Source organism: Panthera tigris, chromosome C2 (assembly GCF_018350195.1).
Source record: "Panthera tigris isolate Pti1 chromosome C2, P.tigris_Pti1_mat1.1, whole genome shotgun sequence".
NCBI lineage: Eukaryota > Metazoa > Chordata > Mammalia > Carnivora > Felidae > Panthera > Panthera tigris.
Genome location: NC_056668.1, coordinates 9334662 through 9623019, shown reverse-complemented (window position 1 = coordinate 9623019; position 288358 = coordinate 9334662). Strand labels below are relative to the sequence as shown.

Genomic DNA, 288358 nt, shown 5'->3' with positions numbered 1-288358 from the left:
ATTGACTTTGATTGGAAAATGATCTGCTGCCAATGTTTCCAATATCATTGGCATAATGGGCTACAGGCACAAGCTATTTATCCAAGTGATCTGCTTTATATTAAAAGTCATGAGATTAGAGGTGAATTTTAACCAGCCAAGCTTCTTCATTTGCGTTTAAAGATGGCACTGTTTGATCAGTCCTGCCATGGCACTCTTTCTACATGACTAGTGCCCTCTGGAACTGGGCAGTGCCATGGCCCTGTGCTCAGTGAATTGAATTTCCATGTGACTCATCACCTCAACTTTCATGTGAAAACTACATTTTGGTTTGTACTCTGGCTGTTGGAGAAAGTCTAAAACATGAAGGGACAGGCAGCTTTGGTGCTACTGCTTCACTCAGACTACCTTTCCTATGGAGTAAGAACTGCCATGGCCTTGTGCCCAGAACGCTGACCTGTGAAGAACAACCCCCTCCAGCCTTTCATGGGCCTAAGATGAACCATGTGACATTCATTCCCCAGATCAGACATCAGGTCAGATCTTATTGCTTTTGGACAACAGCCATTATGAGATTTATGGAGCAAAGAATAGGTACAATACAACCTCAGAGTACATTACAAAGTTAGAGGGTATTTCTAAGCATGGAAATATGCAACATTTCAGAGCTAATGTCATAAAAAGAGGCATCAGACCAATAGATCACTGTCTCCACTCAACTGTAATCTCTAAAAATAACTTCAGCTCTCATTTCTGAGAATGAGAGAAACTTCAGAAGTTACATTCATGTTTTTAGGAGTCCATATGTAACCTAACTTTTCCAAAACTGAACTTGAATATGATCTAGTTAGAATTACATCCCTCAAAGACATTTCAGTATAGATTCAGATTCACAAAGCAAAGTAAAAGATAATGTGGTTTTATTCCAAAGCACAGACTTAAACACATGGCAACACTCATCATTCTCAAAGTTCCCAGTTGCTTCATTTGCTCCCAAGAGTCAAGTGGTTTCTATAAGAAAATTACATGTGGTCAGAAAATTACAGGAGGCCTGGTTCTTAGGGAGTAATGATCCATTCATTTGATAATTTGCTAAATGCTTACTCTTTCTACTCGTCATTTTTTCCTTCTTGGTTAGCACGTCATGCAAATTGTGACAAGAGATAAAGATATGGAAATGCTCCCAGAAAAACAGGCCCAAATGATGAAAAAACAAGAAGATAAAAAAATGTCTTTTAAAAATAAACTTACTATTTTTTTTAGAAATGCTTTAATGAAAAATACTACTGGAAACATTTAAATGCACTATTGTAGCCCCACAGACACAGATTTTCAGAGAGTGATGCCATATGCCCCCATCACTGGCATTGATACTATTGAAAATGGCCACTGAGGACATCCAAAGACAACTCAGAATAGGCATCTGGCTGGGGGCAAATCCACCCTGTCTCCAGAGACTTCTCTAGGATTCCAAATCTTATTTTTTAAGTATGGGTATATGAGAAACACTAGCCCATAGTCTATTGTTTTATAGGTAAATCCTTGCTTTTAATTATTCTGAGGTAGATGTTCTTATTTGCTGGCTATTCTTGTCCATCTACCTTCTTAATGACCACTTGTCAGTGTTCACCAGGACTGGAATAGCAGCAGGGGAAACCAAAGAGCAGCTCAACATTACTGCCTGTTGCTATGCCCACTGATGTGTGGGGCTGACAAGAGCACAAGTAAAAGCCAAGACAACTTTCCACCATGAAATGCGAGATAAGCACGGGGACATCCTCATGTGCCTGCGGAATGGGGCCAATTCTAATATGTCCACAGAACTCCCGGTCAGGTGACCTGGAGTTGTAAACATCAGGCAGATTTAATGTGATTCAACAACAAGGATTTTAAATAGGTCAGCGCTTTTTGGTGTGACTTACTAGAGTTTACTTAAAAGAAAAAATAGAAAATCTATATATAACAGTTTCCAGCTGTCGGCTCTAATTTCCCATGACAGCACAGGACAGGGCGCTCTCCGTGTTTTTGAACAGTTTGTATCAGAAAAGGGCTGATTGGAATTTGTGTTCACCCTACTCTTTCTCTCTGCTCTTTCACAGTTTTCTTAGGAAACATATCCAGGTTTCAGGCTTCTCCAGCCAAGCAGGGTTGGGGGAAAGGCATTTACACTGGATGGTGTCTAAAAATATTTTATACCAATTTCAATGTTTTAGGAAAATAACTGCATGATATTCCAATATTAACAGAAGGAAGAAAACATTTCTTCAAAGAGGTCTATCTCATGCCCTACAGATTTCCTATGTTGGACAAAAATTTTCCATTCTTCTCATGAAACCAATTAATTATAAGTTGGAAAGTCTAGCATACATTGTGTTTTAATGGATTTCTCTATTTCTCTTTTGAGTTCTGAAGGAAGAAGGCAGTAAAGCACAGACACTTACTTAGCCTCTAGGCTGTAATATCAAGGGAGCAGACCAGTGATCTACTCAATGTTGAGGACCTAACTCATTACCTGGAGTATAATAGTTGCTTAATAAAATTGTTTGCTGTATGTTAAATGGCTCTTCCCAATGAGAAATTCACAGTTTTTCTGCGATTCCCCCATATTCAAAGCTCTAACAAAGATCTTTTTGTAAAGGTATGAGTCAATGGCTTTTTTTATTCCAGAGTTTTACAATTCTTCTATCTAGTATCTTTCTCTGGCATACCTGAAGATGCATCTTAGTAATGGAACACAAAGGCTTTGAGGTCGAACATATTCAACCATGTGCTTCCACGACTTCCCTGGTGTGGTTCAGTGAGTCACTTAATTTCTCTGAGCCTCGTTTTCCCTACTTTAAAGCATTTTGATACTTATTTCACAAAGCTATCTATGGATTAAATAAAACAATACATATAAAATAGCAAAGTGCCTGCACACTCAATAAACGGTTTACTTATGACTACTTTACTAGTAGTATCATTATTATTATCCACATGAAACTTTAGAATAATCCTATAACATGCTTTAAAAGTTAAATACCATTGCATATCTAATTGAGAAATTTTTCTTGCCCATAAACTGTATAAGCTGTTTTTTTTATACTGCATAATATTGAAGGAAAGTTACCTTAGTTTTTATAATGCCCAGGGATAAATACTAAAGTATGCTAATACTGGATGCAAATTTCTCCAGAGCTTTCTTAAATAGTCTACACGATTCTTTAGAAAAATACACATATATTCCTCCATCACAAATTAGCTGTAATTTTCCCAAAGTCAACAGCCTGTCAGTGGCCACAAAATACAGGAGAAAAAACGTGCATCCATACGCATCCTCATTGCAATAAATGTGGGAGTGCCTGTTAACTTGAAGAAGTGGGGAGACAAGTCAGATGCTTTTCTAGAAGCTTCCATGTTCCACATAACTTTTTTTGCCTTGTGGCATGGTTAAAGGGATACACACACAAGTTTAAGAGGCTCAGCAAGGACTCCTTTGCCTCAGGCGTCATGAATAGCTAGAAAGAAAATGGGTTGTTCCCCTCAAAGAAGTTGAGAAGAGACGAACACAGCAAATATAGAGGTAGGACTCTGGTCATGAAGAGCATGTAAGGAAGGCACAGCCAAACAGGAGCAGATGGATAAAACCTTGAAAAGGAAAAGACAGGAGGGTGCCTTAGGCCATTACTCTCCACTAAATGACTGAACTGCAATGGTTTGGACTCATCTAAAATGAACACAAATTGGCACATGTGTCCAGGTTCTGAAAATCAGAGGTGGCATGACCTGTCACCTCATTTGGTTCTCCCTCTACTCCCAAGAACCCCTGACAAGAAGTAAGCCTAGATAATTCGTCTACTCATGTGCTGTCAGTCAGCACCTAACTCTGAATGGTCGTCAAATTTACATTTGATGTCTCTCCTTCTAATTCCGTTTCCATTAAATGGATATTTCCTTTTGGATATTTCACAAAGACCTTAAACAATCATAAGCAAACCCTATATTCATCCACATTTTAAAAAAATGTTAAGTTGAATCCTAACTTACAAACCAGTTTATAATTTATTTTCTGATTGAATCGTTGGTCAGTGAAATTACTTGAGTGCTTCTTCTTAAACTTCATAGTGTTGAAACACTCTAAATAGGTCTTCAAATGCACTCATCCTTTTATCTTACATTCGTCTTTCCTAAATTGCTCTATTACCACCAAGAACCCCATAACCTTCCTGCTTCTGAAAGTTTGCAGCTTTGGACTCATCTTCAACTCTCCCTCATCCTTAGGTGGCAAGAAGCGGGGAGCAATCTACATCCTCTATAGTCTACAAGCTCAAAAAGGCTGGAGTAGGAAGCAGCCAGAGTGACTGTGTCTCAGCACCCCTATAGAAGGCCCTTAGAAAGGATCCAAGACAAGGGACAACAAAGACGGAAGCCATCAATCAGCTCCCCCAATGCCCACACATGTCTGCATCCCACCCTTTAGAGCCATAGGAATGACTGATTCCTACTTATAATTCGGAAATACTACTTGAGCACCTACATTGTGCCAAGCACTGCTTTGCTTTTGATGATAGAGATAAATTGGTAAACAAAACGAGCAAAGTGTCTGTCCTCATGAAGCTTGCATTCTAGAGTAAGCTGTTTCTTGATAGTGAGAAAAAGGAGTCTGAATAACAGACCTTACAGTTGGCATACGATATACTTTTCAATCTTTCTAAATTGTTCCTCATTGTCCCCAGTCTAAGCCAAATTTCATTCCTTCTGTGCAAAATGGCATGGCCAGTCTGACCACCAAATACCAAGAGGCTTTCTTAACTACTCGAGTATGTTGTTGGCCAAAGAAAGCCAGCTGCTCCAAAATGGCATGGCAAAACATGTAGAGTAATTTTAATCAATTCTTTCAGCCAATTTTAAAGGTATTTATCACAAAGCACCACAGTCTCGCTAAAATATTTCTTGAAACACAAAGAGTGCTTTGTTCCTAAACCTCTGAGAAATAAAGGGAGCACCCAGACACTGTGCCTGTTTTGTAAGTTAAATTGAAAAAACTGCAACACTGAAACTCGTAGTTGATATCTCTTCAGAAGAGAATTCATCAGCAAGGTAATAATTCCCAGTAGCTATACAAAGAAACCACAGTCTTCAGAAAAACCACATAACAGAGAATGGAATACTGGGAGCAGCCCACATAATTACTCATGATAGATAACTGTATTAAAAATTAAATATAAATTATTGTGGGCATTATAGTTTTGGCATGAGATGAAAAAAGTGCTTTATGTTACTTAAAACTTTCAATAACTGCCTTAAATTTGGCTCCATTGAAAGTAAGCCTATCCTGAGTAAATATAAAGCATTTATTATTTGAAATATTGCTTTCAATACAATTGTAGCTTAAAAAAACGACCTCCTGAATTTTCTAAAAGTTGCTATATGGCCTTGACCTTGTGAAAAAGTACTAAATTTGGATGCAAAGAGATGAATTTTTAACAGGGCCTTAAGGAAGATGACTTTAGTATATGAAAATCTTATTGAACTCAACAAAACACAAAAATCAATTCCAGATGATTTTCAAATCTAAATATGAGGGGAAAAAAATAAATCTCTTTAAAAAATATGAGAATGTCCTCATGACCTTGGAGTAGGCAAAGATTCCTTAAATAACACAAAAAGTATTAACCTTAAAAGAAAAAATGATGAATTTAGAGTATATTAAAATTACAAATTTCTGTTCATCACTGTTGAGAGTGAAAAGACAACCCATACGGTGGAAAAAATGCTTGAAATAAAAAATCCAACAAAGAGCTGAGGCCCAGAGTATATAAAGAATTCCTACAATTCAATAAGAAAAAGAAAGACAATCCAATAGAAAAATAAGCAAGGCTTTAACACTCACTTCACATAAAAAGATATCTAAATACAGGGGTAGGGGAGAGGTGTGCCTGGGTGGCTCAGTTGATTAAACATCTGACTCTTGATTTCAGCTCAGGTGATGATCTCACATTTTGTGAGATCAAGTCCCACAATGGGCTCTGCGCTGACAGCATGGAGCCTGCTTGGGATTCTCTCTCTCTCTCTCTCTCTCTCTCTCTCTCTCTCTCTCTCTGTCTCTGTCTCTGTCTCTGTCTCTGTCTCTCTCTCTCCCTACCCTTCCCCTTCTCACTTGAACATGCATGTTCTATCTCTCAAAATAAATAAATAAACAACAACAACAAAGCTATCCAAATGGCCAATAAACATGGAAGGAGTTCAACTTCATTAATTGTTAGGGAAGTGCAAATTCAAACCACAAGAAAATACCTTACATTTCCATCTATATTGCTGAAATTTAAAAGGAGGCTAATACCACACAGAGCCACTGGCACTCTCACAAGCTGCTGGTGGAAGGGCGCATTGGTACAAATACTTTGCAAAACTGCTTTTTCAGCATCTGCTAAGCAGAGGTTTTCAAAGTGTGGCCTGTGGACCAGCAACATCAGCATCCCCTGGAACTCATCAGAAGTACAAATTCTTGGGCCCCACGCAGACCTCCAGAGTCAGAAACTCTCCAGGTGTGTCCCAGAGATGTGTACTATAACGAGACCTCCAGGTGATTCTGATCTGTGCGAGATCTTGAGAACCACTATGCTACAACTAAACGTGCGCATGCCCTGTAATCCAAAAATTGTACTTAGATATAGGTACAGAATTCATCAAAAAGTGTGCAAGAATGTTCACAGAGGCACAATTTACAACATTCAAAAGCCCAGAAACTAGCTAAACACCCATCATCAGTACAACAGGTAAATAAACCATGATGTAGTCACTTAATGGAAATCCACACAGAAATGAGGATGAGCAATCTACAATTTCACACAACAATGTAGGTAAACCTTGCCTACATAATGTGAACAAAAGAAGCCAAAGGAGAGAAGTATACCCTGCATGATTCCATTTATATAAAATACAAAAACAAGTTAAACCAAATCTTGTTATACATCAAAAAAGAAAATAAATAAAAACTTGTTATGCTTGGGAGACCAGTGGGTAGAACTTGGATGAGGGCTTGACAAGTGTTTCTGGATGCAATTAAGCTTCTGTTTCCTGATCTAGCATTGGTTACACTGGTGGTCAGTTTATGCAAATTCATTGAGCTTGTAACATTCATTATTGACTTGTAATATGGATAGTTTTCTGGGCTCAGACTCTACCTCAATAAAAAGTTGTTTGTTTATTTTTTAAGAACTTCATCAGGGCACCTGGGTGGCTCAGTCGGTTAAGCGCTGACTTAGGCTCAAATCATGGTCTTGCAGTTGGTGGATTCAAGCCCCATATCGGGCTCTGTGCTGACAGAACCTGCTTTGGATTCTGTGTCGCCCTCTCTCTACACCCCTCCCTTGCTCACACTCTTTCTCTCTCAAAAATAAATAAACATTGAACAAAAAATTTTTAATACATAAAAACTTCATTAAATTATTTCTTTTTAGGTTGCATAAGCAAGAATTATTTCAGGTAGGATATTTGCATTGGAAAAAGTTTAAGATGTTAAAGAAGAATAAAGAAGAGCATCAGAAATAATATATCACTCTGGGGAACTATGTCAACAGAAGGGGAAGAAAGCTCACAAAGTCTCGTACCAATGAAAGCTGTCCTGGATGGATGCATCTGGATACTAAAAATAGTCCCTGGGGTCTGATTGGGCAGGAGAAATCCACCAGTGGACATTTCTCATGAGTAAACCTAAGCTTTAATAATTAAAATGTAAGCACTATATTTCTATATCCCTTAACTCCATAGGAATTTTCAGTGGTTGTAATTGCATTAACCTACTCATCAGTCAGGTTAAACAGTAGTCAAAGGAGGAAAGTGGAAACAGGCAAACACATTAATTAGCTGATGTTTGTTTCTCATTGAAGTTTGTTAATTTTTTTTTTTTTTTTTTTGCCAGCAGAGTCAGTGGCTTTAAAACAAAAAATGAATGTTATCTCATCTCTGTCATCAGCAAAGCCTTCATTCTTCCTTGAACACCTCTTGAGTGGCTTCTGGGCTTTGGCTGAGACATGAGCTCAGGCTGGTTTTTACCATCAGGGATGTTGACCTTGGCCAGTTATGTCACTCATGTAACTTGACCTGAGAAACACACCCTACAATGATTTCCTTTTTAAAAATGTTCTCTATTTTGGCTTTTATTTTTTGGAAAGGTAACTTGCTTGCATGGTTAGAAACTCAAAGGGAACAAAGGGTTATATGGAAAAATTCCCCCCTCCTGGCCCTATACCCTTTCAGTTCCCCTCCCTGAACCAATGTTTCTGGTTTTCTATGTACTTCCCAGACATTGGCTATTTATTAAAAAAATCAATAGCTCTATCAATACATTTATTCTGTTTTATTCTTCTTTCTATACCAAAGAAACCAAACCACCATTGTATGAATGAATGTGCCACAATTTAACCAGTCCCACACTGGCAAGCATATATGGCTGTTAATCTTTTCTCATTGCAGAGTGCTATGATGACTATTTTTCCATATATATTGCTGTAAACATGTCCGGGGTATTTCTAGTTATTTCTCAATTTTTTTTTGTTAAACTCTTGGTTTTGAAGAAATTCTAGACCTATGTAAAAGTTGCAAGAAGATTACACTGAACTTCTGATAACATTTCAATATGAATTTCTTCAGCATTATGATCACTGACCATTCTAATATGGAGAGATAGGTCATTCCTACTGAATCCTATGAAAGAACATGGGTATTTGAAGGCATTTAAAAAAAAAAATTAAAAGGCACCATAAAGGAGGCAAGAAACACAGAAGAAGGGGAGGAAAAAAAAATAAGAAACACAAAAGAAGGATATTAAGATCCCAAGCAACAGCCAGCCTCACATGGCTGTCCCTGCCCATATGTAGCCTCTCAACCTGACCCACAGCAATGGGGGAGCAGCAAACTCTTCCTATAAAGAACCAGAGAGTAAATGTTTAGACATTGCAGTCTGTACAGTCTCAGGCACACTTACTCAGCTCCACTGTTGTAGCATAAAGTAGTCACAGGTAATATATAAATGAGGGATTGTGGCTGTGTTCCACAACCATTTGCAAAACTATTTACAAAAACAGGCAGAAGTCTGGGTTTGGCCCACTGGCCACAGTTTGCCAAGCCCTTGCTCTTGTACTATGAAAATTACTCCTTTTCAATAAGATGGTCCCCTAGACTCATTCCAAACGTAGAGAAACATTTTCAGCTCTCCAAAATCAATCCCGAGCACTGGTTGCTGGCCTCTGACTTGGGATAACTAGATTGTCATTCTCAGTGTTAAATCGAATTCCATTGCTCATCTTAAAGTATGTCAGGATTGTGCTGCTAATCAGTGTCACCGTGATGTGCTCTCATTGGCACTGTCCTTGAATGGGGACACGTACACATGAGCAGGACCAATGAGTCCACCTAAAGACAGGCACCCTTAAAGCCCCTGGGCTTGGGATGGGTAGGTATGGAAACACATCCTTCTGCTCCAAGGAGAAAATATGATTTTGACATTTGGATCTTCACACAACACTAAGTATACCTGAGATTGCCCAAGCAGTGTGGTTCCCTAGGATAGAAAATACAAAAAATGTCTTCCAGTTTGATAACTGAAACCTGTGTGGTCGGTTTCCATTAAGTCATGTAATTTTCCCTCTTGAATCAGATGCTTTATTTCATTGGGTTGTTATTTTCCTGGAGGTAAGAGACTCTGGCAGAACAGCTTTACTGACTGAAAACAAGCTATACTTTTGGGGCTCTAGAAATGTGGAATAACAATCAACCCAACACTTAGCCAGGAGGTCCTACCTCCAGTTCCTTCTCATCATGTCGTGGGTCAAATTCATCCACTCACTTCTCCTCACACCTTCTCTTCTTTTCCATCCACATCTCACATTTCTTTCCCTTAGCCTCTTGCTTCAAACCAATCCAAAAAATGAATAAAGGAAAATTGAGGGTAGCAAGACATATCGATTGAAAAAAAAGGACTTAAAACGTCTTTAACACAGCCTTTTGGGGTGGTTCTTTGATGGCGAGAACATAGCCTAATCTATTACAGATCCGAGCCACTGGTGTCACGTAATAAACCCAGAATATCCGTTTATACTGACTATTCCTCCACTGCTTCCTTTTGTGATTTAATCTCAGAAGGCATCTTTAATTGATACCTGCTATTGGTTTGCTATCGATGCCAATTAAAAGCGGCATATTATGACCATTATGCAATCAGATAGAAATAAGAAAACACTAGTATACAGATAATGACACAGAACATACAAATTTGATCATTATGATTATAAATGTATTTGAGAGGATGACAAATAACCAGTGGCTTACTGGTAATGTCCTCTAATCCCTAGGAAAAAACATAGAACCCAAAATAAAACGGTAATATGCACTAAGCTTAAAAATAAGCAAGAAGAGGGGCACCCAGGTGGCTTAATCAGTTAAGTGTCCAACTCTGGGTATCAGCTCAGGTCATGATCCCAGGGTTGTGGGATCGAGCCCAGCGTGGAGCTTGCTTAGGATTCTCTTTCTCCCTCTCTCTGCCCCTTCCTTGCTCACTCGCATGTCCTCTCTCTCTCAGAATAAATAAACATTAAAAGAAAATAATAAGAAAGAAGAGTGTCCCTTTGATAAAAAAAAAAATACTAGAAAATTCTCTCACACCTACAATCTGTTTTCTCCTCTGTCAAATGGAATTTTACTGCTCACCACCGGAGCTGAGAGGAGAAACTTAAGAGATGCCATGGGAAAGCATCTACAGATGGCCAAGCTCTCCAAGGGCAAACACAGATCCTTATTGCCAAAGAGAAAGGGGAAGTAAATGCATTAGTGTGAAAATCTCACCCCACAACATACTTCCATATTATCTGCATGACCTAAAAGATTCATTTACCAAATTAGTGTTCTTAATTATGCACTATAGGTTAAAATAATCATATACAAAATCAGATCCCATGGCTGACTACCCACATTTATTTTGTTTTCTTACCTGGTCTGAGGTGGTGTTTTATGACTGGACCATAAAAAAATTCCATTATCACTTGTTAATTCTTACATGGCCAATTTTTTTTTTTTTTTTTTTTTTTTTTTTTTGTCTTTGGAATCTCTTTTCCACATGGCCAATTGGGTAGAAAATACAAGTACTTGAGATGTGAGGAGCTGTCAGTAAATTGATGGAAGTTTCTAAACGTGTAACTCTTGGAATGTCCGGTACCCACAGGAGTGCAAGCCAAGAACATTACCACCACAGAACTAAATGCCTTCCTGGCTCACTGTCCATCTCAAGCCCCAGCCTGTCGGTCCTGAAATGCCATTCAGCAAGTGCTGGCATCCTCCCAGGAGCTGTAGATATAGTGTGTCTAACAAAGCCCCAGAAGCCATCAGATAAATGGTGGCTCAGAGTTGTTCACATCCTCCGAAACCAACAGTCCCAGGCGCCAACCCTGGGCCACCACTTAACGTTCTGAGACCCTAGATGGCACTCGGCACCCTTGAACTCCACTTCCTGTAGTGGATGCTCGTCATGCTTTGTACACACACGCATGCGCATACATGCACGGTCTGCCTACGCTTAAAGAATTTTCTCCCTTATCAGTCCTAACTCCCCAGAATAAGCCAGAAACTCATTTTCCAAGCTTTCGTTGAAGCTAAGGTACATCTAGAGATGCACACTCTAGAGACTCTAATGAAGTAGAGAACCAACATAGGAAAGCAGGAGTGTCCCACAGTTTGTCATCGTGCTGCAGGCAATGGAAGGCTCCAGGCTCTGGGGAACATCAGCCAACAAAGGCCTCATGTATCAGTGGCAAAATTGCAGTATCTGTATCCTGTGAAGGTGGCAGAGCTGTATCCGCAAAGGCTTCCACTCTTGCAAGAGTCTGCGAGCTACCTAATAATCTTATTTTAATTAAGTTCCATTTGTATGCATGCACATTAGAGTATGTTCTTCTGTTACCAATTAAGAATCCCATCAAATTAGTTGTTGCATTTACAAATGGCAATGATAACGTGTACGACACAGAATATTGGGTATTATCTAGAACAGCCAGGTAACAGCACCTTGAACACAGGTGAAAAGGATTCCTCAAATGCTAGCTCTACTTCCCTCATTTTTTAGTAACCAAATACTTTTATTATCCTATCTGTTTTCTTTCTATCATCATGTTAGTTATGTATTGCTTTACTACTCTTTCAATGATTAGCCTAAGGATTACAACATGCATTCTTGATTTATCACAGTGTAATACATATTATAATTTTTTTAACGTTTGTTTGTTTTTGAGAGAGAGAGAGACAGACAGACAGAATGCGAGTGGGGGAGGGGCAGAGAGAGGGAGACACAGAATCCAAAGCGGGCTCCAGGCTCTGAGCTGTCAGCACAGAGCCCAGTGTGGGGCTGGAACTCATGAGCTGTGAGATCATGACCTGAGCCAAAGTCGGACACTTAACTGACTGAGCACAATCAAAAATTATTTCTATTCAGGGGCACCTGGGTGGCTCAGTCAGTTAAGCGTCCAACTTCGGCTCAGGTCATGATCTCACCATTCCTGAGTTCAAGCCCCATGTCAGGCTTCATGCTGACAGCTCAGAGCCTGGAGCCTGTTTCGGATTCTGTAGCTCCCTCTCTCTGCCCTTCCCCTTCTCGTGCTCAGTCTCTCTCTCTCAAAAATAAACATTAAAAAAATTTTTTTTTAATTATACATGTGTATCCCTCGTAGTATTATTTGCTTCCTCCTGCATTTCCATATTACCATGTGGAATCATTTTCCCCCAGCCTGGAGGAAAAACATTTTCCTTTCAGTACAAACATGCTAGCAATGAATTTCTTCTATTTTCATTTGCCTACAAGTATTGTTACTTCACCTTCTGGAAAGAATAGTCTAGATATTTTTAATTCTAGATTGTCAGTAATTTTCTTTCACCACTTTAAAAATGTTCTATGCCCTTTGGATTCCATTACTTCTCATAAGCATCTAGCTGTTGGTCTTACTATGACTCTTTCAGAGGTAATAGATCTTTTTTCTAGTAGATTTAAAATTTTTACTTTTTATTTTGTTCTTTAGTAGTTTTACTACAATGTGTGTATGGTTTTCTTTGTATTTCCATTACTCAGGATTCCATGAGGTTCTTGAGTTTAGGGATTCTGTTTGGGGAAATCCTCAGCCATTACCACTTTGGAAATTTCTTCTGCCCATTCTGTTTCATTTTCTGTTCATTCAAGGAATTCAATTATTTGTATATTGGACCTTTTCAACAAGTGTCATGTGGGTCTTACATATCTATCTTTTCTACAATCTGAACACAAATGCTATTAACTTGCTTTCCAGTTCACTAGTCCTGTGTTCTGCTATGTCCAATAACCACTAAACTCAGTATATTCTTAATTTCAGATATTACATTTTCCCATTTTAGAATAGCCATCTAATTTTTATAGATTTCAACTCTTTAGCAAAATTCTTCATCTTTGTATCTTTTATTCATTTTTTATCTATTTTTGTTTTTTTAATGTGAAATTTATTGTCAAATTGTTTTCCATACAACACCCAGTGCTCATCCCAACAGGTGCCCTCCTCAATACCCATCACCAACCCTCCCCTTCCTCCCACTCCCCATCAACCCTCAGTTTGTTCTCAGTTTTTAAGAGTCTCTTATGTTTTGGCTCCCTCCCTCTCTAACTTTTTTCCCCCCTCCCCCTCCCCCATGGTGTTCTGTTAAGTTTCTCAGGATCCACATAAGAGTAAAAACATATGGTATCTATTTTTGAACATACTGATCATAGTTATTTTTAAATCCTTGTCTACTAATATTTGATCATCTGTGAGTCTTCCTTTATGATCTGTTTTATCCTTGATTGTTAGTTGTATAGTCTTGGCTCCTTGCAGGTCTTGTAATATTCTATATATAAGATGTACAAAAGCTGCAGAGACTCCAGGTAGTTTTATTATCCACCAAAGACAATTTCTCTTTTCTGTCTTAGGCAGAGAGTGTGAAAGATGAATCATTTCAATCCAATCATATGTTAACGTGGAAAAGGGCTAGTTTATTAGTTTTGGTAAGACACATAATACTTCAACTTTGCCTTTATTTCTAGGGCATGGACTCCAAGGTTTTTACTGAGAGTGGTGGGGTCTCTGTCTCCTTGGCCCTGAAAGATCTTGAGAGTTTATTCACCCTGCGGTGATTTCAACTTAGCTCTCTAACCTCCCACCCCAAATTTGAAAATGTCTTGATGGGAAGATTAGCCAAGTGTTTGATGCAAGCCCTCTCTCCCTTCCTCAGCCCACATCCAGAACTGGTGAATGACAACAAAGGGATTGGGGTAGCTGATGATTGGGACCCCTGAAAGGGTCTCTGCTTGGGAGCTTAGTTTATCTAATCTTCATTGCTTTCCTAGTTCTCTGGTGCCTATTAAAATAGGTTTTTCGTAAATTTATAAATTATCTGTTTCTTCCACAGCAAAAGCATTGACCAAGACCTTCTACATCCAACCTAGACAAAGAAGTCCCTCTTCCCCCCTGTGTAACAGATTCTGTCGTTGGTGACCTGATGCTCATTAAAAGCCCCACATTTCTCACTGATAGCAGAAGAAACTAGAATAAAAAGCTAGTACAACCAGACTGGTTGTTGGATTTTATGGAACTTTTAAATGGTGCTCATTGTCATTCGCAGGTCCAAAGAGCATTTCACTTTGCATAAGAACCACTTCTTATAGACAGACCAGGTTGACAGAATTTAAGTCACAACTTCTAGTTCAGATTCAATTTATGTTTACCACAAATCAAAACAAAGCCATTGTGACAAAGAAGAACCGTTTTGCATATCAGTCTTATCCTTATGATCAAGACATGCTTGAAATAAACTCTTTGTTTTTTTGTTAGGATAACATCAGTTCACAATCCCCCCACCTCTGGTCAAAATAAGCTTCACACCAACAAAACAGAAGAACTGGTTGTAAAAAAAAACAAAAAAAAAAAAGCAAAACAGGAAAGAAGCCACATTTATAATAGATTGCTTCTATTTATAAAAAGACGCTAAATATAATTATTACAAAAATTGCCTCTAAGGAACTCCATGTACCAGTTGCTGCACTGAGGAAGATGGAAAGAAGTTAGGACACTGCATGTTGTATATAAACCTAACCAAGGTGGCACAGAAACGTGAATTCTGGAAATCAACCACACACCATGGAAAAGATGAACTTCTTACACAGCCCTGCTGGCTCTTTATTCTTAGGAATAGAATGACTCTGTGGAGTTAACTGAAGGCTCTTCTGGTGTAAAAGATGAGAAAAGGCCTTGCCATATGTAGTTTACGAACTGGGTAATATTGAATTTCTGACTCCTCCCCATCTCCATCGGTACTCACCCATTACAGAACCCCTCCACAACCACCAAATCGATGTCTTCATTTGCCATAAAGTGCCTGGGCACTTTCTAAGGCATATCACTGTAAAGGTATACTACCTTCACTTTTCTAGATTCATTGTTACCCTCCCCTCACACCCACTACTATGTTAATGTACCTTTATTTGTAGAAACTTGCAAGGCTAATAGAATGAAAATTTAGAAGAAAGATATTTTAAACCCTTCTATCCTAACAGGAAGGCTCACCCCACCTTACATAATGCATAGGGCCAAACTTAGAGCAATTGAGGAAATGGATGGTTCTTCCTATAGGATGGCTGGAAGAACAATAGCATCATTAATTTTTCACCATTTCCAGCCCATTCTTTGGTGGTGCCATCACTATTCTGTCACAGCTAGTGAAAAATTTAAATGCCACTTTTATTTTTCCAACCAACAGCTTGATATGATCCAATAAAAATGCAATTCCTTTAATGGACACACTAATGCACTGAACTGAGGTCTATGGCCCCCAACCTGGCACACACACAGATCACCTCTTTCCTGAAACAAATCTTCCCTTCCCATCAAAGGGTATGAATTATTTGTCCAAACAATCTCCCACTCTGAACTTAATACAAAAGCTCTGTTGGTGTTGAAATTTGGGTGGAGCTCACCAAATCTAAGGTTCTAAAGTTCAGGAGAAAATTCAGGAGCCTAATATGATGACAGATCAAATGAAACCAAAACACTCTACCTTGACAAGTCTTTCCAGCAGCCAAATACTAACTGCAGATCAAGCCAGATGGCTTAGACTTGAGGTCAAAGAAGTGTCGCTAAAGATCTTTCAATATTGTTCTTTCAAAAATTGACCTGCTTCCTTATACTTTCATCAAGTAAAGTTTTTTAAAAGTTTCAATGGCTTGAAATGTATGAATACTTTCTTTGATATCCATTTTGACATAGATAGCTTTCTGACATATTAGTAGAGGTAGTGCATTTGTTTCATAACACATTATATGTATTTTTTAATGGCCAGAATAGATGATACATTGATACATCTTTGCTCACACAAGTACATGACCAGACTCCTAAGACAATACTTAAATGGCCACCCACCTCCTTTCGTATGTCCAGCTCCGGCCATGTGCCTCACCACTTCCCAGATACCCAGGACCAACTTCATCTCAACAAAGAGATCAAATGAACCAAGAATGTGTCTGATTCTCATCCATCCCACACGTAAGCCTAACTCTTGTCCCTCACATCAACCTTTAGCCATTTCCGAAAATGTTATCCACATTTGAGACAGCCTTCCTTACAAAACACATACAATTTACAATCTGCCAGTTCTCAGTGTTAAAATCTTTATCCACAGTTGCATCAACTTAATGATTTCTGTGTCTTTGACTCAATTATACAAGGATTCAGAGACACCATGAGTCAAATCAGGTCTCTGCCCACCCAAACATAACTACACACAGAAAAACCCTGTGAGACATGGTCTACACGGGGGATATTAGTTTTGGCTCCCTACTCCAGCTTCAAAATAAAGAACCCACCAAAAAACAACAATGGCCAACTTTGCAGATCACAACAATTTTATAAAGCACTTTCGCAACCATTATCTCATGTGATCCTCACAAGAACTCTATGAAGGTAACAAAGCAGGCATTATCCTTATTTTAAAGATTATGAAATTAGGATCCAGAGAGGCTAATTACCTTTCCAACACCCCCTCGCTGGTAAGTGGCAGGGTCCCAGTGGTGTGATGGTTCCAGCACATCACACAGCCTGAGAAAACCCTGATTAACTTTGTCTTAGCACAAAGTATAGGACTTATTAGAGCATTATCATCAGCTATCGTTGGGATAAATAGCTCTTGAAATTAAGCCTTCTGAATGTGATGCCAACTTCCTACAAAGCTCTGGCTCTTTAAGACGGTTTTTCACACTGTTCTTACATCTCTCTCTCTTCCACAAGCTCACACAGCTCTATTCATTTGCTGCTGTGCGTTTTAAATATTGCAAATATCGGATCATGTTAGAATGGTGGGATAGCACTGCTCTAGCATTCAGTTAGTGATTTCAAATTATCCCAACCGGGATAAGTGACTTCTTTGTGGCACTGACCCCATGATTACATGACTCCCCTCCCTCATCTTGGTAGATGCTGTCTTTATTTTAATTTTTTTTAATGTTTATTCATTTTTTTTGAGAGAGAGACAGAGACAGAGACAGAGACAGAGTGAAAGCAGGGGAGGGGCAGAGAAAGAGGGAAACACAGAATCCAGAGCAGGGTCCAGGCTCTGAGCTGCAAACACAGAGCCCGACATGGGGCTCAAACTCACAAAATAACCCACTTTGTTTATCATGGATTTTTATGTTAACCTTCACAGCAACATCTAGACTGGTGTTTGACCGGACCACTGAGCACCACAGCACAGCCAAAATGACACCTAAAATTAACCATCACAGTATTTGAATTAGATCTCAAATTTTAAAAAATCAATAGTTAGGAAACAAACTATTCAATTAAAAAATGGTCAAAATGTTTGAACAGATGATTCACCCCAAAATATATACGGATGGTGGTAAATCACATGAAAAATGCTTATCCTCATTAGGCAAATGAAAATCAAAAAGTACTTTCAAGTCGTTTTTTAAAACCCCACTTCAACGTCCATTCATCTGAGATTGATTCTTACTGTGTGAAGTGACCCATGCATCCACAGACACCTCATTTGTTTTATTCAGTTAAGGCCTTATCTTGACCCTAGCCGTTAAATGTGTCTATCAGTAAAGTGTTCATACTGGATTTCTGTTTTTGCCCCCACATACGATACTGACATCATCCTCTATATTTTAGTTTTATTCTTCATGTAGCAACACTCTCTCTGTACTTCCCCACCTATTATCAGCTTCTATTTTGGCTGAACATTTGGTCTTAGATTCTCAGTCTCAAAGGTCTCCCATTATCACATTGTTAGTTACCCATGATATATCCTTTACACCAAGAGTCTGCAAACTTTTTCTGGAAGAAGCTGACAGCCAATGCTTTAGATTTTGTGGGCCAGAAGGTCTCTGTTGCAAATACTCATCTCTGCTCTTGTAACATGAAAGTGGCCATAGACAAGGCATAAACAAACAAGCGTGGCTGTATTCCAATAAAACTTTTTTGACAAAAATAGGTGGTGGGCCAGATTTGGCCTGCAGGCCCTTACTTGATAACCTTCACTCTAGAGAACAGCCTGCTCTTCAACAATTTTTTTTTACATTTTATTTATTTATTATTATTTTTGAGAGAGAGACAGACAGAGCACAAGTGGGGGAGAGGCAGAGGGAAAGGGAGACACAGAATCCGAAGCAGGCTCCAGGCTCTGTCAGCACAGAGCCCAACGTGGAGCTCGAACTCACAAACCGTGAGATCATGACCTGAGCCGGACAGTTAACTGACTGAACCACCCAGGTGCCCCAGAGAGCAGCCTGTTCTGTTTCACTTTCTTACATTAGAACTTTGAAGGGTGAAATGATGTTTTGTATTTGCAAGATGCCATGTCATGATCAGCTTAATTGTAAGGATACATTTTGAAAGGAAGGTATAGTTGACCAGCAAAAACAGAGTCAGGGCTCCCCTCTTAGCCCCTGTGATGTTATGATCTAATAAGAAATATATATTTTGGTCTTCATCCCTGGATCCTGGCCAGAGCTCCTAAAACCTCTGTGATTCCCCAATTCTAATATTCTGATATTCAGCTTTTGACTCTGGTTCCTGACATAGAGTTCCTAAATCCCTTAGAAGTTCTCGGGTGTTAGGAGCACCTTTTGTTCTAATGAGTTGACTCTCGGTGGGTTCCTAGATAGCTTCAGGACAGCAGCTAGTCACTGGGAACACCAAGCCTTGATTAGAAGCCTGGAACTTCCAGCCCCTCCAGGATTGAGTTAGTAATTAACGATGCCTATGTGATGAAACCTCAGCAAAAATTACTGAGCTGTGGGGTTCAGAGAGCTTCCGGGCTGGTGAACACGTGGAGGTGCTGGAAGGGTGGCCTGCCTGGAGAGGGCAGGGAAGCGCTGTGCCCCTTCCCACACACTTTGCCCCGTGCAGCTCTCCCATGGGGCTATTTCTAAGTCATCTCCCTTCAGAATAAACCGGTAACCCAGCAAGTCAACTAGTTCGTGAGCTTTTCTAGCAAAGCACTGAACCTGAATACGGGGTTATAGAACTTCTGATTTATAGCTGGTCAGTTAGGAGAACAGGTACCACCTGGCACTTGTGATGAGCCTCTGAAGCAGACGGTGGGAAGCAGTCTTATGGGACTGAGCCCTCACCTGTGGGGTCTGACTCCAGATAGATGGTGTCGGAACTGAACTGACTGTAGGACACCCAGCTGGCGTTGGAGAATTGGTCAGTATGTAAAGAACCCACACATTTGGTGGCCACAAGGGAAGCGTGAGGACAAAGGAAAATAGTTTTTCTGAGCCCGTGCCATTTCACCTGGAAACACTCAGTGACACCACCATTTGGTCCTGAGTGCCTGGCACAGAGGAGATGCTCAAATAAAGTTGGATATTATCATCGGGAGGCTTGTGTTAGCCAAGGGTGTGTTACTGGACTCGTTGTAACTCTCATTGCTAAAGCAAGATACAAGACACTTTTTAATCCACCTCAGGTCACAAATTGCCAACTTTCTTTTCAGGGAAACTGAGCCTGGGTGGTTAAGAACAGTCACAAGTGGCAGGAATTGCAGGTAAGAAAAAGAAATGGTAAAAGCAGGTTGGAAACCCCTTGCCAGGTGTTGTACATTGCGGCTGCCTTTCATACTGTGTTTGTTGTTGTTTGAGCAAAATGGTGCACAAGCCTCTAGTCAACTTAGGCTATTTTGCCCAATAATGACTAATTTTACTGTAGCAACTTGAGCCTCTTAATTCATCCCTCAACTTCACATCTCTCCTCGTACACTTAGAAGTTTCATATGTGGATGCAACAACAATTTAGTGGGAAGGGCATGCCCTGGGGAGCCAGAGGCAATTGCATTCAAGTCCCTACCTGCTGTGTGACTCTGGGTGAATGATTTGGCCTCTCTGAGACTCAGTTCACTCACCTATGAAATATGGATAATATCTACTCTAGAGATCTGTGAGTGCTGTGAATTGAATTGTGCCCCCCAAAAAAGAGATGTTGAAGTCCTAACCCCAGTAGCTGTGAATATGACCTTATTTGGAGATAGGGTCATTACAGGGGTGATTGAGTTTAGATGGGGTTAAGTGAGCCCTAATCCAATATGACTGGTGTCCTGAAAAGAAAAAAATGGACATAGAGACAGATACACATAGAGGGAAGATGAAATGGAAAGGGAGGAAGAAATGGGAATTTCTCCATCACAGAACAAGAAATGTCTGGGATCCCCAGAAGCTAGAAAAGGCCAAGAAATATCCTTCCCTACAGCCTCCAGAAGGAGCACTGCCCTGTCCATGCCTTAATTTTTGGCTTCTGGTCTCCAGAACCGTGACACTATAAGCTTTTGTTGATCTAAACCGTCCAGCTTTTGACCCTTTATAGAGGCAGCCGTAGAAAACTAATATATTGAGGGGTCAACAAGATAATGGGGGGAAAAAGCACATAGCTCAATGTGTGACCTGTAATGGATGCTCAGATATGTTTGTAGAAGAAACAAATGTTCTTTTGAAAGTCTAGTTCCCATGTATTGAACCCCTAGTACATGCTGGGACACACAGCTTATGCTCTCATTTATAATTCTTACAATAACCCTATGAGGCAGGGAGACTTATCAGTCTCAACCACTTTGTAGATGAGGAAACTGTAGCCTCGGGAGATTAAGAAACTTGCCCAAGGTGAACTGCTAGGAAGCAGTCACTGTGTGTCACCTACTCCTTTAGGCTTAAGCTGCCACAGTGCCCAGTCTAAAGCAGTGTCATTACAGGAATCAAGTGGCCAGAGTTGTTTAAAAGCCTTTTCCATAGGAATATGTAGTAGAAATGCACCAACTATTCTAAGCACATTCCATGCAACTTTGGTGGCATACTTCAAATACTTCTTGAGGTCTTATATTATTTAATTCCACCCAAAGGACAGGTAATTGGCAAGGATGGGTATATCACAAAGAGATGTGATGCCTCCATAGATCCTCCTTCAGAAAAGGGTTTGTTGACCCAGCTGTCAACCCCTTCAGAATTGCCTAAGCTACAGAAAGACCCCCCCCCCCCCAAGGTCCTGGCTTCTCAGGGCAGCCTACACCCAAGGACTGAGCAAGAGGACCACCCATTTCAGGCCAAAGTGGGCTCTGCTAACCACACCAGTCTCTCTACAGCTCCACCTCCAGGTTGGCAGAGGTACTGTCAGGCCTGAACCAAGGGTGCGTGTCTCCTCCCCTGTTTAATACGTGTCATTCCCTAAAAATGTGCCGCTCACCAAACTCCACCCGTGTATCTGCTTCCAGAAAACTCACCAGGTTTTGCATCTATCTTTGGCTGGCAAGGAGTGATATAAGCCCAGATATGGATCTGATTCCAAGGAAAGGAAAGATCCTGATATCTATGTATTTGCAACTTGAGTCCAGGGAAGGAAATGCAGTGAGGTGTAGATGAAGAGCTAAAGTATAAGTAAAAATCCCCACCGTGGTCATGGACAGATTAGAAGTCCATTGACTTCAAAAGCAGAAAAGGGATCTTCCAAGAAGTAGTCAGAAAGAGCCCCTCTGCAGTCTTTGCCATCAATTCCACAAGGCCAGTGTATTTTTTAAGTAAATGTGTGATAAGGACATTGAAACTTGGTATTTCAAATCATATGGACCAGTTCCAAAAAAATATACATGCCTGGCTAAGCAATGCCCTCTAAGTGGCACTTCAGACTCTCAGTATTATGAGGGGGAAAAGACATATAAAAAGTCTTGTTATTTGCACAAAAAGTTCCTTGGCTGATGGCATATATGAAATAATTTGTGTGTGTGTGTGTGTGTGTGTGTGTGTGTGTGTGTGTGTGTGTTCACATTTCCACTTAATCAAGGTCAAAAGAAGCCAAGTAATGGGGGTGGGGGCAGTAAATTGTTCCATGAAAGTTTTTGAGCTGATTAAAAATTTACAGAGAAAAGGATCCATCCCAAGCATAGTCATGTGGTATCTCCTTCATAAGGGGAGCCTGGTTACTTAGCACTAAACCCTGCCGTTTGGGCTATCTGATTACACCTTATCAGGGGCCATTAGTGTCTGATAATAGCAACCAATCCCTTGTTTGGCCAGCCTTAATTTCCTTAAAGAAAAATCTCCTTTGGCATGCAGCTCCTCCCCTTATTCACCCAATGGAATAAGGTAAGGAATAAAGATATATACATAAAGATCTGGCATCAAAGGACAAGGTCACATCCAGCCTACCGACAAATACACCTGTCCACCTTCCTGTCACAAAGCAGTGTCTCCTTCTAGCCCCAGGCTTTGCTCAGCAACAGAGAGATGAAATGGCATGCAATATTTATTATAATGATCACAAAATATGTAGAATGTGAGCCAACAGGACTGTAGAACTCTGTCAATTCAGCCCCTTCCTTTTACAGTTCAGGAAACAGGAGTCCAGAGTCTCATAGTGTAGCAGAGGTCAAGTCTAGATTTCTGATTCCCAAACCAGGCTTATTTCCACCAAGGCAAGTCACAATCCACATCATACCTTGTTTTCTACAACATGACTTAGGGAGAAAACTGAATCTATTCACCCTGATTTGTTCCAAGACTGTCACCTTATCTTTGCCATTGTGTGTCTTGTGGCATTTATAGACATTTCAATTTTTTTTATTTTTTATTTTTTTAAATTTACATCCAAATTAATTAGCATATAGTGCAACAATGATGTCAGGAGTAGATTCCTTAGTGCCCCTTACCCATTTAGCCCACCCCCCCTCCCACAACCCCTCCAGTAACCCTCAGTTTGTTCTCCATATTTATGAGTCTCTTCTGTTTTGTCCCCCTCCCTGTTTTTGTATTATTTTTGCTTCCCTTCCCTCATGTCCATCTGTTTTGTTTCTTAAAGTCCTCATATTTTGTTTTAAATTTTAACATTTATTTTTGAGTGAGAGTGAGCACACAAGTGGGGGAGAGGCAGAGGGAGGGAGACAGAGGATCCAAAGCAGGATCCCCACTGTGAGTGCAGAGCCTGATGAGGAAACCATGAGATCGTGACCTGAGCCAAAATCAAGAGTAGGCAGCTTAACCAACTGAGCCACTCAGGTGCCCCGGCATTTATAGACATTTTTAAAGAGAACTTTGACTAAATGGGATCCATCACCAAAGAATGATAGCTAGAGGGGTAAAAATATCCTCTAAAATAAAAATCCCATTGATATTGACCTCTGGCTTAAAATACGGGGGGCCTGGGTGGCTCAGTCGGTTGAGCGTCCGACTTCGGCTCAGGTTGTGATTTATTTGTCAGTTGGAACCCCACATCGGGTTCTGTGCTGACAGCTCAGAGCCTGGAACCTGCTTCGGATTCTGTGGCTCCCTCTCTCTCTGCCCCTCCCCTGCTCACACTCTGTCTTTCTCTCTCTCAAAAATAAACATTAAAAATTTTAAAATAAATAAATAAATAAAATAGAATAGAATACAGTCTATCCCAAGTTTCCATCTAGGATAACAAAAGATAGAGAAAAGAAAATATGGAAAAAGGGAAAACCCCACAAGAAGGGTGAAACTATTATTGGCAGGCAAACTATTCCCAGAATACGGAAGGAGATATCACTAATTACAAAATAAAGCCAACAGCTGCCCCGCCTGAGCTCAGACCCTTATTCTTTCTGCTCTACTCAGAACCCAAGGTCTGTATGAAACAGGAAACAGCTCACCATCCCCATGTTGGGTAGGTGCAAGGTTTTCATAGTTTTAATCCCTTTAGGGTCTCACGTTATACTTTTATCTGAAGAAGGAAACTAAGTAAATGAAGAAAGGAGAAAGGGGGTAAACAGTGAGGGCACAGCGCACACAGGGAGGCACAGTTCCAGGTGCTAAGGTGTCAAGAGTTTCAGTGGGAGGAGATGCAGGGGCCATATTTTTTCCCCATGTTCTATCAGTTGATAAGGTCAAGAAAGCAGATAATAAAGAGCGAGCCCCACTTAGCAAAGAGCTGCGAGAAAGACCCACATGGTAGAATTCAAATTAAGAGAATAAAATCTAAAGGGTTGCCAGTGAGACCATGAAGAATGGCAAAACAACACGTTTGCCCTCTTAAATTAAATATCCACTTCATGTCTGGTAAATAGCAGACTTGAGGGGCACCTGGGTGGCTCAGTCAGTTAAGTGTCTGACTTAGGCTCGGGTCATGATCTCACAGTTCATGGGTTCCAGCCCCATGTTGGACTCTGTGCTGACAGCTCAGAGCCTGGAGCCTGCTTCGGGTTCTGTGTCTCCCTCTCTCTGTGTCTGTCTGTCTCTCTCTCTCTCTCTCTCTCTTTCTCTCTCACAAATAAACAAACATGTTTAAAAATTTTTTTAAAAAAGGCAGGCTTGATCATGTAGAAAACCAAACCCATGGTTGGGATGCAAGTTGGGTGTTCAGAATAAATAGGAAGAGATAGGACATAGTAAGTAAGTGTAAAAAGACAGCGGATATCCAGAAGGGACACCGCCAACTTATGTAATGTGGATTCTTGAGAAAGACACCAGAAAAGGTGAAAAGAGAATTTTGGTTTAAAATACTTTATGAAAATGTTAGAATTCAAACCAAAAACAAACAACAACAACAAAATAACAAGAAAAAAACACCTGACCAGGTGAAGGAAAAGGGTTCATTCACCACATTCTAACCTACATTGATGAGAGAAGCCCCCATCAAGACACTTTCTGACAACTCTTAAATGAGTGGAGGAAAAGGCATATAAGAATTCAGGCAGAAGGGAAAACAGAAACAAAACAAAACAAAACAAAACAAAAATTAAAGCAGCTTCAGATGTCTGTCCCAGGACACTGAAAGCTAAAAGAAAATGCAACTATAGTTTTGCCTTTAAAACACATGAAAGATCATAAAGAGACATACACCAATGATCAAGAGATGACTAAAAAAAATAAAACTGTGATCTAAAAGGACTTGCAGTGAACAGTGAAATTCATAAAGGATGAGCTGAAGATTATAAAAACGTGAACCAAACTAAATACAAATGTAAAATACCTCTTAAAAATATAGAATAGTAAAAAAAAAAATTTAATATCAATCATCTGACTGTAAAAACACAGGTTATATTTTTCAATCTCAGGAATGGGAAGGGGAAGTAAAATTGCATTAAATGCCTTACTTTATATAAAGAGTTTAAAAAATTGTTTCATCCTTGATTTTGATTATAGAAATCCACTTTTTGAAATTTTTTTTCACTTAGAAAGCCACTAGAAAATTAAAACTAGACTACATTTATTCAAAATCATAAGTTCAAAAGTAAAAAATAAATACTCCAAAAAAGAACAGAAAACTTTTGGAAAGAGGAAAAAGACTTTCCCCAAAAAACAGCATGTCATGGCAGGAACAAATGAAAACATTAAACGATGATCAGATTGGATTTTTTAAAATCAAACACACTCTGCTTTCAAGGGATAGGTTGAAATAAAATGACCAGAAAAAGTTATGCAAAGATTTATTACACAGATTTTTTAAATAGATTTTAAAAAATAGGAAAGTATGATCATTAATTTCTGATGAAACTGAGTTCAAGGTAGAATATTAAAAAGGACAAAGACTGTTATTTTATATCAGTAAAGATAGAACCCAAAATGAATACATAACAATCCTAAATATTTGCTAAATACCATAGCATCATAATATGAAGCAAAAATAATTAGAAATGAGTAATGGTATTTAAACAAAAACGCGGCATAGAAATTAATATGCATTCTTTTCAATAGTCCTTGAATAAAAATATTTAAACACACCAACCAGTGGACTTTTAAAATAAATAATATTTTAAAACTAACAAAACTTTTGAAGTAGGATCTAATAGTTCTCACAGGAAAGTTCACACTTAAATTCTCTTAATATTAAAAAAGAATAATAAATGAACTAAGCCTTTAATGCAAGAAGCGAGCAAATCTATTGGGGGTGGAAAATATTTTTTAATTAGTGTTATTAAACAAGCTGTAGAGGGGCGCCTGGGTGGCTCAATTGATTAAGCATCTGACTCTTGATTTCAGCTCAGGTCATGATCTTAAGAGTTCGTGAATTCGAGCCTTGCATTGGGCTCTGCGCTGACAGTGTGGAACCTGCTTGAGATTCTCTTTCTCCCTCTCTGCCCCTCTCCCACTTGCACACATGCTCTCTGTCTCAAAAAAAAAATAAACATTAAAAAAAAAAACCCAAGTTATAGAATTAATAGATAAATCCTGGAGCTAATTCTTTGGAAAACTTATACACCAAATACACAATTCTAATCACTCAAATCGAGAAAATCAAATCAGAAAATTAAAATATACCTATGTATGTGAAAAAGTACAAATGTGTACAAAGATTTTAAAATATAAAACAATATTTTGCATCGCACTATGCCAATAGCTTTGAAAATATTTGAGAAATGGCATATTCTTAAAAACAAAAGCCAGAAAATCTCACTTGAGGAAAACTATGGAAAAATTAGAAAAGTTACCCAGAATTTACCTCCAAGGGGCTATTGATCATAACCATTTTTTTAGATGCTCTTTTACATAAGGAATAGTTGTTTTTATAATACATATATATCACTGCAGAGCATAGAAAATACAGAAAGCTGAGCGAGATCATTTATAAAACTGGCCTAATCCTGAAATCAAAACCAGGAGAGAGGAAAACCCAGAAAAGATTTTGAAAAAACCCTATAGACCAATCTCACAGCTATAGGCCAAAAATTCTAAATAAAAAACCCATAAAGTAGGGATGTCTGGGTGACTCAGTCGGTTAAGCGTCAGACTCTTGGTTTCAACTCAAGTCATGATCTCACAGTTTCAAGAGCTCGAGCCACACGTCAGTCCCCGAGCAGGCAGTGTGGAGCCTGCTTGGGATGATCTTTCCCTCTCTCTGCCCCTCCCCCACTCATGCTGTCTCTGTCTCAAAATAAATAAATAAAACTTAATAAAAAAAATTATAAAAAAAACCATAAAGTAAATTTCATACTATTTTAGAAGAATGACCCACCTAATAAGAGTTATACAAGGAATCCATGGGCCATTTAATATTAGGCATTGTAGTAATACGACACAACCAGGGCCAATTAGAAAAACAGTGTGATGCTCCCAACTATAGCCAGAGTTTTAAGGTCAGCTGTTCACAATACTACCTAGAGATAAAAGGGTGAAAAAAGATTTCCAAACATCCAGAAAATTCTTTAAGATCAAAGTCTAAATTATCCAGCTACCTGGGATTAAATATTTATTAGTTCAAACAGAATGGTCTCCGAGAAGGAAAAATATTATGCCACAAGCCGTTTCCTTATTATTCTGAGTAACGGGAATGCCGCATCCCAAGAAAGCCCTCCAGGTCCTCCACGTGACTGTCACTCATCACTGTCACTGCCCCTCTCTTAGATTATCTATTTCTTGTCCATCTCACTTCCATGGTTCAGTTCAAGCTCCACTACCCCTGGACCCACTCCACTTCACCCCCCTTCATCCTTCGCCTCCCCTCCAGGACGTTCCTGCTGACACGCTCTGTTCCCCACTCGTAACCCCGGTTACCTCAGACTCCCCATGCTGACTGTTGTCTTGGCTGTTTCCTCTGAGACCACAGGTCCCTGGGGCCCTGGGTTGTGTCCCGCAGTTTCACTACCCTGTCATACAACACAGAGTAAGCACTCAATCAGTTTGGATTCTTTGTTTACCTAATCAATCCAGAAATTTGCGAGGACCTAGCGATATTGATTCCTGTGTAGCAAAACGATCCTAAATTAGTAACTGAATCAGATCTCCCTCCAAGAAATTGGTCTAAAACAGTCTCACACACGTGCGTACACATACAAGCCTAGCAAGCTAGAAGGCATTTCCTGAGTTCGCCACTTGGCATTTGAAGCTTTAAGATTTGTCACATGAATGTGCAGAACAAACACTAAAAAGCAGTCACCTGTCTTTTTTCTTCCTCGTTCAGCTTCATAAGAGTAGACACTGAGAAAACCTAACTAGGCTAATCCTGGTTTCACTTCATTTACCTGCTGGTAAGGGGTGATCTTCCAATGGAACTGTTGCCCAGAGAATTTACCTTACTCAGCTAACGGCCTGAGCATCTCTCTTGGCCAAACCTGGGTGAATTTCCCTCTCTTTTAAGAGGGGACTTTCTGTCTTTTCATGTTTCCTATACCAGTTCTAAAAACCAAGACCAGACTAACATTTCCAGGTCCCACCCAGTAACCAATGGGCCAGTCTTCATGGGACCGGAAAGAGTTCTAATGACCGAGAATTCTAACTACTGCACATCTTAATTGGGAGGGGAAAAAAAGGACAACTCTGCTTCATTTTTCCCAACACTTAAATTATAACACAGATTAAAAACCCCTGGAATCCACCAAGGAATTGGCTGAAATAAATATTTAAGAAAATCGCAATGGCAAATGGTTTGTTTTTTGTGTGTCTGTGCATTGGGGGCCTAGGGTTTTAAGGAGTCTGTCCCTCTGCTCTCGAGTTGGGTTTTTAGAAAGAGATCAGGCTGCTCTTAATAGTTAAGTTAAATGAAAAGGGGGGTCAGATGCAGCGTAGGATGCTGGTAAAGGGTAGGAAGAAAGGGTACAGCGGGCGGACAAGAACAGTATTAACAGCAAGATCATATGTGCATCACGAAAAAGGAAGAGGAGGCTCGCACTGATCCAGGAAAGCTGAGCTGTGAAGTCCGCAAATCCGAATTATTCAGCACAAATCCCCATTTTCAAAAGATGGGCCAGGTCCATAAATATATCCGTAAGCCTGTCTGCTAAATACACAGTCGCTTGCTTTAAATATTTTAGAGGTAGGAAATAGAGCATCAACTTAGTTAAAAAGCAATTTTTACCCATCTTTTTATATCACAAAGCAATCATTGCTTACTTGCCGCTTTAATTTGCTCTGACAACCTAATGTCAGATAACACCAAAGAAAACAAATGAAAAATGGAAAGAATAGTTAGTCTCTGATATGATATATGTTTATGCCAACAAAGATTAGTTAAAAATCCATCTTCCTCCACCTGAATTCAGAGACTGTTTAAGGGAACTGTCAGTAAAATCATTACTAATGAAGTACCAGACTACCCGAAACAATGGTTAGGGAGGGAAATTAAAAGGTAACTGCAATCGCAGATGTCACAAAGTTTTCATTAGTGACTGAAGCTGCTGGGAAAGTTCATGTTTTCAGAACAGCCTGTGATCATTCCAAGCATCCACACCATCCAAGCTTATCCGGTCCTGTATTCTCCTCTCATCTTCTCCCTCCTCCTACGTTTTGGAATTTGGCTTTTCCTATAAAAACTAGAAAGGAAGCTATTGTAAATCCCCTACCCCAACAACCAAACCCCATATCTACTTTCTTGGCTAGCACTGTCTTTGGTATTTATAATAAGCCATCCATCTTCGAATTACAAACCATCATCACTCACCCAATTCTCTGAGACATCTTAAAATCCCACCAAAAGATGGCGGAACGGCATGGAAGGGTTTTTTTGTGTCTCACATCCACGAAATAAAGCCAGATCAACACGAAACCATCCTGCACACCTAGAAAACTGATCTGAGGATTAACACAGCAACGTGCACAACTCAGCAGGTACGCGGCGCAGAGAGGTGAACTGGGGGAGAGAGAAGCCGTGGGGGGAGGGCAGGGAGCTGTTTTTGCCTGCGGAGAGTGGGGGGGGGGGTGCGGAATACGGGAAAAGCACCCCCCCCCCCAAAGCAGCTGGAGAGAAAGTGGAAAAGTGGAAACAGCCGCAGGGACTAAACTAACAAGGGAGAAAGCAGAGGGTTTAAATTCCATTAAGACTATAAACGGGGGAACGCAGAGTCTGAAACGCCGCAGCTCGATACCTGGAGGTGCTCTGGTGAGAAGGACGAATCCCCAGGAGCAGAGTGGAGTCCGGGGTTCTTTGGGCCACACGGGAGACTTGGTTCCCCTGCTGGGAGGACATCTGGTAGAGGCTGTGGGGTCCCCCAAAGGCAAGACCCCGGCGGACCCGGAAGAACAACCACATTCACTGGTGCTAGAACAGGGTCATTGGGGGTGAAGCCTGGTGCCAGATGTGTGTTGTGATTTGCCATAATCCCTGAAACGCTCCCGCCACAAGATGGTGCGAACTTTCTCTGGGACGAGCTGGCCCCTGGCTGCAGTCTCCGTATCGGCAACAGCACGTCCGTGAACGTTCCTGAACGCGGCCCGCACCCGGCCACTGCTCGGTGAGACCCTCCCGCAGAAGGGCGGAGCAGGTCAGAGCCGCGGTCCCTCAGAAGGAAGAGGTCGGGAAACACAGCCGCATCTGAGATAAAACTCAGGTGGGAGGTGCTGCCTGGAGCTTGGTCACAGACTGTGTAAAAGCGGGGGGCGGATGGAAGCCAAAGACGAACGACGGGTGTGCCATGGCTGATCCGGGAGACGAGCGTTCCAATAGTAGAGAGGGTTGCTGGGTGACGCCATTCTCGCGGCTCCCGCACATGCGCAAACACACCTACAAGCGCCACAACCATCCACCCCAGTAAGCTAAGCAGCGCCATCTAGTGGAGAACGGAGCCATTACACTAAGCCCCGCTCAAATGGGCCAACATCGTTCTTCAGGACCACAAGTCTCTCTGCCGGCTTAGTTTACAGACTATAAAATGCTTCACAGTTTGACTTCTAAGGGAAAACGAAGTGATTTCATTCATATTTCAGTCTGTTCGTTGGTCCATCTATTCAATTTTCTTTCTTTTTCTTTTTTTTCTCTTTTTCATTTCTTTTCTTTTACTTGAATACAGAAAAAGAAAAAAAAATTTTATTTTCAACTTATTAAAAATGTTTAATTTTTTCTACTATATTTTTTACTTTTGTGTAAATGTTTTTAAAATTCTATTTTACTTCCATCATTTCATTTTATTCTATTTCAGTGTATTCATTTTTTCAAGTTTTCAAACAATTTCCTTTTTTTTTTCCCCTTTTTTCTCTAATCTACCAAACCCCTTTCAACACGCAGACCAAAACACACCTAGGATCTAACATCATTTATTTGATTTTTCTGTATATGTGTGTGTGTTGTTTTTAATTTTTTAATTTTAATTTTTTTTAATTTTAATTTTTTTCTAATTTTAATTTCTTTACCTCATTAATCCCTTTTCTCCCTTCAAAATGACAAAATGAAGGAATTCGCCCCAAAAGACAGAGCAGGAAGAAACAAAAGCCAGGGACTTAACCAACACAGATACAAGCAAGATGTCTGAACCAGAATTTAGAATCACGATAATAAGAATATTAGCTGGAGTCAAAAATATTTAGAATCCCTTTCTGTGGAGATAAAAGAAGTAAAAGCTAGTCAGGATGAAATAAAAAATGCTATAACTGAACTTCAATCTCGAATGGATGCCACGGCGGCAAGGATGGATGAGGCAGAACAGAGAGTCAGCAATATAGAGGACAAACTTATGGAGAATAATGAAGGAGAAAAAAAGAGGGAGACTAAGGCAAAGAGCACAATTTAAGATTAGAGAACTCACTGACTCATTAAAAAGGAACATCAGAATGATAGAGGTTCCAGAAGATGAAGAGAGAGAAAAAGGGGGAGAAGTGTTATGTGAGAAAATCATAGTGGAAACTTTCCTAACCTGGGGAAAGACACAGATATCAAAATCCAGGAAGCACAGAGGACTCCCATTGGATTCAACAAAAACCAGCCATCAACAAGACGTATCATAGTCAAATTCATAAAATACTCGGGAAAGAATCATGAAAGCAGCAAGGGAAAAAAAACAGTCCTCAACCTACAAGGGAAGACAGATCAGGTTTGTAACAGACCTATCCACAGAAACTTGGCAGGCCAGAAAGGAGTGGCAGGATATATTCAATGTGCTGACTCGGAAAAATATGCAGTCAAGAATTCTTTATCCAGCAAGGCTGTCATTCAAAATAGAAGGCGAGATTAAAAGTTTCCTAGACAAACAAAAATTAAAGGAGTTCGTGACCACTAAACCAGCCCTGTAAGAAATTTTAAGGGGGACTCTCTGAGGGGAGAAGAAAGAAAGAAAGAAAGAAAGAAAGAAAGAAAGAAAGAAAGAAAGAAAGAAAGAAAGAAAGAAAGAAAGAGAAAAAAAGAAAAAAAGAAAGAAAAAGAGAGGAAGGAAGGAAGGAAGGAAGGAAGGAAGGAAGGAAGGAAGAACCAAAAGCAACAAAGACTAGAAAGGACCAGAGAACACCATCAGAAACCAACTCTACAAGCAACAACATGGCAATAAATTCTTATCGTTCAGTACTCACTCTAAATGTCAATGGACTATATGCTCCAATCAAAAGACATAGGCTAACAGAATGGATAAGAAAACAAGATCCATCTATATACTGTTTACAAGAGATGCACTTTAGACCTAAAGACACCTTCAGATTTAAAGTAAGGGGATGGAAAACCATCTACCATGCTAATTGTCAACAAAAGAAAGTGGAAGTAGCCATACTTATATCAGACAATCTAGACTTTAAAATAAAGACTCTAACAAGAGATGAAGAAGGGCATTATATCATAATTAAGGGGTCTATCCACCAAGAAGACCTAACAATTGTAAACATTTATGCTCCAAATGTGGAGGAACCCAAATATATAAATCAGTTAATCACAAACATAAAGAAACTCATTGATAATAATACCATAATAGTAGGGGACTTCAACACCCCACTTACAGCAATGGACAGATCATCTAATCAGAAAATCCACAAGGAAACAATGGCTTTGAATGACACACTGGACCAGATGGACTTAAGAGATATATTCAGAACATTTCATCCTAAAGCATAGGAATACACATTCTTCTCCAGTGCACATGGAATGTTCTCCAGAATAGACCACATACTGGGACACAAATCAGCCCTCAACAAGTACAAAAAGATCAAGATAACACTGCATATTTTCAGACCACAATGCTATGAAACTCGAAATCAACAACAAGAAAAAATTTGGAAAGGTAACAAATACTTGGAGACTAAAAAACATCCTACTAAAGAATGAATGGGCTAACCAAGAAGTTAAAGAGGAAATTAAAAAGTACATGGAAGCCAATGAAAATGATAACACCACAACCCAAAACCTCTGGGACATAGCAAAGACCGTCATCATAAGAGAGAAGTATATAGCAATCCAGGCCTTCCTAAAGAAGGAAGAAAGATCTCAGATACACAACCTAATCTTATGCCTTAAAGAGCTGGGAAAAGAATAGCAAATGAAACCCAAAACCAGCAGAAGACAGGAAATAATAAAGATTAGAACAGAAATTAATGCTATTGAAACAAACAAACAAACAAAAAAAAAAAACCCAACAGAACAGATCAATGAAACCAGAAGCTGGTTCTTCGAAAGAATTAACAAAATTGATAAACCACTAGCCAATTTGATCAAAAAGAAAAAGGAAAGGACCCAAATAAATAAAATCAAGAAGGAAAGAGGAGAGATCACAACCAACACAGCAGAAATAAAAACAATAATAATAAGAATATTATGAGCAATTATATGCCAATAAAATGGGCAATCTGGAAGAAATGGACAAATTCCTAGAAACATATACACTACCAAAACTGAAACAGGAAGAAATAGAAAATTTGAACAGACCCATAACCAGTAAAGAAATCGAATTAGTGATCAAAAATCTCCCGAAAGACAAGAGTCCAGGGCCAGATGGCTTTCCAGGGGAATTCTACCAAACATTTAAGGAAGAGTTAACACCTATTCTCTTGAAGCTGCTCCAAAAAATAGAAATGGAAGGAAAACTTCCAAACTCTTTCTATGAAACCAGCATTACCTTGATTCCAAAACCAGAGACCCCACTAAAAAGGAAATCTATAGACCAATTTCCCTGATGAACATAGATGTAAAAATCCTCAACAAGATATTAGCCAACCGGATCCAACAATACATTAAAAAATTATTCACCATGACCAAGTGGGATTTATACCTGGGATGCAGGTCTGGTCCAATATCCACAAAACAATTAACATGATTCATCACATCAATAAAAGAAAGGACAAGAAACATATGGTCTTCTCAATAGATGTAGAGAAAGCATTTGACAAAATATAGCATCCTTTCTTGATAAAATCCCTCAAGAAAGTAGGGATAGAAGGATCACACCTCGAGATCATAAAAGCCATAGATGAAAGACCCAATGCTAATATCATCCTCAATGAGGAAAAACTGAGAGCTATCTCCCTAAGGTCAGGAACAAGACAGGGATGTCAACTCTCACCACTGTTATTCAACATAGTATTGAAAGTCTTAGCCTCAGCAATCAGATAACACAAAGAAATAAAAGGCATCCAAATCGGCCAGGAGGAGGCCAAACTTTCACTCTTTGCAGATTACATGATACTTTATATGGAAAACCCTAAAGATGCCATCAAAAAACTTCTAAAACTGATTCATTAATTCAGCAAAGTTGTGGGACATAAATTCAATGTACAGAAATTGGTTGCATTCCTATACACCAACAATGAAGCAACAGAAAGAGAAATGAAGGAATCGATCCCATTTACAATTGCACCAAAAACCATAAAATACCTAGCAATGAATCTAACCAAAGAGGTGAAAATTCTATACACTGAAAACTATAGAAAGCTTATGAAAGAAATTGAAAAACACCAAAAAAAATTGAAAAATATTCCATGCTCCTGGGTAGGAAGAACAAATATTGTTAAAATATCAATACTACCCAAAGCAGTCTACATATTCAATGCAATCCCTACCAAAGTAACACCACCATTCTTCACATAGCTAGAAAAAACAATCCTAAAATTTGTGTAGAACCAGAAAAGACCCCGAATAGCCAAAGCAATCTTGAAAAAGAAAACCAAAGCAGGAGGCATCACAATCCCAGACTTCAAGCTATACTACAAAGCTGTAATCATCAAGACAGTATGGTACTGGCACAAGAACAGACACTCAGATCAATGGAAAAGAACAGAGAACCCAGAAATGGACCCAGAAACGTATGGCCAACTCATCTTTGACAAAGCAGGAAAGAATATCCAATGGAATAAAGACAGTCTCTTCAGCAAGTGGTGCTGGGAAAACTGGACAGCAACATGCAGAAAAATTAACTGGACCACTTTCTTACACCATACACAAAAACAAACTCAAAATGGATTAAAACCTCAATGTAAGATAGGAAGCCATCAGAATCCTCGAGGAGAAAGCAGACAAAAAACCTCTTTGATCTTGGCTGCAGCAACTTCTTACTCAACACATCTCTGGAGGCAAAGGAAACAAAAGCAAAAATGAACTATTGGGACCTCATCAAAATAAAAAGCTTCTGCACAGCAAAGGAAACAATCAGCAAAACTAAAAGGCAACCGACAGAATGGGGGAAGGTATTTGCAAACAACATATCAGATAAAGGATTAGTATCCAAAATCTATAAAGAACTTATCAAACTCAACATCCAAAACACAAATAATCTAGTGAAGAAATGGGCAAAAGACATGAATAGATACTTCTCCAAAGAAGACATCCAGTTGGCCAACCAACACATGAAAAAATGCTCCACATCACTCACCATCAGGGAAACCACAATGAGATACCACCTCACACCTGTCAGAATGACTAACATTAATGACTCAGGCAACAACAGATGTTGGTGAGGATGTGGAGAAAGAGGAATTCTTTTGCACTGCTTGTGGGAATGCAAGCTGGTGCAGCCACTCTGGAAAACAGTATGGAGGTTCCTCAAAAAACTAAAAATAGAACTACCCTATGACCCAGCAATTACACTACTAGGTATTTATCCAAGGGATACAGGTGTGCTGTTTCGAAGGGGCACATGCACCCCCATGTTTATAGCAGCACTATCGACAATAGCCAAAGTATGGAAAGAGCCCAAATGTCCACCGATGGATGAACGGATAAAGAAGATGTGGTATATATATATACAGTGGAGTATTACTCGGCAATCAAAAAGAATGAAATCTTGCCATTTGCAACTAGGTGGATGGAACTAGAGGGTATTATGGTAAATGAAATTAGTCAGAGAAAGCCGAATATCATATGACTTCACTCATAGGAGGACTTTAAGACACAAAACAGATGAACGCAAGGGAAGGGAAGCAAAAATAATATAAAAACAGGGAGGGGGACAAAACAGAAGGAGTCTCATAAATATGGAGAACAAACTGAGGGTTACAGGAGGGGTTGTGGGAGGCGGGATGGGCTAAATGGGTAAGGAGCACTAAGGAATCTACTCCTGAAATCATTGTTGCACTATATGCTAACTAACTTGGATGTAAATTTAAAAAATAAAATTTAAATTAAAAAAAAATCCCACCAAGGGGCCCAGAAGAAGACAGCTTTGCTTGTGAAAGGGATGGGGCTTGGTCTAAAGATGTATATCCAACTATACATCTGGACGCTGGGTTCTGACACAGGGTGGAGAGCAGGGAAAACCACAGATTGGGCAGGGAAAAGCAAAGGAGCAGGGGCGAGGGCTGGCACTGTGGAAGTCTGCAAAGTGGATTTCTAGCAATTAGTCTCCATACATAGATGCTCCCTACTCATGCCCCTTGTCTAGTAAATTGATATTTTTCACTGGGAAAAGAGCCTGATTCTTCTCCCAAAGAATAATGGGAGATATCTCAGAGAGAAGAAAAGAACAAGAATTCACTGTCTCCTAGGATTCTCCTATATCTAATTTTTTTTTTTACTGTCCATGTCAACCCGAGAAACCAAATGAACATGCAATAGCTCAGTGCACCCTAGACTTTCCTTTCTCCTGAAGTCCCCACCACGTACAACCCTGCCCTTCCCCATTTGTTCAGTATAGATGGAAGGAGCAATTGGGTCTCATGCTTCGACTGACAGATGAATGAGTGACCAGGAATTGGTTAGCTCAATAGCCACCATTCCTACAAAATTGGTTTTAAAAAAAAATCAACAAAGAAACTAATAAAAGCCTTCCTGGTGAGGAACTTTAAACTTTTAGACCAGCTCAAAGCCTCTGATTTCCCTTTTTTTAACTGCACCAAATACCAAGAACCAGAACACTGTTTGTGAGATTGCTTAGAGGGATCCCAAAGATGTACCAACCAACCCTACATGAATCTGAACCTACATGAACACTATTTCTAATGAACATTTTTAGTAAGAAGTAATACGTACTCATTTCAATGACAGGCAATTAAGATTTTGCTTTCAGCAAAACCTATAAAGGTAAAGAGTCAACTCATTTATGTGGAGGGAAAGGAGCTCTGCCGAGTGCTGAGACGTAGATCTAAATCGAGCCTTAGGGGCGCCTGGGTGGCGCAGTCGGTTAAGCGTCCGACTTCAGCCAGGTCACGATCTCGCGGTCCGTGAGTTCCAGCCCCGCGTCAGGCTCTGGGCTGATGGCTCGGAGCCTGGAGCCTGTTTCCGATTCTGTGTCTCCCTCTCTCTCTGCCCCTCCCCCGTTCATGCTCTGTCTCTCTCTGTCCCAAAAAAAAAAAAAAAAAAACGTTGAAAAAAAAAAAAATAAATCGAGCCTTAGATGGAGAGAAAGCCAAGGCTTCCGACCATGTGCTCCTCCAGGACTCCAACGTGTGCCAATGCCAGGGGGTCCTAGAGCCTGCAGAGAGAGAAGAATGCGAGACCCAGGATGATAAAATCCTCACCTAGATCTGAGGAAAAGTGTCATCAATAGACCATTCACCCAAGCTCTCAAAAAAGATGCGAGGGTAAAATAAGGCTGCAGTTTATACCCAGACACCTGGGGCAGGCAGGATAATTGGGGCTCACCAGACTCAGGGCAGAAGGACATGGAAGTCATTCCAAGTCCCATTCACCCATGGAAACAGGGCTGTTTAGTACACTAGTTAGAACAGACTCAAGGGCCAAGGGTGAGCCTGCAGGCAGATGGGCCAGGCTGGGAAGGTCATGATGAATCAGGTACTTAGAAGCAAGGCTGCAGCCCAGGAAAGCGGCATGCATTTGTATGGTCCCTTTCAAAATCGATATGCGAGCTCTACAGCCTACGTGCCCGGAAGCAGCACTTCATTTACAGGAGCTGCCGATGGACTGAGTCACCGGTTAAGTGATGCTTGAATAGAAATCGCTCTGAAGCACATACTCCCTTCCTTCCTTGAACCTCACTGAGCATGTACAAGATGCTGGAGTCTGAAGATGAACAGGTGGTCAGTGTGGACACACCAATCCCCACAACATGTTAAAGGACCACAGAAAGTACGGGTGCCTGGGTGGCTCAGTGGATTAAGCATCCAACTTTGGCTCCGGTCATGATCTCACGCTTCATGAGCTCAAGCCTTGCGTGGGGCTCTATGCTGATGGCTCAGAGCCTGGAGCCTGCTTTGGACTGTGTCTCCCTCTCTCTCTGCCCCTCCCCTGCCCACGCTCGCTCTCTCTCTCTCTCTGAAAAATAAACTTTAAAAAAAAAATTTTTTTAAGAAAAGGACCACAAAGTTGAAGGCCCCTATGGTAGCTTCTTCCTTTACACTTAGCAAGGGGATTTCAGCCTGAAAGTCAAGGTTTGCACTGACAACAGTCTTCAGGGTTTTGTTTGTTTTGTTTCGTTTTTTTTACCAAGTCTTACCTTGATGGCTGTTTTTTTAAGAGGCTTTTCTGCTAAATTCATTTTACGTGTAGTTTTTTTACTAACTGGATTTTATCAAGTATTTAATATGGATTATGTTAAGTGCACAACAACATGCAGAAACTTCAGGACCTGATTTTTTTTTTATTATATGAAATTTATTGTCAAATTAGTTTCCATACAACACCCAGTGCTCATCCCAAAAGATGCCCTCCTCAATGCCCATCACCTACACTCCCCTCCCTCCCACCCCCCACCAACCCTCAGTTTGTTCTCAGTTTTTAAGAGTCTCTTATGCTTTGGCTCTCTCTCCCACTCTAACCTCTTTTTTTTTTTCTTTTTTTTCCTTCCCCTCCCCCATGGGTTTCTGTTAAGTTTCTCAGGATCCACATAAGAGTGAAAACATATGGTATCTGTCTTTCTCTGTATGGCTTATTTCACTTAGCATCACACTCTCCAGTTCCATCCACGTTACTACAAAAGGCCGTATTGCATTCTTTCTCATTGCCACGTAGTACTCCATTGTGTATATAAACCACAATGTCTTTAGGATCTGATATTTTTAAAACTTAGCACTGTGTTAACTATAGAATGAACAAGGACTTCTTAACATTTTCACGTGGCAGCTATGAAGGACCTGTCATGCTTTCTCATTGTTCTTAGGAATAGTAAACGGCAACATTCCACTAAGCTGAGCAAGACACTGACTCTTTTAAAGGAAAAATTTTCCCCCATTTACCACCTACTCACCTTTAGACCCAAGTGCCCAATGAGTGTTTGAGAAGGAACTGGAAGTAGATAAATTTCTGGAGTGACTTCTATTTAACACCAAATGCATCACATCCCTTGTCTGAGTAACTTGTTTAAACTGTGATATTTCTTTGGGGCACCTGGGTGGTTCAGACTTAAGTGTCTGGCTCTTGATTTTGGCTCAGGTCGTGATCTCACAGTTTGTGAGTTTGAGCCCCACATCGGGGCTCTGTGCTGACAGTGCAGAGCCTGCTTGGGATTCTCTCTCTCTGCCCCTCCCCCACTCACTCTCTCTGTCTCTCTCTCAAAAATAAACAAACTTAAATTAAAAAAAAAAAAAAAAGAATACTTCTGCCACTATAAAACTACAATAACATTTAAAATAAATGTAATCAAGGTGATTTTTAAAAAGGCTACAAAACTTCAATTTAATGAATCTATTTTAAAATGGCAGGTGCTGATGTGACTCTAGAAGGTCAGTGCTGGGGCACACCTTGCCTGTGGCATTATTGTGGGCACATGAGCTGTACTCCCAGTACTTCTCTCTACTGAAACTACCATAGACAGGCCTTTGCTTGTCCGGCACTAGGTGACAATCCCGGTCCTTCCTGTGGAAAGGAATCTCGTTGCATATGTCCTAGGTCCACCTCTGTTCTTGCACTGGCATGTGACAATTAATATCTGCTGTTCTGCTATTCCGGAATCTCTTTACCACACACATGACCACAGGGTGTTCATTCCCTTCTAATTATTTAATCGATTTCACAGCACTGTGCCTCCCTGCTGTCTCTAACTTCAGCCCCTCTTCTATTCAGAGGCAGGTGCTGAAATGCCTCCCAAAATCAGACTTGGAATCATAGCCCCAAGGTTCCAAGAGCCCATATGAAGTTCTAAAATCTTCACCAAAGGCAAAAATTAAAGTCTAAAGTACCTTTAGAATGGTCTCACTTTGCAAGTCAAGCATGAGATCCATGGCTTTATCTATACAGCCCTGCAGACTAATTCTTATACTCACTGAAGTTTGAGAACCACTGAAACAGACTATAGGCAAGAATAAAAGGGATGTCTCTCCTTAGAAGTTTGGGCAGCCAAGCCAATCCACGCCGCAGAGAAGCGTAGTACCCGGGGATACACGGGAGGCCAGTACAGAATGCCAAAATGTTCTTGCTTGCTGGGAGAATCCACTCTTTTGTCTTCTAGTATGGAGTTTCTAAACCTATGTTAGTACATGTGTTCACACTGTGAGATCTAAATAAGATAACTGTGGACTCTCATCCTAGGACAGGTATACAAAGTAACTTGTTAGATTACAAGTGCATGCATGCTATTTGGTTAATTCAGTATTGCATGGCAGGTTGATTGATTTTCCTTGTTAAGTCCCATAATTAACTCACACCAAAACCTCTTTCTCTAAAATCTCTTTTTTGAAAAATGTTAATCTTGGGGCGCCTGGGTGGCTCGGTTGGTTAAGCGTCCAACTTCAGCTCAAGTCACGATCTGTGAGTTCGAGCCCCGCGTCGGGCTCTGGGCTGATGGCTCGGAGCCTGGAGCCTGCTTCCGATTCTGTGTCTCCCTCTCTCTCTGCCCCTCCCCCATTCATGCTCTGTCTCTCTCTGTTTCAAAAATAAATAAACTTAAAAAAAAAAAAGAAAAATGTTAATCTTGTTGAAACATACAATTCTATATGTATTTACTGAAAAACAAAATGAATCTTATTAAAATTCAAGGTCATATTACACTGTGCCCAAAGAATCATTCTGCCATCAGGCTAAGAATCAGAAGAAACATGGTGTACATAAAGTTGTCATGTGCAAGCAAGCAAAAAGAATATCTACTTATTCAGATGGAGAGGCAAGGGGTGACTGGGTGGCTCAGTCAGTTAGGCATCTGACTTTGCTCAGATCATGATCCGGCAGTCTGTGGGTTTGAGCCCCACGTCGGGCTCTGTGCTGACAGCTGGGAGCCTGGAGCCTACTTCGGATTCTGTGTGTGTCTCTCTCTCTCTCCCCGCCACTCCCCCGACTCGCACTCTGTCCCACACTCGTGCTCTCTCACTCATTCTCTCTCAAAAAATAAAAATTTTTTAAAAATTTTATTGCTAAGATGGAGAGGCTGAAATATGATAACCGATATGTTGCCCTTAATTAACCCAGACCAACAATCAGAATATTTGGTCTGCATAATTTTCCAGAAGACATTTTAACGTCGTGGCCTCTTAAAGCAATATGGTTTCTGCAGGAAGTGCGCCCCTGGTCCTGCAAATCTCTCTTGCTTCAATAGGGTTTGGACGGAACAGATCCAGGGACACCCTTCTACCAGCCTGCGACCACCCTCTAAACATTTTTTCAGTCACAACCTTCAGAGCCATCTTCTCAGCCACCCTTTGCCTCCAGGACCAGCCAACACCCTATTTTGAGCTTAGCTCCTTATTACCCATCAACCATGAGCACCCGGATTCATCAGAATCATTCCACCGAGGTGGAGGCTGCCATCAGACACGTGACCGACATGCATCTGCGGACCTCCTACACCTACCTCTCTCTGGGCTTCTGTTTCCACCACGACCATGTGGCTCTGGAGGGCTGGGCCACTTCTTCCACAAGCTGCCTTAGGAGAAGCCTTAGGAGGGTCCTGAGCCCACTTGAAGATGCAAAACCAATGTGGTGGCCATGCCCTCTTCCAGGATGGGCAGAAGCATCCCAGGATGAGTGGGGTAAAGCCTTGGATTTACCCTGGCTTGGTAAGCCATGGAAGCCACCCTGGTTATGGAGAAGAACCTGAACCAGGCCCTTTTGGATCTGCACGCCCTGGCTTCTGCCTGCACAGGCCTCCGTCTCTGACTTCCTGGACAGCCACTTCCTGGATGAGGAGGTGAAACTCATCAAGAAGATGGCGACCACCTGACTCTCATCTGTAAGCTGACTGGCCCCCAGACTGGGCTGGTTGAGTGTCCCTTCCAGAGGCTCACCTTCAAGCATCAGTAGGAGCCCTTGAAGCCCAACAGCCTTTGAGGGGCCCCTCTAGCATCGTCTGAGCCATGGCTTGTGCCTGACCTTCTCCTTGCAGCCACTAGGCAGCTTTTTAGCCACCCTGGAGCCCTCTCCCAAGCCTTGGACCAAATAGAAACAATAAAGCTTTTTGTAGCCAAAAAAAAAAACGCAAAATAGTGTCTGTAAATATTCAATTATAAGAACTAAAAGGCATGACTGTGCCAAATTTTGCCCTGTTTCTACCCACCAGCCTCCTACCACCAGGATAAATTTTCATTCTTATATTAATTGCCTTTGCTCCTTCTACAGCCACTTAGCTCTGGTCATCTCCCATCCAAAAGCCTGGTCCTGTCCAGTCACCCTTGTGTCAACATGAAGGCCCTAACCACTTGGGCCATCCCACTTAGAAACCTGGACATCTCTCCCTTACCTCACATCCAGGCAACCACCAGCCCTGCTATCTGCTCTGGCTGGCCTCTCCTCACCTGCAGAGCCCCCCTCCTGGTTCAGACCATCAACATCTCCCACCTTAACTACTGAAATACCCTCATAATTGCATGCACTTGTGCTCCCCATCAACCTGTTTTCTACACAGCAGCAGAGTGATCTTTTTTTTTTTAATTTTTTCAATGTTTATTTATTTTTGAGAGAGACAGAGACAGAATGCGAGTGGGTTAGGGACAGAGAGAGAGGGAGACACAGAAGCAGAAGCAGGCTCCGAGCTGTCAGCACAGAGCCCAACGCGGGGCCCGAACTCACGAGCTGTAAGATCATGGTCTGAGCCGAAGTCAGACGCTCAACCGACTGAGCCACCCAGGCGCCCCCAGGCGCCTCAGCAGAGTGATCTTAAAGTGCAAATCAATCGTGTCCCTCATTTGACCCTTTAACTTATTGCCCTTTTCTCCCAGAATCATAATAGAATCCCTCCCTACCTGCCAGGCATGTTTCTCATGATCTGACCCCTGCCACCTTCTCTAGCCACAACACAGGCCACTTCCCACCCCCACCCTACCCCCGCTCACCACATCTGGGCACCCTCAGACTTGCTAAGGCCCCAGCTCTGTGGCTTTTCAGGGGCTTTGCACCTCCTTGGTCGTCAGCCTGCAGTGCCTGCCCCTCCCAGGAAGCCTGAGCCTTTCCTATACTTCCAGACTGCTACCCTTATTACATCATTTTATGATGTGACCAGTATAATTATGGCACCCCAAAGATAACCATGCTCTAATCTTTGGAACCTGTGAATAGGTTATCTTACATGGTACAAGGGGCCATGCAGCTGTGATTAAGAATCTTGAGATGGGGAGATTGTCCCAGATAATCTAAGTGGGCCAGATATAATCACATGCGTCCTTGAATGCAGAGAACCTTTCTCACCTATAGTCAGAGAGAAGTGACATTGCTGACTTTGAAGATGCAGGAAGGGGCCATGAGTCATGGAAAGCAAGCAGCTCTAGAAGCTGAAAGAGGCAAGAAAATGGAACTTCCCCTAGAGCCTCTGCCCACGTCTTGGTTTTAGCCTGGTGAGGCCCATGTTAGATTTCTGATCCACAGAACTGTAAGATAATAAATGTGTGTTGTTTTAAGCCCCTAATTTTGTGACAAATTTTTTATAACAGCCAGAGGACACTAACACACATGATATTTGTGGTATTTGTCATCCCTCTAATATTAGGAATTATTTATACCATGTGGTATAAAGGCTCTGGAGTCAGACCGCCTGGGTCAAGCTCCCACTTTTCCACTCACTAGCCAGATGGCTTTGGGCAGTTAAGCTAACAAGCTTAAGCTAAGCTTCTAGTCCCTGATCCATAAGAAAGGGATAATAATGCTTATCTCCAAGGGTGGTCATGAGAATTCAGTAAGATAACACGAAGAAGCACTTAGCATAATGACTAGTACAGAGTAAGCCTTCAATAAGAGTAGGCCACCATAAGTGTTGTGATTGTTGGGTGTGTGACTATTTCTTTGCTCTCACAAGATTATAAACTCTGTGAAGATAGGCACCGTGACTTTATTGCTCATTGCTGTATTTCCAGGCCCAAGCACAGAGCTGGATGGAGTAGGTAGTCAGTGTAGAAATGGATGGATGGATGGATGGATGGATGGGTTTACATGTTAACTACTTTAGGTCCCAAGCATTACATGAGGCCTAATTCACCTGGTTAGCTCAACAATACGAGCTGAGTGGCTGCTGTGCATGGTAGGCATTTTGCCTTGTGCTGATGAATAGAAAAGGAAAAACACCCCCCCTCAATCCTCAGTTTGTTCTCAGTTTTTAAGAGTCTCTTATGGTTTGGCTCCCTCCCTCTCTAACTTTTTCTTTTTCTTCCCCTCCCCCATGGTCTTCTGTTAAGTTTCTCAGGATCCACCTAAGAGTGAAAACATACGGTATCTGTCTTTTTCTGATGACTTACTTCACTTAGCATAACACCCTCCAGTTCCATCCACGTTGCTACAAAGGGCCATATTTCATTCTTTCTCATTGCCACGTAGTACTCCATTGTGTATATAAACCACAATTTCTTTATCCATTCATCGGTTGATGGACATTTAGGCTGTTTCCATAATTTGGCTATTGTTGAAAGTGCTGCTAACATTGGGGTACAAGTGCCCCTATGCATCAGCACTCCTGTATCCCTTGGGTAAATTCCTAGCAGTGCTATTGCTGGGTCATAGGGTAGGTCCATTTTTAATTTTCTGAGGAATCTCCACACTGTTTTCCAGAGCGGCTGCACCAGTTTGCATTCCCACCAACAGTGCAAGAGGGTTCCCGTGTCTCCACATCCTCGCCAGCATCTATAGTCTCCTGATTTGTTCGTTTTAGCCACTCTGACTGGCATGAGGTGATATCTCAGTGTGGTTTTGAGTGATGGGCATTGAGGAGGGCACCTGTTGGGATGAGCACTGGGTGTTGTATGGAAACCAATTTGACAATAAATTTTGTATTTAAAAAAAACTTAGAAACAAATAAATAAAAATATATTGAGGAAAAAAAAGGAAAGGAAAAACAAAGTGCCCCTTATTGTCTGTGACTTACAGCAGCCCAGAGTTCTCAATGGGTACATACAAGGCAAAAGCACTAGATGCCATGGACTGAGTGTCATGAAAGTGACAAGCCAGAGATCCCTCAGAGATATAAAAGACAATATGGTCTCATCTATTTTGGGTGATCTGGGAAGCTTTTTTGGAGGTGGTGAGATGTGAGAGGGTATTTGAGTCTGGGCAAAGTTTCTATCGGATGAGAGCAAAGAAGGAAAAGCATTCTGGTTATGTTGGAGGAATAGGAGACAGCAGCCTGCAAGAGTAAGTCTGACCCATTTTTTAGATGGTTTTGAACACCAGCTAAAGACTCTGGGCTGCCCCTTAAACGTAGGGAGAACGGGTGACGAGTTCAGATTCAGGAAGCAGCACAGTGGAGCAAATCAATAAGACGATGGCAGGACTGGGCTGGACAAACAGCCATCCCACCTCATACACCATGTGGGGGTACAATTACTAGGTTTTAAAGATGGGGGCAAAACCAGATAAGACGTTGCTGATCTTCACTTTCAAAACTTCTCTGGAATTTGTTGTTTTGACGGCCAGATCTGGATCCTTGCCCTTGACGGGTCTTGAGCTTTGTTCACTAGCCTGGGTAGCAGTCTCTGTGCTCTCAACAGCTCCCTGGGCTGCGCAGCCCCTCTTTTGTGGGCTCCCACTGTGAACCTATTCAGATGCTTCTCCCAAAATGCTGGTGGTTTCCTCTCAAGCTCTCAGCAGGGCCCTTTTAGCGTTCAGTCAGCATGGAGCCTGTCTGAGAGCCTTGAAAGTATAATAAAGGGTAAGTCAGCAGTCCTTGCCAAGAACCCCAAAACCTTAGTCTGTGGGCGATAACCCTCCCCATCCGGACATAAAAGCAGCCTCCCTTAAAAAAGCAAGTTTTGTCTCATCAGCGACTGACACAGAGCTGCGGGTGAAACCCAGCCCGATCCTGGGAATCTGCTTGCACACAGACAGGTACAGAACCTTTCTCCACCCTTGACTTGTGATGCCAAACTCTACTGTAAAACATTTACTCGAGAAAAGTCTCCAAGTGGGGTTTATTTCTATTACAAATCGCACTCGAATATTTCCCAAATGTTTTCTGAAATCAGTCCCGTGCACTTTTTAAAAGCTCTGTGTTTCCAAATTCTTTTGAAATGTGTAGTGATCGGTGCAGGTTCTGAGTTGAGTATTCCTGCTCATGCCACATTTTCACCTAATTTCCAATCTTTTGTGGTATCCTTGATTAGTAAGGTACTTGATGTTATCTTTTACTGTGGGCCCTTGACTGTAGAAAAATGTTGAAATGACTCATCGATCATAATAAAAGACTTCAAAGGGATCCAAGTTAAACCTCAGGATTCTGAGGCACACACTAGACAGTAAATTTCTTGTATTTCAACCTCAGGACAATGAGACCAGCGGGGAATTTTGCTAAAAATGCCTAATGAGTATGTTAGTCACATCTAAAAATCATCTGTTGTCCACATGTTCACATTATATATATGTGTGTTATCTCTACATATAGAGACAACACACACATATATAGGAGATGGGGGGCTGTGGGGGGAGTGCGATGCCTCCGCCAACCATTTATAGTGTAGCAAGATGTAGTTTCAACTATTCATTTCCACTGATCCAATCCCTGAACATCAGAGGTCGCTGTAAAAGAAGAATAAAGTGACTCCCTTGGGATGGAAGCCTTGCCCCCAACCAAACCAGAGATGCTGCAAAGCACCTGATTCACACTTTGTCTCTATGGGCTGCAGTTTGAGACACAAAGTTGAAATCCATTAAATGATTGCCTTAAATCCCAATTCAGAAACACTTTTCTGTCGTACTTCTATGAATTCTGCCTTATGTTTTTCAAAGCAACCAAGTATTTGGCTGGATTAAATTTTTATTTTTTTTTTCAACGTTTTTTTTTTAATTTATTTTTGGGACAGAGAGAGACAGAGCATGAACGGGGGAGGGGCAGAGAGAGAGGGAGACACAGAATCGGAAACAGGCTCCGAGCCATCAGCCCAGAGCCCGACGCGGGGCTCGAACCCACGGACCGCGAGATCGTGACCTGGCTGAAGTCGGACGCTTAACCAACTGCGCCACCCAGGCGCTCCTGGATTAAATTTTTAAAAAGACAAAAGATATCCATTGTGTGTTTAGTGTTAATAAAGCTTTTAGAAATAATGTAGTGCACGTTAAAAAATGAACACAATAAAAAATAAAGGACTCTCTTTTTATTAGAACTTAAAATTTCTGACCACAAGGAAAAAAGTCTGTAACTATGTATGGTGATGGATGATAACTAGACTTAGTGCAGTGATCGTTTCTAAATTTATACAAATATTGAATTATATTGTTGTACACTTGAAACTAATATAAGGTCGTATGTGAATTATACTTCTAGGAAAAACAAGGACTTCCTTTTGGAAATATACATTTAAAGGACAGGATCTTTCTTTTGAATGTTTCTTTATTTATTCTGAGTAGGGGAGGGGCAGAAAGAAAAGGAGAAAGAGAGAATATCAAGCAGGCTCTTTGCCATCAGCACACAGCCTGACATGGGGCTGAATCCCACGAACCATGAGATCTTGACCTGAGCCAAAACCAAGAGTTGGACACTTAACTGACCCAGCCACCTCGGCGCCCCTAAAGTACGTGATCTCTATATACAGGCTTTCAGTTATGGAACAAACAACTCACAGGAATAAAAGGCAGAGCATAAGGAATACAGTCAAAGATACTGCAGTAACGTTGCATGGTGACAGATGGTAGCTATACTCATGGTGGGCGCAGAATAATGTATAAACTTTGAACCACTGTGTTATATACACCTGAAACTAATGTAATGTTGTGTGTCAACTGTACTCAAATAAAAAATATATGTAAATATGATACATGTCTTCCATTTCTTGCCATGGATTTAATGAGGAGTCGCTAAATGGGAGGAGCCAAAGGGCAATGGACACATCCCTGGGGTGTCCACAAGCTCAAAAGAAAACGGACACCTAAGTGCCTGTAGTGACAGGCTGACTTGGCGAATAGCAAACTGGGGTTGTAAGTGACATCAAGGCTGCAAGGAAAAGGTAATCTGTGCTCACTGGTGGAATCAGGAATCATGTGGTGGTTCCATTCACCCGAGGTCTTAAAGGGTAAGTAGGACTTCAATACGAGAGAAGTCCCCAGCCAAGCATAGCACAGTCATAGGCCAAGGGCATGAGAAGGATGGCTCAGCTGTAAGGCAGCTGGTACTGGGGCCTCTGGGGGGCAGGTAAGGGGGCTGGGAGTACAGGGGTGGTGATAGCACCTGCCCTTACAGTGGTAGATTAGAGTCAGGTTGGAAAGGGTTCCAGATGTGTGTAGAGAGTTAGGACATTTCTCTGCAGAAAACGGGTCCAGAGAACGTTTTAAACAAAGAAGGACTTTAGAAAGATGAATCCTACAGTGAGCCGAAGGACAGCATGAAGCTTGGAAGGAGGAGGAAAGATTCGCTGGGAGGGGAGCATCTGCCTTACGCAAAAATCAGGTGGGTTTTAACATGAAAATTGATGGTGGAGACAGGAAGGAGAGCAGGAACGGTTCAGCAGTAAGTCAACATTGGGTAACTGATATCATCGGGGGGCAGAGGACGGCTCAAAACTTTCCAACTGGGAGAGATGGAGAGATAGGGAATTAAGGAAGACAGAGAAGGCAAGAGAAAATGCAGATGTGAAACCAATTAAGTAATTAATGTTTCCTTTTTTTAAAAGTGATGCCTGATCTGACTCCTAAAGTCTTCAGGTTCACTGGTCAAAAAGAAAAAGGCAAACACACACACACACACACACACACACACACTAGAAAAAGGGGAAAGCATGAGCATAGCCACAGAGGTGAGAGTCTGAGGCTGTCAGAATAACAGGAGGAGAGGACGATGGCATAGACTCAGGCCAAGTGGCAGGATGGCAGAGGGACAAATGTGAGAAATCTTTCGCAGGCAAAAATCAATAACATCTGATGATGATGTAGGGGATAAGAGAGATGGGGAGGATCAAGAAAGTATCTCAGGTTTCAAGCTTAAGTGACCCCTGGGATTTTGCTCCCACATTGGAAATGGAGAATAAATGTGAAGGAGGAGACAAGTCAGGGAAAGATGATGGATGCCACTTTGACCCTGCTGAGTTTAAGGGGTGGGGGAGCCAGTGGGGACAGTTTCTATCCCGACAGAGACATGCAGAGCTGAGCCGAGAGAACCAATGAGACGAAGACACAAAGCATTACATTGTTGGCAGCAAAGTAAACCTGCCTGTGTGGCATCACTCTGAAAGAGCAAAGAGAAAGAGAGCACACATCTCTCTCTCTATGCAGACAAAAGAACCAAACACTGAGCACCACGTAGGTCAGAAGAAAAGAAATAATCCAAAAATATTTGCCATAAAGAGGTATCGATACCATCAGACCACACGGAACTAAAAACTGTAGCAAAGGACAAGTTACTGATTCATTCATGAGCATGCCACCTGCTATTCCACTGACAATTTAACCATCTGGTTGAGCAACAATTTGGCATTTCATTACTTACTGCCAATCAATGGAAACGCCACCAGGATATCTGGAGGGACGCCTCCTGCCTCTCGAACCCATGTGCCATTTTAATCAACACTTCGCACTTTGAACATTCTGTATGGTAAGGTGATCGGAGAGGCAACACCATTCACAGAACCGATTAGAAAATGTCCATCTAACACTCTACTTGAAGACAAGAGGGTTCTTTATCCTAGGACCCTATTAATACAAGTTTAAGAGTTGAGGTGTTCTTGATGAACAAAAATGTGTCACTTAGTAGAGCTGGTGAAACAGATCTCCTGCTGGGATTCAGCCACTGAACTTTTGTGTGCTCTGCCTGAGCAGCCCATGGACCGAGCTCTCTTTTGGAGACTCGCATAAATGTGGAAAGTGAATGACATCACCTTCAACGGGTGCTCTCAGACGAGCTGACACCACATTTAACAGAAGCCCAAAAAATGCAGGAACTCAATCAGCTCAAATAGACATGGCGGCCGAACTTGATCTGCCAGGAATTCTCCCACCTAGAGCTCTATGAAACACTAAATGTCTAGAACCTTCTGGTTTTCAATTATTAAATGGAGCAACTTCTGTAACCAAAGTCAAATAACCTCACAAGGCTTGCTGGCCACCCTTTGCGATAGAAACACCCAATAGTACGAACGGGTAACGGTGATCCGGGCTCCAAGCCCAGGAGAGGGAGAGAGGGAAGGGAAGCAGGGTCTCAGACTGCCCTTAACCCTTAATTACAGGACGGAGTGGCTCATTCACAGCTTCCCTGCCTGAGTTCTCTATCTCCCCGGCCGTCTCTGCCCCCCACCCCCCCGCCACCCCCCTGGGGAGGTTGTGTCCTTCTTTCATTTCTTGTGTCAGATTTCGGGCTGACACGTGGTAATTGATTCCATTGCTGGTTAGACGGGTGTTAAGTGGGAGGGATGAAGTTTCAGTGAAAACAAATAGCACTTCATGGGTCTGACCTTTCCTCTTTGGAGCTTTTGTTGTGGTCGGCTCTGGGGTGTGCAGTTCAAGCGCGTGCGAGCCCCTCGCGTCTCTGCCTGCAGTCGCCTGGTTCACCTTCACCAGTTCCCGTCGAGCCCACGGCAGCTGGACTGTCTCCGTGTCACTTCTGGCTCGATGACGGTCCCGCGGCAGGTGGAAGCTCCGATTTGCACCCGAGAACCGGTATCCCAGAGGCCCAGGTGGCTGAGCACGGCCTGAGCCTTGTAGGGTCACGCGCCTTCATGGAGATGACCTCCACTCGGAGGATAAGACTTGGCCCTTCAATGACAGCACCCCTGTCAAGAGCCGCTTCCAGTCTGTGGCACAATCTCAGCATTCTGCTCCATCCACCCAAAGGAGGCCTCAGTGCTGCGCCTCGACCGCTGTGAAATTCAAAGTGGCCTCAATAGAATGAATACTTTTGGCTTATTGTCATGAATGCCCTCTGCATTTCCCAGATCCCCTTCAGGACCCAAGGGTGCCCTTCTCCAGGGCTGGGAGGCGGTCCGTCCTCTGCAGATGCTGCCCTTGGCTGAAGGGTGCCACCTTGCACAAGATCACACCCTTTTCCTGGGACAGCTGGAATGCAAGGACCCACCGACAGGTCAGGAGCATGACAGCCGGACCCTCCTGCTCTGACTCAGCACGACGCTGAGGGCCAGGCCAACTTCCCATGGGGTAACAGCAGCATTGCTCAGCCTCTTCTCTGCCCCTTGCTGCTTCCTTCCCTCCTCCTCGGTCACAAGAGTGCCCCTGACAAACATCCCACACGCTAACACCCCCCTCAGAGTCTGCCTCCCAGGAACCCAGCCTGACGCCAGAAGTGCCGTGAAAAAGTGGAGGCTCGTTGATAGGATTTTGGAGCTGCATCACCCACTGCCTGGCCAGCGATAAAGACCTCATCACATAGCCCATGGCTCAAGGAGGCAGTGTAATTGCTGAAACTTCCAGCATAGTGAACTAGGGTAGCCTATGGGGCAGGAAACGGCCAAGCATCAGCTGCTGGAGAAATCCCTACGGAATTTTTATCTTTCTCATCTTTATCAAGAGATGAGACTGGGTGACTGTTGCCGGGGCTACTGATGTTGGGGAGATTGACCAGGAAGGCCTGAGGACATTAACTCTCAGTTGAATGCTAAGCATGGCAGCCAGAAGGTCCCCTTGCCAGTCTGGGAAGAGCCTCTGCCATATGTCTTCAAACTGCAGAGAAAGCTAAGGATCAGGCCCAGGACTTAGTCATAAAAATACCAGAACTCCACAGAACTTTATCCCCCAACCCGGCAACTCTGTTAGGGCAAAACTCAGAGCTCCTGTATGGAAGGACAGAAGAATGACACCCTGGGATACAGGGTGGGGCTATCCAGGGTGATGACCTCCAGTCTTGAAGGCTAGAACCCCTTGAACTCTCTGAGCCTCCAAAGAGGTCACTCCTCCCCATCAGAGCTAGTGCCTCCTGATTGCAGGAGGACACTGTGCAGAGACCTCTACCCTGCGAGATACACACACACACACACACACACACACACACACACACACAGAGGATCTGTCCCCTCCTCACCTCGAGCCCTAGAATTAGGTCACAACATGATGGACCAAGGAAATACTGGGCTTTCCAAGGAGGGAAAGGAACAGACCCTGAGGAGCTGCGGGCTCCAGGCAACACATACTGGCAGGAGCCAGAAGAGGAGGCAGGGGCCAGGCCCTCAGGGCTCTGGATCAGGGACAGAACACAAAGCTGCAGAAGCAAGAGTTTATCCACAAGAGAACGTTATTCTGTGATCCGGATACAACACCTGTATCAGTTTGCTCGGGCTGCTGTAACAAAATACCATAGACCGAGTGGCTTCAACTACAGAAATTTATTTCCTCCCAGTCCTGGAGTCTAGAAAATTGTTATCAAAGTGTCAGTAGGGTTAGTTTCTTCTGAGGGTCCCTCTCCTTGGCTTGTAGGCGGCCGCCTTCTCCCTGTGTCCTCACATGGCCGCTCTCCTCTGTGTGTATCGACATCCCAATCTTCTCTTCTTATCAGGACACCCGTCAGATTAGATGAGGGCCCAGCCTAATGACCTCATTTTAATTTAATTATTCCTTTGAAGACCCTGCATGCAACTACTATCACATTCAGAGGTACTGGGGGGTTAGGACTTCAACATATGAATTGATGGGGGTGGCGGGGGACACATAACAACACCCCAACAAAAACTTCAAGAGGCAAAATTAGCATGCTGCTGGGGTGGCTCTTGGAAGCTTGGAGCAAACGATGGCCATACTGAGGAAGTAGAAGTGCCAGGACCACCACGATGGACAACGAAGGACGAGTAGAAAGGCTCAGGGGATCAGGGGAGAGGACAGGTTGAATGCACAGAAAGGCCAGAAAACCCACTAGATGCTGTTCCACGGAGACCCCAGGGCATTCCACATGCTGAAGCGAGGAGTGAGCTGGCGAGAGCCGACAGCACCACTGAAAAGCTTCTCTGCAGGGCCGGGCGGCAGGAGACGGCAGCACAAGAACAGCATGACAGGACCCAAAATAGGAGAATCCAGCAGCCGTCACGAGCTGGACCGACAACTGTCCTGATGAGTGCATGCCCAGGGATGATCTGGGCAGAGAGAAGAGATGAATCTTAGAGAACAGCACCCCCAGAGGCTGGCAGAGCAACGAACCAAAGTATTGCTCTGTCCATCCTCCCAGAGGACTCTGCCCTGGAGGATCGGGACACTGGGTGAGTGAACCCATTCTCTAGCCATTACCCTGGTCCCCACAGGAATCATGGGGATGGGTCGGGCAGTGGCAAACCCCACACAGATAAGAGCTACCATAGTGAAGAAGTCCAAGGGGAAGACTCTAAAACTGCCCCCACCCCAGCCAAGAGAGCAAATCCAAAACAATATCATATCCTGGGGTGGATTTTAAAGCTGAGAATTGCCCTCCAAGACTCACAGGATACACAGAGCGGCCCCTATCCTATCACCATTGAATTAATCAGCCTGGTATCTGCAGAAATCAGATGGGTGCTGGAGGATGATGGTCTCCCACAAACTTAGGCAGCCAGCCACAGCTGGCACTGAGGCTTCCTGGCCTGACGGTGTAAACTCACTTAAGCATACGCTCGGGTACAAAGAATGCAGCCTTTGATCTGGGGACTGTGCCCTTTTGGTTCCTATCAAAAGAGAATCGGAAACCATTCACATTAACTCAGAACAGACAAAGGTGGTCACTTGCAGTGTTGACTCGGGGCTATGTTAACTCTCCCCTCTGTGTCACCACGCAGTCTGAGGAGGCCTGGACCAGCTGGCCATCTGGAGAACATCACCGTGGTGACGACATCGTGTGAACGGGACCGGAGAAGCAACAAGTGGCAAATACACTGGAGCCTTCATAAGTCAGACTCACCCAATAAACACAATGGAAGTAACTCCCCGAGGACTCAGGGCCCTGCCACATCAGTATCCTTTTTAAAGGTCCCAGATCTGGGGCATGCCAGGATATCTTAGCCAAAGAACAGAACAAATTATTGGACCTCACTCTTCCTAAAACAAAGACGTCAGCACAACACTGGGTGGGTTTCTTTGGGTTCTCTGGGTTCCACAGTTAGGAATACTGCTCGCGTCCATTTCAAAGGGACACAAAAGTTTTGAATAGGGACCAAACTGGAAAAGGGTCTGCAAAGAAAGGCCCAGGCTGCAGGGCAAGTGACTTAAAACTTGAGCCTTGTGGACCAGCAGATGCTGTGGCATTAGAAGCATTAGAGATGAGGGGTGCCTATGTGGCTCAGTGGATTAAGCGTCTGACTTGATCTCAGGTCATGATCTCATGGTTCATGAGTTCAAGCCCCGTGTCGGGCTCTGTGCTGACAGCTCAGAGCCTGGAGCCTGCTTTGGATTCTGTGTCTCCTTCTCTCTTGCCTCTCTGCTGCTTATTCTCTCTCTCTCTCTCTCTCTCTCTCAAAAATAAACATTTTTAAAAAATTTTTTACAGCATTAGAGATGGAAAAAGACACTCCCAGCTCAGACCCATAGAGTTCCAGAATAGGCCATGTCAACTACAGCAAATAACTACACAACTTTAGAGAAAACGGCTCCTAGCATGCTACTGGGCCCTGGAAGAAATGGAGTACCTGACCCCGGGACATCAAGTAACCAGTCATCCATGATGGGCTGGGCTGCATCACACCCATAAAGCCACATGGTTGGGCAGGCCCAGCTGCAATTCCTTGTAAAACAGACATCCGTACCAAGGTCCATACAAGCCATACAGGCGGGTAGCCCGGACCCCGCATTACTCACCACTGTTGCTAAGTACCTCTCCGTAGCTCAAACCTACTGCCACATGCAATGTCTGTTATGAACAGCTGACAGAGGAGGGAAAAGACCACGCTTGATTTATCCTGGGGTCCACTGAATATGAGGGTACAAGTGGAAATTTGCCAGCGGCTGCAATATGGCCTCCTTCACAGGGTAGCCTTGAAAGACAATAACGAGAGGAAACCATCCCAGTGGACACAGCTTTGGATGGCACATACTCCATGTTTAAGGGGAATCTGGAAACTGCCTGTGTGCAGATAGCATAAACTTCTTACGCTTCAGTGGGATGTCCTGGGTCGTCTTGTCCCTGAATCTAGCTGAGCATCAGAATTATTTGAGAAACTTTTAAATGGAGATCCCTAAGCCCCTCCCCCAAATTACTAAATAGACATTCCAGATATGGAGCTCACAAATCTATGTTTTAATAAGATTCATAGTGATTCTCATATTGCTAGTCCTGGTATATAGGAAACGTTCATCTAAGTGACAAGCAACGTCCCAGTGAAGAACAAAAATACTGATAAATTAGCAAACACATAACTAAATGTATTGTGGTAACTATTTTTCTGTATATTTGTGTATCAAATCATTATGTTGTGCACCTTAAAATTATACAATGTTAAATGTCAATTATTTCTCAGGAAGCTGGGGGGGAGACAAAGCAACATTGCTTTGTTGTTAATTTGTTTTTAATTTTGTTAATGTTTATTTGTTTTTGAGAGAGAGAGAGAAAGAGCATGAGCAGGGGAGGGTCAGAGAGAGAGGGAGACACAGAAATCGAAGCAGGCTCCAGGCTCTGAGCTGTCAGCACAGAGCCCGACGCAGAGCTCGAACTCACAGACGGTGAGATCGTGACCTGAGCCAAAGTCAGACACTTAACCGACTAAGCCACACAGGCACCCCAACAATATTAAAAAAAAAAAAAAAAGCAAACACGTATAACACAAATGCTTTAATACATATTAGCTTTTCTATTCTCACAACCACCCTATGAAGTGTGTGTTATTATTAACCTCATTTTCTATTAAGAACACTGAAGTTAAATGACTTACTCAAGGTCATACAGCAAGGGAACGACAGAAGTAGTATTTAAACTTAGTCTCTGTGCTTGACCATGACACCATAGTGAAAAGGGCAGTCAAGAAAAGAGGAGATGGAAGAAAATCTGTAATCCACGAAGCACATACAGATTGTAGGGCCAATTCCTGTATTTACTTTAAATGAAGGCAAATGGTTTTCCAAATTCTTTGACTTCGAGGACAGAAACCATTTACAGTGGCATCTGAGCGCCACTTAGTGGCAAATAAGGCCACTCAGCGTAACTGCTCTAAGCTGAAATTAGATCAACTAAGAAGGACAGAAAAATTATTAAAATTTAGTAGACTCAAGTTTCCAATTTCAGAACGAGTGAATTCCAGTTCCAGAAGGATGAATTATTTGACTTCCAGAAAAAGCTTTAAGACTATGGTGAGGTTATAAAAATGAGGGAAAACATCAAAATGGATAAAGTCAATAATAATCATAGGAATGATGTCAGTCTAGGTTTTTGCTTTTTTCTTTTTTTAATAAAAAGACAATAGCAATAAAACATAAAACAGAAAAAGCCATATGGCAAATTATTTTAAGTTTATATCCTTATAATAAACTTATTACAGGCGTTCACTAAAAAATTTCATGACTAACAAATAATCTTTTCCAGGTACTCTCCTAATTCCACACAGTCTTCCCATCCAAGTGTTAAGGTACGACCTGCTCCCACCTCTATCCCATGAGACCTCAAGACTGCCTAAGAAGCAGAAAAGTGCTGGAAGTTTAGGAACCCACTACTTGTCTTCCTGATTTCTGAGAGATGTGTTTTCTCTCAAGATCTGTTGAAGCCACGCACACAGCACCAAGGCAAGAGGGTTTTGAATTCACGCAATGGGAGCCAGTTCATCTTGTGAGAAGCAGGGCTGGAAAGAAGGTGGCAAGGCCATGAGCAGAAGATGATGTCAGGGCCCCAGAAGGCATCATCCAGGGCACAGCCAGGGTACAAGAGATTCAGAAGGCAGAGGGTGTTTCCCTGAGCAGAGTCCGGCCTCCATAGCCTCTGACAGTCTTTCCAGGTTCTCGAAACCATTAGGGTTCATTCCCACCGCTTCTTGAAGCTCCAACTCAACCTTAAATAGGAGTCATAACAGCTCTTCAGCAGGACTTCTTTTAGGGACAAATGTCCTCCCAAAACGGATGAACCTCAAAAGCATGATGCTAAGTGAAAGAAGCTAGACACAAAAGGCCACATGTGTATGACTCTACTTATATGACTTACCCAGCATAGGTGAATCCATAGAGGCAGAAAGCAGATTGGTGGTTACTAGGGGCTGGGGGAGGCAGGAGTGGAGATTAACTGCTCACCAGGTAGGAGGCTTTACACTAGAGAGATGAAAATGTTCTGGAACTAGATTAGGGGCGTTGGTTACAAAACACTGTGAGTACAATAAATGCCACTGAATTGTCCACCTTCGAATGGTTAATTTGATATTATTTGAACATTACCTCAATAATCAAATTTTATGTTTATATATTTTTATTTTTATATATGTCCTTCCTTCTGCGGCCAAGTCCAAAGATATCGCAGATTTTAACTCTGCGTTTCACCTTAGGATTTTTGACCAGGGTATTTTAACTTTTGAATATTTAGTGAGAATTAGTTCTAAGATTTAGTTAGAACCTGAGGCCACCACCCTCCAGATCGAGAAGATTATCCCAGCCTTCTGTAGGAACAGTGTCGGCTAGTAAGAAATGGGAGGGAAGTTGCCACCTGGGCCCCCTCGAAGAGAAAAGACAGCTCATGTTCAGCAGCAAAGTTGTTCTACCAGGAAACTAGAAAACAAGCTACTCCCACTTCAGATCTGTGCTTTGCACCATGCTGGACGTTCAGACGGGTGGGTTAGGTCTGACAAGAAGCAAGGGGCTTTGGCCCTATCTGTGGGAAGCGCCCAGCTTCATGACCCTGGGGCACAAGAAACCTGGAGTCTGGAAGAATCCAGCCCCTCATCTGCAAAGCTTTCTCTCAAGAAGCATCAGAAGGCAATCAGCAACTGGCCGACAAGCACGAATTCCAAACACACACCCAGTTAATGGAAACCACACACGCACAAACTAGAGATATTTTCTACCTGCCAGTGACAATCTGGAGGGGGAGAAGCGAACGGAAAGTAGCCACGGGGGCTTTATTCAGAATACTCGACATCTAAGGGGGAATCGAGTTTCTCAAAAATAAAGGCTTTCTGTTTACAAACATACTGTTTTTGCCAAAAGGAATTCTTTATTTTAGGTGCTTTGGGAAAACTGCAGAGTCCTCGGGTTTGGGGCCAAAGACGCCCAAATGTTGCAATCCTAAACCTTTGGCACTGACAAAAACATGTTTGCAAGTGGAAAGTTTTCGGTGCAGACTTTTCGTGTTGTTTTGTTTGGGTGTGTGTTTGTTTGCTCGCTTAGTGCCAAAGGATTTCCTCCGCATCTTCTCAGAACCAGGGAGCGGGGGTCGTCGCTGCGTTTGGGATGTTGGCCCCAAACCACCTGTACCCCAACTTGTACATCCTGTATGGCTCGAGGCAATAAAAGAGCAGCCATTAAGTTTAGGGAGGCACCTTTTTCCTGCCTTCAAACTGACCATGGAGCCTGGGACAGTCAGATGGGCCACAAGGAGCTCTCGCTCTGTCCCTGTGGGTTCCATGCGGGCGGACTGGACTTCTGCATTTCTGTCTCTGGTTAACCCAATTTGCTCCCTAGGTCAAACCCCGGCAGGCCACCTTGCCATCTCTCTCCATCCTTCTCTGGTACTCCCTGTGCCGAGGTAACAGGCTGACTTCTTAACTCTAGACAGAGCCCAGCAGAATGTATAGACAGAAAGTGGAGAATTTCCAGACAGCTCTTTACGTTTTAACAGAGCAGGGCCAATGGTCTTGAAACCCAAGGTTTTTGATTGACAAGGCTAGGGCACTCGGGAACTCGCGAGCGAAGACTGGATCCTGCCCGGGGAACACAGGAGGGTCCAAGGGCCCCACCCAGACGCTGGACAAGGACAGGCCAAGGGACCAGGCCCCAGAGGGACAGCATGGGAAGAGCCCAAGTCAGAGCCTGAGGCCTGCCTATCGCCCATGGGGGGGACCATGAGGGAACAGAACGGGTGCCCCCGTTCAGTCCTGCAGGTGTTCTAGAGAGCTCCAAGCTCGAGCCCATCCTCGCCCAAAGGAGGAACGCTCTCCCGCCTGCCTGGTGTGAGTGTAGGCAAAGTCAACCCACAGCTGATGGCTGCTCTTGTCCTCTTCTCCACTTCAGCCCAGCCCCAGCCCGTCCTCCCTCTTCACTGGCCTTTCAGAGAACCGCATCTTCTGAGTCACTCACTCAAGATTCTTGGCATCAGCTTTGCTGTCTCCCCCAACCCCCCCGTCCCCCCCACCCCCCCGCCCCATAGCTCATGTACTGCCAAATACCGTAGAGTCTACCTCCCGGTGTCTTTAACACCCATCCCTGGTTTTCATTACTGTTGTCACCGCTGGATGCCAGAATCTCATCATGTCTCGATGGAGCCAATTTAACATTCCCTAATTAATACCCCACCTATAATTAATACCCTAATGTCTCCCCCACATGAGTCTTTGTAAACTTCTGTGCTACTTGTAATCTGACTCCTGTTTCCCTCCTCTGGCCGCATCCCTCTCTGTTCCCCCTCCTTCTTCTCCATCTCTACACATACATCACCACCCCCCATTCCCCTGTTCCACACAGACTGCATTCTTTCTGGTTTCTCCAACGCAGGGGTGACAGTGTCACCCCTCAGAATCCTTCACAGAAGCTGTCCTCTCTGCCTAGAACACTCTAGCCCCCTTTCCTCTTAACTCCTACTCAACTTCCAGATGGCCTCGGTGTCGCCTCCTCCAGGAAGCCCTCCATGCTTTCAGTAATGGGCGGCAGAAACACCGATTCCCACTGGCGTAAATGGTTAAGGAACACTATTGATGCCATTGAACTGGAGACTCAAAGGGTGCAGGGGTATCATGCCATCTCCAGAGACCCGTCTCTCTTCCTCTTGGTTTTTTGCCGCCCCTGGGGTCAGCTTCGTCCTCGGCACATGCCTCTCCCAGTTCTGCTCCATATCCAGAAACTGCAACGTCCAGGGGAAGAGGGGAGTCTTCTTTCTGCACCTCCTCTTAGGTGTGCAGACATTTCCAGAAGCATTCCCTTCTTCCCCAACCGCCACCAGGCTTCGCCTTCCATTTCATTGGCCGCAATTAGTTCACGTGTCCATCGCTCATTCGAACGCTGGCGAAGGGTTACGGGTGCTACCTGTTGAGCCGCCTCTCACACCTGCATGCGAGGTCAGCCTCCCCTGAGGCATGAGACGGTGCTGGAGAGAGCAGATACCTGATCAAAACCCAGATTCCTTTTGGAAGGAAGTGAGAAGCAAAGGCAACCAGAGTTCAGTCTCCTTCACATTTGATTCTATGTTCCTTCAACAGCTGGCTGCCTTGGTCCATTTGAACAGGACACCATAGACTGGGTGGCTTATCAACAACAGAAGTTTCTCACGGTTCTGGGGGCTGGGAAGTCCAAGATCAAGCCACCAACAAATTCAGTGTCTGGTGAGGACCTGCTTCCTGGTTCACAGACAGCTATCATCTCACTGAGTACTCAAGTGGTGAAAGGGACCAGAGCTCTCTGGGGCCTCTGATAAGGACACTAATCATTAAGGACACCTCACATTCATGAGAGCTCCACCTTCATGACCTGAATGAATCACTTCCCAAACCACCCCCTTCAAATACCATCACCCTGGGGGGTTAGGGCTTCAACATATGAATTTGGGGGTGATATAAGAATTCAATCCATTGCATCTGCTCCTGACCCCCCAAAGTTCACATCCTTCCCGCATGCAAAATACATGCACTCCATCCCAACAGGCCCCAAAGTCTGAACTCATTCCAGCATCTACTCTGAAGCCCGAAGTCTCATCTACGTACCATCTGGATCAGGTGTGTGTGAGACTCCAGGTACATTCACCTGGAGGCAAAATCCTCTCTGGCCATGAATCTATGAGACCAAGCAAGTTAGGTGCTTCCAAACTGTAATGGTGGGACATGCACAGGGCAGACATTCGCATTCCAAAAGGGAGAGACGGGAAAGAAGGAAGGAGCGACAGGTCCCTTGTTAAGTCCAAAATCTAACAGGCCAAACAACATTAAGCCTGGAGAATGTTCCCTTCTGGTTCGATGTTGTGCCTTCCAGCCCACTGGGGTGGCACCTTCACCCCTACAGCTCTCTGGAAGGCCCTGCCTCTTTAAGACTACAGCAACAGGGTCATCTTCCACCGGTTCTTGAGCTCTCGTTAAGTTGGCAGTGAGAATACACCATCCTATGCCCCTTTGCCTGGTCCCTCTTCCCCCACCAAATCTCCATACTGAAATCTCTTCTTTTAAAGCCCAACCACATAGGTCGGTTCCAAAATGAGCCTTTTCTGATCTTTTGAATCATGCATACTTGGCTCACCTATTTAGATTTATAACCTTTAATGACATCACAGAGAACCCTGTACCCTGTATCATAGAAACTGGAATCTGGGACTTCTTTGAACTTCCTTTTGTCAAAGCTGGTGTGACTTACCTCTGCACTCCCTCTAGCCCCTGACCCTGTGTTTTGCACACAATGGATATGCCATAAGGGGGTGGAGGGAACCCAACTCAGGGTCTGCAGTCAAGCATTCTAGGAGGAGCTCAGCCACGTACCTACCATGTAAGCTGGGACAAGTCATTGGGCCTCCCAAAAATAAAATGAGGCTCCTGGGCCAGATGTTTCAAGACCCCATACAGCGCTGTACTTGTTTCTTAGGGTACTGCTGCAACAAATTTCCCCAAACTGGGTGATTTAAAACAGAATTCTATTCTCTCCCAATTCCAGAGGCCAGAAGTTGAAAATCAAGGTGTCAGCAGATTTGGCTCTTTCTGGAGGCTTTGAGGGAGAATTTTTTTCATGCTTCTCTCATAGATTCTGGTGGTTGCCAGAAACCCTTGTCATTTCTCGGCTTATAGAGGCATCGCTCCAGTCTCTGTCTTTGTCTTTCCATGCTGTTCTCCCTCTGTGTATCTCTGTCTCAACCTTCCTCTCTTTTCTCTGATGACAACACCAGTCAGTGAATCTAGGGCTCACCCTATGACCAGGATGATCTCATCCTGAGATCGTTAACTTGATAACATCTACAAAGACTCTATTTCCAAATAAGGTCCCATCCACAGGTACCAAAAGATAGGACTTGAACATAGCTTTTGGGAGAACACAATTCTACCCACAACAAGCTCTAACACTGTGGGATTCTACTAGTTATTTAAGCCTGGCTAGATATTACAGAGAAAACACAAACTAAGGACCACTGAAGTCTGAAATATTTCCTTCCTTTTTAAAACTACATGTAGATCCCTATTGCGGATCATTCAACACGATGAATTGAAGGTTAAGCAATTTTTTTTAATTTTTCTCTTTTCATTTCTTAAAATACTAGCAGTGAGATGACCTCCAAATTTCAGATACTGATCCTGAACACTACCTATTCACTATAGGATTATTTGTCTTGGCTCCTGGTTCCAATCCACAGCCTAGAAGTCATCAAAAACACTGTCTCAGAGGGAGCGTATTGGTCCCAGCTGCCTTTTCACTTCCCCGTGCTTTAAAATCCCCAACAATGAAGGCAAGCACTCTTGGAATAATCACAGGGAGGCCCCTATGTTTACAGAGCCCCTGGCCTGTTTCAAAAGACACATGGGGCCACAAGGAGACCAGCAGCCCCACTATAGCTGCGGAAGTCACACAGTATTCCCACCACACTCCAGACAAGCACCATTTTTAAAATGCATCTGCCATTAGGAAAACTATTTCTGATACTTCTTTATCAAGTTGTACCAAATGACGCCATTGATGGATGAGGTGGTTCAAAACAAGAGGCAATCATTTTTCCTTCACGACAAATGTACCTCTCCAGGCTTCATGGCTGGCAAACCGATCCTATAGAACCCAAACCCTCAGAGACAGAGCTCCACCAGGGAACAAGGCTGAGCTGTGTGCTGGCCTTACGTTATGTCTATTCTAAAAGTTGACTTTGGCAGGTGTGTTGAATACTCACACAATATATCTACTCCCAGAAAAGATAAGGGGGAAAAAAATCAAACACTAAATTTTCTTTAAATTCTCACTTGGAAGCAAACACCTTGGCTTTAAAATCCTTGTTTCAGTGATGATGGACTAGTTGGAACAAATTATAAGGAAAATATTGGAGCTATAAATAACTTATTTTTAAAGAACCCTTGTGCTAAAGTATCTCCTGAGTAGCAAATTCGAAGGAATGTAAGCCTCCAGATTATATTCTATCTGAGGCAACATTTTTCCAGAACCCTCGGAACATGTCTAAGTAATGAAATAAACTCAGTAATCTTTTAAAGGGTTCACTGTGAAAAGATATTAGGGGCAAACGGATGATCATGGACTCACGCTTGTACCTTGGGGTAAAGGAAAATGAGAAGAACTCTAAATATCTAAGATGAAGAAACTCCACAGCCAGACAAGCCCTGGTTCAAATAATCAGGAATGTTTCCAGCCACTGCCAACTTTCTCCCTTACAATAATGAATGGGTTCAAAGGGTCCATTCAAAAGGGGTCTTCACCATGCTTTCCAGTTTCTTCTGCTGTCCTACCTCAAAAGACCCTAAACACCTTTCAGTGTCCCCATTTCCTACATTCTAGAACAAAATGACAAAATTAAACTTCATAAAAGTCTGTGTAACACAACCTTACAAAACCTGTTATTGAAGTTCAACAATGTATTTTTAAACTAATAACGTGAATTTTTCCATGCAGAAGAGTCATATAATTGGGTCACTGAAAAAAAAAATACACAGCTGTAATAGAAAACATTTCGGAAAAGGATATTCATACTTCAAAAGCCCTGACTAATCATAAAGTGATGCAAATTTGAAAGGAAATACTTAGATTGTATTTTTACCCAGCTGAACAGTCAGATGTTTAGAAATACCCTGGATTTTTCTACATATTTCCTCCTGTTAATAGCAAAACTGCTCAGATGCTGTAAAAAAAAAAAAAAGGTGGGGGGAGACACACACACTTTAAAAACTTTATGTATTCTGTGTATTTTTCTTAATTACAGCTGCTCCATTCTGGTTGCAAAGGAGATCTGATTGCAAAGACTTTAAAGCTAAGATATTTACCCGGAGGTGCCACAGAGTTATTTTTATGAAAAATACTGAGAAGTACAAGTCTGGGAATATGCATAGAACTTCAAATGAGAGGCTGGAAAAAGAAGGAGGTGATGAAGGACTTAGCACATTTTCGGTTTGTTTCTCTTACAACCTGTGAGAGAACCCAGACAGTCGATGGGCTCCAGGAGCAAACTCAAGATGGCTGCTGTCCAGAGAGTTTGGCAAAGCCCAGGCGAGGAGGAGAGGCTCATAGTGAGCTGGCCTCCTAGACAGGAAGGTGGTGACAGCAGCAGCCGAGTTGCATGGCATGTGAGCCTAGAGGACAAGCTCTGGCAACTGCCTGAGCGGTCCCTTGTGGCCTTTTCTTCAAAAGTGAAGATGGGGGCGTCTGGTCAACCACAGGTGAGGTGGCACTTCAGGGAGAGACTATACACTGTCAACTCCGCCAACCCTAATGAAGACCAGACACCCTGAAGTATTTGCAGAGTTGGCGGGACGGGAGTGAGAAGTAGCATTGGGTTGCCTCAGACCACCACCAGCTAAGCAGACCTGCCCAGCGAGGGAGGAGGGAGACGGTGTCCCCTGGAACTCCCTGGACAAAAGGCAGAATTTTTCAATGCATATTCAAAACAGGCCGTGGTGGGCTTGTGCCAGGTTTGTGCCTGGGTGACTGCCTGGCCCTTTCCCCGAAATAGTACATGGAACTCCAAGGAATGTGCTCTGGCCCCTTTTAGATCCTGGTCCTGAAGACACAAGGCTGGGAACCAGAGGAGCACATTTCCTCAAAGGCCTTATCACCACTTCCTGGCGTTTGTTTCCTGTTTCAGAGCCTGTCCCTGAGAAATGGGGAGAAAACAGAGCTCACAGCAGTGAAACCTGGAGACTTCCATCCTGGCATCCTGAGATCCACTGAGGCCGGCCTCTCTGAGGATGGCACACATGGAGGAGTTTACCACAGAACTTGAGTTCAAGAAGAAGGCTTCGCTTTCTTTTTCTGAAATTGTTTTTAACATTTATTCATTTTTGCGAGACAGAGGCGGAGTGCGAGTGGGGGAGGGGCAGAGAGAGAGAGGGAGACACAGAATCCGAAGCAGGCTCCACTCCAGGCTCTGAGCTGTCAGCACAGAGCCCGACTCAGGGCTGGAACTCGCGGACCACAAGATCATGACCCTAGCTGGAGTCGGAGGCTTAACCCACTGAGGCGCCCAGACGCCACACGAAGGCTTCACTTTCTAAAGATGTCATGCTCAGCATTTCCAAGAATAAGCTTATTTTTTTAAATAATAATTAAATCTGGCCATCTTCAATCAGAAGGTAAGTCAATAAATAAAATGTTCCAATACAGTCTGCAACATAATTTTCCATAGTGGCCTTATGATCGACAAGAAAAACCCCTTGTTTTATTTCTTTGGGAGGGAGGTGAGGGGACCTATAACCACAGAAAGCTATGTGACTCACCTCGAGCACAGCCTAGTGGTCACAGAGGAGAAGAGAAGCATGGATTCTCCCAGGAACCCAGGGTTACTATTATGGGTGGGACTGTGTCCCTCCCCAAATACCACCACCACCAGCAAATGCATATGCTGAAATCCTAACCCCTAGAAACACTTGGAAATAGTGCTGTTGAAGATGTAATTAGTTCCGTTAAAATGAGGTCATGCTGCCATAGGGCTAGCCCCTAACCCAGGATGGCTGATGGGCTTATCACAAAGAATGCCATGTAAAGAGAAAGAGCTACACAAAGAAGGAAAACGATGGGAAGACACAACAAGAGAGCCATCTACAAGCCAAAGAGCACCTGAGGCACCAGAAGCAAGGGGAGATGCCAGGAACGGAGTCTCCTCCACAGCCCTGCCAAGGAACCCACACAACCCTGCTCGCTCACACTGTCATCTGAAACTTTTGGGGTCCAGAACCATGAAGAAATACACTCCGACTGTCTAAGTCACTCGGTTTGTGGTACTTTGTTACAAATGCACCAGGAAGCTAACACAATCATATGTGATTTTTGTAGGCCCTGGGCACTTTGGCCTGTGTGGGCCCCTTCCTCCATAAAAAATATTCAAATTACTTTGTGACTGTATTGGTACAAAGATAAATAAGGGGCGTCTGGGTGGCTCGGTCAGTTAAGCATCCAACGCTTGATTTCTACTCAGGTCGTGATCTCACAGTCCTGAGATGGAGCCCCGTGTCAGATTCTGTACTGATAGTGCAGAGCCTTCTTGGGATTCTGTCTCTCCCTCTCCCTCAGCCCCTCCCTCACTTACTCTCATAAATAAATAAAAATAAATAAATAAATAAATAAATAAATAAATAGAAATAAAAATTTAAAAGATAAATAAAATCCAGGCTAGATCATATTTAATTTTTATTTCTGATTTTGAAAAACTGAAAACATCTTCATGAGCCCCTAGAAATCTCATGGGCCCTCCACACTGTACTCCTGAGCCTCATGGAGAAGACGGCCTCGTAGACACAGTCACCGGAGTGCCCAGACTCGGGCATGTGACTCCCTGTTCTTTATCTTGGTGCCATATTGAAACTACCTGTCATTGTGTCTGATACTGTCTCTCTCCACCCCTGGCTAGAACATACCCAGGCAAAAAGACTGTTTTATTTATCTTTGCAGCCCCAGCATCACTTGGCACATAGTATGTGCTCAACAAATAGCTTGTGAACCGACTTGAGTTGCATTAACTTGAACCGATAAAGATCCAGGGTTGTTTAAGGTCATTCCTGAAACATGAAGCAAGAAAAGAGAAAAAGAAGGACGTTTTGGCAAGAACAGAGCCTTAATAACTGAAGCCTTAGCTCCTGGTAGCAGGGTGAGGATCTGGGAGCTCATCCCAGGAAAGTTTGGAAACTGAAATAAAATGAGTGTTTTATAACCATCCATTCTGTTCCATTTTTTTTTTCTTTCTCCCTCTCTCCATCTTTGAACTTGTTTTTCACTCTCCAGGACTTAGAGAAGTTCACTTACATCAGAGCTACTTGCCTTTCTTTCAGTGAGGGTTTCTCAAATTACAACTTTTCCACTGAGACTTTTCTGGCAGTGGATTTGGCCTTTCTAGATCCAGCCACACTTATCGTCCATGACAATGCTATATTTTAAGTTGTCCTGATCCCTGAATAATTTCTGCTTTTCCTGCTGACCAGTCTGCATCTTTGCCATATTTCCATGTAAAAAGTCCTTCTCTGCACTAGGATCCCACAATGGCAGTTAAGTAAACCTCCCTTAGCCCTTTGCCACGACATAAAAATTTTAAACCAGAAAGAAAGAAATTAACATTCCATTGGGCACTGGAGAGAGATAAAGAATCACAAAAACTTACATGATTGCTGGGAGGATAAGACTTCTAGATTTCTAATTGTGTACCATAACCTTCCTAGAAGAGCATTCCCCAAAATGTATTCAACAGAATGCTGATAGTGTCACACAAATGAAAGGTTCCAAGGACATAAATCTGGAAGGTACAGGGGTTTAAAAACCTAAGGCAGTTTCTACTATGCAATAGGAATGTCCACGAGACAGATAATACATTCAGCATTTCACGGACAGACTTAACCATGGACTTATCCTACAGGTGGAGTGGAGAACAGGGAGAAAATGGGCTTCAAAGGGCACGTGTTCTAGGAAATACTTTGGCAAATACTGGCCTAGCCACAATATGTTGAGTTTTAAAGGAGAGACACCATGATGGGCATAAGGATCCCCCACAGGCCAAAGTGGTTAGAGAGGGTGTGTTAAAAGCAGTATGATTTGCATTAGTGCTCAAAAGACAGAGCAAGGAGCATGCGAGTGGAGGGTGCTTGGGAAAATAGCCTCAGCAAAGGAGAAAATTTACGAGATGTGTTTGAAGGCCACAGAAGACTGGTGTGGAAGGCATGCTATAGAAGAGATCAAAAGGCCTGGGAAGAGCGGGAGACACAGAGGAGAAGGAGACAGAGAACCTCATCCTGGAAGCGTGGGAAACAAGAGTCAACTTCAAGGCAAAATCACAGACATTGGGTGCTGAAAGAACATAAGTGTATTTGGCTCCAGTCGATACATATGATTCCTACTATCTGCTCGACAGGGAGGAAAAGGGGTGCCAAGGAGCAGGGGCATGAACTTGGCAAGTAGGGGAGCCACAGTGGTGTAGGGGCAAGGGTCCTGGGCATGTTAGGAAGCTCACGTTCCACATCTACCACTGCCAAGACTTTGGACAAGTTAAGTTCCCATGGGCCCAATGTCCTCATCTGTGAAATAAGAGAAGCTGATGCTATGGTCCCTTACCATTCTACCACCCTGTCAGTCTCTGATGATGTGAAAGTCACGTCCATCTAAAGCCAGCGTGGCTGGATGGAATGGGGCAATTTGAGGTCAGACCCCACACTCCTTTCTCCCGCAGCGAGCTTACCAGAGAGCGTTTCAGCTGACAAGTCTCTCTCAGCCCAATACAGCTGCCTATGCCATGTGGACAAGGGGTGGGAACCCAAGAGGCATGAGTTCTGAGAGAATCAAGGGACAGAATATTGAGAGACAAGAGAGCAGAAGAATTGCAGAGGGTGTCTTCTTGCCTTTTGAATTCAGGCAAGCTGATTGCCACACCCTTCTGAATCTTCAATGATGGAATCAACCAGATGCCATTTCCTACACCCTGAGAGTCAGTTAACAGCTCCTGAGTCTGTAAAATTAAGAAATCTGTAATAGCTTCACAGGGTTGCAGAGTGGGTTGAACAGCATAGGTTTTATAAAACAGAAAACCCCGTGCCTGGCCTAGAGTGACAAGTCAATACTTGGCTTTGCAGTCTACATGTGTTGTGCTCAGACCTGATTATTTCCCAGGATGCATCACTGATGTGTTGCTCCCTCCACCCTGCCATGACCCAACTCACCCCCAAGGCTCTTCCCTGCCTGGCTATGGGACCCTGATCCAACCACTCACGGCTTCCTTTGTGCCAATGCTGCAACAGACAAAGAAGGACCAAAAAAAAATAGACCCACTTGAGCATCTCAAACTTCTTTTTACTTACAGCCACACTATAATTTTAGCTAAAATGTTGGAATAGTTTTGTTTTCCATTATTAGCATGATTCTTACTTACCGGGATGAAATATGGTTTCCTTTGGTTAAAAAAAAATGCCCAAGATGTTATAAAAGATGAAGTAATGCCTAGTAACCTTGCTTGTTTTTAAAACCCCTTCCTATCAACTGCTAGAGGGACTTGGTTTAATGTTGATCCATGCCACAGTATATTTGCTTCACTTCCAGCTTCTGGCTAACCCCTTAATGGGTAAGTTAATTGGGTAACATGAGTCAATTAATCAGAACGCATAGTTATTTTTATGAACTCTATTGCCAATGCATTAATTCATGACATGTGTTTCATATATTGGAAGAATGGCTAAAATATAAGTATAGATTTTTACATGATGTATGGTTCTAAAAGTCAGATGCCGTGAATGATTCACGCATTCATTCATCTAAGAAGTGTTAAGCACCTACTAAGAACCAGTCATGATTCTAAGCACTGGAGGTAATAGATGAATCAAGTCAAAGAAAGGCAGTAGGCACACAAACAAGTCCTTGCACACAGATTTCTGATGGAGGTGTGGATATGGTAGGATCGTGCACAGTGTCAGGACCACATCGCTGCCAGAGGGTCAACCAAGGTTTCAGAGGGGCAGAGTTGCATCCAGAAGAATGGGTAGGGACTCAACTCTATGACAGATGGAGAAAGCGGATATAGTGATAGAAAGACATTCCAGGTATTAGAAATCTCCTCTGAAAATGCCTCAAGGCACCAGGTAGCAGAGTAATTCACAATGGCTAGGACATAAGGTCCAGGGAATGAGAGAGAAGTGATGAGCAGGAGCTAAGTGGAAGAACAGCCAGAGCTTAGAAGATCTTGAGAAGCACACTTAAGATTTGGGGCTTTATCCTGAAGGCAATGCAGAATTTCTGAAGGGTTTAAGCAGGAGGGATGGTGTCATAAGATGCTTAAAAGATCATTCTGGATACTGGCAGGAAGAGACTAGCCCAGGAGGTAGTACCGAGGTTCAGATGAGTGATGATGTAGGTCTGGGGTGAGCCAGAGGCATTTGGGAGTGATACAGACAGTGGATTTCAGGTATATTTTTTTCCAATTATATTGAGAGGTAATTGACTCAGGTATATTTAATAGCTCAAATCAGTGGAGCTTGCTCATGCATGGAGGTGAAGTGAGAGGCAAGAGTCTGGGGTAGTGATTGGATGAGTAGCAGCACCATCAACCCAAGTACCGGAGAGAGGAGGAGAACCAGGTGATGGGGGAACATCATGAACTCCGTTCTGCCATGTGGATTTGAGGGCACAGTGGACATATAAACGGCAGGTACTCAACAGGCTATTGTATAGGTGGGTCTGAAGCTCAGGAAATGAGTGTAAGCTGGTGAAAGACATTTGGAAATCATCACTACTATCACAATGTAACCAAGAGAGGACATGTGATTGCCCAGGAAGGGCAGGTGGAAGAAGAGGAGTCCAGGAAAAGGTAAGTCTGAGGATGACACGGCAACATAGAGGGATGGTAAAGAGAAAGGGGTTTGCAGAGCGTTTCAAGAATGTGCAGTCAACAGTGCCAAATGGTACAGGGAAGGAGAGGGAATGCACACTGGATGTGTCAATGTTTGCAAATTTCAGTTCCCATGAGTTTGAGGACTGGCACTGAGTATTGGCCACAAGCAAGGAGGAGCCAATCATATTTTTTTTTTAAAAAGAAAAGAAAACTAATGTCTCTCAAACTTTAAGTGCATTAGGTTGTTTATTTTTTCAAGTTTATTAATTTTGAGAGAGAGAGAGAGAGAGAGAGAGAGGACACACACAAGTGGGGAAGGGGCAGAGAGAGAGAGAATCCCAAGCAGGCTCTGTGCTGTCAGCATGGAGCTGGATGTAGGGCTCAAACTCATGAACCATGGGATCATGATCTGAGTCAAAACCAGGAGTCAGATGTCTAACCAACTTAGCCACCTAGGTACCCTTGAAGGGTGTTTTAAAATACAGTTCTTGGGCCCCACCCTCAGAGCTTTTAATACAGTGGGTCTATAGGAGATCTCAGGAACCTGCATTTTTAACAAGCACCTGAGAGTTTCTATGAGGACAGAGAATCCACTCTTACAGTCACTGTGAAAGTGCCTCCCTGTAAGCTAAAATTGGGTACTTTTTAAACAAAACTATTTTATTCACAGAAGCATTTCCCAGGGGTCCATGATACCCATTTCTGTTTCACTCACAGAGACCCAAGAGGCTGCCGGATTGTTTTACTCTTCCCAGTGCCTTCAGTCTTGTAGTCCTCGATATCCTCAAAATGAGACCCGCAGTTCTCGTAAGTGGAAGAATAACCTGAGTGTTTAAGAAAATCTGTCTACCATGTCCTAGTTCCACCCTACCTCCTGAATCAGGCTCCCAGACATGGAGACCAGGAATCCAGAAATTTCTGAAGCCACCCCTCCCCCAGTAGATTCTGTGGTTCAGCCAGGTTTAGAAACAACTGAATAGATCATCTCTAATCCAACATCAATCTTTAATAGTCCATGAATTCAATGCACATCTGCAAGAGATGTGTTTTGGCTGCCAAAATAAGGCCCTAATAAACCTCCCTGTCAAAAAGGAAGTTTAAAATTCCTTGATGTCAGCGGAGCTTGAGATAGAAACTGTAGTCCAACTGTGAGTTTTCAGAGTAAATATTATTACAATGATGTAGAATTTTAGCTGGTCCTATTAATTATGCAGCTGAAGCACTTCGATGAATTGCGGGTGCTGTAATGTAAACATTTGGTTCAGTAATTGTTACTCTCAAGTTCAATGGCCTCCTCAAATCAGTCAGTGAAGATTTACCATTGTTGTTGTAACAACAAGAGGAGTCCAGGAAGAATGAGTCCTTTCGCCAGCTCTAACACTGGAAAATTTGGTAAACATATATTTAAGTCAGTGCCAAACAATAAATTCTCTGGCTAATAAGGATTATTAAGGGAAATGAGATGTCTCATAAGTAACATAAAGGGCTGGTAAACACAATCATTTCAAAGTCCCAGTTCTCCAGAGGTAAAGGTGACAAATTCTTACAAATGAGCTGCTTACCTCCCCTGTCCCACCGCCTCTTCTTTCCTCCTGTGGCCATCCCCATCCAGTGCTAGCAATGGCCTGTGTTCCAGACTAGGGTTTGCTAGAAGAGAAGGGGAATGGAGAGACAGGGGAGAACATGGCAGAGTAGTACTAAAAACCGGCTGGCAAGCTCTGCCTTTGCTACCTCCAAGATTTTCTCTTATCATGGCCCTAGGGAGGTACTGTCAGCTTCCTACAAAAGAGAGGAGACGTCCCTGCTTAAAAACCTCAGTAGGGTTCCCAGCACCTATATCATAAAACTCACACTGTTTACAGAGGCAAGCAAGAGCATTTCCCATTAGGCCTCAGTTCCCCTCACTTTGTCCCGCCTACTCTTCCCAGCCCTCCCTCCCCAGTACTGTAAACACCCTCCATTCCAGGGACATTAAACTTCTGACTTTCCACAACTCAGGGTCTTTCTCTGCACGTGCTATAGCCTCCAAAGCGGTAACCTTCCTGCTCCCTTTCCTCACCTGGCAAATCTCTCTTATCTCTCAAGACCCAGCTCAGACAGTACTTCCTTGGCGAAGCCTCCTCAGATTATCCCAGACAAACATATGGATTCACCCTTGGTGCTCTGTAGCCCTTTGTTTAAATTCCTGTAATATCGAGCACCCTGCTAAATAATTATTTATCTAATTGCCTGTCTAACTCTTCTGCTGGAGTTCAAGGGCAAGCCAAGCTCACAGTAGACTCTGTTAGATAGATAAAAGGGAGCAAGAGCGGGGAATGAAGGAAGGAAAGAAGGATAGATGGATGGAGTGACAGACAAAGGAACGGGGGAAAAAGAAGCAGAACGAACTAGACTAGAGGCAGGAGCCTATATTTCTCCATTTGTTCATACAACAGAGGTGTATTGGGAATAATAATTAAGTTCAAGACATTGTGTTAGGCTTACTGAGACAAACAAGACCCACCTGTGACCCCTACAAGATGCTCCCAGGCCAGCCAGGAACACAGATAAGCAAACAGACAATTACATTAAAGTCCATGAAGACTAGTGAAAGTATACATGAGGTGCTATGATATCACATGGGAGAATTCGCCAAAACGGTCCAGAGGAGTCGAATGGAAAGCTGAAACCTAAAGCATGAGTAGGGCTGGAAGCAATTTGCATTTCCAGGAGAGTGACAGTATGTGCAAAGAAAGGAAAAGAAATAAAAGCTTGGACAAAGAATTAGGGCAGGAGAGATAAGTCTGGAGAGGGAAGCAGGGTGTGGCCACAAAGATGTCTAGAGGTAGAACGTGGACATGAGGGAAAGCTTTAACTGAACCCCCAGCCTTTGCATTGTTGCTCCTATTGTTTAGAATATGCTTAGTTTCCTCCAGACAAATTCTGCCACCCTTCAGTTAGAATTTCCAGGCACCCTACAGCGTCCCATTATAACACTCTTCAAAAATCATTGAACTATTCTATCTAATCCCTGGCTACCCCAGTAAACTGGAAGATTCCTCAGGCTAGGCATTGTATCTGTCTTGTTCATCATGGTATCCCTAGCACCTATAAAGTGCATGGCTTGGGGCTTCTGGGTGGCTCAGTTGGTTAAGCATTAGACTTTGGCTTAGGTCATGATCTCATCGTTCATGAATTCAAGCCCCACATCGGGCTGCATGCTGACAGAATGGAGCCTACTTGGGATTCTCTTTCTTTTCTCTCTCTCTCTCTCTCTCTCTCTCTCTCTCTCTCTCCTCCCCCCCTTCCATGTGCGCGTGCTCTCTCTCAAAATAAATAAACTTTAAAAAAGTACATGGCCTATGGTAAGCCCTCCATAAATACTGGTTAAATACTGGTTAAAATATAAGAAATGCATGGTCTTGTTAACCAAATATTTCCATTATGGTTCTCTGAAATAGTTTTTTTTTAAAGCCCACCTGGGAAAATATTTGAGAAAAATCCATGAGGTAGAAAGGATCCCAGCAGAGACCCTGTTCTCACCCAGCCTCTGACACTCAGACAGATGTGGTCGCCAGCAATCACGTCAGCTCACCAAGGCTGGGGGGTTTCTTACTTATCAAATGGGGCTATTGGCCTGGATGAAATCTAAGGTTGCCTGTAACTCAAGTCGATTGCTTTTATGTTATGACACCAAAGCCACACTGACCCATGGTAAGAAAATTTGGAGAAAAAAAAAAAAAAGAAAATTTGGAGATACTAAGATGCAGGAAAGCACTCAGAGCCATTCACCTCCAGGACTGTGGTCTCATCGAATCTGTCCTAAGGGAAGCTGCTACAAAGTCCACTCTTAACTTATTAGATATGAAAACACAGTCAAAGAAGAAAGGAGAGGTCACCTCTCCTATGCAAATAAACTTTCTTTTAGTAAGTCCCCAAGAGATGGATGTGGAGAGCTCAACATTTTCCACTTTCAAGTTTAAAATGGCCAGAAAGAACCAAACCCCTCGAGCCAAACCGGGGAGAAGGGCTTGAGGTGCCTCCAGCAGCAAAGAGCCACGTGATTTGCTCTATGCCCAGGAGATTCAGAGGATTGGAAACGAACTAAAGCCATGATTTAAGTAATTTCATCTATGTGTTTCCAGAGATTAATTATATTTATTGTATCTGACACCAGTCAGGGATAGCAAACGTCTTTTGTGAGGCTTACAACAATATTTAAAAAGCATTACTCGTAATGGCTGATTTTGTTTTATTATATCTGACTCAAAGCCAAAGGTAGACAGCACTTAGCTGTCTGTGGACATTAATGTTTGGAGAGCAACAAAGACAGCTCCCCTCTCTGGTCTCCTACTGGCACCTGCACATGCTGCCCACTCTCTCTCGGTGTATGTGACAGTGGGGTGGGGGCAGGGAGGCCATCCAACACCTCCAGAATTTGCCGTGCAGCCACTGCATGCAAAGCATAGCGCTAGGCCTTGCCGGACCCTCGGAGGTGGATAAAACAAGGATTCCTGCCCCCTAGGTGGCACGGGGCTCACTAACAGTCTAACAAACATCACCCCATAAAGGCTTTACTACATGGCATAGGACAAGCAAGACAATAGTAGTATAAGAATAGGGAGAAATCAGAAAAGGACATGGCATATGAGATGAGCCAGCAAAGAAGAGGCCAACACAAATGGGAAATTGATTCTGGGTGCCCAAAACAGCATGGGCAAAGATGGGAAACTGAGGAAGGCTGGGGCACGTTCAGACAAAGCTTTCGGTGGCGTGTGTCCATGTGGAGAAATCGCATACAGTGAGATGGGAAAGATGGAACAAGTGGTTGAAGGTCTGGAACAGGTACCCATTGGGCATGAGCAGAGGAGTACCATGAGAAGGTCTACACTCCAGAGAATTAGTGTAGGGTGTTAGATAAGCAGCCAGCGAGGCCCTTCAGAAAGTGCATTCCATGGCCTGGTGAGAGCCACTACTCTAGAGCACAGTCACACCTGGTGATTGGGGGGCCACAGGATCGCTACAGAAATGAACATGGTGGGGGCGCCTGGGTGGCTCAGTCGGTTAAGCGGCCGACTTCGGCTCAGGTCACGATCTCGCACTCTGTGAGTTCGAGCCCCGCGTCGGGCTCTGTGCTGACAGCTCAGAGCCTGGAGCCTGTTTCAGATTCTGTGTCTCCCTCTCTCTCTGACCCTCCCCCGTTCATGCTCTGTCTCTCCCTGTCTCAAAAATAAATTTAAAAAACGTTAAAAAAAAAAATTAAAAAAAAAAAAAAAAGAAATGAACATGGTGGGCTTGGGAAATTTCAGTCAGCTGGCCTGGGGACCTAATGATGGCGTGTCCATAGAAAAGGGCAATTTTGAATTGTAAGCCACTGACTTAGAGACAATATTCAAAGACAATTCATTTGTAAGTTGGGGGTTGCCCTCCCAAACGAAGGAGATCTGTTTCATATTGTTACAGGGTGCTTCCGCTTTGCAAGCAGGTCTTGCCATCTTGTGGAAAAGGTGAAAGTATTTTGGACAAAGGAACCAGGAGATCCAAGCATGAGAGCATTTACATCCAACTGTGCCCACGACATCAGACAAGAACACAACCCACCAGGGAGGCCCCCTCCTAGCTACATAGGGGCCCATCCCCAAAAGCCTTAAAAAATAGCACGAAAGTGGAATGTCTTTAAAATCCACCATATCTTCAATGGAGTTAATTTTACTGGAAAATTGTTCTCCCTTTTTAGAACATTAGTCCCTAAGGACAGAGTACAAGAGGGAGAAACTTGTTTTTTTATGAACTTGCCCAAGAAAATTGATACACCCTAAAGCCCATCTAGTTATGAAATTCCATTGCATCTGTCTCTTGTTTGTTTGCTTTGAAACCACCAATCCAAATCTACTTGGGACACTCAATGCAAAATAATAATAGCTCTGTTCATTTTTATTTGGCTTTAAAGGAAAAATTAACAGAAGGGGAACAAGGTCTCAGTTAAAGATCAAGAAAATATGACAGTAATTGGCATCTATGCAAAATAAATCAAGACCAAATCTCTGTATTTTTTGCTTTGTCATTGATTTTTTTTCTTCACAAATAAGACATTTATGTCTTTCTTTCCTGTGTGTTTTCTGGATCCATCATCAGTACCCCATATTTTGCTGTGCCAAGTATAAATCCTTAAACATCATAAGAAGTTTCCAGTGTTTATCTTTGGAAAAAAATACAACTCAACATATCCATAAAATTGTACTATAAAATTATGGATGCTAGCATAAATAGGGTTACCTACACATTCATATGTCTGTTGAGAAATGCATGTCTCTATAAATATTCTTGGTTTTTTAATATCACTTTAGACTTACATAAAAGTTGAAGACTAGTGTAAAGAATTCATAATTCCCATATGCCTTTTACATAGATTCCCCAAATATTACCATTTATCGTGTGAATGTGTGTGCACATGTAGATATGTAAGTTGCATGCATGATGCACTTTTGTCCCTAATTGGAGTTTGTGTCTCCTAAAAACAAGAGCATCCTCTTACACAACCACAATATAATTGCAAAGTAAGAAAATTAACAAGCTATTGCTCAGATCTATTCTATAGACTTAATTCTAACTTGCCAGTTGTCCGAATAGTGTCCTTTAGAGCAAAAGAAAATCCCAGATTACACATGGCGCTCATTTGTCATACATCAGCGCTATCGACCTTTGTGTGTAAGGAGCAGAGACAAACTGTTTCCATCACACAGAAACTCAGAAGATACTGTTCTCTTGAGTTCCTCCTGAGGAATCTGCTACAGCCTCATTTCTTCTGACAACGAAAATGGCTAGAGAAGCATAAGGGCAAAGAGGACAGAGCACTTAACATGCAATTACTTCAGGAACTAGGACTAAATGAAAGTTAACAGGGAAGTTTATCGTGTATATGACTATGTGAACACAGATATGACCATGAGGATATAGTAAAGCCATAAAAAAATAGAGGGACAAGGAACAGCATATGTAACAATATAGACTTAACTATTTTTCAGGAATCATGATTGGTGGTAATAGTATTATGTTGTTATTCTGAGACTATTATGTTTATACCAAGGGATAAAGCAAGTGAGTAATTACGGGATATTCTAACTCTGTATGCTTGAGAACTAAGGTTTTTGGTATGAAAGAGAGGAGATACGGATATAACACAGAGGCAAGTAAACCAAAACCCTGTAGTCTTCAATTTGAGTTAGAAATTGATGTGAATTCATATGGCATTTTACCTATTCATAGACAGTTGAAAGATCGGTAATGAGAGAGAGAGACAGACAGAGGCAGATAGACAGACAGATGTGTGTGCATGTGTGTTTTCCTAGCTCTATCCACTAGAAAAGCCTAGAAACAGTGGCCAACCCTGTTCTAGAATCATGTCAAGGAGATGTGAGAGCAGCTCATCACAGAGGTCTAAAGTTAAGAGCTTCTCTGGGTCACAGATGAAACAATGTAAGTTCCCGTAAGGATGAGAATTGCAAGAAATTGGAATTCATCAAATATGTTGAAATCCATGAATTCATGATGACATGTTTGAAAAATGTAGCTGGTAATCTTTTGAGGATGACAAGGAACCCATACATGATCTTAAAAACCAAGTAAAATGACACTATCAAACATGTATCTTACTTTCCTATACAAACTAAACTCCCAGGTAACCAAATAGTAGATGACAGGAAGTATCTCCTTATAAAATTATCCAGCTAATAAATGAAAACAAAATGATGGAATTAGAACAACACTGCTCTGCAGACTCGTATGAATGAATGGGTGTAGGCAATGCTCATCACATCTTCCAAAATTAAAAACAAGGGGAAAAGAGCAGATGCATGATGGAAGAACACAGCACCACCTACAATCACCTATTCCGGGGGCTGATCCCAAATCTGGTGAGACCTCTGGATCCGCCTGTCCATTTATAGGAGGATAGGGGAAAAAGGAGCTGTTGAACTGTGTGATGAGGGTACAATCAGCAAAATCCAGCCTGGGGGATACTCCACAGGTCAAATGGGACAGGTTCCTCAAGGTTACATATAAAAAAATTTTTAAGGGGCACCTGGGTGGCTCAGTCAGTTGAGCGTCCAACTCTTGATTTCGGCTCAGGTCATGATTTCTCAGTTGGTGAGATCAAGCCCCACATCAGACTCCACGCTGATGGCGCTGAGCCTGCTTGGGATTCTCTCTCCCTCACTTTCTGCACCTTCCCTGCTCTCTCTCTCTCTCAAAATAAATAAACATTTTTAAAACCTTTTTTAATAGGCAAAACTATGATGTGTAAGGCTGCATACTTTTTATTAAGCCATAAAAATGCAACAAATTTATTTATTTAAATTTGTTGACTTCATAAATAGTTTATTAAGCTTCCACTTAATAATATTCTGGTAAGTCTAGAGTTATTCTACATAGCACCCATGGATCATCAATTTTTTTAAATTTTTTAATCTTTATTTATTTTTGAGAGAGAGACAGAGTACAAGAGGGGGAGGAACAGAGAGAGAGGGAGACATAGAATCCAAAGTAGGCTCCGGGCTCTGAGCTATCAGCACAGAGCTCAATGCAAGGCTTGAATTCACAAACTGTGAGATCATGACCTGAGCCGTTGTCAGGCGCTTAACCAACTGAGCCACTCAGGCATCCCTGGATTGTCAACCATTAAAGATTAGACTAAAGAGCCATGTTTAACAATAAAACATTCTGAATCAAAAGACATTTTTAGAATTTTATATAGGGCCAGACAGACACCATAAGAATTACCTTTGTGTATTGTTGGAAAATAGTAGTATTTTTTGAACCTGATGTATTTGAGATAAAAGGATATTTGTTACACAGGAGTACTTTTTTTTAAATAAACCCCCCTCGTCGTTTCAGGGAGACAGCTCACTGCAATAGAAAAATAGTGGACTAATCAGGGGACCTGAATTCTTCCCTTGAGTTCTTCCACTAACAAGCTTATGATATGGGAAAAGTTGGTCTGGGCTTGGGCTTCAGATGAATAATCTATAAAATGCAAAGTTGCTTGAGAAGCATTTCCAGCTCTGACCGGCATCTGTGATTTTCTTGCAGTTACCAGGGAACCTGTAGCTGGATGTCATCTGAAGGAAGAGTTGTAGCTCTCGCGCTTTTACATTTGATCTTAGCCAAAAGGCCAAGAAGCAGGGGCACCTGGGTGGCTCAGGAGGTTAAGCGTCTGACTCTTGATCTCGGCTCAGGTCATGATCTCATGGTTTGTGGGTTAGAGCCCCACATCGGGCTCTGTGCAAGGCGTGGAGCCTGCTTGGGATTCTCTCTCTCCCTCTCTCTGCCCCACCTCTGCTCATGCTTGCTCGCTCTCTCTCTCTCTCTCTCTCTCTCTCTCTCTCTCAAAATAAATAAACTTAAAAAAAAGGCCAAGAAGCAATGCAGCTACCCTTTTGATGATATGTGATGCTCTTTTTGTCTTCCAAGATTTTCCCCTATTTCTCAGTTTGGCAGATTATTTGTTCTTTAAGATTCAGTTCAAATTCTCGTGTGTGTGTGTGTGTGTGTGTGTGTGTGTATTTCACCTGACTTTCTTATACAGTTCCCTACTTTTTACTTCTGAGTATCTATGTTGTAATTCTTACAACTAAGAATGCAACAAACTTAATACCAGAAAAGCCATAAAAGTGATTACTTTTTGTGGGGGCGAGAGAGTTTCTAGAGTAACTGGCAAAATCCTATTACAATAAAAAGGTTTAAAAGTAGATTTAAAAGTAAAAGAACAAAATGGCTGTTATTTTAAAAAGGGTTTCCAGAATAGGAATCCATTATGATTATATTCACATCAGGAAACCCGGACACAGTGTGTATCCGTATATAAAATAAGTATCTGGAAGAAGACTTGAAGCCTGCATACCAAACAAGGAATGATGAGCAGTGAGATGTACTTCTCGGGCTCAGAGCAGGACAGAGGGGGAGCCTAGAAGCTCAGAACAAAAGGACTCTGACTTCTTGCTGGATATATTTTTATACTATTTGCATTTTTATAGGCAACTTTTCACGTATTATTTATATAGATTAAATGACTCAATTAATCAAGGAGTGAGTGAGCTAAGCAAAGGGTAAGCTAGTAGGTAGATGAGGGATAGTAAGTGGATGAGTGAGTGAGTGAGTGAATGAATGCATTAATGAATGAATGAATAAATGAATGAGTCAGTGAATGAATGAGTAAGTGAATGAGTGAATGAATGGATGGTTGAGTGAGTGAACGAGTGAGTGACTGAGTGAGTAAATGAATGAATCAATCAATCAATGAGTGTAAGAGTGAGTAAGCAAATGAATGGAAAATGAATAAATTACACCAGTATGACAAGCAGGTCCTAATAGCAAAGTCTTCATAAAATCATGTTAGTAAACCACAAAGAAAAATAGATCATGCAAAGGTCAACCCAGATTCTTCACGCCCTGCGTATTTGAAGATCCTTAAATCCCTAGTCACTAACTTGATTAGATTTATGCCAAAATTCTATAAATGGACAAGTTACAAGGAAACTTGATAGAAGATCAGTCAAGCATGAATTCAGAGCCAAACACCACTTTGAATGATCTCCTGCATCCATCCTAACACCATCCTGCCTGCCCTCCAGGAACCCCCAGTCACATCCCACCAAGAAGTCTTGCTGGGCACTTCAATTTCACCATCCGCCTAAGAATTCTAAAGCACACCTCTGCATCCTTCCAGAACTAGTTCTTTGCTACATTCTTTTTAAACACAGAACCACAGCCTCTAACACAGTCACCAGCCAGTGTCCAAATTCAGAGCAGAGAGGCATGCTTTTGAAATTGACGTAATTGAAAAACAACTCTACCTCCAACCAAGTTTCTTCAAGTCTCTGTGTTCAGCTCTGTTCAAAGTTCTAGAAAGCTGGTCAGAAGGAGATTGTCTTGCATAATAACTACTCTGGGCTTCAGTCAGAGTCTTCAACTGTAAAATGGAAGGCATACATTACTTGCCTCACAGAGAGATTATGTGGCCTCAAAAGAAAATTATGTGAAATGCTCAGTACAGTGCCTGGTACGCAGGAGGTGTTTGCTATAGTTATTTTTTTTATTAAGGTGAAATTCACATAACACAAAATTAACCATCTTAAGGCAAATGAATCAGTGGCATTTATTGCAATCACAGTGTTGTGTAACCAGCCCTATCTAGCTCTGAAACGTTTTCACTACCCAAAAGGAAACCCCATATGCATTTAGCAGTTAGCTCTCTATTTCTCTTTCTTCCTGGCCCTGGCGACCACCAATGTACTTTCTGTCTCCATGGTTCTACCCATTCTGAACACATCATATAAATGGAATCATACAATATCTGACCTTCCATGTCCGGCTTCCTTCACCTTAGCATGTTTTCAAGATTCATTCATATTACAGTAATGTATCATTTCCTCATTCCTCTTTAAGGCTGAATAATATTCTATTGTATGTATAGACCACAATTTGTTTATCTGTTAATCTGTTGAGACATTTGGGTTGTTTCTACTTTTCGGCTGTCACGACTACGAGTACTGTCGTGAGCATTCACATGCATGTATTTGTGTGAGCACCTGTTTTCCGTCCAGTTCATCTGGGTATAAACCTAGGAGTGAAATTGCCGGGGCATATAGTAATTCTATGGCTAGCTTTTTGAGGAATGGCAAATCTATTATAATTTCTTTTTTTTTAATATTGTTTAAGTTTTATTTATTTATTTTTAAAGAGAGAGAGAGCGAGTGAGGGAGGGGAAGAGAGAGAGAGAGAGAGAGAGAGAGAGAGAGAGAGAATCCCAGGCAGGCTCTGCACTGTCAGCATGGAGCCCAACACGGGGCTCAAACTCACGAATCATGAGATCATGACCTGAGCAGAAACTAAGAGTCAGACGCTTAACCAACTGAGCCACCCAGGCACCCCATAACTATTACAATTTCTAAAGCATTCATTTCAGTGCTACTAGAACAGGCACTATTATATCTATGAGTCATAAGTCCCTATGAGAATTAGTTTTCTGTGAGCACCATTTTTCCAAAAGAAAACAAATAGTTATGATTTTCCACAGGTGTAGGCAGAATCATGACAAACTGAATCTCAAATTTCAAAGAAGTCTTTATCCCTGAGATACATATATTTCAAATGTTTATGGGTAAGTAACCCTATTCTTTTAAGGAGCTGATAACTCCCAACTGTGTCAAACTTGACCTTCTATAGCATCCAACTAATAAGATGTATTTCCAGGCCTTCACCATCCGTGCATGCGTGAATGCAAAATGGCAGAAAGCCTGTCTGGCGTAATAACTCAGATGGCTCCATATCTAAAGGGAGGCAGTTTAAGAAACAAATAGAACAGCAAGCTGAAGAAGGAGCTTGGACACTGTAGTGGGCTTCAGAAGAACTAAGCCAGGGCAGAGATTCAAAGAACAGAACAACAGGACAGGAATGCCAAGACATGGAGAAGATCTCCCACTTATGGAAGGAGGCAAGGTCAAGAAATGAGAGAGGAATGTTAGTTTCATGCCCCTGCCAGTATCTTTCATGGCTAATTACACCCTGACAGCCTATAAATTCCTCTAATAGTTTTCAATGGAGAAACTATTCTTCTATCCATCCCTTCAACTATTAAGTGATGTAGCTGCTTTAGACTGGCTTCCAGAATCACCCAAGTGGTGCTGATTATCACCGGTGGGTGTGGACAAGGGAGAAAGCAAGAATGCATTCTTCTGAGAGCCTTCTGGGCAAAAAGCACCATGTATGGTAAATATCAGATTCCACATATAAAATGTCTCCATTTCCCAACTGAAACAAATAGCCAGGGAGTACCTCTCCTCCCCCTCTCTCTCTTCCCACTCTGCCAACCCTAAGACCAGGACCCAGCACAATAGCCAACCCCTTCAAACACCCAGCCCTCCAAGTCATTTTTCTGAGTGAAAGGACTTGACTTTCTTACCATGGAAGAGTTCTGACTCCATATATATCAGCTAAGAAATAAAAATTCAGCTTTTCAGAAACAAAAGCTCATTCATCTCCATCCAGCAGCTTCTTTCATGGTTCTAGATGAAGAAGATAATACATAGCATTTACATGGCAACTTTCATCTTTAAGATACTTTATAGACATAGTTCAGGAAAGAGGAGGCAAGTAGTAGGCTGACAGATCACTTACAAAACCCTGTTTTTGGCTAGTCTACACTTTGTTTAAATAAAGCAGAAATGGAACAAAGGCCCATTCAAAGGGATTCTACCTATGAGGCAAAAGAAAACAAGTAATAAAATATGTGTCAAGTCCCCAAAAGTGAGGCCCACATCTGTTAAAGGTCACAGACTTTAGAGTCAAGCACACCTCATTTCAAATCCTTATCCTGCCATTTACTAGCTCTCTAGCCTCTGAGAGCATCAATATTCTCACTGGAAAATGGGACATATAATACCACTTACCAAATAGGTTTAAGTGAGTTAATGTCCAGCCTCATGATCAGCAATCATGGTGGTCATGGTGATAATATGCCCCATATCGATGACTTTTAGAATATAATTTGTTATGTTCTAGGACTGACCTCTAGGTCATGATCTGACCTCACAGATGTTTCCCTACTCTAAGCTCCAACCAAAACCTTCCTTTAACTACATGCCCATGCCTGCCATGGGACCTTTGCATATGTTCTTCCCCCTCTCACGTGCTCTCTTTCCCCTAACTCTGCCTCTAATTAAATAATTTCTATTTGCCCTGTAGATCTTCACTCAAAAATTGCTCCTTCAGAAACTTAGACCCATTAGTTCCATGTATCTCTACATGGCTCTGTATATATGTTCATGGAATCATATCTCTTTCTCTCACTGCCTTCCTTTCAGTCTGCAGGTGTCCTTTCACTGCAAGGGTTCTTAGGACTGCGCCTCAACTAGCCTGTGAGTTCAATGAGAGTAGTGACTGTGTCTGGTCTGTGTGCCATTATATCCTGACCACCAAGCCCACTGCCTGGTGAAAAGAGGCACTTGGTAAATAGATGTTGAATGAATGAGTGAATAAATGGATATGAAAAGGTGTATGGCACATTGAATAGGAGGATAGGGAGATTCATGTGTAACCTTAAAAATAGTTCTGTACCACAAACGCCCAGCGCATGGTGTGGGGAAGGCAGAGGACCTCTGTGTCCCAGGTCAGAGTCTCACAGCAATGCCACAAGATCCTGGCTTTGTTGCTACCAACAAACTCTGTAGGAAGAGACGCACAAACACTTAGGCATCTTCCTCCTGTTTCACTGCTCTGAGAATCGTGGGGTTTCAGATGGAGGGTCAATAGCAGGGCTGGAGATGAGTGACAGAAAGAAGGAAAATGTTATTGCAAAATGTTCTAGAACTTTCAGGACAAGATGTAAATGTGCCAAAGAATATCAGATAGAAATTGGACACATGGGGTGCCTAGGTGGCTCAGCTGGTTAAGTGTCTGACTGTTGGTTTCAGCTCCAGTCATGATCTTGAGGTTCATGGGATCAAGCCCTGCATCGGGCTCTGCACTGATAGCATGAAGCCTGTTTGGTATTCTCTCTCTCTCTCTCTCTCTCTCTCTCTCTCTCTCTCTCTCTTGCTCTCTGCCCCTCCCCCACTCACACATGCACACACTCTCTCTCAAAAATAAATAAACATTTAAAACTTTAATTAATTAATTAAAGTATCTTGAAGGTACTGAAGAACAAAGCAAGGACAAGACCGTCCTGCAGAAAGCAGCCTCCCAGAGAGCCACTGTTCAGTTCTCTCCAGCACCAGACTTGAAAGTGTGTTTACTTTGAAAACTTCGACTTTAAAGCAATATATATGATGTTCGGACCTCACATTTCAAGCAGAACACCAGCATTCTAAACTCCAGCTTTATGTGAAAGTTAAACACCAATACTTGGCTGGTTTCTTCTGCCCCAGGTTATATGATTGAGAATGCTCAAGAATCTTTGCTCAGGAAATATACGTGGTGTTCTCATGCATCCAACTTTTTCTTACCTCTTCTGAAGACCCCATCTTTGGTGCCCTGTCCCCTCTGCCTGAACCACCTCCAAGCCAACCCAGAGCCCTTTTCTCCTATTGACTAAGCTTCAATCTTTACCCCCTGACTTCTTCTTGCCTTGGCAAAAACCCTAAAGCTGTCAGGGTGGTTAGCAAACAGTAGGTGTCGGCCTAAGGGTTAAGCATTCACGCTCCCAGATGATAATCATCAGTATATTGTTCTGGAAAATTAAATACACCTGGGCCAAGTTTCTTAAGGCTGTACTCTTTGGAAATGTTTCAATTTTTTAAAAAAAGAGGAAAAAGTTCAGGAATGTGAACTTCATTTCTCACATATATCTTCCTAGGATGGCAGGTCTTTCTTTCTTCCTTCCTTCCTTTCTTTCTTTCTTTCTTTCTTTCTTTCTTTCTTTCTTTCTTTCTCCCTTTTTCTTTCTTTGTTCCTTTTTCTCTTTCCTTCTTTCTTCTTTCCCTCCTTTCTCTTTTTTCTTTTTTTTTTTTTATTTCATTGTGTGCTTCAGGTTTTCCACAGATTCTTACCTACTCTTGTCCTTCTTGACATTTGAGAAATGTGCTTGCATTCTGCCATCTTGGTAGGGACATTAAACAATAAAAGAAGCTATTAGTTCAAAGTGTCCTGACTGTACTATGATTAAATTCAGGCATTCACTACCCTCACAATGTGCACAGCCCTCCAGTGGCAAGCATAAACAGCACCTTGCAAAGTCAATGGTGGGTGCACTCACTCAAGAAAGGCTTGTTTAATCTTTCTATGCACCAAATATGGTCCAATCAGGATATTCTGGTTCTCAAGGAAGTTCCATCTGTTGAGAATCATGGACTAGAATAGAGGTGAGGCTCTACCAGAGGAGTGGACACCTGTGATGGAAGGCTAAGGAATGAAGCATGATGGAAGGCTAAGGAATGACAGGGTCACTCATTTACCAGATGGTGGAGATGCCATGGCGGGCCTTCCAGGCAGGGAGCAACAGACGCAAAGCTACAGAAACATGAAAGGACATAGGGCAATAGAGACATAGGGCATTTTAAGGTGGTCATATCAGACAAAAATGAAGCCTAGAATTATCTGTTGAGATAGATTGTGAAAGCTTTGGTGTGTCATGCCAAGTGGGTTGGATTTATCCTGCATTAAGAGGAGGGGAAGACGAGGTAAGCTTTTAGTCTGGCTAGGGATTCAACAAGGAGCTATAATAGAAAGCGTAATCCCTTGTTTCTCCCATGACTGTAGGAGAAGGGGACTCAGCAACAATAGAGGGGAGAAAGGGATCCTTTTCAGTTGAGGACAGCCTAAAGGGGACTTTAGAGGTGGCCTCTAAATGATGTCTGAAAGGATGAAGAGGGCCCAGACCACGAGAGATGAGGGAAGGCTACCTGTTCAGAGCAGACATGCAGGTTGGTGAGCATACATGGCTTTGTGCAGAAAGAGCATGGGGTCTGCCAGGGCCGGCCCGAGGCTTTTGGAGGGTCAGAGTAGGAAATGAGCTGCCAAGTTAGCCTAGGCCACACTGTGGAGCCCTTGGAATGCCACATTACAGATAATGTTCTCAAGGCAACAGGAAGCCTGCAGGATTGGTGACTTCAAAGTTAACTCTGGCAACATTGTGGAGTGTGGATTGGATGACGAGAGAAACTAGGCAGAGAGACCAGTGTGAGGGCCACTGCAAAAACTAGGCAAGAAATGACCAGGGCCTTATGTCCGAGGCTGACACAGCTGGACCGCACCTCCCAACCTCCACTGCGAATGGGTGCAGCCACGTGGCTCAGCTGCAGAAGAGACGGCTCAGCTGCCAAATCTGCTCATCAAATCCCCTAAGTACCTGTTCATTGCCTCTTTCTTTCCAGCTGGTGGTGAAGAAGCTAACTTCAGGATATCCTTGGAGGCCCAAAAGAGCCTTCGTCAGCCTGAGTTCCTGCATGGCCACGTGGACTACGACAAGCCTAGTTGCCCAGTTCTCTTTCACGAGCGAAAACTAACTTTCTTTTGGTTTTGTGTATGCTTTTGTAATACCAATTATGCCTTCTTACCTAACGCTGGCCTCAACTATGATGGTGGCAGTGGGGCTAGAAAGAGACAGAGTCAAGAGATACTGTGGAGGTTCGTCTTCAGGAGCTGGCTACCAATTTTAAGGGCAGGTGAGGGTGAAGAGTCAAATATGGCACCAACATTTCCAGTCTGGACGAAGGGGAGGATGGTAAGGCCATTAATCTGAAGGTGTGACTATAGGAGGAGGAAGGGTTTTGAGAGGAAGGTAATGAGACCCATTTGGAACCTACAATTCCAACTTCTGTAGAAACACAGGCAAGGAACTAGCCCATGGAAGAGCTGCACAGACACTTCCAGAACAGCCTGCGATGCTCAGGAAGCCTCCTGTGCACTTTCCTCACACCACAAGGAAATGCTGGAAATGTCAAAGACTACAGATTATAGTAATCAGTTATTATTGGTTAATAGTTATTGGTAACCATTTAAGGTGAACACTAAATAAATTATGGGGAATAAGTTGCTTTGAGTTAAAAAACGAAATCCTAGTTCTGCTATTTATCAGCATAGCAAGAGACTTCATCCCTCAAGACCTCTGTTTTCCTCCTGTACAAAATGGGGATAATCCCTCGGTGTGGCTGTAAGGAATAAATGTAGTAATGTAGCCATCACCAGGGGCTCCATGCCTTTATGCGCCATTACTATAAACCAATGTCAAAAAGAGCTGGTACTTACTCAATTATTCTACACATGCCACTGGATCCACCCAATTAATCTTGACAACACCCCTCGGAGGTTCTATCACTTTCCCCCTTCTACACAACAGGAACCTGAGACCATAGAGATGAAGGAGCTTGCTCAAGGTCATACAGCTAATGGTGAAGCCGGGCTATGGCCCCAGCAGGCAGACTCGGGCACAGGGACTCTTCCCTACCACAAGATACACCCACAGCAGGGTACTCCTCCTAGGAAGGCACAGTCCCCTTGGGGAGCATAACATCTCTCTTCGTCCTTGGCCTTTCCTGAGCCCAGGCCAAGGAAGCATTTCCAGCATCTGTAAGTGACTTGCTCAGCATCTTTACCAAGCACTTCAGCAGGGCCACTGCCAGTTCTCCACAGACGGCAAGTGATTACAGCAACCTCTGATTTGTCCTTGAGGGGACACTTCACGATAATGGGGAAAAGTCAGGAATTCCCAAGAAACAAATGCCAATCAGGCAAGATAATAATCCTGAGGTGTTTATAACGCTTTCAATTTTTCAAAGCATGCCCATAAGCTACATCTCACTTGCACCAACGAAGATGGGGACTCAGGCCATTCAAAGGCTCATGGAGGGTCATGGAGAAGACTGGCAGAGACGTGTAAACTGTCACTCTCGAAAGAGGCTAGTTCCTTCACCTGTCCCTTCTCTTTCTCATTCTGGACTGTCACAAGGCCAAGAGAGAAGGGGAGACGGGTCATTCTGGCTGCTGGGCCCTCTTGCGGGCTGTGGGACCCTCCCCATTTGGAAATAGCCCAGCTGCAAAGGGAGCCTCCCCAGAGACCGTGCCTCTGCCGTGCCCATCGGTCCCTCTCTTCCAGGCTATTTACTGCCTAGTCCGGGGACAAGAGGAGACTGGAGCACAGGCTATCCTATGAGTTACCGCCCTTAATCTAGAAGAGGTGAAAACTGCAGCAGTGGGATGATGCCAGGAAGGACTCCAGAACTGGGGCAGCTCAGACCACAGTGCTTGCCCGGGTCAAGTGTGACTTCCCAAATGGGGACACTCAGGACTATGTGCTGCCTCCATGTTATTAGTACAATACTGCAAGCAGTCCCAAAACTGAGAAGTCCCAAGCATTTCTGGATATCTGCTGAAGCACCACAGCACTCAGCTGCCGTGAGCCTCTCCCCTGATCTGTCCCTAGCTGCCTCCAGCTCTTCCTATTGGCCTCTGAGGGGAGCCATGTGCATTGCGGCCTTTTCTCTATGTTGCACAGACTGCCTCAGTCCCTTTTAGGGATTCCAGTGAACTTACAGATGTTCTACTCCCAGCCATGACCCTTATTCCTAAGCCTTGGTGCCCATCATGCCCTAATCAAAAAAAAAGGGGGGTGGGGGGCGGGGGCACCTGGGTAGCTCAGTCAGTTAAGCATCTGGCTTCAGCTCAGGTCATGATCTCACGGTTCATGGTTCAAGCCCCACATTGTGCTGACAGCACAGAGCCTCCTTGGGCTTCTCTCTCTGCCCCTCCCTTGCGTCCTCGCTCACTCTCTCAAAATAAATAAATAAACTTAAAAAAATCTGTTTTAAAAAAGGGTATTTTTAATTTAAAAAATAAAGGGTTTTGACTATATTTTTAAAATGGCAAAATAAAAAAAAAAATCAATCAACATACATCTTAGAATTCCTCCCAATAGTCTCTGTCGCCAACAGCCCTGCTGGCTGCCGCCTTTTTCTTCACTGCTCAGCCTGCAGCTCATTTAAGCATCAGTGCAGATGACTCATGCTCTAGTTCTTAAAATCAAACTTGTTCCACCGAACCCAAAACCCTGTATTTATCCAAATTACAGAAACATGCTCTTACCACCCATCCACCAAAATACCTCCCATCCAGATCAACAGAGCATTAATGGCTGATTCAACCCTCCCGATTTCTAAAAATATTCATACTGCTTCTTCGTCAGGACAGCGGCCCTCAATTTTCCTCACACAGACTCAAAGAATTCCATTCAGTGGGCTTACCGATTCACAGGTCTGACAGAGCACTCCTATTACAGGCATTTTTTAAAAGGCGATTAGGGGGTCCAGCTACATACCCCTTGATTGGTGGGATCCCCGATTCAAGCTCTTCATTTTGTTGATGGGGGAGCCAGGCCCGCAATATTAAAAGGTTTGCCCAAAGTCCCAGGGCTACAAAGGAAGCCTCACAACCTTCCAACACAACACCAATGCTCAAACAGATTTCATATTTTCTCTATGTCTAGAGAAATCACTTCCAATTTTTTAATTCTTCATAGGTAAACAGTCCCTTTGCCCTCATCAGTAACAACAACTTCTTCCCTTACCAAAGAAGACTTCATGGCAGAGAGAGCTCAGGCTCAGAGAGCTTGGCTGTGAACAGGTGGAAGGGAGGCTCTCCCAGGCAGCATGAGCAAAGGTATGAAGGCAGGATCTCCTGAGATCTGTAACAGGTCATGGAATAAGTCATTCCATGGGCTGAGGCAGAAGGCAGATGAAAAAGAACAGTCAAATGTAGATTTAAACAATTGGTATCCTTACAGCTACTCTTCCAAAGTAATTAATCTCCGATTATATTAATAGACATATAGAGATACAAGTCCCGTCATGTGTAATTCTGTATTATTGCAGCTTCAGGAAGTCTGCAAGAACACTGGGGGAAGACAAATTTTGCTAATCATAGGAGGGAGATTTCATATAAAGAAGAATTTCCCAATCCATTGGGGCTTTTCATAAAAGGCATGAGCTTCCACCAAAACAATGAACTCCCACTTCTCAATGCATTCAAGTGGGGGCCAGACAGCTGCCTGCTTGGAAGGTCAAAGAGATTGTTGCTTTGATGGGAAGGTGGTGGAAGGACATTTAAGGAGTATCTCAAGCATAACAGGTTGTGGTCTTTTGGGTGAGAACTAACAGTCCACCCGGGTTTAACCCCAGTTCTGTTCCTTACCAGCTAGATGACCTGGGCAAAGTAGCTAACCTCTCTGTGCCCCCATTTCCCCAATGGAAAATGAAGACAAATACTAGGGCCTACTTCTAGAGTTATTGCAAGGATTGAATGAGCACATCCATATCAAGGGTCTGAGACATAATCAATGCTTGGTAAATGTTGGTGGTTGTTCTTGTTATGACATTGCTATTATTATTTTGTACTCTGGGTTCTCACCCTCTTTCACTCTCCAGCATCACACGATGCCTCATAAGTCAATGCCACCAAAGTGGCTACACAACACAACATGACAGCCTTCGAAGTATAGACCATGCACAAAATACCCCGTTTCCTTCTGATGACTCACTTTTTTTTTTTTTTTTTTTTATCAAAATGAAGCATAAGGCAGATGAAACAGAATGACCAGACCCAGGTTTACCACTGGTATCTTCATAACCATTCTTCGGAAAGAATTAACCAATAATCACATCAACACATGTACAGAAATGTGTGCTTCTATCTTATTAGCTGAATTTCAAATGTTTTTCCACCCTCAACCCTTGAAAAGCACCTCTGGTGGGGAGAGTGGAAAGTCAGATTGGGGACCCCTCCTGCGTTTCCACCCTGGCTCTCCAGTGTTGCATTTTTCAGAAAAGTTTCCCTTGAACTTCCATGCACCTCCTTCCACCACCACCCCTGCAAATTTACACACAGAGTACCTTTTGTGAGGCTGAGACAGGGACAGAATACAGAGAAGCTCTGTCAAGCCAAACAAGTTGATTCATGTGCAAAAATCCCCCAACTGCGTTCACAGATTAAATTGGAAAATGATCAGCTGCTTCTGGTTGAAAATTCCACTGAAACACTTCACAGGGTGCCTGTGCCTTCAGCACATACAGTTCCCAGCGCTTGCACAATAGTCTACATGTGCAAACTCACATGCTCAGTGGTACATGAGAGGCGTGTGGCCTCAAGATGTCTGTGTCATCTGACAGCCAGTGGGTTCCTGCATATTTTCTATGTAAACATATCCCGTCTACTAAAGTGCCGCAGCCCACAACGTTTAACAAGGCTTGGGGCGGGGTGGGGGGTACTTGGATTTTGAATGCTAGACACTTGAGTCTAGCTCCTGGGGAGTTCTTTATTTTGTTGGTATGCCTTTTATGAAGAGCTCCAATGACTGGCAAGGAACAATTATAGATCTGCACTATCCTACATCCTATACCCTATATATCTCATATCCTATATGAGAGCCACTAGCTACTTGCTTTTCACACTTGAAATGTGACATCCAAATTAAGGTATAAAATACACACCAAATTTCTAAGAGTTAGTAGCAAAAAAGTCAGATAACTCATTAATAACTTTATAGATACATGTGTTACAGTAGTAAATTGGCTATATTAGACTAAATGAAATATATTGTTAAAATTCCCGTTGTTTCTTTTTATTTTTATAGTGTGACCACCAGAAAAATTTAAATTACATATATGGCTCACATTATATCTTGAGTGTACAGTGTTGACCACAAGTATTTATTAAAATCAGAATCTCAGAGTGGTGCCCCAGGAATCTGCATGGTTAATAAGCACCCGGCAATTAAGATCATTGCCAGCTGAGGACCCCCAAAGTAGCAGACGATGACTTGAACCATGAGTCAGAACATCTGGATTCCAAATTTCACTCAAGTTCCTCCTACTTACTGGGCCTTGGTCTCCTCGTCAACAAAATGAAAGTCTTGGATCAGACCTACAAGGGTATATGGTTTAAGGCTTCCATTCCCATTACCCACTGACTGTATGTCCGTTAACCCATGAACCAAGGCCAACAGAGATACCTAGAGACTGATTGGACCCAAATGGATAATAAACTCAGGCCATTGTGACCCTAGAGAGGAATTCATGGTCTCCAACAACAGGTATTCCTGGGAAGTCAGGGAGAAAAGGGTTACCTGGAGCCTTCCCAGAGAAGTGCGGCCAACTTCAGCTGAACCAAATAGAACCTCATTTATATCAACATCATTCATCATCACCACCAACTGGCCAAGGACCCACTGCATGTAAAGTGCACACACACACACACACAAATCCTAGAGCAATTTCATATCCTTAGGCTGCCCTAAAAGTGGCCAAGATTCCAGGGCCAACCAGGGGCAGATTCCAGCCCACCCTCAGTGAAGGCCACTTGACCCAACCTACCAACGTATTCAACCAGAAGAATCCCTTTTCAGACAGGAAGTGGGGAAACAACTTTTTTTTTAACCTTACGGAACTATCAATTTCACCTTTCCAAGAGGGCTCTGACAAAAGTGGTTAAACCACTCTTCAAAAGCTTTGAAATGCATCTTCCTGATGGAAAAGGGTTTTCCATTGGGGAAAAAATGGTTTGTGCAAGACATTTCTAAAAGTAACCCATCAAATAAGTAAAAAAAAAAAAAAAAAATGCCTGTGGCTTTTGGAGGAGGAAAGATAGGAAGCAGAAAAGGAAGTGAGTAAGATCTACCCCAGTCTAAACCCAGAGCACACTTTAGGGAAAGGATGTGGGAGAGTCTCCGATTCCTGGCTACCAGAGGGCACCAACAGATGGATGTTAGATTTCAGATGGTAGTATTTCAAATAAATGTTTGTTGACTAGTGTATGAAGACAAAATTTACAAGACTGCCTAAAAGGAAAAGATCTTGGCCCAAGCCTTTTCCTTAATCAATGTAAAAATTCCCACATTCCCCATCACTTTATTGACAGAATAAAGGCAGTAATAAAGAGCCAGCAACAAGCTGGGCACTCTGCAGTCCCTCGGACATCAGTGCAAGGGTCTTCTATGGCCCAGAATATGCAGTGCCCATAGAAAAGCCTTTTTCTCCACTAAATAATAATCATCCATGATATAGGGCTGAGACACCAGACACCAGCTGAATATAGAACCCTTGTGAGAGAGACTAATCCTTACCTCTTGCCTTACTAAAGACTCTCACATTTTTAGCCTCAGACCTTCCTAGGTTACATTCTCACATTAGTTAGATTCTCATACTTGACCGAAATGTCGACTTCTGACCAAACTCATTAAACTTTACAATCCCAGCTGGACAATTCTTGCCAGCAGGTAAGAGGAGGAAGACAAACAAATGTATAAGTGTAATAAACAGAACTTGGACCCAAATTGTGAGCCAATGCCACGAATAAACACACACACAGATTCCAGGTAAACTGTAATTCTGTTTACAATGGAACAGCGCCTTCTTTCCTGGGACTTCTCCTCCTTGCTTATCTGATTAGTAGCTCCATATTCATGGGATCTCCTTCTCAAAAGTTTTCCACTACCACATGTGTAGGTAATCGTACTTTGCACAAGAAGATGAGCTTAGTTGAGCAGAAGCAGGTTGGTCCAGATCATCAGCTACATGCATTACCAAATAAAACCTCTAGTACCATTACCAACTGCTACAGCCATCTCACAGTATGGCCTCACCTCTTCCTCCAAACAATTAATAGTATCCTTTGTAATATCCTTGGATGCCAGCACCGAGAGGGACATCTGAGTATGAGTAAAATATTGGGGGTTAGAGATGCTGGGTCACCAGGAACCCATGTTAATGAGCAACCAAAGAGCTTCCCGGCAAGAAGACAGCCCAATAGGCAACCCTCAGTCATCAGTGAGAAATGACTCTTGAGTAGACCTTGGTACCTGGTTTTAGCCCAGCCCAGCCCAGCCTGGTATAGAGACCATATGGTACAGAGACCATAACCAGAAATAGGGGCTGTCTGTCACTAAAGATATCTAAGGCATTAAGGCAAGGGCACCACTGCTTCAGCTACCTTCCACGAATTACAAGTCTAGCTGAAAAGAGGAATTCTTGCCACAGAAAACTACACAGCTGTGGCCCCTAAGGGTTCCACTGTGTCATCAGCTCAAGCAGAGAAGATGGCACCCAAGGGAGTGGACCTGGGAACGGAGAGAGCCCTCACTCCTGGGGTACAGAGGCCCTCCAGGGTTCTTGGATGGCAATGGAAGCAGCTTCACAGCATTAAAAAAATAAAATGGCAGTGGCTACATGGTAACCAAGTTCATGAGTAATTAGGAGAAAGGTTTCTGAGTTCCCATAAAAGCAAGAAAATACAGGTCATCTATACTAACGTGAGCCTCTTTTAAACTTCATGAGTTCCATGATCTTAACCACAGTTCACAAATCCAAATGTTTTCTGGGACACAAAAATTATAGACACACTGAAGGGCCATGGATTCCTCCAAAGGGTGTTCCAGAGATCTCTTGTGGTTGGATCTCCTTTGAGAATAAGGCAACTTAACTGGCTTCATCTGATGCTTAGAGGAGCAGAAAGATAAGACTCTCGGTGAGTGAATGGGATACGGAACAGAGGTTGTATGGGGGTTCAGGGTCATAAGAATTCAGTGCCAAAAGGTCAGACCTGAGGGTTCCACCTGTCTAAGGGGTGATCATCTTCACAAAGGAGTGGAGAAGTATTAAGAACACCAGCTCTAGGTTCATAAAGATGTGGACTCATAGCCCATTCCGCCACTTGCCAATACCATGAATTTTAACCAGTGAGGGAAGCTCTTTGTACCTTGGACACCTCAACCATCAAATGAAGATTCGAATAAATATCTTGTGGGACTTTTTTGAGAGTTAAGTAACATACGTAAAGCTCCTATTGGAATTCCTGGCATACTGTAATTTCTTTTTTAAAAAAGTAGCTACTGCTATTAACATGCCAATTGTAACCAGCTTCCCTTATACGTAAAGACAGCATTAAAAAAAATTAGAGATTGACCCCACTAGTGGAAAGGTCAGAAACAGTATTTATGAAGTCCTAGAATTTGAGAGAGAAAATCTCACAGATTACATCGTTCAACCCCCTTATTTTTTTGGACTTAGAACGGAGACTGTTAAGTGTCAACTTAAGGCCACACAGTTAAGGAGGAACAGAACAGAATGAAAATCCGTGCTTGACTACTATTGTGGGTTGAATGGTGCCCCCACCCAAAATATGCTTGGAGTCCTAACTCCCAGTACCTGTCGATGTAGCCTTATTTACAGAAGGATCCTTGACAGAGGTGATCAAGTTAAAATGAGGTCATTAGGGTGGACTTTAATCCCGTAGGACTGGTGTCCTAAAAGGGAAATGTGGACACACACACAAAAACACAGGGAAAGCAGCACGCGAAGACAGGAGTTATGCCAACACAAGCCTGCATAACTACCAGGGGCTGGGAGAGAGACCTGGAATGGGTTTTCCCTAGACCCTTCAGAGGGGCATTGCCCTATCGGCACCTTGATCTTGGACTTCTGGCCTCCAGAACAAGAGACAATAAATTTCTATTGTTTAAGCCACTCAGTGTTTGGCATTTTGCTCAGGCAGCCTTAGTAAACTAGCACAAGTACTTCCCAGCATACCATGTACATCTCATGTTTACTATACCAGTAGTTTTTAAAATTTTTTTAAGTTTATTTATTCTTCAGAGAGAGAGAGACAGAGCATGAGCAGGGAAGGGGCAGAGAGAGAGGAGGAGACACCGAATCCGAAGCAGGCTCCAGGCTCCGAGCTGTCGGCACAGAGCCTGACGCGGGGCTCGAGCTCAGGAACCGCGAGATCGTGACGTGAGCCGAAGCCAGATGCTCAACCGACCGAGCCACCCAGGCGCCCCTGTACCAGTACTTTTTAAATTCCGTTCCAAGGACCCTAGGGTTCCTGGCAAATAGTGACATGCTGGCAAATGTTTGATAAGTGGGCCTCGGGAGGAGGTGAGGGGCACCTGATATGTACTGCTTACCAATTTCCATGGTGTAAATATTCCCACCATAGCCAATCTCAAACTACCAGTGTGTAGTCAGTGAGTGCAAAGTAGGAAAGAGCTGCACACCAGCAGCTCTCCTGAGCCAGTGTGAGTCCCTGGGAGGCACCTCAGGGGCTGCCATAGACACGGGGAAGACCAAAGAAGCAGGATTCCAGTATCACCACTAGTCCAAAATAAGCACTGTATATCTGGAAGTAATGCTACTCAAAAAAAAAAAAACATGACCCTCAGAGAAATATTGCCACCTCTTTTTTCAACCTGTAGCTCTAGTTAAGTGTCTATAACCTACATTGACCTCTGGAGCCCTAGATAAGTGTCTATAAAGGTCTGACGGCTTTAGAGGTCACCCCAAGGGGCTCTTTGCCATACGTCACTCTCTTCATTCCTGGTCTCTACTTCCTGTCCATTAGAGATCACACAGCTTTTCACTGACCTAGAGATGAATTTCAAAAAGAATATCTTTCTTTCACATTCAACAATGAGCCAAATTCTTTACCCCCACCCCCACCCCCCACAAAAAAAAATCTCTTTGGGGAAAAAATTCCAGAAGAATCTACTCACAGATTCTGAGTCCTTAATCTAGCTATCCAATGTGAGACAGAGCTGAGACACTGTGAGGTTTCCTTTTACTGGGCCCACTCTCCAAGTTGATGCTTTTTAATTACAACGTTGATGTCTCCAGACTTCACAGACCAGTTCAACCCACAGGACTCAGTGTTTAGGATAATTTCATTTAAGTTTCTTTCCCAAGATGCCACATTCATGCCACAGTTCAACTATTTCTAACAGAGAAAATGTATAGACTAAACACAGCAATAATAATGGTGAAAAAGAGGGGTGTAGTATAGTAGTTCTCAACTGGAAATGATTTTGCTGCCCAGGAGATATCTGGCAATGTTTAGAGACATGTTTGATTGCCACAACTGGGAAGGGGGACGTTATTGGCACATAGTGGGTGTAGGCTGGGGTGCCGTTAAACATCTCACAAGGCACAGGACAGCTTCCCAGGATAAAGAATTATCCAGTCTAAATGTCAACAGTGGGAATTAAGCACCCCTGGATTGGGGGAAATGGAGGGGCCAGAACACAATGGGATGAATTTGGTCATTGTCTCATCATGGGTCTGAAGCGCTGGCCAACAGAATGGCCTCAGGATAGTGGCCTATCTTGTGTACTGACACTCAGGTAACAGCCTCTGAACAACAAAATCATTTTCTTTTTTTTTTTTAATTTTTTTTAATGTTTATTTATTTTTGAGACAGAGAGAGACAGAGCATGAACGGGGGAGGGTCAGAGAGTGGGAGACACAGACTCTGAAACAGGCTCCAGGCTCTGAGCTGTTAGCACAGAGCCCGACGCGGGGCTCGAACTCACAGACCGCGAGATCATGACCTAAGCCGAAGTCGGACGCTTAACCAACTGAGCCACCCAGGCGCCCCCAAAAAATCATTTTCAATAATAATATGAAATAGTGAATTAATAAATAACAGTCACTATTACTGTTCCCTTGACTCAGTCTTTTAAGTTTAAAACAAACAATTAAACATGTTTAAAAAAAAAAGAGGAAGAAATTTTCACTGTAAAGATTTTATCCAAATTCAGGAAAATATTTTATGCATGAACGGAAATTCGCACTTACCAATCAAAAACATTTTCACCTTGCAACTCTCACTGTTTCACTGCTTTCAATCTTAAACACAAAAATTCCAAGCAGTCACACAAAATAAGAGAATTAGAAGAACTCAGATTTCATTTCTTCATCTTTGTGGTCAGCGTGCCAGCAGTGTTTCCAACCCACTGTTTACAAGGCAAGAGTACACAGGGCCACAGCATTGGAGGCGCAAACTGTAAAAAAAAGAAAAAGTGAGCTCAAGTGGTTCTGAATCTTTTTAAATTTAGTCTTAAAACTAGTGCACATAGGGGCTCCGGGCTGGCTCTGTCAGTTGAGCGTTGGGCTCTTGATTTCGGCTCAGGTCATGATCCCAGGGTCATGGGATCAAGCCCTAAGGTGAGCTCGTCGCTGAGCATGTAGTCTGCTTGGGATTCCGTCTGTCTGTCTGTCTCTCTCTCTCCCTCTGCCCTTCTCCCCCCACTCGTATGCTCTCTCTCCAAAAAAAAAAAAAAAAAAAAAAAAAAAAATTAGTGCATATGGCTGAGTCTACACGTCGAGGGGGAGGCTGACTCTATACCTGGAGTTCCTCAATTCATTTCCACAGAGAATGAAGTTGACCTATGAGCCGGGCTTGAAGTCAAATACCAGCACTTCTACTATATGCTACTGGTCTCGCAGGCCAGGCCCTTCAGTGTGGGAAGGGTCTGCCTACAGCAGGACGTGAATTAATGAGAAAGGATCCGGGGTGGGGAGGGCAGGTTGCAGTCTGGCCACCACCTTTGGCGGTTTATTGTTAGGTGCGGGTTTTGTGTGGCGGGGACCTCAGAACGCCACAGCAAGCGAGGTTTTTCTTCTGCCTCGGTGCAGGGCATCAAACTGCATTACGGAGACTTTCTTACTATGGCAGCAAATGCTTTCAGTGTCCTGTTCACACTCGTATTGTTGCACGGGGATGGCCACCCCTCCCCTCACAGGGCGGCAGGCGGACTTAGCTGGCAGATGGAACCAGGTAATTACGAACAAGACGTTATGGCCATGATGGGCCGCTCCAGTAAGCGAGAAATAGGAGCCATGACCAGGCTGAATTGGAGCAAACACTGAGAAGGAAGCGTGATTTTGTTAAATGGCCAAGGCTTCTCAAACCTCAAACTCACCGCCGGACATTGTGCCACATCTCCTGTGCCTCAGTCACTCACTCAGTGAATTCTCCCTCTGCACCTGCACTTAGGAAGTTTTCAAACACTCGTTGAATAAGTAATACCATCAACAGACTTGAAATCGTTTGACATTTTCATACTAAATTTTGCCCCAAAAAGTACCGAAACATTCACTCAAATACTACGCAATCTCAAAAGCTATATTGATGAGATCACATAACATGAGGAAATCACTGTAACCGAGCAGAAAATCAAAAACTGTTTGTTACTATTATTCTTTTTTAAAAAATTTTTAAATGTTTATTTGTTTGAGAAAGAGAGGGGGAGGGGCAGAGAGAGAGGGGGCCACAGAATCTGAAGCAGGCTCCAGGCCCTGAGCTGTCAGCGCAGAGCCCATCGTGGGGCCTGAACCCATGAACCGCGAGATCAAGACCTGAGCCAAAGTTGCATGCTCAACCGACTGAGTCACCCGGGCATCCCAGCATTTTTCAAACTTTGAAAAAAGAACACCCATTAAGAAAACGTTTTTTGGATGAATATATAGCAAGTATACATAATGGCTGTGTTTTAGTATTAGGACTAAATTGATATATATTCCTTTTTTTACTTTTTTATATTTCTATTTTTTTCATAAGGTTTCCAACAGTATTATTTGATAGGGAGAGACCTTTATTAATGCTGAGTGGTTAAGTAACACAAGAAGTAAAACAGCATGGCAGAAGGGCGCTGGCCTGGGAAAGAGAAGTCCTGTGTTCAGGGGCAGCTGTGATATGAAGTCTAGTGCTAATTTGCAACATGAAATGTTTCCATTTCTCAACCTCTATCTGCAGAAGGTGAGACTAGAGGATAGTAATCGCTTCACGGGTGTGTTGTGTAGAGACCAAATGAGATGCCAGACACATTAAACATATTATCATCCTTAGTTTCCACTTCTCTGCTTTGTTCTAGCAATTCAGGTAAAAGGGTGCATGTGACTGATGAAAAAGAGACCACATTCAGAGTTGCTTTCATTGTAAGTAGCAAACGAACCAATAAAAAAAATAATTCCAAAAGTACTACATTTTGTTATTGTTTAGTTTGAGAGATCACAGCTACAACATCTCTTTGTGAAGTTGAATATATTCTTTAAGAGTGTGTTCCAACCATCACGCCTTCCAGCCAACACCCGCACTGGCTCTGGCACGTCTGGGTGTGTTGGACACCTTAGGTGGGAGCCCCCCACGGTAAACTACAGCTTGAGAAGCGGCGACATGCACCAAAATGGACAATGGAATGGATAGAGAAAACTCTAAAGAAACCAGGAACCCATCTCTCTCCTCATTTGATCTACTCGTGTGTGTGTGTGTGTGTGTGTGCACCAGTTCCCCAGTCTGTTTCATGAGAACAGCTCAGAGTCAGTGGGCTGAACTTCCTGCTGCAGAGAAACAACTCTGATGTGCAGGTTTTCTGTTTTCCTACAAGGAAAGAATGAAGATGGCAGGACTCAGGGATGTATCAATAGGATGCTGTTGTTTAAAGGAGCGAAAGGAATCCAGTGAAAGGAGGTCTGGGTTTTCCTGTCTGGGGGAGGGGGAATAACACAAGGAATGTAAGAGAAAGAACCACAGGCCCCAGGAACCACTCAAATGCCCTCCACCCCAGTTCTAATATAATACAAAATCAAGTGCCCTCCCCCACCAGGCAGGGGCTGTAGAACTGTATGTGATTTCACCGAAGGAGTAAAGGCTCATCCAAGAAGGTACAGTGACCCCCAGGATGGGAGGAAGAGAAGGAATGGTCAGGAAAAATCAGCAAAGACAGTTGGTCATGGGTGCCAAGGGGAGGATAAGGAAGACAAATCCCCAACAAAGGTGAGGCAGTGGGGTGATGTAGGAAAGAATGGGTGCTAAACTTGTCCAAGTTGGCAGAAGATTAAATAAGAAAGAAGGGGGACTGAGATGCAGCCAATGATTTGTCAACAGGGATCTTGGAGAGCCTGTTTGTAACACAGTGGTGGGGACAGGAGCAATGGCCAGATGGGGACAATCTCTGATAATGATGCTTCATGGTGCCCCTCAGCTATATGCCAGTAAAGAGAGACCACACTCAAGGAGGCAGATTAGCAAAACTGGGAAGGAGAAATTATACAGAAGGAAAATTTGAATACAAATAAGGTTGACATTGGGAGATAGGAAACATATGGGTGATGGCTGGCTTACCACAGCTGGGTAGAAGAGATGGAAAGGGGCCCAACCTGGAGCTTGAAGGACCCACTGGGGTGGGGTAGGATAGATGAGAGCTGGGTGTAGACCCAGCTCGGAATCCAGTTCAGCAAGCAGGACCCAACATCCAAAGGGGCTGGCAACAACCAACCAAGTGTCATCCAGAGAGGCAGACAGCCTGGGATGGGATGAGCCAAAGGAGTACATTTGTCAACATGGTGAGCCATGAGGTGTCCAAGTAAACTGAGCCAGGGGCAGGAATGAAGCAGGAGTAGGAACTTTTCTAGGAAAGTGGCAGAAAGACGACCAAAAAGCATGAAAGAAAAAGGGCAGATAACTGGGCTCCCACTAATGGACCACAGTTCAAAGGTAAGACTCCAGCCCCTGGGGAGGACTGACAAGAACAAACAGAAGGGAGAGGTCAATCCAAACACAACACAGAGACAGTAGGAGACTGAGCATTGGGCAGGCTCCCAAAAGAGGGACCAGCGTCCAGAGAGGGCATGGCAGCTGGTGGCAATCCTGGGTACAAAGCAGACTTAAGAGCACCCAGAGTGACTGTTTATACCTGGAACCTCAGCTCCCTCGCCTAGGGGCACAGAAAGACCTGGAAGCTTGGCTGAGCATCCCTCTTTGGTTCAAAGAACCCCAGAAGAAGAGGACCATTGAGGCAGAGAATCAGCAGAGGCCAGAGAAGGGATGTGTTAGCATAAAGTGTGTCTCATCTTAGAAACAGAAGCAGAAAAGGAAGCAGGAAAATTTGCAATGATGAAGTCAAGCTTTCACTTTTTGCAGATGACATGATATTATACATGGAAAACCCGATAGACTCCACATCTGCTAGAACTGATACATGAATTCAGCAAAGTTGCAGGATACAAAATCAATGTACAGAAATGAATTGTATTCTTATACACTAATAATGAAGCAACAGAAAGACAAATAAAGAAACTGATCCCATTCACAATTGCACCAAGAAGCATAAAATACCTAGGAATAAACCTAACCAAAGATGTAAAAGATCTGTATGCTGAAAACTATAGAAAGATTATGAAGGAAACTGAAGAAGATATAAAGAAATGGAAAAACATTCCGTGCTCATGGATTAGAAGAATAAATATTGTTAAAATGTCAATACTACCCAAAGCTATCTACACATTCAATGCAATCCCAATCAAAATTGCACCAGCATTCTTGAAGCTAGAACAAGCAATCCTAAAATTTGTATGGAACCACAAAAGGCCCCAAATAGCCAAAGTAATTTTGAGGAAGACCAAAGCAGGAGGCATCACAATCCCAGACTTTAGCCTCTACTACAAAGCTGTAATCATCAAGACAGCATGGTATTGGCACAAAAACAGACACATAGACCAATGGAATAGAACAGAAACCCCAGAATTAGACCCACAAAAGTATGGCCAACTAATCTTTGACAAAGCAGGAAAGAATATCCAGTGGAAAAAAGACAGTCTCTTTAACAAATGGTGCTGGGAGAACTGGACAGCAACATGCAGAAGGTTGAAACCAGACCACTTTCTTACACCATTCACAAAAACAAACTCAAAATGGATAAAGGACCTGAATGTGAGACAGGAAACCATCAAAACCTTAGAGGAGAAAGCAGGAAAAGACCTCTCTGACCTCAGCCGCAGCAATTTCTTACCTGACACATCCCCAAAGGCAAGGGAACTAAAAGCAAAAATGAACTATTGGGACCTCATGAAGATAAAAAGCTTCTGCGCTGCAAAGGAAATAATCAACAAAACTAAAAGGCAACCGACAGAATGGGAAAAGATATTTGCAAATGATATAGCGGACAAAGGGCTAGTATCCAAAATCTATAAAGAACTTATCAAACTCCACACCCGAAAAACAAATAATCCAGTGAAGAAATGGGCAGAAAACATGAATAGACACTTCTCTAAAGAAGACATCCAGATGGCCAACAGGCACATGAAAAGATGCTCAATGTCACTCCTCATCAGGGAAATACAAATCAAAACCATACTCAGATACCACCTCATGCCAGTCAGAGTGGCTAAAATGAACAAATCAGGAGACTATAGATGCTGGCGAGGATGTGGAGAAACGAGAACCCTCTTGCACTGTTGGTGGGAATGAAAACTGGTGCAGCCACTCTGGAAAACAGTGTGGAGTTTCCTCAAAAAATTAAAAATAGATCTACCCTATGACCCAGCAATAGCACTGCTAGGAATTTACCCGAGGGATACAGGAAGGCTGATGCATAGGGGCACTTGTGCCCCAATGTTGATAGCAGCACTTTCAACAATAGCCAAATTATGGAAAGAGCCTAAATGTCCATCAACTGATGAATGGATAAAGAAATTGTGGTTTATATACACAATGGAATACTACGTGGCAATGAGAAAGAATGAAACATGGCCTTTTGTAGCAACATGGATGGAACTGGAAAGTGTTATGCTAAGTGAAATGAGTCATACAGAGAAAGACAGATACCATATGTTTTCACTCTTAGGTGGATCCTGAGAAACTTACCAGAAGACCATGGGGGAGGGGAAGGAAAAAAAAAGTTAGAGAGAGAGGGAGCCAAACCATAAGAGACTCTTAAAAACTGAGAATAAACTGAGGGTTGATGGGGGGTGGGAGGGAGGGAAGGGTAGGTGAGGGGCATTGAGGAGGCCACCTGTTGGGATGAGCACTGGGTGTTGTATGGAAACCAATTTGACAATAAATTTCATATTAAAAAAAAAGAAAGAAAGAAAAGGAAGCAGGCAGGGTAGGGGAGAGCTCAGGGACAGTCTTGAAGAGTATTTCATGGAGAGGACACCCAGGAAGAGGTGGGAAGGGAGAAAATTCCCAAAGAAAGACTGGACTTGCTCCCCCCAGGCCTAAACAATCACAGACCCAGAGCTATGGCAGAACAATTATTCATCAAATCTGATGCATCCCCAAAAGGCACCAAGTCAGAGGATTTGAGACTGATCTGCTGTGAGGTCCAAGGAAGAATCCGACTTCGAGGACTGGAAGATGCCCATGAGAATCCCCACAAGATGTTATGAACATTTCTTCTTTAGAAGTTGTCTTTCATAGTGCTGATTCACCTATTCTTTTTTTAATTCAATTTTTATTTAAATTCTAGTTAGTTAACATATATGGTAAAAGTGGGTTTTAGGTGTAGAATTTAGTGAATCATCACTTACATATAACATCCAGCGCTCATCCTGACAAGTGCCCTCCTTTGTTTATATTTGTATTTAAAAAAATTTTTTTAATGTTTATTTATTTTTGAGAGAGAGAGAGCGAGAGCACGCAAGCAGGAGAGGGACAGAGAGAGGGAGACACAGAATCAGAAGCAGGCTCCAGACTCTGAGCTGTCAGCACAGAGCCCAACATGGAGCTTGAACCCATGAATCGTGAGATCATGACCTGAGCCAAAGTCAGACGCTTAACCAACTGAGCCACCCAGGCGCCACCTGGCCAAGTGCCCTCCTTAATGCCCATTATCCATTTAGCCCATCCCCCACCAAGCTGCCCTCCAGCAACCCTCAGTTTGTTCTCTGTATATAAGAGTTCCTTATGGTTTGCTTCCCTTTCTCTCTTTTTTTCTCTTTCCCTATGATCATTTGGTTTTTTTTTTCTTAAATCCCACATATGAGTGAAATCATACAGTATTTGTCTTTCTCTGACTGCTTTATTTCACTTAGCATTATACACTCTAGCTCCATCCACCCATCCATCGTGCAAATGGCAAGATTTCATTATTTTTGATGCCTGAATAATATTCCATTGTGTGTGTTTGTGTGTGTGTGTGTGTGTGTGTGTGTGTGTGTGTGTGTGTGTGTGTGATATCTTCTTTATTTGGTCTCTTCCCATAATTTGACTCTTATAGATAATGCTGCTATAAACTTTGGGGTGCATGTACCACTTTGCTGATTCACCTATTCAGAGATACTCTGTGCACGGTCCTAACTGAAAGCCAAGAAATAAAAGTTCATGCAGAACAGCTTCATGCAGAACTCAACAGCCCATTCCCTCTCTTCCAGGCCTGCCCAGTGCAGCCAGGCGGCTGCTTTCAGTTCTGCGACCTCTCCAAGCTCAGGATGCTGGCTGGGGCACTCTTTCAGTGATGACTGAAAAGGTGCTTCCTTTCTCAGCCAAACAAAGGCTTCAACATCATCAATTCCTATCTTAAGCTTTTTAAAAGGCCTCAAACCCTCAAGTGCCAACAACAAATTCTTCAAGACTTTCTGACTTTGCATTGGTTGCCTTAAAAATTGTACGACTGGTTTTTCTTTAAGGCAAGAATATTTTAGATCTGCTTTTGTTAGCCTCAGATCTGCACCTTTAGATTAATATCTTAACCAAGAGAATAAAACATTGTACTACCTCAGCTACTGAGTCCAGGAACCCGGGGAAATGCTGAGGAGGAACTCAGAGAGACCTTACAGAGGACCTAGCACTTGGCAGTCTCCTGTTGCCTTCAAGAGATTAAATCATAAATGTCCCCTGGGGCAATCAGATCGACCTTAATAAAAGATCTCAGTAAAGAAATGAGAGGACACCTTGACCCCAAAATCTGGACCACATCGTAGGAGTGTGGCAAGGATAAGTGAGGACAAGATTGGACCTGGAGTCCAAGTGACAAGACTCTTCCCTCTCTGAATCAGTTCCTCCTAAAGAATAAAGACCTTGGGGGGCGCCTGGGGGGCGCAGTCGGTTAAGCGTCCGACTTCAGCCAGGTCACGATCTCGCGGTCCGTGAGTTCGAGCCCCGCGTCGGGCTCTGGGCTGATGGCTCGGAGCCTGGAGCCTGTTTCCGATCCTGTGTCTCCCTCTCTCTCTGCCCCTCCCCCGTTCATGCTCTGTCTCTCTCTGTCCCAAAAATAAATAAAAAACGTTGAAAAAAAAATTTTTTTTTAAATAAAAAAAAAATAAAAAGAATAAAGACCTTGGGCCAGATAACTTCAGCAAGAAAAAAAAATTCAGCTTCAAACTGTGGTTCGTTTTAAAATCCAATAAAACACAGAATTGGGTCATTTTCAAATTCCAGTAAAACAGTTGAAACATGAAGCTCGTGGGATTAAGATACCAGTACATTTTCTGAAATCCTTTTTCTCCCCTCAATAGCACATATGAGATGCCTCAACACAGGCAAAAACACATACAGCAATAATAGTCTGTTTTTGCAGCTTATAACCCACGCACTGGTAGTGACCAGGAATCACTCTCCAACTCCTTTCCCATCCTGTATCGACTCCCAGAATCTCCCCCCGCACAAGGTCCCGGGAGGGCAGATGACAGTGAGCAGGGGATAGGACCCAGGCAAGCCACAGCTGTTCTGCCTCCTCCAACGCAGACCTATTCCACCAGCCCCCCCCCCCCACACAAGCCTCACGGCACCAGCTAGCATATGCACAAGTTCCCAGGATCTCCTTCCTCCTGTCCGTCTTCCCTCGCCCCTTCTGTTCATTGCCTCATGAGAATCCCTTCTCCCTGATCTCGGGAACATCCTGGGAGTTATGATGAGGTAACCCTGGGCTCAAATCCAAACTCCAACATGTAAAACCTGTCTGGCCCTCTGAGCCTCAAGTTTCTTGTCTATAAAGTGGGTTTATGATACCCACAATTGAGGATTTCTATAAAGATAGTTAGATCATATATGGAAAGCACTTGGTGTAAGGTGGTGCTCTGTGAACCTCTGTTCCTTGTCAATTTACTTGTAAATTTGCGCTAACTGGATACTCCAGGAAAATTCTGAAAAGAAATAGCTCTTATCCCCCAAGAAATACATAATGAGTTACAGAATATTACAGAATGTTCAGAGAAGGAGAAGGAAAAGGTCCCAGAGGATGTAGAAGTACCCATGAGAGAAATGAAGGAGACCATAAACTTCCAGTCTGGAAAGCCAAGCAGAAAGACAGTCTGGATGCCACCAAATCCACAAAGATCAGGCACAGAATAAACACAAGGACATTAGCATCAAATCCTGCTATATTGGAACGCTCCTTACTTGCATCCCTCCAAATCTGTGTCTTCTCCAACTAAATGAAGATAGCAATACCTACCTCAAAAGATTGTGGAAAGGATCAACTTTAGATAATGTGTATAAAGAAATGTCATGCAATACCTATGTGTTAGTTTTCTATAGCTATTGTAACAAATTACCGCAAATTTAGTGGCTTAAACCACATACATGGGGCGCCTGAGTGGCTCGGTTGGTTGGGCGTCTGACCCAGGCTCAGGTCATGATCTTGCATGCAGTTTGTGGGTTCGAGCCCCACATCGGGCTCTGTGCTGACATCTTGGAGCCTGGAGCCTGCTTTGGATTCTGTGTCTCCCTCTCTCTCTGCCCCTCCCCCTACTCGCATTCTCTCTCTCTCTCTCTCTCTCTCTCTCTCTCTCTGTCTCTCTCTCTCTCTCTCTCAAAAATAAACTTAAAAAAAACGTATATATCATCTTATGATTCTGAAGATCAAAGTCGAAAATGGGTCTCATTGGGCAAAAATCAAGATGTCAACAGGGCTGCGTTCCTTCTGGAGGCTCTGGGGAAAATCTGTTTCCTGGCCTCTCCCAGCTTCTGGAGGTCACCTGCATTCCTTGGCTTGTGGCCCCTTCCTCTACCTCCAGACCCAGAAGGGTGGCATCTTCCAATCTCCCTCTGACTCCACTCTTCCTATTTTCTTATAAGCACCCTTGTGGTTACATTGAGCCCATATAGCTACTCCCCACTGCAAAATCTTTCAATTAATCACATCCACAAAGTCCGTTTTGCCATGCACAATGACATGTCCACAGGTTCTGGGTCTTAGAATGTTGACATCTCTGGGGGCCATTATTTTGCCCACCAGAGCTCAGAATGTAGTATGTTCTCGACACGTGGAAGCTGCAGTGGAAATAAGGAGGAGGAAGGGGCAGCAAAAGGAGTAGAAGGGGCCTTACGAGATTCATTGCCTGAATATTAAAAAACTGATTCAAAAGTGAGTTCAAAACCAATCTACAAATGACATATCCAAAAAGGTCTGTAAAGTTAAACCCAAAACACAAGAAATAACAAGTGCTGGCAAGGATGTGGAGAAAAAGAAACCCCTATGCTCTGCTGGAGAGAATGCAAGCTGGTGTAGCCGCTGTGGAAAACAGTATGGAAGTTCCTCAGGAAATTAAAAACAGAACTACCCTACGATCCAGTAATTCCACTACCGGGGATTTACCCAAAGAAAATGGAAACACTAATTCAGGGCTCACTTTGGTAGCACATATGCTAAACTTTGCGAGGTGAGGTGCAAATTTGTGAAGCTGCAGGTTTTTTTGAAACAATTTAAGAGAAAAATAAGACATTAATTCAAATAGATATACACACCCCTGTGTTTACTGCAGCATTATTTACAGTAGCCAAGACATGGAGGCAACCCAAGTGTCCATCCATAGATTAATGGATAAAGAAGATGTGGTGTGTATATGTACGTCCACACACACACACACACACACACACACACAATGGAATACTAATCAGTGATGAAAAAGAATGAAATCTTGCCATTTGCAACAACATGGATGGACCCTAGCGGGTATAATGTTAAGTAAAATAAATCAGACACCCATGATTTCACTCACATGTGGAATTTAAGAAACAAAAGAATAAAGAAAAGAATAGACACAAACAAACAAACAAAACAGACTCTTCAATACAGAGAACAAACTGGTGGTGACCAGAGAAGTGGGTGGGGGCACGGGTGCAACAGATAAAGGGAATTAAAAAGCACACTTATCCCAATGAGACCTGAGTAACACACAGAATTATTCAATCACTGAATGGTACGCCTGAAACTAATATAACACTGCATGATAATTATACTTCAATTCTTAAAAAGCTCTGTAAAGGAAATCCAAGGATATATGTACATGTCATCAACTTTTGAAGGCTGGCATTACAGGTGATGGCCAACTCTTGTTTAGTAAATATGTTGACGCCATTTAAAATCATGAGAATTCGTAACTGTGTGTGACGATGCTTGTTAACCACACTCCTTGGGCTCATTTTGCAATATATACATACATCAAATCGTTATGTTGTACACCTGAAGCTAATATGTTTTATGTCAATTACATCTCAGTATAAATACATTTATACATACATAAATACAGGAATAAGATCATGAGAACCTTAGTGGTAGTCTTCAACTTAGATCAGCATTTTGACTAGAAACTAAAGTGGTCCATAAGCAAATTGAGAAAATCTGGCCTGATGGACATCATCCATCATCACCTTGAGAAACATTTGCCTCTGCTTATAAACCCTTAACCACTCAGCTGTATGCCTCTCAATAATTAACACATTCATTCATGGTGGTTCTCTTATATTTTTAAGCATTTTTTGTCCTAAGCTATCTTGACCCTATTAAAGTTCCATATGTTGGGATTTTCTTATGTTTCACCTTTCAGAGCAAAGACACTGGCTCATTCAATGCTTCAGTACAATGTTACCTAAAATGAAAGACATACACTCCTATTTCACAAAAGACAACACTTCACAATAAAAATAAAAATGGTCTCCCTGCTCATTTACTGAATCACCGCCTTGCCTATCTATTGGCATCACCATAACTGGGCCTTCAGCCATAATGAGATTATCTAAGAGCACACAGACAGTGTCTTTCTCTTCTAGATGTCTTTCTAAAATGCCCGCAGCATCTGACACCTCACCCAGGCTAGACTTCTTCTCCAAAGTATGCATGTTGTACATTTTTCAGATACCTCGTAAGTTACATGTGTGGTGAGAAAAGGGAGCTTTGATCCTATCTTATTTTTTTTTTTTAACGTTTATTTATTTTTGAGACAGAGAGAGACAGAGCATGAACAGGGGAGGAGCAGAGAGAGAGGGAGACACAGAATCTGAAACAGGCTCCGGGCTCTGAGCTGTCAGCACAGAGCCCGACGTGGGGCTCGAACTCGCGGACTGCGAGATCATGACCTGAGCCGAAGTCGGACACTTAACTGACTGAGCCACCCAGGCGCCCCAAGGGAGCTTTGATCCTAGAGCATGCCCTGACAAAAATTTTTCATTCTAAATTTCACTTAAAACATGGTTTAAAAAAAAATTCTAAAAAGGGGTTTCTTCTCACAATGTTAACCAAATAGAGGATGATGAAAAAAAAAACAAAAAACATTTTGTAAACTGGTCTGTAAGCCCGGGACCCACAACTAAGTTGTGCTGGCACCAATTTACATGAAGAATTATATAAACCTTCAGGGACCATACTGGACAGTCTTGGTACAGTTTGGCTGTCAGTATCTTAAGACTTTCTTTACGATTGGGGCTTTCTACCCACAAATACTGCCCATCATAATGGCCTATCGCTAAAGATGCTGAAAATGCCCCCACCCCACTTGCTCCTATACCTGTTGAGGAAGGCTGATCACATGACCTCCCATGACCAATCAGATGGCTTGGATGGGTTTTTTTGACCCTGGACTGAGTGACCACCACCCATCACTTTATTTATGGGTTTATTTATTATAGTTCCCCAACTGAATGTAAGGTTCCATGATGGCAGTAAATTTTGTTCACTGCTATATTCCTAGTATCTAAATAATACCTGGGTCATAAAAGGAACACAACAAATTTCTTAAATGAATAAATAAATGGCTGGATATATGGATGCATGTGCTAAACAAGGCAATTTACTATCCCCCTTCCCAGAGTATCATGCATAGTAAAGAATTTATTTGTGCATTTCTTCATCCAACCATTATCATCAAAAGAAGAACATGCTGGGGCAACAGAAGATCATTTTACTGTTTCATGTTAGCATTTATTCACTCCTTCCCCTTTGCAACCTGTTCTCCTGAGCAAAACTCTACATACTCTTTCCCCTGCCAGTTCATACTCAGAAGGATAATTTAAAAAGGGTAGAGTATCACCATTTTGATGACTGCAACTTTCAAAGAAGACAAAAGGAAGTATTTAAGAACTGAGTCAGGAAAACAATGCCTTAATATTTTTAAAGGGAAGAGCATTCATAGAATATACCATATTTAATATCAATATCCTTAAAATCTAGAGTAGATTAACAGAGTTCTCATAAATTCTGCATATTTTGACACGCATGCACCCCCCCATCCCACCTTATATTTTACTCTCCATGCACAATATGCCTAGTTTCCTCCACAACTACCCTATGACACGTTTTCCAGAATGATCACCATCATAGATGTCGTCCACTTGATGGACTCCAAGTTGTCTATCTCTGTTATAAATTTCAATATCCAGAGCTAGAAATAGTATTCTAGATATTATGAGAACACAGAACCATCAGTCACCCTTTTGGTATCAATGTATGTCTACCAAAGTAGCTCATGATTTCATTTTTCTTTTAGCCAATTCTTCACGCTGCACATTGAAACTGCTCCCAAATCAATTGTTCCATACTTTACATTTTTCACAAAAAGATGAAGATATTGGGCCAAGTGGCAAACACAGTATATTCATCTAATTTCCCTCTTTCTCCACACCCTTTTAAATGACAGAAGAAGTGGGGTTTTTTTAAGTTTATTTATTTATTTTGGGAGAAATATCCCTGCATGAGTGGGGGAGTGGCAGAGAGGGAGAGAGAGAATCCCAAGCAGGTTCTGCGCTGTCAGCACAGAGCCTGACACAGGGCTCGATCTCAAAATCTATGAGATGATGACCTGAGCTGAGATCAAGAGTTGGTCACTTAACCAACAACCTACCCAGGTGCCCCCAGAAGAGATGGTTTTAAAAATATTGGAGCCATCACAGCTGTGTAAAACAAGAAACAGTACCCAACACTAACCAGAAATTTTGAGACAAAAAGAAGAAAGATAAAAATCAGACAAGATCAACTTGCTGGAGAAAACCACAAGCAAACACTTGTGCAGAAGAAAGCTCCTACAGAGAAGAGCAGTTACACCATACTCCAAGCTCCAAAAGAAGAAAAGGTAAATGGGCAAAAACAATAGGGGATTAACTGGGCCACTGCCTTTGGAGCAGCCACATCTGTTGGCTTCTCTCTCTTCCACTCCACACCCCACCCTCCACCTTGAACTGAGTGGTAACCAACAGAAGCACTTGACACAGGTTAAAGTGATGGATTGGGACACTTATACCTAAGAGGCATCATTCACCTGAAGCTATGGAAGAAAGTAGTTTTTTCCTCACTAAGCCCATCCTCCTCTTCTTGGACACAAGAAGTCTTGAAAGACTATGTTGCTAGCCTCTGTTGAAGTTAGGTTGAGATCACGTAACTAGTTTCTAGCCGATCAATGGCAATAAAGTGTACCCTTCCAGACCTGGCCATGAAACGTATGCAACCACCCCCATTTTTTCCTCTCTAAAAGTAAAGGACACAGTGAAAATCTATGAGGAGCCCCTGGAAGATGACAATATTCCAAGATGGAAAGAGCCAGGATCTCAAGATCAGTGGAGAAAAAGAAATAGTTATTGAACTAGTAAGAGTTTGGAGTTGTTTCTTACAGCTGACATAAGTTCCCCAATCAATACCATAGCCAAAGCAGCACTCAGAGGACATGTAGGAGTCACAGTGAGAAAATACCTCACTAGCATCTCCATCTTCTCTATCAGGGCATTGACATGAATTGGACAGCACACTTGAAGCATTGGCCAAAAAGATATTCACAAATGGACTGTTTCCAGAGGTAAAGAGAGAGCTGAAGGAACCATCCAGAGATAAGGCACTTCTCAGAGGTTAGCAACAATGGAAAACCATGACCTCCCCCAGTTCTGAAGGGGAAGGGATTGGAGCAGTCACTGAAAAGCAGGAAGAGTTGTAGCCACAAGAGAGGAGTGACCCACTAAGAGTCCTGACCATAGAGAGAAAAACATCACCACTGCCAAAACCAGGATGACAAAGGGGCGGGCAGGGCAGAGGGAGGATCAATACCTAATCTTTCCTCCTGTCCTTGAGACTCAGCTGGAGTCTCTCTTTGGCTGAACCAACTGGAAGGCAGTGGGCAAAGGAACCCAGTAACACAGAAATCAATCAGCCTCCTAAGGCCCAGGGCAAGTCTGTATAGAACATGGATCTGGGAGAAAAACTGAGAAGAGCCAGAATACTTTCCCAACAGCTCATCCTGCCCAGCCCCCAGTCACCAGAGATAAGCACTGTGATCAGACCTGGCATCCACAGAGGGACAAACAAAACAAAGATCAACAGACAACACAGAATCAAAGATTTAAGGAAAGAGCAGCACGAGGTCACCACAAAGAAGAAATAATACCAAAGGAAACAGAGTTCATAGAGCACATAGAAGAGGATTAACATAAATTTTATGTTTGGGAAGTATAAGAATGACTATCTACCCATAAATTAATAATTAATGAGAAAATTTGAGGAATGTTAGAATTTTAAAAATTGATTCAGAAAGTAAAATACTCACTGGATAAATGGAACTGGAGAAAGTTCATATTTAAATACTGACTTGTTGACCTGGAAAACTAAGCCAAGGGATTGTTTAAGAATCTATCATTGAAAGGGAAAAAAATGGAAAATAAAAAAAAAATTTTAAGGTATAAAGTGCCAATATCCATCTAATGAAAATTCTAGAAATAGAGCACAGAGAAATTTCTAGAAACGGAGAAGAACAAGTCATCAAGAAACAAACAAAACAAAACAAAACAAAATCCCAGGGCTAAAGAAACATGAATTTTTTTTTTAATTTTTTTTTAACGTTTTATTTATTTTTGAGACAGAGAGAGACAGAGCATGAACGGGGTAGGGGCAGAGAGAGAGGGAGACACAGAATCGGAAGCAGGCTCCAGGCTCTGAGCCATCAGCCCAGAGCCCGACGCGGGGCTCGAACTCACGGACCGTGAGATCGTGACCTGAGCTGAAGCCGGCCGCTTAACCGACTGAGCCACCCAGGCGCCCCTAAAGAAACATGAATTTTTAAAAATATTCATCACTTGCTAAAAGACCTATCTTTCCTTTGACACACTGTTTAAAATTCAGAAGTTCAAGGATAAAGAGAAAATCCTAAATGCTTCATAAGAGAATAAAACAGGCTACCTGTTTTAAAATGAATGAACTTCTCCCTGACACTACTTGATGCTAAATGACAATAGAGTAGAGCTTAAAAGCTCTGATGGGAATTACTTTCAAGCCAAAATCTGATTCCCATCCAAATTAGTACTGAAAATGAAAAACAAAATAAAGGTATTTTCACAGACATCCAAAGATTCACACATAGGCTTTAGTAGATTAGAAAAAAAAGGGGGGCAATTAATTCAAAAAGGGAAAGATGTGGGACCCAATATATATATTGGGTCCCACATCTTTCCCTTTTTGAATTAATTAAAATTAAATATATATATATATATATATATATATATTTTTTTTAATTTTAACAATAATAAGCAACTAAAATCCCAGAAGAGCTCAACACTGGTGGTGATGGGGTCAAGGAATGGAGGGGATGAAGTGAAAATATGCTAAGGTTCTAGTTGTGCTTGGGATAGGAATGGTAAATAAATTAATTCTAAATAATTAATTTTGAACTAATATTCCAAATATCAATTAACCTAACAATGAAAAAGGGGATATAACTTTAGATAAAAGATTTTATTAAATAAAAGCAAATAATACTATACAAAATTCTTGATGATCTCAATAAGTATGTGATTTTCTACAAAAATATGAATTAATCAAAATTCATCCAAGAAACGGTAAAAATTGTGGAAGGTGGATAGATTAATACCCTTTTAAAAATTGAAAAGGTAGTCAAAGCTGGAATCCTTTTAAAAAACACAAGCATTATTTACCAAGTACTGTTAGAGGGATTTCTATTCCTTGAACCAAGTGGTAATCCTTAAGTCATGTATCCATCCCAAAGTATACAAAAATAGAGAGATTCCAGACTCATTCAACACAGGTAGCATCACTGTGATTTCAAAACAAGACAAGGTTGTCACACACTTTATTTACGTGAAGCCATCGTTACCTATGAATATGTGAACAAAGATTTAAAATACTAAAAAATATATTAGCAAATCAAATTCAGTAATATATCATTATTTTTTAATCATAGCCAAGCAGAATTCACCCATGAAACATGAAAAGGGTTCAATATCAGGGAATTTATGATGTAGTTGTCCACAACAGATCTAAGGACAAAACATTACACTCATGTCAATGCACACCAAAAATTCATTTGGTAAAATTCTATACTATTTCCAAATTAAAAAAAATAATCATAATAACCCTTATTACTCTAAGAAAGGATGTAAAATCATGTAATTGAGGGGAAAACTGAAAGAAAATATCATATCGAATAGTGAAAGGTTAGCAAGTTTGTATTAAAATCAAGAACGAGATAACCATTATAGCTACTATCCATCATTGTTCTGCATTATAGGTTCTATTTTAAAAGCCAGAAAAGTAAAAGAAACAAGAGGTATAAACTGTGGACATGTAGACTAATTGTGATCCCAAGTGAATTGAGCAAAATATTATTACAAATAATATCAGATCCAAAATCAGTAGCTTTCTTATGCACCAGCATTGACAAAGTGAAGACCCCTCAGATTTTCTTCTCATACTTTTGTAGCTTAGTGTTTTTATATTGAGTTCCTTAAACCATCTGGAATTCATTTTGGCAGACTATGCTTTCTTTATTTTGTTCTCCACAGAAAGTGCTCTGTGGAGCTCTGTCTGATGGCTGCATGGCCCTCTTGCCCTCAGTCCTGTCTTACCCAGGATTTTAGAGGTTAAATGAATCATATATTGTCCAGTTTCAATCCCAATATTGCCAGTTACTACTTGTGTGACCTTAGGCTGTTACTATACTCACTGAACCTCAGTCTTCTCATCTACTAAGAGGAGAAAATAGTACCTATGTCATAGCATCCAAACTCAATGACTTAAAACGATGATGTGCAGTGCAAATTAACCTGATTCTGAGCAGATCTCCACGGGGACAGCTCATCTCAGCCCCACCTGGGGTAAGCTGGGGAAGCTTTGCCAGGGCTGAACTGCCACTTCCAGGGTCACTCTCTCCCACAGCTGACAAATGTTCTGGCTGTTGGGCATTTCCAATGAGAGCCTCTCCAGGGGCAGCTTGGGCTTCCTCTCAACATGGTGGTTGGATTCCAACAATAAGCAGCTCAAGAGATGGGAAGTAGAAGTTGCCAGTTTCTTAAGGCTGAAGCCTGAAAACTGACACGGTGTTCCTTCATGATATTCTATCGGTCAAGAACAGAGCCCAGATTCAATCTACCCCTGGCCACATATTATTCACATCCCTCACCCTGCAATATACACCTGCAATATACACTCCCCCTCCCAGACCTGACAGAAGCCTCATCCCTCTAAGTCACGTCCAAGTGTAGGCAAAGCTCCCTGAGTGTGGCTCTCTGTGCACAACTCCTGGAGTACTGTTCATCATCATCTGAATACTGTGGACTAGACAGACATTTACCTTCACCCCCACATATACACACACACTCTACACACAACAGTGCAATAAGCACAGGATACCCACAATAGATGCTCCCATTCAAAATAGGAGAACCTGCTGGGGTGCCTGGGTGGCTCAGTCAGTTAAGCTAAGCATCCGACTTCGGCTCAGGTCATGATCTCATGGTTCATGAGTTCCAGCCCCCCATCGGGCTCTGTGCTGACAGCTCAGAACCTGGAGCCTGCTTCGGATTCTGTGTCTCCCTCTCTCTGCCCCTCCCCCTGCTCATGCTCTCTTTCTCTCTCTCTCTCTCTCTCTCTCTCTCTCTCTCTCTCTCTCTCTCAAATAAACATTTAAAAAAATAAACCAAAAAAAAAAAAAAAATAGGAGAAGCAGAGACACACAGTCAGCAACGGTCCAAAGCAGTCCTGTGCCCCAGCTGCAGAGATGATGCAAATTTCCTTCTAGGGCCCAGTACTACCCAGCGGCTCTTGGTTGCACCCTCTGGGCTCTTCTCTCTGCCCCTGAGCTTTCTTCCTTTTCCAGAAGAACACTTAGCTGGTGATTCCTCAGCCTGCTCAGCCTACTTCCTGCCCACAGAAGTGAGGCCTCTGCTTCTGCTTCTTTTAATCCATTCTGGTGGTGTTTCCAGTCAATAAGTGTTTACAGTCAATAAAGTGCTCACAGTCAATAAATAGAGTCCATTATTGTTCCTGCTATTAATAACATGGGTAAAAATATAAAGATGCCTTACCAAATAGGCACTACTTCGCAGTAATTTTGGAGGACAGAATTAAGCAGGTAAACCCAACAAAATGAAATTTAGGAAGGGTAAAGAAAATTCCTGCATTTAGACTTTAGAAATGAATTTTATAATTACAGGATGGGGAGGTTTCCATTTGCTGGCATGCTTGTCTCCTCCACTAAGCTGTAAGCCTTTTACAGGAGAAAATTGAGGGGATTTAGTCGACAGCAAGCTCACAATGAAACAAAAGCACGAAGAGGCACACTCTGTAAGTGGCATCCAGACAATGTAGCTTATGATCAGGATGGTGAGGAAATAAAACCACATCACAGGAGTAACTTTGAAGAAGATGAGCGACTTCAGCTGAAGAAGAGAAAGCCTTGGGGGGACAGGGTGGGTATCAGCTTCCTATGTCTGAAAGGCTGTCACGTCAAACAGGAAGTGAACTTAGCTCCAGGACAGAACTCATGCTCTCAACCTCAGTTCCCTGTTGCCATTACGTGAAGAGTTTTAAGTAAAAGTGATGCCAACACCCTCCCCAGAACAATTCTGTCATCATCACTGAGGGTGGGCCCCGGGCCGTAAAGAGTTTGTAAAATCCACCAGGTGATTGTGCTGGACTGCCGTGACTGTGCATATTGGGTCTGGAGCAAACATCACCGCAGGGGCTGACTCACGAAGCATTGGCTTGCCCATTCCCAGAAGCATTCAAACAAGGCTGGGACAGTCAGTCACTATTATTACTACAGACGGGTCTCGCGCCAAGTAGGAGAGCAGATGAGCTTTCAGATCTGCTCCAGGACTATAGATTCAAGGGTGGAGAATGATTCAATCCCATCGAACAACAGCAAAGGAGTCATCTATTCCTCATTGGATGGTCAGCCCATGGTTCTGTTCCTCCCCAGCCTCCTGGGACAGACGACTGGAGCCCCTTCTCTCCACAATGGGGGGCTCTTGGAGTGGACTTCTTTGCCCAAATGGACAGTTTGAGTCAAAGGATAACCTATTTGGAATGGTTAAGAAAATAGGAAGTTGGGGGCAGGGGGTGGTAGAGGGGAGTGGTACTTAAGCCCATGACCTGGATATTTTTTTAAATGTATTTATTTGAATTCAAGTTAATTAACACACGGTGTAGTCCTGGTTTCAGTAGAACCCAGTGATTCATCACTTACATAGGACACCCAGTGCTCATCCCAAAGAGTGCCCTCCTTCATGCCTGTCACCCATTTAGCCCATCCCCCCACCCACCTCCTCTCCAGCAACCCTCAGGTTGTTCTCTGTATTTAAGAGTCTCTTATGGTTTTCCTCCCTCTCTATTTTTACCTTATTTTTCCTTCCCTTCCCCTATGTTCATCTGTCGTGTTTCCTAAAGTCCACACATGAATGAAATCATATGATATCTGTCTTTCTCTGCCTGACTGATTTCCCTCAGCGTAATACACATCCACATAGTTCCATCCACATTGTTGCAAATGGCAAGTTTTCATTCTTTTTTGTTTTCCGGGTATTTTAATTTTAAAGTTTATGACCTTAGTTCCACAAAGAGGCTCTCCCGTCTCCCCCACTTGTACCCACTAAGTCTCCAACCCAACTCCAGCCCTTTGTATCAAGCTAAATTGCTCTCTTTTTTGGACTCACATTCCCTTCAAGTTTGTGCAGATAGCTAGTGTTTCCCAACATTTGCTGCCAGTAAGGCAAAGTCCCCACGAGGTATTTAGTTCTTGTAAGTTTAAATCAGAGCCTGGAGCCTCAAACCCTGATTCTCTGCCCCTCTCTCTCTCTTCACTCTCTCCAGTTCTGTTTCTATACCTCTCTATTATTGAAGTGCACGAATGCATTAAAACATCCTGGCTGTGTTGCCAGCAGCCTGGAATAAGAAATAAACCATACTGATCACACTCCTCTGACAAAGTTGTGTTTCACAAACAGAATCCTTCCTCATTTTCTTATAACTCCCACCATGAGCCAAGACACCACGGCAGCTGCATATCCCACAAGCCAAGAGCAGGTATGTAACATATATCAGGTGACTGTGTTGCGTTTCCACATGACATTTTTGTTATTTACAGCTACGGGTCTCCTTCACACCGGGCATTGACCAAGACGGGTGGCCAGAAAGAGAGATTTTCTTGTAATGTGAATGCAGATTAAAGAGGGAAAAATTGTTATAAATCACAGCACTGTCTTCTGAAGGCCAAGTGCACATTATAAAACTTGCCCAGTTCATTTCAAGCAACTGTTTAGTTCGTCAATGCTTTATTTGTAAAAGCAAATGCTTGGCCTTACAAAACATCTATTCAAACATCAGTGACTCAGAATTCTGGGACTTTCCTGCTTGTCTGGGAATTATGTTTATAATACAAATGCCTAGTTAATAAAAGCCTGCCTTCCACGCGTCAAAGACCTTTACGATCTTAAAGAAAGAGAAAAAAAAAGGCTGCACTGCCTGCTTTCCTTTGTTCTTCTTTTGCTAAGTTAATGACATTTGTGAGGTTTCATTGTACTTGAAAATAACCAACCAGAGCATTTTTAGGGCTGTGAAACTACTCTGTATCCACTATAATGCTGGATACATGTCATTATACATTTGTCCCAACCCACAGAATGCACACCACCAAGAGTGAGCCCTAAGGTAAACTATGGACTCTGGGTGATAATGGTGTGTCGACGTAAGTTCACCAACTGTAACAAATGTGTCATTCTGTTGGGGGACATTCCTAATGGGGGAGGCTGTGCATGAGCGGGGGAGGGGAAGCCAGAGGGCATACGGGAAATCTCTGTACCTTCTGCTTGATTTTGCTGTGAGCCTAAACTGCTCTAAAAAGTAAAATCTATTAAAAAAATAAACAAGTCCCGTTGGAAGTAAGCCCTAGTGTGCTCAGGGGCTCTGAAAGAATTTTGAAAGAATGTTTCCTTTTCAAAGACCAGAAGATATGGGTGCATCAGAGAAGGTTGCCTTTGGAAGTTGGAGTGCTTAGGGTGAATTGTCACTCCCTTGGGAAGTTTATACCTGCTGGTCTCACTGCCTGGAAATTTCTTCCCCCGGGTCTTTGCATGAACTCAATTTAAATGGCATCTCCGAGAGAGAGAGAGACAGAGAGAGAGAGAGAGAGAGGAAACCAGAAACAGACTCTTAACTGTAAAGAACACACTGATGGTGACCAGAGAGGAGGGGGCTAGGAGGATGAGGGAATTAAGGAGGAGGGGATTAAGGAGGGCACTTGTCATGAGGAGCGCCGGGTGATGTATGGAAGCACTGAATCACCGTATCGTGCACCTGAAACTAATATTACACTGTATTTAACTAATTGGAATTAAAGTAAGATAATAAAAATAAAAAAGTAAACAGCATCTCGGAGAAGCTGTCCATCCCCCCCCCCCCATCTAAAAACGGCTCCTACTCACCTGCTGTCACATCAGCATGCCTCCCTGCCCTCACCGCCCCCTGCTTCTCCTGTGCTGCTGGTGCTTTGTCTCCCCCTGACCCAGAGACTTTTCCTAGTGCTCAGAAAGGTGCCTCTCCGTTCCTTAATATTTACTGAGATCCAGAGCAAAGTGCAACGTTTACCTACATTCGCAGGACGTTGCCCGGTTGACACAGAGAAGGCAGACCGCATTGGCTGTCACATGCTCTTCTCACGCTATGTCCAGCGGCCTCCTTGCTTGCATGTTACCAGGCGGGGGGCTAGGCAACGAGAGCCCCAGACAGCCGCGTCCCCGCCGGGAGAGCCTCGAGGAGGATGTGGGGATAGAGACGGCTGGCCCAGACACAGTACTGTTTCCTATCCAGAAACAAAATGTCCTTACTCCGAGGACTTTCACAGGAAGACTCTCGTCTCTGGCTGAAATGCAGGCTGGCTCTTCCGGCTCCCCTCGGAGCACTGCTCCTGAACACCGCTGAGGCACCCAACCCAGGAGGCTGGCTGGGACGTGCCACTAGTCGGGGGATTGAAAATAAAATCACAGGTGAGATGGTTAGGATGTTTCTTCTTTTCATCACCTAATAGGGGAGCCACAAACACCTCAACCATATCACAGTGATGGTGCGAAGAGGAACCCTAGGAAAGCCAGATATGAGCATTCTCACTGGAACCACATATACATACAATATAGACTCATATATGGATGGAATCATTATATTATAAATTACATTTTTATAGAGATGTGATTTTATATGTAGAATGTAGTCTCTTTCTCTCTCTCTCTCTCTATATATATATGTGTATGTGTGTGTGTGTGCATATATATATATATATATATATATATGTGCACACACACACATATATATATATATATATATATGTGCACACACACACACATACACATATATATATATATATATATATATATATATATATAAGAGTTGACCAAATCTTAACCCCTCTCTCTGCACCCTCACCCTTGCCCAGCCTTCTCATGACCAGACTGTATTTCTCTCCCACTAACTTTGGGCTCAGCCATGTGACTTGCCTTGGCCATGGCATGTGACTGGAAGGAAAGGGTGCTGCTTCCCAGCCTAAGCCTACACAGCATCACTCATTTCCATCTTCCTTTTTCACCTCCACAATCACTGGGAAGAAGATGCCTCAGTTTACCCCGTGGTTAGCCTCCCAACCCTAGGGTGGGGATGAGAGATGCTGGAGCAGGGCCATCCCAGCCACCCAGCTGTGCCTGCAGATGTATGAGCAATCACAATTAATTACACTTTCAGCCACTGAGTTCTGGGGTGCTATTACGTGGCATTCTGTGGCAAATGATAACTGATCCCGTGTATCCCACACAAGATGTGGATATTTCTTTGTAAAGACCTGAGGGCACCCAGCATACGTTTGTCTGTCATTTCTTACAGCTCTCCACATTGGCCTTGCAGCCCCTCAACAGATTATTTTTGTGTTTTGAAATTACAGATGAGTAGAGAGAAACTTACAAACACCCTCGTCTCCGATGCCCATAATTGCTTATCATTTAACCATCTGTCCTATTTACTTCAAACCATCATTAACATACAAGATTACCCATAAAGTTGACATCTGCTCTGAGGTTGGAAACCCCACTCTAAGCCACCAAAGATGAACCAGCCAAGTCCAGTGCTGCCCCCCACTCCTTGCTCTCCCAACTAGCCATGTTGTCCATGGCATTGGTGTTTTTGGACCAGGTTGGCAGGCACTGGAAGAGGCCTGAAGGAGGGCCAAGAACAAGGGGAAAAAATCATTCAGAAGTTAAGAAACTGCACTGCCGCTTGGTTAGGATCAATAGTCTACTCCTTGCAGGGACCATGTGTCCTGAGATATCCTCGAAGATTGCAGAAGGGATCAGACATCATCCCTCCCTTGGGAAAATGGCTTAAAAACTCAATGAGGCAATTTATAAGCTCAGAAGTCTCCCAGCCAATCAGTGAAAATTTTCTTTGGAGGCTCCATGATTTGTTTGCCAAGAACACACACACACATACACACACCTGCATCCAGAGCTTCCACAGCCCTCAGCTTTGTCAACTGAGACTCGCCATGACAAGTACTCACCAGTCCCCTGCTGAGATGGGACCCACCTCTAATACACTCTTTCCCAACATCATTATCTGGGCCTTCTCCTCTTCCACACTCTACTCCCCACCACAAGCCACCAAAAATGTATACAGCGGCTACAGCTATGGTGGAAAACCAGCAGACTCGCACATTCCTGGGGGATTTATTTGGTTTCATCGATGCATTAGACAGCACACGGGGGAGGGAGGGGGGAAATGGACAAGTTCAAGGGAAAGGTTGCTTTGATCCTGAATCTGGAAACAAAACACACTGACACAAAACAATGAAAAGCAAGATACGGCCAATGAGAAACCACAGCTTGAGTCTCAGAATTAAACATCATTCTCACGTTTTTGTACGTCCCCAGTGGCCCCTAAAAGCTCCGTTTAAAAACAAACTAAAACCAAGACCAAAGCTGAAGGGGCTCTTATAATCAGTGAGCCCATGGCCTGGGTGAAAGGAAACGTCTCACTCTGCTCCCCTCACCCAGTGGCATTGACACCTGCAAGCTCCGCCCGTACATAACTCAGCCCAGCCGCTCTTTTTATCTTGGCAGCCTCTGGAAGCATTTCGCCAAGGTTCTGGGCTCTTTCAGTCAACATGACCAATTCCACATCCTTTTATTAATTACTAACCATTTCCCCTTGTAGTCAGCCCTGAAATCCTTGCTTTGATCCGCCTGACATGTCACATGGTGTATTCCTGGGAACACCACCCCTCCCGTGGCCGGCTTAGAACTGGCAAGCCCGGCAGACAGGCATACAAGCGAGGAAGACATTTCCTGTAGACACTAGAAAAAAGGGAGTTCTACCAGGAAATCGGTAGCCGTAAGCAGAAATTCATTTTGCTCATTCACTCAGTATTTGTTTGTTGAGAGCCTGGAGACACATGCTGGAGATCAAAATAACAGCGGCTATCAGAAACACCCTACGCCCTCTCCAGTTAGAGACACCATGACTTATTTCGTTCAAAAGGAAACCATGACTCCAATATGAGTGAATTGTGATGAACTAAAGTAGTGCTCAACTGGGAAGATTCACAGACGGGTCCTCTTGCAACTTCTGTTAATGTTTTCCTAAGGAACTGAGTCAGCCACAGATTCTGGCCATGTCAGAATGCCTCGTGATGAGACGCTTTGTCTTGCAACCAGGACAAAAGACATGAGCGGATGCCCTTCTTCCAAACCCGCTTTCTTCCTTGGACCATTCTCTATAGAAGCAGCTTCTCTGGTGTTTCAAATCAGCATAACAATAACCCAGAAGCATTTCCAAGAGCACACATACAGATCTGTTCTCTCCCTAGAGGCTGACTTGGATGCTTCCAGGGGAATCCGAAGGCAAGCACTGTACTGAATTTAACGAAAATGTTTGAATTTTGGCAGTCCACCCCAAGGACCAAAAGAAAATAGCCATTACCAGACTTAAGTTGCCCGGCCAGCATCCAACATTATATGAGCTGAAATTGGCCCATGATTGAAAACATCGAATAACAAATTATTTGCCTTTATTAAATATTCAGACCATTTCTATTTAAGTAAAACACAAATGTTTTTCATCACACACCGTAAGGTGCAGGTAAGCTAAAGATCAACTTTACTGCCTCTCTCCCGCCGCAATAAAAAAAAAAAAAAAAAATACCAAGTCGACTCTGCTTCTGCTGAAATTGCTGTCTGGTATGAAGATCAAAGGGGCCTTTTCCCCCAGCAGATTACTTGTCTGCAGTTCCCTGGCTTCTCAGTGTGGTCTCAACAGCTCCCGCTTGTCCCACGCTGCTTAGGAGTGAGCCATCAGCCAGGTCTTCCAGCTATGTGATTTCGCTTGTAATGACACTAATTGCCAGTCTGTTAAGTCACCTCCAGCCAAGGAGGAAAATGCCCTCCAGACACATTTCCCAGACCCACATGAAGAGATAGGAATGAATTCATAACAGAAAATTATCCAGTCCTATTTATACAATGCCACTAAGACCATTAAGCTTTTTTTTTCTTCTTTTGTATTAATGGCTTTCCTATGTAACACTGCTGAGCCACAAAGTGGGCAAAGGATTGTGTCTATTCCCTCAAATGTCCTTTCTTTCTTTGACCACCAGAAAGACCACCAGGAGGGAATAGGTGCTGATGTTACATCTCTCCAAGACATTGTGGGGCTGGGGTTGCCTTTGGGATTATATCTGCCCAGGAAGGGGCCACCTGGGTTCTTATCTGAAATGGAAGATACATGAGGTGTAAACTATCTTTTTTTTACTATCTTTTCTGTTTAAATGTGATCCTTTTGGGTTATTGTAGGAAGATAGTTTGGGCGTGGTCAAGGCATAGATATAAATGACAGTTTCAGGCTTGTTTCTTACCAACAAACCCAGTTGGATAACTAGTGTGACTAAATATTAACGTGAACGTTTTAAATATAGTATCCACTAGCACCCATATAACTTCAGAATTGTATGTATATGCTAGATTATAATTGTATATAATTTCACAGAGGAGGATTTAAAGATGTGATATCTTGGCCAATAATAAAATGTTACCTAATTTATTAACTTAATCAAGTGCTATGCAGCTACTTTAAATCTATACAGAATATGGAAGAGTATGGAGTTTTCTCCAAAAATCAAAAATAGAACTACCCTGGGGCGCCTGGGTGGCTGTCAGTTAAAGGTCCGAGATGGAGCCCCGCGTCGGGCTCTTTGTTGACAGCTCGGAGCCTGGAGCCTGCTTGGGATTCTGTCTCCGTCTCTCTGCCCCTCCTCTGTTCGTGTTCTCTCTCTCTGTCTCAAATATAGAATTTTTAAAATATATATTCAAAATAGAACTACCCTACGATCCTAGGATCACACTACTGGGTATTTACCCAAACAATACAAAAACACTAATTCGAAGGGATACATGCACCCCTATGTTTATTGCAGCATTATTTACCACACCCAAATTACAGAAGCTGCCCAAGAGTCCATCGGCTGATGAATGGATAAAGAAGATGCGGTGTGTATATGCAGTGGAATATCACTGAGCCATACAAGAGAATGAAATCTTGCCATTTGCAACAACATGGATGGGGCCAGACACTACAATGCTAAGCGAAATAAGCCAGTCAGAGAAAAACAAATACCATATGATCTCACTCATATGTGGAATTTAAGAAACAAAACAAATAAGCAAAGGGGAAAAGAGAGAGAGAGAGAAAAACAGACTCTTAACTGTAGGGAACAAACTGATGCTCACCAAAGGTGAGGTGAGTGGGGGGTGGAGGAAATAGCAGATGGGGATTAAAGAGTACACTTGTCTTGATTTTTTTTTAAGTGATTTAAGGGCCCCTGGATGGCTCAGTAGGTTAAGCGTCCAGCTCTTGATTTCTGCTCAGAGCCTGCCTGGGATTCACTCTCTCTCCCTCTCTCTCTCTGCCCCTCCCCTGCTCGCTTGCTCTCTCTCAACAAATAAACGAAAAAAATCTTCTAATTTAAAATCTATACAGGATAAGACCTTGGAAACTGGGTGCCACCCAGAGTCTCTAGTTTCTCAGCTCCACGCCCTCCTTTCTTTATCTTGGTCTCTGACTCTAGAGCAGAAAGCCTGGAAACTACATTTCCCAGATTCCCTTGCCACCCAGCCTCCTGTTGGGTTCTACCAGTGGGAGGCACCAGTAGCAAATTGAAAGGTGGGGGTGAGGGAGATGTTATTTTTCCACTTTCTAGGGTGCCGGTGGCAATGGTGGCTCCAGCAGCAGGCTGGCAGCTGTGGCTTCTGGGCTTCCGCTCAGACAGCTCAGTCTTACAGCAACAACTTTTGTGGCTCAGCCAGCCTAACAGGAGAGTCCAACATGTTCCCCTGTGGCTTCTTCAAGCCTATGAGGGTAGCGGCTTCCTGCAGTTACTAATCTTTGGGTAACCTCACCTCCCCACTTCTGTACTTTTCTCCTTCTCATACGTACTGAAAATTCTCTGTATTAAACTCCTTTTTTGAAAACCTACAATGGTTTCTAAACAGAAAAATATACTGACCAAACACTGTTACGGCTTGTCATATAATTTATTCCCATAAACTGAATTTTCAATGAAGAAAATTTTAATCAGATGGTTTAAAGATGATGCTAAAAAAGTCATCTCATTCAGCCTGCCAAATCCATGGCAGAATTAGGAATAAAAGTTTTAATTACGTAAGTTGACCTTCTAAGATCCCATAAAATACGCACATGGTCCAATCCCTTCTCCAAATAGTTTTGGCTTCGATTTTACGTTTGTTGTTGTCAGTTTGTCCATCTGGGCCATGTGGTGGCTTGCTGCAGGACCTCAGGCATTGTCACTGAGTTTACATGGCTGTTCCCTGACCTAACGAGGCAGGTATTGAATGCCAGCACTTTGATCCATGCACATGCACGGGCTATAGACATAAGAGCTTCCCAAACCAACTGGATAGAGTCCCAGTGGGAATAGTCCACGACATATTAATCAAAGTCAAATGGCAGAGCAAATTGAACTGGTTCATTAATTATGAAAATTCTCTCACAAAGTGACATCTTGTTAACTATGTGGAAGCTTAGCACATTTTCACATGCTCCTTTTTGTCTACTCAGATCTAAAATGTCACAGTTAGTAATGAATCGAGGTTTTTCTATGCCTTATTTAGGAAGAAAAAGCAATTTCATGCCTAACCCACATCTAAATATATACTCGTATGTTTACCTAAGCCCACTATGTGGATAGAGGTAGCATGTTGGTAAAAGGAAGTTTGCAATGCCAGAATTTGTTTTACAAAGATATATAGAAGGAATTGGGAACATCAATTTTGGTTATTTTAAAGCCTTTGGATCCATGTCAAGTGCCTGTGTACCCTGAGCTAACTGGAAAGATTCAACTGTAATATGAAAAATTGGCCTTATTTCTCTAGGTTTCTTAGCAAAAAATAGTAAAAAAAAAAAAAAAAAAAAAGTGAGGTTCACTTAAAAGAACCTCAGTTCCCTGGGTCTTTTCTTCTTTCAACATGTGGATATGAGAAGTTTAAGAAATTATTGGCCTAGGTATACACAAGTCAATAGGTGGCAAAACGGAAACCATGTATTTTGAATAGCAGAGCGATATTCAATATCCCCTCACTATAGTCAGGCCTTTTTTATAGACTCAGATGGCCATTGGACACTGTTTGACTTGGAGGGTTCCTAAATATCTCAACTGCCTGATCTTATGACAACATCTGATCACCAGAAATCCTTTCTGCTTCAGTTAGTTTACGGGTCTGGCTGCCGTTACAAAGGCCATAGTAACAGTGACTTAAACTGATAGAGGTTAATTTATTTGCCATAATGATCTGATCGTACATATTTACAGGCTGTCATCGTGCTCCATAGCCTCAAAGTCCCAGGCTCGTCCTGTCTTATTGCTCTGTCATTCAAAACACATGGTTTCCATTTTGCCACCTATTGACTTGTGTATACCTAGGCCAATGCATACAGGCCAAATGATAGCCCTGCACACAGAACCCCAAGGCCACGTTCCCTTGACCAGAATATAGTCACATGGTACTTCTCACTGCAAGGGAAGCTGGGAAACAACTTTTGCCCTGCATTGCCGTGCACTCAACATTACTAAAGAAAAGAGGGCAATGGTTACCAGCCACCTCTGCCACATTCTTCCTTGTGTTAAGGCGCTGTGTGCCCCTAAGTGTTGGCACAGACAAGGCACAAAAGAGATACTTATTAAATGAACAAATAAGCAAATGAATGGATAAAATTCTTAAAGGGATATTCATTTAAAAACAGATATGAGGAGGGGCGCCTGAGTGGCTCAGTCGGTTAAGCATCTGACTGTTGATTTCAGCTTAGGTCATGATCTCATGGTTCGTGAGATAGAGCCCAGTGTTGGGCTCTGCACTGACAATGTGGAGCCTGCTTGGGATCCACTCTCTCCCTCTCCCTGCCCCTCCTCCCCTGCTTGCTCCCTCACTCTCTCTCTCTCTCTCTCTTTCTGTCTCTCAAAATAAATAAATAAACCTAAAAACAAAAACAGATATGAGGACAGATTGTTAGGATGTTCATGGTAAGGTTTTCCACCAACTTCTCAGAAGTGAAATTTAGCTTTAATTAGGTAATTTAGTTGATTTAGACAACATATATTTGTATGTCAGAACCAGAAGAGCAGTGCAAATATTCTGCGGATGACTCCATCATATTTTTCCCTAGCATTTCCCAAAACCATACGGTCATAGAACCCTTTTGTCAGAGAACATCCATATTCATGAGACTTTCATGAAAAACATCCTCCTGCTTAAAATCTTAGCAGAAAGGTATAATTCAACTATTCATCTTTTTAGATAGGACCTTCTCAATCTGTACATAGGAAAATAAATTTTAAAAAGGAAAACAGTGAAGCTACTCTGTAGGGTACTATAATGATGGATACATGTAATCATGCCTTCGTCAAAACCCACAGAATGTACGACACCAAGAGTGAACTCTAATGTAAACTATGGACTTTGGATGATTATGATGTGTCAATGTAGGCTCATCAGTTGTAACAAATGTCCCACTCTGGTTGGGGATGCTGAGAATGGGAGAGGCTGTGCACACGTTGGGGCAGGAGGCATATGGGAAATCTCTGTACATTCTGCCCAGTTTTTCTGTGCATTAAAACCTCTCTAAAAAATCAAATCTATTTTAAAATAAAGCAACAACTGAGAAGTCTTCTCATAGCACACTAATAATAGTCCCATGGTATCTTCCCATGTTTGTGAGTAACTCATAGGTTGACCTGCCACCTTACATGACATCCTCACTTCCCCAGTGATTTCTCAACAATCATGGGAGGTTAGAAACATCAGGGACTTCAAAATGTCATCGAAGCCACCCATCTGCCTTCAGATCCTGATGTCACTACACTACCAAGAGAAAACAACATCAGAGCAAGACCTCATGACATGATCTCATTCATACCCAGGGTCTGGATAACATCATTTCCACTTTAAGTAAACACTAAAAAGGCAAGATTATCCAGACAGACAATCTTAGATGCACTATATTTGTGGAGTAAGGGGTGGTAACCAACAGTCCCAGGAAATCTGGCATTTGTTCGGAAAACACGCCTGGACTTTGAAAGGGCTCTGCCTAACACATTCAGTGTAGGCCCAGAGGTCTTTGAGGAAGTGCACTCATAAAGATGATACGACTGTGCTAGAAACAGTGATTGATCTACATTCATGCTGCAACTCTCACTTAAAAGGGAAGTAAGTCCAGTTCCCCTTTGAAACAGCTTCTCGACAGCATATGGCCGCCAACCACTATGAAAGCAGTAATAGGAATGTTGTAGCAGTCTTGAAATTCCACTGTGTTGTAACGATGCTCCCTTTATCCATCCAAAAGGAGTGAGGGTGAGGAGCAGGGAGGGTGAAGATTTCAGTTGAGAATACGCTCTCAGAATTACAGGACTCCATTATTTAACAGAGAGACTGGGTCATTTGTCTCATTTCAAAGAAGTGTTATAAAGTATTAATTAAAAGTCAGGGTGCCTGGGTGTCTCAGTCCATTGAGCATCTGACTCTTGATTTTGGCTCAGGTTATGATCCCAGGGTCATGGGATCAAGCCCCCAGTCAGGCTGTGCACTGAGTATGGAGCCTGCTTGGGATTCTCTCTCTCTCTCTCTCTCTCTCTCTCTCTCTCTCTCTCTCTCTCTTCCTCTGCCCCTCTCCCCTGCTTACGCTCTCTCAAAAAAAAAATTTTTTTTTTCAAATCAACATTGGAGACCCCCTTTAAGTAACGTAGTTCAGGGGAGGAGAGCTGAGGAGGAAGTTAGTTGAAAACAGTTTGGAGCAATCTACTAGCCAATCATCCACACTCTGCCATCAGAGTTTTATTTCTTTTTTTTTTTTTTAAAGAGTTCTTTAAATTTATTTATTTATTTTGGGAGAGAGAGTGCAAGCAGGGTAGAGGCAGAGAGAGAGGGGAGAGAGAAGATCCCAAGCAGGCTCTGCACTGTCAGCACAGAGCCCAATGTAGAGCTCAAACTCACAAACGTGAGATCATGACCTAAGCCGAAGGCAGACGCTTAACAGACTGAGCCACCCAGGTGTCCCCCATCAGAGTTTTCATTATCCCATTTATGAATTCTGAGTCTCCAGAAATTAAAAAAAAATACTACTTCTCAATCTATCTAGGCAGGAATCCATTTTATGAAGCTAAGTATGGAGACTGAAGAAAGCTAGATAATGACAGAAATAATCGTGTTCATTTTAAAAAGAAAAAGGTTAGGTTTGATTACGGTAAATATTAATGAAAAACATGTGTTATTCAATGTAGTCACTAAAAGGATGGAAATGTTTTCAAATGTGATTCATTCCAACTGAAACAGGAAGAGAAGTAAAAACATCAGCATCTAACAAGGCAGTTAAGCTGCTATGTCAGAGCAGCTCTGCCCCTTGGGGAGGAAACTGCCCTCCTCCCTGTGGGAGCTCGACACGCTCACTCCAGCCAGAAGTCTCTGGAGAAAGTCACTGAGCCGCAAGCGTGCGCAGGCGCATGTTACCCCCTCACCCCCAATACACACCCACACCAGCCAGAGAGAGTGAAAGGGAGAGGGGCTACACCAATCTCTAAGAACCAGGGCAGCCAAAAGACATCCTTCCAAGAAGGAAAGGAATCAAGGGGGGAAAAAAAAGCTTATGGATAACTCAGGTCAAAATGGTGGAAGAGAGTTGGCCAATTTCTGGATTCAGGGGTCCTGAAACAAAGAGCCTGTCAGTAGGCGCTTTGGGTAAGGAAGCAGAGCCGACTTGGAAGGAAAGGGGATGAGGCCCCGCAGAAATAATACACCGCATGCGTTCAAACAGGCACGCCTTGGGGATTTGTAAGCTGAGGAGAATGGCCAAGAGTTATTTCTGAAGGCTAGAAACACGTACAGAAAATACATGCTTCTAAAAAGGGAGGGTTGTGGAGTCGGGAGAAAGGGATGACCTTGGCTTCCGTGAGTCCATGTTCCTACTTTCATTTCCTTAACCAAAAAATACTTCTGTGCAGTGATACTTTGAAAGCCCACAAGCAGAAAACCTAGCTGAGCGTTAGCCAGCAAGAGCTGCCAGAGAACATACACTCTCGTATTTGCCTACCTTCCTTGGAAGAGAAGCCACGGGCTCCACGTTACAGAGGAGTAAAGGGGGTATCATTCATTTTGATTTTTTCAAGATTTTATGTTTGCAAAATTAGATGGAGTCTTAATCAAAAATATTGGGGCGGGGGAGGGGGGAGTCAACTGCCCTAGGAAGGCAGATACAGCTACGTTATTGGGGGGCGCACCAATCTAGACATCTGCTCCTGACTTGCCCTGGGCTCAGCCTCACATGACCACCCGGCTGCACTGGACCCTCCCCCAGGGGCTCCCACAGACCCTCAGCCTTTGCGTCCCCACCTGAGCGGGGTGCCATCCCCTCCTTCGCTCTCTCCCTCCTCACCTTCGTCTCCCCTTCTCCTCCCAGCCTTCCCTGCCACTCTCTGCTAGACCTCAGTTACCGAAGTCTCCGTCCTTACCATTGCCAACGCTGGAATGTTTTGGCACCCCCTGCTTAGAAGAACTCCGTAACCCCCCTCATGTACGGGTTGACATCCGAAACTTCCGGGTGTGGTAGGAGGAAGCTCTTCATGTCCAGGGCCCCCACTTATCCATTTCTCCGCCCATCCTATGCTCCCAACACTCCAGACAGCCCTGCAAGCCTCCACGGGCCGAGCACACTCCAGGGCCCGGGACATCTCCCCTCCATGCGGGCACCCTCCTCTTCTTCTCTGCCTAGGGAACTGCGACCCCCACTTAAGGGCTCTGCTGGAGCATCACCTCTTCTGTGAAGACTTCCCTAACTCCCCAGGCAAAGACAGTCCATCTTTCTTCCCCTCCCCACAGGTCTCAGGTTTGTAGAATAGCACTTACCCTGCTCACTCATAATCATTCTGCTTTTAAGATTCTCTTCCCCAGCGAGCATCGAGGGCAAGGAGATAGCCTGCAAATCTTCGTATGTGAGCCCTCAGCACCTTAGTCACCTCGCCTAAAACACGCATCCTGCTGTGTTTTCCTCCATAGCGCTGACACACACGCGGCCTGCTTATCTTTTCTCTGTCTCCCTGCCCTAGAGTATGCGCTCCATGAAAGCGGGCACTTTTGTCTAATCTGTTCTCCCCTCTATCACCGGTTCCCAGAACAATGCCTGGTCCACCCAAAATGATCAGAACAGGATTTGGCACATGTGATTCATTGGTTGTTGAACAAATGCTGAAGTCCCACCCACCCCTTAGAACATTCATGGATTTTCTTCCACCCTTTTCTCCACCTCTCTGGAGATCCAGCAACAGAGACAGTGAGGCTCTCCCCTCCCATCCTGTCATTCCGTGAGCGTATTTCAACCTTGCCTCTAAAGAGAGTATAAAAATCCCAAAGGCAGGTGCCATGACTTTTAAGAAAGAGACAATTAAATATAACTAGTGCCAAGTGCTTCCAAATGTATTATATCACTTCGTCTTCTCCCAAACATCCCACAAAATTATTTGATGATTCCAATTTGGCATCTCAGGTAACCGAGGTGCAAACTTACCCAAGTTTCTGAGGCCTTTAAATAACAGAGCAAAGACTCAAACCATGTTTGACTCTAACATTGGTGTTCTTTCCACTACCCTACTCGACTTTTGGTTACTACAGCTTAGTGTTAAGTTTTCCCACAAATATAGAAAAGCCAAAAGAAGAAAACCAGTCATGTACAAACTCATCATCCAAAGACAATCATTATTAACGTTTATTCTATGATTTAGTCTTTTTCACCCTACATATTTTTAAATAATTGTAATCATACTAGGAACTGGTTATACCACCTAATTAATATTTTCGTTTGTGTCCCATATTTATAATGAATATTATAATGATATGATAGTTATTGTGTTTACCCCTGAAGACATTTTTCATGTATTTTTAAAAAATTTTTTAATGTTTATTTATTTTTGAAGGAGAGAGACAGAGCATGAGTGGGGAAGGGGCAGATAGAAAGGGAGATATAGAATCTGAAGTAGGCTCCAGGCTCTGAGCTGTCAGCACAGAGCCCAACATGGGCCTCGAACTCACAAACCGTGAGATCATGATCTGAGCTGAAGCGGGATATTTAACTGAGCCACCCAGGCACCGCTTTCATGTATTTTTCAAATGTATACTTTTTTCCCTTGTGACTTGCCTATTCTTTCTCTACTCATCTCTTTGAGGCCTTAATAATTTCCTTGTACCTGTTATAAAGCTCTTTCTAACCCTTCTGTGAATTCTTTTCTATTCTATTTATCAATTATCTCACCCAGTAAGTGCCTAGCATCATGCTGAATACAAAATGGGTGTGACATAATATTGTTGATTAATCATTTAAAATTATTCAACCAACCCAGTGACCAAGATTAACATCACCAATGATATGTCATATTGATATTGTGTATTCCTGAAATGATTCAATGATAAAGGCACTTCATCTCTGTGGTATTCTTCCCCAAATTCCATAACCCCAGTCTAACCATGAGAAAACGTCAGACAAACTCAAGCTAAAGGACATTCTCTGAAATACTCGACCAGCAGTACTCTTCAGCAATGTCAAGGTCATAAAAGGTAAGGGAAGACTGAGAAACTGCCACAGATTGGAGAAAACAAAGGAGACATAATGACTAAATTCAACATGGTGTCCTGGATTAGGTTCTTAATAGAAAAAGGACGTTAGTGGAAAACCTAGTAATACCAGAACAAAGTCTGCGGTCTAAGTAATACTAGGGCACCAACATCAATTTCACAGTGTTGCTAAGTAAGCCATGGTTAGTAAGATGCTGACATGAAGCGAAGCTGGTTAAAGAGTATGTAAGAACGGCCTGTGCTGCCTTTCCAACTCTTCTGTAAATCCAGTTATTTCAACATTAAAAGGGTTTTTTTATTATTATTATTTTACTTTAATGATTCACTCTGGATACATAACCAGCATCACTTCACAGAAGATCACATTTTTACTCTACACAATCTTAGCTCTTTCATCAACAACTGCAAATGACAGAATAAAAGAACTGTTTACCGGCTTCGTAATAAATCAGAAGATAGCTAAGACCCAAACAAGTATGATGTATTGGATGTGAGTTTGCCAAGTTGGAAGAGAGATCAGAAACATGATTAGGTCATTAAGACAGGTCAAAATCACCTTTCTAAGGCAGGAAAAGTAGACCAGACAAGCTAAAGGACAAGTTCCCCTAAAGCAGCACGGTGTGCTGGAAACAGCCCGGGTTCTGAAGCTGAACCCTGGCACTGCCCATCTCCGGTTGGTTGGGACCTGAGGAAAGCAAATAACCTTCCAGAGTCTTGGTGTCTTCAAATGTGAAATTGAAATAGTAATATTTCTTTCGTGGGGCTCAAGAGTAAGGGTCAGCAAACTTTTTCATCAGATAGGAAATATTTTCTGTTTTGGGGCAGATGATCTCTGGCTCAGGTGTCACCTCTGCCAACATAGCTTGGAAATAGCCATAGACTCTGACCAGAGTCTTAAAGAAGATCCTAACTGGGGAGGGAGAAGAATAAGGAAGAAGAGATTGATAACTTTCATGTGCCACAGAACTCCCCCAAGCCAAAGCCAGGATGTAGCACTGTATAGAGCCCTCTATTCCTAAATGTAAATACTGTTCATGTATTAGCACCCTAGGAATACAGTAGCAGTAACACATGTTCGATATGTTATTTTTAAAATATTCAGTACAATTACAGGAGAAAGAAAAATAGATGGGATGGATGGAACTCAAAGAACATATTACTTATACAGTTAGGAAGCCAGTGGCTTGTGCAAAGCAGGTGAAACATATTGATGTGTTAAGTAAATTGATGTGTTAACCACAGGCAGCGAGTAAGCATATAGCACAATCCAGAAGATATGCTGTAGAAATAATAAGTTAGCCATATAGAACATGTAAAGATAGAATAGATTGAAGCTATTCTCTTAAAAGGGAGGTGGAACAAACAAGTGTTACCAGTAGATAAAATGAAGTAGAAGAATCAAGTCATTAAATCCAGATCATGAAACCTTCAGGCTAATAGCTTTTTCATCCCTAAATTGGTCACTCATTGATGACATCCATTATGGTCCCATTCTGGCCCCGTATGTGCTCTGTGCTCAAAAAACACACTTTTTTGTGGTGCCTGGCTGCCTCAGTCAGTAGAGCATGTGACTCTTGATCTCAGAGTTGTGATTTCAAGCCCCACGCTGGGTGCAGAGATTACTTAAAAATAAAATCTTTAAACACACACACGCATTAAACCCACAGTCACCATATTAGTTTCCCATTATTTCTATAACTACCACAAACTTAGCAACTTAAAAGAACTGAATTTATTATCTTATGGTTCTGGATGTCAGAAGTCTAATGTAGGTCTCATTGGGCGAAAACCAAGGTGCCGACATGCCTCCATTACCTTATGGTGGCTCCAGGGAAGAATTTGTTCCCTTGGGTGTATGAGTTTGCTAGGGCCGTGTAACAGAATACCACAGACTTGGGGCCTAAACAACATAAATTTATTGTCTCACAGTTCTGGAGGCTGGAAGTCCAAGATCAAGATGTCAACAGTATAGATTCCTTCTGGGGGCCTTCAGGAAAGGATCTATTCCAGACTTCTCTCCTGGCTTGTAGATGGCCATCTCCTCCTTATATTTTCATATGCTCTTCCCCTTTGTCCTTGTTTGTGTCCAAATCTTCCTCTTCTTATAAATACATCAATCATATAGGATTAGGGGCCACCCTAGTGACTTCATTTTAGCTTAATTTCCTCTGCAAAGACCTCATCTCCAAATATGGTCACATTCTGAGGTACTGGAGGTGAGGACTTCACCATATGAATTCAACAGAGGTGGAGGACACAAGTTAGTCCATTCACACTTGGCTTTTCCAAATTCTAGACACCACCTGCATGCCTTGGCTTATGGTTCCTTCCTTCATCTTCAGGGCCAGCGGTGTAGCATCTTTAAACAGACATCTATCTCTCTGACTCTGTTTCCATTATCACATCTTCTCTAACTCTGACCTCCCTGCCTCCCACTATCCCCAAAGGCCTCCTGTCACTACACCAGGCCCAGCAGATGATCCAAGATAATCCCCCCATTTCGAGCTCCTTTATCACATCTGCAAAGTTCCCTTTGCCGTATGAAGTTATATATCCATAATTCTAAAGACTAAGGCAAGGACATCTTTGGGGGTCAATATTCTGCCTAAAACAGCCACTAAGCAGGCTAATTGGTGACCTACAGCCATTGGCCGGATATCTTCCCAATAGATATCCAAGTATGTGCTGGTTACAGCACCTTCCACCCACTGGGCCCCCTTGTTTAACTTCTACTCTAGTCCTTGTAATCACATCATTGTCAGGGAAGGCTGATGCAGCAGATACAGGGTCAAAAAACAGCCCAGGATTCTAGAATCCTGGAAGTATGGTGCCAGGTGCGTTCACTACCCCATCCGTTTCTTGTTGCTTTTCATGGTATGTTTTGAATTGATTGAATAAACTGTGTGATTTAAGCATCTCAATTGGTCTGTGAAACTTCCTGTTCCATGACAGCTGGGATAGCCTGCCTGGCGGGGTATTAGAGGCTACCAATACATCAAGGTCATTTTCCACACGTCATCTGCTTTCATACAGATGCAGATTTTTCAGTTAACAGAGAACTCAGTGAAATTACAGGAAGGCAAGGTCCAGGACATGGGGCTTGGACTCAGGGAGGCTAGTCTTGGGTAGAAGCCAGCGATGAGCGGCCCAGAGTCCCATGAAGGTCTCAGCATCAGAGGACTGGGTGGTGACAGAGTATCCACCATCAAGGAGAAGGACCCTGCAGGCCAGCGTCCCCTTAGCACATTGCCCAGGCCAGCCCTGCTTACACAGTGCCCGCGGCTCCTGGCAAGTCAGATTCCAGGAGCATTGTGTCAACTTGCTTTGAGGCACTTAGACACACCAGTGAACTTGGAATAATGTGAGCAGTCTGACAGCTGGGACACGAACAGGAGGGCAAGGAAAGGAACAGTGAACAGAAATCTTGTCTCCCCTTTAGTGCTGCTTCTGAGCTATGACTTTCATAATTTATGGAATCCAGAGCAGAAAAAGAAAGTTAAAAAACTTATGCATCCATAGATTTTAAAAACTTTCTGCCTTTTTCCAAATACCAAAATACCAAAAACAGAAAGATTCCAGATTTCAAGACGGAAATATATGCTTAATTTAATTTTTGAGAAAGGAACACCGTTTGAAAAACATTCACAGGTGTTCTTGTATACCAAACGTTGAGTTCTAGAAATAAATTTTTACTTCAAAAAGCCTTTAGAAAGTTAAATTAATATCCTTTTCATTCAATGTAAGTCTTTTAGAAGTTTTAAAAAAAAGAGCTTTTATCAATAGTAATTGTCACTGGAATGCTTTCAAACCCCTACATTTTGGATTTATTATTAAAATGGGATGAAATGTGGCAATGCAAGCTGGTGCAGCCACTCTAGAAAACAGTATGGAGGTTCCTCAAAAAACTAAAAATAGAACTACCCTATGACCCAGCAATTGCACCACTAGGAATTTATCCAAAGGATACAGGAGTGCTGATTCATAGGGGCACATGTACCCCAATGTTTTTAGCAGCACTATCAGCAATAGCCAGAGTATGGAAAGAGCCCAAATGTCCATTGATGGATGAATGGATAAAGAAGATGTGGTGTATATATGCACACACACACACACACACACACACACGCACACATACATACACACACACACACATACACACATATACACACATACACACATACACACATATAATGGAGTATTACTTGGCAATCAAAAAGAATGAAATCTTGCCATTTGCAACTACGTGGATGGAACTGGAGGGTATCATGCTAAGTGAAACTAGTCAGTCAGAGAAAGACAAATATCATATGACTTCACTCACATGAGGACTTTAAGAGACAAAACAGATGAACATGAGGGAAGGGAAGCAAAAATAACATAAAAACAGGGAGGGGGACAAAACCGAAGAGACTCATAAAGATGGAGAACAAACTGAGCATTGCTGGAGGGGTTGTGGGAGGGGGATGGGCTAAATGGGGAAGGGGCACTAAGGAATCTACTCCTGAAATCATTGTTTCACTATATGCTAACTAATTTGGGTGTAAATTTTAAAAAATAGAAAATAAAATTTTTAAAAAATGGGATAAAATGTGTCCTGCCTGGTAAAAGCACATGGGGAGTTACAGGGACCATGCCAAAAACACTTTGTTTTCTATTCCAAATTCTAAATCAGGATAAGCCTAACACACGTGGGCGTGTCATCGACATTGAGCCCACCACAATGATTGGAATCAAGTGTTTCCTTGAGCAACAGGCATCATTAATAATGCATAGGTGACAGCTCACCAGTCTCTCCAAGTGACAGAAGATCCTATAAACCCTATGAAGCTCAGTAATTGATCTCCACATCCCAGGGTTATAAAAAGCTGCCTTTTCTGATAGAAACCTTCATAGTTAAGCTTTCAGGAAATAAATGATACAGGTATAAGGCGAGGAGAAAAATAGTTTATTTCCAAGAAAAGACTAATCTAGGTTTTCTGCCACTGACATTGTCATATATGAAAAGACGCTATGTGAGAAATACCTCCCAAAACTCAGATACAACCCTAGTTTCAGAATTCCCTGATCCGACCCTGAATTTATAACCAAAAGAATAAAGAACTCTTCCTGAGAAAGGTTGCATTTTGCTTTCATATCAAGAATACATCTGTCCTCCCTTTAATTCCAATTACAGATACTTATTCTAAGGAATTAATCAGAGATGTGAGAAAAATGCATATATAACAATATTTATTTCAGGATCAATTCTCAAAGTAAAAAATCTGAAACGATCGAAGTGCCCATCAGTAGGAAAATCATTAAATAAAGTGAAGAACAGGCAAAAGATGGAATAACACATTGCCTTTAAAAACTGGGTTTTCAAAGAGTATTTAATGATTGGGAAGTATGCCTATGATATAATGCAATATGAAAAGGAGTATATAAAATTACAAATATTATCTGATTTAAATTTTGTCTCTAAAATGATTAGAATTACTATTTTTATGATACTTTCCTGTTTTTTCCAAAATTTCTACAATGGAAAGGTATCACTTCCATTACTGGCGGGGGAGGGGTGAATATATTATTCAAAGAAATGGATTTATCCCAAAGAAAACTGCCCCTTTCCAGTGCTACTATTTTTACAGTAGCCCAGAGCACGGACAGAGAGGAGATTACAGGGAAGTTTCCAGTGACCACACCCTCCAAACTGTTTCTACCCAAACCCTCGCAAGGCATCTCCCTGGTTGAGATCGTGTCTACACCCCCAGGGGAAACACTACTACAAATACTGAACCAGCCCAACTATAACTTTTCAGTTACACTGATGGTTCCAAGTTTGACAACAAAGCAGCGTTATTAGTAAAGTGGGCTCTGTCTATTCAACAACAGACGATCCTGCCCTCCACCCCCAATATTCACAGATAAGCAGTTCAACAAATACACCATCTGCTCATACAACACTTCCAGGGTTCCAGCACTCTGTGTAATGATACAGAGTGTGCTGTCCATGTGTGTGAGCGGCATGTGGGCAAGACCGAGAGGGGAGGGGAGGGAAGGAAGAAAAGGGGGAGAATGCTCACACAAATGACTAAAGACTGGGCCTGGCTAATCTAAAAATTCACTAAGCATAAAATTATTTAGCATTTCCAGGATAGGGAAGAACACATCTCTAACCCTGGCTTAAAGGAGAACAGCCCGTCTGTTTCTTCTTCCAACCACTCAACATGAACATCACCAGCTTTGTCTTATGCCTCTGTGTACACAAGTAGTCTAGAGCACTTGAAACTGGTGCCCAGTGAAAAGGGAGAATTGCGTTGTTCTTTCAACAGGATTTCCTAGGCTGAACTGCATGCATCATCCACATGGGTTAGCACACGGGTTAGTGAAGATTTGGCACGGATATGGAGAGACATCTAGTGGCCAGTTGGGTGAAAAACAGGGCAACAGAGCCTGCAGGATGGCATTTTATTTGATAAATAATTATTAAGTATCTAATGTGTCCTAGGCAGCAGGCTAAATCTGGGGGAATACAAGGATTAAGACCCCAAAAAAGGAAGAATTTTTCATAATTTGTAAATGTATCACATTAGAAAATTCCTTTCTTCTGTTGTCTCTATGAAAGACAAAACAAAAATCCTACATTCAAAACAGAACATCCCTTAGAGGAAAACCAGATTATTCACTCTCCTATTTAAAGGCAATTATTTTCCAAAAGCTCTAGAAATATTCTACATCAGTAATTCCAAATTTGAAATACACATAACAGGCTTTCTTTCTTTGATTTTTGTAACAATTTTCCCCTATTCCCTCTCCCAACCCAGAAGGCTGAGCCATATAGAAATACTGCTCTTAAAGTAATTTTAGGGGCACCTGGTGGGGGGAGGTCAGTCAGTTACGTGTCCAATTCTTGGTTTCGGCTCAGGTCATGATCTCACAGTTTCATGAGTTCAAGCCCCACATTGGGCTCTGTGCTGACAGCGCAGAGCCTGCATGGAATTCTCTCTCACTCTCTCTCTCTCTCACTCTCCCTCTTTCTCTCTCATGCTCAAAAATAAACATTAAAAATAAAAACAAAAATAAAAGATAGGATGAACTGTTGCTATTGATACCCTTGTGTCCTCCCTTGTTTCCTTCCCAAATGGTCAGTGTCCACTCCATGCAGCCTTCCCAAAACCCCCCAGCCCACAGCAGGGCATCCACGGAGCTGACTGAACCTTTGTGACCATTTTACAGCCCGGCTTCTCTAGGCTGGCAGCCCCGTGACACCTCTTTCCAGACCTTCATGACAGCACCCCTGTGGCACCTGCGCCTACAGAAAAGACGGGGTGGGGGGCACGCTGCATTTCCCTCCTGTCACAGCTGACCCCTTTCCTGTCAGCCTGGTGCACGGTCAAGGCTCTGAACCAACTCACTTGCTGCCCTCTCCTTCTCAGCAAGTGCCTTCTCGTGGTTCTGAATATCAGCACTGTGCCAGGCTGAGCCTGCAGAGGGGATGAACTGGGGTCAAGACCTATTTGTCCCCATGCATGCTCACACACACACACACACACACACACACACACACACTTGTACACCTCCTCCCCATTTCACAACAGTCTTTTTTTTAATTTACATCCAAATTAGTTAGCATATAGTGAAACAATGATTTCATGAGTACATTCCTTAATGCCCCTTCCCCATTTAGCCCATCCCCCCTCCCACAACCCCTCCAATAACCCTCTGATTGTTCTCCATATTTATGACTCTCTTCTGCTTTGTCCCCCTCCCTGTTTTTATATTATTTTTGCTTCCCTTCCCTTAGGTTCATCTGTTTTGTCTCTTAAAGTCCTCATATGAGTGAAGTCATATGATATTTGTCTGTGACTAATTTTGCTTAGCATAAAACCCCCTAGTTCCATCCATGTAGTTGCAAATGGCAAGATTTCATTCTTTTTGATTGCCAAGTAATACTCCATCGTATGTGTATATATATATATATATACCACATCTTCTTTATCCATTCATCCATTGATGGACATTTGGGCTCTTTCCATACTTTGGCTATTGTGGATAGTGCTGCTATAAACATGGGGGTGCATGTGCCCCTTCAAAACAGCACACCTGTATCCCTTGGATAAATACTTAGTAGTCCTAAGCTGGGTCATAGGGTAGTTCTATTTTTAATTTTTTGAGGAACATCCATACTGTTTTCCAGAGTGGCTGCACCAGCTTGCATTCCCACAAGCAGTGCAAAAGAATTCCTCTTTCTCCACATCCTCACCATCTGTTGTTGCCTGAGTCATTAATGTTAGTCATTCTGACAGGTGTGAGGTGGTATCTCATTGTGGTTTTGATTTGTATTTCCCTGATGGTGAGTGATGTGGAGCATTTTTTTCATGCGTCGGTTGGCCATCTGGATGTCTTCTTTGGAGAAGTGTCTATTCATGTATTTTGCCCATTTTTCACTGGATTATTTGTGTTTTGGATGTTGAGTTTGATAAGTTCTTTGTAGACTTTGGATACTAACCCTTTATCTGATATGTCATTTGCAAATATCTTCTCCCATCTGTCAGTTGCCTTTTAGTTTTGCTGATTGTTTCCTTTGCTGTGCAGAAGCTTTTTATTTTAATGAGGTCCCAGTAGTTCATTTTTGCTCTTGTTTCCTTTGCCTCCAGAGACGTGTTGAGTAAGAAGTTGCTGCGGCCAAGATCAAAGAGGTTTTTGCCTGCTTTCTCCTAGAGGATTTTGATGGCTTCCTGTCTTACATTGAAGTCTTTCATCCATTTTGAGTTTATTTTTGTGTATGGTGTAAGAAAGTGGTCGAGATTCATTCTTCTGCATGTCGTTGTCCAGTTTTCCCAGCACCACTTGCTGAAGAGACTGTCTTTATTCCATTGGATATTCTTTCCTGTTTTGTCAAAGATGAGTTGGCCATACGTTTCTGGGTCCATTTCTGGGTTCTCTATTCTGTTCCATTGATCTGAGTGTCTGTTTTTGTGCCAGTACCATACTGTCTTGATGATTACAGCTTTGTAGTATAGCTTGAAGTCTGGGATTGTGATGCCTCCTGCTTTGGTTTTCTTTTTCAAGATTGCTTTGGCTATTCGGGGTCTTTTCTGGTTCCATACAAATTTTAGGATTATTTGTTCTAGCTCTGTGAAGAATGCTGGTGTTACTTTGATAGGGATTGCGTTGAATATGTAGATTGCTTTGGGTAGTATCGACATTTTAACAATATTTGTTCTTCCTATCCAGGAGCATGGAATCTTTTTCCCTTTTTTTGTGTCTTCTTCAATTTCTTTCATAAGCTTTCTATAGTTTTCAGTGTATAGATTTTTCACTTCTTTGGTTAGATTTACAGTCTTTGATAATGACAATTTCAGGAGATGAATGAATAAGTGGCGACCACTGTCATAAAACCAAGCTTGCTCACCCACAATGCAGAAAGTCTTAGCTGTCCAAAGAGAAGACCAGGTCAACAGCCCGAGGTCAGAAGAAAGGACTGTGTGCTTCCAAATGAAAAATAGCCAGAGAAATTACAAAGAGAATCATAGTAACTAATCAAATTGGAAGATTCAGAATTTACCTTCAGACAGGATTTCCTCTGTTCACAACTGCATACACACATCCATGTCGGGACAGACCAGTGGACCAGCAGCACCAGCATCAGGCAGCCCCAGCTCAGCCCCGTGTCACAGCCTCCAGTAAGGACGGTCATGCTGGCCGTCCCCCAGGCCTGTACCCACATCTCTCTCAGCCTTACAGCCTGCCATAGGGTGGCCATCGCCTCCATGGCCCAGGACAGTCCCCCTTTACACCTGTTAACCTGGCATAAATATTGTTAGCACCCTCATTAATTACAAAGAGTCCTGGTTTGGACACTAAATTATATGGCCACTTACTTTGGGGGACCTTTCTCCCCACCACACACCTTTCCTCTCTGACTTGCAGAGTCAGTTCTAGCATGTGACATTCACACTTGTGAGTTCCCACCAATGTGCCCTGGCCCTCTCCATGGTTTACAGAGGCCAGCTGCGATACCTTCTGGATCGTCTACTGATGGAAAAGGTAAATGGCTCACACGTGCCTTCTGTTCTCTCCCTTCCTCCTTCAAACAAATTGAAAAATAATAGCATCAGATATCCGTGTGCAAGTATTTTCAACAGTACAGATAAACTAATGCATGGGTCCTGTCAACTGAGACATATTAGAAAATAAGTACAGTAAAACCTTGGTTTGCAAGCATAATTCATTCTGGAAACATGCATGTAATCCAAAGCACTTGTATATCAAAGAGAATTTCCAGACCCATTAGCTCACTTGTGATCATGTGATGTTGGGAATCATGTACTACTTGTATCGCAAGACATCACTCATTTATCAAGTTAAAATTTATTAGAAATGTTTGCTCATCTTGCAGAACACTCGCAGAACAAGTTACTCTCAATCCATGGTTTTATTGTATCTGTGAGTAAGGGAAGATACTCGGTGTAAATAATCATCTGCGAAAACTTGCAGGGGGGCTTCATTCAAAATTTAAATAGGATGAAATTCACAAACATCATTATTTACTCATAATTATTAGTGACTCTCAAGAAAGTAGCAGAGCATAGTTCAAATGAACATTAGAATTGACATGTATGTGTAAATAAGTCTACTTTATAAATGTCATCATTACTCTGCCAACTGTGAACATGTACTTCCCACCACGTGGTAGACACTCAGCAAGTACTTGTTGACTCTTTTATTAATAGAAGGCGGAACGGATAAAGGGCCTGAATATGAGACAGGAAACCATCAAAACCCCAGAGGAGAAAGCAGGAAAAAACCTCTCTGACCTCAGCCGCAGCAATTTCTTACTTGACACGTCCCCAAAGGCAAGGGAATTAAAAGCAAAAATGAACTATTGGGACCTTGTGAAGATAAAAAGCTTCTGCACTGCAAAGGAAACAATCAACTAAACTAAAAGGCAACCGACAGAATGGGAAAAGATATTTGCAAATGACATAGCGGACAAAGGGCTAGTATCCAAAATCTATAAAGAGCTCACCAAACTCCACACCCGAAAAACAAATAATCCAGGGAAGAAATGGGCAGAAAACATGAATAGACACTTCTCTAAAGAAGACATCCAGATGGCAAACAGGCACATGAAAAGATGCTCAATGTCACTCCTCATCAGGGAAATACAAATCAAAACCACACTGAGATACCACCTCACGCCAGTCAGAGTGGCTAAAATGAACAAACCAGGAGACTATAGATGCTGGTGAGGATGTGAAGAAACGGGAACCCTCTTGCACTGAAGGTGGGAATGCAAACTGGTGCAGCCGCTCTGGCAAACAGTGTGGAGGTTCCTCAAAAAATTAAAAATAGATCTACCCTATGACCCAGCAGTAGCACTGCTAGGAATGTACCCAAGGGATACAGGAGTGCTGATGCCTAGGGGCACTTGGACCCCAATGTTTATAGAAGCACTTTCAACAATAGCCAAATTATGGAAAGAGCCGATGAATGGATAAAGAAATTGTGGTTTATATACACAATAGAGTACTACGTGGCAAGGAGAAAGAATGAAATATGGCCCTTTGTAGCAACGTGGATGGAACTGGAGAGTGTGACGCTAAGTGAAATAAATCATACAGAGAAAGACAGATACCATATGTTTTCACTCTTAGGTGGAACCTGAGAAACTTACCAGAAGACCATGGGGGAGGGGAAGGAAAAAAAAAGGGAGGGAGCCAAACCATAAGAGACTCTTAAAACCTGAGAACAAACTGAGGGTTGATGGGGGGTGGGAGGGCAGGGAGGGTGGGTGGTGGGTATTGAGGAGGGCACCTGTTGGGATGAGCACTGGGTGTTGTAAGGAAACCAATCTGACAATAAATTTCGTATTAAAATGAAAAAAAAAAGAAAAAACTAGAAGGGGCCCCATTTCTCAGGCCATGTTTGCAGGCAGCTGCACAGGGGTGGTGAGTTTGAGCAGGCAGTCAGACGCACCTCGCTCTGAAGCCTGGCTCTACTGTCTTCAACGTCTTCAACTTCAAACAGTCACTGATCCACGCTGAGTTTGTTTCCTACTCTGTGGAATAGGGGAAGAAACGACCCCTTCACATTGTTATAACAGTGCATTTAAAGTGCTGAATGCAGGGGCGCCTGGGTGGCTCAGTCAGTTGGGTGCCTGGCTCCCGATTTCGGCTTGGGTCATGCGCGATCCTGAGGTCACGGGGTTGAGCCCCATGTCACGCCCCATGCTGGGCATGGAGCCTGCTTGGGATTCTCTGTCTCCCTCTTCCTGTGCCCCTCTCCCCCACTCACATACTCTCTCTCTCTCTCTAAAATAAAATAATAATAATAAAGTGTTGAATGCGGTGCCTGGCATCTAGTAAGCTTTCAGTCCTTATTTTTATCTAACAGATACGTGTTGTGTTTATTAAATGCCAGTCCCTGTTCTAAGCACTTCACAAATATCAATTTATTTAATCCTCAAAAAAACTCCCTGATGTAGATGCTAGACGTTAGTACTATCCCCATTTCACAGATGAAACCGGGGACAGAGGGAGTTTAGGTTGCCTGCCCCGTTGGTTAGCACGCTGTCAGTCTGGCTCCAGAGTCTACCCTCTCTGCCAATGTGCTCAGCTGGTATTCTATTTTGCTACATTGGTCGAGCCCACAGAGGGAAGCATTAGAGCCCACTGAGCCCCAGTGGGGCTGAAATGGAAGGCCCACAGGTAGTGTCTGGCACATACACCTGGACACGAGGACAGTCACTGTCATCGTGACACATCAGGACATGGTGACCAATGAGATACTCGATCGCCAAATGATTCTAGCTTAAAGCCGGATGGGTCCTGCATTGTGTTCTATTACTTTAGAGAGAAATGACTTCTGTTTTCTCCTTTGCACTGATCTGAATCATCCTGGAGAGAAGATGAATCCAGTAGCAAAGGCTTCCCAGGTAAAGAACCGAAGCCAAGTTATTCCTTCAAGAGGCAAGCATTTTAAAGGATCCTGCCGCTTTCATGTTTAGAAAGGACACATAAGTCAAACTGCGCTTCAGAAATATTCAGTTGAGGGGCACCTGGGTGGCTTGGTCAGTTAAGCGTCCAACTTAGGTTCAGACTGCGATCTTGCAGTTGGTGAGTTGAAGCCCCCATCGGGCTCTGTGCTGACAGCTCGGAGCCTGGAGCCTACTTCAGATTCTGTGTCTCCCTCTCTCTGCCCCTCCCCCGCTCATTCTCTGTCTCTCTGTCTCTCTCTCTCAAAAATAAATAGACATTAAAAATTTTTTTTTAAAAAGAAGAAACACATTCAGTTGAAAAGCACAATTTATTGACCCCCTGATCTCACTAGGCTGAGAGCATGTGAGGGGCAAAACCTGCGACAGTTGTATTGTGTCCCCTCAAAAAGCTACAGTGGAATCCTAATTTCCCACATCTCAGAGCGTGACCTTATTTAAAGGGAAGGTCTTTACAGAGGTAGCCAAGTTCAAATGAAGTCGTTAGGATGGGTCCTCATGCAATTTGATGAGTGTCTTATGAAAAGGGGAAATTTGGACACAGATGGGCACACAGATGATGCAACAAGACAAGAAGACAGCCGTCCACAGGCTATGGAAAGGGGCCTAAAACAGCAACTTTCCTCGTGGCTGTCACAGGGACCCAACCCTGCTGGCCCCTCAACGTCAGACTTCTGGCCTCCAGAACTGGGAGAGGATAAAATTCCGTCCTTTAAGCCACACAGTGCATGGTACTCTGTTACACAGCTTGAACAAGCTAAGACATATTGGGTAGCAGGTTTCTGAACTCAGACAAGAACTGAAGGTCACCCAAGAGACACATGAATGAGCAGATATTCAGTTACACAGGAGCCCGTGCCCCCGAGGGAGACCAGCAGATTCCCATGCTTCGTCGTGGTCAGGGTGGGAGGTGTTCATGTGATCTGAGCACCGAGGATCAGCCCCCTGCTGCCCCCATCCTGCTCAGCTCCCCTCTGGCCAGCCCAGCCCAGGGCAAGCAAGTCCCTTGCTCTAGCGCCTGCCTAGAGAACCCCGTCTCCTTATGTGACTGGCCTGTAGGTCTCCCGACACCTACTTGATTATGACCTGGGTCAGCCTCAGCTCCTAGAAGGGACAGGCATATGTCAGTGTGTTTTCCTCCACCTAGATTAACCCTTCATCTAATTGGCAGACATGTAGCAAATGGAAATAGTTGAACCCAAGGGTGTTACCCTGTAAAAGCAGAAGTCCTTCTCCATATTCCTTCTCCAAAAGTCTAGTCTACCTTTGTCCTTGACCTCAAGCCTTTCAGAATAAGTTATGTATTGGTCTGTGTGCCCCAAAGCCTCAGTGCTAACTCTGACCACCCATCTGACAAACATACCACTCTGCCCTCTTAACTCCCAAACCCTCTGCGTCCTTGATGATTACTGTTGGGGGTCTGATGCCATGAAAAAAAAGACAAATATAAGAGTATTGAGGCTGGTTTGAGGTCTGGAAAATATTGCATTTACATTCAACACCAGCTTGAGCTAAGCCCTTCAGATTTGGAGGAATCACCTGTCTAACTAAAGTTTAATCACTTCCATGGCTTGGAGAAAAAAGAGAATGTATAGGATATAAGTAAGAAACAAAAGAGGCAGCGTCATATATCTAACTACAGTTTTCTTAATATAAAATATATAGATCTTAATTCCCTTCAAACATTTCTCAGAGGGGGAGAGACAGAGAGAGAGAGACAGAGAGAGAGAATCTTAAGCAGGCTAAGTGCAGAGCCCAACATGGGGCTCGATCCCTGGGATCATGACCTGAACCAAAATCAAGAGTCAGATGCTCAACTGACCGAGCCACCCAGGCACCCCAGGGATCAAATAGTCTTAAATTAACCATTTAAAGCCTTAGCCATTCCTAGTATAGGCAAAGAATATTTAGTAACGTGAGGGACATATTTGTACATCAATGTTAAAGGGAAAAAAGCTATAATGTCATATACATATAATCACACACAATGATTTTCTATATGTGTAGAAAAAAAGGAAATACTTCACATAATGGCATTTATAGCTGAGTGATGGATTCCAGGTAATTTCTTCACCTTATGTATTTTCCAAATTTACTATAAAGTGAGTTTGCATTACTTTTTTCATCAGAAAACAATGCTATAGTTTATCCTAACCATTTATCAATAATACACATACTTTATAAGCATATGAATACTGATTACTTTTCGCATGCAAGCGATGTTAGCCCATTACATAACATGTTATAACCAAACTCAAAATTCATTACAAATTGTGTACAAGAACACCTAGAAGCACAAAATACACACCTCAGTCAAAAATTAAAGAAAATACATGAGTTGTTATTTGGGCAAGGATAGCTTTTGGTAACTGACTCTGTTTGCTACTAGAAATACATGCCATGTGCACCATTCACCTGTCCCTCACTCACTCCAACAGCCTGCTCAGCACCACACACCCTGCCACGGCCCCACACAAATGCTTCGATTACCCACAGTCCTTAGCAAAACTAGGCCAGTGTCCAGGGCACTGGCTCCTCAGCTCACTCACACCTATGCCAAAGATGTAAAATTTGGTGTAGATGCCTGAGCCTCAATGCTTCAAGGTGTAGACCTTTCGGCCAACACTGTAGCCATTACTACGGGGCCAAAGGGAAGAACAGTGATTATTGAACAGAGTTGGGGAAGTCCCAAAGCAACAAAAGATGGTGTGACCATTGCAAAGTCAATTGACTTAAAACATAAATGTAAAAATATTGGCACTAAACTATGTTTCCTCATCATCAGGGAAATATGAGTCAAAACCACAATGAGATACCACCTCACACCCATCAGAATGGTTAACATTATCAACTCAGGCAATAACAGATGTTGGCGAGGATGTAGAAAAAGAAGAACCTTTTTGCACTGCTGCTGGGAAGGCAAGCTGGTGCAGCCACTCTGGAAAACAGTATGGACATTCCTCAAAAAGCTAAAAATAGAACTACCTTACAACCCAGCAATTACATTACTAGGTATTTATCTAAAGGATACAGGAGTGCTGTTTCGAAGGGGCACATGATCCCCAATGTTTATAACAGCACTATCGACAATAGCCGAAGTATGGAAAGAGCCCAAATGTCCATCGACTGATGAATGGATAAAGAAGATGTGGTATATATATATATATATACAACAGAGTATTACATGGCAATCAAAAAGAATAAAATCTTGCCATTTGCAACAAGGTGGATGGAACTGGAGTGTATTATGCTAAGCAAAATAAGTTAGTCAGAGAAAGACAAATATCATACGACTTCATTCATATATGGAATTTAAGATACAAAACAGATGAACATAAGGGAAGGGAAGCAAAAATAATATAAAACAGGGAGGGAGACAAATCATAAGAGATTCTTAAATAGAACAAACTGAGAGTTGCTAGAGGGGTTGTGGGAGGGGGATGGGCTAAATGGGCAAGTGGCATTAAGGAGGACACTTGTTGGGATGAGCACTGGGTGTTATATGTAAGTGATGAATCGCTAAATTCTATTCCTGAAATCATTATTACACTATATGTTAACTAACTTGGATGTAAATTAAACAATAAATAATAATAAAGAAATATATCTACTTCATTTATGTCTTCCATTACTTTCTCAAGTGTATGAAATGACAGCTTATGTGGAAATCAAATCAAAGTCAAATTATCAATGTTATGTGTGTGGCTGGAGTTCAGAATTACCTTCATAAAGAGTCCTGAGGCCCCAAATGAATATTCACTCCACACTCCACCTCCAATCTCAGCTAACAAAAACAAGGGAAAAGAGTAGAAATGTTCCCAAGCTCAGGGCTCAGCCAGTGTTTGCATATGACCAAGAAAAAGAAAGATGTAAGCAGACACAACCAAAGTATGGGCTAGAAGTCCCTTGTAATTGTAAAGGTAAATGTTTGATTCATTGGATTCAGGTTGAATAATTTCAGTTGCATGATAGAAAATTATACACTGGCATACAGCATAGAAACCCTTCATAAGCTTTGTGGGATCCCTACATGACCTTTTTAAATTTCCTGGTCACCAAACATGTGCCAGGAACAGAACTAGAACCACAGATGCCATGACAAGTAACTGGCCCTACACCCTAGGAAGAGTCTGGAAACTTCTTTCTCACGTCTTGATCATGTTCTTGGATTATGTTTGGTTTTAGTACATGTAATGGAGGCATAATTCCTCTTTCAGAAATACCTGGAAATTAACAATTGTTTAATTGTATATTATGCTTATTCTGGCTTCAGTGAAAACGCATCTAGACTATAAACTCCTATAAAGACTCGAAAGTTAGACCTTAAGAAATACAGCCCACAGGCCACTGCCTTGCCCATCATTGTCCATCCCTCTTTCTCCTACAACCTGCAGCCTCGTGTGAGGTCTGTTCACCATAATACAGTATCATTCAGCATAATACAGTGTCATTCTTATGAGCTGTTCCTAATACTTTATATTGCTTTTGCACATTCCTTGCTACTTTTATCTCATCTGTGCTTTACAATACCTTTGAAAAATGGGTGGAAAAGAAATGTAATATGAGTTGAGACACAGAATGTTCTAAACCCTTGCAACTCAAGACCAAATTCTACTTTGACACTTACTACTTACTTCTATAGTCTGCCAGCTGTTCTCCCTGCCTCTTCCACCCCAACCCACTCCTGCCCCATCTCCATCAGGACATCAAAGGGCTCTTTTAAAAATTCAAATCTGATCATGATACTCTCCTGCCTAATCCTCCCCAATGAGCCCATGTCACCAACACTGCTCAGTATGTTTTCCAGGCCAGCATTTCAGCCCCACCAAAGCCTCCACGTGTGCCTTCCCCCCACCTGGACTTCCCTTGCCCCACGTGGTCACCAGAAGGCCAACTCCTACTCACCCTACAAGACTCAGCACAAGTATACCATCTTTCATGAAACGTGTTTCTTAGAAAAACTCAGTTTTTCATTAGGAAAGACATTTGAATCAGTGCCTTCTTTGGAGGGACACCCTTTGAGGGATGCTCTTGACCCTGGAGAGAAAGCTATACCAAACCTCAGATAATTTGTGTCTCTGCTTTTTCTTCTATCAGTACCCACAATCCCTTCTGAAGAGGACTCGGCATACCAGAATGGAAGCCATGTTGATGTTACTATCACGACCTCAGAAAATAGACACGGAACCAGTCGAAGCTGACAAGGTCTCACAGGAAAATGCACATAGAAGCAAAAAATACACTTGGTTATTTTCTGCCCTTGCATAATACACTTTCTGTGAAAGTAGATCTTCCCCTTTCATCACTGTGTCCAAGAACTTTTGGGAAATAAAGTGGCCACTCTGTGAGTTAATCTGTAAAACCATCAGATAATGAGCACACAGGAGGTTCAAGAGAAAGAACAGCTCCCAGACCAGCAAGACCCTCAGGACTAGATTAGCATATCTAAAGACAAAATGTGTTCCTTATAAAGGAGACTGGTGAGGCACAGAAGCTGTCCAGCCCTGTGCAGCTGGCATTCCTTGACTTGAAATTTCGTAACTCCAATCTCTGCCTCACCTTCATGAGACCATCTTTTCTGTCTTCTCCCCTTTTTTTTCTTATAAGGACACTTAAAATTTGTGATTTGTCATTGACTTTAGGGTGCCACCTTATCCAGGATGATTTTATCTTGAGATTGTTAACTTAATTGCATCTGCAAAGACCAAATAAGGTTACATTCACAGGTTTCAACCTACCACAGAAATCATGCATCACTCTAATTGAAACCTTATCATGAACACCTCCAGTTCTGAATCCTGGTTGACCACACTTCTCTCTGATTGATTTCATGCCCCAGGTCACATGACCTCTCTGGAGTTCTGAGATTCCAACCTCTCTGCAGTTATATTCTTTATGGAAAATCAATGGATAAGAATTTTGGTTTTACACTTCAGTCTTGCGAGTCAAGTAATTGTGTATCTGTGCTGGAGAACCAAGGTTCCATCTTTTAATGTGTTGACCCAATACTCTTTCTGAGCCTACTGGCATGGAGCCCAACTCAAGTGTGGTAAATTCCCTATGGTAAGCCATCAAGGAAGCTTCCAGAGAGACTGCTTACTGGCCATTCTGCAGATGACCCTCTCCTATGCCTGGCCATGCAAGGATAGAGAAGCAGAGAGGATCAGAGGTCCTCAGTGAACCAGTAAACATTCCGGATCTTTCCACTCTGTTTCTGTGCTGACCACAGTGGACCTTTGAGCCAATATTCAAAGAGACAACTGTGGAGCCAGTTGGGGTGGCAGAAGAAGAGGTAGAGAAGAACCTTGAAGACCATCGTGAGCCCTAACAAACTGTCTGAGTGAGCAATGCCCACTGCAAACAAGTGGGACTTGTGGCTGGGCAGCCACTTGAAGGGAAGCACAGACCTCCTGCATGGGCTTTGACATGCAACCTCTCCTCCTTTAACATGCTCAGCTCTGACTCTGGTCATTACCCAGGAGACAAGGAGGGATGACAGGGACAGATCTTGAGAAAAGTAATGGTCAGCTGTGGAGCATCTTCTCTGTGAGGCCACAGCATAATCCCCTAGGAAGGGGAGGCTGATTTCTGCAGCCTCTGCCAGCCAGGAAGCTTCAAGCCATTGGGATCCAATATCCTCAGTCTCGGCAGGCAAATGTCACCATCCAAGTTCTCAGGGTCTCCTCGTTAAGATCATATGTGTCACAATGACACTACATGTGTGTCCTCAGGAAGACATTTCAGCTGAGAGATTAAAAACTTCCGGATGCTTTCCTCTGTGAGCTTCTGGCAACAGTAGAAATTCACCGACTGTGGATGTGCTCATTACCAGCCTATGGCCCCTGAAACACGGAAGGGACTCAATGTGAAAGGATGGGCATAAGGGCAGATTTGTGAAACCAGAGCTAGAGACAGGGAACTCAACAGTGCTTTCATGAAAATCATCCTGGTTTATGTTATTAAAGTTAATTTAACCTAAAAACACATTTTTCTTTAAGTAAGAAGCACATAGGTCTATAATGAGTGTCCTGCTGGGGCTCCTGGGTGGCTCAGTCTGTTAAGCATCCAACTTCAGCTCAGGTCATGATCTCACAGTTTGTGGGTTTGAGCCCCACATCAGGCTTTCTGCTGTCAGTACAGAGCCTGCTTCGGATCCTCTGTCCCCTCTCTCTCTCTCTCTCTCTCTCTCTCTCTCTCAATTAATTAATTTTTTAATTTTTTTAAAAAATGAGTGTCCTGCCTGGCTTCCCTTCATCTTCCATACCAAAACTCACCCTAAATGCTGTCTGCCCAGTCCCTAATCAATTCTGGCCATGCAAGCAAGAATGCAATGGCAAGGAGCTCCAGTTCATTCCTGCCCAGTCCCCTCCCCATCCCCTGTGTCACCAGACATCCATGGGACGTTGTCCAAAAGTGGCAGTGGTTTCTGGAGAGAAAAAAATTACTTACTTGCAAGAAGAGTTCAAGGAGGGAGTGGTGCATGTTTTGTGTTGCATTTCAGACCTAACCCCCCTGGGTCTCTGCCTAACAGAAAGGAATGAAATATTCTGGGAAACATAAGCAGTGCGATCATTAACTCTTAGGCACAGTGTCCTAGATACCCACCCCCACAGCTCTTCAGACAGGAAATAGCAATACCACTTTAGCAAATAGCAATGAACTTAATAACTTAGTATTTCCTGTAAAGAGGAGTAGAGGAAGAGAGAAATGACATGTTAAGCTTGCATAACCTGCTGTGTCTCACACGTACCAATCCTACTTATCTAAAGGCTTCAAAAGTCAACCCCAATGTGAACACAGAAATGTCACTGGTTGAGATGAATGTGGTTATTGAATACACTTCTGCCATACTGACCTTTCCAAATGCCATCTAAGCTTCCTACAAGGATTTTGGAATACGTCATATACACCAATAGTAGGTATTTTTGTTACATTGAAGGGTTTCTCATCCTCAGGTAAGGATCAGACAAGAGCCTTAAACAACTCTTCTAAACCTGCCTGCCTTTTTTGTAATAGAAGTCTTCATTTTCGAAGGTGAAGTATGCTGTTTTTCATGACAGCTTTGTTGCCACCAACAGAAATTCAAAGTATGGTTCTGAAGGTGAATCAGGTAGGATTACCTACGTGCTGTTCTTGAAATCCAGCTCAGCTTATGGAAGAAATGCCAACCATTTTCATATTCCATTTTCCAGGAAAACGTAGTCCATGTTCAACAGAAGGCCATTAAATCCCAAACCAGTGGACCCTGTCTGCCGGCGGGACACAGCTACATTTGAGTCAACATCTTAAAGAAATACATTATCAATGTGTAAACACGAACAGTTCCAGGAAGCAGGAGTTTGTATTCCTGCCCTGTGTTTCACTGAAACCAAGACCCAGAGCTCACGCTTTCAGACAAAAGTTGAGTCAGGTTTGACCCTTGCTTCCACCAACTTCACTGACACTCCAGAAAGGCAGAGTTGCCTGGATGTAACCAAAGAAACTTCTGGCAACCTCCAAATCCTGCTCCTGATCGTGGCCTATACAAAGTGAGCCTGAGAAATGTAATTCATCCTAGGAATGCACCTGGAAAACAGCAATATTATATCCACCAGGGGAAAAGTATTCCTGGGGAGTACTGTGGGCTCTGAAACGTGAGGCTTCTCGTGCTTTCATAATTGTTATCCCAATTAATGTAACTGCAGACACCATTCTGTTCCCAGGTACAATTGTGTCCTGTTCTGAAGCTCACAAAGCCATTTGCATCAACACTTGTCTCTGCGAGGGAGTCTCAAGGCTGATGACCCCTCACGTGGGCCCATGTACCTCTGTGCAAGTGCATTTTCTTTGCATTTCAGTTATATCCCTGACCTTGGAGGGGACAATGTAAAGGGGAAGCCTGATTAACTTTCCATTTATAAACCAATTATTTTACTATTGGCACCTTCATTCTGAAATCACTGACAGAAAATCTTTTACAAAACAAAATGTAATGAATGAGAAATCGATTGGATTTTTTTAAAGTCTGCCTCGAACTCAGCTATTAATAAGAGATGTCCTTTAATAAGAAAGGTCTCTCTGTAGAAGCTACTCCACATCAGAACCCAACTGTGCTGTTTCAATGAAGGACAACATTTTCTGCTCCCACCACAGACTCCTTGCCCTGAATATGACCCTCCCAGACACTCTTCCCAGAGGGCAGCTCAGCTGCCCCCTTTCTCTCCTGTAGGTCTTCATTCAAATGCCACGTTCTAGGTGAGGTCTTCCCTAACCACCCTGTTGATAACTGTAGGGCCCCTGCCCCATCACACCCACCCACTTTCTCTATTCAACTTTCCTTCACAGCACTTCTATACTTGACAGTCTTTACCTTGTGTCCAGCCCTTTATTTTGCTTATTGCGTGTCTCCTTCTATAAGAATGGAAGCTCCATGGGGCGCCTGGGTGGCGCAGTCGGTTAAGCGTCCGACTTCAGCCAGGTCACGATCTCACGGTCCGTGAGTTCGAGCCCCGCGTCAGGCTCTGGGCTGATGGCTCGGAGCCTGGAGCCTGTTTCCGATTCTGTGTCTCCCTCTCTCTCTGCCCCTCCCCCGTTCATGCTCTGTCTCTCTCTGTCCCAAAAATAAATAAAAAACGTTGAAAAAAAAATTTTTTTAAAAAAAAAAGAATGGAAGCTCCATGAGGACAGGGAGATAGTAACGACACCCAACCAGAAACCAGAACTGAGCAGTCACTCAATAAATACAATGGTCAATGTTTAAAATGGAAAGTCAAGGGGCTCCTGGGTGGCTCAGTCGTTTGAGCGGCCAACTTCGGCTCAGGTCACGATCTCGCGGTCCGTGAGTTCGAGCCCCGCATCGGGCTCTGGGCTGACAGCTCGGAGCCTGGAGCCTGTTTCGGATTCTGTGTCTCCCTCTCTCTGACCCTCCCCCGTTCATGCTCTGTCTCTCTCTGTCTCAAAAATAAACGTTAAAAAAAATTTAAAAAAATAATAATAATAATAAAATAAAATGGAAAGTCAAAATAAAATTGCCTATCAGGGACAAATAATCATCCCTGTCTCCACTAAGGTAGACAGTATGGTGAAGCCATTGTCCAGGTGAGCCAAGGACAAAAATATAATAGGAGGAAAAAACTTGCCTTGTGCCCTTGCACATCAGATACAAAGCCTTGTGCCTTCCATTCCACCTCGGATTCCTGACTCTGGCAATGGCCATGATCTCTCTGCACACCTCCACCTGAAAGACTCCAGAGAGAAGAGACGAAATGTTCCTTCTGGCTTCTGGCTTGCTTACTGAGACACTGGTCAGTTGTTTGCAGGACCGGCTTCAAGACAGTGCAATCAGAAGGGCTCCCATGCTTTGTTTAATGTTCTGTTGTCAATGTCTTCAAATTCTTAATAATTTCACCTTTGAACTTGAAAGTGAAGTCCAGTAGGACAATGAAGGGGACATGTGAGCAGAAAAGATTCATGAAATGAAGGGAAAAGCTTCATGTTTTAGTGCCTTTAACAGCTCTTTTTGTCTATCTTTTCCAACAAGCAGTGCACAGGGGCCCAACAATTATGTAGTTGGCCCCAACTGTATCCAGTTTTATTTCCGGAGGGCAACAAAAACTTTCTACAATGGTGAAAACCTGTTCTGTCTTACAATCTGTTCTCCCAACTTGAGAGAAACATGGTCATCTTTTTGGCTAACAACCACCACCACCACAAAGCTCAGATCCAATTAAACCAGAAATTAAGAAAAGCAAGTGAGGCAATGAGTTGCTTTTGGAAGGAAAGAAAAAATAGAGAAAATTATTTTATAAAAGTAACTACTGGAAATGTTAACAATAGCAGCTTGAAAACTAGTCCATTGTTTGGAGACTCGTCAAAAAGTTATTCATTGAAATCATAGGACAATGTCTATAGCAAGTGTACCAGGTACTAAAAGAGAACTGTTTAATCCACCTTTTCCCCAGGGGAAGAGTGGGGACCAGTAAACATAATCCAAGGCTTCTCAAATATTGCAGAGAATTTGGCCACTCAACAATTATGCAAATTAATTGAAGGCAAAGTGTATCTTTAATTCCACAATTTTCTAACTCTGAGAAAACTCTATGAACCCACAGGTTAAATTAAAATAGAGAAAATTTAAATGAGCTGCTGAAAAGCAAAAGTTAGATGGGTCATTTATAAATTAAGTTATCATGACATCCATGATAACAAGAAATCAAACAGTTTAACCCCCATAATCTCAAAGGCATAATATTTTCCTAATTTTCCAGACCTCCCCTGTTTCTCTAACTCCACTATCCTATACAAGAGGATACAAGACCTGAGAAGCAAAAGCCAACACCTCCAGGGGCCCAGACACATAACACCAATGTGTAAATCAGGCTGGATACAAGACAACAGGAGAGGTGGGTGAGTGGGAGTTGCATGTTTCTTTTCTAAGGAGGATTTTTTTTAAGTGGGGGCCTGTGTTAGTCTGGGTCTTCTGAAAAGCAAAAATCAAGAGAGGATGACATGTACAAGTCATTTATTAAGAGAGCTGCCCATGAAAGGACATGGGAAGGAACCAGAGGAGGCTATGAGAGATGCTGGACCATGATGCAAGTCTGCCCCGAGGAAGGAAAGAAGTTCAAGGGGATGCCTCCTGAACTGCAGAGCAAGTCTACAGAAGGTTGGGCAAGGCCACCGAGGAGGGCTAGAGCCACAGCCAGAGGCATCCCACCTCTCCCAGAAACGGAGCTGCCTCCATATGCCACCTTGCTCAGTCATGGGAAGGATGGCCTCCGTGCCATCCAGTGATGGATTTCAGAGCACCACAGCTGGGGCTGTAAGTTAATTTCCACCCTCACCATTGGAGATCTGAGGCCATACCCATGGTGGCCATAGTGCCTACAAGATACACCTGAAAGCCAGCAGTTAGAGACTCTGCCTGAGCCCACTACAGTTGCATTCTTCATTCTCTTGACACCACTCTCTGGATGAACCGCCATCATCCTTTATATCTATATGTCTCTGCTGATAAAATGAGAGTTTAGTTACCCACCACCCCGTTCAGAGACTTTGAAAAGATTTATTAGTTGAACAATGGGCCTTGCATTGCTAGAGCAAACACATTTTCAAAACAAGCTGTCATAATAGATCTGTTGGACGTTCAGTCACTGGAGTTGCCTTCAGGCCATGAAATTTGGATCCGGTGTTCAGTATGTTCCATTCCCTCAAGGAGGTCACTGTGCCCCTTGGTGAATGTGATTCCATGGTCAATAAGTTATGCAGAAACAAACAGCCTTTTTTTGACTAATCAATTTTATACGAGTTTCTGGAACATAAAGGACTCTCTTGTCCTCTGCTTTTTATACAGAAAAGTGTTGCCCTTGGGAAAGTCTCAGTGATCCCACTGTTCCTCCCACAGATACCAGAAATAGTGTCAGTGTTATATTTTAAAAGTTGGGAAGACAAAACCCCCAGCACCACCACACCCAGGGCCTGTGAAAACATCAGCAGCATTGTTGCCACACAGCGGGACCAAATGTACAATGGCTATATTCCCCAAAGTAGTCTCAAGTTACCAAAATCATTCTGTTGAAGGCTGAAAGAAAATAAAGTGGAAGGTCCCTGTAAATACGGAACTAGTGAAGAGAAAAACAATAAAAGGGCATCTTTTTAAAAACACAAATGTAATATGAAACATGAGGGAAGATTAGTAGCTAAGTCCTCACAGGGGGGACCAGAAGAAAAAAGACAACTCTGCTGTTGACATGTCCAAAATACCACCTGAGAAAGCACATTGCAATGGGCTTGTCAGAGGGAAGGTGACAGTCTTCCTCTGTAAGAGTAGGCAGAGAAAGGATCCAATAAAACTATGCCCGCAAAAATACATGGTATGTGTTTTTTGGAAGGAGATAAGTGGAGAAATACTTTGTCAAGAACTAATGTGGTATGTAGGGAAGAAAAGAACGTCAGAGTTCTAAGTGAGCAACATTTTACTGACATTGTTGACCAAGGCCTCAGTTAGACTATGTCCTCTGAAAATGAAATCGTGACATCATCTGTGTACTGCCTTTCCAGATCATTAGTCACCCACCAGGAAGCCCAAGAATCCTCACTTTCAACATGTTCCCCCAATGAACACCGTACCCTAATGTTTTCTTTCAGGAAATGGCAGCCATCTGTTCAGTCATACTCACTGGAAACCCATCCATCTTGGAAAACTTTTCTCCTTCACCCTTACACCACCCATCACTAAGACCACGTGGCTTCACTTTCCCTTGAATCCATGTATTTAACCCCAACTTCCACCCTCGTCCAGACAAAGGTCACTCTTTGCCTACTCTCCGGTGACTGCACTCCAACTGGTCTCCTCAATTCTACTCTTGCTGCACACCCCCATCATTCTCTGAAGAGCAGCCATCGATCTTCTCCAGACACAAATGGGATTGTAGTGCTCCACTGTAACCTCAACTTCTCCAGTGGCTTTCAGTTCTGCTTCACTTACAAAGACCCTCATCCTCAACGTGCCACACAAGATCTTGCATGGTTGCACCCCCTCTCTCCAACTGGTCCCCCACGTCCTTAGCCCCTGACACAGCAGCAGCACTGCCTTCTTTGAGCTCTTCCAATACTGTACTCTTTGTGGCTTCAGAGACTTTGCAACTACTGTTCCTCCTGCATTTTCTAAAGTTCAGAAGCCACTTCCTCAGGAAAGCTTTCCATAACATGCCTTCAACTACCCCATCCCAGAATAATTTATGCCTTTTTTAAATTTTCCTTATTCTTCACTACTTGTTACACAAAAGAGAGCAAACCGTGCACACTGTCAGGCACCTCGGTTTTTTGTTGTTGCTGTTGCTTAACTTAGCAATGTGTTCCAAAGACCTCTCTGAATCAATTCACTGAGTGCTTCCTTACTATCCTCTGCAGCTCCATGGGAGGGCACTGTATAGAGGCACCATGGTTTGTTTAACCCTTTTCCCCATCCAAGTCTTTTGCTCTTTGAAACAAGACTGCAATGCCTGTCATTGTGTACATATATATCCAGGTCTGACTGTAAGGTCAATTCCTGCAGAAGTAGGACAATGGAAGTGTACTGATGATTTTGCTAAATTTCCATGCATATGTATTTTAAAGTAAAGTCTCACTTTGGAAATCTAAAATTCTGGGGAAAAAAATAAATCAGGAGATGGTGGGAAAGCCTTAGAGCCAGACATGTCCAGGCTTGAGTCTTTGCTCTATTATTTATCAACGATGTCAACACAGGTTAGAAAACTCCTCTCAGCCTGTGTTGTGGCTTCAAGCAATTCCCAAGCCTCCATGCTCTGCTGAAACTGCCCCCATTTTTCCACTTGCCAACTGGACACCTCATCTTACATGCCACACATCTTTAAATTGCGAATACCCAAAATGAAACTCATGATTTACCACTCTCTGGGTCTCATGGCCGACCCAGAGAGTCTAGGACAACCTCTCTCACCAGCCCTGAAGTGATCTTTCCAGAATACAAACCACACCTTTGTTGCTCCATTGATTAGAGCTGTTTGTTTGTCCCCCACCTTCTGTGGGCAGGTATCTACATACCCAGCATGTGAAACACATAAACCACAGCCTCTCCTTGCCCCACGTGTACCCCTCCCCTGGCCTCTTGCCACAGCAAACTCCTGCCTTCCTCTGAGAAGCTATGTCTTTCAAGCAGCCTTCTCTTTGCATATGGAACTCTCGTTACCTCTGTGCTTTTCATTTCACTTAGCAAATAATTTTGAGTGCTTAATATGTGACATTTATCTTTTAACTCAAAAAAATGGATGTTTAGTTTGCCCCCAGACTACTGAACCCTTATAAACTTCACTCATGTAACAGACCCCTGAATTTTCACAAAGCTCCTCCTACTTCTGGTACACAGGTGTCTTACTAGGGTAGTATTTCTCAGCCTTGGCACCACTGAAATTTTGGGCCACATAATTCTTTGTTGGAGGATGGGGAGGGTGGAGAGCTGTATTTTATAATGTGTGGTAGCACATTCTGGACTCTACCCACTAGATACCAGTTGCTCACAATCCCCCATTTGTGACAATCAAAAATGCCTATAGACATTCTCAAATGTCCCCTGGAAATTAAAATCCCCTAAGAACCAATGTTTTCGGGCATTTACGATGCTTTCCACATCCTGATCAGCAAGCCCAAGTAGCATGACGTCATTAGGAGGTGGACCCGAAGTGATGTTCTGTGCAATGTCAAGATGACAAGGCCCCTGTAGAAGTGTTGACAGTGAATACATACAGCTGTCCTTCTCATATAAAGGCACCACTACAGATTTCCCCTGTTGATGAGGACTGAGAAGGAAGCATTTGCCAGATCAATAGTCACATACCAATTTGAGACCATGTGTCGATCTTCACCAGCCAACACAGCACGTCCAATATAACAGCTTCAAAAGAGATCATCACCTAAAAAACTTTGTGGTGGCCTGATTACCTCTGCTATAATTCACCTGATACCTACACAGTGGGTAAATTTAATGGTGATATTATGGGACCACCACCTTGCAACCTTTATGTCTTTGATGGTGGCAGTAATACCTACAGTTCCTCCCGGGATGTGATGTTGTTTCTGATTTGCTATCTTGGATAATGGGGGAATAACAGTTTCAGGTGGTCTTACTTGGTCTTTGCTCCTATTATGTCCATTACTTCACAGGTCATGAGACCTCCTGGGAGTTCTAGAAACCACTGAATATATCTATCCTGTTCTGGGACCTGAGAAGTAACCACAGGATGGTCTTGTGGACCGATGGACCCATTGCAAAATGGACATGGGGTAAAACTTCATTTGTCACCTGCTCTCCTAAAGCTGCTAATCTAGCTGTGGACCCAATGTGTGGCATTTCAAATCCCCTGTTACCAGTGTCAGCTTAGGCCTTGTATGCAGAAGTTCTCGAAAAGTCTGGCTAGTCCCCGTTCTCTGGCACTGGTTACATGGGGAAATATCTACAGATCCCTTGAAGGGGAGGATTAAAATAGTAAATTTTCGTGTAGACTTGTGGGAAACAGTAGCATCCTTCTTCAAGGGGACCCCAGCCTCTCATTAGAATCTTTGGATTCTAGATGCAAAAACAGACTTACATTTGAAAACTGAGTGAGAGACCATCATTTTCCACTGAAGTTACCTTATGTTCTCCAGCTTCTATTATCATTATCATTATTATTATCCAATTTTAACAACACCCTAGTCAGCTGTCTGTCTGTCTCCTGTTTGGGAACACCGTGATCTCTTAGCCATCGATGCACATCTCTGAAAGTTAAGGCACCCTAACTGCTACTCTGCAGTGTTTCCAATTATGATAATCATGGCCACCTTTGCCTCGGCTGGTTCAAAGCTGCTCCGGAATCTTATCCCCACTGACACTAAGGAGCCCAGCTCCACGGCAGTGTTTACCACCATTACCCCAGCCTACAAAAGACAAACACCACCTCTCACACATGTCAGTGAGCCCTTAACTTGGGCATTCCCATTGCCTTCAGAAGGAAGTGTCCTCCAGTCTCTTTCAAGAAGCATTGTTGAGTGGAGGGTACTCAGGCTTTACATAGACAATCCATTCTAACATTCCCGACTCCTTGAGCCTGACCCTTTCCTCCAAATTATGTCAGACATACTGCAGCATCTCTCTCCTATCCATTTGAGGCCATCAACCCACCCAATGTCAAGGAGTCACCTCAACAGACTACTAAGACCAGCTCCAGGTAACCATGACAACCTGACACCCTCGAGATCTACTCCTACGTGTCTTTGCTGACACATCTGCCCATTCCTGTAAGTCCTCTGACACACGGACAGATTTCTCCCGGAGCTGAGTACATTTCCCCACCCACTGAAGCTGTGCTCAGCTCTGACTCCGGTCATTACCCAGGAGACAAGGAGGAGTGACGGGGACAGATCCTGAGGAAAGTAAAGGTCAGCTGTGGAGCATCTTCTCTGTGAGGCCACAGCATAATCCCCTAGGAAGGGGAGGCTGATTTCTGCAGCCTCTGCCAGCCAGGAAGCTTCAAGCCATTGGGATCCAATATCCTCAGTCTCGGCAGGCAAATGTCACCATCCAAGTTCTCAGGGTCTCCTCGTTCTCCATCAGGGAACTTTCTTTGACATTAAAGGGACTTTAAGGCTGTCCATTTAGTCTTTTCCATTTCCTCCATCCTTCAGATCAGATCCTGACTTTTAGAACCTTGTGTCCTGCAGCTTTAGGAGATGAGAACCCCCTTTAGAGCTACCATAGGAATACCCTGGCTTTCAGAGAGAGCTTCAAGATAGCAATTAGCTGCCTATTATTTTCATCTAGTATTTTCTTTTTGCAAGGCTTCCAGTGCCTTTCAAAGTGATTATCCCACATCACAATCCTTATAAATTTTCATTGCCTCAAAATGGGCCAAGTGTCACAGTGAGTTGATACCTCAACACTCTACCTCCACCTTCTCCTTGTCCTCATTAACCACAGATAAAAGCTTTGGTAGCTGTGATGCCACCAGATGCCAGGTGATGTCACCATGTGCTTACCACAACCAACGCCCACCAGAGTGTCTGCTTGCTGGAGTCAACACAAATTCCAACTCTTTTGGCCCAAGTTCTCTAGACAAGAGACCCTGGAGCACACACTTATGTGCTAACACTTCACTGCAACGTGCACTCCTACAGAAGCAGGGGTGTGGGGGGGGCGGGGGCGGGGAGAGCAATGAAGCAGGGCAAAGGGAGCCTAAATGCAGAAGTGCAGAGTACCAAGTTGGCCAAAGCTTCGTAACAGCCTGGCTGTTTGCGTGACCTCATGAGATGTCTTCAGGAAGGTTGTAGGGACTATGACATCTGAGAACAGTCACTGGGGCTCAGGGAGGGGGGGCAGTGGTAGGGAAGGGCCCGTCAACCAGCCTCTTCCTATCAGCTGCCTCCCACTGGGCAAAGTCAGCCCCATGGTTTTTGTGTCTCCACACTTTCAAGACAGAAACCCCAGCCTCTTCCAGTGCAGTGGGCTCTCCTTGCCAGTCAGGGCTGAACGGACAGTGGCTTGACCTGCAGTGGTGGTAGCGGCGGCCTCAGTGACCTCACTCTGTGACTTTGGGAACAGTCCAGGCCGAGGCTGGGCAGATATGTGGTGCGCGGTGGGCGGATCTGGGTGGGTCCATAAGCGGACTCTGGCACACACCCTGAGCACTAGCCTTGCCTTTGCATGTTAATAAGGCCAATGGGTTGGAGGTAAAGAAGCACAGACATGAGACACAATGACTTGCAAAGTCATGTGAAATCTGTTCTCATCCGTTTCAGATTCACATCCTTAGTTTCCTTCTCTGTTTGTTTTTTTAAAGAAAGACGGTTGTATAGCAACTAAAGACATGGCTATTTCCTTAATGCAGTCACTGAACCCGTGAAGATAACCACAGTTTTCAGGGAATTTCACCTGCTTAACCAAGAAGGGGAATTTAGAAAACCAGAATTGTCTTAAATTATAAATTCTACCCCGGGGGGTACGTTCTTACAGCTCACTGCTGCTGTTCCATCCCCTGGACTTTTGCTTTAATTAGCTAGACAAATTGCATACATTCTGCATTTCATTTTGTACTTTACAGCCTCAACTCCTTCGGCTTCTTACCGCCTCACCCGCCCTCTGGCTGATGGTCACGTCTGACTGCAGAACAGCTGTGTGGGTGTGCTTGGCGGCAGGAGCCCACTTGTCTGAGACTACAATCGGCCAAAGGAGAGAGAGAACGGAAAAGGTCAGAGTGCCTCCCATTTGCACCTACTAAGAGCCAAATTGAATCTGAGGGACCTGGGATATTTCAATTATAAAATGTACCATGTCTGACTTCATTACAGATTCTGCTCTTATAGTTCTTTTATTTATTTTTAATTTTTTTTTTATTTATTTTTGAGAGAGAGAGAGAGACAGGGCATGAGCTGGGGAGGGGCAGAGAGAGAGGGAGACACAGAACCTGAAGCAGGCTCCAGGCTCTGAGCTGTCAGCACAGAGCCTGATGCAGGGCTTAAACTCGTGAACCACAAGATCATGACCTGGGCCAAAGTCGGACGTTCAACCTACTGAGCCACCCAGGTGCCCCACAGATTCTGCTCTTAAAATGGCACAAAAGTTGACTACATCATATTTCATCTGAGTGATGGCCATTACTCTTTAAAGATACTGCATTGAATATTTTTATTACTGTACCATTTTGTGATGTGAATAATCACAATGTATTGCATCTGTGCTATCTGTTTAAGTCTACTGAAAAACCTTTCTGAATATCCCTGTATTTCATACGTTTGAATTTAGGACTTAGCAGCCAAAACAAACTTTGCCTTTGTATTAAACGAATAACACAGTGCAGTACAAGTCAGCCCAGGCCAAAAACAAGAGCACACACAAAAAAGTGTATTCAATGGCACATCTGCCGTGCCTACACAGTCTCCTGTTACAACCCAAGATAATGTGCACTTACCATATTATTCTGGTTTTGCATTCAGCAAACCAACATTCATGTGGCATTCGAATGCCACAAGAGGACAAGGCTTAAAAAGTAATCCTTCATTTTAGTTGTGGGTCCAGCTATCTTTGGAGTACATGACCTGAGCACTGCCAAGAGCTTACAGAGCAGCAAGATTGACAGCCCTGAAGGAGAGACAGCCAACACAATATTTACCCACTATATGAATGTGGAGGGGTTGTTTGTTTCCAGTAAGAAATATCCCCTCTTGGAACATGAATCTTTCAGACTGGATTAGAAAGGGGCTTTCGTAGACATCCAAGGAAACAGCTGATCGACACTTGGTTGTCAGCCACAGTGCCCACTGCCAGATATACAAAAGGGTCCCTCATGAGCATATTTTGCTTTAGGTTCTTAACTGTTTCCCAAACTATTCCTTTTCTGGAGTAAAATGAGAAAGAATATTACACAGATGAGAGAGAGCCATGTAGGAAAAAAGAACCTCACACAACAAAGGTATCCACCAAATACTTGAGGAAGGAAGGAAGGAAGGAAGGAAGGAAGGAAGGAAGGAAGGCAAGCAAAAGAAGGAAGGAAGGAAGGAAGGAAGGAAAGCAAAAGAAGGAAGGAAGGAAGGAAGGAAGGAAGGAAGGAAGGAAGGAAGGAAAGAAGGAAGGAGAGAAGGAAGGAAGGAAGGAAAGAAGGAAGGAAAGAAGGAAAGAAAGAAAGAAAAAGGAGGAAGGAAGGAAGGAAGGAAGGAAGGAAGGAAGGAAGGAAGGAAAGAAGGAAGGAAGGAAAGAAAGAAAAAGAAGGAAGGAAGGAAGGAAGGAAGGAAGGAAGGAAGGAAAGAAGGAAGGAGAGAAGGAAGGAAGGAAGCAAGGAAAGAAGGAAGGAAGGAAGGAAGGAAGGAAGGAAGGAAGGAAGGAAAGAAGGAAGGAAGGAAGGAAGGAAGGACATGGCACCATATGCATTTTTCTGTATCTAAGGTCTTATCTGTCTAGTTAAAGTTTGGAAAGATAAACTAAGCAGTGTCTTTTTCATCCCTTTTTTAAAGTAACATAAACAAGCATCGCACTTATTAAAAAATAATATTAATTATAAAATGTGGAAAATAAGAAATGAAGTTCCCCTAAACCTATTCTTTAGCCATTACCTCCAGTAACCATTTGCTGCATATTCTTCCAGGCTTCTTTCTCGAGCATGTATAAAACATATGTACATATTTTTAACAAAATGGGATCATATATATATATATTGTATCCTCTTCTGTAAGTCACTTTTAAAATCTAATTTTCTATTATAGACATTTTTTACGTCAGAATACACAGTAACTATACCTCACTCCTTTAAACACTGAATAATATTTTACGAATCACTTACCCAATCCCCTGTAGATGAAGCAGTATAATTATAAGGTCAAAAATAAAGGCACGTCCTTCTTCTTAATAGATAGTGTCAAATTTTTCTCTAAAATACTACACCATCAACAACACTGACTACTGTCAATTTCCTTAATGCTTATGATCTGGAAGAAATGTGTTTTAGTTGTTCTAATTTGTATTAGCTTGACTATCAGTGAGGTTAAGCACCTCTCCTATTTATAAGTTATCTATACTTCTGTGAATTGCTTTTTCATATCCTTTGCCATTTTTAACTGGATTGTTTACTGCTTCTCACTGGTTTGTAGAAACTTAGGCACTTCTTAGGTTAATTGTTTTAGTTATATATAGTGAATATTTTCTCCACCTTGGTAATAGTTTTTTAATTGGGATTATGTTACTTTTAGCTATATAGAAGAGTTTTTCTTTCAATGCTATCAAATACATCATTCTAAAACATTATGACTTCCAGGTCACATGTCACGATTTAAAATGCCTTGCCTAGGGGTACCTGGGTGGCTCAGTTGGTTAAGCATCCGACTTTGGCTCAGGTCGTGATCTCATGGTTCATGGGTTCGAGCCCCATGTCAGGCTCTGTGCTGACAGCTCAGAGCCTGGAGCCTGCTTCCGATTCTCTGTCTCCTTCTCTCTGCCCTCCTTCCCTTGCTCACACTCTGTCTCTCTCTCTCAAAAATAAATAAACATTAAAAAATTAAAAAATAAATAAATAAATTTAAAATGCCTTGCCCACTCCAACATAATGAAAATGTTTTCTGTTTTTACTAGTACTTTAAAGATTTTCTTATGTTGAGATACATAATCATTTCAAATTTACTTTTACATGCAGTACAAGTTGGAGATACAACTTTTTAAAAATTTTTTTAATTCTTAAATCTTAGTTTTATTGTTTTTCAATTTTACCCAGTTACAGCCAGTTTAAAACATAATTTCTTCATTAATCCATCCTATTGTCACTGATTGAAAATGACTCCTTCATCATCTACCAATTTGCCACTTACAGTTAAAGGCTTTTAGAGCCAAGACTGAGGTTTTCAGAAGAAGAAGCAATTCTGCCTCAAGACTGCAAATAGAAACCCTGGCCGAGTTTCCAGCTTGCCTGGCCTGCCCCGCAGAACTTGGACCCAACCGTGCAACATCATCTCTTTATTTTATTCTGCTAATCTCTTGGTCGAATCCTGGGCTGGCATCTTATTCTTTGAATTACCATGACCTTATAGTTTGTTTCACATCAAGGAAAGTAAGAATCTCCCCTATTACTCCTTTGCAAAAGTTCCTTGGCTCTTCTAGTGCCTTGCTTTTCCACATTAACTTTAGAATCAAATCTGCAACATACACTTGCTGCCTTAGAAGAACCCTTTCCCTCCTCCATCCAAAGTCCACTTAGAAGGCATCTTCTGTGTGCTGGCCGTGGTGGGTAGGGGCTCTTGCAATGGTCCCAAGCATTAGAGAGCCCACAGTCTGATGGGTTATAGACTAATAAAGAGTGAATTTCCATGATATAACGTAATGAGGGAAATAAAGGATGATCTGGATGTTCGAACAAGCTCAACGCCAATACAGAGCTTCAGGAAAGGTTTCTACAGGAGGTGCTCTCTAAACCTCAACATAATAATCATAGGAGTTACGCAGAAAAAAAAATAAGGAACAGAGTAGATCAAGGAGGCAGAAGATCAAGAGAGTAGGTTACAGAAGGCATGTTGAGCCAAAAGACCTGAAAAATGTCTAAAGTGATGGAAACATGATAGATGAGGCAAAGGGCCTGACACACTATATTAAGGAGGCTGGGTTTCTTCTGAAGACCGATGGGCTGCCTTCAAATGGGTTTTGAGCAGAAGAGAATAAGGGAAATTTGTCAGAGACAATGAGTAATCCTTGAGGATCTAAGCGTTCCCAGCCCAGTGGGGCACATCAGGTTAGGCGGTGCCATGTGACCAGTTCCAGCCAATGGGCTGTGTGTGGAAGTGACGTGTGACCTTCCATCCCAAAGCATTTAAAAGCTGGTGCTTGACCCTCCCACACTGGTTGCCACAGCAACCCGGAAGCCCCCGTGCTGAAACGGTGGCTCCCCAAGGTGGCAGCAGCCTGGACCACCAAGTCACTACTGCATGGGGGTAGCTGACCTGAAGAGCCACCCAACCCACGCTGGAATTATCACAAGGCAAGAAAGAAATCTCTATGCGCAAGCCACTGAGACCTCGAGACTTACTTATTTCTATGGTACAGCCTGGTGCTAACCTGACTAATAAAGTTCCCAAACACAATCCACCTTTTCAAAGCTCCACAAACCACTGAAAGTCCCTGTCCTCTATAGTTAAGAATACTCCTTCCTCCCTTGGGGAAAAAAGGATGATATAAACTCATGTCATTGCTATGTCTTTTCAGGGATTTACACATCACTTCACTGATGAGCTCTGTGCTCCCCTGAACAGATGTGAGGTTCTTCCTGCATAGGGAACTCCAATCTGCAATTTTCCTCTCTCCTTCTTCATGGTCCCACCTTCTCTCCTTGTTGCCTCTTTGTTCTTTCAGCCCTGGCCTTTTTCCTGTCTTTCTTCATCAGTGAGATGGTCCTGGTTGCTAACTCAGAGGCAGCCATATGGCAGCTATAGCCACACACAACGACTTGGCTTCCAGCCCCTCTGTGCCTTCACAGGGAGCAGACAGGCTCCATAGCAATGCTGCTCCTGCAGAGAGACCTGAGTTCAAATCCTCCCTGGTCTCTTCTTCTTCATATGAACTCTGATGGGTTCCTTACCTTCTCTGAGACGTAGTTCCCTGTTCTGCAAAATGGGGCTACTAGTACTTTTTGGAAGTCTTTTGGAGATTATGGGAAACATAAAGTTCCTAGCACAAGGCCTCGGCCCACAGAACATGAATTTCCTAAAGGTCTGTTGCTTTTTTTTTCTTTTGCCCTTTCTTCTGAAGGGTAAACCAGCTCCTTTTGGCTCCTCCCCGTTTAATTCCATTTTTATTCATCCAGGTCTTTTGATGGACAAAACCCCATACTCAAGTCTGTGGAGGATGCCAGTGATCAGCCAAACTAGGCACGGAGGCAAGATATACTCATGGAGGAAAGTTAGCAGGCTAGTAATAAAATTTGTAAATGCCCGGTGTTTAATATGAGGCATAACCCTTGAAGAAATACACAGAAGGAGAAATTTCCTAGGCTCGGGTTTAGGCTAATGACTCAGCACAGGAAGCAGAAGGGAGAAACTGGTCCTGCTTTCCCAGCGGCCAGGACTCTCACGGCTCAGTCAGGCACCCTCTCTAGTTCCTAACTGTCATCGGATTGACAGCTGTCCCAATGATGACAGACGAAGAGAGATTTCTGGACAGGCTCTGTCCACTCAAAACGGAGACCCCCTTAGATACTATCACTTGTCTACTGATTCAGGAAAGTGAAACAAATCGCCCCACGGTTGTGGAAGGTCTGTTCTGTACAAGGCACAAGAGTAGTTACCACCAAGGCTGTTCTTGACATTGAAGGCTGGGACGGTGTCTGGTGCCACTTAGCTTACCCTGAACCCAACACCAGCAGCAGACACACAAAGGGTATTTACACAAGGTCAGAAGATCATCCCAGGGCCCCGTAAACAGTGCCCACAGATGTTCTCAAACTTCTGACTGGGGCAGGGCCAGCTCCTTACTGAGGTCAACACCTTCATGTAGCAGGTGGCCTGCACATGAATTTGTTTCAAGTCCAACAAAGCTCCAGCCACCACTCCCAAAGAGGAACGTGCACTTTATCCGATCCTATCACACTAACTACAAAAAATAGGCAAAGTTGCATATCAACATAACATACCCACGTGCCTAAGACTCCAATATCAAATGGCACATTCAAAGCCCCTGATAAAAGCAAAACAAGTCAATAGTGACTAGGTCAACATTTCTACTTCTGCTTCTTTCCAAACCCTTTGGTACATGGAAATTCAATGAATGGAAGGTTGATTTCTCCTCAGACTTTAAGGTAAACAAGTACCAAGGGTGTGACACAGCACCAAAAAAAAACAAACAAGATCTTAGGATGGATTCATCAATAGAGGCACACCATCATGAACAAAGGCAACAAATCCCCACATATGAATGATAGATGCGCCCCTCCACAATCAGACCTGGGGGATCCCTGCAGGAGGTGACAGAGTGGTGACCACTGTGCTTCCTTTGAATCAGTGAGGACATTCAGGCAGGAGACAATCAGCTCAAACACTGTGTCATCTTTAAATGTTGCAAGAACCAGTGTGAAGACAGCTAGATTTTACCACATAGTTCCCAAGGCAGTGCTGAGACCAACAGATAAAAGTGACAGGGACAGAATATTGCAGCCCTCAACCAAATGTGAGGGAGACCTTTCAAAATGATTAAAGCTGTTCAAAAAATTGTTCAAAGTCTCCTGAGGTGGTGAGCATCCTGTCACTGATATATTCACTCAAATGTGTCTTTCCACTTTCGTGGCTACGTGGAAATTTAGAGGGAACATGAGATTCTTCGGGCTTCAAGTCAGGTTTTGTGGAAAGTGTCCCAAAGGACAGAGAGGTTAGGCCGGGTGGCCTCAAATGACTGTAGTTAAGGTAACCAAAAAGTGTTGCTTCCTCAGATATTTTCTCCTACGACAAAGGTTAAGAATTTCCCCGGGTCAGGTTTTGAATCACATCTTTAACATTTCCAATCCTTCTCCCCACAGGCATGTCCCCTGCTCAGTGGCATCTGGGTGTCTTTGCCCACTTCTCCCAGACCCCAAAGTCACACCCACACTCTTGCTAAAAGCTGTGGACTATAAACTTCATCATGTATAATGCAGAAAGGGAATCATTGATTTTGTTCTGATTAGTCATCATAATGCTTTTCTCTTATATGTACTTAATCGCTGTGGTTTCTCGGAGAATGGAAAGCTTTCCTCTCTATAGAAGAATCCAAATAGCTCTCTAAACAGACACCAGCTGGGCAAACAGTGCAGAGAATTTCGGTGCAATGTGATGAGAGCAACCACACCCACAGCCAAGGCCAAGCAGCCTCTCCACACGGCAGCCAAATTACAAAGAACTGTGGAGGGACTCCTTCTGATCTAACCGTAGGGTGCTTCCATTTCTTAAGAGAATGTTCCATCCAGCTTTGTGGTTAGTCGCAAAGCCTGAAAGTGATTAATGGACTAGAGCATCGGCCAGTGTTTCCCTTCCAGGACTAGAACCGGACGGAGTCGAGCAGCACCAGCTCCAGCAGGAAATGATAATTCAGCTGGCGGCCTGGCCTTGGGCCACAGTGACAGGCTTCCCTGTAGGCCCCGTCGCTCTGCAGGCTGCCCTTCCCGCCTTGCCTCTTCTCGCTAAGCCTGTCTCTCTGCACAGGGACGAGAGGCCTTTCGTGTCCATGTCTGAGGGATGCTGGGGAAGTGTGCAATCTTAAACACAGGAAACACAGACGGTGGCATCCAAGACAGTGTGCTCTCCTCCGCTCTCTGCTCTCTGTTCCAAAGGAGAGTTCCCAGCAGCTAACAGGGTTGTGTGACCACCCACCATTACAGAATTGTCTGGGGCAGGATGAGGTGGGGTAGGAAAAATGAATGGATGAATGGATGAATGGATGAATGAATGAATGAATGAAAGTGACTTCTCTAAGACTACAGACTGTTGAATAACCAGGTGGTAATCTTCCCTTAACGAATGTTCTAGCATGGAGAGGCGGGGACATGTGGGTGTGAGAAGGGTCATAGCCTCCTCCTATTCTAAGGGAACCAATGCTTGCTAAGCCAAGAGGTTCCTTAGGGCTGGAGCTGGGACCTGTATTTCCAACTAATGCTCCAGAGGACACGGCAGCTGATGGAAGAGACAAGAAAGAAGAGCGTCTTTGATGCCAAGGCCCCCTGAGGTCTGACCATGGGCACAGTCAACCTCCCAGAGTAGGCACAGCGAACTCAGAAGCTTCTCTTTGGACACAGGACCACCCAGCTTCTTGCTCCATTGGAGGAAGTATGAAGCCACATCTTCAATTTGTGTTTTCACATTAAGCAGCATCAAGCCCTTTTGTGTCCTCAGATTTTGCGTGGACTGGGTAGTGTCTCTACACTGCGAATTCCAAATTACCAGACACAAACACACTTTTATTTCTTTGCAATCTTTATTTGACCTAGAACACACTCGGCGGAAGCTGAGCTGCATCCTGCAAGGGTACACTGCCCCCAGCTGGTGCTGGGCTCGGCGACCCAACTGGACCACATCAGTAAAGCTGGCTCCACCTGGTCCGGGTCTCCAGGCTGAACACTGACCAGGCTTTCAAATACAAGACTTGGTGAAAACAGCGGAACTATTAAACCCACCTGTGAACTGAAAACTAAATTATATGTATGTTCGTTCTCCTTGGAGCTGACCTGGGCATTAGTTACATCCATGTCTGAGAACTGTAATCAGCAAGATGCCAATGTCAACAGGGGGTGAGGCCCAGGGCACTGTGGGTGCAACAGTGCACTCCCCCTCTCTCTCCTTTGGAGAGTGGAAAGGGGTCAGCCTAAGCAAGGGCAGGGTTCTGGAGAGACATGGGGAGGGAGCGAGGGAGGCAGGTGGAGGCTGTGTTATTGGTATAGAGAAGCGCATCCCAGCAGAGAGGGTGTCTGCCTGGAGCACAGGTGATGACTGTCCTATGGACACAGACACCACAGGTGGCCTCAGAAACGAGCTCCTGCTCTGGCGGGCAGGAACCATGGGTGGAGGCCTCACAGAGCCCACCTCCCTGGCTTCTTTCCACGCTCCACCCTCTCTCCTAACTTCCTCCTCCAGAAGCTTCCATGGAGAAGCAGCTGTGCTGCAGGCAGGTGTGGTAGCTCCTGGGGCCTGAGTCCCATCCACAGACACAGGCAAGGAGGCCCCTCACTGCCCTGGGGCCAGTTTCCACTTGCTCTACCCTGACAGCGGCCCCAGCACTCTGGTCTGGACCTCTCCTTGTGGACTCTGCCCATCCTTCTTTATGTTCTTGTTTCTGCGTGACCCATGCTGGGATGTTGCTCTCTTTTTTTTCAGGGACCTAACTCGGTCTCTTCTTGGGAACTGCCCCAATTCCCTCTGTATATTGATTGCATTACCTCCACCGATTGTTTTTTGCAGAGCGTGGCTTTCCCCAGATCAAGAAATGCCCACAGCCCCTCTGAACTGAAGAACCGGGGTGAAACACAGAACTCTCTGGCTCCCTCTCCATCCTCCACACTCTCTGGCAAGCCCATCTTCCGGCACAGGCTGAGCCCTGCATGTCACAGGCGAGGAACCACTGGCAAGAGGCGTTTCTCATTGGGTTCCAAGAATGTGGAATCGTGAACACCATGGCACATTCAGGAGGACAAGTCAACGAGAGCTGGTACTGCGATGGGAACTGCGGACAGAATTCCTCAGTGATGCCTCAACTTTGAACTTGGACGAGCAGGTAAATGGCAAATGAGGGAAGGAAGACCAGCCAGAAGGGGCATGGGTGCATGTCCATGTTTAGATCCTCCCCCAAAAGTACCTGCTATCGTTATCCCCTTGCTTCATCATATACACAGTATGCGATGGTAAGTGTATAACTACCACCTCCCCAAAAATCAAATGTATGTGTGTGTGTGTCCCTTTGTAAGTTTCTTATACATTTTTTACACACAGGATGTACAGCACACAATTTACAAAAAATGATAAAATACATGATATCCCATAATATTCTTTATTATAAATCTGTACAGTTAATTGATTCGCACAGAATTTTTTGAATTTTGCCACACCTTCATAATTTCAGCCAACCAATGGCCGTAATGGGGGAGCGAATGTAGTTCCAGGACGAATGTTGGTTAATATTTTGTTTACATTAGCAAGTAAAGAGAAAGCAAAATGACAAAAGTGTATGGCAGAGCCTCACCTCTTCATCAGTCATGTGAGCAGCTTTTTTGTTGAGTCAGACAATAGTTTTCAAATAGTAGAAGACCATGTACTCAATTTCTGTGTTATTCGTGAGGTAACATCCACGGACACGACCAACTTTTAAGTTTAATCAGTTCATCACCATTCACATTTCGTCCACCATTTTGTTATGTGCACATGGGTATGTTTATACCGAATGATCAAGCCCTAGTTTGTAGCGTTAGCCATCTCTTTCATGTAAGTTACAAGTTCTCCCCTCATGGCCTATTTCAAACTACCAAGGTGACGTCACCAAACGCAGAGTCTGAAAGAGATCGTAGTAGCAGGCCAGCATATGAGATTTTCACACACACACATAGAATAGAAATAAATTACCTCAAAAGCACAGATAATAGTAAAATCCAGTAAATTAATTAGGTGATGAGGTTAGCATATTTATTACTATTGTCTTTAGTATATAATTTTTATTGTAAATTTATATAATTTAATTTTTAATGTTGGCTGCGCTTAACGACTGGCTCGCAAAGTCCCTGAAAATTTAATTATTGGGTCTCACAAGCCAGTTCAAGCCACCTCTAACACACCATTGTATGAAAATGGGATCACGCTCTATGTAATCTTCAGGCAGCTGTTTTATCACATATTATGTTATTCTTGTCTTTGGACCTCCCACCCTCTTCTTTGCTCACAGCTCTGTCACAGGATGTGGAGCCCTGAGAACAACTCCCAGAACCCCTTGCCAACAGGATTTCTATTCTATTACCAATGAGAGGTGGATGGGAGGACAAAAGTAGATTTCATCATCCTCAGGCAGTGATGGTGGCAGAAAACACGGGCTCTGCAGAAGCAGTAGTGGCTTCCTGAGACTTCCTGGCCTGTGAGGGGCACCCTCACCCTTGGGTTTTGCCCCTCCCCCATCCTTTCCAACAAATTTGTAGGGCCTGATTTCCTGTATTCAGCCCTTCCTGTTGGAAATATGTAGAATGGTTTCTGGTTTTCAGATTAGAAGATTGGGATTTATCCATGTTCAGGCATGGAGCCCAGTGCCACCATTTTCACTGTGGTATAATATTCGATTCTAGGATGGTATCACCTAGGACACCCCACAATTGGGCTCCATTTCACACCCTGCTGACCCAGGCTTTGATGCTTTCAATACAGCCAATATACCCAGATTATACTGTCACAAGCAACAAGACATTGTTCTGGTGTTTACCCAAATGGCTCTCATGCTTACCCATTAGACATGTCATTCCTTGCTCTTATCAGCACCTTCTGCAGGTGATCCAGTGGGCCTTGCCTTCTAGTCCATCAACCTTGACCTAATGTGCTCTCCTGTGTTGAAGGAGGGCCTACTGGTGGTCGAGACTGGTTCCTATAGGTCACTACAAGCCCACAGGAGCAGGATGAAAACAAAAATCATATAATAAAAATGTAGTTCACCTTCTCACAGTAAATTAGTGTTAGTTGTAAGTTTATAATAGTGAAACATAATGGGCAACAGTCCACATATGCCCACTAGTCAATCAGACTCAGCCACGACTTCTCTAGATTGCCCCCTGTGCTCACACAATCTGTTCTGAGATATGCAGGAGAGAAGTTAATTTATTGTTAGGAAGAAAAGGGAAAATATTTCTCGCCTTGTCTGTGGGTCCTATTCACCCTTCAAAACCCAATTCAGACATCTCCTCCATGATGCTTTCTCAAACACTACCAATCTGAAATACCTTGCTCTATGTCCGCTGTGCCTTGTATATAATTCTTTATATACCCTTGAGGGATAAGGTAATGTCTTTTCCCCAAAGAAGAGATTTGCTTACCACTTACTGTTAAGACCATTGGAATCTCCAAGTTCTGTGTTCCTCAGCTGTGAGGCAAACCCCCTGCATGCTTAGTATCTACCTAGGCCCCTTCATGTTGCCCTGTGCGACATAGGGGATAACAAGAACCCATCCCAACATGAAGCTCATTCCACTTGCTGTGCCACGAATAACAAGTCCTTTGTCTCTGACCCAGGAACCTTGAATCTTCTGCCAGCATCCACAAAACAGGAACAGGCTGATGTACTAGCTTGTAAGCAGAATACAATCCCAGATCCTTCACAGATCCTGGACCGACTCTGTGTCTTTTCATCCTTACAGGCTCCAGAGTCCAACACAGGTCCTGATTAGTATATGTCTGGATTTTAATCAAGTTGAATTGACAAGGGGCGCCTGGGTGGCTCAGTCAGTTAAGCGGCCGACTTCAGCTCAGGTCATGATCTCACGGTTTGTGAGTTCGAGCGCTGCACCAGGCTCTGTGCTGGCAGCTCAGAACCTAGAGCCTGCTTTGGATTCCGTGTCTCCCTCTCTGTCTGCCCCTCCCCTGCTTGTGCACTATCTCTGTCAAAAAATGAATAAACAGGGGCGCCTGGGTGGCTCAGTCGGTTAAGCGTCCGACTTCAGCTCAGGTCACGATCTCGCGGTCCGCGAGTTCGAGCCCCGCGTCGGGCTCTGGGCTGATGGCTCAGGGCCTGGAGCCTGCTTCCGATTCTGTGCCTCCCTCTCTCTCTGCCCCTCCCCCGTTCATGCTCTGTCTCTCTCTGTCTCAAAAATAAATAAACGTTAAAAAAAAAAAATGAATAAACACTAAAAAAAAGTAAAAAAAAATTAAAAAGTTGAATTGACTAGACCAAAGACAAGAACTTTTCTTCTACTGAGTACCATATAGCCCAATGTTTCTCAACCTTGGCACAACTGACATTTGAAGACTGTCAAACTAGGGCTTGATTGACATTCTTCATTGTGGGGGATATTTAGCAACATCCCTAGCCTCTGCCCAGTTGATGCCAGTAAACCCACTCTCTAGTTGTGGCAACCGACAATGTCTCCAGACATCGCCAAGTAATTGTTCTTTGGGGAGGCAATATCACTACCCCCAAGAACCACTGGATTAACCTATCCCAAGGATGTGGGTGACGGTTGGAAGAGCAAGCAAAGGGGCCATAATTAAATGATAATTTAGCATAGTCTGAAATTTTAACACATTGGGGAGAAATATAAAATACTGCATCATCTATTATATCTCAGTAAAACTAGGGGGAAAATACTGCACTACCTGCTTTTCACAGCTAACAGTAAACACAACTGTTGTTAACATCTATGGCATAAGTGCCATGCAGAGGCCATCAACTAGATCTCCCCATTTATACCCTCCAGCAATGCTGTGAAATAAGCATTTCATGTTATAGGAATCTGAGGGATGGATTGCATAAGTGGCTCACCCAAGTGGAACAGTTTACACTTAAACACAGAGCTACGAATCTCCAACACTCTTGCTCTTAATTATTAACCAACCTCGTGCTATAATCCCAGAAAGAAAGGGGGAGTCAGTCTGGTGGTTGGAAATCATGAAACGGGAAATCAAAGCCTATCGTAAGAAAAAAAAAAAAAAACCAAACTCACATGTCGATACCAGTGTCTTAAGGATTAAAAATACACAACCCTTTAGATATTTTAAGTGGGCAGATAAGTGCCAAAATCTGTAATAATATGTACTTTGATTCCTACATAAAAATGTTAAAATACAAGCCCTCATGTGTTGCTGTCTTTTCTGCATTAAAAAAAAAAAAAAAAAAAAAAAAAAAAAAAAAAAATGCTAACCAGCCAGTCCAGGAAGGAGAAAAGTGCCAAAACCTGTTTCAACAAGGCAAACACCACTCAGAACTTTGGCGGAGTACCTTCTCCATCTGGTGGTAGGTTAAAGAATTGTCCCTGAAACACTTCGAGCCACCCAGTACTCTGAATGAGTCAGACACACAGTGATGCTCCAAACTGATCAGATTTGTAATTTGGAGACAGCAAAATTACTAATTACCTATGGAATTACAGGGCTGAGTAACTCCTAAATAAAAATACTATTTTGACTATATTTAAAACTTTCTCTGAGAAGCTAACATTCTTAAGTACCTTACATCCTTACATAGATTTGGTCCATTCCAATGGATTTGGTCCATGAGGATGTATTCCCTATATACTTAACGCTCAGAAATATTTTAAATGCACTACAGTGTTTCATCTTGGAGGCAGAGAAAGATAGCAAGAAAGGAAGGGGGAAAGAAAAGGAATGGAAGAGGGAGGATGTTTTTGCCATATTCTGTGGAGAACCAAAAACCATAATTCTATTAAAAATACCTATGTATATTTGTCAAAGATTTAAAATTATATAAGTGAGCTTCTTGCAGGAATCCTGAAAAACATCATCTAGAAAAATAAATGACGACTTCTCAACTAAAATAATAAGTTTACCTAAAAGTGAAATTAATGTCCAATACTAAGATATACATGAATAACTTATGTTGATAAAAAATATCTTTGGGGCACCTGGGTGGCTCAGTCGGTTGAGCATCCAACTTTGGATCAGATCATAATCTCCCAGTTCATGGGTTCAAGCCCTGCGATGGGCTCTGTGCTGATAGCTCAGAGCCTGGAGCCTGCTTCAGATTTTGTGTCTCCCTCTTTCTATGCCCCTCCCCTGCTCACTCTGTGTGTGTGTCTCTCTCTCTCAAAAATAAGTAAACATTAAAAAAATTTTTTTTTAATCTTTCTCCAGGGTGCCTGGGTGGGTTGGTCAGTTAAGTGTCCAATTCTTGATTTCAGCTCGGGTCATGATCTCACGGTTCATGAAGTTGAGCCCCACGTCGGGCTCTGAGCTGACAGCACAGAATCTTCTTGGGATTCTCTCGCCCTCTCTCTCTCTCTGCCCCTCGTCCCCTTCTCTCAAAATAAATAAACATTTTAAAAAATATACGTTTCTCCAATTATTTTGTTTCTAATATAATTGCCTCATATCTCCATTCCTCAAATCTTTAAACTGTTCTCTTTCTTTTCATGGTAATATTACAGAACAATCTGTAACACATTTTTATTCATCTAACAAATATTTTATTGAGCACCTACTATGTACCAGGCATGGGGTTATAGCAGCGAACAGCTATAACAGGAGAAGGGGCAATCCACAGGCTCTCTACTAAGTGTGAGACACCATTTCATTTTGTTTTCACAGCTCTGGATGGTGGGTCTCATTATGCCCATTTTACACATGAGGAAACTGGGGCTGAGAGAGGTTGAGTGGTTTACCCAAAGACTCAGAGAATAAGTGGCAGAGGCAAGATTCAAAATCATGTATCTTCTCTAAAGCCCAGCTCTTAAGCCCTGTACCATCCAGCTACACATTTTCTTTCTTTAAAGTTTATTTATTTTGAGAGAGAGAGAGAGAGAGAGAGAGAGAGACAACACAAGTGGGGGAGGGGCAGAGAGCGAGGGATAGAGAGAGAATCCCAAGCAGACTCTGAGTTGCCAGCACAGAGCCTGATGCAGGGCTCGAACTCATGAACCACAAGATCATGACACAAGCCTAAGTTGGACGCTTAACAGGCTGACTCACCAGACGCCCCCCAGCTACAAGTTTTCAAGAGCAAAGCAGCACGCACGGGGAGCTGGTACGTGTGGGGCAAAATGCCTGGTCCTGGGGGGCACAGGGAGACTCGGCCCTGCCTCCTGGAACCGAAGCAGCACCTGCCTGCATGAGGCTTCCGGGACCAAGCACCCACCTGTCCACTCGCCAGCATTTGTTAACAGTAACAAATCTCCCAAACTCAGCTCCAACATTCTAGGGGGGGAAATCATTCTTAAAAATTAAAATTAAAGTGAAATTCAACAAAAAGACTAACATGAGAAGGATCATCAACAGGTCCTGTGATTTCCCCATAGAGGGGTGGGAAAGGTTAGGTTGGGGCTGCGGATTTCATGTGGCTTCCCTCCCTCCCCCCACTGAGTCAATGGGGCAGGCCAATTACTGGAATGTTCAGGCGGCCAAATACACAGACAAGTGGAGATCTTACGTCTGGACCAAGAATGCATTTTGAAAGGCTCGGCGACACAGAGCATAGAATGAGGAATAAAAAAATTATAAAAGACGCTCACTTGAATAGATGGAAAGTCAGCACTTCAATATATATCACTTCTATATATCATAGATTCAGGACCGCATCTAACAAAAACCAGAGTTGACATCAGAGGAGAAACCCCGTCGCAAACACCGCTGCTCAATGAGCTCATTACTCCTGGCCGTTTCTGGCAAATCTTTGTTTCCCACTTCTTGTCTAAAACACACTGTTTGCTTGGCAGAAGGAGGGAGACGTGAGAACCTCCTACAGCAAATGTTGATATAAAGGAAATGTCCCAAGTGACCGGTGGTATTTATCCATGTATTATTTCTGCCACCTGCACGGAGTTTACCAAGTAGGTTGGGGGGAAGGGGGCCGTGTCACTCTCTTGTCGTTCAGCTTGAGTTGCCCGGATACCCCTTTTTGGATTCAACAAGGAACATAAATCTAATTGTCCCTCTCTTCACTTAAACCGTAAGTATCCCAAATTAGGTCATGTCTGTGAACCACATGAATGAACCCTGGACACTGGAACTCTCTGTGTGGCTTGCGAGACCTGCCCTCTGAAACGAGAGGCAGCAAGCTTTGCAATCGAGATGTTCTGGGGTCTTGTCAAACACAGTCAACATTCAAGAGTTCTTCCCCTTGGCTCAGTCTCGGGGCACCTGGGTGGCTCAGTCGGTTGAGCGGCTGACTTCAGCTCAGGTCATGATCTCATAGCTCGTGAGTTCGAGCCCCGCGTCGGGCTCCGTGCTGACAGCTCAGGGCCTGGAGCCCGCTTGGGATTCTGTGTCTCCCCCTCTCTCTCTGCACCTAACCCACGTGCATTCTGTCTCTGTCTCTCTCAAAAATAAACGTTAAAAAAAAGAAAACAAGAATTCTTCCCCTTGGCAGGCATCCGTTTTGGCGTTCTCACTCCTACTTACTGATACCAATGAGCAGCTCTCCGAGTTCTGATTCCCTTTCTGCAGCCAAACTGCTGACTTACGTTAAAAACACCCTCAGCATCGCGTGGGTGGCTCAGTTAGTTAAGTGTCCACTTCAGTTTGGTTAATGATCTCATGGCTCGTGAGTTCTAGCCCTGCATGGGGCTCTGCTCTGACAGCATGGAGCCTGCTTGGGATTCTCTCTCTCTCTTCTCTCTCTGCCCCTCTCCCCCTCAACAAATAAATAAACTTAAAAAAGAAAACACCCTCATAAACTGCCACTTGTGGGCACAATTGTCACTGCCCATTCACTTCAGAACATACTTAGTTTCCACGGAGCAGAAAAAGAGAAACAAAGGAAGAAATCTGACGAAAATAAACCCAGAAAAGGACACAATTATAAATGTATATAGGAGCAAACTTTAAAGCTGTAGCTACTGCAGAATCATAGGCAAGTCTTAAAATAAGGTTTCTAACCATTGTGGAAATTGTTAACGTTTCTTTCATGAAATCAACTTTTTTTTTCCTTTAGGCTATATTTTCATATCATAGCATTATCACAACTGTGATTAATGAATTATCTGCATAATTTCTAATTTAATGTCGATCTCCCTGGTTATTCTGTAACTCTCTCAGACGAGGACCTGACTGGTTTACATCCCAGCTGCCCTGTATATTATTAACTGGCACATAGGAGGGACTCAAAAAAATGTCAACACTAGCTTTGCAATAGTGCTATGATTTCATTATTTCTATGTGCCACCTGTGTCAAAAGCACTATACATCATTTCCCAGGTTTGTCACCATGCTACAGTTATGCAAGATGTTACAGGGGTGACAGGCGTATGGGACCTCCCTGGATATGTTTTTTATTTTGCCACTTCCTGTGAATCTTTGATTATTCAAAGTCTTTGATTCACCTAAACAGTGGAACTTCCATTTGCCCTGACGCCCACACACCACACGATGCTCCTGGCTTGCTGGATTTCACCAGCGTTTTCCGTCTTTCACCAGCTCCACTTCTAACAATCCGACATCCTATATAATACCTAGGAGCTCATCCTTTCCTCCCGTGGACACTTGACACAGCAGATCACTGTGTACAACAGCGACCCTCCTGAGACAGCCAGCCAAAATGCCAACTATGATGGCGATTTTCATACGATTTATCCCTTTCTGTCTTCTCCACACAGACACCACCCAAAGTTGTCACATGGTAGTGATATTCAAGAAGAGCTAGCTGGAATACCAAGGGTCACGGAGAGATGTTATCATGATGAGCCAATCATCCCCTCAAGATTGTCGGTTGCCAATAAAATCCAGAACACGCGTGTCCAGGTTCCCAGTCGGTGAACCACACTCCTAAGTACTATGTAGCCACATCTGCGACAGCCTCACACTACACAAAGAATGAGGCCACCACCAAGCTGCCAAGAGCCTCAGAAAACGGTACAAAGTACATTCAAATCAACAGAAAGGCTTGCCATGTCACAATTTTTGGATAACTTCTCACCCCTTCCTCCCCAAAAGCCACCACTGGCTGAAGTTTGACACCACAGGCTTGAATCACACAATCAGATTCAAACTCTTAAATAAACCACTGAACAGATATTAACTTCCCTGTAGGCCTGGGAACACAATTCAGCCCTGCTGGGCATAAAGGGAGATTGAGTATGTAGGGGCAGAGCCGCGTCAGGAGAGCAGAGCATTCTCAGAAAGTGGGTTTACCAGCTGCCCACACCAGCCCCGAGCTTGTCCCACTCTCTGTGCTTCTTGGCCCTCCTAGTTGATGTCCTCCTCCAGGGAAAAAAAACAAAGGGGGCCCACCTTAACACTGACATTAGTCTCTGTGGGTCAGAAAACAAGAGCTGTTCAGCTTTCCAATACCTTCACCAGCTCAAAGGCTCAAAGCATTACCTGTCGTTGACTCTTGTTGTAAAGACAATAGCAAACAGCAGAAATTCAAGGGCAAACAACTTTGAGAGCTTCTCTAAACAGTGAGGCTTGGCTACCAGGAAAGAGAAAAATAAATGAAAACTAATCTTCATTACATCCTGGACAAAAATGGCAGGGAGGGAGAGAGCCAAGAGAAGGAGAGAGAAATGATCATCATTTAAAATGTTTTAATATGGCGGCGCGATCAAGACTAACTTTCCCACTGCCAGGCAGTGAGTCTGGAGAGGGCCAAATGGCCCATTCTCTCACAGGCTTTTCAGCAGAAAAGTAATACCCATTTGTATAACATTTATAAATCAATAAAGTACTTGCACATGTGGAAACTCAAAGTCTCAGCAACCCTGAGCTATCATACCCACTTTACAGATGAGGAAACTGAAACTCACGAGAGACACAGAGTCAGCCGGAAGTGGCAGAGCCAGGGGCACAATGGGACCAGTCAGCTGGTCAGTAGAGACATGAAAGAAGCGGCTGAGGACTGTGCTGTGCTATTCTTTGAGGAAAAAGAAATAAAGCATGGTCCCAACAGTTTATTTTTGTTTTTACTGTCCTTGCCTTAGAAGACATATCTAGAAAAATGTCGCTTCGGCTAATGTTAGAAAATATTGCCTATGTTCTCTTCTAGGATTTTTGTGGTTTCAGGTCTCACATTTAGGCCTTTAATCCATTTTGAATTTATTTTTGTGTAGGGTGTAAGAAAGTGGTCCAGTTTCATTCTTTTTTTGCACATAGCTGGCTAGTTTTTCCAGCATCATTCATTGAAGAGACTGCCTTTTCTCCATTATATATTCTTCCCGCCTTTGTCAAAGATTAATTGACCATATAAGCATGGGTTTATTTCTGGGCTCTCTGTTCTGATCCATTGATCTATGTACCTATCTCTGTGTCACCACCACATTGTTTTGATCACTACAGCTTTGTAGTATATCTTGAAATCTGGGATTGTGTTACCTCCGGCTTTGTACTTCATTCTCAAGGTCATTTTGGCCATTTGGGGTTTCTCATGGTACATACAGATTTTAGTATTATTTGTTCTAAGTTCTGTGAGATGTGCTGTTGGCATTTTGGTAGAGATTGCACTGAATCTGTAGATTGCGTTGGATTGTATGGACATTTTAATAATATTCATTCTTCCAATCCATGATCATGGAAGATCTTTCCATTTGTGTCGTCTTCAATTCCTTTCATCAAAGTTTCACAGCTTTCAGAGTACAGGTCTTTCAGCTCGTTGGTTAAGTTTAGTCCTAGGTATTTTATTCTTTTTGATGTAATTATAAATGGAATTGTTTTTTAATTTCTCTTTCTGCTACTTCATTATTAGTGTATAGAAAAGCTACCAACTGCTGGGTATTAATTTTGTTGTATAGCAAAGGAAAGCACCAACAAAGCAAAAAGGCCACCTACTGAATGGGAGAAGATATTTGCAAATGATTTATCCAAAAGGGGTTAATATCCAAAATATATGAAAAGCGTATACAAATCAACACCAAAAAAACAAGCAAACAATCTGATTGAAAAATGGGCAGAGAAACTGAATAGACATTTTTCCAACAAAGACATCCAGATGGCCAACAGACACATAAAAGGATACTCAACATCACTAATCATCAAGGCAATGCAAATCAAAACCACAATGAGATACCACTTTATACCTATCAGAATGACTAAAATCCAAAAGACAAGAAATAACAAGTGTTGGTCAGGATATGAAGAAAAAGGAACCCTGGTACACTGTGGGTGGCAATGGAAACTGTGGGGACCATTGTGTACCCATTGTGGAAAACAGTTTGAAGGTTCCTCAAAATATTAAAAATGGAAATATCATATGATTCCATAATCCACTACTAGGTTTTTACCCAAAGAAAGCAAAATATATATCTATATAGATATAGATATAGATATAGATATAGATATAGATATAGATATATATACCATATATAATATATAATATTCCATTGTGTATGTATATACCATACATGTATATCCAATATATATATGTGTGTATGTGTATGTGTGTATACAATGTATACAATGGAATATTACTCAGCCATAAAAAAAGGATGAGATCTTGTCATTTGTGACAACACGGATGGCCCTACAGGGTATTACACTAAATAAAACAAGTCAGACTGAGATAGTCAAAAAGCATATGGTTTCATTCATATATGGAATCTAAAAAAAAAATGAATAAACAGACAAAAAGCAGAATCAGGCCTACAAATACAGAGAACAAGCTGATGGTTGCCAGAGGGAAAGGGTGTGGGGCGAATGGGCAAAGGGGAGTGGCACGTTCAAGCTTCCCATTATGGACCGGATAAGTCACAGGGATAAAAGGCACAGCACAGGGAATACAGTCAGCGGTGTTGTAATGACCTGTATGTTAACAGATGGCAGCTACACTTGTGAACACAGCATAACGTATAGACTTGCTGAATCACTACATTATACACTTGAAACTAACGCAACACTGGGTGTCAAGGATACTCAAATAAAAAAGCAAGCAAGCAAGCAAGCCTAGTCCCCAGATGGGGATGAAGGGGGCTGGGGGATTCCTCTCCATCTTTGCAGTGGATCTAGGAAGCAACACTTCAGGGAGTTACTTTTATTCTTACTCTGACAATTCAAAGAGAACAGTGCCTAAGCTGATAAATTCTCATTTCAAAGGTGATTCATAGACTATTTTCTCCAAAAAGAAATCCACCCAGAAACTTGAGATGAGAGAGTTAGGAACAAAGGGCTCCAGCTGTTACTTGAATCTGTCGGTGCCTCAAACGGGACAGCAGCTTAAACCAAAATATCAAAGGACTTTTTAAGGCCAGCAGCTCACCTTGAAGTGACTCCGGAATACGACCCCAGCCGCAGATGGAGACACTGGATCTCAAAGGCCAGGCCCACAGTGGCAGCAAGAGGTCAAGTCCACGACTCAAACCCAAGACTGTTTTCTGACTTTGCCACAAGGAAGGGCAAGCGAGGCACACCCTCTCGTGCAGGAGAGCAGCGGGCTCTCCACCCGTGCATTTTGAGGACAGGCAAGCTCTCACCTGATCTCGGAAGGTGGCCTGAGGGGGGCAGAGAAGGAAGTCGGAGGTGAATGTTGCCGCAGCGGAAGGAGCAGAAGGAACGGGTTGGGTCGGACCAGGGCTCTGCCCTCCGAGAGCGCCCTCTCCCGTCGCCACTGGGAATAAAAGTGCTGGGCCTCGCTGGGAGCGAATCCAACCCTCGCCAGTGCCCTGGGAACATATAAAGATAAATAAATCCCGAGGCTGGAGAGAAGGGACTGGGGCAGGATCCACCCCACCAGCCAGGTCCCAGGGAGACCCCACCAAGCTTCCACCACCCAACTGCTCCCCACTGCTCTGGGAGAGAGAAACAAACGCCTGTCTTGTTCAAGGAACGCAAAACACACACACAGGCTTGGGACGAGAGACAACACTCCCCTTGATGACATTTTGGATGATATTTCTTCCATTTCAAAAGGCACCAGGAATTTGCTCTAACTCAATGCTCTGTGAGATAACTGAGGCTGCCTCAGTTTTCCCAGCTTACTTCTTCAGGAGGTTAATTCCAGATTTCTCTTTCCACCCTAAACGTTGTAAGGAGTTAGGCCCATTTTGTTGGCCTTTCCTTTTTTTTTTTTAATCGTGGCAAAATATACGTAACATAAAAGCTGCCCTCTTAACCATTTTTAAGTGTACAGGCCAGTGGCGTTCGGTACCTTCACATGAGCCATCACGTTCCTCATCTCCAGACTTTTTCATCTTCCCAAATTGAACCTCTGTCCCCGTTAAACACAAAGTCCCCCGTCCCTCTTCCCTAGCCCCCCACATCCACCACTCTACTGTCTCTACGTGCTTGACTACTCTGGGGACAGCACATACAAAGAATCCTACAGTGTTTGTCCTTTCGGGTCTGGCTTGTTTCACTGAAAGGTGACCTCGTAGTTCACCCCTGCTGTAGCATTGTGTCAGGATTTCCCTTCTGCATTTTTAAGGCTCAATAATGTTCCATTGTAGGGATCTATCACATTTTGTTTATCCATCAGCCATCAATGGACACTTGGGCTGCTTCGACCTTTTGACTCTGAATGACGCACCTATTATCAGAGAAAACTCTGCTTTTATTATTGTGATGTCACTGCCCAAGCCCATCTGAAGCTCGGGCCAGGAGTCGTCTCAGTGGTTTCGAAAACCCCCCTGGCGTTCAGTGCCCTCCCCCACGTGATACCCAGCCCCCACCACAAAGCCCAAAGCAATCAGAAAACAAAACTCCACGCTCACACAATCCAAGCGTCACACACACCCCATCCCTCACCCACCCCAATCCTCACCCACCCCAACTCTGACACACCCTAACCCTCACATACCCCAACCCTCATACAACCCAAGCCTCACAGACACAGCAACTTGACATACCCCAACTCTCACAAACCCCTTCACACATACACCCAGTCCCCACACACCCCAGACCCCCCCTGTCTCTAGGGACTTTATGGGCTGGCCTCCAGCCTACACACAAGAACCACAGGGACTTCCCAGCCTTGGGGCATCATTCAGGGAGCCCCAGCATTTCCATTTCTGTCTCCCTCCCTTCTTAATGGGACCGCATAGTTTTGAAAACAAAATGCCTCCTGCCTCTGCCACCTCTGCCATGTGAGCGAGGGCACCTCCAGGTCTCCTGGACAGAAATCCCTGCTCTCACCTTAGACACTGGAAGCAGGGGGAAAAAGAATTCCTGTAAACTATCCTGAGTTATAAAGGTTTTTGCACACTAACCCCAGCCTCTTCGGACCTATGTTTATTACATTATGTTCACTTGTCATCCAAAAGGAGGACTCAAGTAGAAAAACGCATTTTAAATATCCTAAGGTTTTCCTGCTGTCCTTGGGCCATAGGTGGTACAGAAAGCCTATGGAGAGAGCTGTTAAGGAAGGAGATGGATCTGTTCTATGGATTAGGCAGAAACAGGCTGTGCCAGTCTCATTCACCAGCTGTTTCCCCGGTAAAGACTACAGGTATGTAGTTGGTGCCCAATCAGTGACTATTGAATGAGGAAGTGAAGAAACGTTTCAAGTCAATGGAAGGTGAAGGGAGAGAATGGGTGCCCCCTTGAGTGTCCATCTTCACCTTGAATCAGCCAGGGTAAAAGTGCTGCTTAGCAGTGGGAGCTTTGGGGAAAACCTAGAGTTGAGTCCAGGGGCTATTTAGTCTTCGCTCACCATAAGAGGTTGGGCCAAGGTGAAATTCACAGGCAGGAAACTCTGGGTGCACCTGCCCGGTTCATGGACCTTACGAAGCATTCCCCTAAGCTGTGGCTGCATGAGATGCAAGGACAAGAGTAACGAGACTCGCACAGATGCTCCTGAGCCCGGAAGGGCAGTCTAGTCTTTCTGGATCGTCTTGACAATGGGAAGTTGCCACAAATTCCAACCTGCTTGCTTTCCGGCTTCTGAGCTCCAGCCCTCTAGGGAGGTGGATTCACCACTCACTGCACCAGTAGGTAACCCACCCTGTACCTCCAACCTCAGGCAGTTCAAGCATCAGTTGGTCAAAGTAGGGAGAAGGATGCTTTCCCACACCTTTTCAGGAAGATTGGGGGAAAAGGTTTTTCTGCTAACAACATATGCATATTGGCTGACTTTACCAAGCCTGTGGTTAGTTACAGCCACAGATTTGGGCAAGATTTGGACACAAAACAAAATGACCCAGCTGCTAAGACCAGGGCTGCTTCTCAACAGGGCACTAAGGAAGTAAATCTAGTACCAATCAAGTTGCTGATAAAGAAACCTGATCAGAAACAGCAGAAAAGACGCCCTCCTCTGTCTCTGTTAGATGGGCCCTTTTCTGTAACCAGTCTGTGTTTTTGTCATGAACCAGTGAATTCAGCTGTATCTCAGAAGACCCCCACTCTGGGTAGCAGTATGCTTGAACTTGAAACAGGAAAACTGGAACCCATCCTAACAGGAACCAAGAGGTAACCTACAAGGAACAACACAAAGCTGTTGACCCACCTCTTGTAGAAAGCATTGTTCCCGGTTTATTTAAAACACTAGGGCCACTGCAGAAATAATTACGCGTACTAACCATACTGCTCCTCACTTCAAGTGACCTCTTCACAGCAACCAAGACCCAGGAAAAGTCTGTCATTAAGGTTCATAAAGAAAAGATAGGTGTATCAACATTGAGGTTTTGTGGTGAGCTGAGAAGAAGCCTCCCTAGAGTCTGCTGGTTCTATCTCACCAAGCTATTTTCTCCCAACATGGCTGTGGTCTGGTCTTCAAACAAGCTGAAAGATAAGCAAATACCCTTCCTCTCAGCTTACATTTGACTGCCTTCAGCATCCAGTGTGTTTCATGAATGACAACAATATAGTAGAAAGCCACAATTCACCCACACTCAACCACAGAACTCCCATCTAGAATAAAACAGAATTGGGGCAGAGGAACCCATCCAAAAACAAAATCAAATTTGATTGAAAGGTGATACAACCAGCCTCTTTCAGCTACTGATCATTCTGAAGTGGGAAATATGAGAGTTAGGGAAATCACATGACTAACTCAAACCACTATAAAGTCACAAACCATGTCTTAGAATCAGAAACAAAACCTTGAGAATGGATTGCTAGACAAAATCTACACTGTCCAACTCAGTACCAGTAATGACATGCAGCTGTTTAAATTTAATTTTCAATTAATTAAAATGAAATAAAATTTACAATTCAGCTCCTTACTCTTGCCAACCACACATTTCAAGGGCTCAGCGGCCACATATGGTTAGTGACCACCATATTGAGCAGCACGGATATGGAATATTTCCATCATGGCAGAATGTTCTTTTAGACAGCACAGTACTACACACTAAGAAAGGAAAAAAGAAAGGGAATTTAAAAAGCAATAAAAGAGTTCTCCTCAAAAAAAAACAAAAAACAAAAAAACCAGAAACCTAAGTATCCACCGTGTCCCTATCTTGTGCTTCCTGAAGGCATATTCAAACATAACGAACACATAGACGATATGAGACTTTAGGGCTACATAGACCACCGATGTTCCATAAAAGCTAGAAATGGAATATGTGCCATGGGTATTTTTGTAATTGTCATCAATAAGCTGAGAGCAACCCTTTCAACAAAATGTTAGCTGGTGGCCTCGTGCTCATTTTGTTGATCTATTCTTCTGATTTCTAGTGGAACAAGTTCAGATCCTCCTGAAAAGGAACAGGAAAATATCCTACTTCCCACTTCTAGAACACATATATTTACTAGCCCTCTTCTTTCCATAAATGCGCATCATAGATTAGAGTTTTTGTTTTTGTTTTTGTTTTCAGGAATTTCCTTAGCAGAAGCCTCTGCCCCACGACCACCTTGAACGCCAGCTTTGGGGCAGTAGAGAATGTCATAGTCAAGGTTCCTTGCACAACAAGCAACAGAAACCAATCTGTCCTACCTTAATTAGAAAAGGAAAATTGTCAGATGGATTCCAGAATACTTCATGAAGCCTAAGGATAATGAGGCATCATGAGACACTTCAAGACTTGACAATCCACTGTCTCTGTCTCAAATTTCTGCTTCCCTTTGTCCAACAATGTAATTTCTTGCTCTCTTCAGAACTTCATTCTCTGCTTCTCTTCTCACAGAGTAGAAAAGGGCCACCCCTCAGCTCTAAGGAGCATATGTGGCCACCTCATGACTCTTGAATTTCACATGTCCCTTGGTACTTAGAATTTCAGAGACCCAATTCCAAGAGCCCAGGAGAACTGATTAGCTCAGCTTATCTCTCAGTAGTCCAAACAATCATGGAGGGAGAGTGGAACCATCTAGAGTAAACATGTCAGCAGCAGCTACTGAGGTACAGAAGAGTGGGAAACAGAGAATTCTCAGGGAGGGTGCTCTGAGCAGTGATACCAAGGATGTAAATGGGGAAAAATGTGAGTTTAAGAAACTAAAGGGCCATCTAATAGATACATTCCAATAACCCAAAATATTATAATACAGGATGTCTATAAAATCTGGAAACATAGCTAATATTATTTTTATTTGTAACAGATTAAATATGTCTTTGAAAACAAGTATATTCATTCACTTGTGTTTCCCAGACATTATGGACATAGTTTACATCATATGCTTCTTCATTGCTACATTGCTCAAAGAAAGCAAAGATTTTATAAAGAGATTAAAGTGTTAGCAAATTATTTCCAATATACTTGAAAAGCTGAGATGATTTTTATTCTTAAATTTCTGAATATACATGCTTTCTTTGGAAGGAAGTATAGTCATATTTTATAGTTTAATTTAGTGTTTTTGTAATAGTCTTTACTTTAGAGATATTCTGTGAAATTGATTTTTTACCAATTATCTCCCTGTTTTCTCAGAGATACTAAATATTGGTATTCTTTGAAAGGTACTGAAGCAAAAACGATAATAAAAGCCAAATTATCCTCTTTATATTTTTGCTGTGAAAAACTGAAAAAAAAAAAAAATGGGCACCTGAGTGGCTCAGTCAGTTAGGCGTCTGACTCTTGATCTCAGCTCAGGTCATGATCTCATGGTTCATGAGACTGAACCCTGCATCAGGCTCTGTGCTGACAGTGTGGACCCTGCTTGGGATTCTCTCTCTCTCCCTCTCTCTCTCTTTCTCTGCCCTCCCCCACTCGCACCTGTGTGTGCTCGCTCTCTCTCTCTCTCTCTCAAAATAAATAAATAAACTTTAAAAAAAAACTAAAAAAAAAAAAGTTTATAGGTCACTCAATGCAGCTCAGTTTTTTGGCAGACATTAATACTGTACTTTAATTTTTAATAATATTTGCCCAAATTTTTTACACTAAAAATTAATTTCTAAAGGAATACCTTTCCCTTGTACTGAAAAAGGCATTTATTCCCATTTGCATCTTTTTATCAGGTAAGTTTTTTTTTCTCCCGGAGCTCCCAGGAAAAAATAAAGATCAAGTCATTTAAAATGGAACACATCATGGGGGCCAGAATGACCAAGGAAGTAGGTAACAAGCTGAACCTTTCCTTTATCCCTTTGGCTTTTCATGTCTCATGTCCCAGGCTTTCAAGATCTCCAGAAGCCCACCCAGTTTTCCCTCTGTTCATAGCTAGTGGAGTAACAGGAAAAACATAGGCTTTGAGGTCAAATGCTGTCAATAAGCTACATGATTTTGAGAAAATTACTTCATCACACAAAGCCTGTTTCCTCATCTGAAAATGAGATTAATGATGGAAATCTCACAGTTTTGTTGTGAAGATTAAGTGAGTCAACGTGTGTAAAGTACCTAACCTCAGCATACAATAAACATATCTATATTCATATTAGAATTATTATTGTCATTTTCTTTCTTTCAGTGGCATGGCTTTTAATTAGTACTATCTTTCTGAAAGTGACCTTCTTTAGCTTGGTCTTGCAAATCCCTCCTCTCCCAGCCTCAGTTCCAGCCCTCGGATGCAGCTCAGCCCAGACTCTGAAACAAAGGAACAGCAAGAACAAGTAGACGCTGAAATGGCTAATAAATATTGCTAAACCTCTATAAGTCTGATTGAAGAAAAGAGAGAAGGCACAAATAAAAAGTATTAGGAATGAAAAACAGAAACAGAAATACAGATGTGCAAATTAAAAAGAGAAAATTATGAACAATTTTTGCCACTAATCTGATAACTTAATTGAAATAGGTAATTACCTAGAAAAATATTAATTGTCAAAAATGACTATAGAAGATATAGAAAACCCGAATGGTCCTATGCCATTTACAAAATTTAATCTCTAATTTAAAATCTTTCTCAGCTGAGTAAGTACATGGAGTTTATTATACTATTCTCTCCACTTTTTATTATGGAAAATTTTAAGTATATGCAAAAGTTAAAATAATAATTTCTCATACAGAAATGTTTTTGCAGGTAAGTTTTATCAAACATTCAAGAAAGAGGGATTCTAATCTCTCATTAATTTTTTCAGATAATAAGAAAAAACAGTACAACTTACTTTTTATGCTAATATAATCTTAATGCCAAAAATAGACAAGAATGAGATGAGAAAGGAAATTTTAGGCCAGAGAAGCTATAATGGGAACCGGGGCATGTTGAACTCTATGGTGACCTGGCCTTTCAACTTTTATCATCCTTCCTCTTTTATGTTGTAATTTATCTTATTTAAACTTCAGTCCTTCCACTAATGCCTGATAAATCCACACACCTGCAGGGTGGTGTTGTAGATGGATGTGAGGAATAAAGCCTGTCCTATACATACTGTCCGGGCTCTTCAGAGACCCAGAGACTAGATGCGGAGGCTCTAGACCATGTGTTCCAGAAAGGAATCCTAAGTAAAGTAAACAGTGAGGATATCAGCGACTCTTAATGGTTTTGCTGCCCCTTTCTCTAGGTGACTATTCAAAGAAATGATTTCATCTGATCACATCTTATGAATCAGACAGGTACACCCCACAGCAGCCCTATGGCCATGGCTCAGGACAGGCTGATGCCTTTCCCCTACTCATCTCATTAGAAGCAAAGCCCATGACCTGCTGCCCTTGTCTCCCAAGGTGTTACATCAGATACATCAGAGGTTCAGAGCTATCAACTACTGTACTCATGTGGCCCTCCAGCCAGCAGTGTGTCCTCATTTGAGTCATAAGCCCAACTCTACACTATCTTGCTAAGTGAGACTAATTTTAGCAACTTCAGAAACTAAAATATTCTTGCACTTGGCAATTTCCCATTGTCCAAGGCTAGATCATTGCTAACAGGACCCACGTAAACGGGGATGGGCATGAAATATTTAAAAGACTGACATTATCTGCCCGATTGATGTAGAGAGTTCATTTGGGGAGTACTAAAAGGTAAGTTTGGTTATACCAAGCTAGACCCAGGGGAGAATGGTGTTACTTGTTTGAATAAACCAGGGGGGAGGGGTCCAGCATTCTTTTAGCAGCAGTGTAATTTTAATGAGTAAAATTATATAGAAACCTTCAATATATAAGGCTGATGAAATCAGAGCTGGTCTTCTTATAGAAGGAAGATGGAGATTCAGAAATTCACCCACTTGACTTTCTCCTATCCTCTGAGTCAACCCCTCTAGATTGCAGACTCCTTCCCTCGGCACTATGGGTATTGGGCACACAGCTCAAAGTCCATTGGCATGTGACATTAAAGTTCCACTTAAAATCTTTGTCACAGAGTCATCCATAATATGGAGTTAGGAGGTTTATGTAAAACAGACCCTCCACTTTGCCAGTGAGAAAACTGTGAGAAGGAGAGTCTTCCTGACCTGTCTGAACTCCACGTCTACTCAATGGCAGAGGCAAAAATATTATATATGCACCTTGACTCCCACCTCCTCCTATTTCCACCACACCCTACTGAAGTTTCGCCAATTAATTAAATGGAATTGGTGAACTTGCATCTACTACTGACTCCTGTATACCTCAATGATACGTGTACACACTTCTGCATGGTTCTAAGGATATGTGTAGCAGAAGTCCTGGCTAGGCTATGGATGAGGCCTGCAGAGATAGATGGCCCAGCCACACACACACGTCATCCACTAAGCGTCATGGTAGCCAGAAGCAACTTGAACTTGTTGAGCCTGGGGGCAGGTAGAACAGGGCCAGGGAAGGGGAATCAACAGAAGGGAGGAATAGGGAGACTGTGGGGGTCCCTGGGAAAGAGCCTACTGTGCTAGATAAAAGGGTTGGATCTGATGGTCCAATCTCACCAGCCGAACCTGAGGGATGGGGGGAATGGCAATTCCAGGTATGACAAATGCCTCTGCCTAGATGTTGCCCCAAACTCAACCACACTGACAGTGTGTACACGACTTGTGAAAGAGAAGAGGTGTGGAATACAGACTATTTAATAAGCTGTAAGTCCTAGAGGATCCAGCACCCAGAATCTCCACAGAGGGTCCCCCCACAAAAGAGATTAAAAAGGTGTTTCCCTACTAGCAAGAGTGGTGGTAAGCCTCAGGAGGCAACAGACACTGCATCCTTCCCCCAAGCCTACTCCCCACCCCCAAACAAGGGTCAGCAGCCTGAAGGAACCTCAAAGCTACAAGAGACCTGAAGTTCCAAAAGCAAAGCAAGGCCTCCCTTTAAGTCCAACACAGGAAACTACAGAAAATCACACTGATTGGCCCGGCTTGTGTCACATGACAACTCCCGAACCAATCGCCATGGGGAAAGGACATACGCCAGGAGTGGCACGCGAAGTCAGGTGCGCTTTGGGCCAGCCAGCCTCTCCCAACCATACATCATGGAGGAGGAATGCCAGGACCCCTGAAGCTGAAGATAAATGGGGGAGGGGCGGTGAACAGACCAAACAACCGCAGATTCTTAGGCTGAGAAATGTCTAGACTGTTACCTAAAAACAATCAAGAATAAAAGGTTTGAATAAGCTGAAATCCTTTTAGAGAGGAGTATCTGAAAAAGGAGATGCAGAAGAAAATTTAAGAAGGTAACCATCATAGGCAAGGGGATAAGGACACTGATAAGGAGCTAACACAACCAGAGATGGAATAACAAGAATACAGATGATAAAGGAATAAACTAAAGATCAATAAAAGCTAGCTACCACCTAGTCACACCTCCCAACAGTACAGCTATGGTTTCATTTTATCCTCCTCAACAGCCCTGCCTCAAAAACTGTCATCCCCCAGCAAGAGCCAAGCAATCTGGGTTTCACGAGGTCATAGCATCCGAAGTCATTTAGCTAGTTCCACAGCAGAATTCGAAATCAAGCCCAGGTGTGAAGGACCTCTAAATCTCTCCCACCCCTTTCACGTCCCTCAGCCCCCTCCCACACCATACTGTCTCCCATGTTCTGCAGTTTTAAAGCCAAATCATGAGGATTTTGGAGCCGGTGTATTTTTGAAGCTACGGTAACAGCCATATTAGAGGCTAGTGTGTAAGAATTCAATAACTACTGAGAGTCTACCTGGAATGGAGAGAAGAAAATTGGAAAACCAGCAAGGTTTAAGGTAGTGCTTCTTGGGTATTAAAAGCATCTCTGAATGCTTATTAAAACTACACCTTTGGGGCACCTGGGTGGCTCAGTTAAGCATCTGACTTCAGCTTAGGTCATGATCTCGCGGTTCACGAGTTCAAGCCCCACGTCAGGCTCTGTGCTGTCAGCTTAGAGCCTGCAGCCTGCTTCGGATTCTGTGTCTCCCTCTCTCTGCCCCTCCCCCACTTGCGTTCTGTCTCTGTCTCTCAAAAATAAATAAAAACTTCAAAAAAATAAAAAAAACACTACACCTTCTAGGGGTGCCTGGCTGGCTTGGTAAAGGGGAGCATGGGACTCTCAATCTCAGGGTCATGAGTTCAAGCCCCACACTGGGGGTGAAGCCTACTCAAATTTTTTTAAAAAGTTTAAAAAAACAAAAACTGCACCCTCTAGGTCCTCATCCCCAGAGGTTCAAGGTTTTTAGGTGTGGGGCGAAGCCCAAGAATGCCAGCTTCAACAAGCACCAGTGATTCTGAGGTAGGCCATTGGCAGACCAGTGTTCAAAAACACTAGTGAGAAACCAGGGCAATTAATAATGGCAGAGTGTGAGAAAAATTGGAGAGAGATGTATGTATTCTAATACTGTGCATACTGGGAAAAGAGGAAAAAGAAACACGTCAAAGGTGACCACTGAATTTACTTATCTCTGCTTTTGAAGATGGATGTCATCTTTGTCCCAGAAAGAGAATATTCTGGAAAAACTAAGCAACTGGAAGGGGCAGGGGGAGGGGGAAGTATCTCCTGCATCACTAAGTGGCAAAGTACCAAACCTAAGCAAAGGCTTAAAATAATTATTAATACTTGATCTAAGGTTATAAAAGAATAAGGAAAGAAAATAAGAGGAAAGAATACACTAAGTCAATGTTATTGATTTACACTCTCTGAAAGAAATGCCAGACTATTATTTAGATGTCAAAATAACTCTAAGAAGAGTACAAGGCTGTTTTGATCATTTGAAACCAAATACCTGCTTTCTCTGAGATGGGGCTTTCAGACATAGAGCCTCCTTAAATACCACTGCGATGCTCTGAACAGATCACATTTCCCCTTCAAAGGTTACACCATGTTAAATTATATGCAATTTCAAAAAGAACAAGTCGTTGTCCTACTTTGAGTCCCCTTCTCTTAAAAGCATGTTTTGACTAAGATTAATTTATAGCCCAAGGAGATTTGGGGAGAGGAAAAAACCTTGAAATTGCAAGCAAAAATAACTAAGAATTCCGGTCACTTCTTAAATATCAAGTGATGTTGTTTTGGGAATAGGACCAGATTTGCACAGAACCACAGGTAAATGGACCAAACTTTGGGATTTGCAGTATCCAATAGACACTTCAAGGCGGGGGGGGGGGGGGGGTGGAATCTAGTGGATGCCACAGTTGTGGAGTGTAGCCATAATGGAGCTCAACGTTGGGCAATTTGCTCAGCCTCTAAGCCCTTCACCAAATGGAAAGTGGTACACTAAGAAAACACGAGGGCAGAGATGCTCATTACCCCACAGGAGTGGTGTGAGACTAATTAGTGAGTGCTCCTGAAGCACTTAAGAATGGATCAGCTGAGCAGTTTGGCTCATTCGACATTAGGTTTCTGTAAAATGTGCCCGTGGCTGCGTGGATAACTGCATCCTGACTGTTCCTATCACGATAGCTGTAGACGTGCTCATCTCTTTCTATACTAATAAGTCCCCTTATTTCCTTAATCAGATTTCTCCATAATAATGTATTGTTCGTGTTTCTTTTAATTTATTTAAGTTTACTTGGTTATTTTGAGAGAGAGAGACAGAGAGCAGGGGAGGGGCAGAGAGAGAGTAGAGGGAGAGAATCCCCAGTAGGTTCTGGGCATTGTCAGCAAGGAGCCCGATGCAGAGCTCCAACCACGAACCACCAGATCATAACTTGAGCAGAAATCAAGAGCCGGAGGCTTAACCAACTGAGCCACTCAGGTGGCCCCGTTTCTTCTTTTTAAAAGAAACCAAAAAAAGCATCTCCTTGTGCTTTTTAATATTTTCTTCACATATGCTAGGAATCTCTTTGTCAATCATTTATGTAACACTTACTCTACCAAATCAATGTAACTCATTAACTGAAGGGGCCCCAGGAGAGCCTGTGTGGCAGGTGGTACTAGGGTTCATTCACCCACCTGAGGAAGAAAAACGTCCTTATACACCTCAGCTTTTGCATAGGGTCACTTTGGTAATTCCACGTCCAGAATTTTTTGATTATTCAGATGCAAATTACTGAAGGGAAGATGTTTTCAATGGGATAGGGATTAAGTACTTTCATTGCGGTTTTGATCTGTTGGGCCATTTCCTGGGTCCTTGTATTTTAAACTCTGGCCCAAGACTCATGGATCCTCTTTTGAGGATCTATGGTCTGCTAGGACCGCCATGACAAAACACCACAGACTTGGGGGCATAAGCCAGAGACATTTATTTTCTCTCAGTTCTGGAGGCTCGAAGTCCAAGATCAAGGTGTCAGCAGGTTTGGATTCTCCTGAAGCCTCTCTCCTTGGCTTGCATATGGACCTTCTCACTGTGTCTCACGTGGCCTTTCCTCTGTGTGCACACATCCCTGTATCTTTACCTCTTCTTATCTGAAAACCAGTACTATTGAAGTAGGCCCCCAGCCTCCAGGACTTCATGGTATTAGAGTTCTCCAGAGAAATAAGCCATAGGATATAAAAGGAGACGTCTATAGAATTGGTTCATGTGGTTATGGAGGCCAGGAAGTCCTATAGTTTGCTGTCTGTCAGATGGAGAACCAGGAAAGCCAGTGGTATAAAACAGTTCAAGTCCAAAACCTGAGAAACAAGGGGTTGATGATTTCAGTCCCAGGCTGAGTCCAAAATCCCAAGAGCCAGGACTGTCAATGTCCGAGGTCTGGAGATGGGTGCCTCAGTTCTTGTAGAGTGTAAATTCAACCTCCACTGCCATTTTGTTCTCTCTAGGCCTCTCAGTGGCTTGGATGATGCTCACCCACACGGGAGAGGGCCATCTACTTGATACAGTTCACCAATTCAAATGCTAACTTCTTCCAGAAACACTCTCAAACACATCCAGAAATAATGTTTTACCAACTATCTGGGCATCCTTTGGCCTAGGAAAGTTGACATAACATCACATTCATTGAATGCTAATTATCTCCTCCAAGGGCCTGTCTCCAAACACAGTCACATTGAAGATTAAAGCCTCAACATATGAATTTGGAGGAGCACAATGCAGGCCATCACAGAGGATATACCAGACACATTAACAGAACCAAAAATTGAAACTCTGTAGAATGGTGGAGAAGTTTAAGCAATTGCTCTATGTTAACTTGACCCATAACACCATCAGAGCACAAGTACCATGAGTTAAACCATACTCCTGAAATAAATCAACTGTATATAGAATAAAAGCACTGAATTTATGGGAAGGGATTGGTCCTATTGCTAATTTCTATCTTTTAATATAATTAAAAGGGGGTTCTACTCAACCAGAACCCTTGGACATTCATTTCATATCCAAATGATAAAGGATGTCAAAATATGTATCTTGGAAACCAACTGTATTTAGCCTCTGATAGGGAAAAATTTTGTGGACATAGCATTTAATAAACAAGAGAAGAGGGCTTTTCATTCAATATCCTTATGATACGAAAAGTGGCTATTAAACTTAATAGCCATTACTATTTCAATAAACAATGAACACAACCCAGAAAGCACTTTATCCAAAATGTATAAAATCTATGCAAATCATCAACTGTGACTAGCCAATGGGAAACTTGGGCTTCCAGCACTAATTTGCTATTGGCCCCCAGTACTTACTCTTCCCCTTCATCAAGATGCATAGCTCTACAATTCCCTGAGCCCTGATAGATATCTGTTGTGCATAGGACAGCATAGCCAAGGGGCAACTTATAACACAGATCATTTAAAGGAGGGATAAGATCCTGGAAATGGCCCTAGATTATATTAAATAGCATCTTAAAACAGATATAACCAAAGCCTACAGATAGCTTTTTCTGAACTTCAGACTACCCAACCTTTTCTGGCAGCTCATGACATTTCTATCAGCTGCCCACACCTGACATCATCTAAGTGAAAATGTGCTGGGGCTCTCTTAGCCTAACCAACACTGTTAGCTTAAATTTCCCATTTGTCTTCATATTCTTTATTATTTTCTTCTTGTTTCTAGCATTGGGTTATTTCTTCTAAGCCCCAAATCCATACTACTTTAGATGACTATATCTGTATCCAGTGTGTCTGACCTCCCATGAAAGTGTTCTATTTAACTTCACTATGCTGAAGAGTTATGGTGATGAAGACCTACTAATAATTATTAGCAAAGCAGGATGGTGGGGGGCGGGGCGCAGATAGAATTGCAGGGGATACACAAGAAGAAACAGCCCATAGGACAGACTTTCCTTTGTAGTAAAGAAATTTGTGTGTATATGGTGTCTGATTCAAGACATGTATGGCTGGTAATGGCATAAGAATTGGGAAAACATTTTTTACTAACACTTACTGTAAGGGGGAAAGAACCGTGGCTGTTTTTTCTGTCAGTGGCACCCAAACTCTGAAGAACTTCCACAGATAGGACCTACACTGTCCAAATTCTTCCCTGATTACTCTTCCCAAATTATGAACTAAAAAATAACATGGGAGTGGTAGCTACACTGTCCTGTTGCTGTTCTACAGTAAATCGTATTTTACTCCAGGAAGGAATATTTAAAGTGAAGAATACAAAACACTACATTCATATTAAATTCCCAAAGCAAACCCTCTACTTCCTTGGTTTAGAGTGACCGAGGTGGCCTTAATGTTTCCCCCAGCTTGACTAAACCTTAGACAGACTTATTCTTGACCCTAGACACTGACCTCCCTTTCCTTGGAGCATTTTGTCTAAAATAACTTGTAAATTCTTTTTCTGCCACTTTCAGATATATGACATCTTTTTTAAAGCTTCTTGCCAGTTTTATAGTCCAGGGATGTCTTTCTCAAGGACCCGGGAGCCATTGTTTCAAAACGTAATCATCAAAGGAGATAGCAGCCTTATCTCCCAGTCTCTGGGGGAGGGCAGGAGCCCCATATGATGGCCTAATCACAGAGAAAACATTTGCGGACTCAGTAAATAAGCCAATGTGCTCTACATATCGCACCCATCAACCTCCTGCTAACATCCTCCACCAGCTCATCCCAGCCCTTAAAAACCCTCCTGCCCTTTCTTTCAGTAAATCTGACTTCAGACTCCAGTTCCTCTCCCCTTTTGTAACAGCCTTGAATAAGGCCATCCTTGACTGCTTAACTTTGTTTACTGCAATTTTTGCTTTGACAAGAGTTTATCATTCCAATAACTCTGCTCTTCATGGAGAAGCGGGAAAGCTCCTTTCCTCTTGGTTTCAACGAGGTACTTACTTCACAGTTAACAAAGGATCCCTAATTTCTTCATGGTAAAGTGCCTACGAGACATGGACTGTTAATTGCAGGCAAGCTGTTTGAGAAGTCCATGTACATGTGTTAATAAGGAGCTCTAAAGATATTCATTGTTATCATCATTCATTCAACAAACATTTACTGAGCGTTGACCAGCAACTGTGCTTTGGTCCTGGGTACACACTGGGAAGCACGCAGACCCGGTCTCAGCCTGTAAGACACTTCAGTCCAGCATCAGTGTTACAAGGAAAGCATTCCTTGTGGAATGGGTTTTTGTTTTGTTTTGTTTTGTTTTTTTCTCTTTTGCCTTTCTCTTTGCTCTGACCTTTGCAGACACCCTTCTGTCTGGGGGGAGAAAGAGGATTATAGAAGGCATGCAAAGAGACAGACCAATGCAAATCAGCACCTTCATACATTCAAAGTGACGTTCTAACATAATGTTGATTTCTTATTTGATGCATTTGTTTTAAAAAGAAAATTAAAATAATGAAGAATAACTTTATTTTTTTTAAAAAAAAGTGATGTTTTTGTAGCAAGAGATGGCCCTTCAGCCTGGGGCTGTTGTCTTGAGAAAAGGTGTCCAGCTTTCTTATTTCCCCAGTAGCATATCAAGAGCCAGGCTTAGAGGACTAAGCCACGGGGTCTTTATACTGGAGGCCTGGACAGGACCTGCCCTGTTTGGGCCCTGGGTGAACTGTGGTGAGGAGAAGGGAGCCCAGAGGCATGAGGCAAGACAAGTGCCTTATTCCACTCTGGCTGCTATAAAAAACAATGCCATAGATTGGATGGCTTAGACAACAAACTTCTTTCTTTTAAGCTCAGGAGGCTCAGAGGTCTGAGATCAGGGAGGCAGCATCGTCGGGTTCTGGTAAGAACTCTCTTCCTGCTGTGTAGACATCTCTCTTCTTGGTGTGTCCTCACATAGCAGAGGGAGGCCAGGAGCTCTGGTCTCTTCCTCTTCTTACCAGAGCACTAAGCCAGGGGCGCCTGGGTGGCTCATTCGTTTAAGTGTGTGACTCTTGATCTCAACTCAGGTCTTTTTTTTTTTTTTTAATTTACCTCCAAGTTAGTTAGCATATAGTGCAATAAAGATTTCAGGAGTAGAATCCAATGATTCATCTCTTACATATAAAACCCAGTGCTCATCCCAACAAGTGCCCTGCTTAATGCTTCTTACCCATTTGGCCCATCCCTCCACCCACAATCCCTCCAGCAACCCTCAGATTGTTCTCTATATTTAAGAGTCTCTTATGTTTTGTCCCCCTCCATGTTTTTATATTATTTTTGCTTCCCTTCCCTTATGTTTATCTGTTTTGGATCTGAATTCCACATATGAGTAAAGTCATATGATATTTGTCTTTCTCTGACTAATTTTGCTTAGCATAATACCCTCTAGTTCCATCTGATAGGGAAAAATCTGTTATAAGATGGCCAACAGGACCGATAGGGAAATTCCAGTCGCCGACCCAAGACTTCCCTTCCGGGTTCTTCTTCCTACCCCACTTGCCGCGCGTTCCAAATTTCTACTAATGCAGAATGTGGAAGTAACAGACTATAAATTGTTTCCTCTGCTTATGCTCAGGACTCAGACCTCTGGATAGTGATCTCCTCTGAGCCCGCCAATGTGGTGAAATAAATCTCCTGCCTTCCAAGATCTCCGAGTGCTGCTTGGTTCTTCCGCTGGGTGATCCAGACCAGGTTCCGTAACACATCCATGTAGTTGCAAATGGCAAGATTTCATTCTTTTTGATTGCTGAGTAATACTCCATTATATATATACCACATCTTCTTTATCCATTTATTTGTTGATGGACATTTGGGGATCTCAGCTCAGGTCTTGGTCTCAGGGTCATGAGTTCAAGCCCCACATTGGGCTCCATGCTGGGTATAAAACCTACCTAAAAACAAAACAAAACAAAGCACTAATCCCATTTGGGGGGCTATACTTTCATGACTTCATCTAAACCTAACCACTTCTCAAAGGTCCCAAAACCATCACACTGGGGGTTAAGTTTTCAACATATGAATGGGGGCTGGTGGGAGACAGAAACATGCAGTCTGTAACTACAAGCCAACAGGTAAACTATTTTTCAAGTGAGGACATCCAGGACAGAGTTGTGGCCAGACTACATGTGGCTACGAAGGAACCAGCTTACAGGCTGCCCCCCGTCTCAGTTCAGGGCCTGGACACATCCTGCAAAATCTGACAGCACACAAAAGCACGGTCATTCCAAAGGATGCCTTGAAGAGCAGTCATCCTGGGCCGCCCGGATTCCTGGCTTGGAGCCAGGTAGGGAATGAGGCTCAGAGGTCTGCAGGTAGCAACAGTCAGCAAGGGAGAGCTAGCTGATGTGTCCCAGAGGTACTGCCCAGGACAGGCTGAAAGTTCACCAGCTACAGACAGAAGAACCAGCACAGGGAGGAGAGAACTATAAACACAAAACCCCGCACTTCCACCCAAAGCCATTTTAGGAAGGGAAACAAGGGAGACTCCCGGACCATGTTGCTCTTTAGGCAATTGCCTAAAGAAGCTTTTTAAATTCAGTTGAGGCTTTTTAAATTAAATTGGATGAGATAAAATTTAAACTGGAGGGGACTGAAAGCCAGATCTTACCCAGTAACCTGTGGGGTGGGCTGGGGGGAAATTGGATCACACAGCCACAATGAAGGCTTTACATTTTCTCTGCAGTATCAGTTAAATTGATGACCCTGCACAATAGGCAGCCTTGGTCACTTGCAGAGGTACATTTCATCCTCATGACAGCTGGCACTCTGCTTGTCCTCATTTACAGATGAAGAGGAGGGGGCACAGGATGGATGACAAAAACTTTCCATGGTCCCAGAACTGGTAAGTGGTGTATCAGGACCCAAATTCAGGTGAGGCTCAGTCTAGAACCCACACTTGTAGCCCATACCCTATACACCCCTAATCAGAAGACAGTTAAGCAGAAGGCCTGGGTAATCAGGATGCCCATTCAAGCAAAAAGAAGGTACCATATAAAGCTTTCATATCAAAACATCAAGCAAAAATGCCCTAGCAGCAAGCAAAGCTCCATGACTCCTAAGGGTCTTATACCCAGTGACACAATCTGCCCCCAAAACTAAAAAACAAAACAAACAAAAAAAAAAAAAAAAGAAAAGAAAAAGCATAGCAGCAGCAGCAATAATTAAAGATGAGATGAGAGCAATGAAGAGAAATGGAAGTTGGAAGAGATTCCCCGTGACAGCTTTATTTTTTAGGGAAAGAAAGACAAGAGACTGATTTTTCTTCCCACGACTCTGGATCAAACTGAGGTTTGATTAAAGAAATGACCTTGAACCAGAGCAGAGAATAATAAAAGATAATTTCCAGTAAGTATGCTAGCTCAAATTAATGACTTACTCTTTATTTTTAAACTGAATTCAGTAGAGATTTACATGCATTAGGTTACGATGATTAACATTTGAAATTTGACCTTGAAATAATCTTTACATTGTAAATTCTTAATGATCAAAACAATGTTCTCAGTGATTAAAACATATTAGTGATTAATTATTAAAGGAGAATAATTGCAAATACACATTCCTAAAATCTCAAGGCTTTTAAACCATTTGTACAAATGACTGGACATTTTTTAAATTTGCTAAGAAAAAAAAACCCTCCATCTGATTCGCATTGTCTTTTTTCTTTCTTTTTTTTCTTTTCTTTTCTTTTTTTTTTTTGATTCACATTCTGAATCCAACAACAAGAGAAAAGGTACTTCTTGCAAACTAGAAATGCACACAACTGTGATCGCATCAAAGCCAAAGAGAGTAAAGAAAATTGTTCTGTATAAATCTGTAACATTAAGAAATAATCCCAAGAACTTCCTAAGGAAGGTTAATAAAAGACCAGTAGTTTTGATCATCATTTATCTTTTAAAAAACACTTTGAGGGGCACCTGGGTGGCTCAATCAGTTGAGTGTCTGACTTCGGCTCAGGTCACGATCTCACGGTTCATGGGTTCAAGCCCCAAGTCAGGCTCTTTGCTGGCAGCTCAGAGCCTGGAGCCTGCTTCAGATTCTGTGTCTCTCTCTTTCTCTGCCCCTCCCCTGCTCGTGCTCTCTCTATCTCTCTCAAAAATAAATTTCAAAAAACATTTTAAAATTCTTAAAAAATACTTTGTACTCAGTTTAATAACATACAGTCATGATCTTACTGCTATGTCTAATAACTATGACTGATGCCCAAGCTGATAACTGGACAAGTGAGCTACCTAGCAAACTAGATTTGCCCAGGGGCACCTGGGTGGCTCTGTTGGTTAAGCATCTGAATTTGGCTGAATTTGGCTCTCACGGGTTCATGAGTTCTTGTCCCACATCAGGCTCTCTGCTCTCAGCATAGAACCCACTTCAGATCCTCTGTCCTCCTCTCTCCCTGCCCCTCTCCCCACCTTGCTCACTCTCTGTCTCTCTCAAAATAAATAAATAAACTGAAAAAAAAAAAAAAAAACTAGATTTGCCTGAACAGTTTTTCCTGAGTAAGAAGGTTTCAAGAAATAACTGTATCTCACACCATAGGGAAATAATACTCAACCAGATTTTGGCCCCATGTATTTTAAGCCATCTTTCCTGATGCCATGGCTCTTCTTAACTAGGATGCTCTTAGGGTGCCTGAGTGGCTCAGTTGCTTAAGTGTCCGACTTCAGCTTAGGTCACGATCTCATGGTTCATGAGTTCAAGCCCCACGTAGGCCTCTGGGCTGACAGCTCAGAGCCTGGACCCCCCTTCAGATTCTGTCTCCCTCTGTCTGACCCTCCACTGCTTGCACTCTGTCTCTTGCATTGTCTCAAAAATAAATAAACATTAAAAAAAAATTTTTTTAAACATTAGGATGCTCTTGCGTGGAGATTTCCTCTTGACAAAAGGAGCCCCAGAGTGGGTACAAGCCAGGGCTGACTATGGCTGTCCCAGGGCCAGGATGAGGGCCTCTCAGGAACCCCTGCCTCCCAACAGCCGACCACACCTGGCCAACTCTTTGGGGGAAGATCCAAAAGCATTCCCTACACTCTCCCCAAATCTGTCCCTTGGCTTTGGGGTCCCATAAGTAGTGACGACCTTTAATAGAAAAAGAAAAAGGAAGAAAGGGAAATTTTCTGGGGCATTGACCTACATAATTTTCTCAGTGGTCAAACATTACTTTTCACAATCTATTCTATGTTGATCATTTACCTATTTTTTCCAACATAAAGGAGTGATATTTGAAATGTTACCTATAGTAACTTTCTATTGCTGTGTAAAAAATTACCACAAACTTAGTGGCTTAAAGTAACACAATTTTATTATTTCACAGTTTCTGTAGGCTAGGACTGGCACATTTTAACTGGGTCCCTTGCTCTGGGTTTAGACTAAATGTTTGTGCCCCCCCCCCCGACAAATTCAGATGCTGAAGCCCTAATCATTTATGTTCCAGGAACTTTGGGAAGTAATTAGCCTTAGATGAAGTCATGAGGGTGAGCCCCATGATGAGAAGAGTGTCTTATGAGAAAATGAAGAGACCAGATCACTCGATCTCCGCTATGTGAGCACACAGCAAGAACACAGCCATCTGCAGAGCAGGAAGAGGGCCCTCACCAGACGCAGAATCTGCCAGCATGCTGACCTTGGACTTCCAAGATCTCAGACAGTGAAAAATACATGTCCGTTGCTTAAGCTGCTCAGTCTATGGTATTTTTGTTATAGCAGCCAGAGCAGACTAAGACAGTCTCACAAGGCTGAAATCAACTTGGAAGCCAGGTACATCTTCACTTGCGGGCTCAGTGAGGGAAAGAACCGCTTCCAAGCAGCTTCAAGTTATGGGCAGAACTTGTTTCCTTGGGTCTATGTGACTGAGGTCACCATTTTCTTGTTAGCTGTCAGCTGGGGACCACTCTCAGCTACTAGAGGGTGCTCTCAAGCCCTTGCCACACGGCCCTCCCCAGAGGCCCCCTCACACTTCAAATCAATCTCTTCAGAAGGCACTCAGTCACTTTTAAGGGCTCATCTGATTAGGTCAGGCCCACTTTCAAAATCAACTGATTTGGAACCTTAATTATATCTGAGAAACTTCTTCATTTGTGTCACATAACATAACCTAATCATTGTGCTCGCAGTACCATCCACACTTGAGGAAGGAGAATTGCATAGGGTGTATATACCAGGAGTCCGAAATGGGGGGCCATCTCAGAATTCTATTGGCCTGGTTTCTCCGGGGAACACTGACTAACATACACAGTTATTCTGTGAGTTATATTTCAGGCTCCACTGGAGGTCTCTCCAAACCCAACGGGCCCTTTATTTTACACACTTTCATGCAAGAGGCAAAAATGGTAACCCCTTAAGGATTTTTTAATGTTCCTGACAGCCTAAAGGATCCCAGCAAAGTTTTATTCCATGTAACCTTGAGTCTGTACTTGGTTTGCTTTCCACAGAATCCAATGACTCTCTGGTCCCTTTGGTGCTTTTTTTCTGCAGGTGCAATTTGTGTTCTCTTAGCCTGATGATATAGGAAGTGGGAGACAATAAAGAAAACAGGGAGTGCTCTTGTTGAAGGGGGTACCATAATCAGTATCAGATATTGTCAGCTGCATATAATTGAAAACCTAACAAAAAGGAGCTTAAAAAAAAAATAAAGACAGTGTTACTTCACATAACAGAGATGTAGGTGGGGTGAGAGGGAGAGAAAGAGAGAGAATAGAGAAGGGAAAGAAGAAAGAGAAGAGAGAGACTCCAGGGTTGATTCAGTTGCTCATCAAGCACGTTCCCTCTTTCTTTCCTTCTTCTACTCCTTCTTTCCTACTTTCTACTTTCTACTGACATCCTGGGGGTATTGCCTTGGGATGACTGCCTTCCTAGTGGCAAAGAGGCTGCCATAGCCCCAGGCATCACACAGAGATGACATCAACAACATCTAGAAGCACAAAGGTACTATTCCTTCTCAGTTGCCTCTTTTTACATTACAAAAGAGAGCATGAGGAGACCTACGTTATGCTACAAAATACAATGAAAAACACCAATACTTCACAAACTCTTCCAAAGAAAAGTGGAGGAAACACTTCCAAACTTTTTTCATGAGGTGAGATTACCTAATCACCCTAATACCAAGACAAAGATATTATAAGAAAACTTAGACCAATATCCTCTATGAAGATAGACAGAAAAATCATCAACAACATATTAAGAAACCCAATCCAGCAACATTTAAAAAGGATTATGACCAAATGGGATTTATCCCAAGAATGCAAAGCTGGCTGATATGAAAATCACTTTATAAGGGGAAAACAGCCTTAGACAATTGGTAAACAAGTAGATATGGCTGTGTTACAATAACACTTTATTTACACACATCTGGGTATACACCCAAAGAAATTGAAAGCTGCAACTCAAACAGATATTTGTACATCCATGTTCAGAGCAGCATTATTCACAATAGGCAAGAGATAGAAACATCCCACATGTCCATCAACTGATGAACCGATAACAAAATATGTTATATACATACAGGGGAATATTACTCAGCCACAAAAAAGAAGGAAATCCTGTCACATGCTACAAACTGCATAAACCTTAAGGACATTATGCTAACTGTAATAAGCAAGTCACAAAAGGACAAATACTACATGAGCCCACCCCTAGGAGGTAGCTAAAGGAGTCAAGCTCTTAGAAACAAAAAGTAGAATTGTAGTTCCCAGGGGGAGAGGGGAGAAGGAAAAGGGGAGGTGTCATTCAATGGGTATAGAGTTTCGGTTTCACAAGAGGAAAGAGTTCTACAGATCTGTTGTACGATGACGTGAATACTGAACTGCACATCTGAAAATGGTTAAGATGATTAAGTTTTATGTTATGTGTTTTTCTCACAATAAAAAAAAAAAAGCAGTGATGCAAGTTGAATAAGTTCTGGAGACCTAATGTACAATGCCGTGGCTATAGTTAACAATATTATATTGTGCATCCAAAATTTGCTAAGAGGGCAGATCTTAAGTGTCCTCGCCACAAAGGGAAAAAAAGACATGGTAAATATGTGAGGTGATGGATATGTTAATTAGCTCAACTGTGGTGATTATTTCATAATGCACAGATGTGACAAAGCATCCAGTTGTACACCTTAAACATATGCAACGCTTAAGTCTCAATTAAACCTCAACAAAGAAGAGAAGGAGCAATGAAATGCCGATTCACACCACATCACGGATGAACCTCAGAAACATGACGCCAAGTTAAATAAACCAGACACAAAAGGACACACAGTGTATGACTGCACTGCTATGAAATATCTCAAATAGGCAAATTATAGAGACAAAAGGTACATTAGACACTACCAGGGGCAGGGGTGGGAGGGGAGTTACTGTTTCACGGATACAGAGCTTCCGTTTGGGGTGATGAAGTTTTGGAAACAGGCCGTGGTGATGGTTGCACAGCACTATACTCAATGCCACTAAATTGTACACTTAAAAATGGTTACAAGGACACGTGGGTGGCCCAGTGGGTTCAGCATCCAATTCTCGGTCTCAGCTCAGGTCATGATCTCACGGTTGGTGGGTTCGAGCTCCACATTGGGTTCTGTGCTGACACCACAGAGCCTGCTTGGCATTCTCTGTCTCCCTCTCTCTCTGCCCCTCAACCCCGCCTCTTAAATAAATAGATACACATTAAAAAAATGATTAACTGGGGCGCCTGGGTGGCTCAGTCGGTTAAGCGTCCGACTTCAGCTCAGGTCACGAACCACAATTTTTTTAAGTTTGTATTTAGGAAAAAAACAAACTTCAGTTCCAAAAATAGGGACTGGCAGTTCGTTGGCCCCTGATCTAGAGTCTCTATAACACTGAGGGGACTGTCGATATATCTTTTTGCTCCAGAGCTACCCCAGTGTAGGAGATGTAAGGTGATACGTACTTGCCATGAACTCTGACGTCCTGTGTCCTTTCCTTACAAGGACGCACGTATACACGTCTGGAACGTGGAGGAAGGTGTCCTTCTGTTAGGTTGTGTGGCTTTAAAAAGCCTCCACACCCTGTCGCGGAGGCTGTACTGTGTCCCTGGAAGAGAAAACACAGAGGGACTGTCTGGGCAGAGTGCTCAGACCAGCTGTTCAGGACACCCGGGCACGGCTCACCCCAGCACTGTCACGCACGCACTTGTGCTCACGACCTCAGTTGGATCTGCCGGTTCGAATTTGCTGGCTCGATGACACCCTGCTTGGGAAAGCATGTCGCTTACAAACGGGACCAAGTGGGGGGCGCCTGGGTGGCTCAGTCGGTTAAGCGTCCGACTTCGGCTCAGGTCACGATCTCGCGGTCCGTGAGTTCGAGCCCCGCGTCGGGCTGTGGGCTGATGGCCCAGAGCCTGGAGCCTGCTTCCAATTCTGTGTCTCCCTCTCTCTCTGGCCCTCCCCCGTTCATGCTCTGTCTCTCTCTGTCTCAAAAATAAATAAAAACGTTAAAAAAAAATTAAAAAAAAAAAAAAAACGGGACCAAGTGAGGGGGGCATTGCGCGTTTGGCGGATGGCTGCCGCCGTCCTTAGGCGTATTTTCAACCAGAAGCAGAAACAGCCTGGTAGGAGCAGACATGAAACGCGAGGCCTGAAGTCATAATTCAACGTAGAACAACCTGCGGGCCGGCGCAGGTTTATTAGACGGCTAATAAAAATAAATCATGGATGTGTTTTTAAAATGACTCCCCATGTGTTGTGGTTATTTCTCAGGCATACTGTAAATTACCTGTGAAGTGCTACTTCCTACAGGGATTTTTTTTTCTCTCTCTCTCTCTCAAATACAAAGGGGTTATAAGGCTAAAGAATGCAGACATGCATCACGTCTGCAGAAATCATAAAAAAAGATCAAATGTAATATTTTCTTTCAACATGGATGACTGCTTTGAGATTTTCCATTCAAGCAGCCTTGAACACAGCGTCCAGCGTTTGCCAATTACTCCTGACAAATACCATTTGGGCCTGAGTGATGTTGTAAGTGAAATAAAACAGTGGGAGGGAAAGACCAGAACATGATAAAAGGCATTTTTTTTTTTTTTTGGTCTGCTGAGAACTTACTGTAAGTTATACATTCACGAGGGAAGGCCTTGCTTCCTGCCAGTGATAGACCCCATGTGATTTTGAGTTCTAAGGTGACTTTTGTTTGACAGTAAGAGGAAGGGAAGACAAAACTCAGTTTCCATGTCCCTTAAAAGGGAGTCGGCTCTGTTTTCCTCCTACACAAAGGAAAAACTGTATATAAACAAAAGAAGGGACACCAGGCGCTGTTCCTCATCATTCCACACAAATATAAGCTCATGTGTGAGAATAATGCCGTGAAATCAGCTGTCGGCACGTCACCTGGCACCATCTGCGAGCTGGAGCATGTCAGAACCCATCGCAGGTAACCAAAGCCACAAGACAGGAAAGGCACAGCCGGGGTCCAGAGTGCGGTCGTCTGTCCCCCCCCACACACACACACACCAGGAACCCCCGGATGGCCCACTTCCTCATTCTTTGAGATTCCAACCAAACTCAGCCCTACTCTTGATCACAGTGCTGCAGAGAATCGGGGAGCGGCCCACAGAAGTGACCGGAAAGAAGCTGCGTGGGGATGAAGCCCACGTGGCATCAAGCGGACCAGGGCCGTGTGCAGCGCAGTCTGCCCTCTTGGGCAAGGAAGGGACTTTGCCTCGTGACCCACTGAGCTGGGCTTTCTTCATCCTTCAGACAGAGAATACGGCATGGCAAGGATAGAATCAGTCCATGCATGGCACCCATCTGGTCCCGCGCTGGCCCCTAGAAGCTAGGCAGACCCCGGAAATAGGTAAACCAGGTAAACACACGGCCAGGCTAAAAGTCCCCGGACTCTCCCGGTCAAGGCCCACCGGTGTTACCCGTGTTAATGCCTCCGCAGTGGCTTGGTGATTTCATAACAACACTGCTGCATTAGTATCTACTTTTTCCCTGTGAATGTGAACCTCAGAAACGTGTGTCAGGGAGACTGGGGTTCCATGGCCAACTGCCCAGCAGCTCCCCAGCATGGGGGGCAGGTGAGAAACTGGCAGCCTCTGTCGGGCTACTCACCTGGCACTGCGGGGGCAACTGCGAACAACCATGCCCCACAGTAAAAGGGGCAAAACCATGATCATTGCTGCGATAAGCTGGCCTTGTGAGTCCAGCTGGCCTTGTGAGTCCTTGTGAGTCCTGCCCGAAGAGTCCGCAGCCCCGCCCCACTCTCTGTAGATGAGCCAGCTCCCAGGGCACCTCGCATCAAGGACCAGCATCCCCCATCTGTGCTAAACGGGTTGCTGATGGTCAGACTGGCCCAGGAGACTGGGAAGGCTCGACCAGACACAATCCCCGGGGCTAGCCGTACTCCTGAGTTACCGCTTTCCTAACTTTTGCAGACACACGCATCCTGTTACAGTGCAGATTTCTTTCTTTCTTTCTTTCTTTTTCTTTCTTTCAATAAAATTTGTTGTCAAGTTAACTAGCATACAGCATATACATTGTGCTCTTGGCTTCAGGAATAGATTCCCATGACTCATCGCTCACATACAACACCCAGTGCTCATCCCAACAAGTGCCCTCCTCAATGCCCACCACCCATTTTTCTCTCCCCCTCCACCCCTCCCCCATCAGCCCTCAGTTTGTTGAGACTCTGCATTTCTAACAAACCCCCAATACTGGTGGTCTGCGTATCAGCCTTTGAGGAGCAGGGTTCTAGGTGACCCCAATAAAAGATGCCAACAGCACTTAGCTTCCTGAGGGATGGTTTCTGGTGGCAGTGGCCTCCGCTATAGACCCCTGCCACTAGCAAAACATAAAAGAAAGAGGGTGGGCTCTAACAGTTGTCCACTGCCAGGACTCAGGCCTACTGGTACCAGAGACGCTGCCTTCTGAATAAAGAAACAGGAGATTTCATCTTTCACCCAATCTCTGCTGACGTTTGTGTCCACGTGAGCCATGATTCCCAACCTCGGCTGTGCTGCGGCTACCTGCTCTGAGTCTTGACCCACAACGGTCAGAAAGAGCTGGTTACCCCAACGTGAGTACTCTGGACCAAGATCTCTTTCCCAGACGGACAGCTGCCACCAGCAAGGCGACTCCAATCAGATAAAACGGTCATCTGCAGCTTTCTCTTGTCTCTCAATTAAGGGGGGAAAAAATCCAATATGGTAGTAAGGGGCCTTGTCCAGGCCTTGCCAGCACACTTTAGATGAAATGCCAAGGAGAAAACAAGCATCCAGTCAGGGCAAATCCAGAATGTGTATCAATAGTGAGAGGTGTAAAAGGAGAAGGGCAGTCAAAAGGAAAGAGGTGTGATAGGACCTCCCTGATCTGCAAGGTGAGTTAGTCTTGATCTAAGGACAGATGAATGCAGAAAGTCAGGCGGACCAAAGAAGTCATTTCAGGTGAGGCTGCCTGCGTGGCCACTCTGGGATGCTGTGCTAGGTCACTCAGTTCACATCGCCCGCGGTCTGATCCGGAAGCTGTCAGCCGCCTGTGGACAGGGAAGCCCAAGGACATGCTGGTGTTTCCACTCTACCTTGAAGCTCTGTCTTCAGATCAAACGCACGCCTCTAACAACAGATGGGCCAGCTCTCCCATCAGTCAGAAGAAACAGCTCCTCTCTAGCTCTCCACAAAATTAGCCCCATTTTCTAATTCCAGAAACATCTGGCAGAAGTGGAGTCACAGGAATACACCCTTTTCTTTGTGTGGGCGGTCAGTTTAAACTCCTTAAAAGCTCCCTGTCCTCTGTTCGCCTGTGTGTCAGTCAGGACCTGAGTCTACCTGCTATTGATGATGTTAGAAATGAAAACCTGCTATCTGCTGTGAGAAACTGTTTCTTTCTCAAAAGAAAGTGCTAAATATCAGCATTTATTTATGGCTTGTCTGAACGCAGGGACAGGGCAGTTTCTGCGTCTTATCAGACCTCTCCCCCATCCCAGCCCCTTCCTCTGAGCACAACACACCTGGCTAGGCCCCCTATCTGGCAGCTGTCACCTTGAACTAATGTTTATCTGCCTGTGTTTCTCACCCAAGGAGATCCAACACCCCACAGAGCATAGGAACCTCTGCATTTCATCCCAGTAGCAACACACAGAGTTGTTTTTGCCTTGTCTGGATCCTACTAACATCTGAAAGAAAGAAAAAAAAAAAGATACTCTGTTGCCTCAATTCGACAGAGCCTCCGTGACTGGGAGTCAGCATCCCCAGCCTGGCGGTCTTCTGGTGCCACCTAGTGTACGAAAATGGAAGTGTCTCAAGCTCAGAGCAAAGTCCCACAAAGATTCCCAGATCCAGTGTGTATTTTTCAGGCTTCAGTCCAAACACTTGGGACTCTTACAGGTGTGACTTGTTTTTAAAAAGTGTTTCAAGAAAATAACTAAAATGCTCTGAACACCTGTTGTGATCTGGCCACTCACACTTAAGCACACTCACTGAACCAAATGTTAAAGCATTTGAGCTTTGGATGAATCTGTTCTCAATATGGATTGGCACCATTTAAAAGGTTATTTCAGCAGCATAAATGTGTGTAGTCATATAGCAATGGGCACTCTGTCTCCTGCCTCCCAAACCATTGTCATTGGAGGCATTAAAGCAATACCAGAGTATTCCAGCTAGGACAAGTTAAAGCAGCTTGTTCCTCCAGTGCAGAGGCTCAGAAAGGGAACTATGGCATATATTAGAGTCACCTGGGAGCTTTCAGTTCCCCGATATGTTGGCACATCTAAGACCAATTAAATCAGAGCCTCCAGGTGGGACCCGGGCTCAGCAGTTTTTAAAGCTCTGCCATGTGCAAGAGAGGTAATATCAGTCAGCAAGATGGAGAACCAGGGGATCCCAATTTCATCTCGCCCACAGAAACAACAAAAACTGTAAATAAACAATGACAGACCAATGAAAATAACTCAGGGAAAGCTCTGGACTACAACAAAAAAGCAGCAAAACTCCTGCAGAGCTTAAAACCCAAGGGTGGTCACATAGAACAGCACAGGAAGCATTTTGCCCACATCTCCCCCTCCTCAGGTCAAGAGCAGCTTGGTGCACGGGGATCCACTCAGAGGAAGCTCCTCACGGGGTAAATGAAAGCAGAAGAACCCCAGCAAGCCACACCACTGTGGATGTTTGCAGCCTTTACTACCATGGCCTCCCACGGTCTACACCATTGCTGATCCCAGCTCATGGAGCTGTCCAGCCTCCCCACCACCAAGCCCCTCCTCACAGCTGGGGCTGTCGGTGCAGTAAGATGTGGGGTCCTGCCACTGCTGTGTCCAGCACTTTGGGATCGAGACTTTGCCCCACCACCTACAAGATGGGTGCTACTACTGCCCTGAGCCCTGCCCTCAGCTCAGGTCGCAACTTTGTCCCATTACAGGGGCTGCTGTGAGCCCCACCCCCAGGTCCCAGGTCAAGGCTGGGAACCTTCATTGATTAGGCTGTGTGGCCACTGCTCTGACCCCCACCCTTCAGGTCCCAGGTGGCTGCTCTGAATCATTATTGCCAGGTCACACTACCTCTGCTCTGATCCCTGTCCCTGGGTTCCAGGTCAAAGCCCTGAACTGTCATTGGCAGGGGCACTGCTATGCCCTGAGTCCTGACATGCTCCCTGGATCCTAACATGTGGCTTTCAGAGGCCATCACTAGGGATGCGCTTCTGCTTTCCTGCAACCTTCCCTGAGGCCAAAGTTGGGACTTTGACCCACCACCATCCACGGGCTGTACTGCTACTGGCCTCTGCCCCCTGCCCCCCTGGGCCCAAGCTACCGCTGTACCTGCCATCCCAGGGCCTGTGCCACTGCTGCGTCACCCACCTGGCCAGAATCATTGCAAGACCCAGAGACCCAGACCCTGGTTTCAGAGTTCCACGTACACCCACCTTAGACATCAGCGTCACTGCCACGGGCAAATGCATCTGTGCCTCAAGACCCAGGAACAGTGGTAGCTCCACATGGCTCTGATCCCAGGACTCTGAGTGCCAGCATGCCAGACTATATGCCAAGAGGGATCCCCCCTCTGCTAGAACTTTCTCCCATGGACAAAAATAGGAGAACCGAAGATCCTAGCAATCTTCACCTCTGAATATCCCAAAAGCCTTAGCTACCACTGTCATCCAGTCTTGGCCACAGAAGACCCCCCACAACTCTGCGCCTACACTGACCTCAAGCTGATGAAGTTGCGTGGATACTACGCTGCTGTGCCTTCCAAGAACCAAAGATGCTGCATCCCACCCAGCTGGCACCCTTGCAGCCACCTTTTGGTGAAAGTTTTGCCCCACCAAAGCCAATTCAAATGGCTGGAAGAAGTGAATGCACTCCCAAATGTGCAAACATCTACACAAAGTCATCAGAAGCATGAAAAAGCAAACATGACACCATGAAACGAACATGATTTTCCAGTAACCAGTTCCAAAGAAATGCAGATCTGTGAGTTACCTGAAAAAGAATTTACAATAATCATTTTCAGGAAGCTCTATGAGCTTCAAGAGAATACAGACAATTTAATGAACTCAGGAAAACAACACATGAACAAAATGAGAAGTTCAACAGAGATATAAATCACTGAAAAAAAGAACCTAACAGAGACTCTGAGTTGAAAGAATGCAGTGAATGAAATAAAAAATGCAATAGAAATCTTCAACATTAGACTCAATCAGGCAGAAAAAAAGAATCTGGAAACTTGAGGACAGATCAAATTGAAATTACGTAGTCAGAGGAGAAAAAAGAAATTGGAATGAAAAAAAAGTGAGGAAAACCTATGTGAATTATGGAATACATCCAATGAAATAATATCTGCACTATGGGTGACCCAGAAGGAGAAGAGACAGAGAAAGGGACAGAAAATTTACCTAAAGAATGGCTGAACACCCCAAATCTGGGGAAAGTTTGGCCATCCAAGTACATCAAGCTCAAAGGTCCCCAAATAGATGCAACCCAAAGAGATCTTCACCAAGACACAAAATCAAAGACAAAAAGAGAATTTTGAAAACAGCAAGAGACAAAAGATTAATCACATACACATACAAGGGAATCTCAATAAGTCTATCAGCAGATTTATCAGCAGAAGCCTTGCAGGCCAGGAGAGGAGATAATATATTCAAAGTGCTCAAGGAAAAAAACTGTCAACCAAAAATATTTTACCCAGCAAAGTTATCCTTGAGCAATGAAGGAGAAATAAAAACTTTCCCAAACAAACAAAAGTTGAGGGACTTTATCACCACCATACCTGCTAAACAAGAAATGCTAAAAGGAGTTTTGAGGCTGAAACAAAAAGACACTAATTAGTAACATGAAAACAGATGAAAATATAAATTCACTAGTAAAGGAAAACATATCATCAAATTCAAAATACTCTAATACTGCAAAGGTTGTGTGTAAATCACTTTGAACTCCAGCATACAGGTTAAGAAACAAAAATGATATGGGGCACCTGGGTGGCTCAGTTAGTTAAGCGTCCGACTTCAGCTCAGGTCATGATCTCAGAGTATGTGAGTTTGAGCCCCGTGTCAGGCTCTGTGCTGACAGCTCAGAGCCTGGAGCCTGCTTCAGTATCTGTGTCTCCCTCTCTCTCTGCCCCTCTCCTGCTCATGCTCTGTCTCTCTCTGTCTCAAAAATAAATAAAAACATTAAAAAGAATTAAAAGAAAAAAAATGATTAAAAAAAAAAAACTATAGAGGGGCACCTGGGTGGCTCACTTGGTTGAGCGCCCAACTTCGGCTCAGGTCATGATCTCACAGTTCATGGGTTCAAGCCCCATGTCGGGCTCTGTGCTGACAGCTCAGAGCCTGGAGCCTGCTTCAGATTCTGTGTCTCCTTCTCTCTCTGCCTCTCCCTTACTCACTCTCTCTCTCTCTCCCTCTCTCTCAAGAATAAATAAACATTAAAAAAATTTAAAAAACCTATAGAAGCAATATTTTGTTAATGGATAGACAATATAAAAAGGGTAAATTGGTACACGAACAACATAAACTGTGAGTACAAGCAAGTAAATGTGTATAACATTTTTATGCAATTGAAGTTGTCAGTTCAAAATAGTTATAATTATAAAGTGTATTATGAAAGCTTCATGATTACCATAAAGCAAAAAAATCTATAATAGATACATGAATAAAAAAGAGAATGGAATCAAAGCATACCACTGTAAAAAAAATCATCAGTTCACAAAGAAACACAGCAAGAGAGGAAGAATGGAACAAAGTAACCACAAAACAATAGAAAGCAATTAACAAAATGGTGATAGTCTTTACCTATCAGTAATCACTCCAAATGTAAATGGTTTAAATTCTATAATTAAAGGCAAAGAATGAATAGACAAAAAATGGATTAAAAAAACAAAACCCAACTAAATGCTGTTCACAAGAAACTCATTTGTTCACAAGAAACTCACTTGCAGGCTTAAAGTAAATGGTGGAAAAAGATATTCTGTGCAAATGAAAATCAGAAGACAGTAGGGATAGCTATACTTACATCAGATAAAACAGACTTTAAGTCAAAAACTGTAACAGAGACAAGGAAAATCATTATATAATGCTAAAGGGGTTGATTCACCAAAACGATATAATTACTGTAAACATCTATGTACTCAATATTGGAAAACTTAAATATATTAAATAATTATTAATAGATCTGAAAGCAAAAATAGACAGCAATGTAGTAATAGTAGGGAAATTCAATACCTTACTTTTAACAGTGGGTAGATCATCCAAAGAAAAAAAATCAGTAAGAAAATAACAGACTGGAATGACACTTTAAACCAAATACCTAATAGACATATATAGAACATTCCATCCAACTGCAGCAGAAAACACATTCTTCTCAAGCACAAATAAAACATTGTCCAGAATAAATCATATTTTAGGTCACAAAATAAGGATTAAGAAATTTAATAACATTGAAATCATATGAAATATCTTTTCCAACTGCAATGGTTTGAGACTGGAAATCAGTAACAAGAAGAAACCTGGAAAGTTTACAAATATGTGAAATTTCAACAACACACTTCTTAACAACCAATGGGTGAAAGAAATCAAAAAATATCTAGAGGCAAACATAAATGGAATCACAACACACCAAAACTTATGGGATGCATCCAACCCATAGACAACCTATCATTACACCTCAGGGAACCAGAAAAAGAAAAACAAATTAAGCCCAAAGTTAGCAGAAGGAAGGAAATAATAAAGATTAGAACAGAAATAGATGACATGAGAACTAGAGAAACAATAGAAAATATCAACAAAACTAAGGGTTGGCTTTTTGAAAAGATAAACAATTGACATTTAGGTAGACTAAGAAAAAAAAGAGAGACCTCAATAAAATTGTAAGTGAAAGAAAGACGTTATAACTGATACAACAGAAATTCTAAAGATCATAAGAGAAACTGTGATCAATTATATGCCAACAAATTACATAATTTATAAGAAATTGATAAATTCCTAGAAACGCACAACTTACCAAGACTGAATCATGAAGTCATAGAAAATTTGAACAGACCCATAACAAGCAAGGAGATTGAATTAGTAATCAAAAATCTCCCAACAAATAAAAGCCCAGGACCAGATGGCTTCACAGGTGAATTCTACCAAAATTTAATGAAAAATTAATACCAATCCGTTTCAAACTCTTCTAGAAAATTACAGAGGAAGGAACACTTCCAAACTCATTCTATGAAGCCAGCATGACTGTGATACTGAAGGATACCACAAGCAAAGAAAATTAAAGGCCAATATCCCTGATGAATGCAAAAATCCTCAACAAAATACTAGCAAATCAAATGCAAGAACACATTAAAATGATCACAGGGATTAAAATGATCAAGAGGGATTCATCCATGGGATGCAAAGATGGTTGAACATAAGCAAATCAATAAATGTGATACACCACATGAATAGAATGAAGGATAACAATCATATGATCATTTTAAAAGATGCAGAAAAAGCATCTGACAAAATTCAACATCGTTTCATAAAGAAAAAAATCTCTCAACAAATTAAGTATAGAGGAAGTGTTCCTCAGCATAATAGAAGTCATATATGACGAGCCCACAGCTATATTGTATACAGTGATGAAAAGTTAAAAATCTTTTCCTCTAAGATCAGGAATAGACAGGGATGCTTACTCTCACCATTTCCATTTAACGTAGTACTGGAAGTCCCAGCCATAGCATTTAGGCAAGAAAAGGAAGTAAAGGCATGAAATCAGAAAGGAAGATGTAAAATTATCTGTTTGCCGATGACATGAGCTTATATATAGAAAACCCTAAAGACTCCACCAAAAATCTGTTAGGATGAATAAATAATTTCAGTAAAGAAGCAGAATATAAAATCAACATACAGAAATCCATTCTATTTCTATACATTAACAACAAACTACCTGAAAGATGAATTTAAAAAGCAATCCCACTTATAACAGCATCAAAAACAATAAAATACATAGGAATAAATTTAACCAAGGAGATGAAGGACCTGTATACTTAGAACTCTAAGACACTGATGAAAGATATTAAAGAAGATACAAATAAATAAAAAGATATCCCATGTTCATGGATTAGAAGACTTAATACTGTGAAGATGTTCATACTACCCAAATTATCTACAGATTCAATGCAATACTTATCAAAATCCTAATGGTATCATTCACAGAAACAGAAAAAAGTATACAAAAATTTGTATGGAACTACAAAAGGCCCTAAATAGCCAAGGAGATCCTGAAAAAAAAGAAGAAGGAAGAAGAAGAAGAAGAAGAAGAAGAAGAAGAAGAAGAAGAAGAAGAAGAGGAGGAGGAGGAGGAGGAGGAGGAGGAGAAGGAGGAGGAAGGGGAGGAGGGGGAGGAGGAGAAGGAGGAGGAGGAGGAGAAGGAGGAGAAGGAGGAGGAAGAGGAGGAGGAAAACAACAACAACAACAGCAACAACAACAACAAAGTTGGAGGTATTACACTTTCTGATTTCAAGCTATATTACAAGCTATAGTGTGGTACTGGCATAAAAAACCATCATATAAACCAGTGGAAGAGAATAGAGAGCCCAGACAAAAACCCACACATACATGGTCCACTAAATTTTGACAAGGGCACCAAGAACACACAATGGGGAAATGATATTCTCTTCAATAAATGGTGCTGGGAAAACCTGATATCCACGTGCAAAAGAGTATAACTGGGCCCCTATCTTACACCACTCACAAAAATTAACTCAAAATAGATCAAAGATTTAAATGTAAGACCCGAAACCATAAAACTCCTAGAGGAAAACATAGCAGAAAAGATCCTTGACATAGGTCTTGGCAACAATTTCTTGGATAAAACATCAAAAGTACAGGCACAAAAACTAAAATAAACAAGTGAAACAGCATCAAACTAAAGAGTTTCTGCATAGCAAGGAAACAATCAATGAATTGAAAAGGCAACCTACAGGATGGGTGAAAATATTTGCAAACCATATATATGATAAGGGGTTTATATCCAAAACATACAAAGAATTCATACAATAGCAAAAAAGCAGATAATACAATTTAAAAATGGGCATAGGACCTGAACAGACATTTCCCCCCCACACACAAAAAAAAGACATACAAAAGGTATTTGAAAGGTGCTTAACATCACTAATCATCAGAAAAATGCAAATCAAAACCACAATGAGATATCATCTAATGGGATGGCTATTATCAAAAAGACGAAAGGTATCAATGATGGTGAAGATGTGGAGAAGAAGGACACTTATATGCTGTTAGTGGTAATGTATATTGGTATGGCCATTATGGAAAACAGTATGATTCCTTAAAAAATTTTAAATTGAACTACCATACCATCCAGCAATCCCAGTCCTGGGTATATGTATCCAAAGGAATTGAAATCAGTATCTCAAAGAGATATCTGCACACCCACCTTCATTACAGCATTATTCAAAATAACCAAGATGAGGAAACACGGTAAAGTGTCCTTCAACTGATGAATGGGTAAAGAAAATGGAATATTATTCAGCCACAGAAAGGAAGGAAATCCTGCCGTTTGCAACTGCATGGATCAACCTGGAAGGCATTTTGCTAAGTGAAATAAGCCAGACTGAGAAAGACAAATACTGTATGATATCATTTACATGTGGAATATTAAGGGGGGGGGGCAGTTTCACAGAAACAGAGAATAGAACGGTGGTTGCAAGGGCCAGGGGAAAATGGGAGCGGCATACATCCAAAAGTACAATCTTTCAGATTAGGAACAGTAAGTGCAGAGGAACTAACATACAGCGTGTTGGCTAGTTAATGCTATGGTATTGTTTACTTGAAAGTCACTGAGAGCAGATCTTAAGCATTCCCGCCACAGAAAGAAAACAAAGTTAACTGGTGACTATGAGCTGAGGGATGTGTTCATTATCTTGCTCTTGGTGATTGTTCTGTAATGTGTACATATATCAAATCATCACGTGTACACTTTAAGTCTGTACAAATGTATTTGTTAATTATTCCTCAATAAAGTTTCTAAAAACGCTGCACATGTGGTTCCCAGGGACTTCAAACGGCTGCTGCGACCCTTACTGTCTGAGGCTTGGGAGGACCCGAGAAGCAAAGATCTATGCTGCCTGTGACAAACACACCCTTAGACTTGACCCTCCCCCCACTCCCCGGGTCAGTGACATCCTGAATTCCCTTTTATCTTGAGCACTTTGAAGTCTCCCTTTGTGACAAGGGCAAAGTGAGAACGGGAATTATTTACTGTCCTAATAATTGCTACATAGACCCTGCACAGTCTCGGTTTTTGCCTTATCTTCTGGCACTAGCAGAAGGCTTCTAAACGCCCATCACCACAGCTGCATAACCAGACAGGGACCCTTGAGATCAAAAGGAGGGCCCCACCCCCAGGACAGATTTTCTCTGAAATGGGAGAAGGCTGCCTTGCAGGATCATTCACCCCTTCTCGCCCCTCCGCCTTTTGTGGGATGTGGGTGTCACAGTGACAGGGAGGGGGCTGTAAAACTGAAAACCACAGGGAGAGGGCTTGGCCCACAGGGACCTCTGGGGAGGCCCTCTTTCTCCTCGCACCTGGGTGCTGCCTGGCTCCTTGTCGCCAGTCTGCCCAATGAGGTCGATGAAGTTGCCTACTAGAACATGCAAACAAGGGGCGCCTGGGTGGCTCAGTCAGTTAAGCATCCGATTCTTGGTTTGGGCTCAGGTCATGATCTCACAGTTCGTGGGTTTGAGCCCCTGCTTCGGATCCTCTGTCTCCTTCTCTCTCTACTCCTCCCCAGCTTGCACTCTCTCTAAAAAATAAATAAACATTAAAAAAAATTTTTTTTAAAGAACATGCAAACAAACCAAGACAAAACAAACCACTTTAAGTTTAAGGGGGTCTCTCCCCACCCTGCACTGGAGGCTGCCCATCTTTGGAGGCAGAAACAGGTGTAACTGACAAGTGACAGACTTGAATTCAGACTCCTGGGTTCTAATTCCAACTGTTTGATGTGACAGGTCACGTGACCCCTCTATGCCTCAGGTTCTTCATATTATAAAACATGTAACACCTGCCTCATAGAGCTATTGTGAAATTAGATGGGAAAATCCAATGAGAACAAGAAGGCTGGTGGGGTCTCTGCTCCTGTTCCTTCTCCACCTCTTCCTGGGCTGGGCTACCCCTTCCCTTTCTCCTCCAACTGCCTCACTCCCCACTCTGATTCTTTTCTAGAAGAATATAGTTGGGGAGTCCGTTTGAGAGAATGTCTAGATCTTACACTATGGAAAGAAAATGCAGGACAGTGAAAGGTCTCCCAGAATCAGAAAGAAAATCTGGATTCTGATGCTAAATCCAAGGTCCAGAGCGAGCTCCTCAACCTCTTGGGCTGCAACCACAAAATAAGGGGTCTGAGTGGATCAGCTCAAGGACCTCTTGTCACCCCAACCCTCAGACAGTGCATGTATTCAGAGGCCCAGCCTTGGATTCATGTGATCTGGGGTCTGCCTAACAATTCACATCAAGAGTCATGAAAGGACCGACTAAAACCTTGGAACCAGCACCTGAGAGTGGAGGGTGAGGGGGCACAGGCGTCTCCCATTGGAATCTCTACAGCCACGGTTCACAAACAGTGGGCACTCAAATCACCTGGGGGCTCACTGAAAATACATATTCTTGGACTTACCCCTAGAGATTCTGATTCTGTGGCTTTGGGATGTGCTTGTACAACCTGGCAGTTTCTGATGCCACAGTCAGGGCACCACATCCTGACAAGCATGCTCTTTGTTTTTGTTTTTATTTATTTAAATTCAAGTTAGTTAACATACAGTAGTCTCAGGAGTAGAACCCAGTGATTCATCACTTACATGGGACACCCAGTTCCCATCCCAACAAGTGCCCTCCTTAATTAATGCCCATCACCCCTTTAGCCCATCCCCCTACCCACCACCCCCCCAGCAATCCTCAGTTTGTTCTCTGTATTTAAGAGTCTCTTATGGTTTGCCTCCCTCTGTTTTTATCTCATTTTTCCTTCCCTTCCTCTACGTTCATCTGTCGTGTTTCCCAAATTCCACATGAGTGAAATCATATTTGTCTCTGACTTATTTCACTCAGCATAATACACTCTAGTTTCATCCACCTTGTTGCAAATGGCAAGATTTCATTCTTTTTGATTGTTGAGTAGTATTATTCCGTTGTATACATATATACCACACCTTCTTTACCCATTCATCAGTCGATAGACATTTGGGTTCTTTCCAAAGCACACCTCTATCCCTTGGATAAATACCTAGTAGTGCAATTGCTGGGTCGTAGGATAGTTCGATTTTTAATTTTTTCGATTTTAATTTCCATACTGTTTTTCAGAGTGGCTGCAACAGTTTACATTCCCAGCAGCAGTGCAAAAGGGTTCCTCTTTCTCCACATCCTCACCAACATCTGTTGTTGCCCGAGGTGTTCATTTTAGCCATTCTGAAAGGTGTGAGGTGGTATCTCATTGTGGTTTTGATTTGTATTTCCCTGATGAGTGGTATTGAGCACTTTCTCATGTGTCTATTAGTCATCTGGATGTCTTCTTTGGAAAAGTGTCTATTTGTGTCTTCTGCGCATCAAGCATGCTCTTAATAAAGGCTTCAACTATGTGTGATAGAAGGTAGCCCCACCCCCACCCCACATGGCTCTGCACTCACCTGCTGAATACCTTTGGCCATGTTAACCTCCCTTCTCTGAACCTGTCTGCTCTTCTATAAAGTGTGGTTAATAACACCTCCTTTCAGGGAATGAGTTGTCATTTTTGAAGACAGGTTCCCTGGGCCATGAGTCTGCTCTTCCATATCTATACTGAGGAGTCTCTTTGCGTATCAAAAGTAGATGCCAGGAGAGAGAGGAGTGATTGATTGATTGATTGATTGAATGATTGATTCATTCATTCATTCATTCAAGAGAACAAATCTACACCTTTATTTACTTTTCAGTCAGTTTAAATCCTTGAGGGGTACAGCATCACACGGATTCTGTGGCCAATGGCTTTAGCATGAAGGTTACTTCGGAATTTGGCACGAACCATGTCATTGTTTCCATGAGCGTGAGGTACCATTCCCCAGATTACTCTGGTTTTATTTGGTTTGCCACCAGGAGTGTTGTTGTTCTTTGCTTTGTACACATAAGCACCTCTCTTGCCTAGATAGAATTCAGTTTCATCTCGAGCATAAACACCTTTTAAGAAGGCATGTGTGATCCCTCTGGTTCCAGAGACTCCACTTACAGCCAGCAAAAAATGGCTTTGGACCACAGCCTTCCAGGAGCCCTGTTCCCAGAAGGCCTCCACAGGTTCCAAGATGGCAGAAAGAGAAAGGCCCAGGAGAGAGGGGATTTAGTCAGGACTGTAGCATCTCAGCCCTCCAAATGTTCTTCCAAGGCTGGCTGATCCAGCCACACTTTAATTTTACAAAGTCCTAATCAGGTGAGAGCAGGTGCCTCCCTAAGCCTGGGTGCATCTTTCACAGACACGGTCTTTGCTGTATGAACCCTACAAGCGTGGCATCTAGAGGCCAACCGAGGTTTGAATCCTAGCTCTGCCACTCAGCAGCTGTGTGACCTCAGCAATAACTTTACGTTTACATTTACAGAATCAGGAAAATATGAACTCAACCGGTTGTGGTAAGGATAAACAAGGTGATCAATGCAGTGCATGGGCAGAAGGTCTAATGCTATCAGACCATTACTGTCATTGTCAGATTGACAGACTCTGGACCTTCCTGGAAAAAGCATGAGCTGTGAGAAGAGGGGTAGAATCCTCACCAATTAGGCACTAACCTTATTTCTTTAAAAAAGAGCTTTATTGTCGTGTAACTCACAGGCTACAACACTGACCCATTTTAGATGTATGACACAATGGCCACCACCCAATCCCTCCAGCACCCTGGCCCACCCACGGCAGCCACTAATCTACTTCCCATTGCTCTAGATTTGCCCTTTCTGCACATTTCATATAAGTACAATTTTATTTCAAATATTTATTTGAGAAAGAGAGCATACACGCATGAGAGGGGGAGGGGAGGAGAGAGAGGGACAGAGGATCTGAAGCGGGCTCTGCACTGTCAGCACAGAGCCCGACATGAACTCACGAACCATGAGATCATGACCTGAGCCAAAGTGGGACGTTCAACCGACTGAGCCACCCAGGCACCCCTCATACAAATACAATTATATGTGGTCTTTTGTGACGGGGTTCTTTCATTTACCATGTTTTTAAGTCTCATCCATGTTGCAGCGTGTATGTACTTTGTTCCCTTCTGTGCCTGAATGATATTTCATTTTATGGCAAAATCTCATTTTATTTATCCATTCATCTGCGGATAAACATTTGGGTTGGAGCTGTTATGTTGTTGTATAGCTGTGACAAACACTGCTATACAAAGTGCTATGAACATTCGTGTTCACGCTTTTGTGTGGACATGTGTTTTTAGTTCTTGGGAGAGAGGGGAGTTGCTAAGTCAGAAAGAGTCTCTGCTAAAACTTTTAGGAACTGCCACACTGGGTTTCCAAGCAGCCACACCGTCTTACTTTCCATCAGCTGAGCCACAGGGTTCCGATTTCCCCGCATCCTCAACACGTTATCTTTTTTATTACAGGTGTCCCAGTGGGTGTGAATGGTAACCTTGCATTTTTATTAAATTCTACTATGTTTTTGTGAGTTTTTACGAATGTACTCGCAGCCTAATGTTAAAACTACGGAATAGTTTATAGAAGGAAAGTAAATGAAATATCCCCTCAAGGAAAGGTTGTAACAGAACAAAGAGAGGGAGCTGCCCTCTGAAAGGTGAAACAGAACAGCCCCAGAGAGAGCACATGGCACTGAAGAATGTGGCACATGGGGAGGTTGTACGTGGCACACGGGGAGGTTGTACGTGGCACACGGGCAGGCTTATAGAAAAATGCTTCAGGCCTGCTTGTTCCCTCTTAATGTTCCATTCCCTTTAATTCACAAATGACTTTCTGGATCTGTAAAAAAAAAAAAAAAAAACAAACAGGCCCTTTTCCAACAGGGTGGCATTCCTGACAAAACTCTATATTCAAATGTCAGCTGACTGGGGCGCCTGGGTGACTCAGTCGGTTAAGCGTCCGACTTGGGCTCAGGTCATCATCTCGCGGTCGGTGAGTTCAAGCCCCGCGTCGGGCTCTGTGCTGACAGCTCAGAGCCTGGAGCCTGCTTCGGACCTCTGTCTCCCTCTCTCACTGACCCTCCCCCGTTCATGCTCGGTCTCTCTCTGTCTCAAAAATAAATAAACGTTAAAAAAATCTTGAAAAAACAAAGAAACAAAGAAACGTCAGCTGACAAACCGATTTGTGTTTTATTATTCTTTGCTCCTCCAGGTAAGACCTACTACCCAACATTAATCTATCACACAGAATGTGGCTGCTGTTTGCCAACTGAAGAGCTAAAATAAATTCCCTATTTCTGTGCCTTCATGGGTCCTCTCAGGACGTGTCTAGGTGGTTCAGTGAGAGCCATTTTCACAGAATTACAGCTCTGATTGCCTAGGTCATTACCAGTCTCCACCTTCAGGCAGAAGCACTTAAAGTGCCCCAGTCAGAGGAGTGCATCTGCTGTTTTTAGCTTGAAAGATAAGGACAAATAGTCCTTAACTTCGCAATGTGTGTCCCCTCAGGCCAAGTCGGCCAGTGGGAGGCTTACCACCCACAAACTCTGTAACCAGATACCGATGAGGAGAAGGTGTGTTAGTAAGTGACCTCAGGCATGCCCAAGGCAATAGTGAGGAGCAAACAGAAAAGGAGGAAGAAGAAAATGGGGGGGTGTGGGGGTGGGCGTGTAAACTAAAGAAGGAAGAAAATCATGCCACTGGGAAAGAGCCTGGCTTTGCCGGCCCTCACGATGATTTTGCGAGGACAAGCCAAAGGCAGCTGTGTGTCACAGTTAACAGTGGTTTACCCTGTGGGCCAGACTGCCCTACGAGGAGCCATAAGCTCCGCAGACTTTGCAAGAGGTCTGCGGCACACATATACCAAGCATGGTCTATAAATGGAAAAGTCTTATTCTGCAGTTTTCCAAATACACATAGATCTGGTGTGGATGATGAAATACTTCTCATTTGTAAATGCGTGAGTAATGACTTTTCTCATTGTCTATTGTTTTTCTAATCACTGGACAACTAGAGCACAACAATGTTCATGTTAAAGGGTGGCTTTGTTTTTGAAAGGTGTAAAAGCACCTTCACGTAGGAGTTCATACGTATGTGTGTGTAAATATATTAATATATATAGGTCCTAAATGTCCACTAATAGGGGACAGGAAAAATAAGTATGGTATAGCACAGGGGTCGGCAAACGATGGCCCAAGACCTGTCTTTGTAAATAGTCTTACTGGAACGCAGACATTCAACTTGTTTGCATATTGTCTATATGCTGTGCAATAGTCGGGACAAAGGCTGTATGGCTCAGAAAGCTTAAAATATTTACTATTTGCCCGGTCAATGTTTGCGGACTCCTGGTATAGCACATCCTGAAACACACTGCAGCGTGCAGGTGCATGCGAGTGAACAGGGAAGTAAGGGGGGGAGAGGGGCAGGGAATCCCAAGCAGGCTCCACACTGTCAGCACAGAATCCACCGCATAGCTTGATCCCACGAACCATGAGATCATGACCTAAGCCGAAATCCAGAGTCAGACACTTGACCAACTGAGCCACCCAGGTGCTCCCCACTGCAGCTACTTAAAAATAAAGTCAACACCAACTGCATATAAGAACAAGGAAAGACGTCCAGACACTGTCTCCTGAGGTGAGTGGGTCCCATTTGTTTGGGCTGCACTCAAAGACAGGAATTCCAGTGCTGGGGAAGAACAAGACCCGGGAGGGAAAACCGAACTCTGGGCACCGATGCCCGAGAGGGGCAGCCCCTACACCATCTGGCCCCAGTCCATCCCCAACCTTGGAGAGGCCTGGCGGTCCCTCCACAGCTCCGGCCCCTGAAAGACTTCTCCACGTGTCCGTCCCCTGGGGCCAAGGACTGTTGAGGGCTGTGGAGGGAATATCCCCTCTTCCCTCCCTGGTTCTGAAAAGGATAAACAGGGAAAGAGTAAGGATGGAAGCTCACATATGACCAAGGCTTTAGGTCAGTTTGCCCACACTGAGCCCCAGAATCCAGCAGACGTCCCCGCTGAGGTAGAGCTGTGCCAGAAGGCCCGGGCCTCCCGAATGGCATGTTGACGCCCACTGACGTGGAGGCAGCAGGCCCACGCGCATTAACTCCATCCCCACAGCAGGACACAGTAAATCCCGGACATGAACACACCCACGCTGTGGACCCTGACCCCTCCGAGGGCAGGGTGAGTGGGCATTTTCTCTGTAGCACATTAAGTGTGCAATCTTAGGCAATTTCTTCCCCTTTCTATTCATGACACAGGGTAACCGTGAGGCTTAAAACTCTGCATACCAAGGCCTGAGCACAGCACCTAGCATCTAGCAATGCTAATATTTAGTAAATGTTATTGTCTTATGTTCCGATGGCAGTCCAGTTTTTATAGTAAGGGCATATTTTGCTCCTGTGACCGATGATAGAACACCTGCTCCGACTCCCTCCCAGTGGTTCTGACTGTTGACTGACAGGCAGGAAACCGCTATGAAAAGTGTAAATCCTGAGCCAAACTCTGAGTACTAAAAAAGTACTAATTAAGTACACACTTTATATACAAACCATAGTCAGAGGATAGTCAATAGCCTAAAATGCTTTTATAATTATGAAAGAAAGAAAGAAAGAAAGAAAAAGAAAGAAAGAAAGAAAGAAAGAAAGAAAGAAAGAAAGAAAGAAAGAAAGACAGACTCTGAATTCAAAATGACCAACTGAGCACAAAAATTCATCTCCTATACCTCCCAAGCCCCCATGAAAATGATAGAAAAGCAGCAGAATAAAAGTGTTAAACACCAGGGTGCCTGGGTGGCTCAGTTGGTTAAGCATCTGACTTCAGCTCAGGTCGTGATCTCACAGTTTGTAAGTTCAAGCCCCGCATCGGGCTCTGTGCTGACAGCTCAGAACCTGGAGCCTGCTTTGGTTTCTGTGTCTCCCTCTCTCTCTGCCCCTCCCCCACTTGAACACACACACACACACACACACACACACACACTCTCTCTCTCTCTCTCTCTTTTTCAAAAATAAATATACATTTAAAAAAAAAAGTTAAACACCTACCACAAAGAGACTGGGAAAGGAACATGTCTGACAAGAGACTTAAACACATTCTGGAAAACCACAGAGGGAGGTCTGCTGAGGCAGGCCCTACTCTCTCCTGTATTTAATGACTGAACTTCCATTCAATCAAACTCACAGAAGGTGCCCCGACTGTCCCTCCTATAGCCAGCTCCCTGGTTCCTGGTGAGCAAGGGCAAGAAAGCGAAAGGTGGCAGGCATCACCTGGGCCTCTACCCAACACGAGTCCCAGTCCCTGGCCCTTCTACATAGGGGGTCCACAATCTCCTTCTCAAATTGGAAATCAGAAGGGAAAATGCAAAGTGATTTGCTCAAGTTCAGTGCAGCTGGGGGCCACGCCCGGCTGGGACTGGGGCCTGCCCCACATCACCTACCCCATTCCCCACCCAAAGCCACCCACCACCAGCACATCTCTAAACCAAAGTATCAGAGCAGAATAAAAGCACAACTTCTTGCCCTTTTACAGCTGCTGAGTCAGCGGGGAAGTGGGACACCCAGGGAAAGGCCACACACAGAGCCCCTCAGGCCCCCTCTCTCCTTACAGAGCAGTGCTTTCCTCCTACTTCTTTCTACAAAACTGGGGTCTGTTTTGAGAATATTTTTTGAGGTGCTGTGAGGATGACACATCCATCATCACTTACACTCTAGAATCCACAGAGCCTGCCCTGCCCCCTGCAGATGTCCTGCATCGTCTGAGAAGCGGCCACCGCTCCATCCCACAAACAGAGAAAAGCAGAAGGAACAAGAGAAGTATACAATGGTTTAATAGAAACCACTCGGTGACTGTAAATGATTCTATACAAAATAAACCTTTAAAACTGGTGAAGAAGTCACACCCACCACAGGAGGTGATCAAACACATTAGGTGAGGTTACCTAAAAGGTGTTTGCAAACTGTTTAGAATCAGAGCAGAGGCCTGCAGAATCTTTAGCTCTTCTGTCCACAATGTTTCTACCAAAGTTAGTTGGTTTATCGAAGCCACTTCTTCATCTTTCATATGAGAAACCTGGAAAGCATTTTAAAATTATTTTTTTCTTGCAGTAAAATATACGTAAACATAAAATTGACCATTCTGACCACTTTTCAGTGTACACTTCAACGGTACTAGGTACCACACAATGTTATGTGAGCCTCGCCACCACCCACCCCACAAGTTTTCCATCATCTCTAATGGAAGTTCTGTACCCTATTAACACCAACTCCCCAGCCCCTGGTAACCTCTGCTCTACTTTCTGTAGACTCTGAATTTGCCCATTCTAGATAACTCATGTAAGTGGAATCACACAGTATGTGTCTTTTTGTATTCTAGTTTATTTCACCTAGCATAAGGTCTTGAAGATTCATTAAAATTATTTTTCAATCCCAGTGATGTTTCCATTAAAATGAGTTGATTTCTCATTTAATTAAAACATTTGCTAAATAAAAATATTTTTTAAAAAAAGAGTACTTGAAAATTTATCCAATATAAACACAATGCTAACGGTCAAAAAAACCCCAGAAATTACACCAGTGTTCATCTATGTAAGCATCAAACAATGCCCGAATAAGGTGTAACAGCAAGTACAAAATAGGTAACTTCTTAATCAAAACACTTCTTTAGCAGAAGAATGTGATATTCTAGAAGCATACCTTTTGAAGCACTGCATTGGTCTCCTCTATGAAATAATGGCATATTTTCTGGGCTATGTCCAAACTTGTCTTCTCATTTGTATCTGAAATGATTTCTCCAAGAAGTACTTTTTTCCAGCATGTACTAGAACCAAATTGTTCAGTAACATAATGTCAGCAGGCTCTCAAAAAGTAAAGAAGGCTTTTACACCTCAACACAACACACAAACTCTTCTCCTGTTTTTCTAGAAGCATAACAAAACTCACTAACCTCCCTAACCTCCCCCCACAGATTCCCTAACCTCCCCCCACATGCAGCTCCTGTGTAGAAGCAGACAAGGTATAGAAGCAAGAAGGAGGAACAAGCGAGAGTAAGAATCAAGATAACTGCCGCTCTTTTGAGGGCAGGCACTTAACTGTGTTGTCATCGCAATCCTGTGTCTGGCACGTAGGTAAGTGGAGTCATGTCCACCAGCCACGGAAACAGAGCAGATGACAGAACAGGAAGGTGAGTTCCAGCCAAAAGGACTAAGGACTGAGGAAACAGGTAGAAGAATTTTCCTTCTCTTCAAGTGACTTTCCTAAACTATGGTAAACTGGACAGAACATGTTTCACAAAGTAAAATGTTCTCAAGATGGAAGGAGCAATCTACAATGAAGCCTTCCTGTACACACAGGTCATTCCCATTTTATAATCCAAATATATGTAGGAAATGGGGTTGAAGGGGCAAGTGGGACCAACTTTCTGCAGGCAGAGGAATGTAAGTGCTTCAGGCTAAGCAAGAGGGAGCCACAGCAAGATCTGAACCAGAAGGTGGCAGAGCCAAAACTACATGCTAGAAAGCAGCACTAAGCAGAGAGGAAGAGAGTGGAGGAAGAGATTCTGGATGCAGAGAATCTGAAGTGGAATGGCTTAGGAAGGGAAAAGTAAGGTGACAAGTGTCACATCGGAGTTGAAGTATACACAAGTCACTTAGAAGTTCAGAACAGCTGGCAACCCACACAGGGAATAAAGTCTTAAAGGTCTTGAGCTTTAGAGATTACAACTGAAACCTCAGGAGTAGCTAAGTTTTCAAGGAAGGTAGGAAGGATGGATGGATGGATGGATGGAAGGAAGGAAGGAAGGAAGGAAGGAAGGAAGGAAGGAAGGAAGGAAGATATGCTATATGCTATTCCATATATTCACTAGATGCTAGGCACAGTGTTTCATATAAAACAATCATCTAATTGAATCTTCACAATTACTTAGCAAAGAAAGCATTATTATCCCCACATTAGACACAAAGAAACTGAGAACTGGGAACAGTAAAGAACCCACCCTAAGTGACAAAGCTCAGGAGAGGTAGAAACAGCATGCAAACACAGAGCCGGCAGAATCCCGGCCTTGGGCTTCTTCTGCCACACCACTCCAGACCATTAGGAGTAAGTCAAAGGGAGGAAAAGCGGTCCAAGGGTGACCTTTGGGAAACAGCCTGTTGTTTTATTTAATTTGAGGTATGTGCCTAAGGACTTATACCTTTTTCCAAGAAGGACTTAAAGACCCTTAACATGAGCACACAGGAGATGAAACAGGTGAGATGAATGGACAGGAAAACAGGACAAAGGAATATTAAGGAAGAAGGAGAAGATACAACCAGGATACACTGCATGCCTTAAAATGCTACACATTTGAAGGAACCACAGACTTGCCTCTGAGTTTTCTAGCAAACAATAAAGAGAAAGAAATGTATCAGACACAGAATCCACAATGACTGTAAAATAAAAACACCCCATCTGCTGAGAATGAACACAACTCTTTCTGCTGTTGAGACCGGGGAGTAAGTTTTCTCCCTGCGTCCCTGCAGAAAAAGAGGTAAGCCATATCTTAACAGCTGCCATGGAATAAGCACCAGCTACTTCGAGGCACAATGCTAAGGGTTATCTCTACGCATCAATTCATTTAGTCCTCCCAACTGCTCAAGGAACGGGTCACCGTCTTCAGCAAGTCCTCTCTTCAAGTGCTTTCTCTCACCTGAGCTTTTGCCAAGTAGTGGACCCGGGCTGAAGGAGCTGCCTGGACCAGGCAACACGCAGCCATATAGGCGGACAGTCCTTTCCATGCTGGGGGAGGGACTGGCAGCCTGAAGGTAATGTTAAGGAGCCTAACCAGGACATGTGTCTACACGGGGGGTCCTCTACCTGCCTCCCCCACGGAAAGGCCTCTCCTTTAGCAGGGGTCTGGATCTGCCCCCGGGGAGGATACAGCTCCCCAAGAAGCGATTTGTCCCCAGGGAAAAACTCGGTACTCAAGAGGCTTCCCCCTGAACAGTGACGATCCATTTTTTAAAAAATATTTCCTCTAAATAATGCAGGTCACCAGGGAAAAATACCTAAGAATAAAAAGTTCTCAGGGCCACGTACTCTGATTATGACTCTAAAACCAGAATTCCAGAAATGGCAAAAACTTAGAAGTGAAACACTCACCACACGGGCAAGTTCCATAAAGAATAAGCCACCCAGTACACAATGGCATATCTTCCTCCTCCCAGGCTGACTGTTTGAACTTAAGCTAAAAGAAGCCCCTGGGTTATGTCCAGGTTTAAGTACCGCTCATGACCGACACACGTGAAACTTACAATTCTTCAGCTTCCAGACATAACAACTTAAGCGCTGTGAGTAACCTCCAAGATGGTCCATCCCATCCAAATGTCAAATTTCTAAAGCATAAGAACAAACAATTTCACACCTGTCATTTCAGTACTTCATGGCACCGTGGCAATGGCTGAAGAGCCAAACATTTTCTGAAGGGGCTGAACATTATGTAACATTTTGTATGGCATCTTGGTCACAATAGTAAAAGAGAAAACTAAGTCCTCAAATACGTAAGAAGAAAGCCAGAGTCAAAACAAAACAAAACAAACAAAAAAACCCCACAAAACTCTTTCTTTAAAAAAAAAAAAAAAAAAAAAAAAAAGGTAAAAAACAACCTTCCAACAGATTGTGATAAGGAGCTGAGCCTGGCCAGAGCAAGAGGTCACATGCCACAGGCCCCAGAGATGAAAGGTGAAGAATGCGCAACACCCCGGGCATCAGACAAATGGCAACCACCACAGCCAGACTGCTCTCACACTGCTACTGGATCATTTCAAACTTGGTTTCACTTACAGAAGAAAATCTGAAAGGAGAGACTCGAACCCTGTGTGTCCCACTTGGCGTGGAATCACCTAGCCGCCCCCGCCAGCCCTGCTCCCTGAATGCCTGCAGCACGCCGCAGGGTGACTGAGGGCCAGCGAGGCCTGCGGCAGCCCGATGCCATCCCAGCTGACCACGTGCTGAAGGCACATCGGTCTCCCAACGGATATAAACAGGGCTTTCTTTTGGTTCGATCATTTAATACTTCAAATTTGTATCTTATATTCCCAAATAATCTTCTTGAAAAGTATCTTACACTCTTGTGTGCCCGCATCAAACACGATTTAGTACACATAGTAAATGCTCAGCGAATACCTACCTGTCAACTGGAACAAGTCAGGAGGTATCTCAGACCTACAGAAACCCTACCCTCCATTTTCTCATCAAAGTTTCCTGAAGGAATAATTTTAAGAAACACTCACTCTATAAAGTCATGATCCTTTAAAATGGAAATCTTCTTGTTCATCTGTTTATCTGTTGATGGAAGATATTTAACAAGTATATCTATATAAAATAAAAAGATCAGAATGAAATTTAGGGTGTCATTTGACAGACATGCGCGCCTTCTAAAGTTATTCTACCTTCTCAACAATCAAGACGTGTGTGAACAGTTTTACCTAATTCACATCGAAAAGCTCCAGTGGAGTCCAAGTCAATGAATCTTTATTTGGCCCCTGAAAAGCTACAAGAATTCCAGGGCAAGGGACCAAACATCCACAGTCTCAACGCACGTTCCCACTAAGCCCATGAACCCACAAAACCAGGTCGTTAGGCAGGATGCTGGGAAGTTACACTGACCAGAAACGCAGGAGCTGTACAAACATGAGGAATTGTTTGGAACATAAAGGTTTCAAGAGCCAGAATTCAAAATTGGATATTTGTGATTGTGATCATTAGCAATAACATGCAAAAATTAAAGTTTTTTGGGATAACAGGGTAATGCCTGATTTTTCTGTTTTTAAAATTTCTCTTTTGGGGTGTCTGGGTGGCTCAGTCAGTTAAGCGTCAGACTTCAGCGCAGGTCACGACCTCGTGGTGAGTTCAAGCCCCGTATTGGGCTCTGTACTGACAGCTCGGAGCCTGGAGCCTGGAGCCTGCTTTGGATTCTGTGTCTCCCTCTCTCTCTGCCCCTCCCCAGCTTGCTCGCTCTCTCTCTCTCTCAAAAATAAACATTAAAAACATTTTTAATTTTCCCTTCATATTTGTATGCTTTTATTTTTTAATGTAAAAATAACTAAATGTAAACTTTGTTCAAAACTGACAAATTAATATTTCATGGTCATCATTAAAGCTATTCTGATAACAGGAGGTTAATCTCAAAGCTAGTTTTCTAAGAGACCCAGCAAGGCCCAGTTTTTGCTTTTTTATTTCTATTTTGAGAAATAATATTATTATTCTGCCTACAGGATGGAGTTGTTTCACCTTGAACAAAAGTTTCCATTTCCATCAGAACTTGTTTTAAAACTATCCCAAATTATGCATTCAGTAAACCTCTGGCCATATTTCTTCATAGCCTAGAAAACTATTTCTCTGCTGCATCAAGAGAAGGGAAGAAATCAATTTTCTATGTACTGTTATTAATATTACATTTGGAATTTCCACAGCATAAATTTAATAGCTCAATTATTTCTTTTAAATAGTAATACCAATGATGGCTAATTAGTAGGCCGCAAAAAATAGAAATGAAATCAAGATTTCATCATGACATTAAACACCCCAAAATAAGGACTATGTAAAAGATTTATTCCTGTGATTACCACAGTGCCTCACACAGTAGGTGCCTAAATAAATTTTTATGTTTTGCTCTCCAATCTATCCTGTATTTAGTGACAGTGACAATGTCTCAGTACAAACATTTCTATTTCTTCTCATCTTTTCAATATTATATTCATTTCCTCAGCGGTTTTCCTTTTCTTCTGTTCTACTGTCCGACTTAACCCAACACAACTTTTCTCAGTTCTTCCTATCCTCGATATCGATGAGGCTTTGTTGTTTCACTGGCCCTATCTAAGGGAAGATAAATGGTATGTATGTTAAGGTTCTGCCATTTTTACTAAAACTTAAAAAAACTATATCCCAAGATGGGGAGGAAAAAAGAGTTATATCATCTTAGTAAGAACAAAGTTGATTCCAACCTTCGGAGACATAAACACAAGCGTGAGGATTATGGATGGAAACGAATCCATACTCCAGGAGCAGTCGCTGATTATCATGAGGGCCATAGCAGATGAACACCTCTTCATGCTTCCTACAGCTTGAAGCTGTTCTAATTTCATAACAGCGAGTTTCCTCATTAAATGCTGCTTCTACCTAGAAAGGAAAATTGTTCAAGTTTTTTTAAAGCCAAGCATACAACTAAAAATATTAAGTTATTGTATTAATTTACGGCAGATGCAGCTTTCAAACACTCATCACTGAATCTAACCACCCGTCGAAAAAGCCACACCTGCACCGGGGCCTCTTGTTTGCCTCCACGTCACCCCTCCGTAAGAGAGGGGGTCCTGCCCGAGGATTCTCGGGATGGCTGCACACATGACACCTGACAATGGACAGGTAAGACTGACAGCCGTTTACCAGTCACATATACAGCAATAAGGACACACCAGCCACACAGGGCTAACCGGGGGCTATACTCAGGAGCAGTGTGACCAGCAGGGGCCATGGGGAGCAGGATCTGGAGTAACGAGAGGTGACCCCCTGGCTCTCATGGGAAGATGTGATTGCTTGCTTGAATAGTTTCAAGGACTGGCGGGAAGGTGAAACCCGTTAGGTTGAGGCCAGGTGGGGTGCTCTAGTCTAGCTGATGGGGCCACCGCGGGGGGTGGGGAAATCAGCCTAGCCTCTGGGGGGCCCCGTGAGACCCAAAGACATCAAGGCAGCACATGAATTTCAGGTTTTACAATTCACAGCCTTTGAGCAGCAGGATATCGGTTGACACAATCACGTGGATTCTGTGACAATTCTGTTAGTTAATAGATGAGAAAGGAAAAGATGACCTACCTGCTCTCCACAATAAGGAGTGGGTACAGGCACGGAGGCCTCCATACTAAGCAGTAAATCCCAGTGAGGGCAAGGACCAGCACAGGCTGAAATTGCCAGCTTGCAGCACAACAGATGAGGACTATGGTCTCGAGTTATGGGCCAAAAGCCAGCTGCAACTCTTTAGACCAAGGACCCGCCATCTTTTTTCCATAGAGGGCCAGAGGGCAAATATTTCAGGCTTTGCCAGAGCCCTGGGGCCACATGCCCACAGGCCGTAGTTTGTGATGCCCCTACACTTGGCTGTGAAATCACTAGTTTAGAGCACAAATGCACTAACAGCCCAATACAAATAAAGTCACGCCAGTGAGGACTCAGTCCCTGTGTCCAGCATCCTATTACACCGCATGCCCCCAACATTATTTCACTGACATCAATCACAGACACACCCATCTAGCCTCCACCTCCTCTCTTAATACCGCCAGAAACGCATATTTCTACAAAAGAACAAGCAGACAGGCAAGGAGACTGCCTCGGCCTAAGAAAGCATAGTACAGGCCTCCCTGTGCTCTCCTCTCACTGGCATGTGGGCTAACCAGATGCCATCGATCTTCTCCGTATGGGGTAGAGTATGAAGAGAACAGCATGGGCAAGGGCCCAGCCAGTGTATCTCACGTGTACCCTGAGCAGGTTGCAGGTAAGCTGACACGTGGCTACCTCTGCCCTCGAAGCCAGGCACTTAACCCCAGCAAGCCTACAAACATCATCATCTCCGTTATGTGCCACAGGGGGAAAGGGCTGGGGATGAGATCTAGGACTACCTCCCAAAGAGGGTTTCTTTAATATTTCCCCAACTCCATTTCCCCACAGATATCCACCCATTCAGTGAAGGTTTATCGAATGCCCACTAGGTGCCCGGCCCCGCAACGAGCACTGTGGTTACAGGGCAGAACAAGGCATAGTCCCCGTCCTCACACAGCTCACGGAGGGGGTCGTAAGTCAGTCAGTGATCGTGGCAAAGGTCAACGCTGACAGCAATGCCACCACATGCGAGAGGGAACAGGGCAGCAATCTGGACCTCAGCCCCCACGCTGGCAGGAGAAGGAGGACGCTGCACCAAAGGTGAGCGTGGGGGGCTGTTGGTTAAGGTCATCCAGGGGACATAGCACTGAGCGCTGTGGGGGAAAACACAGCAAAAAAAAAAAAGGGATGCCACAAAGGGAAAACGGGGCTGGGAGAAAGGACAGAAAATTAGCTGGTGGCAGGCAGGTTTACCTAACGCCAACAACACCTCTCTCTATGGTTTCAAAGTCACAGGTTCTACACGTCAGAGTCCCTCCAGAACGTGCGCCCTCGTCAACTGCTCACCTGCACACGGGGGCTGTGGTTCAGCAGATCCAGGTACGGGGCGAGCGCACAGGTGTCTGGCTCCGCGGAAAAGTCGCGCCTCCGCCTGTGCTTCACATACACAGCCCTGGTGTTGACCGTGCACCAGGCCCACAGGAGGGCACGGTAGCTAAAGATGCTCCCGACGGCCTCGGAAAACAGAGGCTGCAGGGAACAGAAGAAGCCTCTGGAGGAAGAAAAGAACTCTCGCACACGGGCTCTCTGCTCTTCGGCCTTTGCTCTCAAAGGTTGGGGAAAAAGCTTCACCACTTCTGGCTCCAAACAAACGGGGCAGGTGTAGGCCTTTGGTAAAATCTGTAGGTAAGGTTTCCAGACGGACTGGTCCCCAGCATGCTTTTCTGAAACCAGAAAGGTACACAGAGCCAGCAGAGGAGATGGAGGAGGCCGCCATCTGTTAAAATGAGAAGCCAAACATAATTTAAATTATTAAATTATTAAATTATTAAAAGGCAGATTAAAAGAATTACTTTTATTCAAAATATGGAATGAGCTAGAGACACAGATACCCCGGGGTGTTTTCTGCTCCCAGAGGAACTGTAGCCAAACTGTGACTACACTCGGAGTTTATTTGACGCACCCGACAGGGGGTCTCTCTTGCCTCCTCAAACTTTCCTCTCCAGATTGCACCCTGATGTAAGTGCCCCAAAGAAGTACACTGATAAGCGACAACTGACTCACTAACCCAAAGTTCCAGCTTTGTTTTTAGGTATTCCTTTTTGTAAAAAGCTTCTTTGCTTCCAACTTGGTTCTCCAGTTTTAAAGCTTTTGCTCCATTTCACTTAAGTCACTTGGCTAAGGGCATCAAACGTGGTAGGGAAAAAATGGGTGGAAAGAATCTAGACCTGCCCCATCCAATACAGTAACCATTGAGTACTTATAGCTATTTCAGTTTTAGTTTTTTTAATTAAATGTAGCATTTAAAATTCCTCAATCATGGAAGCCACATATCAAGCACTCAGTAGCCATATGTGGGTAATGGCCACCATACTAGACCAGGCAGAGCGAAACACCCATTTCTATCACTGCAAAGCTCTACTGCAGGATACTAACCCAGACAGAAATTCAAGAAACTCATCATATATTTGCTAACGTTTTAATTCCTAAATTTACCCACTCTATTACCAATTATACCTTGCAGTATGCAGTATTTTTATTTGTTACCAATAAAAAGATCTCATGTTGCATGAATGTATTTAGAAAAGTTTTCATTAATCTCACAGTCCAGATTCTACACTGCCAATTATCCTACTCAAAATTTCAGAATGATACAGAAAATGTTAATACAAAGAGTATCCTTGCTTCTACTCAGGTCAATAGAGATACATTTGCCCTCAGAAAAACATGTTGAGGAGATTTAAAGTCCAGAATTTACCCTGGATTAAGAAGCAACATAATCTTTCAACCCTCATAATTTAGAAACCCCTTCTGCCAAGGATCTTGCTCACTCTGTCCTCATAAAAGTCCCCCAAAACAAAGGCCAGAAAACAGTTCTCAGCTCCTTTTTTGGCCTTCTCTCTTCTCTGCTAAACAAAACTAACTCATAATGTCAACAGCTCTTCATAGTTGAAAGAGAATTCAACCATGTACAGTAAGGGTAAAAATAAGAGTAACATTTGTCAAGACCTACTACGATGGAGAACAGGCTACGAGGAGTCAAGGTACTCAGAATGATTTACATCTATTCTTCCATTTTATCTTCATTTTCTGTAAGTAATAGATCAGGATTCAAACCCACATCCAATGCAGCCTATTAAAAACCTTAAAAACGCAGTTTAAAATGAATCAGGAACAAACTTCAGAGAACAAACATGTATCAGGTGTACGAAGGGGTGGTCCTAACGAACTAGGCCTTAATTGACATATTTGCCGACACTGTGGACTTGAGAGGATAAGCACTTGAGCAGACAATCATGTGTGCGGTCACTTACTTAGCGATGTACGCCCCTAAGTAGCTTCTAATCACTGTGTCCGTGGTGAGCAGGCAACTCTCAGGCAACGAAATAATCACCTGTCCCTCCTTACCAAAAAGAAAGTAAAGTTTAGAACACCCACGCTTTGAGAAGGACCTGTGAGTACAAGTTCTGTGAAGTCCTTGAGTCCATGATCGCCTCCTAAGAACCCAGCAAAACCCAACCACGGACACCAGAACCCACCGGCGGTCTGGCTCCCACGTCCCTGGGTCAGCGGATGCAGGCGAGACTGCTCCGATGGCAGGAACCGCAACCCCAACAACAATCAAAGGTGACTCATTTGACTGACATCCACTAGCAGTCAGCCTTTCACCAGCGCATATGGAAACACTTTGACAACTCACATCGCATTGTTCCTTCACTTTCTTACACCAGGGAACAGTGCTAGCTGTGGGAAACGACAGAAACCATTCCATCTGGCAAAATGCGTGCATCCAGTGACTGCTCCCAGCAGTGGCCTACTCTCCATACCACCTGTGCCAACTAGATAAAGCAAAGGCAGCCCGCCCGCACAAGGATCGCATTTTACTACCCGCAAAAGTGTAGTTTGCATTTCCTCCCACTGAGACAGGAATACAGAAAGAAAAATTAAGATGTCAAGTAACAGACACCAGGAAGAAATAAAGCACTAAGAAGGCTGATGTTAATTAAGATCCTGGCTTTCATTATAACTGGCATCTAAGTTGGTTAAAAGTCTCAGCCAAAAATCTTCTGGGTTCAATTTCTGGTTTCAATATATGTAAATCAAGATCAAGTTGGACGGTCCCTAGAGTCCCCTCCTACTCCAACAGCCCACAATTTCAAAAAGCCACTTAACAAAATGCTCTGTATCTTGACTGGAATAAATCTCATCATCATCAACACTTAACAAACTAGACACTTAAAATCCGTGCATTTCACTATGTATAAAATACATCCCTAATATTCAAAATGTTTAACGGAAAGCCATATTTGAAAGCAGATGTGAAGCAACTGCCAATCATCATTTCAGAATCTAAACAAAGATGACCTATATTTACTGCTTTATACGTGAGGCGTATTTCTCCTCCAAAAATAGAGCACAGTCAATTATATGTTCTCTCAAAAAATACAAATACTGTGAGCTGCCTAAGTGGCTCAGTCAGTTAAGCATCCGACTCTTGACTTTGGCTCAGGTCATGGTCCCAGGGTTATGAGATCAAGTCCCAAGTAGGGTTCCATCCTGGGCATGGAACCTGCTTAGGATTCTCTCTCTCCCTCTCTCTCTGCCCCTTCCCCACTTGTTCTGTCTCTCAAAAAAATAAATAAAAATATTGTACAACAATGTGACTGTACTTAATATTATTGAACCGTACACTTAAAAATGGCTAAAATGGTAAATTTTGTCATATATATTTTACCACAATGTAAAACTTTTAAGTTAAAAAAAATAGAAGTACCATAGTAGAGTTATACATTAAATGGTACCACTCTTTAGGCTAAACATGTGTACACAGCTGGATTTTATAAGTAAGGAACTAAAAATAAATTAAGGGATTAACTTCTAGCCTTACAGAAAATCGTGCATTGGATGTCCTTTAAATAGAACAGAAAGAACTAAAATGGACCTGGGGGATCACCTATGTCATCTATCTTGTTTTCCAGGTGAGGAAACAAGCTGGGGGGCTAGGGGTTGGGGGCCTTGAGCTGAAGGCCACCCTGCACCCTGGGACCGGCTCTGAGGCTCTGCCCTCTGCTTCCTCGGGCGACACTCATATACCACACACAACCTCTCAGGTAAGTGTGGCTTCCTCCCCTGGCACATTTAAAATATGACCTGCTTTATACAATTTGCTGTGGCAGAGATGGCTAGCTGCCAACCTAACGTGCCTTCTCCCCTCCTGCCATTAATGCAATCGTATCTGGAGGTGCCAGGGAAAGGACACGTCTCTCATCCCTCGAAGCCAGCCGGGGCTGTGCACCCGGTCACTGTGGATGCAATGGGGCTGGAATTTCCTAAAAAGAAGGAAGCCTGCCCTTCCTCATCCCCTGGCTCCATGCTGCTGCTCAAGCTCCAAGAGCTAGACCGTGGACCTGAGGGTGCAGGGCTTCCTCTAGGATGTGCACAGAGAGCTGGAAGGAGCCTGGGCCTCTAATGGCCTGGGAGCACCACACGTGCCCAGGTCTGCCTATCCAGGTTTGCTTACTTGAGAGCAAAATAAACTTCTACTTTGTTTAAGCACTGTTACTTTGGGTTTGTCTCTTATATGCAGCAAACTTAATCCTGACACAATTATATTCAAACCTATTATTAGGTAAAAAAATGGCTGTGTGTCTGAAATATCTTTAATTCACTTGATCTAAACCACAAAAACAAAGCAGCAAAATCTATACTAGGCGTCAAGGAAAAGAGAAATTCTTACCTGCAAGGATGTTTTGCTCATCAGCCCTCTTCCTGTACCTAAGACACAAAAAGAAAAAAAAGGGTAATCCTATGATATCTTCAAGATCTCAGGGATATCATTTTGAATAAAAAAAATGCAACTGAACTTCAAAATTACACAGCTGAAGCTGGGCACCTCTCATCCTTCGGCTCCCAGGGGAGAGAGAGGATCAAGGAGCTGTTCTGGGAAATGTCCTGACCTCCTTTTGCATTTATAATCCTTGAAGAGCAAAGAGTCAAGACCTAAAGATAATCGACTTTACACACATCTGCTGAGGTGTCTCTTACAGGACGCTCTGAGCTGGACCCTCTCTCCGGGGACCTACCAGCCATGCTGGGGGCCCGCTCTTGATGCCCACCCAAGCCGAGAGGCTGGACCCTCAACCACTTTTACCCACTACCAGCACCAGCTTTCCAGCGATGATCTTGAGACCTCTTTGACTGGCTGGCCAGTAAAACCCACTCAGGTCCCACAAAGACTGCAGACGACACCCTCCCCTCCCCGACCACGAAAGCCATTAGACTCTCCTTGACCAGGTGAGCTCAGCAGGCGCAATCCAGGACCAGCTCCTCCCTGTGAACCAAGGCCTTGGCCAGAGCAGTCACAGCAAGTAATCTCACCAGCTGCACTGTCAACACCACCAACACCCAGAAATTAACCCTTCCAAGCCAAAGGCTGCCTTCCCGTAACAGTCAGACAGCAGCTTTTCTGGCAGGCCTAGGTACACTGTGACCTATAATTATTATGAGGTCCAGAACGTTCATCTTTTCAAATTCATACTTCCTCATCTTTTTCTCTCCACTCGGAGGGACTATAATTCAGCAAAGGTCAATCCCTGCAGGACTACTAGGAGCTCCTACTTCATGGATGGATCTTCTTCCTCAAGTCCTGGATCAGGGGTCTGTCAAGTCTGATTTGACGAGTCATAACTCATCTCCCCACCCAAAAGCATACTGTCTGTTCAGTATTTGGTTTTAAGAACTTATTTAAATATCTTCTGTATGTCCCACAGCAGAGTTAATCACCCCTGTGGGCCAGAACCCTTCCTGGAACCAATTACTAATGGGAGGATTTTTTTTTTTTTTCTCCAAGGTCATCCTTTAAAAGACCCGCATACACGGGGCGCCTGGGTGGCGCAGTCGGTTAAGCGTCCGACTTCAGCCAGGTCACGATCTCGCGGTCCGTGAGTTCGAGCCCCGCGTCAGGCTCTGGGCTGATGGCTCGGAGCCTGGAGCCTGTTTCCGATTCTGTGTCTCCCTCTCTCTCTGCCCCTCCGCCGTTCATGCTCTGTCTCTCTCTGTCCCAAAAATAAATTAAAAAAAAAAAAAAAAAGTTGGAAGAAATAAAAGACCCGCATACTAATCTAAGTGGAAATTTCTCTTCAAATATATATACGAACAGAACCTGGCATACGAAATAAATCTGGGAGATACTTCGCCTGTATTTCTACAACATAGTGTTCAGTATCAGAAAACAAATCACAGAAACCTGCACTTACTAAGGCAAGGTAGGAGGTGGCCATTAGGATCTTATAAAAGTAAAGCTTATTACAGACTTCCCAGCACCTTAAAATTTCTGTAATCATAAATCTAACTGGGAGACCCAGATTGGCCAGTGCTTTTGGTGGCAAAAGGAAATAGTAGGGTCAGTACTCAAATCAGGTGAGAGTCTAAAGACTGAATCCTGCTTGCAACTGAGGAGTCTTGCCTTGCCCCTCCACAAACCAAGATTAAGTCCTCGGAATTTTGTACACCTTGACAGACTCCCACAAATGTTCCCTCCCATCAGCTTAAGAGCTAAAAATATATAAAGCATTTAGAGAAGATATGTTGAAATCCCAACCCACAATGTGAGGATGTCAGGAAGTGTGGCCTTCGATAAGTGATTAGGTCATAAGGATGGAGTCCTCGTGAATGGGACTTGGTGCCTATGGCAGCAGTAGGAAGAGACCAGAAAGCTTGTCTAGCTCCCTGCTCTCCAACACGTGAGGGCCCAACACGAAGATGGCAATTTGTAAACCTGGAATCAGTCCTCACCAGACACTCAATCTGCCCATGCCATGATCTTGGACTTCCCAGCCCCAAAACTGTGAGAACGAAATTGTTGTTTAAGCTACCCAGTCTATGGTAATTTGCTACAGCAGCCCAAACTGACTAAGACAGAAGGTTCTTTGCCCCTAGAAATGTAAGTAGTGGGCTCTGATCATTACCAAACCGTTTTGCTTTAGCTTCTCTGTGACCACGAACCTGGAGGTGGGCCCAGAGACAGTTGTTCCCACTAAAAACAGTAACTCTTTACCGCTCTAAATTATAGATAGATTACTTATTTTAAGGCATCCCATTTAAGCATATGCCAATCCCTGCCTGCTAATTTTAATCCTATCCTTTTTAAGGCAAAGAGACATCTGAGGCATAGACAGGCCAAAGGCACAAGTCCATGCCTGACACTATGTCCTCTTGATCATCTTGTGAAGAACTCCATCCAGTCAAATCTAAGAGCATGGCTTTTACTATTTTTTGTGCTTGACACACAAAAACAGAAAGTTCAACATTCCGTTAGAGCCTGAAAAAAAGGTTTACCGTCTTAAATAGGAGTAGTCCTAACAGATAATGGCAAGTATTTTAGCCCAAAGTCACCATGTGTAACTGACGCAGAGGGAATAACTACACACATCACCTCATTCAACCAGGCCCACACGTGGTCAATTATTTATCTCGGTGATGTATAAGGAAGTTAATCTGCTCAAAGTTAAATTATGTAATGGCTACTTAATCATCTCAGTGGCCAAAAGGAGCACTCAAGAGGCATACGATTTAATTTTCTGTAAGGTAAGTGTGCTGTACCTGCCCTGACGGCACAGCAGTCTCTATGCTACACCAGACCCAGAATCCTTCCGAAAAGCATCTTGGTCCTCTCCGCGGATACCTCAAGCCCACTTCTGGATGGAATTGGTGGTATGCAGGCACACACCCAGAGCAAGCTGCCAACTTCTATGAGAGAATGTTCCAGAAGAAAATGCTAATCCAAACTCCACATCAAGCTCCTGAACTTCAGAAAATTATGTTAATTGGCCTCTGCTTAGGTGACTGTTAAAGCTACGGCCACACAGAAGGCACACAGAGGGCTCCTCCTCTAACACTTGGAGAGCACAGCCACAAGCCAGCTGAGGCCTTCCTAAGGACTCCTCTCCTCGAACCACACCACCAGAGAATGAGCACCTCCACTGGTTGTTTGGAACCTCCTTCTCTTAGAAAACTGTTTTGACTCACCTGAGCTATGGAATAATCCCATCAGCCTGCATGGCTTGAAAAATCCCATGAAACCACCATAAGCATGATGATAAGGACACCAGGTACATTACATAAATGTCTTCCCTATGAAGACCCAGCAAAGACATTTCCTTCAGGTCTCTTCCAGGAATACCTGCACTTCTGCCATGTAAACAATTTAATTTTCTTTACAGAACACAAAGACTCAGGTGTTGATCATATAAAGTGTCTGGCCACTGGAAAGACAAGTCAAATTTGTGGCTCACCTCCCAGGTGTACAATAAGATTTTAGAATCAGGGCTTTTATGTATTATTCTTATCCCTGCCTTCACCTTATTTTTCTATGCTCATTTTCCTTTTATAATTTTTGATATTATTTCACCACTTGGGAACTTCTCCCCATAAGCCACTTCAACTTATTTTTAAAAGAAGGCGAAGGATAAATAAATATGACAGCTACAAAGTAGGAAGCCTGACACACAACAGAAGATGTGCTCCCAGACAGAATACAGACCACCTTTAAGAACTACACATGTTTTCCTATCACCTGGGCCCACATGTCTCTCATGTGAAAAAAGTCATGAGACTTGAATAACAGGCCTTACCTGGAAAACAAGCAGGTATTAAGTTTGTATCTTCAAACTTTCTATCTTTCAGCCACTTCTTAAGCTCTATAAATTCAGGCTTGTAGCTCTCATTCACTAATCAAGAGAGAAAAGAAAAAATGGAGTATAAGATCAATATGTAATCAGATCACCATTTAAGAAGTAATGGTCTCACACAGTCCTATTATAAAAGAGAATAAATTTTAAAATATGACTAAATAATGTGAACTAGAAAAGAAAAACCATGATCACCTCAAAGATTCAGGAAAAACATTTGATAAAATCTAACATTCATTCCTGTAAATAATGCCAACAAGGCAAGGATAAAATTTCCTGAATCTGATGAAGACTATCTAACAAAAAACCTACACACCTGATGAAAAATCATTGAAACAGAAAGCAGAATGGTTGTTGCTAGGGGCTAGGGAAGAGTGAAGAATGAGGAGTTACTACTTAATGGGTATAGACTCTCAGTTCTACAAGATGAAAAGAGTTCTGGAGATTCATCACACAATATGAATGTATTTAACATTCCTGGAGTATACTTAAAAATGGTTACAACGGTAAATTTTAAGTTATGTGTATTTTATCACAATTAAAAGTATTTTTTTTTAAAGATCTCGTCAGTAAAATGAATAAATGGAGAAATATACCTACCTTGTTTATGGCTTAGAAGACTCAACATTGTTAAAATGTCAAATTCTCCCCAAAGTGATCTATAGATTCAATATGATCCAGTCAAAATTCAAGCAGACATTTTGTATAAATTGACAAAATGATTCTAAAAGCCATATGAAAATGCAAAGGACCTACAATAGTCAAAACCACTTTGAAATACTGATTTCAAAACTTATTATAAGCCATAGTAACCAAGATTATGTAATACTGTCATCAAGACTAATAAAGAAATCAATGGAACAGAAAAGAAAATCCAAAAACAGACTCACAAGTATATGAAGAGATGATTTTTTACAAAGGTGCAAAAGCAATTCAGTGGAAAAGGATAGTTTTTTCAATAAATGTTGCTGAAAGAACTGGATCTACATAAGCAAAAAAGGATGCACTTATTCCTATCTTGCACCATCTATAAAAATTAACTCAAAATTAATCACAGACTTAAATATAAAGCCTAAAACTACGAAACTACTACTAGAAAACATACTAGAAAATCTTTGCAACCCAGGGTTATACAAATTTCTTAGGTACACCACCAAAAGGAAGATCCCTGAAACAACAAATTGATAAACAGGACTTTATTAAAATTTTAAATTTCTGTTCTTCAAAAGAAAGACACTGTTAAAAGCATGTAAAGAAATGCCACAGAATAATTGAAAACATTTGCACAACACCTATCTGATCAAAGACTTGTATCCAGAATATCTAAAGAACTCTCAGTAGTCAAGAAAAAGAAAACAAGACATTTTTCCAAAGAAGACATCCAGATGGCCAACATACACATGAGAAGATGCTCAACCTCACTCATCATCAGGGAAATGCAAATCGAGACCACAATGAGATATTACCTCACACCTGTGATTTTAGAATGGCTAACATCAAAAGCACGATAAACAAAACAAGTATGAGTGAGCATGTGGAGAAAAAGGAACACTTATGCACTGTTGGTAGGAATGTTAACTGGTGCAGCCACTGACAAAGACAGTAAGAAGCTTCCTCAAAAATTTTTTTAAAAATAGGATTACCATATCACTCAGTAATTCCACTACTGGGTATTTACCCAAAGAATACAAAAACACTAATTCCAAAAGATATGTGCACCCCTATGTTTACCGCAGCCTTATTTACAATAGCCAAATTATGAAAGCAGCTCGAGTGGCCACTGACAAGATGAATGGATAAAGAAGAGGTGGTACACACACACACACACACACACACACACACACACACACTGCAATATTACTCAACCAAAAAAAAAAAAAAAAAGAATGAAATCTTGCTATTTACAACAAAACGGATGGATCTAGAGAGTATAATGCTAAGTGAAATAAGTCATTCAGAGAAAGACAAATACCATATGATTCCACTCACACATGGAATTTAAGAAACAAAGAAAAAAAGAGATAAAAAAAACAGACTCTTAAATATAGAGAACAAACGATGGTTATAGAGGGGAGGGGGGGCGGGGGGAGGGGAAATAGTTGATGGGGATTAAGAGTGCACTTAAGATGAACACTGAGTAATGTACACAATTGTGCAATCACTGTATTGTACACGTGAAACTAGTATAATACTCTACATTAATTGTACTGGAGTTTTAAAAATTAAATAAGCTATAAATAAATAAAAATTATCATTTTCAGCTCAAAAAACAATAAAAGAATAATAGTGCAAAAAGACAGAAGAGAATTTACTAACACAGTGTCGTAAAAAATCAAGGTGTAGAAATCAACAGCCACGGGGCGCCTGGGTGGCTTGGTCGGTTAAGCGTCCGACTTCGGCTCAGGTCATGATCTCACGGTCCGTGAGTTCGAGCCCCGCGATGGGCTCTGTGCTGACAGCTCAGAGCCTGGAGCCTGTTTCGGATTCTGTGTCTCCCTCTCTCTCTGCCCCTCCCCTGTTCATGCTCTGTCTCAAAAATAAATAAACGTTAAAAAAAATTAAAAAAAAAAAAAAAAGAAAGAAATCAACAGCCATCACAAGTACAAATAAGAGCCAGATAGAAGATGTAATGGAAGAGAATGCCTTTCTTACCATAACCAGAAAACAAAATAAAAAAAGAAGATGAAAAAGAAAACAACCTAATAAAAACATGGGCAAAAGATCTAAACAGTTTACCAAAGAATGCCTATGTAAATAGCAAATAAGCTCACCAGTCATTAGGAAAATATACATCAAAACCACAATATGACAGCACTTGTACCCATTAGGACGGCTACAATCAAAAAGACAGTAAGAAGTGTCAGCAAAAATGTGGAGCAACTGGAACTCTCACGAACTGCTGGTGGAAACTATACAACCACACTGAAAAACTGCTCGACAGTTTCTTTTTCTTTAAAAGCTGAACATATATCTATCATATGATCCAGTCTTTCTACTCCTAGGTATTGACCCAAGAGAAGAGAAATCATGTGTCCATGCAAAAGCAAAGACTGTACACAAATGTTCATTAACAGCTTTATTTTTAACAGGCAAAAAAAAAAAAAAAAAATATGAAAACAATCCAAATGTACATCAAGAAGACAAACAAATCATGGAATGTATTCAGCAATAAAAAACAATAAATATTGATAGACACAATTATCTCAAAATAACTATGCTAAGTAAAAGAAGCCAAATACTATATATTATTATATGACATACTATATGGTTATATGAAAATATAAAACGCAAATATATCAATAGTGACAGAAAGCAGATCAGGGGTGGCCTGGATGGGGGCTGTTGTTAAAGAGGGGCAAAAGGAAAGGATTACAAGGGGAAACAAGGAAACTTCTTGAGATGGATGGATATGTTCATGATCTTGATATGCGGCATTCACTATATGTCAATTATACCTCAATAAAACTTTTCTAAAAACACCATCCAAAATATAAGGCTTCCAAAATATGTTACCATAAACTAGAGAATATATTTTACAGTAAGAGCATTTAATCAGTGAACATTTAATGAGCAACTACTATATACAGAGCACTATGTTAGAAACAGTGGGGAATGTTCAACATGTTCTTCAACCTCAAAAGTTGACATCTTAGTTGGGAAATAAGACCTCCATGAGAAACAAATAAAAAACCAGTAAGTAGGTCTTTAAGAATAACACCCAATAAGCATCTTAGCAAAGGGTGACATTAGTAAAAAGTGAAAATGGCATTGCCAAAAAAATAAGACCTCAGCTCAGTCTTAAAGGCTGGAGAAAAGCTGAATAAGCAAGGAGAAGGAAAACAGCTGTTCTAGACTGAAGAAGGATTCAGAGGAACGACAGAGGCAGACATATGTGGGGTGTGTCCAGGGAACGGCGAGTGGAGAACATACTTCTGGTACATGCAATAGCAGGGTGAAGCCCCCTCGTAAGGAAGGTAATGTTAGGCAGGAGGAGTTCATCTATCATGCAAAACGGAACGAGGATCCCTGGAAGCTTTTAAACCAAAAAGGCAACATGAGAACAGTCCCTTAGGAAAGTTAGACTGAGAGTAACTAATGGAAAAATAAGCAGGGAAGAAAAACAAGGGTGTAGATAACCCAGCAAAGAACAAGCTGAAATCATCTTTCGGTAGTAGAAGGGAGAGGGGGAAGCTACCTGACAAAAACTAGACAAGATGTAGTAGGACGCTAGCGAGAGAGAGAGCAAAGAAAGAAATTGGAAAAGATTGCCTAAGATGGTGCTGACAGGCCTGGGATCAAGTAGGAAAAGTTTTATTAATTTTTATCAAAATAACAACTGCATTTGTTGGCCAAGCAATTCCACATACAATGTCTTGCTCAGACTCAGTTATGCTGAATCTGAAATGATGAATTTATATCCAAACGCTGATATTCTACAGGTAGCTATAGGTCGAGAGAAAGGTCAGGACTGGAAACAGAAACCTGGAGTCATTCCCAGAGAAGACACAGGTGAAGCAATGAGAAATACACTGACATTCCCACAAGAGTTTAAAAGAACATAATGGTATTCCTAAAAAGAGTATTAATTCTCTTTGAACACTGCCCATGGGCCTCTGAGAAAAGCTACATGTGTCTGTTAATACCAATCAACAAAAGATTCCTTTTCTTCATCACTGGCACCAAAAGATCAAAACTGTACCTCCTCTTGATACAGAACTTCTGAAGAGTTTCCGTCTTCTGATCCGGCTTGTTCTTCCTCTTCCCATCTTCATATCAAAACTGCAGTTTCTGTTCAGGTGCCCAATCTAATATAAAAGCTTTTTCTTTGCCTTTCTTTCCGGTTGTATGATAAGCACTGTTCTTTGTACCTACAAGGATTTGAATACACAAGCTTATGTTATTTGCTAAACCATTTCTCTAGTGTTTCTGTACACAAACCGTTTATACTGTAAGCTAAATCATCATTCCTTATGCAGTAAGGGATTGCCCATTATACTGCTCCCTCTGAAACAGTTTTATATTAAGGTCCTACTAAATGCTGACTAATCATCAAAATCCTCAACTATTTCACCACTGTGTGCTTTGGTGACATGCATCTCAATTCAAATCAGCATTTACTAAGCACCAACCTAACATACTTGGAAAAAACAATGGCCATAAAGCTTCTATAAGCTAAGTCTTAGAGGAAAAAAGAAAACATTCTGGGATGCCTGGGTGGCTCACTTGGTTGAGTCTGACCCTTGATTTCAGCTTAGGTCATAATCTCACAATTCATGAGCCCCGCTGCGCTGACAGCAAAGAGCCTCCTTGGGACTCTCTCCCCCTCTCTCTCTACTCCTTCCCCACTCGCACACACATGCTCCCTCTCTCTAAGCAGTTTGTTTTTCTTTCAATGCTCTTTCAATGTGAAGTAATTTGTTCTTAGAACTAGGATCCTGAAATCAATAGAAGTAAAGGGGAGTTTGCAACAAATTACAGAGGAAATGACCACCAAGAAGGCAGACAAAACAAGGAAATGATCGTGAAATCTACACGGACTATTGGAATATTACTCAGCACTCAAAAAGAATGAAATCTTGGGGCACCTGGTGGCTCAGCTGGTTAAGCATCCGACCTCAGCTCAGGTCATGATCTCACAGTCTGTGGGTTCTAGCCCCACATCAGGCTGTGCTGACAGCTCAGAGTCTGGAGCCTGCTTTGGATTCTGTGTCTCCATTATTCTCCGCCTCTCCCCTGCTCACACTCTGTCTCTGTCTCTCTCGCTCTCTCAAAAATAAATAAATGTTAAAAATTTTTTTTAAAGAATGAAATCTTGCCAATTGCAACAATGATTTCCATATGTGGAAATTTTTTATTTATTTTTGAGAAAGGGGGAGAGGGGCAGAGAGAGATTGCAACAATGATTTCCATATGTGGAAATTTTTTATTTATTTTTGAGAAAGGGGGAGAGGGGCAGAGAGAGAGAATCCCAAGCAGGGTCCAGGCTCTGAGCTGTCAGCACAGACCCGACCCAAGGCTCAAACTCAAGAACCCTGAGATCATGACCTAAGGTGAAGTGTGATGCTTAACCAACTGAGCCAGTTAGGTGCCCCAACATATGTGGAATTTAAGAAAGCAGATGGGGACACCTGGGTGGCTCAGTTAAGAGTCTAACTTCAGCTCAGGTCATGATCTCCTGGCTCATGGGTTCGATCCCCGCATCAGGCTATGTACTGACAGCTCAGACACTGGAACCTGCTTCGGAGTCTGTGTCTCCCTCTCTCTCTGCCCCTCCCCTGCTTGCATTCTGTCTCTCTCTCTATGTCTCTCAAAAATAAATAAACATTAAAAAAAATTTTTTTAATAAAAAGAAACAAAGCAGTGAACATCGAGGGAGGGAGGGAAAAACACAGGATAATAACAGAGAGGGAAACAAACCATAAGAGATTCTCAAAGACAGAGAACAAACTGAGGGTTGGTGGAGGGGAGGTGGACAGCGTTATGAGCTAAATGGGTGATAAGCATTAAGGATGGAACTTGCTGGGTGTTACTGTATCATTAAATTATTAATCATTAAATTCTCCTGAAACCAGTACACTATATGTTAATTAACGTGAATTTAAATTTTAAAAAATGGTATTGTCCTGCTAAAAAATGACCACTGCAGTTTCTACATGGTACTTCTTTGGAAGCATAAAAAATGAAATCCATTAAGCACACCAGCATGATACAGACAATGGAGTGGAGTATTATGCAGCCATTAATAAGAGGAAGGTATGCACTGTGTTCAAGATACATTAAGCGAAAAACATAAAGTTGCGGAACATTCAATGATCCCATTGGGGTTGGCTTTTGACGCATCCTGCATGTTTATAAAACAAGAGGATTTAAGGAAGGTTATTCAAAAGACGTGCCCGGGCAGGGGGCCTTTACTATTCCTTTGGCAGCCTCCTGTCCTCTGCCTTACATATGTCTCAACACATAAGTGACACAACAGGACTATTCCTTAGGGGCGGGCATATGTATGCAGCGTAACCACAGGACTGCTTTTAAACTCTTCGACTGACTCGTAAACACCGGACGGAAACGAGGAAGAAGTCCTGGCGCCATGGCGACCCCACCCCCGCGGGGGGAAGGCTCACTGATCTACCCCGAGTCCCGAGGCCAACCGCGGCCCGTCCCCTCCGGTGCCCAGCGCTCCGCCCGCACCCGGACGCCGGGTGACAGCGCGACGAACGCCACGGGCCTCGCTCCCACAGGCACGGACTCGCACGGGAGGCCGGGTCTCGGCCCCGGCGGTACGAACTCCCGGCCGCAGGCTCCCGCGCACCCCCAGCGCGACTCGACCGCGGTTTAAGCGGCTACACCCGCTGAAGGACGTCCAGGTGACGGGGGCGACGGCCGTCGCAGCGTAACGCCAGGCCTGGTGGGGGTCTGCGAGCTGAGCTCTTCTCTTCACCCCGAACAGTGAAAACATACGGAGAGCTCCAACGCTCCCCGACCCCGGGACCGGGACCCCGGGTTCACCGCTTTCCGTCTCCCCGTCGTCCTGCCGGCTCACCTCGCGGCGGCGGCGCCGGGCACACCGCACGAGGAAACCAAAATCAGCGCCCCAGGGAAACGTGAGTTAAGGCAAGAGCCCAGCGTCACACGGAGAGGTCGAGCTGCCACGCCCGCTTCGGGTCCTGACCAACCCAAGTCCTCAGGCGACTCGCGGTGCTGTAGCCCCAGCTTCCTGGCGTGCGCCTGCGCCTGCGCCTTCGTGTGCGCGTGCGCCCAGGTTCCCGGAAACGTCACGGCCGTCCCCCCCCCCTCCCCCCGCCGCGCCGGGGTCAGGGGTAAGAAAACCCAGCGGTCCCCGGGCAGGGAAGCTGAGCTCCATACAGCTGGCCTGCGGAGTCCTTCCTTCCCTAATAGAGGGGACGAACCTCCTCCGGCGTGCGTCCCGACCCGGCCCCTAAAGCCGCCAGGCCCCGCCTGGTCCCTCCATCCACCGACTCGGGCCGAGGTAGCGTCCTAGCAGACAGCGTCAGGCCCTACCTGCCAACCTTTGCCTTGACCCCGCCCCGCCCTTCCCTTCCCCGGCCGACCCGGCCTCGCCCCTTTACTCGGTTAGTCCCGCCCCACTTCACGTTCTTTAGCGTAGCTCTCCCGGTACCGTCTTTACCGAAGTTCAAATCCTTCCTGGATATGGAGCTCAATTTCTGCCTCCTTCCCCGCCTTGATTGCCATCTATGCTTAGTGACTTGCTTGCAGAGAGTACATTGGGGAAAGGGGAGAATATTAACTACAGTGGAGAAACCTGGCTGATATTCCCTGGTCACGTGATGAGGATTCATGGTAATCATGTTGATGTTGGGTTCACCATATGTAAGAAGGGTAGTTCATCTCTGGTATGCCTCCCGAAACCTCATAACCCCAGTTCTTCCTTGCGGAAAATACCAGACAAACCCAAAAACACCCGACCATGTACATTGACAAAAGCTGTCAAGTTCGTGTAAAACAAGTGAACTCTGAGAATCTCTCATTACGCGGAGAAAATTAAGGAGCCATGACGGTAACATGTAATGCGGTATTCTGGAGGGCATCCCGGAAAAGCATCACAATCTCACACAAATGCATTCAAGACAGGAAGAAAAGGACCACATGAAACAAGGATTTTCCTTTCATGAGGGAGGAAAAAAATGCCTACTACCTTTTTCTAGATGGGAATTGACAAAGATGCTCCCCTTCAGCAAACTCAAGCCAGGCTGCTCTGAGGCTGCTTCTCAACTAGACCTCAACCCTGGCCTATGAAAAGTACAAACTCAGAACAACTGGTTTCATCCACTACCCGCCCCCTACACATACAAATTAAAAGACTTAGCATTATATTTTCAAAAAGCAAACACTAACATAGTTTCTAATAGCTCACAGCCACATCCTTAAGGTGACCCTAGCCCTCTATACCTGCCAAAAGAATATCTGTTTGTTCTAACCAACAATTGATAATGGGCCTTTCAGCACCCTTTATTAGAGGATTTACTAAAAAGGATTCACAATTTGAGTCCTTCCTCTGTCCATTTGAGGTATAAATCTATCTCTTACACCTCAGTAGTGTCTTAAGGATTTGAAATGTTATCATCAGAAAAGATAGGGCCTCTGTCTCCCAGTCTCTGTGTAGCCCACACAGCTGGCCTAATGGCATTTACACTGACACACTCTTGGTAATTCTTCATTTCCCTGACTCTACTCAAGCCCCTCCATTCCCCCTCTCTGTGCCCTTATTCTCCCTTTAAAACACTCAGCCACCTCTGTACAAATCCAAGTTAAGTTCATTTCACGCTGGGCCCAATTTCCTGTTTCAATAGTATATTCCTGATTAAAATCTGTCCTTACCACCTTAACCAGTATCCAGCGTTGTTTATCTTTGATAAAATTAAGTACATTGCTTAGATTTTCATATCTCCTAAGCAGCTCAGTCACAATTTGATTCTGGGAATTAAAATTCATGCACCACCCTTTTAAGAAGGCTTATTGAACAAGCTTAGAATGTAAGAAGAAAAGCCAGTGTCAGAGTTCTGTGAGGGTAAATAATCATGGGCAAGGGAAGACCCTAAGAGCTTCATAACTTGTCATTTAACAATACTGTTTTCCTACATCTTTTATGTTAGTAGACACCATAGAACTGGGTACTTTAGGACAGAACAACTGTTTTGAACCAGTGGGTAGTAAAGATGTGGGTTTATTCCACAAGTTAAAAGACATGATAAAAATTCTTTCTCCATATAGCAGCCAGGATGACCTCAGACTTGACTCACAACTAACGAGTATCTTCCATGCTAAACATCAGCAGTACTAACAGAGATCTGGGGCCTTCATCTTTACTCTTTTGTTTTCTTTCTCAAGTTGTTCAGAGGTCACACAAGGTGCTATGTATGGAAAGTGGTGGTGACCTCGCAAATACACAACCAGGATCGAGACCCAAATGTGACGGGGCAAAAAAAGAAAAAAATCATCAAAACAGAAATTAATTCACTGGCTTTAAATTAGCATGCTTTTCAAAAAAATAAAGTTTCAAAACATTTCCCATACTTAAATCTGTCCTTTCCTTTGTGATGCTTCCCCTGTTCTTATGCTTACAAAGTCCTTTTCCCACAAATTTTAGTTATATTTCCTTACACTTGTTTTATGGTTACATTTATAAAACTATAAATTTAAGAAGTGAGAAGGCACTTTTTTGTCTTGTTAGAAATTAACCAGTGTACATTATGCAATCATTTTTGGGATAGTTCTTTCTTACCCCCATAATTGTTAATACCACTTTCATCATAAGCTAAATTCATATTTCCGTGTGATATTTTATGCATTGCATTTTCTTGAGCATCCTGCGTCATTGGCCATCAAGTCTTGTGTTCGTACAAGTACCAAAAGGATAAACAAATCAGCCAGAAAATATGATTCGTGGTCCTCTTGTTTTGCCTTTTGAAACAGCAGGCCTCTCACCATGCCCAAAGTTCCCTGCACACTATGTACTATCTCTGTGGCTTAATTTGGTGAATTTAATTCATCCCACTTCCTTTTCACACTGGCTCACCCCAAGTATAGAAGAAAGTAGGGAGTGGTGTGGAGGGAGGCCAGCAAATGGCAGACCAAGTATACACTTTGATAAAGGAGAAAATCCAAAACAAAGCACTTAGTTATCTTGAGTGAAAAAAAAAAAAAAATCCCCAAAGGTTACACTGCACAACTCCATCTCTATAACATTTTTGAAACAATAAAATTTTTAAATGAAGAACAGATTACTGCTTCCCAAGGAATTGAGTGGAGGCGGGGGTGGGCAACAGAGAGATGTTTGGCTATAAAAAAGCAACAATGGGGATCTTTGTGCTGATGGAAATGTTTTCAACATCTCTAGTGGTGGACAGACAAACCCAAGCATGTGATAAAATTGTATAGATCCAAATACACAAATAAGTACAAGTAAAACTGAGGAAATCCGAATATGATTGATGGATTGTTTTCATGTGACTATCCTTATTATGATATCCTACTATATTGTTGCAAAATTTTACCATAGATGAAAACTGTGTAAAGCGTAAGGAATCTCTGTATCTTTTTTTACTGCTATATGCAAATCTGCAATTATCTCAATAAAAATTGGGGTCAAAAAGAAGCAAAGGGGTTTCCCAAATTGTTTGTTTTTTGCAACTAATTGGAAACCCACCTTGAATTGCAACATAATTGGAAACTATCTAAAGCACTGCTTGTAAATTTCTGTTGTAATGGAGATACTATAGATCTGCACTATCCAAAACAGCAGCCACTAATAGATGTGACTAGTAGCGCTTGAAATATGGCTAATGTAACTAAGCACCGAATTTTAAGTTGTATTATTTCGATTAAATTTACATTTAAATAGCCACTCATGGCTATCATACCAGGCAGTGCAGAAATGAGATTTGGTTTCATAGTCCCCTTTTCCTCTGTTGTAAATAAGAAATAAGAGGGGCGCCTGTGTGGCTCAGTCGGTTGAGCGTCCGACTTCAGCTCAGGTCACGATCTCACGGTTTGTGAGTTCGAGCCCCGCATCGGGCTCTGCGCTGACGGCTCAGAGCCTGGAGCCTGCTTCTGCTTCTGTGTCTCCCTCTCTCTCTGCCCCTAATCCACTCGCCTTCTGTCTCTGTCTCTCTCAAAAAATAAATAAACATTTTAAAAAATTTTTAAGAAAAAAGAAAATTCATTTCCCACCATTGACCTAATTTATGAACTTCTTAGGATCCATTTCCTCACTTTAAAATGGGGAGGGACGCCTGGGTGGCTCAGTTGGTTAAGTGGCCTACCTCAGCTCAGGTCATGATCTCCGGATTCACAGGTTCAAGTCCCGCATGAGGCTCTGTGCTGACAGCTCAGAGCCTGGAGCCTGCTTCCGATTCTGTGTCTCCCTCTCTCTCTGCTGCTCCCCCGCTCACTCCCTCTCTCTCTCTCAAAAATTAATAAACATTAAAAAAATAATAAAAAATAAAATGGGGAAAATAAGATGCACCCTGACAAGTTATTCTGAATGTAAGAAAGGGCTTCAAACCCCTCCTTCCACCTGTACACTGCAGAACCTGCATACAAGTAACCTGATGACCCTGCAAGTGTCGGGGGAGGTAACCCTGTGACGATTTAGTGACTGTTCCCCACTCTAACGTGAAAACCAACCAAGGACAAACCGGTAGATTTGCTTTCACATACTTAGGGAAGAAAACAACACACACTTGATCTCCTAGCTTATTCCACAACTATAGTTCCAAACACTTCAAGAGATTTTTTTTCCTCACCCGGAAAAACAAACAAAACAGTCCCTACAAATGCCCTATTTGTTGAATTACACAAGTCAATGGTTGAATAGTTGAGAGGATACAAAGAAAAACCCTTGGAGAACCAGGGATACAGGCTCAGTTTAGACTCAATGAGGGACATGGCCAAATAGAATGATTCTCTCCGCTGCCAGGCGGGCAGCTACCTAACCAGCCTCTGCCACCCACCTGCCCTTCCCATTCTCCACCACCCCTGGGAGGTTCCCGGGAAGCCACGCCCTAAGGGGGAGGTGCGTCCCGCCCGCGCGCTCCTAGCGCCCTCTAACCCCGCGCAGGCGCGCCGAACTTTGTGCGTAAACTCCAGAGGCGCCGAGCGCAGCGAACGCCTTCTGAAGGTCCGCTCCCCGCGCAAGTACTTCGTGCACCCCACGCGCAACCATGTCGTCACACACCCGCGTGGCTCTGGTAACCGGGGCCAACAAGGGTATCGGCTTCAACATCGTGCGCGACCTGTGCCGGCAGTTTTCGGGGGACGTGGTGCTCACGGCGCGGGACGAGGCGCGGGGACAGGCGGCAGTGCAGCGGCTCCAGGCCGAAGGACTGAGCCCCCGCTTCCACCTGCTGGACATAGACGACCTGCAGAGCATCCGCGCCATGCGCGACTTCCTACGCAAGGAGTACGGGGGCCTGGACGTGCTGGTCAACAACGCGGGCATCGCCTTCAAGAGTAAGGGGATGGGGGCACGCAGGGGAGGTGGACACCACGGAGCACCTCCAGCCAGGGTGGGCTGCATCTGTTGGGGAAATCGCTGCGGTGGGGCTCTCAGCGCCTGTGGCGTCCCAAATGGCTCCGTAGGGCTGAAGGAGGGATGGGGGACAGGGGTGGGGCCGGAGCCAAGTCCCAGGGGAATCACAGCGCTTTTCATCCAGAGTGACCTTTGTGTTTCCTAAGACTCCTCGGATTCTTTCCAGGTTGTCACAGGGTTTCTCTGGGATTGGGCTTTAGGGCAGTTGGGTGGATTTTTAATGCACTTTGAAATAAACAAGAAAATGGCACAAATTGGTGAACACAGATCCCGTGTGTGCCCCCTTCACCCACCCTCCCCAAGATGGTGCCATCTTACAACATTCTCCAACCTTATCAAATGAGGACGTTGTCATTGGCACAATACTATGAACTAGAGGCCAGTTTTACAAAAAATTCACCACATTTCACATGCACTTTTCCTTCATATGCCATTCTGTGGAATTTTACCACATGGCTGCTATTAACGCTGATCTCTTTCTCCCTGAAAGCCAATGATCCGACACCGTTTCATATTCAAGCGGAAGTGACGATGAAAACAAACTTCTTTGGTACCCGAGACGTGTGCACAGAACTGCTGCCTCTAATGAAACCCCAAGGTAGGTGTGACAAGGGACCCAGGCAGTGGTGTTTCTGGAATGATCTTGCCACTGCCTCTGTGACTTCATCTACGGGCCCTGCTCCCTCTCCCTGCTCAGCCACCCCGGCCTCCCTGCTGTGTCCCCACCTGGACAGGTGCCCTTCCCCTCAGGACTCTGTACACACGTGTCCAGCACTCAGCAGTGCCCTCTGTCCCACTGGCCTCTCACAACTGGCTTCTTCTTCTCCTTTATATCTTCATTCCAAACTCTCCTCCCAGAGGCCTTTTTCTGGCTCTGTGTCCTCACAGGTGCACTTCCCTGGGGATTTCTTCCTGGACCCTTCCTTCTCCCTCTCCCTCCCTCTGAGTGATCTTATTCAGGCTAGTGGACTCTTCCCTATCCAAACTTGTTAGGGCCCCCTAAACTCTGTCACCTGCCTAGAACATTCCCAGAGCCCCAGACACACATAGTTCTCCTCCTGCCTCTCTTTCTCCTCAGGACGCCCTGCCCAGGCCAGGTGCAGATCCCTCCCCATCGCCTCCAGAAGGCCTGCACACTCACATGTGCCACAGATGGCCACAGGCCAGTGGTCTATCTCCAGGCAGATGAGGCAGCTCTACTGTCCCTCAGGCCTGCTGTCACCTGGAGAGGCCCCCACACCACTGCCTCCGTCCAGGCCTGCTCAGGCTGCCTATATGCACATTTTTTTCCATAAGCATACGTACAGTACTATAAATATATTTTCTTTTATTTACGATTTTCTTAACCTGTTCTCTACCTTACTTTATTGTAAGAATACATCATGTATGTTAATCGACTGTTTATGTCATGGATACGCCTTCAGTCAAAATCAAACTATCAGTAAACTTTTGGGGAAATCAGAAGTTAATGTAGATTTTTTACTGCATGGGGATTCAGCAATTCCTAATCCCTGGGTTGTCAAGGTTCAACTGTATTTGGATCAGGAAGCACAAAACCAGAAGTAGTTAGCAATGCTCCATTGACAGGTGCTCAGGGAAGGACTATTATACAGAAAAACCCAGAATTAAGGGAAGAAAATTATTGATTGAATGTAACTTCAAGCTTAGTTGGTTGTTTGTGATCGGTCGTCCTTCGGTTTCAGTTTTGTAAGTTTGAGGCATTTACAGGCATTGATTTTGGTTTGCTACATATGCCACCAGGGTATTAGAGCCACTGCAAAGTAATGGCCTCCTTGTTTAATTAATTTAACAGTATAGAAATTAGCTGACAGTCAGGTAAATCCAGTTTTTCATCAGGCTTGTCATTTTCCATCAGTATTACATCCTGAGCAGACGGTCACTCAGTCTTCCGGTACATTTGCTCATCACTCTCCATAGCATCATATGATTCATTTATAAATGGTAGTTGAATCTTACTAAGAAGTCCAATGTGACACCATGTCACAGTGCAGTAGCACATCTAACAGAAAAATAAGAATCAAGAGATGCTGGCACATTGCTAGAGTCCCACTTGGTCACTCACAGTTGGTTCGGTCCATATCACATGAGCAAATCTGCCACAGAGATGTCACTCAGGTTCTCAGGCCTACATTCATCCTTGTCAGCGTGTTCTTATAGGAGCCATTTCCGATTTCCTGTGGAGCATCTGCTCGGCGCCCTCCCCACTAGAGCATTTCTCAGGCGTCATCGGAGACATTATGGGTATAACAAGTTTAGGACCGTCCTGTCCTTGACTCATGCAGGCAGTCTTCATTAATGCTCACAGCAAACTCATGATACTTCAGTGGAAATTTTCTAGTACCAAATCTTAGCGAAACTGGAATTCATCTTTCTTTGCCCTTCTCCATAACATTTTGTGTTGTATTTTAGGCAGAGTGGTCAATGTGTCTAGCATAGTGAGCCTCAGATCGCTTAAAAACTGCAGCCCAGGACTGCAGCAGAAGTTCAGAAGTGAAACCATCACAGAGGAGGAGCTGGTGGGGCTCATGAACAAGTTCGTGGAAGACACAAAGAACGGGGTGCACAGGAAGGAGGGCTGGCCTGATACTGCATATGGAGTGACAAAAATTGGTGTCACGGTCCTGTCCAGAATCCATGCCAGGAAACTGAGTGAGCAGAGGAGAGGGGACAAGATCCTCCTGAATGCCTGCTGCCCTGGGTGGGTGAGAACAGACATGGCCGGACCCAGAGCCACTAAAAGCCCAGAAGAAGGAGCAGAGACCCCCGTCTACTTGGCCCTTTTGCCCTCAGATGCTGAGGGACCTCACGGGGAGTTTGTTATGGAGAAGAAAGTCGAACAATGGTGAACCGAATTCATGGTTCCATCTATGGGGCCCTCTGTGAAACCCCCTCCCTTGCCCAAAAGAACTCTTTCCCTGTCAATACTATCCCTATCCAAAACAAAACAGAGTGTAAAATATCCCTACTTGTATTTGAGTAGTTTGCTAATTCTGTGAAAGATTTTTTATTTTAGCTGTGAAAAGGCAGAGAAAAATGAAATCACTGAAATAACACCAGAAATGAATAAATGGTTCTTTATAAAATGCCTGTTTGTACAGACTGTATATGCTAAACCAGCAGAAAAATCTAATACACCTGAGTAGATGAGGAGAAGTTACAGTCTAGTTCAAGAGTAAGCAAACATTATAGAAAGAGACAGATAGTAATACTTTTAGCTTTGCAGGCCACACAGTCCCTATAGGATCTACTCGGATCTGCTGTTGTAGCTGAAAGAACCCAGAGCCAACACATAAGCCAATGAGCATGGTTGGATGTGCCAGGGAGCATTTTTCACCAGCCTCTAGTATAACATGGGCAACACATCTGCTGTGATCTCTTAAAATATCGGATTCCTTGGGAAAAACAATCGCCACGTGTGAAATAGGAGTGAGAACACAAGATACATCCATACGGCGATCTGAGACAAGGGGAGGAACTGAGTAAGATTGAGTGTAGATCATGACTCCCAAGTGACTCGCCCCAGGACACCAAAGTGACAGAAGATTCTTCCTGCCCAAACCAAGCCTGGCTCCTGTGGGCCTGAATGAACACCCACCACCTACCTGCCTCCCTTCACAGGAACATCCCTGTTCTAAAGATGCTTCTACTTACTGATTACATTTCTTTTTTTATATATATATGAAATTTATTGTCAAATTGGTTTCCATACAACACCCAGTGCTCATCCCAACAGGCGCCCTCCTCAATGCCCATCACCCACCCTCCCTGCCCTCCCACTCCCCCCCATCAACCCTCAGTTCTCAGATTTTAAGAGTCTCTTACTTTTCACTCTTCACCAGGGATTTTCAGGCTTACCCAAATGAAAGGTGACAGACCCAGAAAACAAGGGTAGGGTCCGTATTTTAAAAGTTTTTCACTTCAAAGGGGTGAATAATTTCCTCCCTGTGAGCTTGTATTTCTAATCTGACCATGAGGAAACTCAATGTGTAGAGCAGCACAATAGAATCTCAATTGCTCCTTTGGCAATCCATCGCAAACATCTTTTTTTTGATACCATAAAAATAACACCATATATATAACATTTATTTACTGTGACCTTGGAAGAACATAAAAAATAGGCAATTTAGGCAAATAGGATTATATAACCATTAAACATTCTAAGCAATGCCTCAGCCCTCAGTGACCTTCATAAACATTCCCTCCCTCTCAGGGCCCACTGGCAGTCACACTGAGGGAGAAGCCCAAAAGTTAGGACAACACCTAATTCTCTACTTCTCCCTCTTGAATTTCTCTTTAAAAAGCACGGGGATCTTGTCCCCAAGGGCAGTTCTGTGTAAGCAACTAAACTGAATTTTGCAAAGAAAGCAACCTTATCCATTCTGCAGAGAAAGAAGGACACATGCTCAAGACAATATCCGTGCTCCTTTTTTTCTGCTGGGGTTTTCCCAAAATAATTTTCATTCACCTACCATGAATCTCAACCCCATATAAATCCATGACCAACCACCTTTATTTTGGGGAGCACAGCATTCCAACCAGAACCAATGCTGGGCCTAGAGGGAGGGATCCTAAGAGGACACAGGCCTGGTTGGGCTCACAGTGCAGCCCCGGGGGAGACAGATTTGGTATAGAGAGCCTTCTGGTACCTTCGCTCTAACTTTCTTGAAAGGACGAAGGCGGGGCCTAGTGTTCTAGGAGTCAGCACTGAATCCCAGCACACAGTTCTGGGTCCAGGCCAACGCACCACTGGCCCTCTGTGTGGCCCACAACACCATCCGTCCCACACACAGGGCCTCCCTAGCACTCCACACGGTCATGCCATCACACATCCCACGTGCCACTGGTGACTGGGGCCAACAAGGGCATTGGCCTCGCCATCGCACGCGACCTGTGCCGGCAGTTCTCCAGGGACGTGGTGCTCACGGCACGGGATGAGGCGCGGGGACGGGCGGCCGTGCAGCAGCTCCAGGGCGAGGGCCTGAGTCCGTGCCTGCTGGACGTCGATGACCTGCAGAGCATCCGCGCCCTGCGTGACTTCTGCGCAAGGAGTACAGAGGCCTGGATGTGCTGGTGAACAACGCGGGCATTGCCCTTGCTAGTAAGGACATGGGAAGGCCAGGAGACCTCCCTTAGGGGACCAGCCAGGGTGAGTTTGGAGCTGGTGTCTGAACCGCTGCTGTGGGGCCATAGCTCCGAGGGGATCAAGAACACCCACCCTAGGGAAGAAGATAGACTGGAGGCAGAGGGAGAGAGGACCCTCCAGGAACTGCAAGCCTTTTCAGCCAAAGGACCTTGGCATTGCCATAGATCAGGCTCTCAGGGACTTCACCTGGGTTTTTGCATGCTTCTCTCTTTGAGAATCTCCATGAGTCTTTTGTTTGTTTATTTGTATATTTTGAGAGAGAGAGAGAGAGAGAGAGCAGGGAGGGGAAGAGAGAGGGAGAGAGAGAATCCCAAGTAGGCTCCACACTGTCAGCACAGAGCCCAATGTGGGGCTTGAACTCAAACTGCAATATCATGATCTGAGCAAAGTCAGACGCTTAACCGACTAAGGCACACGAGTGCCCCTCCATGAATTTTGACTAATTTTGAAATAACACAACAAATCCCACAGGGTCATATGCAGAGATGCCTTGTGCACCCTTACCTTAGCTTTTTGCAATGGTGCCAAGTTACAAAGCTAAATAGCATCACTGCGTGAGATAATTCCCTTTGGAACAAAGTGTACACTAACCTACACACTTGAAAATTGACCAGATTGCACATACAACAAAAATGTTACTGTCACTGCATGGAATCTTCTTAGAAGGCTACTACTTACTAACCTACTCTCTTTCTCCCATACCAGCTAATGACCCCGCCCCTTTACATATTCAAGCAGAAGTGACGATGAAAACAAACTTTTTGGTACCCGAGACGTGTGCACAGAACTGCTGCCTCCAATGAGACCCCAAGGTAGGTGTGACGACTTACAGCAGTACTGTTTCTGGAATGATCTGGCCCTGCCTCTCTGACCGCATCTACAGGCCCTGCTCCCTCTCCCTGCTCAGCCGCCCCGGCCTCCCTGCTGTGTACCCACCTGGACAGGTGCCCTTCCCCTCAGGACTCTGTACACACGTGTCCAGCACTCAGCAGTGCCCTCTGTCCCACTGGCCTCTCACAACTGGCTTCTTCTTCTCCTTTATATCTTCATTCCAAACTCTCCTCCCAGAGGCCTTTTTCTGGCTCTGTGTCCTCACGGGTCCACTTCCCTGGGGATTCCTTCCTGGACCCTTCCTTCTCCCTCTCCCTCCCTCTGAGTGATCTTATTCAGGCTAGTGGACTCGTCCCTATCCAAACTTGTTAGGGCCCCCTAAACTCTGTCACCTGCCTAGAACATTGCCAGAGTTCCAGACACGCATAGTTCTCTTCCTGCTTCTCCCTCTCCTCAGGATGTCCTCCTTTCCCTCCTCAAATCCCAGCCCTCCCACCTCCCCCCGCCCCACACCTCTACCTAAAACTCTAACACACATCTAGATAACACTTGTGCTTTCCCAATATAATCCTGGTCACAGACCCCACCATCCACCCTCCATGACAAATGAGGTCACCATGCCCACCTCCTGATTATCACTGACCAGGTCCTAACAGTTGCCCTATGGATTTGCCCCCAACCTTCTCCATCCCAACTCTCCAACAGAGACTCAGCTGTCATTTCTGGCCAATTGTAACCTTCCAAAGAGACGCTACTTCTTCAGTCTTTTCCTTTCTGGTTATTCCCTGTACTTTCTGGGTGCTCATTTACTCCCAAAAGTCCAGGACCAAAGCTCAATCCTGAGCATAGCTTCCAGGGATCTCTGTCGTCAGGCCTGCCAAAGTCCATCAGTTCCCCTCACCTTGTTCAATGTTTGCACAAAACAAACTGCTATAATTCCCTGGTTGTAAACCACTTTAATATTTACCTCCACGTTAATATGATGGGAGAACCACCACTCTAGTACACTGAGTAAGTGAGGTGACACTTTTAGAAAGATCAGGGTGTCTGGCCTGAGTGAGCACATGCGTATACAGTTTACTGTCAGTTCTGCCCCCACTGCCTCTTCATTCCTGGAAATTTCTACTACTTCTCCTTCTACCACTGGTTTCACCGGCACCCAAAGGGCGGCTCTCAAATGTCCCCTGACTCCTTTACTCACCATAAGGTTGATGTGGGACGAGTTCCTTGTGCCAGCATCACACTTCCTACACGTATCCCTTAGAAGGCAAAACTCACTTCTGGCCGATTGTTTTCTCACCTACAGAACAGTGTGGGTGCCTGCTGTGTATTTGGTCATGGACCAGAATGAGAAATGAGTGTTCTCCTGCATTTGCTGAGGCAGGCTCTAATCAAACAATTGATCCTGATTCAGAAAAATTAGACTCAGGGACCTAGAAATGCAAGCTATACTCTCAGTGTAAGAGCAGGGTTTTCTTGACTTTGAAAATAGGAGAGTTCTTCCATTGTTTGGGGGGATGGCAGCCACAGCAGTTCATTACCATTACTTTACACCCTTTAGCAAGACTATCTGGGAGAAATCCTAGCTAGCATAACCAAAAGCAAATACTTTCCCACCTCCCACCTACTTTGGAAACCAGGATAGAAAGAACAATCTTGAATGACGTCCACCAGATCTCTCTAGTTCAGAACCTATTCAAAAATGCAATGTCTGCTTCCAATGTCTGCTTTGGGTTTTGGCATGAAAGGACAAACCAAAAGACAGAATCGTGAACCTAAGGTCACAATAGTATATGTTCATTCTTCTTACTTTTTAATCCTTTCTTCAAAAAGAGTTTTACTGAAATAATTTAGCCACAAAAACAAAATACTAAGAATCTACAACACCCAGGTGCCCACCACCAGTCTTAACCAGGCAATCAGTATCAAGGTCATGTAAACCCTTTCCCACATTCTATATCATTTCCCTCCCCTGCCCCGCAAATTCCTATTCCTGAATGAGAAGGATACTCTCTTTAAAAGGATAAGCTGTTGTTCCTCTTTATTGTCTTTATCTATGGTTTTATTTCAAAAAGATATTAAGATATAAACATCTCTAAGGAATTGAGCAAACTGGAAATCTGAACATTGTTGTTCATCAGATATTAGCTTAAAGTACTAGGTGGAAATACAGTCTTGTTAACGCTGCACTTATCAAGGAAACCTTAAAAAAGGTGTTCTCAACCTTCATTTGAAAAGGTACTGCTTTGCAATATCCTTAGTCTGAAACGCCACTAGAGGAATTTGCTTGGAAAATTACAATAGTAAACGTAACTCACTCACACACACCCTCTGACATATTGGTTCTAGAAAGGATAGGTGGCTGGGCATTCTAGATGTGATGTACTGGGCATCTTATATATGGTGCCCATTAATAACATGGAGGAATAATGAATCTCAAGGTCACGAGCACAGCTGGTTGCAGACTGAGGTCATGGGACATCCAAACTAGTGGTTCTTCCCACTACTCAAGGTCCTCAAATCATTTTTACTTGATCCCCCTCTCCAAATGAAGCCTTACCTGGTAAGTTTAGAGAAACAACATAAGGACTCTGCTTGATCGGGCCTATGTCTTCCTCGTCTCAGGGCCCCAGGTACCTCAGGGAAAACCACAGGAGGCACATTTAAAACCCTGAGGTGTTTTGTGAAAACCCCCTATCAGTCCAGAGACTTAACAACTGGTCCTCTTGGTATTAGAAAACATGAATCTTCCAGGGAATGTGATGAATGTGAAATCATCAAAGGTCACAAGAACCAGCTTGAACTTACAGACTCTGAATAGCCTTGAGAATCAAGTAATGCACTTGAAATTTGTGACTCCCAATGAGATGATGTCTAAAATACCCTGCGTTGTGTAGATCACTGTGGCTCTGCTTGAGGACAGTGAGGTTTGGAGAGTAGGAGATAGTGAGAGATTTCCTAACAATAGATCCCTGGTCACATACAGAGTAATGGTCTGGATAAACTGTAAGCCCAACACACACCCCGGCCCCACCAGCACAAGAGTCCTTTCTTACCTGGGTAATGTGCTTTTCGTAGTGACTGTGACAGGGCAACTGTCACACTACCTCACGCACAGTGTCACATACTTAGAGTCACACATACAGTCTCTGTCTCACGCACACTCCCATTCACATACATATCACACACTGACGTGAACTCACACACCCTTAGCACAAGGACACTGGGATGGTCCATACACTTCTTAGTATATAGGCTGCGTGCATTCCGAAATGACACTGAAAGCCATGAGTCCACACTGACGACAAAAATGTTTGGATCAGAGTCTTTGCTGTATAAACTCCACAAGTGCTTCCCATTCCTTCTCATGTGATTCCTGTCCTGAGCTGTCAGACCAGAAGCATCTACCATCTCTCCCAGTTCTAGGCGAAGCCCCCTGACAGCCACCCTGCCCGCTTGGGGATGTGTTCAGTGCATGGGACAGGCCTGAGGAAGAGGGTTTGGTTGCAGCATCTACTACCAGGAATTTACCTACAAAACCTTTTACTCCCCATCACGCTTACAGGTAAGCATTTTCACAGCTGATACTAGACTTCCTGAGATAGAAAATAGAGAATAGGAAAGAGGTCATCACTTCATTACAAACAGCCTACAGAACGTTAGTAGAGTTTTCCATTTACTATCTATACTAAAGGTACTTAAGAAACTGGCTCCGCACCCTAGGGAGTAAATGTAGCAGTCTTTCTACTATAGCAGTTACCCAATGTTGGTTCCTCTACTTCTGTCTTATTTCACACACTTCTGTTTTTGAAACTTCAAATCGTTAATACATGTTACTTTTGTTGTGAAAGAGGCAAATGATTTTTGAAAATGAAATAAACTAGTGAGAAGTAATAAAATCGGAGAGCTGCTTACTAAAACATCTAACTTTTCTAAAAATATTGTTTAATGTTTATTTATTTTTGAGAGAGAGAGAGAGAGAGAGAGAGAGAGAGAGAGAGAGAGAGAGAGAGCTGTCAGCATAGAGCCAACGCAGGGCTCGAACTCACAAACCACAAGATCATGACCTGAACCAAGATCAAGGGTCAGACATTTAACTGACTGAGTCACCCAGGTGCCCCTAAGTTCCATTAATCTTAGCTTAGTATGTTGTAGATGGAAGGAAGTATGGAGTAACTGACTCCTTTCTCAAAGGTATTCATCTTAGAAACCTGTTACATTAATAAGACAGTTTCTGCAATTCATTTTAATTGTCTCTAAACACCACCAATGAGAATCACAGGGTCATGCATTATCTCTTACACTGAACTTGTACGGCACTGACATTCCTTAGTGGGATGGAGCTCAGAGTTAAGTGACCATGACTGTCTTTCCCGGATATTTACATAAAATAGGGATAGTTTCCTAATTTATTGAAGCTCTTACTGTTCGTAAATTCTCATAATCTTTCTATTAGGCTAAAGATACTCATGTAGATGGAAAAATAGTAAACTATTTATACATGTCAATGTAAGTTCACTTTTATGAATAATAAATATATTTTTGAAAAAGAATTAGTGAGAACTGTGAGATTGCTTTACACTTCTAACCACTTTACTGAGATACAATTCACATATCATACACTTTACCCGTTTCAGGTATGCAATTCAGTGGAATTTAGTATATGGACAGACTTGTGGAACAATCACTTCTTTAAGATTAGCATACTGTCATCACCCCAAGGAGAACCTGTGCCCTTAGCACCAGCCCTCTTTTCCCACAATCCCACTGCCTGAAGCACCTCTAATCTATTATCTGTCTGATCATCTACTTCTCTGGACATCCCATATATAGAGAATCATATAATGAGTAGTCTTTTGTGACTGGCCACTTTCTTTTGGGTAATGTTATCAAGATTCATCCATGTTATAGCATTTCTTTTTTATACTATCTTTTTAACATGTGACTGTTCCATTTCCCCTTCCCATAACTATATTGCCTGGTGTTTTCTCACTGCTCCCAAGTTGATGAAATTCCAACATAGAGAAAATACCACACACCTTAGCCCACTGAGGTGATTTCTTTTTACCTGGTTTTATCAGAGGGACAGCCCACAAAACACATGCAGTCTGTTCTTCTTCAAAAGGTCATCACTAAAATGATCAGATGTTTGTTGGTTAGTAGACACTTGTTCATAGAGCACTGGCCATGGGACCATAAGATGTTAAGATGGTTCCAAAGGGGACCTGTGAAGAAAAGTGGCTCTCTACTCATGATTGCAGTGAGCACCGACTTACCTTCTGATAGCACGTTCCTGTAGAAGTCACTTTCTTTTCTTTATGGGACATCTGGGCACTGCACACCCCATTAGATCATTTCTCTGACATCCTCTGAGACATTATGAGTCTTGCAAGGTTCAATATTGGATTGTGTCCTTCATTTATATAGGAAGACTACATTCACACTCCTAGCAAACTGGTAACTGTCTCCCAAATAGGCAAATCTAAGGGATTTTGGTATTCATCATTCTTACACATGCGATTCTACATGACCATTTGTGTTGTATTTTAGGCAGAGTGGCCACTGTGTCTAGTATAATGAGCTTCATAGTTCTTAACAACTGCAGCTCAGAACTTCAGCAGAAGTTCAGAAGTGAGACTATCACAGAGGAGGAGCTGGTGGGGCTCATGAACAAGTTTCCGGAAGACACAAAGAGCGGGGTACACAGGAAGGAAGGCTGCCCTGATATGAAAGTACTCACATATGGAGTGTCAAAGATGGGTATCACTGTCCTGTCCAGAATCCATGCCAGGAAACTGAGTGAGCAGAGGAGGGGAAACAGGATCCTTCTGAATGCCTGCTGCCCTAGGTGGGTGAGAACAGACATGGGTAGACCTACAGCCATTAAAAGCCCAGAAGAAGGAGCAGAGACCCCCATCTACTTGGCCCTTTTGCCCTCAGATGCTAAGGGGCCTGACGGGGAGTTTGTAATGGAGAAGAACATTGAACAATGGGGACTCCCCCCCGCCCCAGTTCCCTCCATGGGTCCCATTATGATACTTCCATGATATGAACAAAAGGACTACACTGTTACCAATGTTCATATCAGAGGAAGTAGAAGGAGGAGGAGGAGGAAAAGGAGGAGGAGGAGGAAAAGGAGGAGGAGGAAGAACCACTGTCCATATTGAGTACTTAAATTGAATTGGTTACTAATTCTGGGAAGTCTTTTGTGATTTCTTCTGTGATATATGAGAAGAAAAAGTGGAATTAATGCCAACCAACAATGAATGAATATCATAGATGAATAAACAATTATAAGTAAATGTCCATGTGTGCAGATTGTTTCTTGCCAACCAGCCCCAAAGTCTAACAGACCCTAAGTTAGGTCAAGAGCAGGAACAGTTTCACTCAGGTGTTGGTAAACATTAGTGAAAGAGCCACATAATGAATATTTTTGCCTTTGCAAGCCTGTGGTCTCTAATCAAATCTGCTTTTGTAGCTTGAAAGTCACCAGAGACAATATATAAACCCATGAATAGGGCTAGATTTCCCTAACTAGCATACTTTATCAGCCTCTACTACAAAATAGACATCGTTGTGGTCTCTTTAAATAGCAAACTCATTGGGGGAAAAAAAAAACACAATTGCAAGGTGTGAAATGGGAGTGAGCACTAGAGGCATATCCATGAGACAACCTGAGACAAGGAGGAAAAGTGAATAAGGATTGGTATCAATGGATATGAAAGAATTACTGTCAACTCTCAAGGTGAATGCGCTATTCATGTAAGGAGAAACGGTCAAGTCTGTAACATTAACATGGTCCAGCAAAATCTCTACAGAAGGTGAAGGATAGTAACACACTCATCACTACTGAGGCTAGTTTGGAGGATACATGGGTGTCTACAGTCCTATTCTTTCCACTTCTCTCTTTGAAAGCTTTCAAAACAAACATCTGGAAATGAAAAGATCCTGGCTCTGCCACCTACGGGTTGACCTTGAGCAAAATCCTGCATGTTGCTGTATGTCAGTCTCCTCAAGTGTACAATTCGGGGGAAGTCTTAGGATTTCCATGAAGAGTAAAGGAACTAATACAGGTGAACAGGCTGAAAACAAGGGCGGTGCAAAGTGCCCTCCATAGGCGTCCCCGGACTGGGACCTGACACATCCAGGGCCCTGAGGGGAGCTTCTTACTGCCACACACCCAGCCTGGCTCCCTAGGGGCCTCTGTGAATGCCCACCACCTCCCACCCCTCACAGAAGCATCCAGATTGTTCAGACTCCCTCCTCTCATGATTATTTTTTAGTCTTCACCAGGGGTTTTTAGGCTGACAGAAATGAGAACAGATAGGCCCTGCAAAGCAAAGGCACGGTTTTGTTTTTTTCCTTTAAGTTTATTTATTTGGAGAGAGAACATGAGCAGGGGAGGGCAGATAGAAGGGGGAGAGAGAGAATCCCAAGCAGGCTCCTTACTATCATCACAGATTCTGAGGCACAGCACGATCTCACAAGTCATGAGACCAATACCTGAGCCAAAATCAAGAGTTGGACGCTCAACTGACTGAGCCACCAAGGCGCCCCATGGGGTAAGGTTTCTATTTGGAAAGAGGTTTCCTGTGGGGCGCCTAGGAGGCTCAGTCATTAGAGCATGGGACTCTTGATCTCAAGGTTGGTAGTTGGAACCCCACGTTTGGTATAGACATTACTTAAAAACAGCCTTTTAAAGAATAAAATGAAATAAAAAATATAAGTGAGGTTTCCTTTAACGTTTTCTCTTCAACAAGGCTGTTAATTTCCTCCCTGTTAGCTTGTGTTTCTAAAATGAACCTTGAGGAGTATCACTATCAAGGACAAGACATGTCACGTCTACTGCTAGTTTAGAAATATATCCCAGCATCACAGGTCTGTGTTCCTCAATACTTTAAAAATAACACCTAATTACATATAATACTTATTAACTGTGACCTTAAAGAAAACAAAAAAGCAAGCACTACAGGCAAACGGGATTGTGTAACCATTAAATTAAACATTGCAATCATTGCCTTGGCCCACATGAACTTCATAAACATTGCCTCATCTGGGGGCACACTGGGACTCACACTGAGGGAGGAGCCCTGCCCACACCCCAGTCTCAGCACAGGACCTAATTCTGTTTCTCACCCTTGAGATTCTCCTAAGAAAGCAAGGAGATCTGTATGCTCAATACCGGTTTTGTTGTATGAACAATTTCACTGTATCTTAGAAGGCAACCATTCCCATTCTGCAGATGAAAGGCATATTCCCAAGATGATTGCTCTCTTTTTCTCCTATAGAGTTTCTCCCAAAATTGTTCCCTCAAAAGCTATGAAACTTTAGCATCCTTTTAATCAATCACCCACAACCTTTGTTTTGGGAAGCACGTCAGTACTCCTCAAAGCACTGCTTGGCTCAGAGGAGGGATCCTAAGAGGATAGAATCCTAGTTGGGCTCAGAGTGCAGCCCCAGGAAGGACATATCTGGAATAGCGTCATTAGGGAACCGCCTGGAACGTCTGGTCCCTGCTTTCATGGAGGAACGGAGGCAGCGCCTGGGCTCTAGGAATCACAGCACTGGATCCCAGAACACAGTTCTACTGGCATCTCTGACTGTGGCCAGGCCTCCGCACCACTAGCCCTCCGTGTGGCCCACAGCACCATCAGCTCCACACACAGGACCTCGCTAGCCCTCCACACAGCCATGTGTTCAGACACCGTGTGGCACTGGTGACCAGGGCAACAAGGCATTGGCTTCTCCATCACGTACAACGTGTGCCTGCAGTTCTCGGGCAACATGATGTTCATAGTGCTGGATGAGGCGTGGGGACAGTCGGCTGTGCGGCAGCTCCGGGCCAAGGGCCTGAGCCCCTGCTTCCACCTGCTGGACATCAAGGACCTGCAGAGCATCTGCGCCCTGCATGACTTCCTGCCGAAGGAGTACAGGGACCTCACGTGTTGGTCAACAACTAGAGCATCATTTTCGAAGGTATCATCTTCGAGGTTAAGAACACTGGAGCTCTTGGGCCAGGAAACCTCTCTTAGGGGACTACCCAGAAGCGGTTGGGGTGGGTGTCTGAAGAGCTGCTGTGGGGCCTACAGCTCTGAGGGGTTCTAGAACGGCCTTCCTAGGGAAAGAGGTCAGATTGGACGTGCAGGGAGAACAGAAACTTCCAGGAGTTGCAAGCCTTTCCAGCCAGAGGACCTTGACATTGCCATGGATCAGACTCTCAGGGACTTTACCCAGGTTTTTGAAAGATTCTCTCTGTTGGACTTTGTGCATCTCTATGAATTTTTAACTTATTTTGAAATACACAAAAAATGCCAAAGAGTCACATGTAGAAATGCCATTGTGCCCTCTTATCTTTGCTTCTTGCAATGTGTGCCAAATAACAAAGCTACACAACATCAACCAGCCAGATAATACAAGTTGGGACAAACTGTTCACCTGTCTACACATTACTGAGAACTGACCAGATTGCACATACAACAAAAAATTTTAAGGTGACTGGGGAAATCTTCTCAGATGGCTACTTCTTATTAACCTGTTCTCCTTCTCCCCTACCAGCTAATGATCACACACCCTTACATATTCAAGCAGAAGTGACATGGAAAACAAACTTCTTTGGTACCTGAGACATGTGCACAGAACTGCTGCCTCTAATGAAACCCTAAAGTAGGTGTGACGACTTACAGCGGTACTGTTTCTGGAATGATCTGGCCGTGCCTCTCTGACCGCATCTACAGACCCTCTCCCTGCTCAGCCGCCCCGGCCTCCCTGCTGTATCCCCACCTGGACAGGTGCCCTTCCCCTCAGGACTCTGTACACACGTGTCCAGCACTCAGCAGTGCCCTCTGTCCCACTGGCCTTTCACAACTGGCTTCTTCTTCTCCTTTATATCTTCATTCCAAACTCTCCTCCCAGAGGCCTTTTTCTGGCTCTGTGTCCTCACAGGTGCACTTCCCTGGGGATTTCTTCCTGGACCCTTCCTTCTCCCTCTCCCTCCCTCTGAGTGATCTTATTCAGGCTAGTGGACTCGTCCCTATCCAAACTTGTTTAGAGCCTCCTAAAATCCTTCACCTGCCTAGAACATTCCCAGAGCTCCAAACACATAGTTCTCTTCCTGCCTCTCCCTTTCCTCGGGATGTCCTCCCTTCCCTTCTCAAATTGCAGCCCTCCAGTCCCCTACACATACCCCCATCTAAACATCTAAAACATGTCCAGATGACACTTGTACTTTCCTAATATCATCCTGGTCACAGACCCCACCATCCACTCACTATGATAAATGAGCTCACTATGCCCACCTCCTGATTATCACTGACCAGATCCTAACAGTTGTCCTTTGGGTTTGTCCCCACCTTCTCCATTCCAGCTCTTCAAAAGAGACTCGGCTGTCATTTCTGAACCATTGCAACCCTTCCTAAGAGACTCTGCTTCTTCAGTCATTTCCTTTCTGGTTATTCTCTGTACTCTTCGAGTGCTCACTTACTCCCAACAGTCTTTTAAGAATGAAGTGACCTCTAAGGGAGTTGTAATAGCCTTTGCAGCATGATATTTTACCATTACCATCCTTTAAATAGGAGCCATCAGGAAACCATAAAAAATCTGCATTGGTTAGAGGAGTTTCCTGTAAATTGTCATGGGGAGTCAAAAGGTAACCTGTCAGTTGCTAGCAATGCCAAATCCTCGGAGTCCAAATACAGTTCTCATTTCAAGATCTCATGCATTAAGTTTCTGACCTGAGTCTGGGTTAACTGCACTGGTTTCCCTGGAGACCTTATGTCTCTTTATGGCCCAAGTTTTAACAGGTAGATGCGATCTTCCTGTGAAGACGGTTGAGAAGGTGAACAGAGAAGCAAATCATCTACATGCTGAGACAAAGGAGAGCCTGCAGAAAACTTACTATCATCCAAATCAGCCTCTAACCGTTGTGTCAAAACAGAAAGGACTCTCTGTGTAGCCCTGGGACATTACTGTCCCTGTGCATTGCCATTCTTCCCAAGTGAAGGCGAAAAGAGACTGGCTGTCCTTATCAAGTAGAATCATAAAAACTGTACTGCATAGGGCTATTACAGTGAAAAATTTGCCTTCAGCGGCAATGGATGTCAGTACGTTTGTTCGTGGGTTGGGACAAATAGGGTGCTGAGGTTAACAATGTTATTGGTTGCTCTGGGGTTTTGGACAAACCTCCATCCTCAGCGGTTAGGGTTTTTTGGTTGTTTGTTTTTTCTGTTTTTTACAGGTAAAACAGGTCTGTTACAATGACTTGTGCAGGGGATGAGACTCTTGAGCCTTGTAATCTATTATGGGCTTGATGCCTTGAAGGACTTCTCTATTTGTAGGGTGTTGATTAATTTAGGGGAGAGGTTTTGAGGGACCTATGTGAATCTTGATGGGATGTACACTGTGGATTCTGCCCATATGGGTTGATGGTTTTACCCATAAGAGGATGATAGCTGATCCAATAGGAATAGATTAACAGCACCCTCAGACTCAGCTATAGTGCCCTCAGAGAACCCGCATAGGAAAGGTGCCCAAGGGTCACTTATTTTCCCTTGTTGGTGATTTTGGTTACGACTGTCAAATTCTAGAATCCCTTCCCTTTTCCGGGAGTAATTCTGGTATGATACGTTTCCAACAAAACTGAGTGCAAGAAATGGATAGGGGCAGGGGAACTAAGAAGAAAAGGGTGTGTATCTGTGCAAGGGGTGAGACGCAAAGGAAAAGGTTCAGAGACAGGGACCTGTTAAAGTTTATTAGAGATCCCTCTATTTCAATTGTTTTAGTACTCCAGGCGGTGGAGCTGCTTTATAGCAGCGGGGTTAAGCAATGAGAGTGTAGATCCTGTGCCAATAAGGATAGAGAGAGATTCATTCCCAATCTGGAGATGCTTTGCCCAAGCTGATGAAGAGGGAAGATTGGGAAGAGCCCTTATGGTTCCTCAGAGCCCCACCACTGGGAATCAGGAGGACATGGGAAAAGTTGGCTAGTGGGCTAAGGTGCATGAAGTGCTTCCATGTGTTACAGTCTCTTTCCCAAAGTCCTGATACCTTGCAACAGTAGCAGAAATTACACTTCCGGTTCTGTTTTGGGGCCTTCATTGGCTGCACATTAAAAATTTCAGTAGGTCCTTCCTATAGGTGATTCATCTAGGGTGACCCCAAGCTGGTTTTCCAGGTCTGTTAAATCTGCAGTGGCCATAGTTTCCCATGCTATCCTGGTCCTTTTGACTAAAAGGGAAAGATCCCAAATCAGCCCAGTGAGAAACACAGACTGAAATGCTACCCAGGTGGACTCACATCTAAAGGAAGACCAGAAGTTTTCTTTAAAGACATTTTTGAGTTGACTGTAATTATTATGAACAGATTCATCAGGCCTTTGTATACAACCCTGAATTTTGTTCCAATCAACAGGCTTAGGAAAAGCCACTGTCCTTGCTCAGTGGACATTTCCAGCGAGTATCGTAGCAGAAGTTCAGGGTCTGTTCTTTATATCCTGTTCAAGATGTTCCTGCTGAGCTAGTTTCATCCAATGTTTTGCCTGGCCCTCACCAACAAGCATGTGACCAATTGAGAAACGTGGTTGGTAACGTTTGGCTAATTACGTTAAATTCTTCAGCAAACCTATGGGTGTTCTCAGTGACTTTAGGAAACTCTTTGACTCTGAATTCAGCCTTAGTCCAGGGAATATAAGAAATGTGGGGTCTATTTAGATCTTTAGAAGACTTAACTTGAAAGGGGCAGGTTTGAGTAGGTTCAGGAGAGGAGGAAGCAGAAGGAGCTTCAAATGAAAAGGAAAGTTCAGCAAAAGGATCAGAATGAGAGGGCCCAGAGAAAGAGGAAGGTGCAGAGACAGAGGAAGATGGCTGCCTCCTGTCTGTAAACGAAGAAGGTAGAGAGGAGGGAAAGAGGCCTCAGAAGCCATGTTGTTTAAAAAAAATGTTTTAAGTTTATTTACATATTTGGGGGGGGAGGGGCGGTCAGAGAGAGAATCCCAAGCTGGCTCCACACTGTCAGCACAGAGCCTGACTCTGAGCTTGACCTCCCAACGGTGAGATCGTGACCTGAGCCAAAACCAAGAGTCGGATGCTTAACCGATTGAGCCACCCAGGTGCCCCATCATTTTGCCTCTTTCAATTGTGTGCCTCAATGAATTTAGAAACAGTACTTTCCAAAGGGGCAAACAGAATCCAAACACATCTGCAAGAGTCAAGGTACCATTTAAATTTTTTTTTTAAGATTATTTATTCTTGAGAGACAGAGAGAGACAGAGCATGAGCAGGGGAGGGGCAGACAGAGAGGAGGAGACACAGAATCCGAAGCAGACTCCAGGCTCTGAGCTGTCTGCACAGAGCCCAATGCGGGGCTCGAACTCACGAACCGCAAGATCATGACCTGAGCCGAAGCTGGACGCTTAACCAACTGAGCCACCCAGGTGCCCCAAGGTACCATTTAAAATAGACATCTCATTCTTTTTTTGTTTTGATTTTATCTTCTTTCAAGAAGAAACAGTTTTTTAACTCAATTTTGAGTAAACCAAGTTTGGAGATATTGAAAGTCCCCCATTATGGCCACTGAAGTTTCTGAAAGTTTGTAACAAAAAACCTCACTAAAAATGGAATCAGGAGGTGTCTGCAGGGAAAGTTCTCATGCCCTACCACTCCTACTCAATTGCAGGCTCAACTGCAGACTCAACAAGAAGACACGAACTTGACCTTAGAAGGATTTGACCTTGCCCATGGATACTACTCTACTATACCAGCCAGAAATAGAGACACTTTCCTTTTCCCCCCAGGCAACACTCAGCCACTGAAAAGCCACTGCACTTCAGACACCCAATTTATGCCAAGGGACTTTTAATTTATAAAAGCCTTCCCAACTGCCCCCTTTCTTCTTAAAAAAGCATACCTGTCCTTTGTTCCCTGGACTTGTCTACAGGTTTTGCTGCAGCTTGATTTTCCTGACTTGCAGTTCTCTTTACTCTTGAATGTATGCATCTGTTACTGGTAAATTAACTGGCAGTTTTACTTTTAAGGTTAACAAGTCCTGAAATGCTTTTGTTTAAGGCGGTCCATTTAGTTAGGAATGTGCCTACAGAACAACCATAGATTTTAAACATAAAATGAGCCATAGTCCCAAAGGGGAGGGGTGTCACGAAGCATTTTCTTGCAGGGGATCCCATTTTCTTTAGCAGTTTTCCGGGAACAACCTAGTTCCAGAATGACTCAGACCAGAGGCCAGCAGGTTCCAAGAGGAATAGTCCAGTACCAAACAGAACTCGGACCCAAGGCTAGTGCATTTCCAACTGGCACAGTTCTAACTGCAACAGTCCAATCCCGAAAAGAATTTAGACAGAAGGCCTATGCAGCTCCAAATGGTACCATTCCAACAGGAACAGTTCAATCCCAAAGCAGAATAGGACCTAAGACCAATGCAGTTCAAACTGGTACTTTTCCAACAGGAGCAGTCCAATCCCAGAAGGAATTAGACCAAACGAGAAAGGAGTTCCGTTAGGAACAGTTTGATTCTGAGAAGGAATCAGAGGCCAAATGAATACTCTCAGAGATCTAAAAAAAGAAAGAAAGAAATCACAGACAAAAAGCATGGAGCTGGAAGTCCAGGAGAAAAGCTTACCCTCAAACCCTATGGTTGGTGAGAAAGCAGTGAGCCCAAACACCTCCATGGATACCACACCTGCTTGCCCACCAGAGTAAGAGGCCTTGGGGATCTTCCCTGGATCCCCACGTGTGTCACCGAGGAACGTCAGTTGTAAAAATGTAACCTGCCAGTTATTTTACCAGCAAAGTTGGGTTTCTTCGGGAATAAAGGGAATTGCAATCTGGGAAAGCCAAGCTGTGGCAAAACTATAGGCAAGTCCAGGGAACAAAGGACAGGTACATTTTTAAGGAGAAAAGGGGTAAGTCGGGAGGGCTGTTTTAAACTAAAAGCCCAATGGAGTAAACTGGGACGTAGAAGCGTAGTGCTTTTCATTGGCTGGGCTGCTGCTCCAGGGATTTAAAACAGGCATATTTTACTCTGTCTGGACTAGTACAGTTGTGTTCATGTGCAAGGGCAGCTCCCTTGATCAAGTCTCTCTCTCCTCTTCTTGGGACTGCAGTTGACTGGGAGTGGTAGGGCATGAGTTGCTCCCGCTGCCGGCTTCCTGACTGCATTTAGTGAGGTTTCCCATTACTGATTTTCCACAAAAGATAAAGATTGGTGGATTGGAATTGAGCACATGCAGGTACATCTTACTGTCAGTCCTGCCCCCTTTCCCTGTCCTGTCTGAAAAAGTTCTACTATTTCTACCAGTACTGAGTTCACTGAGTTCACCTCAAACAAAGGGCAGCTCTCAAATCTCCCCTGACTCCTTTACTCACCACAACATTGATGTGGGACAAGTTCTTTGTGCCATCACCACACATCCTACACATATCCCCCTTAGAAGGCAAAAATCACTTCTGGCTGATTGTTTTCTCACTTACTGAATAGTGTCATCGCCTGCTGTGTATTTGGTCGTGGACCTGAATGAGGAATGAGTGTTCTTCTGCATTTGCTGAGGCAGGCTCTAATCAAATATTGATCTTGCCTAAGGAAAACTAGACTCAGGGACATGGAAATGCAAGCTATATTCTCAGCATAAGAGCAGGGTTTTCTTGCCTTTGGAAATAGCAGAGTTCTTCCATTATTTGGGGGGATGGCAGCCACAGTGGTTCATGTTATCAGGACATTACCCTCTTCGGGGAGACTATCTGAGAGAAGTCCTAGCTAGGGCAGCCAAAGGAAATACTGTCCGTCCTCCCCCATACTTCAGAACCTTAGATACAAAAAACAATCTTGAATGTTTTGTACCAGATCTCTGTGGGGGCAGAACACATCCAAAAAGTCAATGTTAACCTTGTTGTTTACCTTGGAAGGAGAATATCAGAGTAGGATGACCTTATGGATAGGATACCAAAGGATAATAGATGTGGATTTCTTCTTCTTACTTTTTTTTAAAAAATGTAAAAAATGTAAAAAAAAAACAAAACTTTTTTTAAAAAAATGTAAATTTCTTTCTTTTTAAAAGAAATTTCTTCTTACTTTTTTATTTATTTTGAGAGAGAGAGAGAGAGAGAGCAAGGGAAGGACAGAGAGAGGGAGATAGAATCCCAAGCAAGTTTTGCAATGTCAGCCCAGATCTAATGTGGGGCTGAAACTGATGAATCGTGAGATCGTGACCTGAACCGAAATCAAGATTTGGACGCTTAACCGGCTGAGCCACCCAGGTGCCCAACTTCTCCTTACTTTTTAATGCTTTCTGTAAAAACAGTGTTTCTGAAATAATCTAGCCACAGAAGATATAAGAATCTACAGCAGCCAGGAGCCCACCCCCTATCTTAACCCATCAATCAATGTCAGGGCCATGGAAACCCCTTTCCACATTCCATGTCTTTTCCCTCTCATTTCTCCAGAATTCCTCTTCCTGACTTTGGAGAATATTCTCTTTAGTGCTCATTAGCTGTTATTCTTCTTTTTTCTCATTAAATTATAATATGCATTTATTTCCAAAATATATTATGGAATGACTATTCTGAGGAATCAAGCACACCTGTGAAATCTGAACACTCTTGTTCATCAAACAGTAGCTGTAAAAGTTCTAGGAGCAAAACAGTCTTGTTAAGGCACACACACTATGTAAACCTTAAAGAAGGTGTTATCAACCTTGATTTGAGGTACTGCTTTTCAATGTCCAATAGTCTGGAAAATCACTAGGGGAATCAGCTGGCAGGGGGGAATTACCACAGTAAAGGCACCTCCCTCACACACCCACACTCTGACATATTATAGTTCTAGAAAGGTGGGGTGTATGGACATTACTACATTTGATGTGCTAGGCATTTTATATATTGTCCCCATCAAGAACATGAAGGAAAAACAGATCTCAAGGTCCCATGCACAGCCTGATGTAGACCAAGTTCATGTAGCTTCCAGCCTAATGGTTCTTCTCACTACTCAGGGTCCTCAAATCTTTTATGCTGAGGATCCTGTTCCTCAAGTGATTTCTTTCCCAGTAAGGCTAGAGGGACAGCCGATAAAGAAACTCACCTTGACTGGGGCCAATGGCTTCCCACCACAGAGCCCCTTGATACTTTGAAAATAACACCTATTTATATATAACACATTAACTGTAACCTTAAACAGAACCAAAAAGTAGGGATTTCAGGAAAAAGGGGCTAATG

The 288358-nt window shown here is 43.2% G+C and overlaps 4 protein-coding genes and 2 pseudogenes across 6 annotated transcripts; 5 read left to right on the top strand and 1 right to left on the bottom strand.

Annotated features, from left to right (window-relative positions):
- Positions 1 to 42195: 42195 nt before the first annotated feature.
- On the top strand, positions 42196 to 42737 carry LOC122230612 (annotated as a pseudogene).
- Positions 42738 to 122840: 80103 nt separating this feature from the next.
- On the bottom strand, positions 122841 to 259706 carry SETD4 (SET domain containing 4). Of its 3 annotated transcripts, XR_006207829.1 has the most exons (14): positions 259623 to 259706; positions 256782 to 256950; positions 252026 to 252121; positions 248131 to 248168; positions 245708 to 245796; positions 243741 to 244170; positions 241529 to 241703; positions 239816 to 239897; positions 238838 to 238918; positions 236244 to 236367; positions 235490 to 235620; positions 213872 to 214014; positions 189631 to 189819; positions 122841 to 122901 (listed from the first exon to the last, which is right to left on the bottom strand). XR_006207829.1 is itself a non-coding variant. In XM_042957201.1 (12 exons), exons 2-12 carry the CDS (start codon positions 256852 to 256854, stop codon positions 213972 to 213974), a joined length of 1362 nt encoding a protein of 453 aa, XP_042813135.1. In that variant the 5' UTR covers positions 256855 to 256950; positions 259623 to 259706; the 3' UTR covers positions 213860 to 213971. The 3 variants fall into 3 exon arrangements, 2 of the variants coding, with proteins under 2 accessions (XP_042813135.1, XP_042813136.1); XM_042957201.1 differs by lacking the exons at positions 122841 to 122901; positions 189631 to 189819 and having other exon boundaries at positions 213860 to 214014; XM_042957202.1 differs by lacking the exons at positions 122841 to 122901; positions 189631 to 189819; positions 213872 to 214014 and adding an exon at positions 231300 to 231393.
- On the top strand, positions 259170 to 262093 carry LOC122230611 (translation initiation factor IF-2-like). Its single transcript, XM_042956645.1, has 3 exons — positions 259170 to 259412; positions 259545 to 260069; positions 261950 to 262093. The coding sequence occupies exons 1-3, from the start codon at positions 259170 to 259172 to the stop codon at positions 262091 to 262093; spliced, it is 912 nt and encodes a 303-aa protein (XP_042812579.1).
- A 2583-nt stretch (positions 262094 to 264676) lies between these two features.
- On the top strand, positions 264677 to 268261 carry LOC102963221 (carbonyl reductase [NADPH] 1). The gene is made up of 3 exons (XM_007090451.3): positions 264677 to 265072; positions 265642 to 265749; positions 267582 to 268261. The coding sequence occupies exons 1-3, from the start codon at positions 264784 to 264786 to the stop codon at positions 268016 to 268018; spliced, it is 834 nt and encodes a 277-aa protein (XP_007090513.2). The 5' UTR covers positions 264677 to 264783; the 3' UTR covers positions 268019 to 268261.
- A 261-nt stretch (positions 268262 to 268522) lies between these two features.
- Positions 268523 to 271530, top strand: LOC102951521 (annotated as a pseudogene).
- LOC122230443 (carbonyl reductase [NADPH] 1-like) lies at positions 270781 to 277193 on the top strand. The gene is made up of 3 exons (XM_042956643.1): positions 270781 to 271127; positions 274567 to 274711; positions 276697 to 277193. Exons 2-3 carry the CDS (start codon positions 274609 to 274611, stop codon positions 277191 to 277193), a joined length of 600 nt encoding a protein of 199 aa, XP_042812577.1. The 5' UTR covers positions 270781 to 271127; positions 274567 to 274608.
- Positions 277194 to 288358: the final 11165 nt, after the last annotated feature.

What these genes read in the sequence shown, in the direction of transcription:
- SETD4 (XM_042957201.1), bottom strand. Translation starts at nt 256,854, where the DNA reads ATGAAGATGGGAAGAGGAAGAACAAGCCGGATCAGAAGACGGAAACTC. An exon ending in TGTCTGGAAGCTGAAGAATT is followed by an intron (nt 236,368 to 238,837) that starts GTAAGTTTCACG and finishes ATTTGGTTCTAG; the next exon opens with TACATGCTGGAAAAAAGTAC. An exon ending in AGTTTGCAAACACCTTTTAG is followed by an intron (nt 214,015 to 235,489) that starts GTAACCTCACCT and finishes TTTCTCTTCCAG; the next exon opens with GGACACAGTACAGCCTCCGC.
- LOC122230611 (XM_042956645.1), top strand. Translation starts at nt 259,170, where the DNA reads ATGGCGACCCCACCCCCGCGGGGGGAAGGCTCACTGATCTACCCCGAG. An exon ending in CCCAGCGCGACTCGACCGCG is followed by an intron (nt 259,413 to 259,544) that starts GTTTAAGCGGCT and finishes AAACATACGGAG; the next exon opens with AGCTCCAACGCTCCCCGACC. An exon ending in ATCCACCGACTCGGGCCGAG is followed by an intron (nt 260,070 to 261,949) that starts GTAGCGTCCTAG and finishes TTCTTTCTCAAG; the next exon opens with TTGTTCAGAGGTCACACAAG.
- LOC102963221 (XM_007090451.3), top strand. Translation starts at nt 264,784, where the DNA reads ATGTCGTCACACACCCGCGTGGCTCTGGTAACCGGGGCCAACAAGGGT. An exon ending in CGCGGGCATCGCCTTCAAGA is followed by an intron (nt 265,073 to 265,641) that starts GTAAGGGGATGG and finishes TCTCCCTGAAAG; the next exon opens with CCAATGATCCGACACCGTTT. An exon ending in GCCTCTAATGAAACCCCAAG is followed by an intron (nt 265,750 to 267,581) that starts GTAGGTGTGACA and finishes GTTGTATTTTAG; the next exon opens with GCAGAGTGGTCAATGTGTCT.
- LOC122230443 (XM_042956643.1), top strand. Translation starts at nt 274,609, where the DNA reads ATGTGTTCAGTGCATGGGACAGGCCTGAGGAAGAGGGTTTGGTTGCAG. An exon ending in ACTCCCCATCACGCTTACAG is followed by an intron (nt 274,712 to 276,696) that starts GTAAGCATTTTC and finishes GTTGTATTTTAG; the next exon opens with GCAGAGTGGCCACTGTGTCT.